The 243,793-nt window shown below is 41.7% G+C and overlaps 2 protein-coding genes and 1 long non-coding RNA gene across 5 annotated transcripts in view; 1 reads left to right on the plus strand and 2 right to left on the minus strand.

Annotated features, from left to right (window-relative positions):
- Window positions 1-80, minus strand: part of LOC144322177 (uncharacterized) — an 18,032-nt gene extending 17,952 nt beyond the window's left edge. For both annotated transcript variants that reach the window (XR_013387731.1, XR_013387730.1), the window contains exon 1: window positions 1-80. This exon is cut by the window's left edge and continues 558 nt beyond it. This is a non-coding gene — a long non-coding RNA (uncharacterized LOC144322177).
- Window positions 81-56,336: 56,256 nt separating this feature from the next.
- Window positions 56,337-242,441, plus strand: CTNNA1 (catenin alpha 1). Of its 2 annotated transcripts, none has more exons than XM_077911874.1 (18): window positions 56,337-56,396; window positions 91,275-91,381; window positions 92,608-92,803; window positions 118,040-118,206; window positions 118,711-118,830; window positions 127,421-127,690; window positions 130,171-130,374; window positions 192,301-192,381; window positions 193,601-193,753; window positions 213,710-213,802; window positions 226,684-226,840; window positions 234,829-235,029; window positions 235,593-235,744; window positions 238,414-238,524; window positions 239,515-239,696; window positions 239,805-239,910; window positions 240,662-240,796; window positions 241,354-242,441. In XM_077911874.1, exons 2-18 carry the CDS (start codon window positions 91,277-91,279, stop codon window positions 241,639-241,641), a joined length of 2,721 nt encoding a protein of 906 aa, XP_077768000.1. In that variant the 5' UTR covers window positions 56,337-56,396; window positions 91,275-91,276; the 3' UTR covers window positions 241,642-242,441. The 2 variants fall into 2 exon arrangements, with proteins under 2 accessions (XP_077768000.1, XP_077767999.1); XM_077911873.1 differs by lacking the exon at window positions 56,337-56,396 and adding an exon at window positions 83,371-83,469.
- Window positions 173,753-180,274, minus strand: LRRTM2 (leucine rich repeat transmembrane neuronal 2). The gene is made up of 2 exons (XM_077911871.1): window positions 179,601-180,274; window positions 173,753-179,257 (listed from the first exon to the last, which is right to left on the minus strand). The coding sequence occupies exons 1-2, from the start codon at window positions 179,602-179,604 to the stop codon at window positions 177,711-177,713; spliced, it is 1,551 nt and encodes a 516-aa protein (XP_077767997.1). The 5' UTR covers window positions 179,605-180,274; the 3' UTR covers window positions 173,753-177,710.
- Window positions 242,442-243,793: the final 1,352 nt, after the last annotated feature.

Consider the following 243,793-nt stretch of genomic DNA (forward strand, 5'->3'; position numbering starts at 1 on the left):
TACCATCCAGGGTTGGTGTAAGACTGGAATAATCCTGGTACATTGCTTGGAACAGCGCCTGGCACACTGCAAACCCTTACCAAAGGCCAACGAGTCTTATTTTAAGTATTCCTCTGATAATGCTGACGTTTAACACCTCGTACTGGAGGCTAACCTTGAGCTAGCCATGGCTCTGGGGATACAGCAGTGGACTTAACTGTGACCCTGCTCCCTAAGGGTTCCCCAGCCTATTGGGGTGACAGATGTCCTAACGACCCCTGAAAAAGTGTGATCCCTACCATCGTCACACTGGAGCTGTCACTTCCTGAGCTGTGACCATGTATTAGGCACAACACTGGGTTTGATTGATTGATTGATTGATTGATTGATTTTTTTTTTAGTCTTCTATTTAAAATATTTTATTTATTATATGTAGAGAGACCACAAGCAGGGGGAACAGCAGGTGGAGGGAGAGGGAGAAGCAGGCTCCCCACCGAGCAGGGAGCCCCACATGGGGCTCAACCCCAGGACCCTGGGATCATCATCTGAGCTGAAGGCAGATGCTTAACCAACTGAGCCACTAGGCACCCCCACAATACTAGGCTTAAAGATACATTTATCCCTAGTTCCTCCCTAATCCTGAAAGGGCAATAGCATCTCCATTTTGCAGAGGTTCTCTACTACTTAGTAGCTTGCTCATGGTCAGGCTATTTGCAGAGTCAAGCACGGAGTTGAAGGAGTGTATCAGCTCTGCCTAAAAAGAAATGAGGAAAGCTTGTAGAGAGAGGTGATCTTTGATCAGGATCTTGAAGAGTGAGTAGGAGTTTTCCAGGAGTTAAGGTGGAGGAGGAGTGAAATGCTGTAGCAGTGCTGTGGGTCTGTTGCAGAATGATCTGTGGGTCCCCAGGCTGGAGCCCTTGTGTCCCACCTCAGGGAGTGCTACACGGGACCATGGTTCCCTGAACCCACCTGACAGCCGTCGCCCTGTGTCCCTCAAGACCATATCAGAACCTACATGAAGGGTGATTTTTTTTGTTTTAGAAAGATTTGTTTATTAGAGAAAGAGAGCAAGCATGAGCAGGGGCAGGGGGTGGGGCAGAGGGAGAAGCAGGCTGCCCACTGAGCAGGGAGCCCAACACCGGGCTCATCCCAGGACCCCGGGATCACGACTCCACCCAAAGGCAGATGCTTAACTGACTGAGCTACCCAGATGCCCAGGGTGATATTTTCTTAAAGATTTTTTTTTTAAAGTAATTTCTACCCTCAATGTGGTACTCAAATTCACAAATCCAAGGTCAAGAGGCCCATGTTTTCCTGAGCCAGCCAGGGGCCCCTGAGGGTGATTATCTTAAAGAGCATGCGGTCAGCAGACCTGTGATGTCAGAGAATTTCAGCACAGGCCCAGGGATGAAATAACTGTGTGGGACAGAGCCCCTCTCCCCATGTCCATCAACCTCACCAGGGGTGTAACAGGTGGGAGGTGTTGGTTGAGATCCCCAGGGAGTCCGGGAGATGGTCTCAGTGACCTTGAGAAAGCCCCACCAGATTTGGGGCAGATCAATGAAACGTCCTCGTCCCTTCCAGTCACTTCCCCTCCAGTCCCTGTCCACCTGTTCACTCCTCTCGCACCCACAGAGGCTGGAGAGGAGCCAGCCTGGTGCAGTAGCTGGTGTGCCGTCTGAGCCAGGGTGCGGCGTGAGGCTGCAGCTGGCTGGTCACCCCTGGGGCAATGTGGGCCTCATCCTCAGTCACGTGTGACTGCTACTAGTGGATGCTTGTCATGCCTCCTCTTGAACCCCTCCCAGCCTGACTTTTAGGTCTCTATGCTCAGGTCATAGCCTGAAATAGCCACGCTTATCTATCTTGACTCCCTGTCACAAGTCCTACAGCAGGTCAAGCTGGTCTCCTTGTTATTTTCCACAAATAGCAAACTCATTCCTGTGCTGTGCCTCTGCTCGTGATGTTCTTGGTCACCTGATAAGCCAGCGGCCCTCTGCTGAGTGTCTGAGCCCCTCTCAAGCCTTTGACCACATCTTGCCTCTCCCTTTTACAAATCTCCTGTGTACCCTCAGGCCCACAGCAGCTTCTGAAACGAGCACTTCAGTGGGCTCTCCTTGATGTGAGACAGAGCAAGTGATTGCCGTGGTTGAGCTTTATGTCTTTGGTAGGCTTAAGTCCTTGAGGACTAAGTACAGGCTCCAGTTGTTTGGTACTTTTCTTATACGAGCCTTGGCATTGAGCGTGAGGCTGAGTGTGCTGTGGGTGCTTGTGTTTATTTCTCTGCCACTCCTCGTTAGGAAATTGCCTTGGTCCTAGAACCCATAATCCTCACTTACTCACGTATCCAACATTTGTCAAGTACCTCGTAAGTGTGGGCTCTTTGCTGAGCTCTGGAGGTCCATAGTGAATAGAACACAGGCAAGGAACTCACAGTCTAGTGGTGGAGATGTGTTAAGAATTAGGTAGAGCAGAATGATCTATATAGACAATAACTGTGTCTAGCTTTTCCCAGCTGTGGGCTCCCCTCTGAGGAACGAAAGGCATTCCACAGCTCCTGGGGGAAGAGCCAGACATTGTCTCCTAAGGTTTGGACTTTCTTAGCTCCCATGAGGATTTGTATGTTTCTGCATAGAAAGGAAAAGCTGCAAACAGCAGGGTGCCCTGAAGACAACTGCACATAGCCTTCCTTAGCAGAGTTTAGGATTGGAGGCTTAATGGCTCCCAGATTGAAGACTGATGGGCCCAACACAGGTGGGTGAGTTGGAGTTCTCAAGTCTAAAAAGGGAAGGAAGGTATGACTTCCATCAGAGCAGGGCCCTGATCTCACACAAAGGTAGGTTCCCTGAGGTGGGAGGACCTAGGAGGAAGAATCTTTAGATGAATACATTCATGATAATAATAACAGCCAGCATTTTTTGCACACTTACTGTATCCCAGGCTCTGTGTTAAGCCCTTTATTCACTCAGTTCACACAAAAACTCTTTGAAGTGAGTACAATCATGATTTCCATTTTACAGATGAGCCAAGAAAAACTAAATGAATTGCCCAGGTTGCTGGTCTGAGGATTGAACCCAGGCAGTTGCTGAGCACCATATGTGACTGAGCACCGGGCCCCAGTTTGGGGAGACCTGGCAAAGGTAAATGAATAAAATCTTAAAAAATAGACAATCACCGGCAGTGAGCACTTAGTTCATGTGCTTAGGGACAGGGTGGGGTGCTTACAGACTGGCCTTAGTGGAGTGGTTTTGCTCTGCCCCATGTGTCTTTTATCCTCCCTCCAGCACAGTAGGCTAGCCAGGGAACAGACCGAAGAAGCACAAGACTACCAGCCCCCAAGGCACAAGCCTATTTTAGGTCTTTGCATATGTCAAGTCTGCTAAAAGACCCCTGTTCAAAATAAGTCATGTGGCCAAGTGTAGAGTCAAGGGATGGAGAAACACACTCTGCCCAAAGGAGTGGCATGCAGAGTTACCCAGCAAAGAATGTAGCTGTATGATCCTGTTGCCTAGGAGGGAGGGAAGGGATGGAACAATAGTCTAGTGTTCTGACAGAACTTAAGCTGGATTTACTTTTGATTTAGAGAGAGAATGAAATCTCACACTGTATCATGGAGCAGTTCATGCCTGTTGCAAAGATAAATTCTATATTCAGGGACTACAAAATTTACTGTGTGAATATTTAGTTTTTATTTGAGTGAAAATCTTAAAAATACTTCTTCATATAAACATTATTTGGGTAGCCTTGTCACCTTCCAGTTTCCAAAGCCCCAGTGACCACCAGGAGTGCCAGTGTATAACTTTTCAACGTAGGGTTTTTCAAACTGGGGACTGTATCCTTAGGAAGCCATGCATTTTCCAGGTTGGAAAACATTACTGAGGATGAGACACAATGGACAATGGATGAAAGAGGCCCAGATATAGTGTAATAGGGCAGCAGCTATGGCGCTCAGGACAGGACTTGTGGTGCCTTACAGGGGAGCAGTGGTGGCATTTAACTAGGTCTTGAAGGATGGCAGGGTGGTGTCCTAGGGATAATCTCCAGGTTCCCTCTCTGTGTGGACATCACCAGATTCCTTGTTTCTAGGCCTGCTCTGGACAGAAAGAGCTCTATCTTCCATCTCTGCAAATCTGGAATCTGTTTTTACGTGCTTTTGCCTCAAGACTTTGTCCTTCACCTTCACAAATATGCTGCTAATTACAGGTTTTGAAGAGGAGGCTGGAGAGAGTAATGGCTAAGCTCTCTGACTTTGAAGCCAGGTCAGCCGAAGTTCAAATGTGGGTTTGACAATTACTAGTCTGGGCCCAAAGGCAAGTCATTAGAACTCCGGGAAGGAGTTTCCTCCACCAAGGAAAGGAGTCCTCTTTCTCTAATGGAGTGTTTTCAGAATTTCTACTCACCAGTGAAGACTAGGTGTTCTTTATGGGAGTATTTTTGACTCCGATTAAATTTCTTTTTTTTTTTAAAGATTGTATTTATTCATGAGAGACACAGAGAGAGAGAGAGGCAGAGAGAAACAGGCTCCATGCAGGGAGCCCGGTGTGGGACCCAATCCCAGGTCTCCAGGATCACACCCTGGGCCAAAGGCAGATGCTCAACTGCTGAGCTACCCAGGTGTCCCCTGATTAAATTTCTCTAATGTTATAGGATTATCCATATTAGTAAGGTGTGTGTATCAAGCAATATGTTTATTTCACATAAATCTTCAGTTTTATTGGTACAAAGTTATTCATAATATTCTCTTCATTTCTTTCTAATGCCTGAAGCATCCATAACAATATCCTTCTTTTTATTTATGACACTGTTTATTTTTGTTTTCTTTCAAGTTTTTCTTGGTCAGTATCATCAGAGATTTATCCACTTTCACAGAATTAATTGGCTTTTGGCTTGGCTGATCTTCTCTGTTGCATATTTGGTTTTTGTTTCTTCAATGTGATTTCCTTATCTTGCTGTTTTCCTTCTACATCCTTTGAGTTTATTTTGCTCTATTCTTACTTATTAAGATAGATCCTTAGCTCATTAATTTTCAATCACTTTGCTTTTCTGAGATGTGCATTTAAGGGTCTCCATTTCGTTTTGGAAGCTTTAATGAAAAAAATATATCTAAGTAGCTGATCCCAAATAGGCACTTAGTAAATGTCTCATCATCACCATCATCATCATTATCCAGTGTCACTGGTAATGAGACTCCCTAGCATAGTCCCAGATCCTTGCTCTCTAATGTGACATGTTCCCTGAGTTTTCATCAGCAGACTCTGTGAGGACTTATTCTGGGCCATAGATTTCCTCCTCTTTCAGGTTTCTGGGGAGGCTTCCTCTGTAGGTAAAGGCAGGGCTTAGATAGGCATGTGTCTTTGGCCCCATCTTTCTCAGGGAGCTCAGACTTTCTCTTCCTAGGATGGCTGGCAAGGTCCCAGCCATGGGGAAGTATGAATTCTAGCCTGCAGGCCTGGGCCAGAATGTACTTTCCAAAATGGGTACAATACTACCTCCCACCCCACATGTTTTCTAGAGCTTTTTCATTCCCCTCAACTCAGGCAGCCCCGGTGGCTCAGTGGTTTAGCGCCGCCTACAGCCTAGGGTGTGATCCTGGAGACCGAGGATCGAGTCCCATGTCTGGCTCCCTGCATGAAGCCTGCTTCTCCCTCTGCCTGTGTCTCTGCCTCTCTCTGTTTGTGTCTCTCATGAATAAATAAATAAAATCTTAAAAAAAAAAGATATTTAATTCCCCTCAACTAGAGGTAGAGTATACACTAGAGGTAGAGTATACTTTCCCTACCTTTGAGTCCAGGAGGCTTGTGACTCCCTTACACATTAGAGATTACAGACCAGTCAGTTGCAGTGGAAGTGGTGCCAAGGAACTTCTGAGGCTTTGTCATAAAAGGAGATGTAGCCGCCACCTTGTTAGCAGAAAAACTCATGTTTAGAGGCCTGAGTCACCACAGAGGAAATCTGACGACCCTGCAGCCACCTTGCTGTAAGGAAGCCAGGGCACTAGGGAGGCCACATATAGGCTCTCTGGTCTCCCGTCCTAATCTTCTTTTTTTTTTTTTATTTTATTTATTTATTCATGAGACACACAGAGAGAAGCAGAGACCTAGGCAGAGGGAGAAGCAGGCTCCCTACAGGGAGCCCGATGTGGGACTCCATCCAGGACCCCTTGGTCATGCCTTGGGCCAAAGTGAGACTCTCAACCACTGAGCCACCCAGGTGTCCCAGTCCTAATCTTCATGTCAACCCAGCCTAGGCACCAGACATGTAAGTGACTGAGCCTTTAGGGATTCCAGCCCCCAAAGGCTGAGAGACCCACATCCTTTTAATCTTACCAGCCAAGGCTTTAGACACTGAGGAACAGAAACAGACCATTCCCCACTTTGCCCTATCCAAATTCTTGATCCAGAGAATCATAAACATGAAAAAAAAAAAAAAAAAAGATTGTTTTAAGCTCTAAGCTGGGGCACCTGGGTGGCTCAGTGGTTGAGCATCTGCCTTTGGCTCAGGGGTCCTAGGATCGAGTCTGCATTGGGCTCCCTGTAGGAAGCCTGCATCTCTGCCTCTGCCTCTCTCTCTCTGTTTCTCTCATGAATAAATAAATAAAATCTTTAACAAAACAAAACAAAACAAAACAAAAAAAGCTTTAAACTTTTTGCTACACAGCAATAGATACCTGGAACACTGTTCATTACCTACTCCGGCACCTAACGCCTCCACTCTCCACCTCCGGCATGCTCATCATGCTCTGTATGCTCCGATTTCCCACTCAGGTGCAAGCAGAGCCCACAGAAGCAGAACACAGCCAAGGTCTTCTGCATGAGACTTGTGGGAGCATCCTGGAAATGGAGATTTTCTGATTCTAGCAATTTGTCTAAACTGAGCTATGCTAAGACTCTTGGTTCCCATCCTTTCTGGTACTAGGACCTCCTATGTCTCACCCAAAAGGCTGGGTGTCTCCCATAGAATGGTGGTTGTACTTTCAGTGTGGCTTCATAACATCGCTCACATTTACGGAGATCTTACTAAGTGCTGAGCACCACGCTGAGTCTTTTACGTACATTATCTCTTGAACCTAATAACACAGCTTGCTCTTAGGTTCCAGCTCAGGTGCTTCAGATCCTAGGCAGCAGCCTCACTGGCGCAGCAGTTTTAAACAATGGTTGTCATCATCTCTCATTTTGCTCTTCTAGCCCTGGGGCTGATAGTGTGATGTCCCACAGTCACTAATCTCTGGATAGCCTCATCTCCCTCTTTTTGCTCCTCCAGCCCTTTGAATGTATTTGTTACCAATTCCTCAAGTTAAATCCCTCGCAGTGGAAATATTTAAAGTGATTTCTGATTTTTCCTGAGTATCTAGTGACTAATTACTTGACTTTACAAAACTTCCTATAACCTGAGCTTTATTCAACTCTCCAATCTGACTTCCAGTCGTTCTCCCTCCTCTCTCTGTGCTTCAGCCACTCTTGTCTCCTTTCTGTTCCTCAAATACTTGCAATCTTTTCCTGCTTTGGGGTCATTTGCACCTATTGTTTCCAGTGCTTAGAATGCTTTTCCTCCAGCACTTTATAGAGCTTGCTTCTTCACATGCCTCCAGCCTCAGCATAAATGTCAGCTTTGCCAAACAGCTTTCTTCAACTAGAACCTACAGTGAGTTTACCCTTCACTTAAGTACTCATATCACATAACCCTTTTATTGTCTCAGCACTTATTACTAGCTGACCTTATCTTCCTGATTTATTCCTTAACTTGTTTATTGTCTGTTCCTAGACTGAAACAAGACTCTGAAAGAGCAGAGAGCTTGTCTGACTTGTTAACTACAATATCCAGTGCCTGGCACAGAGTTGATATTTAATACATATTTTTGAGTGAACGAATGATGGAATGAATGACATGCAAGCCTCTACTCAGGCCTGAGATGTGCCCTCGCACCTGCTAAGATATTTGACATTAGAGGCTACCCAAGCGAGAGATCTCTCTGCCTCCCTGGAGGTAGGACCACCAAGATTCATGCCCAGCAACAGGGCCCTGAGCTCCATTTGTGCCCTCAGGTAGGTCCCTTCTGGTCAGTGGGAAGCCTCCCTGTGGCTTTGTCCTTGTTTTCTGGCATGTTCTAGTCAGCCTGTTTCTTTCCATGCTTCCAGGAGGCTGCAGGGCATTAATGATTAAAAGTGCAAACTTGCCCAGGACCAGTGTCAATTAGACCACATGCCCACAATGCAGGTAGCTCATTAATTTCAATAAGCCAGGACCCCTTCTCAGAAACCTATTCCATCTGAGTACTACACTTGGTAACTATAAAGAAAACAAGTAAGATTGTCATAAAATTAATTTTACTGATCATCGCATTCTTATCAAATAACAAGCAGAAAGTTTCCGTTACATAATCATTTCTTAAAGATTTTATTTATTTATTCATAGAAACAGAGAGGGGGAGCAGAGGCACAGGCAGAGGGAGAAGCAGGCTCCATGCAGGGAGCCTGACATTGGACTCGATCCAGGGTCCCCAGGATCACACCCCAGGCTGCGGGCAGCGCTAAACTGCTGCGCCACCAGGGCTGCCCGTGTTACATAATCATTTAACTGAAATCACTGCTGTAATGAGAAGCTGAATCCAAAACACAATGAAATGCATACGGTAATGCAACAATAAAAACCCATTATATTTTCCTTTTATGATACTATGAACAAAATAAATTCTGGGATCTTACTCTATACAAAACAAAACAAACCTCATTTTACTGCTGCCGTGGACTAGAGCAGCCAGCAGGATGGAGCATTCTTTGTAAGGTTGGGTCTTTTACCAGGTCATCTTGTCCATCTCCCGGCCTCTGGGACAACTCTTTTTTGTTTTAAAATCTCCTAGTGTGGGTTTTGGAGATCCCTGGGTGACTCAGTGGTTTAGTGCCTGCCTTCAGCCCAGGGCATGATCCTGGAGTCTCGGGATCAAGTCCCACATCAGGCTCCCTGCATGAAGCCTGCTTCTCCCTCTGCCTGTGTGTCTCCCTTTCTCTGTGTGTGTGTCTCTCATGAATAAATAAATAAAATCTTTAGAAAAAAAAAATCTCCTAGTGTGGGAATATCCTTTGGATGGCATGATCCACATAGAGGAAACAAGCAGAAGACACATAGAAACCTTTATAAGAACATCAGCAGTGTGATTTCTTTTCTTTTTTTTTTTAATTTTTATTTATTTATGATAGTCCCACAGAGAGAGAGAGAGAGGCAGAGACATAGGCAGAGGGAGAAGCAGGCTCCATGCACCGGGAGCCCGACATGGGATTCGATCCCGGGTCTCCAGGATCGCGCCCTGGGCCAAAGGCAGGCGCTAAACTGCTGCGCCACCCAGGGATCCCAGGAGTGTGATTTCTAATAGAACTTTGAAAGAGGCATTGGGAGAAGCTGAGTGTGGACTAGGACCTGGCCTTGCCCAAGCCAGGAAGGGCGGAGGAGTCTAGCCCAAGGCCGCCCTGGGCTCCCTTACTAGGGATTGCAAGCTGTCTCCCAGGGCAAGAACCCTGGCTGGGCAGCCGGGGCAGGTAGCGATTAGCACTTGTGTCTGCTCCTGGAGGCTGGCAGACATAACCACTTCGCCATCTTTCCACTATTTGCTCCCAATTCCTCCACTGTAGGCTAAGTCCTTATTTACATTTCCCACTTTCCCTCTTCTCTGGCTTTCTCCCACCCTGTCTGCTATAATGCCCTGTCTCCTTCTATACCCACCCATCTAGATCCTCTGGTATTGTTCAAGACACAGCCCAAAAGCTGCTTCCTCCAAAAAGCCTTCTCTGATCTCTCCCGTTTGAACTTCTTATACCTTGGATCAAGGGCTCTGATTTCTTTCTTTTGCATACTGAGCATTTATTTATGTGCTTCTACCCCTTTTATTGTTTTTAAGATTTTATTTTATTTATTCATGAGAGGCACAGAGAGAGAGAGAGAGAGGCAGAGGGAGAAGCAGGCTCCATACAGGGTGCCCGACGTGGGACTCGATCCTGGGTCTCCAGGATCCTGCTCCGGGCTGAAGGCTGCGCTTAACCTCTGGGCCACCAGGGCTGCCCTTTCTACCCCTTTTAGATGTTTATATTATCTTCACCAATTATTCAGTTCTTTAAAAAAAAAGGGGGGGGGGCAGCCCCTATGGCGCAGCCTTTTAGCACCGCCTGCAGCCTGGGGTGTGATCCTGGAGGCCCAGGATCGAGTTCCGGTTTGGGCTCCCTGCATGGAGCCTGCTTCTCCCTCTGCCTGTGTCTCTGCCTCTCTCTCTCTCTCTGTGTCTCTATGAATAAATAAATAAAAGTCTTTAAAAAAATATTTTATTTATTTATTAATGAGAGACACGGACAGAGGCAGAGACACAGGCAGAGACACAGGCAGAGGGAGAAGCAGCTCCATGCAGGGAGCCCGGAAAGTGGGACTAGATCCCGGGACTCCAGGACCACGCCCTGAGCTGAAGGCAGCCGCTCAACCACTGAGCTCCCCCTCAACCACTCGGTTCCACCCCCTGTAAAGTACAATGAGTCACCACATATTGCCGTGTTACTCAATCCTCCTTTGGAAGCTGGATACTTTATTACCTTATTATCAGTTTGGTCATGGGACTTGCTTTGGCCAATCAAATGCTTATAGAAGCAATGGGCACAGAAGCTTTATGAGCCATCACAGTGTCCTCTTGACCTTCTGCCACCGGATGGCATGTCCTATCCGAGAGAGAAGGCTTTCACTGAGACAAAACTCACCTCAAGAAATAAACCATTGCTGTTATAAACCTGAAAGACTGGGAGGCGCCTAGCGGCTCAGTTGGTTAAGCCTTAGGTCATGATCCCAGGATCCTGGGATGAAGTCCCGTGTCCCTGATGAGCAGGATCCACCGAGCAGGGAGCCCACCTCTCCCTCTCCTGCTCCCCTCGCTTGTGCTCTCTCTGTCAAATAAATAAATAAAATCTGGGCAGCCCCGGTGGCGCAACGGTTTAGCGCCGCCTGCGGCCCAGGGCGTGATCCTAGAGACCCTGGATTGAGTCCCACGTCAGGCTCTCTGCATGGAGCCTGCTTCTCCCTCTGCCTGTGTCTCTGCATCTCTATGAATGAATGAATGAATGAATGAATGAATGAATGAATAAATAAATAAATAAATAAAATCTTAAAATTAAAAAAAAAAAACCTCAAAGATTCTGGGACTGTTTGTTATCCCAGCACAACCTGTCAAGAGATGACTGATACAGCCTAACTGCAGGCTCCATGGGGCAGGTCACATCATAGTCATAATGTGGCTCCTTCACAAACCTAGCACAAAGCCGGGGTCACTTGGAGGCTTAAGTAACTGTTCACTGAGTGAATAAACAAATCCATCATTTATTAAGCACTGCAGTAACAACCCCTCATCTTGTGTAGAGCTGCGCAGTTCACAGCGCAGCTTTACAGACACTGCCTCACCAGGGCCCAGGGCAACCTTGTGACAACAGTATGGGGACAGTGGACAGCTGTTGCTTTTTTCTCTGTCCAACACCCCAGTTTTTGCCTAACATCCCCTCCTCCACATGGCTCTGCTGGGGCTGTGGGTGACAACAGCAACCACTCCAGCCCCAGGCAGGGGCAGGCATGAGACCCAGATCTGCCCAACCACAGGACCTCATCCTCCGAGTACAGTGCCTGGGCCAGACACAGGCACATGCCCGGAATAGGCAGATCAGAACTCCTTCCTGACAGGCGTTACAGACTCTGAAGAAAGAGGTCCAGAAAGAGTCCCACATGTGAACGGGAAATCTGTTTTTTTAGATTTTATTTATTCATGAGAGACACAGAGAGAAGGAGGCAGAAACTCAGGGAGTTTCTGCCTGACGTGGGAGCCCGACATGGGACTTGATCCTCGGTCTCCAGGATCAGGCCCTGGGCTGAAGGCGGAGCTAAGCCGCTGAGCCACCCGTGCTGCCCCAGAGTGATCGATTGATCGGTTTATTTATTTATTTATTTATTTATTTATTTATTTATTTATATTTTTTAAAGATTTTATTTATTTATTTATGAGAGACAGAGAGAGAGAGGCAGAGACACAGGCAGAGGGAGAAGCAGGCTCCATGCAGGGAGCCTGACTTGGGACTCAATTCCAGGTCTCCAGGATCTCCCCCTGGGCCAAAGGCAGGTGCTCAATGGCTGAGCCACCCAGGCGTTCCCAGAGTGATCTTTTTAAAACATAAGTTAGACAACCTCCCTCTGTTGCTTAAAACCCTCCAAAGGCTTTCCAAAATCCTTAGAATGCAATAAAAATTCCATATCTTGGCCTACAAGATCCTTTGTGCTCTGGTCCCCCCCCCCCCCCCCTTGGTTGTCATCTCTTACTGTTCTTTTCCTGACTCACTGCTCTCCACCCACACAGGCTTCCTTCTCATCCTTGAACAATCTCATTCCTGATTTGGGACCTTTTTCACTGAGTATTATATTATCTCTGCCTGGAGCTGCCCCATCCACAGATCTGTTCATAACTGATCTTTCCTGATGTCTGAACATAATGTGGGCCTAGTTTCTACTATATCACCAAGTTTCATTTCCTTCACAAGAAAGCATGTCCTTATATGCTGAGTCCCTGGTTCTAGTCCCTGTGGCCTTGGTTCTGGGCTTCCTTTGACCTTTTGATTAGAATCTAATCTTTGATTAGAATCTGTGAGTCAGTGCATTCAATTTTTACTTAAGAATTTGAGAGGCATTTCTGATACTTTCAGTGGAAAGAGTCTTACATAATCAAAGGCTGAGCCTAGTCTGTAAAGGATCACACCCCAAGGAAGGCTGCTTGTATGTCCAGGCCCTTCTTGTGCAAGAAGCCTGCTGGCTTCAGATTAGCATCTTCAAACTTTGTTCGTTTGTCTAATTTGTAATTTTTTTTGCATTTGCATTCTTACACTTTCTGTTCTGTGATGCCAAAAGGCCATTTCTAGTCTCTACCAAGGGCAGAGGGAGCCAGAGCTCATAGTTTATCTACCAAATGTCTTCACGCCCTCAACCAGCTAGCAGAGTTCCCCTGACCCTTGTCTACTTGCAGACTGAGGGGGAAGCAGAGCAAGATGGAAAAATGTAGGAAGAGAGGGATTGTGTCTGTGTGATCTGCAGTTGGCTCTCATCTCCAGAGCTGAAAGGAGCTCTGCGGTTCTGCAGGGCCTCTGGGGTATGACTATCGCAGTTTCATTTACTGAGTGCATTCTGGACACCAAGCACTGTGCTAGGAATTTAATGATGATAGTTCATCAACTGCTGCCCTTTGGTGAGTGAAATATCTGGACAGGGCACAGTCCTCAGTGCTCTAGAAGCCTTCCAGCGTCTCATTCTCACAACACCTCTCTGAGGTAGGTGTTATCCCCACCTCACAGATGAAGAAACAGACGCACTGTGCAGAAGGGACTTGCCAGGTGGTTTCTACTGCGAAGCTATGGTCTTCCTACCACATGACATCTCCTCTTTGCTAAACCTTCTGGCACCCAGTTCCCAGCATAAGAACAACCTATGACTCCATGCAGGTACTGGGATCTGCAAGTCTCCATTCCAGCCAGTAAGTCACCTGAATCAAGATCTGCCACCCTGGACTCTGACCCCCCAAGAAGCTGTCTGCAGCCCTTCTTGGGTGGTGCTTCAGAAGAGGATACTAAGGCCTGAGTCACTTCCCTGGGGACTTCCCTGCGGGGACCATCCCCAGAACAAGGTATGGTAGGATTCTGAGCTGGACCAGGCAAGGAGCTGATTCCTGCCAACTGCCAGAGGTGATTTGCCTCAGCCTGTTCAGGTTGCTACTGTGAAGGTGAGCTTGCAGCAAGGCCCCAGCAGGAGCTGCTCCAGAGTGGACAGGCCAGGTAGACAAAAGCTGCTGGGGTGGGACAACAGCATGTCTAGAGGGCCTCTGGGGGTGGAGATCTGAGAAAGGGATGCAGTGGGCATCTGCCCCCAAGAAAAGGATTCCTAAGGCTTCCTCCCAGGAGCCTAACCAGAATCGCAACCTGAGATTCAGTGGGTTAGGGGTGAGGCTACATTAGTGAGAGCTCCTTGGCCTGAGCCCTTAAAGGAGACATGGAGGCCATTGCTGCAAGCATGTGCTGTGGCCAAGAGCTCAGCAGGGGTTTGGCAAGCAAGCACCAAGCGCCTCAGGCGGGGTGCTGATATAGGTCTGAGGGCCCAGAGAGAGTTCTCTGTGGCATGTGGGTGATGGGAGCCTGTTAGGGACATGAATTCCAACCTCTTTACTGCACAGATGAAGAAACCATAGCCTAGGTAGGGGAAGTGACCTGCTTATGGTCCCATAGCAAAGGAATCATGGAGCTGGTGCCTCCCACCCCTTGGTACACCCCCCACCCCACCCCCCCATGACAAAGTCCCCATCTCTTCCTTGCTCTACCATTAAAAATAGAGCAGGAAATACAGAAGGGGAACAGTACGTAGCATGGCTGCTTCTGGAGGGCCTCTATGTGGGCTCACGTGCTGTCCTCTGAGTATCCCTGGAAAGCCAAGTTGGTGCTCTGGGTTGTGTGGGTGTGGTTTACGCCTGTGCCAGTCACACAACAGCCCACCTCCAGACACAGAAGGGTGTTCCCCAAACCCTCTGGGCACAGCGTCTTCGCCTGTGATTTTCCTCTGATGATATCTTGTTTTGCCAACTAAATTAAGACTATGACAGAGAACAGAGACTACCTCTAGCAGTTTAGTTCAATTAAGATTTCACATCAACAAATTAAAATGCATTCTCACCGTCTGCAGAGTAAATCTGCCTGCGTTTAGAAGGAGGCTCTGACATTTGCTGTTCAGACACCTGGCCAACGTGAGCTGCTTGTGGAAGAGGGCCCACTTTCTCTGGGATTGGTTCAGGGGTTCAGGGCCAGGGGTCATCTTCAGGGACTTACAGCCTCTGCACAGGGTCTTCCCAGTCACAAGTGTGAGAACTAGGCTAAGACGCCAGTACAGTTTTCACTGGGCCTCCGTAAAATGATAAAAATGAGAAGAATGTCATCACATTTGCCATAAAACTAAGTCACTTCAAACTAAAGGACTTTCAACAAATACTTTCTGAGTGCCTCATCTGTCGGTCAGTCTTCAAGGGACAGAGGATACAGCAAAACAGACCAACTCCTGGCTCTCTGAGCCTTTATTCTGTGGGGGAAAGACAGACACTATACAATACAAATGAAACATGCAGTGAATTAGAGAGCGATAAGAGCCATAGAGAAATATAAAGCCAGGAGAGAAGACAGGGAGTGTGGAGGGCCAGGGATTTGTCATTGTAAATACGCCATTGGGGAAGGCCTCTGTGAGAAGGTGACAATTGAGTCAAGCCCTGAGGAGGGGAGGAAGGGAGTGGTATGAATTTGGGGGTATGGAGGCAGCACTCTGGGCAGGGTGTGCAAGACGGTTGTGGGGCTGTGTGTGGGCAGAGAAGGCTGCAGGAACAGTGGAGGCCTGGAGACCGTGAGACAGACTCCACAGCACCCCCTAAAGGGATAGGAAGGTAGCGCAGGGCAGGAGCTGAGAGGAGGCAGGCCCTGTCCTAGAGCTGACAGAGGAAGAAGGCTGGGACCAGGGAGATCAGATAGGTGACGGACGTGGGGTATGGCGATGACCAGGGTGACCGCTGAGGACCTCAGGGGCCCCTGGGCTCACAGTGGTCGACATCAGTGATATCCTAGAAACCCCAGCATGTAACGTCTGCATCCCCTGAGACCTCCACTGGAGGTGTTCAGCCTTGGGAGGCTATACCGGGCCCAGTAGCAGCATATACACTACCCACAGTGTGCTCTCTAAAAAGTGAACCTTTTCCTCTGTGAAATGAAGTGGATGATCTTTTCTTTCCAGAGAAGGCAGGTAAAGGGTGTTCCTTCGCTGAAAATCAGAGCCGGATACCTGGATATGCAAGCCCCACAGAGTACAGTGCCCGCATCCTGTTCACACATCTTCCCCAGCACCTATCTCAAGGCCCAGGACATGGGCATCCCCAAAATATATGTTGCACAAGTGAACAAGTACCCTTTCTCTTGCATTTGAGGTAGGAATTTAAACATTTTTAATAAACTCTGAAAATATATATCTTTTTTTTTTTCCCTTAAACCCAGAGGGCCATTTGTATGTGGAGTATTTTGTGTATTTTCTCTAAATATAAAGAATTGTTGGGGCCCCTGGCTGGTTTAGTCAGTAGAGTGTGCAACTCTGGACCTCAGAGTTGTGAGTTCAGGCCCCACATTGGGTGTAGTAATTACCTAAAAATAATATCTTACAAAAGAAAAAAAGAATTGCCTTTAAGTAAATTAGCTTTTGCTTTTGAAGGATTAGGGTAACTGGGGGGTTGTTTCTTGATCTCTCCTTTCTTCTCTGTTTCTGTCCTCTCACTTCCTCTGTAATTTTAGTTGGCCATCTGTAAAAGTAGAGTTTTATGCTTCCTATTTCTACTATTTAAAGTGGATAAGTGGAATGTTTTTGATTTCTATCTCTCAGAAAAATCCAACAAGTAAATTAAATTCTTTTTTACTTGTATAACTCTCAGTTGATTTTTCTCTCACTGTGTGTCAGCATTCCCACTTTCTGAGGCTCAGGAGTTGATACCACTTCCTGGTGAGAAGGAAAACACACACAACATGCTATTGGACTTCCTACTACTTCAGACTTCTCCCGTATTTAACTTGCCTGGTAATTTGCATAGATCTACATATGTTATGCAATCAGCCTACTCTCCTTTTACGTTAAGCCTAAAATAATTTTTCTTTTATGATGTTTTTCTTCTCTGCTGCCGTCTTTATTTCTCACTGGTCTTGAGATTTAGATTTTTGTAAGAGGAATCAATGGAAGGTCAAAGTTACAGATAAACACACAACTCAAACGGCCATGGGGGAGAAGACTGGGGAGTAGCATGGTGAGGTTGGCTCTGTGATTCATTTATTTAATTCACCAAATGTTCACTGAGTGCCTACTATGTGCTGGGCTCTATGCTAGGTGCTAGGAATACAGCAGTGACCAAGCCAGGCCCAGTTCTTACTCACATGGAGCTTATACTCTACTGGGATAATAGGCAAGTGAACACATTCATAAAAACATGATTTCTGATAGTAATAAATGCTAAAATGAAAACATAGTAGCTGGAAAACTGGTTTAGGTTGGGTAGTTCGTAAAAAGTCTCTCTGGAAAAGTGACATTTGAGCTGAGGCCTGAAGGAGATAGCCAGGTGAACATCTGGTGGAAGACTATCCCAGACAATGAGGACAGCCCTGAAATGAGAATGAGGTTAGAGGGCTTGAGGAACAGAAAGGAACTGTACCATTTAGCATTCTTTCAATGGAAAGAAAGAGAAGTTGCTGCAATTCAAAACGGCACAATAGGAAGGAATTGTATTACCTCACATAAAGAGGCTAGGTACAGAGTGGGTAGGGTTCCAAGGGTTTCTAATTTATAGGTTTCCAATTTAGCAAATCAGCATCACTTAGGGCCAGACTATTCCCATCTTTCTGCTCAGCTACCCGCTTGTGTTGACTTCCTTCCAGATGCCAAAATGGCTGCCAAAGCTCCAATTCCCCATGACGTCTTCTCCTCAGTGTTCAGAGGGAGAGGGAAGACGGCAAGCTCTTCACTTCTCAGAACAGGGAAACACTTCCCTTGATTCTGGGGAAATTTCCCTTCACTCTCATAACATAGCAAAATGGTCATTTTAGAGAATGAATGACTCAGGTTGGTTGAGAGTTGCACAAGGGAGCAACCTAACTTCTAATGAACTTCACTGAAGGACCTGTGCTCCCAATTTCTGACAAAAACCAGGCTTCTGAGAGTGAAACTAGGTTTCTGTGAGCAAGGAAGAAGTGGGGAATGGCCAACTCTAAGCTTGTACTTGAGAAAATCAGTCTCAGGAGGCTAGTGTGGCTGCAGGTGATAGAGATGGAATTGAGGGAATGCAGAGTCTGTTTTAGGTTCTTCAGTTGTAATCTGTCAGAATCCTGTGAGTACCTATAGACCTTAACCCATTTTGCACCAGTTACTATCCGCCCCCCCCGAGTCCCCGCCCCCAGGCCCTAGCCCCACCCCACGTGCATCAGACACAGACTCTAATGTTAGCTGATGATACTGGGTAAGTCACTTCTTTCGTTTAAGCCTTGGCTTCATTATCTGTTGACATGACACAACATTTGTCCTGCTAGCATGTCAGGGAGGTTGTAAAGATGGAATGGGGGACTATCTGTATGTCCTTTGGAAAGCATAAACTGCCATGGTTATTATTATTGCTATTAGCGTCATTCATCTTTCAGGAGAAACAAAGGGGTTTTAGATTTTGAATAGTCACATCCTCCAGCTTCCTATGGAAAGGACAGCTGTCATTTTTGAAAAACTATGTACACTGAGCAGGTATGGAGAGCCTCCTTGAGCACCCTTTTGCCTTTGTTCCCCTAGACCTTTCTTCCACATCCCTAGCACCACTCCCCATGCCCCCCTCCCAGCAGCTTTCTGTGCTTCACATCAGAGATGTCATTAGAAACAAGCTGGGCTGATGTCTGATGTTCAATAAAATGTAGGCTAAAGCTGGCTGAGTTATTATCTTTTTTCCTTGATAAAAAGAGTGGATGTATTTTCATTACTGACAGAGTGCTTTTAGCTGGTGCGGACAATTAAGCCCTGGGAATGTAGCAATCCATTTCACACTGAGAGGAGATTTGAGGGGTGACTCTCACAAAACACCCAGGCCCTAGGGACCAAAAACATGGCCATTGTGGCCAACAATAAAAAGCCATAGAATCTTTGTGTTAATAAAGTAAAGCAGCCTACAGCTGCCCCCAAGCGATTTGCCCCACAGTGGATGCTGCTGTTGCTGTGGTGACCCTGACACTTCTTACACATGCCTCAAGACTCTTCTCCTCCTTATCCTTCTCTTGGGAAGACAGGCAGGGAGGGGTTCCAGACTATGGGCAGTAGCTTCTAACAAATGTTTCCTTTTAGATTTAGACACTCTGCTTGATTTCTCTTCATGATCTTTTGATCTTCTCCCTCACCCCTCAAATCAGAATCAATGTCCAGAGAACCTGATCTCTGAGACCAACAGAGTTGTCCATTCCAAAGCTATTGAATCCATGGAGAATCCAGAGATTCTGGGAAGCATGACATCCCTCCTACCTCCTTTCATTCCCACCCTTCTTTCCTTTTCTGTTGTTTGGTTCTTTTTAATTTTTTTAAAAGATTTTATTTATTTATTCATGATAGACAGAGAGAGAGGCAGAGACACAGGCAGAGGGAGAAGCAGGCTGCATGCCGAGAGCCCGATGCGGGACTCAATCCGGGGCCTCCAGGATCACACCCTGGGCCAAAGGCAGGTGCTAAACCGCTGAGCCACCCAGGGATCCCCTGTTTGGTTCTTTCTTAAATGATAAATTAGCACCTCTAATCCTCTAATTTCCAGCCCCTAGAAGCAGAGGTGAGATGACTCTCCACCTTCCCTGTCCCAACCCAAACTAAGGGAAAGAGTCTTAAGCTGCAGATTTTTTTTTAAAGATTTATTTATTAGATACACAGAGAGGAAGAGAGTGTCAGAGACAGGCAGAGGAAGAAGCAGGCTCCATGCAGGGAGCCCCACGTGGGACTCCAGGATTATGCCCTGGGCCGAAGAAGGCAGGTGCTAAACCGCTGAGCCACCCAGAGATTCCCTAAACTGCAGATTCTTAGAAGCAGCAAATGTGCTTGTAGTATGCTTATCTGGCTACATATTTGTCTCCCCATTTATACTTAGAGCAAGTGGGGCTAGGCAGGATTTTCCCCACCTCCCTTGTCTCTGCATGTACTGCAGCCAGCTCAGTGTCTGGGACAGTCAGCTTTCCTGATCTTTGACCAATGGATGAATGAATGAACAAGACCACCTATGGATTTGTTTATTTCTCGTGGCTTTATCTCTTTGTTCTGTTCAACACCCACAGCTCCTCTCATTATAACTTAGAAAGTGGAAATTACTTCAGAGATGCAGGGACTGAGTATCAGTGGAGTGATAGAAATCTGGTCCATTATTACTTTTTTTTTTTTTTTTCCTTAAACCACTTAAGCTCTAGGTTCCCTCCTGTTAGGAGGGATCCCAAATCAGCTGTGAACTTTCACCTGCCTGGAGGGAGTAAAAGGAGAGGGCTGAGGTGGTTGTCCAAGCTTATTATCTTCCCCATTACTCAGGCCTGTTCCCCTGAGCTTTCACATGATTTTATTTTAATGTGGTTATTTGTATTAGGCAAGTCTCCAGCTCAGCTAGGCCAAGAAGGGAGGTGGGGGAACCAGGGAGGAACTGATGGAAAAATAAATACCCTGAAGGTTCATGATGATCTGACCATGGGTTTAATATGAATCAAATTTTCTCTAACCTGCTTTCCTACAGTCAGCATTTCTGCTAGAAATAATTTGTAATTATCAAACTCCAGTTAGGCCAGAAGACTCCTTGCGAAGACTTTGATTTGATTAGAGAAAGGCTTGGAAATATAATTTGCATGGTTCTTGTCCTCTCTGCCTATGACATTCCTGGAGAAAGCACCTTGTCCTTCCTGGCAGGAGAAATTCCAAGGGTAGATAGGATCTGGGAACCAGACTTGAGGGTCAGTAAGGCTGCTCCAAGACTGGCCAAAGAATGGTATGCTTTCCTGGAATATAATAAGCTTGAGAGATTTCCCATCTCAGTATTTGAGAGTTGAGAGCCAGTGAGTGGCCCAGAGTGGGACAGTGCCAGGTCATGCTGACCAACAGCTGTGCCTAGCACTTCAGCATGAAAGCACTTGGGTAACTGCCCAGCATCCAGCATGGGTCATTCTAGAGGAGTTCTGGTGTTGCCTTTGATTGAGAAATAGTGACAACCACCACCACCCGTTCTCACATCTTAAATCCTTCAGCTCTTTAGCAACTGAGCCAAGAAAGGATAAAAGTCAAGCAAAGGTAGAGTGAAAAATACCAAATGTTGTTGAACGAAATCAAAGAAAACCTAAAGAAGTGGAAAGACATCCCATGTTCATGGAAGGCTCGATATTGGAAAGATGACAATACTCTCCAAAATAATCTACAGATTCAACTCAATTCCTTTTTTTTTTTTTTTTTTTCAACTCAATTCCCAACAAAGTCCCAGCTGCCTCCCAACAAGAAAAATGCTGGACAAACTGAAAATCAACAACTTTTCTTAGATCCATCAGAAACTGAGGTCACAGGATAAACTGTGACCCTGAAAGCTGGAGAAACAGATGAATACAAAATATAGATCAATTTACCTGAAGCGGAAGCTCTTGAAGCCAGGAACCAAGAGGAATAAAGCACTAACACATGCTACACTACAGATGCACCTTGGAAATATTATGCTAAGTGAAAGAAGTCAATGATAAGAGCACACATTATATAATTCCTTGATGTGAAAAATCTGGAAAATGCAAATCCATAGGGACTGAAAGTAGATTATTGGTATCCAGGGCTAGTGGGAAATGACAAACTGCTAATTGAAACAGATTTCTTTCTGGGGTGGTGAAAATGTTCTAGTGTGAGATTATGTCACACATATAATCAGATAATAGTTGCTCAATTTTGTGACTATTTTAAGAATTATTGAATTGTACATTTTAAAATAGTAGTATGCCATGTGACTTATTTCTCAATTAAAAAACGAAAATTAAGCAAAGATGATTTGAGATAGGAAGTCCAAATTTCCCATCAGATTCAGCCTGTAGGGACGCCTGGGTGTCAGCGGTTGAGCATCTCCCTATGGCTCAGGGCCTGATCCTGGATTACTGGGATCGAGTCCCCCATAGGGCTCCTTGCATGGAGCCTGCTTCTCCTCCCTCTGCCTGTGTCTCTGCCTCTCTTTCTGTGTCTCTCATGAATAAATAAATAAAATCTTAAAAAAAAAAAAAAAAAGATTCATCCTGTAGACCATTTTTGGGAACCAGAATCTTGGTAAATCCCAGCCTTTGACTATCCTTCTCCCACCTCTTCACAAGGCCCTCCCTGTGTTTTCCTGATTTGATAGGAAGAAGTCTGGAGAATGAGAAGAGAGAGTGAGGAAGGAGGCTGAAGAAAGGGGTTTGGGGTGCCTGGGTGGCTCAGTTGGTAAAGCATGCAACTCTTGATTTTGAGGTTGTGAGTTCAAGACTCATGTTTGGTATAGAGATTATTTAAAAAATAAAATCTTTGAAAGAAAGGAAAGAAAGAAAGAGGAGAAAGAAAGAGGTCTAGGACTGGAAAATGCTTAAAACAAGACTCCAGGGAATGCCTGGGTGGCTCAGTAGTTGAGCATCTGCCTTTGGCTCAGGTCACGATCCTGGAGTCCTGGGATCGAGACCCACATCGGGGTCCCTGCATGGAGCCTGCTTCTCCCTCTGCCTATGTCTCTGCCTCTCTCTCTGTGTATGTGTCTCTCATGAATAAATAAATAAATCTTGAGATCCCTGGGTGGCGCAGCGGTTTGGCGCCTGCCTTTGGCCCAGGGCATGATCCTGAAGACCCGGGATCGAATCCCACATCGGGCTCCCGGTGCATGGAGCCTGCTTCTCCCTCTGCCTGTGTCTCTGCCTCTCTCTCTGTGTGTGACTATCGTAAATAAATAAAAATTTTAAAAAAATAAATAAATAAAAATAAATAAATCTTTAAAAAATAAAAAATAAAAAGACTCCAGAGCCTTGTGATCCCAGCCTGCAGGAGGCCACCCCCTTCATGAAGTCTCCCTGTTTATTTATTTATTTTTTTCTTTCCCTGAAGCTTTTTATCCAGTGAACATCATTTTGACCCAAAGACTTGAAATCCTTTACTGGATTGTAGGATCTCTGACTATTCCATAGAGACCTAGTTTACTTGTCCCAGATACGTGTCCCGTCCACAGGGACACCACAGTCTCCTCCAGGGTAGGACCCCTGTCTTAGTTTCACAGCCAGCCACCACCCCCCTGCCCACCCCGAGTCTACTTAGTCTCTATGCCCAGCCGCATCCCTTCCCACAGATTTTTTTTTTTTTTAAAGATTTTCTTTATTCATGAGAGACATACAGAGAGAGGCAGAGACACAGGCAGAGGGAGAAGCAGGCTCCATGCAGGGAGACTGATGTGGGATTTGATCCCAGGACCCTGGGATCACGCCCTGAGCTGAAGGCAGACGCTCCACCTCTGAGCCACCCAGGCATCCCCCACAGACTTTTTTTTTTTTTTTTCCCCACAGACTTTTAATGCAGGAAAGAAATTTGGGCAATCCCTGGCCCTCTGTTCCTAATTTAAATGTAGCCCTACTGTCAAACTCTTGAGTTTATCCACATCTCCTAGCCTCCTGGGATTATCCTTCTCTCCATGTTTAAGTACAAAAATTCACCTCATGCTGCCCTCCACCCCTAAGTACCATAGGAAGCCTCATGTCCTCAACTGTAGACCTTTGGGAATACTTAAGGGCTGGTGTTGGGTAGTGTTTAAGAAGATGGCTTGGAGGGATCCCTGGGTGGCGCAGCGGTTTGGCGCCTGCCTTTGGCCCAGGGCGTGATCCTGGAGACCCGGGATCGAATCCCACATTGGGCTCCTGGTGCGTGGAGCCTGCTTCTCCCTCTGCCTGTGTCTCTGCCTCTCTCTCTTTCTCTCTGTGTGACTATCATAAATAAATAAAAATTTAAAAAAAAAAAAAAAAAAAAAGAAGATGGCTTGGAATCTGGGTTTACATCCCAGCTCTGCCACTTACTGGTCGGTATGACCTTGGGCAAGTCATGTAACTTCTCTGTGCCTCAGTTTTCTTGTATATGAAAAGGGGGTAATCAGAGCTCCTCCTTCACAGCATTCATATGAGCATTAAATTAGTTACTAGTAAGATATGGATATAAAGCCCTGAGAACTGTATCAGCCACTCCACAAGTGCTATAAAAGTATTTGTTCTTATTACCTGTTTCTGCTGAATTTGTGACCTGTTCTGCACCTCATCCTTTTCTCCTCTCAGGCTACTAATCTCTCTTTGCTCTTTGAAGCATCCCTTATTCAAGGATCCACATGGTAGACCTACTGAAAGCTTGAGTGAAACAGAAGAGGCCAAATATCACAGAGCCATCAACTTAAAAGTATGTCTTGGGCATCGTTGTTATTTAAAATTTCTTGGTTATTCTTGCCACTAGGCATCTCTCAACTGCTGTCCTGCCTTCTCTTCTCTGAGACCATCTTGCTGCCTTGCTGTGTACACTAATTTTCCATCAACATCTGCTCACATGTCCTCTCATTCCCCCAGCCCTTGCCTCAGAAGCTCAATATGTCACATGCAGAAGTTCAGGTGTTTTGTTAAGCCACAGTGCTTCAGATGGGCAGGGGCATGTGGGGACTGGCTGGGAGATGTTTCTTTTACTTCCAAAGGGTCCTTCCTACTAAACAGGGCTCTCTCATTACCAAGACCTAAAGAGGCCCTGCCTCAAACTTCACCTAGGTAAGGAGAAGCTGCCATCTCCCCAAAGAACGAATTGCTCACCTAGGAAAACTCCATCAGGCCCATGCTGCACAGAGCATCAGCCAGAAAGCTGCAGAAGGAAAATCAACCTCTTTGCACCACTTGCCCTGCATAATGTGTTACTAGGCCCAGATAATTGGGAAGTTATTGTTTTCAAGGGAGGGTTGGAGGTGATATTTCAGCCTATTAAAGGTTCTGCTTCCCAAGGCCTAATTTTCCTCTGGCACAGCGCTGAACTTTTTCTTGAGCTGCCAAGGAAGGCAGGATTTCAGCCCAAGGTAATTTATGTTAATTTTTTCCCTTTCTGGTCCATTACATTTTGTGATGTTAATATATCTTACATGGGGCCTCCTTGACACGCTAGCTGCAGGCATCCGCATCGCATCCGTTGGGGGCTGCTGGGCCCATGCAGGGGCCACCTCTGCACATTGCCTCCAGGGGCCTGTACTAGCCCTTCCTCCAATGCTGGGGGACTCTTCACTGTTGGGGGCTTTGGTTGAGGGAGGTCCGCTTGGCTCCTTTCAGCTTAGATGCAAATTAATGGTCCCATCTCCTAGGTCTCCTGGGAGCTCTGGGAGGGTAATGCTGCTAATGAGACCTTCCCTGGTGGTTCCTTTGGAGTTCCTTTGGCTACCCCTGTTCTAAGCTCAAGATGATAGAGTGCTAATGGAGGATCTCCTGAAAGAGGCTAAGGAGGAATAAATTGAGCAACACGACTTTCATGAGCGTCTGTTACATGTACTGTTCTGAGAGGGTTGGCTTTGGGGTTTACAATAGGAATAAATAAAAAAATAAATAAGGAATTAAAAAACACTCCCTACCCTTCTGGTGTTTTCTTTCTTTCTAGTTGGGGGATGAAGGAGAGGAAAGATGTGCCTAAGTATGGTCAGTTCAGTTATAAGGTAACATATGTGCTCCTAAAAATCATGGAATTTTGCAAAATCCCTCAGGGCTTATGGGAAGAATGAGATTGGGCACACACCAGTGAAAACTTCACCAGTGACACATTAAAAAAAGATAGGAGGGACACCTGGGTGGCTCAGGGGTTGAGTGTCTGCCTTTGGTTCAGGGTGTGATCCCGGGGTCCTGGGATCAAGTCCCATATCGGGCTCTCCACGGGGAGCCTGCTTCTCCCTCTGCCTGTGTCTCTGCCTCTGTGTGTGTGTGTCTCTCATGAATAAATAGATTAAATCTAAAGGAAAAAAAAAAGAAATTGAGGTGCCTGAGTGGCTCAGGTTGTGATCTCAGGGTTGTGGATCAAGCTACCCCCACGCACTACTCAGTGGGGAGCCTGCCTGAGAGTTTCTCTGTCCTTCTCCCTCTGCCCCTCGCCCCCTCTTCCGCCTTCCCTCTCTAAAAAATAAAATAAAATAAAATAAAGATAGGAACCTATTGAAAATGGTAACACATTTTTACAGATGTTAAATGGTTAAGAGAAACATAAATATTGTAGTACATATGGCACTTGGATTGGAAAAAGACCTGAAGTTGGCTTGTGGAAGTGGATGTTGGAAAAATGCAGCTCGGGGATTGTTGTGAAGCAGTGGTGGGAGGGTTACATGAAATCTCATAGCGTGTCATCACACCACTGTGGATGGCTCCGCACACTGTGGGTAGTGTCTGTGTGTGTGTTGTGTGTCTCCGTGTGGGTCAGTTCAGGTGCGGGCATTTTGTGTGTGCTCACCTGGTTCCTGAGGATGAAGTGGTATTGAAGCAGACAAGAAATTTGCATTTTTATTCAAAGAACAGCAAGTTTCCATTTTGCGTTATTTTGTTTTCTCCCCTTAAACCCAAGCTCACTGATGGGACCGTCCCAGAGCAGGTGGGAGAGGGGACGGTGCCCTGGATGGCAGCCAGATGGGGAAGAAATATAAACTCAGGGACAGATTGACCCGTACATGGATCTGAATCTGGCTGTTGGCTGTGCTTCCGGGGTGCCCTAGAGTGCTCAGACCCCCAAGAGACCCTGCTTCGAGTCTGGCCCCCAAACAGCAGAGCTTCCTGGGCCAAAGGGATGGGTGGTGGCCTCTGTGGTTGATGTGTAGAATGGCAGCCAGATCCTGCCTGAGATACTGAGCTTCATGTTAGTGGGTGAAACATCTGGGCCTCTGTGTCCTGCCCACTTGAGAAATCAGCCTGTGAGTCATCCTCACGTGAAGTTGAAGAGAAGGGAATGTAGTTACTTGGGAAGCATTGTAGATGGGCCGGTGCCCAGGCCTGGGTGTGAGGGAGACTAGGAAGGGCAGCAGGTGGGGCTGGGAGGAGAGGTATTCCTGCCATGCGAGTTCTACATCCTGAGTCTGAGTCAACGCTCCAGGTGTCTTCTGGGACTTTTGTAAGGGGTATAAAGGATCCTCTCGTTCAAGTCATTCTATAAACATTGGCTAAGAAGAACTTTTAATCTTTTGTCCATTTTGAGGAGGGTGGGAGTTCCACACGGGCATACCCAGGCCAGGACAAGGACAATGAGTACCTCTCTCCCGCAGTAAGAAGATAAAGGATGCAGAGCAAACAACTCTGGGTTTGAGTCCCAGGTTCCTCTCAGACAGGCTGTGTGATTTGGGACAAGTAAGCTCAGTGAATGAATCACTTTTTTCCTAGCCTCAGTTTACTTCATCAAATGGGACCTTACAAGTTTGAAACAGGGAACACATAACATATGCAAAATATCTTAAAAGAGCTCAGTAAATGCTTATCCCCCTTTTCTGTAGAATTGGCCAAAGTGGCTCCTAACAGCTTTGGCTCCAGAACCTTCCTGCAGCATGCTGTCCTAAGTCTCCGCTGTTTGACCTGGATTCTCCATGGCATGCTCCAATCCCTTCATGGGTTTTTCTCCCCTGCATTAATTCCGAGCGTCTGCTTGTTATTAAAGCAAAATTCTCTGTTTGCCTGGTGCCTTGTGCTCTGAAACAGCAGCTACAAACAGAATGTGCTCCCTGTGACGCAGCACCACCACCACAGGCATCCTGCTCTTTAAAGGTTAATGGCTGGGGCTGTACCTCTGGAAGACTGCCTATAGCACTCACCGGAAATTATTGCACCTGGAGGTGGGGCTGAGGGGAGGCGGTGTTGGAGATCTGCACAGTGGCTTGGTGAGTCTCTAAGGAGACTGGTACATCCTGGTAGAAACGAAGGGCCTCTGGAGGCCCCCAGCCATGACAGGTAGCAGGACTGTGGCTTCCATTTGGCCTCTTTCCTGGACTGACTTCTTATTGCCTGTCCCTTGCAGAAGAGCAAGGGCTCTTGGGAGGACTTGTGATGATAATTCAGTGTCTGGTCGTGCTTCACTTGCAATTTATTTAAAGTTGACAATAGGAAAAAATAAAAAATAAAAAAAATAATAAAGTTGACAATAGGGTTTCTGCCTTTTGTAAGCAGATTCCCAGCGCTTGAATCTCTGAGCCTCGGTTTTTTTTTTTTTTGCCTTGATGGAAAAGTAGTTAAATTTCACACTTATTATAGCACCTGGCACCTGACACCCTCCAGAGACTTTAAATGAACCCTCAGCACCACTGTAAACAAGGAACAGAGAAGAGAGACCAGATCTCATATCCCTTCTCCACAGGAGACAAAGGACCAAACCCGCCTCACCTCCACCCCTTTTTTTTAAAGGCCAATCTTCAAAGGGCTTTTGGTGGGTCCTCAGAGAGGTGCTAGCTCAGAGCATCTCCTGGAGGTCAGGATCTGCCTGAAAAATGGGCCAATCTGGCACCAGCATACAGGCCTAACCTACTGGAGATAAGACCTCCAGACCCAAGAACCCTGCTCCAGCTTCTCATTCTCAGCATCAGATAATAACCATTAGAGAAGCTAGATCAATCTTTGCCAGGTGTGTCCAAATGTCCAAGTAGGTGGGCATATCTGTCCTGAGATGGGGAGGTGGGTACAGGATTTGCAGTGTGATTCAATTAAGGAAACATGGAACCGTATGATTCTCCCCAACCACACAATCTAGCGAGTCCATACATCCCATCCCTGACTGGGTCCCTCTTGGAAAAACAATGGTCCTTATAGTCAGAAACCTGAGTTCACACGGTCCTTCTCCACTTACTAGCCTTAAAGCTTAATTTCTCCGAGTCTCAGTTTCTAGCTCTGTGCAACACGAATACTAATACTGTTAATGGTTTTTCTATTGCTGTGTAACAAACAATCCCACATTTTAGTGGCATAAAAAAATATATCATGCTCATAGATTCTGTGGGTCAGTAATTTGGACAAGGCACAATGGGAACGGGGTGTTTCTGTTTTGTGATATCCGGGGTTCAGCAGGGATGACCTGAAACAGCCCAGTTGGGACTCTTGACCAGGGCATCTATCCATGGGCTCTCCACATGGCTAGGGCTTCCTCATAGGATGGTGGCTTCTGAGCTCTGGGACTTCTTCCATGATGACTCATGATGCTGACAGTTTGTGTCCAAGCCAACAGGGTAGGATCTTTATGGCCTTTTATGATATGGTATTGGGAGTCACATAGCATTATTTCCACCAACTCTGCAGTCCAAGATGTCACCAGTTGGCCTCCATTCAAGGGAAGAAGCCATAAAGTAGACCCCATCTCTTGGAGACAGAAGGAGCAAAGAATTTGAAGCCACGTTCTACAATTGCCACCAAAACCTCACTCACTTGGGTCCTGTTAGGAATGAAATAACAGGGGCAGCCCCAGTGGCGCAGCGGTTTAGTGCCGCCTGCAGCCCAGGGCATGATCCTGGAGACCCGGGATTGAGTCCCACATCGGGCTCCCTGCATGGAGCCTGCTTCTCCCTCTGCCTGTGTCTCTGCCTCTCTCTCTCTCTCTCTCTCTCTCTCTCTCTCTGTGTCTCTATAAATAAATAAATAAAATCTTAAAAAAAAATAATAATAGTCCTGTATATAGTAGAGACTCAAGTACCCTGTATCTCCTTATCTCCTTTCTGCCTTTCAAAACAATTGGCCCCTACTCCAAAGCGAATAGAGAACGGAGACGGTCATATTGCCAAAATAACTAGAACTGCTTCCATCTATTCTGTCCTCTGACCTTTCCTGAACTATTATAAAACCTGGGGAAATGGTCCCTCAATGCCAAATCCTAGGGTGGTGGCCTGGGCCAGGCAGGTGGTTTAATGACTGTTGGGAATTTTCAGAGCTACTTCTCACAGAAAATTAAGACAGAGAGGGGAAAACCAAGCCCCAGAGCTTGAATCCCCTGCTGATAAAGAAGCCAGCCCTATAATTCAGTTCTAGACATGTCCACACCCTGCACTCCAGCTTTAAGATAATTCTGTATTTAAGTGTATACTTCCTTCATGCCCTCCAAGGAAGCCACCCAGGGAAGTGTTTATATATATGTGCTGGGAAGAGCAGTCCAATGAGGCAGACAGACTGAATCAGAGGACAGTGAGGAAACTTTCAGGTTTGGAACCCACTCAGAGAACACAAATTCCACATTTAAAATCTAACTCCATCCAACCTTTCTTGAGGTCCAAGTTCCATTTATTCTTGCAGGCTCACTTCTTTGGTTCACAGAGAGAATAGAAGCTTCGAGGGGCTCAGAGAGAGAGAGACCTCTCACACCAAACCACTCTTCGAGGGCCATGGGAAAAAAATGAGGGTAAAGGAATCAGGAACTTATGTTCCTGGTTTTTTTTTTTAAACTGTGAACCACAGGCTTTATTTTTAGCTCCTTCTATGGCCTCTTCCTTTGTGCCAAATACCCTGGAAGTCTGCTATGGTTCACAGAAGATATGCTCATTTGAAAATGTTTGCTCTATTGCTTCAGAGTTCACGTTGATTGCCCTGAGACCTTTTACTAGTAGTGACCATATCAATGGGCTGAATCAAGTTCAAGATCAATCAGCTTCTAACGTGAGCCTTTTCTTTTTGCAGCTTTTAAAAAACGCAGTCTCTGGCCTCACGCACACCTTAATGGATCAGGCACTCTGGGGGGCAGGGCCCAGCAATCTGTCTTAACAAGCCTTCCAGTTGGCCTTGTGGTTCCAGTTTAAGCCAAGCAGAGTAAGTGGACCCCTCCCCCCAACAAGGCTTATTTTTTGCCCCTTAAGTTATATAAGGGAGCATAAATTAAGGGAAAAACTAGTAAGGGAAAGAAAAATATGAAGGGTTCTAGTCAGTTTTGAGACTTTGGAAGCACCTTCAGGATCACACTATAATGCTTTCTGTTGGGCCCACCAAGAGATGCTGGTGAACAGGTGGACGACAGGAACCACATGGGACAAGCAGAAAGGCTCTGGATATTAGGGGGAAGGTGAAAGCATAAAAGGTGGTATATTAGTTTTTTTTTTTTTTAATTTTTGTTTATTTATGATAGTCACAGAGAGAGAGAGAGGCGCAGAGACACAGGCAGAGGGAGAAGCAGGCTCCGTGCACCGGGAGCCCGATGTGGGATTCGATCCCGGGTCTCCAGGATCGCGCCCCGGGCCAAAGGCAGGCGCCAAACCGCTGCACCACCCAGGGATCCCATTAGTTATTTATTGCTGTGTAACAAATTACCCCAAAATATAGCGGCTTAAAAAGTCTTATTATGGGACAACTGTGTGGCTCAGCAGTTGAGCATCTGCCTTTGGCTCAGGGCATGACCCCAGAGTCCCATGATCAAGTCCCACATCGGGCTCCTTGCATGGAGCCTTCTTCTCCCTCTGCCTGTGTCTCTGCCTCTCTCTCTGTGTCTCTCAATGAATAAATAAATAAAATCTTAAAAAAAAAAAGATTTATTATCTGATAGTTTCTGAGGATCAGAAATCAGGGAGCGGTTTAGTGGGGTGGTTCTGTCTCTTAGGAGGTTGTATCACCTGGGCCTTGACTGGAGCTGAAGGATCTGCTGCTGCTGCTTTTTTTTTAAGATTTTTTAAATTAATTAATTAATTAATTAATTACATTCATGAGAGACCCACAGAGAGAGGCAGAGACACAGACAGAGAAACAGGCTCCATGCAGGGAGCCCGTTGTGGGACTTGATCCCAGGACTCTGGGATCACTACCTGAGCCAAAGGCAGATGCTCTTGTGCGTTTATGTGCGGGCTTTTGCTGCTTGTATAGCCTAGAACACTCTTGTCACAATTTTTGTCGTGTTCAAGAAAGGTAACTGATAACAGAATAAAGGGTTGAAAGAAACAGTGTGAGCATGCATGTGTGCGTACGTGTGTGTGTACAAAAGCACAAGTAGAAGGAAACTATTCCAAGCCCAGAGCAAAGAAAAAAAGAACGGATGACAGAAGTGTGTCTGTAAGCCAGCTTCCTCACCCTGAGGCAGGGCCAACCCTCCACGTGGTCTCCTGAGCTTCTCAGCAGATATGAGCCCCAGTTGTCCCTGTAGGAACCCGGCACCTTCCCCTCGCTTTCTTACTCCCCTGCCAGCGTCTCCTGAGTCACCTCCTAGGCAAAGTATTGCATATAAACCCATTTCAGAGTCTGTTGTGGCAGAACTCAAACCAGAGCAGCCACTTCACAAGGCACCAGCAGAGAGGTCCGTCCTGAGGTCCTCCTCAGGGGCCTGCAGGATGGGGCCTGCCTCTTCAAGTCCTCGTGTGAGGAGGAAGTATCTGCAGAGGCTTCGCCCACTTCCCGTATGACTGGGACTTGCTATGCTAACATGGTCCTCTGTCCCCATCTCTTTTCTCCATTTTTTCAAAACCTGCCTTCCAATGGCCTCATTGTGTAGGTCACCCTCCAGCTGTGTCACACATGCCGTGGAATTCATTTTATGTCTGATGGATCTGAAAGAACTTGATGAACTGTATAGTGTTGAGTAAATGGAACAAGTGAGGAAGCGGGGAGGCAGAGGAGGAGGAGGAGGAGGAGAAAAGGGGGAGGAGGAGGGGGAGGAGGAGAGGAGGAGGGCTAGGAAGATAGAACATCTAGTGCAGCATGGGACACAGAGGGCCAGGGCAGGGCAAGGGGCAGGCAGGGACAGAACTTGGCCTGAGCTTGGGTGGGAAGCAGGGGCCGAGCTGAGGCCTGGAAGGCAGCGAGGGGCCTCTGCTTGTGGCTGGTCCCCGACTCCCCTTGACCCTGTTTTCAGTCCCCCAGGCAGGCGTGGGCTGCGCGGAGCTGTTGTGACCGTGCTGGGGGCTGGGGACCTGCAGTTCTGAGGCCAGGCCTCCCAGGCGTGTGGCACCCCCAGCACCAGGGTCCTCCCAGAGCTGGCCTGCAGCTGACCCCTGGGGTGGGCGGGGCCCGGGAAGGAGGGCGGGATGGGCTGGGTTGGATGTCCGCCAGGCAGCCCAGCCCAGCCCAGCCCTCTGGGCTTTCCAGGGAGCTGGGGAGAGGAGGGCTGCCTCTGGGGAGAGGAGGCCTGCACCGGGTGGGTAGGAGTCAGGGGTGGCTGGTAGGGAAGCCCTCGGGGCCTTTTCCCAGGGCAGTGTCCGTGCTGCCTGGAGCCCTCTGACCAGAAGCTGGAGCAAGGAGGAAGGCCGGATCTGCTACTCCAGGGGCTGGGGGTGTGGGGGGGATTGTCAGTGAACACAGGCCACAGGCCTGGGAGGGAGGGGAGAGCTCTAACCTGAGGCCAGTAGTGGCTAGGAAGGCTGCTGTGTGCGTTCATTCTTTCATGCATGGGCGCATTCACAGGTTCACCTACTCGCAGGCATTTATTAGGTCCCCGCAAGGTACTGAGCTCTGAGCGGCCAGAGGCCAGAGCTTCCTGGTTTGCTGTCAGGGCGTTGCCCAGGGATGGCTCACCCACGGTGGTCTGCTCTCCGAGGAGCAGATTAGGGGTAGGGAGGAATTCCAGACCGCTGCCCCTGGAGGGGATTAGCTTCCAGGGCTAGGAGGCCTGGCACCACCAGTGTGTCTCGCTGTTCCGTGGGCCCTGAGTGGGCACACTTGTGTCTCCTGAAGCAAGTCCCTTTTCCTTGGGCAGTCTGCCCTTTGGTTTCTGCACTTCTTCATTCCAGCACCACTTCAGTCCCCAGGATGGAAGGGATGTGCAAGATGACAGATTTTTTTCCTTCCATCTAACCTTTCTTTCTTTTCCTTCTAGTATTTACTGAACATCTCCCAAGAGCCTGGCAAGCTACCAGGTGCCTTCCTTAAAGCTGTTGAAGAGAAACGATGCTTTCCAGACAGGAAGTGTTCCTTTGTCATTCCTTTCTCTCTGGCCACAGGGAACCACAGAGGCTGTTTCTCTCCCACTCTTTTTCTCTGCCTGAGTTCATTTCTTTGAGGTTCCAAAGCTAGCCTTTGGCCCCCTTCTTGGTGACAGTCCATTACACCCCCCTTCCTTTCCCCATTCTGTGGTGCCTAGGGCCCAGATGAGACCAGGGCGCCCTGGAGCCTGCCGTCTTTGCCTGTGTCTGTCCATGAGCATCGTGGACACTTTAGGGCCTCTGGGATCAAGTTCTGAGGAGCCAGGATACTTTCTCATAAACCCAGAGGAGGCCACGGTATCCAGCTTTCTGGAAGCCAAAGGTTCCTTCCCATGTGGCTCTTGCCTTAATAACCTATCCCCTTTTTTTTTGTGTGTATTTTTTGGGGTTGGGTGTTTTTTTGGGGTTTGTTTCTGCTTCAGGCACATTTTCTCTGTAATTTTTGGAACCCAAATATAAGGGAAATCTCATTTGCTCTGTTCTGACTCATTTACAATTAAATACACTTGTTCCCATCTGTGTCTGTATACATCTGCATACATTTGCTATAGCATCGCCCTTAATTTTGGAAAATGATGCAGCTAGTGTTATTTTTACCCTGATTCCCAAATTGGCTGAGAAGACCAGTGGGTGTTCACCCACACAGTGACAGCCCCCACCCGGGCCTGTCCCTGAGGGGGTAACGACATTTCTCCCAGGCAGGACACCCAGACCCCTGACCAGTACAGCTTTTTATGTTTCCTTGTCTGAAGGCTCCAGTGACCTGGCCTGGGGGGTTCCTGTCTATTTCGGTGCGAAGGCTTCATTGACTTGACTTTACTCCCTGGGCCACTTGCTGGCAGCTGCCTCCCCATGCACTGGATTTGGATGTGGGAGTGGAGGACTTGCTGACTCTCAAGGAAGATAATACTGAGGAAGTACTGCCAGGTCTTCTAGGCCCATCCCTCCCAGTCTGGGAGGGGAGAGGAGCTATCCTTACTTTTCAGGGAGATACGGTACATTTGTGGGTGTTACCTCCCCTACATACCTAAAAATACCACGTCATGGTCGGCTACTGCTTTTCCCCCCAAATACCCAAGTTACGTGGTAAAGATATTCACATTTAATGAGATGGTGGTGCCTTTCAGCACACGTTGAGCCCTTCTGATACTATCTCATTGAGTAATTTTATTTAGACTCATACGCTAAAATAGAACATGGCCAATAAGAATTAAAGGATGCAGAAAATAAGATGCCAGTTGTTCTCAATAAGAAAAAATAATATTAAAGCAGTACTTGAAACAATATTTACCCTCTCCTGATCGCCAACCTATTGTGGAAATTCTGTGATGGGCAGTGCAGCTGTTGCTCTTTTTTTTTTTTTTTTTTTTTTTTTGTTGCTCTTGATTAATAATTCAGATCTACTCAGGGAAAGGCCAGGCTTTCATATTTTTTTCTGGACTACTTCTAAGACCCTAGACTCCTTACTTCATGTTGAACCAACTGCACTCCTAAGAGGTGGCTTGAGATGATGCCAGAATCACCTAGAGTGTCATCCTGTTGCCTACGGCCTCTTTAGGTTGGAAAACAATGATGAATGGTGCCAGTTACAACCAAGGTTCCTCTTTGTGTTTGGCTGTGTCTTGGGCCTAGGAGCTCCACGGAGGTGGAGAAGCTGCCATCTCCCTGCCCTCAGAGAACTGAACGTTTGGTTAGTATTTCTAGTCCAAGGTTGGGGATCAGTTAGCTCCTCTCCTCTGGTGGGTTCCTGAGTATCTGCTTTTGAAAGTCTCCTCCCAAGATTCCTTGACTGATTAAGGTCTTACCTTCCTCAGTCTGAGTTGCTGAGGCCACACACACACACACACACACACACGCACACACACTCATTAATCATTGTTTTTTTCAGTTGTAGGCAGAGTCAGATGCTCCTTAGGCAATCAAACCTATTCCATATAGACCCTGTGCCTAGGTTCTAGCACTATAATGCCTCTTAAAATATCTTCTCTTTTGTCTGCTTAACTCATCATCATTCCTGAGGTCTTGATGTAGATGCTTCTTTCTCCAGGAAGCTGGTTCGGGCTTGGTGGCCTGGCTCTGAGACCACACAGCAGTGTGTTGTAATTGCCTGCTGATGTGTCTGTGGTTCCACTTGACTGTAGGCTTTCTGCAGGCAACAGCTGTGTCTGTCTTGTATCCCTTGATACAAGACAATGTATCAAGAGCAGTGTCTGATACTTGGTATTTGTTCAATAAATATGTATTAAACAGATGGATGAATGGATGCATTCCTGAACTCAGTTTATGGAATCCACACTCCCTAACTTTATCCCCACCCAATTCATCCTATGGGGAAAACCAGTTTCCTTAAAGAGAAACGTATATGCAGAGCTAAACATCTGGAGGGATCTACCCCATAACAAAACAGTAACGATAGTTATAGTTGGAAATGATCCAGGGCAGTAAAATAACAGGTGAATTGAATTTTCTTTTGCCTGCTGTGTGTTTCAACAATGAAACATATATAACAAAAAGAAGTTTCAGAAGGAATATACTATTTAGAATGAGGTGCAAACATTTAATGGGTCTAGAATTTCAGCTTGGGAAGATGAGAAAGTTCTGAAGGTGAATGATGGTGATGGTTGCACAACAATGTGAATGTACTTAATGCCACTGATTTGTATATTTGAAAACAGCTGGGATCCCTGGGTGGCGCAGCGGTTTGGCACCTGCCTTTAGCCCAGGGCGCGATCCTGGAGACCCGGGATCAAATCCCACGTCGGGCTTCTGGTGCATGGAACCTGCTTCTCCCTCTACCTGTGTCTCTGCCTCTCTCTCTCTGTGTGACTATCATAAATAAATAAAAATTAAAAAAAAAACCAGCTAAAATGGTAAATTCAGTAAATTTCATGCTATGTATATTTTATCACATGCACACCAAAAGTCGCCCATCAGAGGAGTCCTGTGCTGCTGAGGATTGGCTCAGCTCTGGCACCCCTGCTGTGCCGTCTTAGGCTGAGAGTGGCCCAGCGGAAGCATGGCCTAGGTGTGGATGCTGTGATGGGTCTCCAGGTGGGTCAGCTCTGTTCACTACAACAGTTCTCTCAAAGGGACATCTGAGCAGCACATCTTCAGGGTCACCATATCTAGGTGATGCCTCTGGACTCAGACTGCCTGGGTCCAACACCCCGGTCTGGCACCTTCTGGCTCTGTGGCCATTGTGAAATTATTTTACTTCCCAGTGTATGCCTTTGTTTCTTTATAAAACAGGGGTGATGATATTAATTCCTAGCTTATAGGATGTTACATAAATGAGCTAATATATGAAAAATCCTTAAAACATTACCTGTCATAAAATGTGCTGGTTGTTAAGAATTTGCTTGTATGACCATGAAGCATTTGCTGTGATAGAAGTTCGGTGATAGGGCAGCCCCCGTGGTGCAGCGGTTTAGCGCCGCCTGCAGCCCGGAGTGTGATCCTGGAGACCCGGGATCGAGTCCCATGTCGGGCTCCCTGCATGGAGCCTGCTTCTCCCTCTGCCTGTGTCTATGCATCTCTCTCTCTCTGTGTCTCTCATGAATAAATAAATAAAATCTTAAAAAAAAAAAAAGAAGTTCGGTGATAATGGGAATTTAGATCAAATGAAAGGCAAGGCTTCCTCCTCATCAGCCCATTGCCCGTGGTGCCTGCTGTGGCTCCATTCAGATAGAAGGGTTCCCTCCTGGCCCTTGTGTTAAAGGATAGCATCTTCACCACCATCATTAATTGCCATCATCTTCAGCATCATCAGCATCATCCAAAAGACTTTATTAAAAGCATCTAATTGCACATTCTGCTGTTCTGTATTTTAGACAACAATAATTACGCACACTTCCAGGAGTTTAGTGACTAAATCTTGGATGAGCATGTTAAAGGCTCCTGAATAGCAGAATAAAGGCACTGCTAAGAGAGCACCTCACTCCTGATGGTGTTTCCTCAGGCAGCCTGCTGGACCCCCCTGAGTCTCATTGATAGGATGAAAATTGCTTTCCTTTGCCCCAGACTCTAGTGATATAAGGCTTGAGGACATGTTTGGAGGTATGGAAACACTATGCAAACTTTAGCTGGCACTTCTCCAGGCCTCCTGAATTGATCCTGCCAAGAGTTGATAGCATTCTCCTGTACTTCCCACCCCTGAACTAACTGCTGCTGCCCACTTGGGAGTACGTGGATGGTGAGAAGCAGGGTCTTTTTGGCCATACCCATCCCCTTTTGCTTTGCATTATCAGAATTTAGTATGGTGTTATTTTCCTGGTTTGGCCTATAGGAAGAGGCTGCATCTCTACTGTAGGTCTAGATTTATGACAACCCCTCCTACCACTGCCAGAAGAATAACTGTGGCTTCCTAATCCATGTTTCTATGAATCACATTTTTTTTTTAAAGATTTTATTTATTTATTTATGAGAGGCACAGAACGAGAGAGGCAGAGACAGAAGCAGACTCCATGCAGTGAGCCTGATGTGGGACTCGATCCTGGGTCTCCAGGATCACACCCTGGGCCGAAGGTGGCACTAAACCGCTGAGATACCCAGGCATCCCTGAATCACATTTTTCTATGTAGTCAGTCAAACATGAAGTGCCTACTGTGTGCTGATGACTGTCTTGTGTACTAGAGAGAAGGAGGTAAATGAATGTCTGCCTTTAGGAGCTCACAGACATGGGCAGGTGGGGTGGATGACAGGTAAATAAATTTCTCTATTGCAGTACAGTGAGATGAGCCTTGACAGAGGTATGTACCAGGCTTGAATATCTGGGGAGATTCCAGAATCTGGGAGAAAAGGGAGATTAATTGTGGGAGCCAGGAGGTTGGTGGCTAGAAAAGGAGGAATGTCATTCCAGGTTGACAAATGACAAATTAGGAGCTTCCGTTAGCAAGGCAGGTCTGAAGGCCTCCAAGGACCTCCATCCCTCCAAAGCTTAGGGAATAATGCAGGAATGGAGTGGGATGAGGTTCAAAAGATGGGCCAGGACTATTCATTCTTCTTCTTCTTCTTTTTTTTTAAAGATGTTATTTATTTGAGGGCAGCCCGGGTGGCTCAGCAGTTTAGTGCCGCCTTCAGCCCAGGGCATGATCCTGGAGACCCAGGATTGAGTCCCACGTCGGGCTTCCTGCATGGAGCCTGCTTCTCCCTCTGCCTGTGTCTCTGCCTCTCTCTCTCTCTCTCTGTCTCTCTCTCTGTCTCTCATGAATAAATAAATAAAATATTTTAAAAAAAGATGTTGAGATGGAGAGTAAGAGCAGGGGTGGGGGTGGTAGGGGAGTAGCAGAGGGAGAGGGAGAAACAGGCTCCCCACTGAGCTGGAAGCCTAATGCAGATTCTGGGATCATGACCTGAGCCAAAGGCAGATGCTTAATTGACTGAACCACCCAGGCGCCCCAGGACTATTCATTTAGTCGGTACCTACTGTGTACTGGGTACTGAGTCATTTAGTTGGTACCTACATTGTCCTGGGTACTGAGGATAAAACAGTAAACAAGACAGACAAGAACCAAGCTGTCAGCCCACGTTCTAGAGGGAGACGACCAACAATTAGCAAGTAGATAAACAACTAATTTTGGATGGTGACATATGCTATGAAGAGAATACACTGGGGTGATGGGATATAGTGTGACTCTCCAGCTACTTAGAGTGGGTTGTCAGTAAGGCCAAATGGAGTAGGTGACATTTAGTTTGAGACCTGAACAATAAGAAGGCACCACCACAGGAATATCTGGGGGAAGAGCCCTCCAGACAGGGGGTCAGCTGGGAGAAGGGATTGATCCCCAAGGGCCCTCTCAGCCAAGTTAAAGTGTTTATATTTTCTTCCTGTAACAGTGGGAAGCCATTTGAGGCAGGAAGGACCTACCTAGGCCACATTTTGGAAATTTCACCCTGGTGTTGTGATCCTTAGCCTCAATGGAGACACTGGATACCTTCTCTCCACCCCTAAACCTGAAGACCCCCTGGAGGGCAGGGCAATCAGAAGACATAGCCCACCACCAGGCTTAAATGGCTTTGGTGTAGAGAGCTACATGTTTGGCTGAAAGTTCAAGGTGAGAGCAAAATGCTGAGTGCAAATGGTAGTATCTGGGGGTTCATAGCCTCACCCTAAGCAAATTAATGAGAGGAATAAGCCACTGAGATTGGAAGGGCCCTTGTTCTGTGGGCCACATTATGGCCCATGAGGCAAAGGAAATGGTTCCTTGTGGGCCCAGTTATAGAGGTACAGGTAACTTGCTCAGCACAACAAGCAGAGGTCTCCCGAATTCATGCCTCCTGATGGTCCTGTGCTGGGCATGGACAGAATGAAGAGGCAGTAATAGAGCCAAATAAGGTGGCCCAACTCATTTCCTAAATCGTTCCTCCCTCAACCCAGAGAGTCCTAAGAGGGATTTCATGGAGGGCATGATGTCTACTTTCAGTAGGATCTGCTCTGCTTGATAAAGTATGGCAGGCTGTGAGGGCTCAGCCTGTCTCCTCTTTGTGTCCAGAGAAGTCTCTAATACTTCATCTGGCCTGGTCTTTCTCTTGCTTAAAGTCCTTTAGTAGTTTCTTGCTGCCCTCAGAATGAAATTCAAAAGAATTATTAGCAGAGCATGATTCTAATTCTGCTTACTTCTCCATTCTCTTTGACCGTGCTGGGCCTTTCTACTCTACATACAACTTAGCCATACTGAACACTTTGCCCCCCCCCACCCCGCCCCGCCCCACCCCAGAATCCATGATGTTTTTTTGTCTCCATGCCATTCCCTTGTTCTGGAATGTCTTCCTTTCCCCTCCAGCTCCCCTCACCTGGCTAACTTCCTCTTATGCTTCAGGACTCAGCTTAGACGTCAGAAAGTCTTCCCTGGCCCATGAAGCTAGCGCTGGCGCACAGTACTCTACCCCTTCTTTCCATCCCTTCTTTATTGACTTAAAATTAACAATCTTAGTCTCCTTTTTTTTTACCTACTTAACTGCATACTGCAGCTCATCCTTCAGGGCTCCTGAATCCTCCCAGACTGTATCAGGCTCCCCTTCTAGCCAGTCACATTATTTGTCTTCCATAGCTCATATCACAATGGGTAATGATAGGTCTGTGAGAGTGTTTAATTGATGTGTCTCCTCCACTAATCTGTAGATACTGTGGGGATATGTGCCTTGTCTGTTTACTTTGCCATTGTATCTTAAGAGTGTGGCACATAAATAATTACTAAATGAATGAATAAATGAATGAATGAATGAATTCTTCTGGGTTCCCATATCCCATGAAGGTTACTCCTAGCACAGCACTTAGCTCATTATAAGAACCTACTCCTCTGTCTCTCCAATTCTTGTAAGCTCCTTGAGGGAAGGAATACTGTTTTGCTCACCATAATTTCCCAGTGCTTGGTACATTGCCTGGCAATCAGGCACTACAATAATATTTTGAATAGATGAATAGATGATGATAGGCACTTATGTTCCCTTACATTCCATTCTTTTATTTTTTTATTTATTTATTTTTCATTCCATTCTTTTAAAAAAAAAATTTAAGGATTTTATTTATTTATTCATGAGACACACAAAGAGAGGCGGAAACACAGGCAGAGGGAGAAGCAGGCTCCATGCAGGGAACCTGACATGGGACTTGATCCCAGGTCTCCAGAATCAGGCCCTGGGCCAAAGGCAGGGCTAAACCACTGAGCCACCCGGGCTGCCCTTACATTCCATTCTTAATGCAACAAAGCTACCTTTTAAAAACGCAAATCAGGGCAGCCCGGGTGGCCCAGCGGTTTAGCACCGCCTGCAGCCCAGGGAGAGATCCTGGAGTCCCAGGATTGAGTCTCAGGATTGAGTCCCAGGTCGGGCTCCCTGCATGGAGCCTGCTTCTCCCTCTGCCTGTGTCTCTGCCTCTCTCTCTCTCTCTCTCTCTCTCTGTCATGAATAAATAAATAAAATATTTTTAAAAATTAAAAAAAATAAAAATGAAAATCAGATCATGTTCATTCCACTTCTTCACCCCTCTGTGGCCTCCCATTGTCTGAGAGGACAACCCAAGCTCCTTACCATCACCTACAGGGTCTTACAAGGTTTGGCTCCTGCTTACCTTTCTGACCTCATCTAGTACTACTCTTTTTTTTACTACCCCTCAGGGCACTGGCCCTCCTTCTGTTCCTTGAATGTGTTGGGCTGATCCCCATCCTGGGGCTTTTGCACTTGGGACATTTGGCTCATCACCAAGCTCTTCTGGTCATTCTAGTCTCAGGGCAGACATCATCTTTTTAGTGAGGCTGTTCCTGACCTCCCTATCTAAGTGAGCACGCCCTTCCCCATCACTCTAAGCATCTACCCTTATCTGAAATCATTCTGTCCTTTTGTTACCTACTTACTGTCTGTCTTCCTCTCTAGAGTATAAATTTATTTATTTTAAAGATTTTATTTATTTATTTGAGAGAGAGAGAGAGACAGAGATAGTGAGAGGGAGTGGGAATGGGGAAAAGAGGGAGAAGCAGGCTCCCTGCTGAATGGGGAGCCAGGGCAACCTGGGTGGCTCAGCGGTTTAGTGCCGCCTTCAGCCCAGGGTGTGATCCTGGGGTCCCGGGATCCAGTCCCACATTGGGCTCCCTGCATGGAGCCTGCTTCTTCCTCTGCCTGTGTCTCTGCCTCTCTCTCTCTCTCTCTCTCTCTCTGTGTGTGTCTCTCATGAATAAATAAATAAAATCTTTAAAAAAATAAAATAAAAAGTGTTTTAAAAAAAAGGAATGGGGAGCCAGACGTGAGGCTCGATCCCAGGACCCTGGGGTCATGACCCAAGCTCAAGGCACTCAACCACCTGAGCCCCCCTGGTACCCCCTAGAATGTGACTCTCACAAGGGCTGCCCACTACTGTGTCTACAGGGTCTAGTACAATGTGTGCTATACAATAGGTGCTCCAAAATGTTTGCTAATTGAGCAAGTGAATGGACGCATGGCTATGATAACAGCCTTCTGTGAGGGAGGGGCAGCGTCTGCCAGACTCCCAGGCAGACAGGAGAGTGATTTATTGTGATTAAAGACATAAAGAAGCTGGACTGGCAGGAACCAACGGAGGGGGTCAGGATGGAATGTAGGTTTGCCACGTTCCACTGGGAGCTCATGGATCCGGGAATCCCAGGGCCAACTCAACCCGGAACCAGATTCACTCTGGGTAAACAAAAAATAAAGGCTGCCCTGGCTTCCATTTTCAGTTCTCAGGTATTCAGAATGCTTATATGGGACCTACAGGGGCATGTAAAGATTCCTGGCAGATGTAGCTCTCTGCTCTGTTCTAATGGATTTTTATTTTCTCAGAGTTTCTTGGAAGCTAGAAAAATTGTTGTCAGGCAACAGAAGCAATGAATGGAGACACATGACTCATTCACCAATACATCTGAGATCTAAAGTGTATTAGTTTAATTCCGTTTATGCTACAATGCAACAATTCTTATTTTGATAGCACTTTTCATACTCTTATAAAAATCTAAAAATGCCAGACAAAAAAAGAATTTTTAGAATGCTGAATACAAAGAACCAGGTTTTCATAATAAAGGCCACTGATACTTTTAAAGAGAAGAATAAAGCCCATCCCCTACTCCTTCATTCCCCTCCCCTTTTTAAAAGACTTATTTTTAGATATAATTTTGCTTGGTTGTCACAGTCTTTAACTTTTTTCCTTTCAATTTCTCTTTCTCCATTGTCATCAACAAAAATATGAGCATAAAAGGGGTGGGAAGTGTTTGTTGTTGTGTACACATCTTTGATCATATCAGAGAGGAGAAAATCATGAACACCCGCTGCTGACTGATTTTAAGAACTAAATCTTGATTTCATTTTCTGCAGGGAAGATGAATAGCATGAATAAAGAGAACCTTACACATGTTTCATAAGTGTCAAGGGCCTAAGCTTTTTTGTTTTTTGTTGTAAATTTAAAAACCCATTGGTTAAAACCAATAGCACGGTCTGTTAGAAGAGGCTGGGAAGAGATGCAAGTGAGCCCTGTCCTTTCCCCACCCCCAAGCCCCCAAATAGCCCCATTTGTTGAATTGAAGTTATGCAAAAAGACAAAATGTATATATATTTTTATTTATATTTTAAAAGATTTTTAATTTATTTATTCATGAGAGACACAGAGAGAGAGGCAGAGACACAGGCAGAGGGAGAAGCAGGCTCCATGCAGGGAGCCCGACATGGGATCCGATCCTAGGACCCTGGGATCATGTCCTGGGCTGAAGGCAGACGCTTAATCATTGAGACACCCAGGCATCCCAAGAAAAAATGTATATAGTATGAGAACCAGGAATTTATTATTTTTTTATTTTTTAAAATTTTTATTTATTTATGATAGTCACACAGAGAGAGAGAGAGAGAGGCAGAGACACAGGGAGAAGCAGGCTCCATGCACCGGGAGCCCGACGTGGGATTCGATCCCAGGTCTCCAGGATCGCGCCCTGGGCCAAAGGCAGGCACCAAACCGCTACACCACCCAGGGGTCCCAGAACCAGGAATTTAAATTACCTCTGTCATGGTGTAGTCTTGACATGAAAACTATTTTGAATTTGGCTTTTCAACAGAGTTTTTATAAGCTACTGATATCTCAGAGGCTACGTTGGGGGGTGCTTAGAGGCTGGTTCTGGATTCTGGCAGACCTGGGTCCCAGCACTGGCACATACTTGCAGTTTGACCTCATTCTTAGAATGAGGAATACAATAGTAACTACTTCAGGATTGTTTAGAGATTTGGTGACAAATGAAGCTCTTAGCACAGAGCTTGGCATAAACTAAGACACAAACTATTATTATTTGTGGTTACTGAGTGTTAAAATTATTATTATTGCATGAGCAAATGAATTAATGAATGAATTTTAAGTATACATGACTTTGTTTTCTGCCCAGGCTTAGACTGGTTATCAGTGATTCTCAACTCTGGGTGCATATTAGAATCACCCTGGGGGGGATCCCTGGGTGGCTCAGTGGTTGAGCGTCTGCCTTTGACTCAGGGCATGATCCTGGAGTTCTGGGATCGATTCCCGCGTCAGGTTCCCTGCATGGAGCCTGCTTCTCCCTCTGCTTGTGTCTCTGCCTCTTCTCTGTGTTTCTCATGAATAAATGAATCAAATCTTTAAAAAAAAAAAAAAAAAAAGAATCACCCTGGGGGATTTAAAAATTGCTTAGTTCCTGTCTAAGAAGAGTTGAATCCCAGCTTCTGGGGGGGGCACCTGGGTATCATATTTTTAAAAAGCTCTCCAGGTGATTCTAATGTGCCACCAGAGCTGTGAGTTACTGAACTACACAGAAATGAGAAAGATACCCTCATGGTAGCTCAGGTAATAGATAAAACTTCCAGGATGGCAGGGCTTTAATGCTTTCTCCCCACCCATCTGAAGAGGAACAGAAAGGCAGCCAGGGCCACCAGGCATGGCATCCATTTGTTTTTGACCCTTATGGTCCCACACTTTGGTTACCTTTGATTTTTACAGACTCTTGTCCAAATATCACTCCTTTTGTTGCCTTTCCCCAGGCTAAGCCAAAGGTCCCTTTGATCTATTCTATGGTACTTAATGGTGATGGTGGTCATAGGAGTGAGGGGTGGTGATCCAAGAGATAAAAGATTCTCCAGTCTTTTTTTTTTTTTTAAGATTTTATTTATTTATTCACAAGAGACACAGAGAGGAAGAGACATAGGCAGAAGGAGAAGCAGGCTCCATGCAGGGAGCCCATGTGGGACTCGATCCTGGATCCCAGGATCACGCCCTGAGCAAAAGGCAGACGCTCAACTTCTGAGCCACTCAGGCATCCCTCCAGTCTTTCATTCCAAAGCTTCCAGGCCAATTCTCATCATCATTTTTGAATCTCTACTTATTTTGGTTTTTCCTTCCTTAAGGGTTATGAAGTGCCTCAAATGAGGTAACATCTAAGAAAAGTGCTTTTCAAACTGAAGCTATTTAACCAGCCCAATGTAGATAAATAATAATGAGGCCCTCATAATATAGAGAGTCTCCAGAATGATCTCTGATGGTTCATCTTTATTGACATTTTGACATTATTTTGTATTACTTTTATTTTTTATTTTTTAAAAAAGACTTATTTATTTATTCAGAGAGAGAGGCAGAGAAAGAAGCAGGCTCCATGCAGGAAGCCCGACTTAGGACTAGATCCCAGGTCTCCAGGATCACACCCAGGCTGCAGGCGGTGCTAAACCGCTGCGCCACCGGGGCTGCCCTGTATTACTTTTTAGAATACTCCATAAAGTCTTGCTGATTGACTTTTCTGATTGCTTTTCTATAACATTTTTGATGTAGTTTAACCCTCACGATTATGTGTACCGTTTCAACAACCCTGATGTGAGTTGAAACCTTACCTAATGTAAGCCTCAACCCAAATGTCATCAATTGACTTTAGTGAATGATTCCTTGGCTTCAGTACCACTTGCTTTTCCTTTCATATCTATGGCCACTCATTCTTTATGCAAATACATTTTTTTTTAAAGTTGCATTTATTTAGATCGTCTCTGCATGTAACATGGGGCTTGAACTCATCCTGAGATCATGAGTTGCATACTCTTCTGACTGAGCCAGCCAGGCACCCTGCAAATATTTTTATTTTTATTTTTTAAAGATTTTATTTATTTATTCATGAGAGACACAGAGAAAAAGAGAGGCAGAGACACAGGCAGAAGGAGAAGCAGGCTCCTGCGAGGAGCCCGATGCAGGACTCTATTCCAGGTCTCCAGGGTTACGCCCTGGGCTGAAGGCGGTGCTAAACTGCTGAGCCACCCGGGCTGCCCTTTGCAAATATTTTTAAAGTGCATTTTATGTTCTAGGAACTGTGCTAAATTATAGAAGCAGAGAAGTTAAAAAGCCAGACAAGATTCTTGTCCACATGGAACTTAGAATCTAATGGAGGAGAAAGAAAATAAACAAGTAAACAAAGAAGGCAATTCTAGAGAGGGATGAGTGCTATAGAGACTAGAAAATGTAGAGTGGCTGGGGCATAGGGGGTATGGTCAGGGAAGGCCTCTCTGACTGGGTAATGTCAAAATTGGCCCTAAGAATGAGAAGCAGAGGGGCACCTGGGTGGCTCAGGGGTTGAGCATCTGTCTTCAGCTCAGGTCATGATCCTGGGGTCCTGGAACCGAGCTCCTTGTCAGGCTCCCTGCTCAATAGGGGAGTCTGCTTCACCTTCTTCCTTCCCCTGCTTGTGGTCTCTCTCTCTCTGTGTCAAATAAATAAATAAATAAAATCTTAAAAAAAAAAAAGAATGAGAAGCAGAGGCTGGGATGCATAAGCAGAGCACAGAGGATTTTTCAGGCAATGAAAATATGTTGTATGATATTATAATGACACATACATATTATTATGCATCTGTCCAAACCTATAGAATACACACCAAGAGTAAACCTTTTTTTTTTTTTTAAAGATTTTATTTATTTATTCATGAGAGACACAGAGAGAGAAAGAGAGGCAGAGACATAGGCAGAAGGAGAAGCAGGCTCCATACAGGGAGCCCGATGTAGGACTCGATCCTGGGTCTCCAGGATCAAGCCACTATGACTTTGGGTGATTATGATGTGTCAGTGTAGGCTCATCAGTTTTAACAAATGCACTACTCTGGTGGGGAATATTAATAATGGGCGTGGCTATGAATGTGCGGGGATAGGGACTACATGGGAAACCTCTTTCTCTCTCTCTCTGTGAACCTAAAACTATTCTAAAGAGAATACAGTATTTTAAAAAGTGGCTGAAAAGGTTGGGGGAAAAACAGTGTAAGTGATCTCAGAAATCCAGTATATAAGTAGACACTAAATAAAAAATTAAAAAAAAAAAAAGAATGAGGCAAGATGAAGAGTTAGGGCAAAAAGGTTTTTAAGTACAGTGCACAGGAAATGGCAAGATCCTGGTGAAATTTAGATATTTAGAATTAATTTAGAAATTAAGAAATTTAAGAAAAGGAAAGGAGGGCTCTGGGCTGCCCAACGGAGCTTGGTGTCCTGTTCTGGCTCCTCTTCCTCTTAAATGTTGGTTTTGGGGGACACCTGGGTGGCTCAGTGGTTGAGTGTCTGCCTTCTGCTCAGGGCCTGATCCCGGGGTCTGGGATCGAGTTCCACATCGGGCTCCCTGCATGGAGCCTGCTTCTCCCTCTGCCTATGTCTCTGCCTCTCTGTGTGTCTCTCATAAATAAATAAAATCTTAAAAAAAAAAAAAAAAAGTTGGTCTTGGGCCTCCATCTCTTCTAGCTACACATTTTCCAGGTACAGATGAGTTTGACACCTCTAGCTCCTCTCAGGGCCTTTCCTGAGTTCAGATTTAGATTTACTTCTGTCTACAGGATATCTCTTCTTTGATGTTTGGTAGGCACTAAAACCAAATAGCTCCTTGTGTGCACTGTTTTCTCCCCAGCCAGCCATACCCGCTTTACCTCCAGGGCTCTCTATCTGGGTAAATAGCACTGTTTCCTCAGCTGATCAAGTCCGATAGCTCTTTACCCAGTCTATTGGCAAGACCTAGGATCCTCTGTCCCTTTTCATAGCTCCCAAATCGACCCACCATGAGAAACACACCGAGAGAGAGAGAGAGAGAGAGAGAGAGAGAGAGAGAGAGAGGCAGAGACACAGGCAGAGGGAGAAGCAGGCTCCATGCAGGGAGCCTGACGTGGGACTCAATCCCGGGTCTCCAGGATCACGCCCTGGACTGAAGGCAGTGCTAACCCTCTGAGCCACCCGGGCTGCCCTACACTTATATTTTTATACTATTCTATACACAGTAAACCTAAAAGTCCTCCTAATTCTCCTCCCTGCATGTAACCACTGTAACACTTTGCTGTGTATCCTTACACACTTGTAACCATTCATTCATTCATTCATTCATTCATTCAATTGAGTAGGCACAGTTCTAGGTGCTGGAACCACAATAGTAAATATATTTTTTTTAATTTTTATTTATTTATGATAGTATCAGAGAGAGAGAGAGAGAGAGAGAGAGAGAGAGAGAGAGAGAGGCAGAGACACAGGCAGAGGGAGAAGCAGGCTCCATGCACCGGGAGCCCGATGTGGGATTCGATCCCGGGTCTCCAGGATCGCGCCCTGAGCCAAAGGCAGGCGCCAAACCGCTGCACCACCCAGGGATCCCTGGAACCACAATAGTAAACAGAAGAAAAAGTTACCTGCTTTATTGACATTTATATTCTTTTTTTTTTTTAAGATTTTATTTATTTATTCATGAGAGACACAGAGAGAGAGAGAGGCAGAGAGAGAAGCAGGGTCCATGCAAGGGGCCCGACGTGGGACTCGATCCTGGGACTCCAGGATCGCGCCCTGGGCCAAAGGCAGGTGCTAAACCCCTGAGCCACCCAGGGATCCCCCAACATTTATATTCTAATGGAAAAGACCGTAAGTAACTAAATAGCCCATAGAATGTATTAGGTGGTGACAAGTGCTTTAAGGTATAGTAGGATAAAGAAGTAAAATGGAGGGACACCTGGGTAGTGCAGATGGCTGAGTCTCCTATTCTTGGTTTTGGTGCTGGTGATCTGAGTCTTGAGATCCAGCTCCAAGTCAGGCTCTGTGCTCAGCGCACAATCTGCTTAAGACTCTCCTGCCCCCCTGTCCCCTCTCCTATACTCCCGTGTGTGCTCTCTCTCTCTCAAAAATAAATAAGTAAATTTTTTTTTTTTTTTTTTTTTTTTTTTTTAGTAAATCTTTAAAGAAAGAAAAAGAGGGGCACCTGGGCTCAGTGATTGAGCCTCTGTCTTCAGTCAGGGCGTGATCCCAGGGTCCTGGGATCAAGTCCTGCATCAGGTTCCCTGTAGGGAGCCGGTTTCTCCCTCTGCCTGTGTCTCTGCCTCTCTCTCTGTGTCTCTTATGAATTAAAAAAAAAAAAAAAATCTGGGTATCCCTAGGTGGCTCTGCGGTTTGGCGCCTGCCTTCGGCCCAGGGCATGATCCTGGAGTCCCAGGATCGAGGCCCACATCGGGCTCCCAGCATGGAGCCTGCTTCTCCCTCTGCCTGTGTCTCTGCCTCTCTCTCTCTCTCTCTCTCTGTGTCTCTCATGAATAAATAAATAAAATCTTGGGCAGCCCTGGTGGCTCAGCGGTTTAGTGCCACCTTCAGCCCAGGGCCTGATCCTGGGGACCCGGGATCGAGTCCCGTGTCGGGCTCCCTGCGTGGAGCCTGCTTCTCCCTCTGCCTGTGTCTCTGCCTCTCTCTGTGTGTCTCTCATAAATAAATAAATAAAATATTTAAAAAAATAAAAAATAAATAAAATCTTTATAAATAAATAAATAAATAAATAAATAATAAAAAAATCTTTAAAATAAAATAAAATGTAAAAAAAATAAATTAAAAAAGAAAGAAAATGAAACAAAAAGGAAAGAAAGAAAATGGAGAGGGGAAGGGAGGAAAGTGGGTGCTAGTGTTATTTTACAGGGAGTGGTTAGGGAACGCCTCTTGGACAAAGAGACCTTTGAGATCTGAATGAGGCCATGGGGTGAGATAAAATGTTATGGGGGAAGACCATTCCAACGAGAGGAAACTGGAAATGCAAAGGCCATGAGGTAGGAAGGTGTTTGATGTGTTATGGAAAGAAAAGTCTAGGACCCCAGTAGGCAGGAGGGAAAGATGCAAGGAAAAAGCCAAAGATGGGTCTGAGGTTGCTAGGCGAGATCATGTAGATTTTATTCAGAATGAGATAGGAAGAATGGGAGGGTTCTGAACAGATGATAAGTTTTAAATGGCTCAGTGGCTAGGAGAAAAGAGCATTAAAATGGATATGTATATATTGTTCAAACATAAATAGGGTATTATGTGCACTGCTTTACAATCTGCTTTTTTCCAAAGTAAAATTTTGAAAAACAAAATAAGATTATGATATCTCTTTGTTTAAAATCCTTTGTGATGTCTCATTCTCCTCACAATAAAGTGTAAAGCCTTAGAAAGTCCTCTCCAGTCTGGCCTCTACCTACCTCGCCAGCTCCTGAATCACAGAATTTCTTTTCTGAATGCAACTTGGAGCCTTCAGTACTAGTCCCCTTGGTCTAGAATCAAACTCTTTCCTTCCTTCCTTCTCCATCTTGTCAATGTCTTTTTTAAGGTCCCACTGATATTTTCATTCATTTAACACATATTTGTTGAGAGATCTACTATGTACCAAGCACTATTCTAGGCAGCAAGGACATAGCACTGAACAAAACAGACAAAGATTCTAGCCCTCACGAGGCTTAAATTCTAGGAGGAAGACAGGAGAAAATGGTAAGTTAAAAAATACATAAATATAAATATATGTATGACTTTCTATGTCAGATGGTGATATACCCTAAGGACAAATATAAAGCAAGGAAATAGGGATGGGAAAGATGGGGGAAGGGGTTGCAATTTTAAATAGGGTGGCCAACAGGAAGCTTCCCTCCAAAAGTGACAGCTGAGCCTAGACCTGGGGGAGGTGAGAGAGTGAGTCAGGCAGCTACGGAAGAAAACATTCCAGGCAGAAAGCAAAGGCCCTAAGGCGAGTGCCTGCCTGATGGGTTCCAGGAATAGTAAAGAGGCCAGTGTGTCAGAGAAGTGTGTAGGAGCAGGTGAGGTCTGTAGGCCCTTATAAGGACCTTGCCTTTTACTCTGGGTGGGATAGGAGCCAATGAAGACTTTTGGGCAGAGTAGGAAGTGACATGTTTGGACTTATATTTTAACAGGATCACTCCTGCTCCTGAAGAAAGGCAAGGGTAAAAGTAAGGAGACCAGTTAGGAGGCTCCTGTGAAATTCAAGTAAGTGATAATGATGGCTTGATTCGGAATGGTAACAGTGGAAATGGTTAAGGAAAAAAAAAATGTATATATATACTACACACACACACTGAATATATTTTGAAAGTAGAGGCACAGATCTGTTGAGGAAAGAGATATAAAATGTGTGCGGGAAAGAACATAGGATGACTCCAAAGTTTTTGGCCTCAACAACTAGAAGAATAGAGCTACCAATTTGAAAAATATTTTATTTATTTATTTGAGAGAGAGAGATATGAATGCACGCCTACACAAGCAAGGGGAGGGGCACAGGGAGAGGGAGACACAGACTCCTCAGCTGAGTAGGAGCCAGATGCAGGCTCAATCCCAGGAAGCTAGGATCACAACCTGAATATAAGACAGTTGCTTAGCTGACTGAGCCACCCAGGTGCCCCTGAAGTTGCCATTTAATGAAATGAAGAAAACTGTGGGATTAGCAGGTTTGGACAGTTACCAGGAAATCAGTTTTAGGCATACAGACATACAAAGTGCGAGATGCTTAGGTGCCTACTAGGTATCCAAATGGAGGTATCAAGTAGGGAAATATTATGGAAGTTTACAATTCAGGAGAAAGGCTGAGGTTGTGATATAAACCTGGAATTGTCATCATACATTATGGCAAAAGACTAGGTGAGATCACCAATGGGATTATTGCAAACAGAAAAAGAGGTCCAAGAATGGAGTCCTGGATACTGTAACAGCAGTTAAACTTTTGGATCTCAAGAATCTTCTACACTCAAAACTTTTTGAGGACCTCCAGAGGGCTTTTGTTTATGTGAGTTTTATCTATTAATGTTATTGTATTATTACATTATCATAAATATCATCTTTTAAAGAAAAATGATAATTTTTTTAAAACAAAAGGAAATTCAAGGAGACATGTCATTATTTTGCAAGTCTCTTTACTGTCTGGCTTAATTTTTTCTTTTTAAAGATTTTATTTATTTATTCATGAGAATACACAGAGAGGAGAGAGAGGGGCAGAGACACAGGCAGAGGGAGAAGCAGGCTCCATGCAGGGAGCCTGATGTGGGACTCGATCCTGGGTCTCCAGGACCACACCCTGAGCTGCAGGCGGCGCTAAACCGCTGAGCCGCCGAGCCACCGGGGCTTCCCTGTCTGGCTTAATTAAAGGTAACTGGGACGCCTGGGTGGCTCAGATGCTTGAGCATCTGCCTTCAGCTCAGGGCATGATCCTGGGGTCCTGGGATCGAGTCCCGCATCCGGCTTCCTGCAGGGAGCCTTGTTCTCTGCCTGTGTCTCTGCCTCTCACTTTCTGTAACTCTCATGAATAAATAAGTAAAATCTTAAAAAATAAAATAAAAATAAAATATAATGAAAGAGACAGCTATTAAAACAGGTATACTATAAAAAGAAAGTTAAGTGTGAAGATAGAAGTCACAAATAGATTTGGGGAGAAATTAACCTAGTCTGGGTTCAGGGACCTGAAGAAGTGACCTTTGTGCTATGAGGCACTCCAGTCACACTTTAGCACTCACCTCTCCACCAAAACTGCTCTTATCAAGGTCCCTGATGACCTCCACGATGTCACATCCAGTGGTCAGTCTTTTTTTTTTTTTTTTAAAGATTTTATTTATTTATTCATGAGAGACAGAGAGACACAGAGAGAGAGGCAGGCTCCATGCAGGGAGCCCGATGTGGGACTCGATCCCAGGACTCTAGGATCATGCCCTGGCCTGAAGGCAGGTGCTCAACCACTGAGCCACCCAGGTGTCCCCAGTGGTCAGTCTTTGTGCACAGTTAACTGGTACCATCATTCATGTTTGATCACCTTTAAGATTGATTTTATTCATTCATTCATTCATTTAAAAAATTATTTATTTGAGAGAGCACAAGCAGGGGGAGTGGCAGAGGGAGAGGGAAAAATAGGCTCCCTACTGAGCAGGGGGCCTGATGCGGGGCTTGATCAGAGGACCCCAAGATGATGACTGAGCTGAAGGCAGAAGCTTAATGGACTGAGCCGCCCAGGTGCTCCTGATTAGTTTCCTTGAAACACAATCTCCATTTGGCCTCTAGGGCACTAGGTTGGTTAAGTGTCTGCGTCTGGCTCAGGTCATGATCCCCAGGTCCTGGGATCAACCCCCAAGTAGGGCTCCCTTCTTAGTGGTGAATCTGCTTCTCCCCCTCCCTCTGTGCACTCTCTCTCTCAAAAAAAAAAAAAATCTTAAAAAAATATATTAAAAAATATATTTGCATCCCTTAAAATTCCTATGTTGAAAACCTAATGCCAAAAGTTATGGCATTAAGAAATGAAGTTTTTGAAAGGTGATTAGGTCATGAGGAGTGCCCTTGTGCAGGAGATTAGTGTCCTCAGAAAAGAGGCCCCAGAGATGTCCCTTGCCCCTTCTGCCTTGTGAGGACATAGCAAGAAGGATCACACTGTAACCCAGGAAGACAGCCCTTACCAGAACATGACCATGCTGATGCCTTGATCTTGGACTTCGCAGCCTCCAGAACTGTGAGAAATACATGTCTGCTGTTTATGCTACCCATTCTGTGGTATTTCATTAGAGCAATGCAAAGGCCCTAAAGATGACAGTGCAGGGGTTGTTTGGGGGAAGAGAAGGGTCAGGTGACAAAAAGGATATGATGATGGACTTGTAGTGTTTCCTGTAAGCTAAGGGGAGTCAGCTTTCTATCTCTGAGAAACCTTGAAAGCTTACCAAGAAAGACTTGAGCATTCAAGTCCCAGGTACTTGCTTTGTGCCCAGGGCAAGAGGGGGAGGACATGACTGTGAATAAAACTAACCTGATCCTGTTCTCCCACAAATTATTATTATTTTTATTTTTAATATTTTATTTATTCATGAGAGACACAGAAAGAGAAAGAGGCAGAGACACAGGCAGAGGGAGAAGCAGGCTCCACACAGCCCAACGCGGAACTCGATCCTGGGTCTCCAGGCCCTGGGCTGAAGGCGGCACTCAACTGCTGAGCCACCAGGGCTGCCCTCTTCCACAAATTGAAATGTAATGGAAGATGGGATGCCTGGGTGGCTCAGCTTTTTCTTTTTAAAGATTTTATTTAAAGGGATGCAAATATTAAAACTATAGTAGAGCCTTATGCTTAGAAAGGCTTCATTAACACTCCACTGTTGCTGTCTTGAAATTGATAATTTTTGTTTAAGGGGCTTCAGCAATTAAGTAGTTGCTCCTGAGTGAAGTGATGGATGTACAAAGCTATGGAGCATGATCCCTTTAATTGTCTCTAGTTGGTTTAGATAGATATTTATTGATTGATTACTATGTTCTGAGGTAGCCAAGGGTGGTGGGGGGAAGAAGCCATGACCATTCCAGGAGGAGTGGATGCTAAAGGGGCAAAGACTCTGAAGCCAGAAACAGAATGGGGTACTGATGGACAAGAATGGCCCTTTTGGGGCACCTGGGTGGCTTAGTTGGTTAAGCGTCGGCCTTCTGCTGCTGTCATGTTCCCGGGATCCTGGGATCAAGCTCCACATCCAGCTCCCTGCTCAGTGAGTCTCCCTTCCCTGCCACTCCCCTTACTTGTGCTCTCTCTGTGTCAAATAAATAAATAAAATCTTTAAAATAATGGCCTTGTTAAAGTCTTTCTCTTTAAGTTCATTCTCTCCCTTCATGGTCCTATTGCCTATTGTTCACACCTTTTAAAGTTTGTTTTTTTTTTTAAGTTTATTTGAGAGAGAGCACAAGATAGCATGCATGACTGGGGGTAGTGGTGGCAGGAACAGAGGGAGAGGGACAAGCATTTTCTGTGCTGAGTGTGGAGGCCAAGGCGGGCTCAATCCCATGACCCTGAGATCATGACCTGAATGGAAAGCAAGAGTCTCATGGCTTAACCGCTGAGCCATGCAGTTGTCCTGTCCACAGCTCTCACTTACCACTCCCATAGTGCTTTGAATTACTGTGAGCACATTCACTTGAGAATGTTAACCTGGCACTGCCTAGGGATGAGCACTGAGCCGGGTGCTATAGGGAATACAGGTTCTGTCTTCCAGGAGTTTGCATTTCCTGGGGGAGAGGGAGATGTGAGTAGTAAAGGTAGACATGCCGAGGGCAGCGTCCCCAGCACCCTGCTCAGTGTTGGCTCGGCATCAAGGTGGCAGTGGGTATTGGTCTTGCATTATTTTGGATTTCTAGGCCAATACTGAAATCAGCCTTGTTCATCATCCCATGATGAAAGAGTCGAAACCTTATAAGGGTTTTCTATACCAGGCTGATAGTGAATATGTAATTGTTATGTTTGTTTGTTTGTTTGTTTGTTTTTGTTCTGTTTGTTTTGAAGTTTTTTTTAGAGCATTCGCCAGGAAGATAAGGAAGAGTGGGGATGGCGTTCCCTAAATGGCTGGAGGGATCGGGACAGAAGCCAGGTCCATCAAATGTGTGTGTGCGCGCGCGCGCGTGTGTAGGGGGCAATCTCAGGAGCGGACGCTGCTGTAACGTGCTTCTTGTCCATCAACAGGAGGGTTCTTGGGGTCCCAATCCGTCAAGTGAGGGCTTGGAGTAGGTGACTTCCAGGAGGCCGCCCACCTCACAGTATGAAGCCCCTAGGGTCGGCTTCTAGCACCACTCGGCCTGGGGCCTTGAGGTCGTACGGCCAGTGGGTGGGCCTGAAGTACTTTCCTGGAAGCCTGTTACTCGGGAGCACCTGTGGCACTGCTCGGAGGAGCGTCCCCTGGACGGCGTCGTCGCGCCCGCTCCCCGCGGCAGCAGCTGGGGGTGGGGTGGGGGTGGGGCCGGCGCGGGCAGCACCCGAGACTCACCTGTGCGCGGAGCGGTGACTCACCTGCCCTCCCCCGCTCTCAGGCTGTTCCAGGAGTCACCGCTCCTCCTTCCTGGGGTGGTGGGGGCGGGAATCACTCCTGGCCTGAACCCCCACTAGGGGCCTGAGGTGAAGTAACTCAGGGGTACAGGGCGGAGAGCAAGAGGTCCCGGCTCGGCGTCACCGGGGTCCCCCGGTCGGGGCCTCGTCCCCAAGGCGAGGGCCGGGAAAGCGGGACGGCGGCGGGAGGCGCCGGGAAGAGCGCCGGAGGGAGGTGCCGGGAAGGGCGGGCGGGGCCGGGGCCGCGGGCGGGGGGCGGGCCGGGGGCGGGGGCGCCTGGCGGCCCATTTCCTCCTCGGAGTCGGACTGGAGGGAGACAAAGCGGCGGCCGTCGGCTCCGGGCCTCGGGAACCTTCCTGCGCTCGCCCCCCCTCGCCGCAGGTAACTCTCTTGACGGGGGCGCGGGCTCCGCAGCCGGCCCGAGGGGCTCCTCCTGCGCGCGGGCCGCGGGCTCCGGGGCGACCCCGCCCTGAGCGGGCTCCCGGCGCGCTGCGGGGCGGCGATCGCCGGCTTCCCGTGCGGCTTCCCGTGCGGCTTCCCGTGCGGCTTCCCGTGCGGGGCCCCGGCCTGCGCTCCGGCCCGGCGGGCGGGGCGGCGCTCCCGGCGCTCGGCAAGTTGGGGGGCCGCGCGGCGGCTGGAGCGGAGCGGGCGGCGGGCCCGGCGGGGGCGCGGCGCTGCCTCTCGGGAAAGTTTCTCCGGGCTTCCAAACTTTGTCCCGGGCGGCTCGGGGCGCGCGCCGGGCCCCTCGGCCGCCTTCCGCCTGGAGGGGAGCCCGCGCCGTGTTTCCGGTGCGGGAGTGGCGGGGAGTTGAGCTTTCCTGGGAAGTGATTGCGGCTTGTGGTTTCCGTGGTCGCACCCTCCTCCCCCTCCCCCCTCCCCCTTCCTCCTCTCCCCTCCCCCCTCCCCCGAAACTGGGCGGTGCGCGGCCGGGAGTGGCGCAGGGCCCGGGCCCCCGCGGAGGGCGAGGTGGGGCGGCGGGTCTGCGCCCGGCCGGCGGGGAGGGGGCGCCGCCCCCGAGCGGACTTCGGCGAGAGCGCGGGGAACCTTTGTTGTGAGGTTGCTCGGCCTTCCGTGCGCTGCGCCCGGGGCGGTCCTTGTCCTCACGGGCGGCGCCGCAGGCTCCCTCTTGACTCTGGAAGGATCGTGCGTGATTGGAAGCACTTGTTGGAAAAAAATGTGGCCCGAATGCCTGACCCTGGCTTGGCGGGAGTGGCTTCCCGAGGTGCGGGCGGCCCTCGGCTCAGGCCGGGATTGGCCGACGTCCTCTTAGGGCCTCTGGCGTCTCTGTGACATTTCTTCGGTGTTCGTTTGGGACGGAATTTGCAATTTAGAAGAGTAAGATAGGTTAAGTCTCCCAACTAAAATTAAGGGCCGTTTCGTACTTATGTTGAAGGAAACGGTTACATCATTGTATTGTTGCAACAGGATGTGCGTTTCTATGAGGATATTTTGTTCAGCAGTGACTTTTTCAACGACTGCAAGTATATGTTACTTTAAAAAATATATATAAATTAGATTAATGAGGATATGTTAACTTTGTTTTACAAGGCGAAAGAGAAATTATCCATAGCCTCTGCTCAGTTGTTTACCCTTCTGGACTTTATTAAGTTAAATAAGCTCTAAAAAAATTTTATTTATTTATTTATTTATTTATTTATTTATTTATTTATTTATTTATTTATTTATTTATTTATTTATTTATGAGAGTGAGTGAGCGCGAGAGAGCACGAGTAGGGGAAGGAGCTGAGGGAGGAGGAGAATCGGGCTCCCTCCTGAGCACTGAACCCCTCGTGGTGTCGATCTGGAGAGGGGCCTAATAAATTTTGTTTGGAGAAGTCCAGAAAGTGTCTGGAAGGGAGTGGCATTTATTTGAACTGTATGAAACGCGATTCGGGTTTTGTCAGTGGAGGAAGCATAAAAGGCAATAGGAATTGGTGTAATTACAATATGACTCTTCTGATTTTCCTTGTTTTTGGCTCTTCTCTCTCTCTCTCTCTTTTTAAGATTGTATTTATTTATTCACCAGAGACACAGGCAGAGGGAGAAGCAGGCTCCATGCAGGGAGCCCGGTGTGGGACTTGATCCTGGGTCTCCAGGATCAGGCCCTGGGCTGAAGGCACGCTAAACCGCTGAGCCACCCAGGCTGCCCTTGGCTCTTGCTTCTTATTGTTTTTCCTTTTAATCCACTCCTACCCAAGATTTCTTTCAAACCTATCCCAGTCTCTGACATCATTGAGGTGGTATCACAGTCATTGCCATCAGCAGCATCTCATTCTGTACAGTAATTGAGATCTCCCTCTAAGCTGAGAATCCCTTCTCTGCCCAGTTTTCATATCTTCAGACTTCAGCGCTCAAGTCCCAAGTTTTCTATTTCGGTAGTGGATGTCTCACCTCACCTGTGTGGTCACCTGTACACCAGAGAGCTATGTGTCCCAGGGGCTTCTCAAATTCAGCATGCCCCAAATGAGACACCTTTCTTTTCTGGAAACCTAAACCATTTGTGGAGATCAACAGTAACTGTTGATCAGGAATTTTTTGAGAAAGTAGTAGCCTGAGACATGACAGACCCACCTGGTTGTTGAAGGTGGTTACGTGTAGTGGTGGTGAAGATCTGGACCAAGGGAACAGTCCTCGGCTTGTGTAAAGATCCTGAGACAGGAAGGAACTTCGTGTGTTTTGAGACCTAAGACCTGTATAGCTTGAGTACTTTTGGAGTGGGGAGAAGGTCTTCCACAAGATTGCCAGGGAACAGGTTTAGATTTTACTCTAAGATCTGTTAGAAGCCATAGTAGGGAGTTTCATGATGTGATATTTTATTTTATTTATTTATTTAAAAAAATTAAAAAAATTATTTATGATAGTCACACACACATACACACACACAGAGAGAGGCAGAGGGAGAAGCAGGCTCCATGCACCTGGAGCCCAACGTGGGATTTGATCCCGGGTCTCCAGGATTGCGCCCTGGGCCAAAGGCAGGCTCCAAACCACTGCGCCACCCAGGGATCCCCATGATGTGATATTTTAAAGGAAGATGGTGGGAGTGAGGTGGTGCTGATGAAAGAAGCTGTAGTTTGGGGAAGTGAGACAGGGTTTAAATAAGGATTGGGTGTAGGGGCCTAGGCTTATCTATAACTTGTAGAAACAAGTTATAGATGTTCAATGATGCATACCTCTCTTCCCAACTGTATTCTGTCCCTTTCATGATGAGCTCTTAGTCACGCCTCATGACTCAGGGCTTTCCTTTCTGGTAGCGAACCTCTTCTTACCAGGAGATGTACTCCATTATTCTGTACCTTATATTATTGAGTCCCCATTTGCCTTTTCTGCTACAAAAAAGTGGTCCTGTGAGGTGAGCCCCTTGGTAGCCTTAGCCTTTGACTTGCATGACCTGGAGGGCAAATGAGATACTGTTGAATGAATGAGGAAGAAAAAGAGTTTAACATCTAGAGTCTAGCTTGTGGGTGGAACTATGACAATGAGGCAATGGTCAGATTATGGAGAGCTTCACAGTGAAAACCGTCTCCATTCCATTGTTCCTCCTTTTCTCATCATGTCTAATCAGAGATGAAATCCTGTTCATCCAGTGTTCCTCTTACGTTAATTCCTTTTTTCTCTTTTCTTTGTTCCACTGCAGTTTAGATTATCTTTTTTTTTTTTTTTAAGATTTTATTTATTTATTCATGAGAGACAGAGAGAGAGAGAGAGGCGCTGAGACACAGGCAGAGGGAGAAGCAGGCTCCATGCAGGGAGCCCGACCTGGGACTCCATTCCGGGTCTCCAGGATCATGCCCTGGGCTGAAGGTGGCGCTAAACCGCTGAGCCACGCAGGATGCCCATCTTCTTATCTTTGAGCTATTGAAACTACTTGAGGTTCTCTGGATAAATTTTTCTATTTTTGTTTGCTTTGGTGGCTTTTTCATATTCTTCCTTTGCCTGAACCTGTTCTCTTTTTTTCATCCATGTGACAAACTCATTTACTCTTTAAAATCTACCTTAGATGTCAGTGCCTCTGGGTTTTCTCTTAGAACTCAGTGCTTCTTGGGTAGCTTGTACATATTCTGTGGTTGCATTTTTCATACTGTTTGGCAAGTATTTTTATATATCTTTATCCCAGCTGGGGGTTTCTTAGAAATGGGGCCTGGGCTTTTATTTTTGACAAAACTTTTTAAAAGATTTTATTTATTTATTCATGAGAGACAGAGAGAGAGAGAGAGAGACAGAGAGAGAGAGAGGCAGAGACACAGGCAGAGGGAGAAGCAGGCTCCATGCAGGGAGCCTGACCTGGGACTTGATCCCAGGTCTCCAGGATCATGCCCTGGGCTGAAGGCGGCGCTAATCCGCTGAGCTACCCGGGGCTGCCCAAAACTTTTAGAAATTAGAGTATGATATACAAGTAGAAGAGTGCTCAAATCATGCGTACCTAACTACTTAATGAAGTATTTTTTTAAAGATTATTTGTTTATTTATTCATGAGAGAGAGAGAGAGATGGGCAGAGACACAGGCAGAGGGAGAAGCAGGCTTCATGCTGGGAGCAGGACGTGGGACTGGATCCCGGGTCTCCAGGATCACGCCCTGGGCTGCACACGGTGCTAAACCGCTGCGCCACCGGGGCTGCCCACCTTTCAGTTTTTAACACCTAAGCAGTACTTACGTTCATGTGAGAAACTTACTGCTATCTCCTTGCTGAACTGATCAGACTCAGGTTGGCATTCAAGACCTTCTAAATTCTAGGGACACCTTGGTGGCTCAGTTAAGTGTCTGTTCAGGTCATGATCCTGGGGTCTTGGGATTCAGCCCTGTGTCCAGCTCCCTGCTCAGCGCAAGTCTACTTCTCTCCCCACTCTCTGGCTCATGTGCGGTGTGCGCTCTCTTTCTCTCTCCCATAAATAAATAAAATCTTAAAAAAATGCCCCTTCTAAATTCTGGCCCTAAATTAATTTGTTCAGCTTTCCCTCCCTGCTCTCCCTTCCTTCCTTTCTCTCTCTCTCTTTCTTTGTTTCTTTCAAATTTTATTTATTTATTCATGAGAGACATGCAGAGAGAGATAGGCAGAGGGAGAAACAGGCTCCTCCCAGGGAGCAGGATGGGAGACTCCATCCCAGGACCCCAGGACCATGCCCTGAGCTAAAGGCAGATGCTCAACTGCTGAGCCACCCAGGATGGTTTATTTTACTTAGCATAATACTTTCAAGGTTCACTTGTGTTGTAGCATATGTCAGAATTTCCTTCCTTCTTTCTTTTCTTTTAAAGATTTATTTATTTATTTGTTTATTTATTTATTTATTTATGATAGAGAGAGAGGCAGAGACACAGGAGGAGGGAAAAGCAGGCTCCACGCTGGGAGCCTGACGTGGGCCTGGATCCCGGGACTCCAGGATCGCGCTCTGGGCCAAAGGCAGGCGCCAAACCGCTGAGCCACCCAGGGATCCCCATTTCCTTCCTTTTTTAAAGCAGAATTATAATCTCTTGTCCGTTCATCTGTTGATGGACACTTTGGTTGCTTCCACCTTTTAGCTGTTAGTAATGCTGACACGGACATGGGTGTATACATAATGTGTTTGTATCCCTGTTTTCAATTCCTTTGGATAGGAACCCAGAAATGAAATTTTTGGGTCATAAGATAAATTCAGTGCTTACAATTTGCACAGTTGCACAGCAGTGCAACTGCTGTACTATTTTCTACAGTAGCTGTGCCATTTTATATTTTTACTAGTAGTGTATGAGAGTTCTAGTTTCTCTTCACATCCTTACCAACAATTGTTATTTTTTTCTTTCTTTTTTAAATAGCCATCCTAACAGAAGTGAGGGGATATTTCTTTGTGGTTTTGATTTGCATTTCTCTGATTAGTGACCTTGAACATCTTTTCATGTGATTATTGGCTATTTGTATATTTTCTTTGAGGAAATCTCTGTTCAAGTCCTCTGGTAATTTTAATTGGGTTGTTTCCTTTTTTGTTCAGTTGTAGATGTTCTTTATATGTTCTGAATTTAAAAAAAATTCCAGTGTAGTTAACAGAAGATGTTATCGTTTCAGTTGTACAGTGTAGTGTTTCAGCAATTCTGTTCATTACTCAGTACCTATTCATGTTAAGTGTACCCTTAATCCCCTTTACTGATTTCACTCATCCCCTACCCACCTCCCCCCTGGTACGAATCAGTTTGTTTTCTATAATTAAGAGTCTATTTTTTGGTTATCGTTTTTTTTCCTTTGTTTTGTTTCTTAAATTGCACATATGAGTGAAATCATATTGTATTTGTCTCTCTGATTTATTTCCCTTAGCATTGTACTTTCTAGATCCACCCAGTTGCAAATGGCAAGATTTCGTTCTTTTTGATGACTAATATTCCATTGTGTATACCACATCTTCTTTATCTGTTCGTTAATCAGTGGACGCCTGGCTGCTTCCATAAGTTGGCTATTGTAAATAATACTGCAGTGAACATAAAGATGCATCTATCTTTTTGTTTTTGTTTTCTTAAGATTTTATTTATTTATTTGACAGAGAGCACAATCAGAGGGGTGGCAGGCAGAGGGAGAGGGAGAAGCAGGCGCAGGGTGCCTGATGTGGGACTCCATCCCAGGACCCTGAGATCACAGCCTGAGCTGAAGGCAGACGCGTAACTGACTGAGCCACCCAGGCGCCCTGCATGTATCTTTTTGAATGAATGTCTTCATATTCTTTGGGTAAATATCCAGTAGTGAATATACATTCTGGATATTAATCCCCTTTTAGTATATGTTTTGTAAATATTTTCTCTTAAGTTTTTGTGTTGCCTTTTCACCCTGTTGATAATGTCCTTTGATGCACAGAATTTTAAATTTTGATCAAGGTCAGTTTATCTATTTTTTCTTTTGTTGTCTGTTTTTGGTGTTACGTATAAAAAGTCGGTGAATACAATGGGTTGGAGCGTCTCTATTTTTTTCTTTTTCTTTTTAAATCATAAATTTATTTTTTATTGGTGTTCAATTTGCCAACATACGTAATAACACCCAGTGCTCATCCCGCCAAGTGCCCCCCTCAGTGCCAGTCACCCGTTCACTCCCACCCCCTGCCCTCTATTTTTTTTTCTTTCACCACTTTAGCTATACTGTGGATACCTTGAAGGCAGGAACTAAGTTACTATTGTAGACCCTGTTTTCCTCCAGCAAAGTGAGCCAGAGTGAGCAAGGAAAAAGTAAGGACAATTTTTTAAATATAATTTTTATTTATTTTATTTTATTTAATTAATTTTTAAAAAGATTTTATTTATTTATTGATGAGAGACACAGAGAGAGGCAGAGACACAGGCAGAGGGAGAAGCAGACTCCATGCAGGGAGCCTGACCTGGGACTGGATCCCCGGTCTCCAGGATCATGCCCTGGGCCAAAGGTGGCGCTAAACTGCTGAGCCGCCCGGGCTACTAAATATAATTTTTAAAAGGTCATAATGAACAATAACCAGTTATGTTTAGAGTGGGGTGTTTCCTGCTATTGCTAATTTGTCATTGATTGTGTCTGTCTCATGAATTATGATGATAACATGTTTTTAGGAGTTTTTAATTTAAAAGTCCCAAGTGGAGAGTGTATGGAGTTTGAACTTTGTCACCTGCATAATGAATAAGATTATTTATTTATTTATTTAGTTTTTTTTTTTTTTTTAAGATTTTTATTTATTTATTCATGAGAGACACAGAGAGAGAGAGAGGCAGAGACACAGGCAGAGGAAGAAGCAGGCTCCATGCAGGGAGCCCAAGATGGGACTCAATCCCAATCCCGGGTCTTTTTTATTTATTTATTTATTTTTATTTATTTTTTTTATTTTATTTTATTTTTTTTTTTTAATTTATTTATGATAGGCACACAGTGAGAGAGAGAGAGGCAGAGACACAGGCAGAGGGAGAAGCAGGCTCCATGCACCGGGAGCCCGATGTGGGATTTGATCCCGGGTCTCCAGGATCGCGCCCTGGGCCAAAGGCAGGCGCCAAACTGCTGCGCCACCCAGGGATCCCTATTTTTTTTTTAAATTTTTTTAAAATTTTTATTTATTTATGATAGTCACACAGAGAGAGAGAGAGAGAGAGAGGCAGAGACACAGACACAGGCAGAGGAAGAAGCAGGCTCCATGCACCAGGAGCCCGACGTGGGATTCGATCCTGGGTCTCCAGGATCGCGCCCTGGGCCAAAGGCAGGCGCTAAACCGCTGCGCCACCCAGGGATCCCTCAATCCCGGGTCTTCAGGATCAGGCCCTGGGCTGAAGGCAGTGTTAAACCACTGAGCCCCCCCTCCCCCCCACCCCCCAGGCTGCCCCAAGAAGAGAATTTGTAAAGAATATTTATTTGTTTATTCTTTAAGATTTTATTTATTTACTTGACAGAGCGTAAGCAGGGGGAATGGCAGAGGGAGAGGGAGAAGCAGGTTCCTGGGGATCAGGGAGCCCAATGCCAGGCTCCATCCCAGGACCCTGGGATCATAGACCTGAGCCGATGTCAGATACTTAACCTGAGGAGCCACCCAGGTGCCCCTATGAAGGATATTTAACTTCTAATGTGATAAAATGGTAATTTATTCTTTCATTTATGGAGTCCTGAACAGGAAATGTTTTTATCCATATTAAGTGGGTTGTCCTACAAGTAAAACTAGTGAACTAGTTCAGTATTTAAATAGTATTAAATTGCTGCTTCCTTTAGACTCTCTTAGACAACAAATTCTTTGGCTAGATGCCGAGCTCCTTCAGGGCAATTCATTCTTCTGAATCTTTGACTCCTGTGATACCTGACTCATTTGTAAACCCATAGCAGATACTCTTTGATAAATACTGTATAAGTTATAATAGGTATACATATGCTATATGTAGGATTGTGCCAGGGGGTGGAGGCATGGCTTTACATTCAGCTTATTCAAGTTTTTTTGGTAATAAAATTTATAGCACTTAGAGATAAACTCTGTTAATAACATTTTGGTGTACATCTTCTAATCTTTTTTTCTAGGTATGTATACTGTCTGTAACTTATAAATATTTTATTTATTTATTCATTATTTATTTGTTTATTCATTCATCCACACAGAAAGAGAGGCAGGCTCCATGCAAGGAGTCCGATGTGGGACTTGATCCCGGGAATCAGGTTCAGGCCCTGAGCCAAAGGCAGACGCTCAACCGTTGAGCCACCCAGGTGTCCCTGTCTGTAACTTTTATAAAAATTAGTTTTTAATGTATGTGCTCTTTTGTAATCTTTGTAATCTACTGGCCATTTATTATAATTTGAACATTTCCCTATTAGTGGGATAAGATTGACTTTTTTTTTTAAGATTGACTTTTATTTTAAGTATCACTTAGAAAAAAAGACTGCCAAATAAACTAGGCAATGACGTCATATGTAAGATACATCCGAATTTTAGAGACTTAAAAATGTAAAATACATATGCTTTAGAACTGATGACATGATTAATTGTATAATCCTAATATAGCATGTTAATGTTATTAATGCTAATAATGCCCCTACTATTCTGTTATGTAGCTTTTTTTTTTTAATTTTTTTTTTTTTTTCATTTATCAATGATAGTCACACACACAGAGAGAGAGAGAGAGAGAGAGAGGCAGAGACACAGGCAGAGGGAGAAGCAGGCTCCATGCACCGGGAGCCTGACGTGGGATTCGATCCCGGGTCTCCAGGATCGCGCCCTGGGCCAAAGGCAGGCGCTAAACCGCTGCGCCACCCAGGGATCCCTGTTATGTAGCTTCTTTTTAATCAACTCTCTGTTAAACATTTAGTTTGCTTCCAGAGCTTCTTTAGTGTAGCTAATCTTCTGCCCATCCTTGATTATTTATTATGGATAACTTTGAAGTGGAATTCCTGGGGAAAAGTTTTGCTGTTGTTTAAAAAATTTTTTCAGGGGTACCTGGGTGGCTCAATTGGTTGAGCATTGAGCATCTGCCTTTGGCACAGGTAATGAACCCATGGTCCTGGGGATTGTGGGATTGAGCCCCATGTAAGACTCCCTGAGTCGGCTTCTTCCTCTCTCCCTCCTCTCCCCTCCTCTCCGCTTGTGCATGATCTCTCAAATAAATAAAATCCTTAAAGTTTTATAAATCTCAAAAAAAAAATCTTTAAAGAAAATAAAAATGTCTAGTTATGTTTTATCAACATGGATTATTTGGTACATTAATTAAAAAATTTTTTTTAAAGATTTTATTTATTCATGAGAGACAGAGAGAGAGAGAGAGAGAGAGGGAGAGAGAGGCAGAGAGAGAAGCAGGCTCCATGCAGGGAGCCTGATGTGGGACTCAGTCCCCCACCTCCAGGATCACACCCTGGGCTGAAGGTGATGCTAAACCGCTGAGCCACCCGGGCTGCCCCCTAATTTTAAATTTTTTTAGGAACTGTCATACTTACCATATTACATTCCTACGGGCAGTACACAAGGGCTCTAATTTCTCCACATCTTTGACAACACTTTCTGTCTTATTTTTTTCTTTTTTCTTTGATGGTCGCCATCCTAATGAATATGAGGGGTTATTTCATTGTAGTGTTGATTTGCATTTCCCTAGTGACTCGTGGTGTTGAGTATCTTTTGATGTGTTTGTTGGACATCCCTGTGTATCTCTGGAGAAATGTTTATTCAGATCCTTTGCACATCATTGAGTTGTTTTTTTGGTGTTTGATTTTAGGAGTTCTCTGTATTTTCTGAGAATTAATCCCTTATCTCATATGACTTGAAAATATTTTCTTCCATTATCTAAGTTGCCTTTTTACCCTGTGGATTATGTCCTTTGTACACAGAAGTTTTTATTTTGATGAAGTCCAATTTACTTGTGCCTTTGGTGATGTATGAAGGAAATCATCTCCGTATCCAATGTCATGAAACTTTTGCCCTGTGTCTTTTTTCTAAGAGTTTAATAGTTTTAGCTTAACAGTTAGGTCTTTGGTCCATTTTGAGTTCATTTTTCTGTATGTTATTTGGTAATGATCCAATTTCATTCTTTTACATGTGGATATGCAGGTTACTCCGCACCATTTGTTGAAAAGACTGTCATTTCCTCTTTGAATGGTTTTGACACCTTTGTTGAAAATAATTTGATTGTAAATGTGAGCTTTTGTTTATGGATTGTTTTTTCTCTTGGTCTTTTTTTTTTTTTTTTAAGGTTTTATTTATTTATTCATGAGAAACACAGAGAGAGGGAGGCAGAGACCTAGGCAGATGGAGAAGCATCCTCCATGCCAAGTGCCCAGTGCGGGACTTGATCCCGGAAATCCGGGATCACACACTGAGCAAAAGGCAGATGCTCAACTGCTGAGCCACCCAGGCATCCCTACCATGCTGTTTTGATTGCTGTAGTTTTGTATTAAGCTGATGCCAAATTAGCTCCTGACACTAGTAACATTTTGTACATTTTTATTCTGTGATTCAAATGTGTACATGTGTTGTGAAAATAAATTCATTTATGTTATATATATTTTTATTGTGGAAGTGATTACAGAGCTGTGAGAGTTTGATAAAACTTGTGGAATAGTACACCAGAGTAAATCTTACTGTGTGTGAAAGTGATAAAATAGGTAAAAAATAGTCATCGAAAAAAAATTTTTTTGCAAATTTGATCTTTGACATATACATAAATAATGAAAACGAAGGTTAATTATCATTTCTGCTTTCTCAGCTTAAATAATTTTTTCCTTATGAGTGACTGTGAAGACACACCCTTAAAAGTATTCAAGGAATACTTGAATACGTTAAAATATGTTATAATGTACACATTGGAGGATTTGAATCTTACTAGTTCCTTCTGTTTTCTTTGAAGAAAAAAAAAAGCGAAACCTGGGTGGCTCAGTTGGTTGAGCCTATGCCTTTGGCTGGGATGGTGGTCCTGGAGTCCTGGATTTAAGCCTCACAAACGGCTCCCTGCTCAGCGGGAACCTGCTTCTCCCTCTAACTCTGTCCCTCCACCCTGGTCACCCACATGTGCTCTCTCTCTCTCAAATGAATAAAACCTTAAACAAAAATTCAGAAAAGAAAAAAAGATAAATGCAAAATATATCAGGCTTCTTGGGAGAGCCTTCCTGAGCAACAATTCCTAAAATATACCCAGATGCTAGTGTGCTAGCTTCCAGACCTTGAGGGTCATTGCTTGTGTAGTGTGTTGATCAGCTCAGCCTCTCACAAGGTATGCCTGGGCCAAACAGTCTGGGGAAGTGAACAGTATGGCTTGATATGCCCTGTCTAATGCTGTTTGTTCACTTGCAAGAGCACTATACTAAATTTATGCATTATTGAAAGTTCAAAGCATGCAGAAATAACCGTGCTTCAAAATAAAACTTCCAACATTGCCCTTTCTAAACTCTTGGAGTCTCTAAATGTTCATTATTTTTTTCTTTAGTTTTTTTTTTTTTTTTTTTTTTGTAACTATCAAACTTCTCCATGTGCAAGCATGCCACCAACCCCATTTCCAATGGAGCTTGAAATTAACATGCATTTCTATTTGCTTGTTGATAGACTGCCATCTATCACCTCTACTTTTTGATTGTGGTTTAATTTGTGATTTGTGCTTTTTCAGTGGCTCAAGTTTGGAGTAATGCGTATAATGTAAATATGATTTGAAAGGCTACTTTGTTATTTTTTTAAAGATTTTATTTATTCATAAGAGACACACAGAGGCAGAGAGACATAGGCAGAGGGAGAAGCAGGCCCCCTGCAGGGAGCCCGATGTGGGGACTGGATTTCGGGACCCCAGAATCATGCCCTGAGCCAAAGGCAGATGCTCAACCGCTGAGTGTTATTTTATTTTATTTTTTATTTTTTTAAAGATTTTATTTATTCATGAGAGACAGAGAGAGAGAGGCAGAGACACAGGCAGAGGGAGAAGCAGGCTCCATGCAGGTAGCCCGATGTGGGACTGGATCCTGGGTCTCTAGAATCACACCCTGGGCTGAAGGCTGCGCTAAACCGCTGAGCCACCCCGGCTGCCTTGAGTGTTATTTTAAATGTTTATAAAGATTGTTTGGAACAAGTGTTATATGAATAGTATGATTTGGTTTTTAAAGTTCCTTGTGGTGTGTCCTGTGTCGTAATTGTAGTAGAGGAAGAGCATGAATTACACTGTGGAAAGTTGTTATAATTTTAAGCTGTGAAAATTTTTTTTAAAGAGACTTCCAGGGCTTTATAGAAGAAACAAACTATCATTTGCTTTAAAAATTTGTAATGAGGGCAGCCCGGGTGGCTCAGCGGTTTAGCGCCACCTTCAGCGCAGGGCCTGATCCTGGAGACCTAGGATCAAGTCCCATGTTGGGCTCCCTGCATGGAGCCTGCTTCTCCCTCTGCCTGTGTCTCTGCCTCTCTCTCTGTGTGTCTCTCATGAGTAAATAAATAAAATCTTTAAAAAAAACAAAACAAACACAAAGGCAGATGCTCAACCACTGAGCCACTCAGGCGTCCCATGAATAATCCAATTTAATCTTAGTGTTAAATAACTTTTTTCTTCTTCTTTTTCTTTTTTTTTTTTTTTTTTTTTGTTTTTTCTTCTTAATTGCTAATTTTAAAGCTAGTTCTTTCCTGGATTACTTAGTTTTGGCTATTGCATTTCATTTTTATTGAGCCTTAGATTCCCCTCATTTTCTTATTCTGAGATTTCATTAGTAAATATTGTCATAAATAAGTTGACCATCAGTTGCTTTTGAAAATGTTTTATTGTTATGGCTGATTAATATTTGACTTTACGAATTGAAGATGTGAGTTGGAAGCCTAATTATCAGGTTACATAATCCTGTACTGGTTTATTAACCAGGTAGGACTGAATCCCTGTTCTTGAAATTGAAAGTGCTGTCATTAACTCAGGAAATGCATTCAGTGTAGCCCATTTCAAGTGACATGAAGGATAGGAATCTTTGCTAATAGTCCATTTACCCTGTGCAGCTCCGATACATGCTTTTCTTTCTAAGCAAAGATGCACTGTTACTATTCTCCCATGGTATATTGAATATTTCATTACGTTAAATATTTCATTATTAATCTAGACTCTTAATCATGGTTTGTGAAAAATGATAGTGCAGTGAATAAGGCAGAACTGAAAGGATAAGTTACTCATCAGTGTTCATGGGGTTTTCTCTTCCTGGGGATCTCTGAATTGGCAAAGGTTTCTTACAATCATCTGTTATCATTTTCTTGCTTCCTTGGACCTGGGGTCATCATGCATGTTCTCAGAAAAGCTGTGGTCTAACTTTGAAGTGTATCTTTAGAAACCTGTCATTTTGCAGGGAAGTGGCTAAGTGAAATGTGAGCTCTATCCCTTGGGAGAAGGGGGAAAAAAACCAAGGGAATGGAAGACTGCAATACTTGAGAGAAATTTAAGCATCTTTGGGGTCATTAAGACCAATGAAAGATGTAATGTTTTCTAGGTGTCTTTATGGAGTCATGATCAAAGGCAACCTTTAGTTTGCTGTATCTCAGTTACAGTGGGAAGGGGTCAGTTAAATGCAATAAACATTTATTAAAAGTCTGCCTTTCAAAGCACTTATTGGGGAAGATGTTAAGAATTTCTAAGTCACCATTGCTAACCTCAAGAAATTTACAAACTAATGGGAGTATTAGCCTTAGTGATATCACTGACAGGTAAGAATTAGCAATCTGTAGCTGTTTTTGCTAATTTATAATACACATTGTTTTAAAGATTTATTTATTTATTTTAGAGACTGCCTGTGTTCGAGCAAGTTGGGGTGGGAGGTGGCAGAGGGAGAGGGAGAGGGAGAGAGAAACCTCTCAAGCCAACTCTTCCCTGAGCCTGGAGCCCAACATGGGGCTTGATCCCAGGACCCCAAGACTGTGACCTGAGTTGAAATCAAGAATCAGATGCTCAACCCACTGAGCCACCTGAGTACCTTGAGAGAGACATTTCTTACTTCTTCAACAAGTGTCACTTGCTAGATGAAACCTGAAACTGTCAAGCCAGTTGTTGATTATTTATAGAATGTTGTTAGGTCAAAGTTATGCTTAAAAAAGCCTTGGTTTCCCTGCTCAAAGGGGAGCTCCCAGTTTCCTGGGAGATGGATGCACGGATCTAGTGCTGTGTATTAAGTGCTGAAGCTTGTGAAGTGCTGGGGGAACCCAGAAGAGAGGGAACGGCTCTCTCTGTGGGATTAGAGGACACTTGTTTGTGTCTTCAAGGAAGATGGAAAAGACTGGAAAGGTGCTCTGGACAGAGGAAAGGATTTATATAAAGGGGTCTGGACATATGCGTGTGCATTGGAGATTCACAGAGTGGATTCAGGTGATGAGTCTCAGGCTGAGTCAGGTTTGTTTACAGGAGTTTGGGCTTCATCCTGTTTGTGGTGGGGAAGCATCCTCATTTTTTTCAGGGGGGAGTAGGCTCTTAGGATAAATGAGGCTGTCTGGATAATGATTGGAAATGAGAAGATGCCTAGGTATTTTCAACTGGGACCTAGGCCAGAGCCCTGAGACTGAAGGGTTAGTAGAGTGAGGTATTTACTGAGTGCAGAGGAGGGGGGAGGGAGAGGATGAAAGAGGGGCCTAGAATCTAGTAAGGCAGCTGGTTTGGTGGAACTTTGGTTAGCAGAAATGGGGAAAGCCCACGAGGGAATAGATAGGGAGGAAAATGCTTTCTTTGCAACCTATGGAGTTGGAGGAACTCAGCTCTTCAGTTGCTTGTGGGGAGAAGTCCTTTGAATTTGGGAAATGCCACTCTGGCCACTTTTGGCCTTCACTGTGGCAGCTATGAAGAGGTGAGATTTGCTGCTTTTTTTCAGGTGGGTGAATGGGTGGATAGGGTTGTAGGATTTCTCAAGTAGTATTATAAACAGTAAGAATAGAATGGGCCCAAAGTATTTTTAAGTTAGGAAAAATAAAGACCAAACAAACCTGTAATGCCCCTTAATTTCTTTGGTTATCTTTAAACCTTATTTTTTGCCATTTATTTCATTTTATTTTCTGCCATTTAAATATTTATCTTCTGTTTTCCACTCATGCTTCTTTTTGGAAGGCTTCGAAGTTCTTTGGTGCTATTGTCCCCTCCTATAAACTGAAACAGTTACCTTCCTTCGTCTTGGACAGCAGATTCTCAGTGAGGACTCCCTGGACTTTTGTGGACTCTGCTCTTGTGCACTGATGTATTGTAACTATTTTTTTTTTAAATTTTTTTTTAATTTATTTATGATAGTCACAGAGAGAGAGAGAGAGAGAGGCAGAGACACAGGCAGAGGGAGAAGCAGGCTCCATGCACCGGGAGCCTGATGTGGGATTCGATCCCGGGTCTCCAGGATCGCGCCCTGGGCCAAAGGCAGGCGCCAAACCGCTGCGCCACCCAGGGATCCCTGTAACTATTTTTTATTTGACTATTTTCTTATATAGACTGAGCCTTTTCCTCCAACTTTTTTTTTTTTAACATCTTCAAATGAATGGAAAAGTTGAAAGAGTAATAGAGTAAGCAATTGATTCATCAATTCACTTAGATTTACCAATTATTAACATCTTTCATATTTGTTCAGTTACTCTATATAGTTTTCGAGGCATTTGAAAGTAAACTTCAGATTCCAGGGTACTTCACCCTTAAGTTCTTCAGCATGTAATTCCTAAGAATAAGGACACAGATTTTACCTAACTGCAATATCACACAAGACATTTTACATTGATAAAGTAGTGTAATTCCTTTTAAAGAGTGGTCCAAGAACATTGTCGGTTCTCTCTGGGAACTTGGGAGAAATGCTGTCTCTGATGTTCTACCCTAGACATAATGTGGGAAACAAAGGCAAAAGAAAAGTTAAATTTGCTTACTACTTACAGTCCATTAACAAGTCCTTGAAACGGGCAGAGTGACCTTCTCTAGAAGCCCAACTGCCTCTATCTTAATACTTTGCTAAGGGCAAAAGGCAGTCTTACCCCTACTCCCAGGATCTTGTGAATCTACTTTAATATATAAAAATTCCTTTGGGAACTTCTTTACCTCTACCCGTCAAGATGTATGTTGGCAATCATTTTTCAAGCATGTGACCCACTAATGTACACCTGAAGGGTCTCAAGACTAAGGTTTTATTAGAAAGTAATAAACAACCTTTTCCTAACAATAGCTAGCTCCGTTAAGGTCCTGGAAACATTGTTTCTAAAATTCCTTAGAGACTTAGGCTATCCCTGATCCCCTCCCAACTTGAAACTATATAATCAGCCACTCCTCACGACCCCAGTGCAACTCTGTCTATGGGTCCCATCTCCGTGCTTTAATAAAATCACCTTTTTTTTTTTTTTAAATTTTTTTTTCTTAATTTTTATTTATTTATGATAGTCACACACAGAGAGAGAGAGAGAGGCAGAGACACAGGCAGAGGGAGAAGCAGGCTCCATGCACCGGGAACCCGATGTGGGATTCGATCCCGGGTCTCCAGGATCGCGCCCTGGGCCAAAGGCAGGCGCCAAACCGCTGCGCCACCCAGGGATCCCAATAAAATCACCTTTAAAAAAAAAAAAAAGATTTTATTTATTTATTCATGAGAGACAGAGAGAGGCAGAGACATAGGCAGAGGGAGATGCAGGCTCCATGCAGGGAGCCCAGTGTGGGACTTAATCACAGAACTCTGGGATCACATCCTGAGCCAAAGGCAGATAGATGTTCAACCACCCCAGGTATCCTTAATAAAATCACCTTTTGCACAAAAGATGTCTAAATTCTTTCTTGGCCATTGGCTCTGAACTCAACACTTTCCTACATCAACCTGCTGAATCAGAATTTGTCTTTTAACAGAATTCCCAGAAATACTGGTTTTATGGTAGAGTCCGTATTAAATTTGGTCAGTTGTCCCAGTGATTTTTTTTTTTTTTTTTAATCCAGGAATGAGGGGCACCTGGGTGGCTTAGTTGATTAAGCATCTGCCTTAGGCTCAGGTCATGGTCCTGGGGTCCTGGAATCAAGCGCCTTGTTGGGCAACCTGCTCACTGAGGGGGTTAGCTTCTCCCTGTCCCTCTGCCCCTCCCCCTGCTTTTGCTCACACGCGCTCTCTCTCTCTCTCTCTCTCTCTCCACCCCCTTTCCTCTCTCTCAAAAAAAAAAAAAAAAAAGGAATCAATACAAGATCACATACTACATTTAGTTGTCATATCTCTAGAGTTTCTATTTCTGTTCCCCTCCCCCCTTCATGACACTGACGCTTTTTAAAAATTTACTTTTTGTTTTTATTTTAATTTTTTAAAGAGACTTTATTTATTCATGAGATGCACACACACACACAGAGGCAGAGACACAGGCAGAGGGAGAAGCAGGCTCCATGCAGGGAGCCGGATGTGGGACTCGATCCCGGGACTCCAGGATCATGCCCTGGGCCGAAGGTAGGTGCTAAACCACTGAGCCACCCAGGGATCCCCAATACTGACGCTTTGTAAGAGTTTGGGCTGATTTTGTAGATACTCTATAGTTTGGATTGGTCTGATTGTTTCCATTTTTGGCAGTACTATGCATGTGATGTTGCTTCTTAATGAGGGCATTGCAACAGTTGTCATTGTTCTGGTGGTGATGCCAAGCTTAAATGCATGATTAATTAGCATCTGCCAGATTTCTCCCTTGTAAGGCACCTGTTTCCTTTTGCACTGTTGGGGTGGAAGAATTTCTTTTACCCTTCAAAGTCCTTGTGTTGCTAGACTAAGAATCAAATTTATGTAAGACCCATTAAAGGGAGAAAATAAAATTTAATAGTATACATAAGGGGAATCTACACAAACACTGAGATTCTAAAGATAGGCAACGTATATACGTGAATTAAGGACAAAGGGAGGGACATGAGGACATAAAGGGGAGAAAGACCGTTAGTAGGAAGGTGAAAGGAAATCCTTATAAAACAAAGGTCGCCCTGTTGCGTAGGTAAGTGTCTTAGGTAAAGAGAAATCTGTTAATAGCTCTCTTCCTAATATAAGCAGGCAGTTGATGGGGGGAGATAGGGTTTTTCCTGAATCCGCTGGGTTTTGATTTTTTTTTTTAAAGATTTTATTTATTCATGAGGGACGCAGAGAGAGAAGCAGAGACTGAGGCAGAGGGAGAAGCAGGCTCCATGCATGGGTTCACGACCGGAGCCAAAGGCAGATGCTCAACTGCTGAGCCACCCAGGTGTCCTGATTGTTTTTTATTTAAAAGAATTAAAAAAATTTTTAAAAAAAATTTATTTGACAGAGAGCACGTGTGAGCTTGTGCATAAGCAGGGAGAGTGGTAGGCTGAGGGAGAGGGAGAAGCAGGCCCCCTGCTGAGCAGTGCTGGTGGCTGGATCCCACATCTCAGCAGAAGGCAGGCACTTAACCAACTGAGCCACCCAAGCACCCCTTGATTGCTTTTAACTCAAAATAATGTTTAAACCAAAGTGCCCCATCTTGCAGAGATTTACCTCTAGCCCCCACAGTTCTTAATTAATTGCTATGATGATCTGATAAGCATTTCTGATGAGTCTTTTGTGTCCCTTGCACCTACCAGGATCCCAGGATGTGATAATTGGTAAGTCAATGAATGACAAAATAGGTCATCAAAAATCTATATTACGGGGCACTTGGGTGGCTCAGTTGGTTAAGCATCTACCTTTGGCTCAGATCATGATACTGATGAAGTTTTGGAATATAGGTGAGGTTTGGAGGGGTGAGGTCCAGAGGTGACAACCAAGAAAGAATTATTGAGACATCTTTGGTGTGAAATGGTGGTTTTATTAAAGCCAGGGGACAGGACCTGTGGGCAGGAGGAACGGCTGCCCCGGGCCTGTGAGGGGTGGCTAATTATGTACCTGGGAATTGGGACGGGTTGGGGATAGCTGTACTCTCTAAAGAATTTTGGAAGCAAGGTTTCCAGGACCTTGAGGGGGCTAGCTGCTATTGTGAAAAGCTCACTTATTACTGTGTAATAAAACCTGAGTCATGAGACCCTTCAGATGTGTATCTGTGGGCCATGTGCTTGGGGGGTGATCGCCAACGCGTATCCTGGGGGTTTAGAGATAAATGAAATTTTCTTTTCTTTTCTTTTCTTTTCTTTTCTTTTCTTTTCTTTTCTTTTCTTTTCTTTTCTTTTCTTTTCTTTTCTTTTCTTTTCTTTTCTTTTCTTTTCTTTCTTTCTTTCTTTCTTTCTTTCTTTCTTTCTTTCTTTCTTTCTTTCTTTCTTTCTTTCTTTCTTTCTTTCTTTCTTTCGATTTTATTTCGAGTTTATTTCTTTATAAGAGACACAGAAAGAGAGGCAGAGACACAGGCAGAGGGAGAAGCAGGCTCTCCACAAGGAGCCTGATGTGAGACTTGATCCCGGGACACAGGGATCACGCCCTGAGCCAAAGGCTGATACTCAACCACTGAGCCACCCATGCGTCCTTAAAGAAAATTTCTAAAGGAGTTTTTATGTGTTAAAGTAGACTTACAGGCTCTTGGGAGTGGGGCTAAGATTACCTTGTGCCCTTAGGAAAGTATGAACATCAAGGCAGCTGAGTCTGTAGAGGAGTGGCCCTCTGCCTGTTTCAAGGACTTGTCAATCAATGTGCTGCCCCAAGCTCATGCCTTGTCCTCAGCTAACCCTGTGTTCCCCCATCGATACCGGAGCCCCTACCGGAGCCCCGAGGTGGACTCCCTGCTCAGCGGGGAGTTTTTACCCCTACCAGCTTCTCTGTGGGTTCTCTCTCTCACTCAAATCTTTAAAAAAAAAAGTATATGTTACAAGTTTTAGAGGCAATTCTTTATTTTCTTCCTCAGTCTAGTTAACTCCCCCCCCCCTTTTAAAATTATTTATTTATGAGAGACAGGGCACTGTCTCTAAAAGTGAGGCTCCTTTCTTTTTTTTTTTTTAATTTTTTTTAAAATTTATTTATGATAGTCACACACAGAGAGAGAGAGAGGCAGAGACACAGGCAGAGGGAGAAGCAGGCTCCATGCACCTGGAGCCCGACGTGGGACTCGATCCCGGGTCTCCAGGATCGCGCCCTGGGCCAAAGGCAGGCGCCAAACCGCTGCGCCACCCAGGGATCCCCGAGGCTCCTTTCTAGGACCCCGGGATCCAAACGCTCAACTGCTGAGCCATCCAGGCATCCCAATCTGGGTAATTTTCTAATCTCATTCCAAGTTCAGGGATCTTTTCCCCTGAGTTTCTAAGAAAAATATAATTTTTTTCCCTGTGGGCTGCTTCTCAGTTGTGAAAAGTTTCTTTGCCTTTTAGTCCCATTCCTCTAAAACAAAAACCGCCTTTCCCTTTGTCTCTTTTCTCTTGTGCCTTCAGTTCTGATGCCGGTTTCAATCTTCCTTGCTTTTTTGACTAGTCATCCAGCTTCTTAGGGACATAGGGACTTACTGCGCATCCATAATCAGTTGTTACCATGACTTAGTGCAGCTTTCTCTGGAACACTCTTCCATTGTTAATGGCCTCAGTCATATGGGGTGGAAGCTAAGTAAAGGAATATAGATATCTGGTTCATATTGTAAATAGTCACTTCAGGCAGCTCTGGAGCTTTTGTTTTTTCTTTCCCTTCATCTCTTATGTCTTCTTGCTCCATGCGCTGGCCACTTGGGCCTTCTCTTTCTGTAAGTCCTGGGATCTGCTGCCTTGTCTATGGTACCTCAGCCTGCAGTGTTCTCTCAGATACTCACTTGCTCAGTCTTCCTTGACTTTCAGGTTACAGTTCAAATGTCAGAAAGGCCCTTGAAAGACCCTACCTAACCCTATTATCATTATCCCCTTTAATTTTCTTCCTATCCTAGTATATGGTCTTCTTCCTAGCCTAGTATAGTCTTAGTGTTTCTTGAAGGCAGATTTTTTTAGTTCCCTGCCGGCTGGAATAATGCTTATAGGGAGAAGGGGCTCAAATAGTTGCTGAGGGAGTGGCTAAATGGTTGATTGAGTTTTTTTTTTTTAGGTTTACCTTTTGTCCTTTTTTTTTTTTTTTTTTTTTAATTTTTATTTATTTATGATAGTCACAGAGAGAGAGAGAGAGAGAGAGAGAGAGGCAGAGACACAGGCAGAGGGAGAAGCAGGCTCCATGCACCGGGAGCCCGATGTGGGATTCGATCCCGGGTCTCCAGGATCGTGCCCTGGGCCAAAGGCAGGCGCCAAACCGCTGCGCCACCCAGGGATCCCTCCTTTTGTCCTTTGCTTAGCGCTTTTGGTAATCATCATATCTTCTGATGCATGTGGCATGACAGTTTTTCATTTAGGTCTTTTGTCTTTTTTTTTTCTTTCTTTTGTCTTGTCTCCTTGTCTTTGGTGCTCTCAAGAAAACAAGAAAAGGAACAAAATTTAAAGTGATAACTGGGATCCCTGGGTGGCGCAGCGGTTTAGTGCCTGCCTTTTGCCCAGGGCGAGATCCTGGAGACCCGGGATCGAATCCCACGTCGGGCTCCCGGTGCATGGAGCCTGCTTCTCCCTCTGCCTATGTCTCTGCCTCTCTCTCTCTCTCTGTGTGACTATCATTAAAAAAAAAAAAAAAGAAATCATGGTTTATGGAATCCAGTTAGTTACTCTGCCTTAGATAAGAAACTTTTTACTCTGATTTTGGCTCTCCATTTAGATCAAGGTTAAGCTTTTTTTTTTTTTTTTTTTTTTAATATTTTATTTACTTTTTCATGAGAGACACCGAGAGAGGCAGGCTCTATGCAGGGAGCCCGATATGGGACTTGATCCCAAGGACTCTGGTATCGTTCCCTGAGCTGAAGGCAGACGCTCAACCACCGAGCCACTCAGGCGTTCCATTTTTGTCTTTTTTGATGATGATATTGTACTTGGGTTTAGAAAGTGACCACATTGTGGAGGGAAAAAAAAAAAAAACAAGTTTTCTTTTTGTTTACATGAGCCATCTGTGTTTTATACCTCTTATCTTACCCTTCTTTCCTCCCTCTGCCTGTATCACCAACCTGTTTACATTTTAGAAGAAAGTGACAGGCTTGGTTGTAGGGAATTTAGTAAAATAGGCATGTGTCAGAGTGAATCTTAATTATAAGGGTTACCTTGGTTGTCTGTTTTTGTTTTGATAGTTACTGGGAGATTTGGGAGTTGAGATTCCAACAGCTGTATTAACTCTGTTTAATGCAGATGCAGCCTGGCATCCTTGTTGCTGCAGTGGAATAATCCATAATCCTTTATCTTGTGCAGTGTGACAGTTAACGTTACTGTAGGTACTTTTAATTTTAAAATTTCCTGATTTGCATTTAAATGAACCATCTTTACATTGCATTAACTTAACCTTGATGTTAGAAAAAATGGCTTCAAGTAGCAAAGTAAGGATATTCTATAGCTTTGGAGCAGACGGGATTTAAGAATGATGTGGCTATTCTGTTGTAAATGAACATTTAATGTCTTTAGAGAAGGTATGTAAGCTCTTTGCAGAAATGAGGCAGTTTGCCAACAATCAGCCTCCTGGTTCTGATAGAACTATGCTTTTATTTTCTGCTTGTTGCTTTTCCATTTCTCTTTCTATCCTAGAGATTGCTAGTCAAACGCCTACATCCCTGCCCCTTTCTGAATGTATAGTGAACTTTTGCGTAATAGCCAGGATTGCTATTTATAAATACGGTAATGAAGACTGAATAACTACAGTTTAACTTCTTACTTGGTTCCGCTAAGCATGATCCCTCCTAGATAAACCTTAAGGTTTCTGTACTACATTAAGGTTGGCTAGCTCTAGTAGGTTTTGCAATAGATCTTATGAAGGAGTACTCTGTAAGTTGATTGGAAAACTAGAAACTGCCAAGAGTTTAAAACTTATTTGTTTAGGTACTCTAAACAATACTATTAATTGTAAAGAAGCAAAGATATGACTAAGATTAAGGCAGGAGCTTTCTCCTGGTAGACTTGTAAATATTTTATTTTATTTTATTTTATTTTTTTAAAATTTTTATTTATTTATGATAGTCTCACAGAGAGAGAGAGAGAGGCAGAGACACAGGCAGAGGGAGAAGCAGGCTCCATGCACCGGAAGCCCGACGTGGGATTCGATCCCGGGTCTCCAGGATTGCGCCCTGGGCCAAAGGTAGGCGCCAAACCGCTGCGCCACCCAGGGATCCCGACTTGTAAATATTTTAAAATCAGTTTGCATAAATTCAGTTCAGCTAATACTATGCTCTGCATAAAGCAGCTTGCCAGCAACTTAAGTGATATAAGGAAGCATAAGCATAGGTACTATCCTTAAACTTAAAATACAGCTAGGAAGACCATAGGCTAAACCTGGGAGAAATTAATTAAATTTAATAAAATAATTCAGAAGTTACTGAGAGGTGACGTAAATGAAAGGAATACTAGAATTTCAATCCTGGAAGGACTTGGAGCCTAGAATTCAACCCTTTGCTGTTTATAGACGAGAAAACCGAGGATCCAGAAAGGTCATGTGACTTGTCTTAAGGTCAGAGGGTAAGTTAGTGACAAAGCTGGTACCAGAAGGTATGTTCTTTCCAGAGAACATACTCTCATTAGATTTTATTTACTGTATTTTAAAATTTTTATTTTTAAAATATTTATCTATTCATGAGAGAGAGAGAGGCAGAGAGAGAAGCAGGCTCCATGCATGGAGCCCAGTGCGGTGCTTGATCCCGGGTCTCCAGGATTACACCCTGGGATGAAGGCAGGCACCAAACCGCTGAGCCACCCAGGGATCCCTCTCATTAGATTTTATTTTTTTATTTTTTTATTTTTTTTTAATTTTTTTTTATTTATGATAGGCACACAGTGAGAGAGAGAGAGGCAGAGACACAGGCAGAGGGAGAAGCAGGCTCCATGCACCAGGCAGAGGGAGAAGCAGGCTCCATGCACCGGGAGCCCGATGTGGGATTCGATCCTGGGTCTCCAGGATCGCGCCCTGGGCCAAAGGCAGGCGCCAAACCGCTGTGCCACCCAGGGATCCCTCATTAGATTTTAAATGCTCTACTTCTACTTTCTGAAATCCTTTTTGGGTTGGGGTCACCAAAAGCATAAATTGGCTCTGTTGTATAGTTTAATAATGTTGGCGTCACTCTTGGCAGGGCCTTTGATTAAAGGTGCTCCACAAGGCAGTCACTCTGCTTCCATCTTGGTTATTGAAAGACTTGAAAACATACTGAATGGGTTCTCAATTTTCAAATGTCAGTATATTTCAAGTGTTTCAATGTGAGTGAGTGATTGAGTCTTTTGCCTTAACACTTAGCAGCAGCAGCCTGAGTCTGGTGAATTTTTATGGGGACGCTGAAGACCTCCTCAGAGATATTACTTAACAGGATTGTAGAGTTCTGGAATATAGAACTGGAAGGGACCTCAGGGGAGAACTCGTTCTTAGTTACAAAGTCTTTTTTTTTTTTTTTTTTTAAGTTACAAAGTCTTGACTAGCTGGGCAAACCTAGCACTCAGATGTTTTTGTTTGCTTTACACAGTGAGATATTTTGGAACAAGGAGATTCACATAAAATTCTGTGTCTCTGGGTCTCTTAAAAAATGATCTGCCAACCCTTCATCTGCATAATAGAGTGCCCGCCTGGAGCTAATGGGCAGCTGGCCACATGCTTTCTTCACTCACCTGTCCTGGCCTCTCCTGGTGGCCTCCCTGAGTGATTAGGTATCATTTGCAATTTCTTACTGTTCTTAATGCTTTGCCTTTTTTTCAAGTTAAGAGAATGGAGTAATTTTTATCCCTAAATATCAAAATAAGAAAAACAAAAGACCCTTTTTTTGAGGGGTGGGGGGACAGTGTTGTTATCAGCAAGTGTACAAATCTTCAGGGTACTCTTCTTCTTTAGGTCAAAAAGCTAGTTTTTCCTCCAAGTTTCAGAGAAGCCTTTTCTTTTTCTGACTTGGCCTACCCAGTCTTCACAGGCCTACTTTGGGCAGCTTCCTCCCTCTTTGTGGTATCTCCCTGTTTGGGAAAAGCTGTTTGCTTTCCTTCTTTTCTGTGTCTTCCCTGGTGGCCCGAGACCTTGTTTCTCAGCTCAGGACTTTCACCTTTGTCCCCACTTTTGCTCATGAAGTAAAAGTTGGCCTGAGTTGTGGATTCTAAAGCACTAGGAAAAGCGATGCCTGGGTGGCTAAGTTGATTATGTCCGACTCTGGATTTCAGCTCATGTCATGATCTCAGAGTCATGAGATCGATCCCTGTGTCAGGCTCCACGCTTACCTCTCCCCTCTGCTTGTGTTCTGTTTCTTTCTCAGATAAATAAATCTTAAAAAAAAAAAAAAGGCATTAGGAATGCATTTGTGCCGTTTGGACCTTGATTTGCTGCTTTTCCAAAGTTACCAAGTTCTCAGACCTAGTGATTTTTTTTTTCCTCAGGCAGAGGTTGAGCTAACTCTTCTTTTCAAGAAAAAAAAAATTTTTTTTCCAAAAAAAAAAAAAAAAAAAAAGAGTTTATTTCTTTGGGAAACTGAATTGTTTCATTGTTGTATTTGCTTAATAATTAAAACACAGGTATGACCACGTCTTTCTGCAAGTGGCTTCACTTACCTCTTTGCACCTTCCCTCTACTACCCTTGAAAGGTTTTCTGTTTTGTGTTGCTGCAATGGTTGTGCAATGCAGGGTCCCTGGGGCAAATCATTCTTTCTGAAATGTCTTATCTGTGACATTTGATGACATTTGCTTTAGCTGTTGTCAGCCCTTTAGCAAACTAGAGCACTCCATCTCCTAAGGTTTACTGACTTGGGCTGATCAGTTGCATGGACAAACAACCTTTAAAAACCAAAGTGTAGGCCTGACATAATGTAAGTGTAGAGAGGAAATTTACCCACTTGGAATGAAACAAATTTCCTGGAAACTGGCATTCTGTGTTACCAGATTAAGCAAATCTAAATTTCTTTTGGCATCCCATCCCTAGTGATTGTAGGATGTTTTAATGCTTAGATAAATCTATGAAATGTTAGATGATGCCTGCACTAATGTTTTAAAAAGTATCTAAAGGGTCTATTTGTGCCTCAAGCATGCATTTGTGGGAGAAGACATTTTTTATATTAAAGTTATCAAGTGGGCTAGTCACAGACATGTACCGTTCTATACTGGTTGTCATTTAGGTGTTTTTTTTTTTTTTTTCATTTAGGTGTTGATGTTGCTTTCTGTAGGGTCTAGAACTGTGTTCTCTGATAAGGTAGTCACTAGTGGCTATTTAACATTAATTAAAATGAAATAAAATTAAATCAATCCTTCAGCTACACTAGCCACAGCTCTAGACACCCTTCTTTCTTCCTCTCTCCTTCCTCCTCCTCCTCTCCCTTCCTACTTTTCTCTCTTGGCTCTTTTTTCTCCTCTCACCTTCATCCCCTTCCTTCCCCTTCCCTTCCCCTTCCCTTCCCCTTCCCCCTTCCCCTCCCTTCTGCTTCCCCCCTTTCCCTTCCCTGCCCCCGCTTCCCCTCCCTTCCTCCCTCCCTTCCCCTCTTTGGTAAATATTTTATTTATTCATGAGGGACACAGAGAGGCAGAGACAGGCAGAGGGAGAAGCAGGATCTCCCTCCTGGGAGCCCGATGCGGACTTAATCTCAGGACTCCAGGATCTTGACCTGAGCAGAAGACAGATGGTCAACCACTGAGCCACCCAGGTGCGCCTTATCCTTCCCTGCTGTCTTTACTCTTGCTCCCTTCTCCTTCTACCCCTCACTCTGTTTACAGCTCCTCTCCATTTCCCCCTTTCCTTGTGCCTCTTCTTCGCCCTCCCTCCCTTTTTTCTTCTTTCCATTCTCTTTTCCACTTTCCATTCCTTTCTGTATATGGAACATATTTAGTGTATTATATTTTTTAAAACCATATGAGAGCAAGTTGCAGACATCATGTCCATTACATGCAACAAGGACATAACTACAGTAGAATGAAGACATGCAAATTTGATACAACACTATTGTCTAATTTAGAATCTACTTAGATTTTTATGGTTTGTCTCAGTTCCCCCCCCCCCCCCTTCAAGTACAATTTCAGTCCAGGATTACAGCATTCTGCATTCAGTTGTCATATCTCTTTAGGCTCCTTTAGTCTGGAAGAAATTCTCAGTCTATCTTTGTTTTTTCTGATCTTGACATCTTTGAAGACTATAGCCATTTATTTTGTAGACTATGCCTCACTTTGAGTTTGGTATTTCCTCATGACAAGATTGAGGCTATGTAGTTTTGGTAGGAAATATCAAAGTGATGTTATATCCTTCTTAGTTCGTCATATCAGGAACCATATGATGTTAATTTGTCCTATTATTTGGGATGTTCATTTTGATCACTTGGTTAAGGTAGTGTCTGCCAGGTTTTTTCACTTTAAAGTTATAACCCACCCCCTTTCTGTGATCAGAAAATAATCTGTTGGGAATTACCATGTGAATATGTAAACAATCAGTTTCTTTATAAACTTGGCAACCACTTGGTTTAACATTCGATTTTTGCCTGTATCAATTATATTATGATGGCTTTTATTTTTTTATTTTTTATTTTGTTATTTTTTAAATTTTTATTTATTTATGATAGTCACACACACACACACAGAGGCAGAGACACAGGCAGAGGGAGAAGCAGGCTCCATGCACCGGGAGCCCGAGGATCCCGGGTCTCCAGGATCGTGCCCCGGGCCAAAGGCAGGCGCTAAACCACTGCGCCACCCAGGGATCCCCTATTATGATGGTTTTTTTTTTTTAAATTTTTTATTTATTTATGATAGTCACAGAGAGAGAGAGAGAGAGGCAGAGACACAGGCAGAGGGAGAAGCAGGCTCCATGCACCGGGAGCCCGACGTGGGATTCGATCCCGGGTCTCCAGGATCGCGCCCTGGGCCAAAGGCAGGCGCCAAACCGCTGCGCCACCCAGGGAGGGATCCCTATGATGGTTTTTAAATGGTGATTTTGTTAAACATTATTCCTCTGCATTTATTAGTTTTCTGTTGTGTGGGAGAACTTCTCCTTTTTCTTATTAGCCTGGGTTCTCATTGAGTGGATCATAATCTAATTTAATCTTCATGAAAGCCCTCTTTAGGTAATGATTGTCTTATTTTACAAAAGAGAAAGGAAGTTCACATGGTTAAGTGATGCTCAAACATGCCTTTTGATTGTATTGTCCTCCTAAAATAAAAATGTGAAGATTATAAAATGATTCAGCTTTAAAAATTTATTTATTTATTTTTTATTTTAAAGATTTTATTTATTTATTCATGAGAGACACACAGAGAGAGGGTCAGAGTCACAGGCTTAGGGAGAAGCAGGCTCCATGCAGGGAGCCCAACCTGGGACTCAATCCCAGGACTCCAGGATCATGCCCTGGGCTGAAGGCAGGCACTAAACCACACAGGGATCCCTGATTCAGCTTTTTAAATTACAAAAGTAATTAATTCTAAATGCCTGTATGATTTTATATAAAAAATACAGTTAAATAAAAAGAATATTAAAACTACCCATAATTCTCAGTCTTGAGATAAAACTATCGGGCATGCCTGTGTGGCTCAGCCTTTGAGCCCCTGCCTTGGGATCAGGGCCTGATCCCGGGGTCCTGGTTGGAGTCCCACATCATGTTCCCCGCAGGGAGCCTGCTTCTCCCTCTGTCTGTGTCTCTGCCTCCCCCCCCCCCCCCCCCGCCCCCCGCTCCATGAATAAATGAATGAAATCTTTAAAAAGATAAAACTATTGTTAATATTTTGGTTTATACATCTAGATATCTTTAGTTCTCTCTGCGGTGATACTTCATATTGTTTTGAAACTCTTTACCATCTTTAATAGTATATACTTTGAGCATTTTTTTTTAAGGTTTTATTTATTTAAGAGACAGAGCATGAAAGAGCACAAGCAGAGAGGAGTGGAGGGAGAAGCAGACTTCCACTGAGCAGGGACCCCAATGCAGGGCTCCATCCCAGGACTCTGGGATCATGACCTGAGCCGAAGGCAAATGCTTAACCAGCTGAGCCACTCAGGCACCCCTATTTTGAGCTTTTTCTCATAAACTTCTATAACATCTTTGTCATATTTTTAGATGAGAAATTTCAGGTATACAAAGAAGCTAAAAGAATAAATCTAAGAACAGCCATCCACATGTTCACTACCTAGATTGATCTTTTTTTTTTTTTTTTTTTAAGATTGTATGTATTTGAGAGAGAGAGCAAGCACGAGTGGGGAGGAGGGGTAGAGGAGAGGGAGAAACAGACTGACAGCCAAGCAGGGAGCCAGATCCCAGGACCCCAGGATCATGACCTGAGCCTAAGGAAGACTCTTAACCAACTGAGCCAACCCAGGGGCCCCATCCTCTACTAGATTTAATAGTTATGAGTATTTTTTTTTTCATGGTTCCTTCATCTCTGTATGTACATATTTTAACTTTTGCTGAATTGTTTGAAAGTTGCAGACGTCTTAACATTTAACCCCTAAATGTTTCAGCATGCATTTCCTAGAAGTAGTCATTTTTCTATATAGCCACAATGTCATCATCACCTATGAAATTGAACAGTAATTCTGTGATAACATCTACTATTTAATAAGTATTAAACACCAGTTTCCTTATAAATATCATAGTTGCTTGTTTCAAACTATTGTCTAAACAAGATACTAGTAGTGCATGAGATTTCTTAGGTCTCTTGACTCTTTCTGTCTAGAATAGCCTTCTTACCTACTCTCTCCCCCAAAATACTGACTTTCTGAAAAATTGAGGCCCTCTTGTCTTCTAAAGTATTCTACATTCTGGATGTGTTTTCCCATGATGTTACATAATATGTTTCTTTCTTTTTTTTTTTTAAAGATTTGTTTATTTATAATAGACATAGAGAGGCAGAGACACAGGAAGAGGGAGAAGCAGGCTCCATGCGAGGAGCCTGATGTGGGACTCTATCCCGCGACTCCAGGATCACGCCCTGGGCCAAAGGCAGGCACTAAACCGCTGAGCCACCCACGGATCCCCCACATAATATGATTCTGTATCCCCTATAAGCTTGAAATTGAGTCTAGGTTAGGTTTTTTGCAGTGAATTTGAATTTGAAAAATTTTGTCTTTGTTTTCACTATTAAGGAATTTAGCATTTCTACAAACTACAGTTGAACCTGTAACTTTTTCACCAGTAGGAATCTCAGTTTTTCATATCTGCAATAATTATAATATTACGTCGAAAAAAATATGTGGGTTCATTATTACTTTGAAGTAGTTGTCAGACTTCTTGCTAAGTCTTATTTAATATTAATATAGAAGCACATATAATTACTGTATCATCCATTTGTAAAGTATCTCGATAACTATTTCATTAAATGTCTTTCCTTTGTAATCTTTTGGTTTGTGTTTTATGCATTTGAAAAATGTTTTGAGAAAGGGTCTTATAGCTGCCCTATCGAAGAACAGAAGCCACTAGGTTGGCTCTTAAACAGGTGAAATGTGGCTTCTTTGACTTTAAATGTGCCATGAGTGTAAAGCAAATTCCAGATTTGGACACTTAGTATTTATGTATAATATCTTTAATAATGTAAAAAATACTGTATATATGCTGTAACGATTTTTTGAATGTATTATGTTCAGTCATTTCTTTTTATTTTTTAAAATAATTTTATTTATTCATGAGAGACACAGAGAGAGGCAGAGACACAGGGAGAGGGAGAAGCAGGCTCCATGCAGGGAGCTGGATGTGGGACTTGATCCCTGGATCATGCCCTGAGCTGAAGGCAGACGCTTAATTGCTGAGCCACCCAAGTGTCCCCCATTTCTTTTTAATATCACTACTAAAAAATTGAAAATTACATAGGTGGGGCAGCCCTGGTGGCTCAGCGGTTTAGTGCCTGATTTCGGCCCAGGGTGTGATCCTGGAGACCCGGGATCCAGTCCCACGTCGGGCTCCTTGCATGGAGCCTGCTTCTCCCTCTCCCTGTGTCTTTGCCTAGCCCCCCTCTGTGTCTGTCATGAATAAATAAATAAAATCTTAAAAAAAAATTACATAGGTGGTTTACACTGTATTTTTATTGGACAAAACCTTTGGTCTTTAGGCTTCACTAGACTGCCAAAAGGATCCATGGTATTGAAAAAGGTTTTGAATCCCTATATAGAAGCTTCAGTAGACTCTGGTTAAACATTTATTTTTGCTGTTGCACAGCTACTCATTTTACAGTAACACTGAGACTTAAAAAACATTTAAAGCTTTTTTTTTCATCAAGAGTACTTAATAGATAATACATTCTTTATATCAGGAGGCATATAATAATACCAGGTGTTTCATTATTAGTGATACTAAGTTTAGTTATCTGTTTAAGAGGGTGGCCATTAGATCACAAATTTATAAAAATAAGTCTTGGTCCAGTTAATTAATAAGTAACTTGTCAAGTGATACTTTGATACCTTACAAGTATTCTGTTTCCCAGTAGCCTTTCACTAAGGGTGTTAATAACATCCACTGATAATCATTGCCTGAATCAGTTACTACCCTGGGGTTTACAAAATGATCGTTTTCTTTCTTCTTTTCTTTTCTTTTCTTTTCTTTTTTTTTAAAGATTTTATTTATTTATTCATGAGAATACACAGAGAGGAGAGAGAGAGAGGCAGAGACACAGGCAGAGGGAGAAGCAGGCTCCATGCAGGGAGCCCGATGTGGGACTGCATCTGGCGTCTCCAGGATCACGCCTTGGGCTGAAGGCGGCGCTAGACCGCTGAGCCACCCGGGCTGCCCAAATTATCATTTTCTTTTCTTTTCTTTTCTTTTCTTTTCTTTTCTTTTCTTTTCTTTTCTTTTCTTTTCTTTTCTCTTCTCTTCTCTTCTCTTCTCTTCTCTTCTCTTCTCTTCTCTTCTTTTCTCTCTTCTCTTCTCTCTTCTCTCTTTTCTCTTCTCTTCTCCTTTTCTTTTCTTTCTCTTCCCTTCTTTCTTTTCAGGAAACCTTTTTTATTTATTTTTTATTTTTTAAAGATTTATTTATTTATTCATAGAGACACACACAGAGAGGCAGAGACACAGGCAGAGGGAGAAGCAGGCACCATGCAGAGAGCCCGACGTGGGACTCGATCCAGGGTCTCCAGGATCACGCCCTAGGCTGCAGGCGGAGCTAAACCACTGCGCCACAGGGGCTGCCCTATAATTTTCTTTCTTTCTTTTTTTTTTTTTTTTTGCCCTATCATTTTCTAATTCTGTTTTACATTCATGGTAAAGAAATTGCCTATTTCTTTTGAGAATCTCTGTGGTTACAGGATAATTTCCTATGTACCTACCTGCCTGCCTACCTGTCAATCAGGCAGTTGTAGTCATGCTTTTTATACTCAATTTGTCTTATTGGCCAGTGGAGCCTTTGGTTCCTCTCTGTTTTGATAGGTTAGTCTTTGTACCCTTCTTTACTTTCTGCAGAATAGAACAGCTTAGACCTGAAAGAAACTCCCTCCCTCTTTTTTGGAGGAGCCCTGGTTCCCTTTAACAGGAAATGGTATTTAATAGAAATAAAGACCTGGGCAGTGAGAACACTGTTTTCTTTTTTGTTTTTGTTTTTCCTAAATTTTGTAAACATTGTTTTTTAAGAGTGGCACAGGGTTGTGTGGTAAGTTATATGATTTATTTATTCAGTGTTCTCTGAAATTGAGGTAGTTTATAATTTTTAATGATTATATGTGCTGCTGTTGTGAACATCATTATATCCAAGATTTTACATGCACCTTGGTTTTTCCTTTATTTATTTTTTAAAGATTTTATTTATTCATGAGAGACACAGAGAGAGGCAGAGACATAGGCAGAGGGAGAAGCAGGCTCCATGTGGGGACCATCCGATGTAGGGCTCGATTCCAGGACCCCAGGATCACGACCTGAGCCAAAGGCATATGCTTAACTACTGAGCCACCCAGGTGCCCTGGTTTTTCCTTTAGAATAAAATCTAAAAGTAGAATTTCTGGGTCATAAAACCTTTTTTTTTTTTTTTTAAGATTTTATTTATTTATTCATGAGCGACACAGAGAGGCCAAGACATAGGCAAAGGGAGAAGCAGGCTCCCTTGGGGAGCCCTATGAAGGACTCATCCCAGGATCCCTACATCACAACCTGAGATAAAGGCAGATGCTCAACCACTGAGCCACCCAGGTGCCCCAAGAACACATTCTTCTTTTTTTTTTTTTTAATTAAGATTTATTTATTTATTTATTCATTCAGAGAGAGTGAGAGAGGCAGAGACACAGGCAGAGGGAGAAGCAGCCTCCACGCAGGAAGCCCGATTTGGGACTCGATCCTGGGTCTCCAGGATCACATCCCGGGCTACAGGCGGCGCTAAACCGCTGCGCCATCAGGGCTACCCAAGAACACATTCTTTTAAAGTTTTAAATATCTACCAAATTGGTTGTCTAGAAAGTTTATAGTTAGTGTTTACTTCCGTTATGTACCTCTCGTGTCTTTTTTTTTTTTCCCTTTCTTTCAGTCACTAACTTTTATTTTTTTATTTTTATTTTTATTTTTACTTTATTTTATTTTTATTTTTATTTATTTATGATAGGCACACAGTGAGAGAGAGAGGCAGAGACATAGGCAGAGGGAGAAGCAGGCTCCATGCACCGGGAGCCCGACGTGGGATTCGATCCCGGGTCTCCAGGATCGCGCCCTGGGTCAAAGGCAGGCGCTAAACTGCTGCGCCACCCAGGGATCCCTAGTCACTAACTTTTAGAAGCGAACACTAACTGGTATTTTTGTTGAGTCTTTTCTCTTAGTCGTAAAGCCTCTGTCTAATGGAAGTCTACATTGATACTTGACTAAGTGTGACTTGAAATTTCTTCTCACTATGAATGATAATAGCTGTAGGTGCAGAGGGCAGCAGACTTCTGCATTATGTTTTTTTTTTTTTTTTTTTAAAGATTTTATTTATTTATTCATGATAGTCACAGAGAGAGAGAGAGAGAGAGGCAGAGCGAGAAGCAGGCTCCATGCACCGGGAGCCCGACGTGGGATTCGATCCCGGGTCTCCAGGATCACGCCCTGGGCCAAAGGCAGGCGCCAAACCGCTGCGCCACCCAGGGATCCCTGCATTATGTTTTAATAGAGTAAGACAAGCTATTCTCCAAGAACCTATCCAAAAATGAAGGAGTTATGCCTTTTAGGTAATACTGTGATACAAATGTTGTGGAGTAAGATAAACCAGAATCAGGCCTTCATTCACTTTAGCTTTTCATCCTACGTCTAAGTTGGTGTTGAAAAACTGAAAGTAGAAGTGTCTTGGTGCCAGAGAAGCCCAAAGGGAGTGCCTCTTATAGTACTTCTACTGTTTATAAGCTTGACATCTGAAAGTGTAAGAGATTAAGTTACTGGGTTCTCTAGTGCAGGCTCTGTAAGAAATTTTTCCCCATCTAGAATGTAGCTGTGCTGATATAAAAGTCCTTTATAAAAGTAGGAGATTTGTTATATATTTCATGTTTGTGTTTGATGTTTGCCTAACTTTGTCCTTTTTGTTTCTTTTTCAGAAATGACTTCTGTCCACACAGGCAACATAAACTTCAAATGGGACCCCAAAAGTCTAGAGATCCGAACTCTGGCAGTTGAAAGACTGTTGGAGCCTCTTGTTACACAGGTAGGACTCTGCAGATAAATACATAGTTATAATATGATCTGTAGTAATAGGCCTAGGAAACAAATACAGAGCAAATTTAGCTCAAAGCTTTAATTTGAGTGGTTGAGTTTAGATTGATAGTATTTAGATGATGTGGCGCCACTAATTACTTAAATATTGATGCATTCATTTAACCCTATAGGAACATAATTACTGCATGTTCTTGAGTCTTATTGGTAGTAATAGGGGATAAGTGGTATATAATGCAACTTAGCAAATGTTTGTATTTTGTAGACAATTTCTTGGCATCACTTTTTCTTGGAAAGGATAGGTTATATTCAAGAAAGATGGGCTATGAAGCCTTGACTGTTGTCTCTTTACCATGCCTAAGAAACTTTTCATTGTCCAGGATCACTTAGCCGGTAATTTGAGGTGTGGGTTTGGTATGTTCTGTTAAAATATCACATTGTGATGCCATTTCATTAATTGTTAGCAGCTAGTATTATAAATACACACATGTATATATACATATATATTTACATATTTTAATAATTATACGTAGAAGTGTGTGGAAAGACTCAGGAATATTTACTTTCTTGGAGTCCATCCAGTATAGCTCTCAGCAGGTCTCTTGCGTGGCAAGCTATGCTAAGTAACAAATCTTTAGTCATCTTTAATCTACAGATCATCTGGTACTGTATATATTAATGATGGTTAATGTTCTGGGACTTAAAGCACCATCACTACTTTGGGCATCCTTCCTTTGTTAAGGACCTTTACCAATTAATTCCTGAGATTTACTTGAATAAACTGTAAAACAAATTTAGAAACAAGTTACCTTAAAACATTTTGCACAGGTTGAAAACAGTGGAAAATGTGACCTCCATGTAAAATAACAAGTTCATTGTCAGCCTCTTTCTGGAATTTCTTGATGACATGTAGTGGTGTTTAACATGTTTCTAATCAGTTTCTGGTTTGTAAAATGAAACTAAAATCTAGTTATGTTTGAAGAATTAAAATATTGTCTTGTACATTGAGATGGCCAAATTATTTTGGGACCTAAATTGAGTATTGTTGTTATATATCTTAAATACGGAGAGTTTACTTGTTAATGCTTAGTGGAATTCATAAATGTGATGTTTCATTTTGTTAGGAATAATTAATCTTCCTATCTTTAACAATAGTCATCTTTCTGTTGTTTTCATTTTAATTGACTACAGTTTAATTTGTAAAAATGAAACTTTTAGGTCACAACTCTGGTAAACACCAATAGTAAGGGGCCGTCAAATAAGAAGAGAGGCCGTTCTAAGAAGGCCCATGTTTTGGCTGCATCCGTTGAACAAGCAACTGAGAATTTTTTGGAGAAGGGGGATAAAATTGCAAAGGAGAGTCAGTTTCTCAAGGAAGAGCTTGTGGCTGCTGTAGAAGATGTTCGAAAACAAGGTAGGTCAATATTGCTTTTTATTTAGAGAGAGGCAGGCTTTTCTAATTTTTTTTTTTTTTTGTAAGATTTTATTTATTCATGAGAGACACTGAGAGAGAAGCAGAGACATAGGTAGAGGGAGAAACAGGTTCCCTGCGGGGAGTCTGATGCAGGGCTCAACCCTGGAATTCTGGGATCACTCCCTGAACCAAAGGCAGATGCTCCGCCACTCAGCTACCCAGGAAAAATAATTTTAATTAGAAAATCAATCCTTGAAGGTGACTTTTTTGTGGTCAGTATTCTCATTCTTACACTTGCTGTATGCTCAGTAACTTATAAGAATATTGAGTTGTCGGAGATGGATTAAGTTGTACTGACTTTTAATCAGGAGATAGGCTAATAAAGAAACATTGTATTTGGAGATTCTGAATCTACTTTTTTTGGGTGTGCCAAATAATACTTGAGTCTTAGAAATGTTCTAACAGTTTAATAGGAAATAAATGGAAAAAAAAAAAGAAAAAGAAAAAGGAAATAAACGGGACAGAAGTTTACCTTTCATCCTCTATAATACCTCTTTTTAGTTCATGCTTGAAGATATAGGGGTGATAAAATGGAAAAATGTCCAGCCCTTCTGAAAATACTCTAGAAGTTGCCTCATTCTGTCAGGTTGGTATGTTAAATTAGCCATACAAACTTGAGTGTTTAGAGTTTGAAATAAAAACAAATCTGGGCTTAAAGGAATCCTAAATCTTAAACTCAGAATTTTTTTTCTTTTTTTTAAAGATTTAATTTATTTATTCATGAGAAACACACACAGAGAGAGGCAGAGACACACAGGCAGAGAGAGAAGCAGGCTCCACGCAGGGAGCCCGACGTGGGACTCGATCTCTGGGTCTCCAGGATCCTTTGGCTCTGGGCTGAAGGCGCGCTAAACCGCTGAGCCACCCAGGGATCCCCCGGAAAACTCAGAATTAATAAAAAGTGAAATTATAACCCGCAGCTTGCCAGCAATGCCTATTAGAGAACCTTGTTATTATGATGCTTACAAGTATGGTAAGAAGACTTTACATCTGGAGCATTAAATTCTTGAAACTCGTACTTTTTTGTTAAACTTCTGGTTCAGCAGAAGGACTTAAAGAGAGAGTTTTTTGTAGAACTGTTGGGTAGCAACTAAGGTGAACTGAGCTCCTGCTCTGTCCAGTTGCTTTACTGGCCTTCGGGAGAACGTCACTGGATCTCTAATGGCTGACAGTAGTGTGCATAGTCCATTGGAGTCTTATGTCAAATTCATCCCTCTGACAATACTCAAAAAAAGGAGCAGTATATTAAATGGTCATGCTGTCTCCAGTTATTGTGAATTTATGAACTAAGAACCTTGAGTGGTAAATACTTTTCTTAATTTTCAGGCTCAAGATAAATGTTTCTAATATTGTAAATGATGACATTATTTAAATTTAATGTTACTAGCCATAATATGGGTGGATATATTAGTTATCTAGGGCTGTCATAATGTAAATTACTATAAACTTGGTGGCTTAGATAACAGAAGTTTACTCCCTCACAGTTCTGGAGGCCAGCTACCTGAAATCAAGGTGTCAGCAGGATTGATTCTTGGAGACTCAGTGGAAGAATTTGTTGCATGTTCTCTGCTAGCTTCTTGTGTTTGCTAGCAATCCTTGGCATTCCTTGACTGGTATAGATTTGTCACTCCAGTCTCTTCATTTGTTGTCTTGTCACATGGCATTCCCCCCGTGTATCTCTTTGTACAAAGTTTCCTCTTATAAGGATATTAAGCATTGAATTCGAGTCCTCTCTAAATCCAGTATGACCTCATCTTTACTTGATTATATCTGCAAAAACCCTATTTGCAAAGAAGGCCACATTCATAGGTTCTGGGTTGGTATGAGTTTTGGGGGACACTATTCAGCACATTAGAGTGGACTTTGAATGAATTTATTTACTTTTAAAGATTCTGTTTATTTGACAGAGAGAATGAGCAACAGCAAGTGAGCACAAGCAGGGGTAGAGGCAGGCGGAAGGAGAGGGAGAAGCAGGCTCCCTGTGTAAAAGGAGCCTGATGGGGGCTCGATCCCAGGACCCTGGGATCATGACCCGAGCCTAAGTCAGATTCCCAACTGACTGAGCCATCCAGGCACCACTGGATTAATTTTATCTATCTATCTATCTATCTATCTACCTACCTACCTATCTATTTATCTATCTATCTTTTAAAAAAGATTTTATTTATTCATGAGAGAGAGAGAGAGAGAGAGAGAGATTGGCAGAGGCACAGGCAGAGGGAGAAGCAGGCTCCATGCAGGGAGCCTGACATGGGACTCGATCCCAGGTCTCCAGGATCCCACCCTGGGCTGAAGGTGGCTCTAAACTGCTGAGCCAACCGGCCTGCCCAGTGAATTTATTTTAAAGCTGTTTAATTGTCTATCTAGTTCAGGACAATATTTGAGCTTCTTAGTAAGGAAATCAACATAACCATTACTTCATTGTCCTCTGAGAAAGTTTTGCTCCCAGGCCTTTTTGCCTCAAAATAATAGCAAATAATGAATTTCACCAAATTTTCCTGGAGTCTAGTAACTAAGATGTTTATTTTCAAAATACATTTAATGGTTATAGGTAACTTTTAATTTAACTCTATATATTCCTTGTTTCGGAAGTTTATCTGATGTAAATTTGTAGCAATCCTGGTATAATACATGCGCCCCCCCCCAAAAAAATCCCACAAATTTTGAATGCATATCTGAATTTCTGTTTTCTTGTTTTTATTTATATCTGAGAAAATCTTTTATGTGGCTCAGAATCGTAAGTACTTGTCTGTCCTAGTCCAACTTTGCAATTATTTATGATCATGATCTATTCACCGTAATTTGCCTTCTCTCCTTGTTTTTTTGCCTTGGGGGGAGAAAAAGCTAAAACAAAAATATAACTGCCTCCCATCATCATTACTGCATCAGATATGAAAAACTGAAGTGCCTTGCTTTTTTCTGTTGGCTTACTTTTTTTTTTTTGTTTTTTGAGAATCATAGCAAGTGGTGATGAAACATCTCTGCTCATAAATAGAACAAAGTACATGTTATGAAAATGGTTAAGTGCATATTCTTTAATCAACTAAGCCTTGTTGGTTATGTTGTTAAAACTGTTTGCTCATCATTTGAAACCCTGTAGTGGTGTTAGTATGTTTGCAGATTCTTTGACACCCTCCCCTGAAAAAAGTAGAGCCCAGCTTTGATCCTCTTGAACGTATGTTGGACTTAAAGACTTTCACTTCTATAAAGAATAGGATATAGTGGAAATGATACTATCTACTTTGAAAGGAAAATCATAAAGAGAATATAGTATCTGCCTGACTCTTTCTCATGGGTTATTCACTTTGGGGGAAGCTGTCAGTACCAGTTTGCCAAACTTCTGAGTAATCTACTTTAGAAGCAGATCTCCAGCTCCAGTCAGGTGTTAAAAGATGGCAACCCTAACCATCTCGAAATTCTGACCCACAGAAAACTTAGAAGATAAATAAATGTTTAATTTAAGCTACCAAATTTTTGGGAGAATTTGTTAGGCAGCAAAAGATAATTAATACAAACACCTTTTCCCAGCCCTGGCTTTAGTGGTCCTGAGCCCTTATACAAAAATCTGACCTAACTGCTCTGAATTTTACTGGTATATAAAACACAGACTAGTAACGATTTACCTAGAACTCCACAGAAGATTGACAAGTAGAATTCTTTGTATTTTGAGTTCGTTGCTTATCCACTGGGATACTTCATTGTTAAAAGATACGTAAGATTTCTTTGTTCTGAAGCAATGTGAAGTACCTCTATCTATCTATCTATCTATCTATCTATCTATCTATCTATCTATCTCTTAAAGATTTTATTTTTTATTTATTCATGAGAGACACAGAGCGCGCGAGAGAGAGAGAGAGAGATAGAGAGAGAGAGGCAGAGACACAGGCAGAGGGAGAAGCAGGCTCCATGCAGGGAGCCTGATGTGGGACTTGATCCTGGGTCTCCAGGATCACGCCCTGGGCTGCAGGCGGCACTAAACCGCTGCACCACCGGGGCTGCCCAAGTACTTCTATTTAGTACACGTTTAAAAAAAAAATTTTTTTTTTGTAAAGGGCCAAATAGTAAATATTTTATACCTTATTGGTTTTAAGGTCTCTGTTAACACTATTCAGTTCTACTGTTGTGTTAGGAAAGGATGTATAAGTAATATATAAATAATTGGGTGTGGCCATGTTCCTTTAGAACTTAAAAAACAGATGGTGGGCCTCATTTGACCCATCGGCTCTGGTTAGCTGACTTCATATTAGGGTTTTCACAGAGTTAAAGATAGGAGCTTACTATTTTCAATAAACAATTTAAGTATTTATTTATAACACTTTTGAGCCAAAAGTTAAACTTTTTACATTTTTGAGTTTGTACAAAAGTGCTGTGTTTTCTGCGCAATCATCATTATAAATGGAGACTTAAATATGTTTTTCAGCATAACTTAATTTTCTTTTTGTATTTGCCCCTGATAACATCAATAATAAACACAAACATAGGAGTACATTAAAACCTCACCATACTAACACCGTCAGTAGGCAAAACATTCACATGCTTACACATGGCTACTCTACCTCAAGGCAGTGGACACGTGAGCCTCCTGTGGTAGTTGGTAGCCAATTACCATTTGCATGCCATCCAAATTCTTGTGATCTAGGAGTTTCATTTTACTGCCAATCACCTCTAACTAGTTATTGAGTTAACTACCTACCTTATGTGGGCTGAGGCATATGCATGCCTCTTAGATGTGCTCTTTTTTCTTGGAGACCCTTTCTATCCCTATGCCCCCTACTCCAATTAGGTCATTCTTACTTATACTTTCTTTTCCTAGCTCTTTTTTTTTTTTTTTTTTTAATTTATTCATGAGAGACCCTGAGAGAGGCAGAGATACAGGCAGAGGGAGAAGCAGGCTCCATGCAGGGAGCTCAATGTGGGACTTGATCCTGGGACTCCAGGATCGTGCCCTGGGACGAAGGGCAGACGCTCACCCACTGAGCCACCCAGATGTCCCTCTTTTCCTAGCTCTTATCACAGTGGTAATTAGATAATTGGTGTCTTTTCCCTTTCTAGGCTCCAGTAGGACAGGTTCTATGCTGGTCTGATGACCAATCTCTCAAGCTCCTGTCATGGTACCTGGTCTGTGATAGGCACTTAATTGTTTGGGGAGTATACTTGACCATGTTCTCCAAGAAGTGTGTGACAAAAAAGGTTCTTGTCTCAAAAATTACAGTGAGTTTTTCCTTCATAGTGCCAAATGTAAATACAGGGGTAGGTTTAGAGAATCTTTCTTTAAAAAAAAATTGAGATACGATTCATATAACATATGAATGTTATAAAACTCACTCCTTAAAGTATATACATTGGTGGTTTTAGTAGATTCATAGAGTGGTGCAGCTGTCATTATTATCTAATTCCAGAATTTTTCATCTCCCCAAAAGGAAATCTTATATTAGCAGTGACTCCTCATATATACATATATATGTGTGTGTGTGTGTCTGTGTGTATTTTTAACAATACCTAAAAAAGAGTATCAGTGTATTTTATGAATGCTTGAATAGTAAGTACTCTGATGAAAAAAAGAGGGCTCTTAGCTGGGTAGGAGATATCCAAAGGATAGAGATAGAAAGGGCGTAAATGCTTGAAAAAGGACAGACGTTAAAAAATGCTTGAAAAAAGACAGACCAGTGATGGTAAGTTGGAAGTAGAGTGATGAGGAATAGTTTTTACTAGAACAGAGTTATAAAAATCTTCTAGTTATATTTCATGATTGGGTCTCAGACACCAAGACCAGAGACTTTTGCATAATGGACATTTCTGGGTGGTTGAAGGAGAAGACCCAAAGAAGCTGAGGTACATGTTGGTGTACTCCTGCACTGCTTCTGAGGGTAATGTGTTGAGCAAAGTGGGTGGATGATAGGTGTACTGGACATTAGTATGTTTCCTGGGAAAAGTCTCACGTCACAGAAATCACAGTGCGGAAAGAACTGGGTGACCATGTGGTCTCTGAGGAGAGACTGTCTGCTAGCAGATAGGAGGCTGTTTTTCGAGTTTGTCCCAGAGCTTATATTAGGACACCTGGACATGAAAAGTAAGTAGCATGAGTAGGAGAGTAAGCATGGGGTTGGAAAAGCTTTCAGAGGTGCACTGGCTCTTGAAAGGTGAAAGGAGAGGAGAAAAAGTCATCTAGTTCAGAAAAACAGACTATGTAAGATGTGCATGGGGAATAATTGGGCCTAGATTGGTCAAGGGTGCTGGGAGGAAAGGTTAGAAGGAGAAAGGTTGGATCTAAATTTTAGTGGATAGTTTGGAATGCCAGGTGAAGGAGGGAGAATTCTCCAGGAAATGATAGGGAATCAGAATTCCAGGGTTGGAATAGTGTGGTCTCAAGGTTCAGGTTCCCCTATACTTGAATATATCTAATGACACAGGACTTGCTAACCTCTGGAAGCAGCTTTTCCCAGCATTGCTTTATGTTTATTTTTAAAGCTCTTTTTCTTCTTAAATTAAACTGAAATATGTCTCGTTAACATTCTTCCTGTTTTGAGAAGTTCTGCCATCTGGGTGACATGGAATATGAGGAAGAGGGGTGTTCTGGGAGATGAGTCTCTCAGCTGTGTGCAGGAAGAGTTAAATGGGTTGGGAGAGGCCTAGAGGCAGAACCAGTAGTCAGGTGACCATCACAGTGGTCAGGGGTTAGATGGAGCTGTTAAGGAAGGGACTGCTGTAATCGTCAGAAAGGAGAACTGGGCCAGTTCTGCAGGTTAACTGCCAGCTTGGCCTAAGCAAATAGCTGATCTTCTTTATAGATAAAAATGAGGGGCCAAGTGTGTGAAAAATTGTAATAATTTATTTTCCTGTAAGTTGAATCATTTAGGGTATATGTTAAGACTGTGTGTGCTCCTAAAAAACTTCAGGGGATTTACCTACTATTAGCATATTCTCCTTAGCTTAGAGCCATTAAGATTCTGCTGTGCCAGTTCTCAGTCAAGTCAAAAAAAATTCTGTTAAACTGTTTGCTTTAGTGTTTATTTACGCTAATAAAAAGTCACTTTTTAGTCACAGGTGAATTTTATTTTTCTTAACTTTTAATTTTGTATCTCAGGAATTTCCAAAGATAGCACAGAGTAGTTCAGTGTATCCTTTATTGAGTTTCTCCCAGTCATTTTATGTTAAGGAACTGTGGTACAGTATGAACACCAGGAAATCCATACTGGCACAATATACCTGTATAACTCTCTGGTTTTATCACTTGTGTAGATTTGTGCAGCCACCAGTGCAATCGAGATACAGAACTATCACCTTCACCATAGTAAAGTCGTCCCCCATGCTTACCTCCATATATATATAGTCACACCCATTCCGCTTACACTCCCCAGCACCCCTAACCCTTGTCAGCCAATCTGTCTCCATGTCTAATTCTGTCATTTCAAGCAAATGTATAAATGGAATCAGACTGTATATGACCTTTGAGATTGGCTTTTTTTAGTCAACAGGAGGCCCTTGAGAGCCTTTTAAGTTGGTATATCAATAGTTTGTAACTTTTTGTTGTTAGGTAGTATTCTGTGACTGCTTCATGGTGTGGATATAGCTTGTTGTTTCATCCTGTTAACAAGTGTTTTGCATAGTAAAGGTCTTTAGTTTGAGGAAGTCCAGTTTATTGACCTCCTACTTTCATGAATGGTGCTTTTGGTATCAAAGAAGTCTTCACCAGGGTTTAATCAGGAGGATTTTCTATATATATATAATATATATATATAATATATATATAATAAAATATAAAATATTTATATTTTATATATATATTTTAAAGTTTTTTAGTTTTATATATATATTTTCTCTCTCTATATATATTAAAGTTTTTTAGTTTTATGTTTTACATTTAAATCTATGACTCCTAAATAAAATCTTAAAAAAAAAAAAAAAAGGGCAACCCCGGTGGCGCAGTGGTTTAGTGCTGCCTGAGCCTGGGGTGTGATCCTGGAGACCTGGGATCGAGTCCCATGTCTGGCTCCCTGCATGGAGCCTGCTTCTCCCTCTGCCTGTGTCTCTGTTTCTCATGAATAAGTAAATAAAATCTTAAAAAAAAAAAAATCTATGACTCCTCTTGTGTTAAATTTTGTATAACATGTGAAGTTTAGGATGCGTTAACCCCCTCCCGTCCCCGCCCCATGGACATCTAGTTCCCCCATTACCATTTGTTGAAAAGGCTCTATTTTCTCCATTGAATTGCTTTTGCACCCTTGTTAAAAATTCGTCAGCTGTGATCGAGTGGGATTATGTCTGAGTTCTTTATTTTGTTCCATTGATTTCTGTGTCTTTCCTTTGCCAATACCCACGTAGGCTTTATTGCTATATTTGTGGGAGACTGAGAATTGGGTAGAATGATTCCTCCCATTTAATATTTTCCTGAATTGTTATTCTATCTCTTGTTTTTCCATATAAATTTTAGATAAACTTATCTGTATCTGCAAAAAATCTGGTGTTTTGATAGAATTACGTTAAACTTGTAATTAATTTGGGAGAATTGATATTTTTAGTGTATTTAATCATCCAGTCTACAACAAAAATATTCCTTCTATTTAGATCTTTTTTTGATTCTTTCATCAATGTTTACGTAGAAGTCCTCTATGTTATTTTAGATTTACACTATTACATTTTTTAATGATTATAAGTAATATTTTATATTTATATAGCTTTGTGTTTCCTTTCAAGTCTTTGGCTAAATGCATATGCATTTTACTCTAGTTTTTTTTTTTTTTCTTTTTTAAGATTTTATTTATGTATTCATGAGAGAGAGATACAGGCAGAGGGAGAAACAGGCTCTATACAGGGAGCTCGATATGGGACTCAATCCTGGGTCTCCAGGATCATGCCCTGGGCTGAGGGCCCAGGCTCTAAACCACTGAGCCACCTAGGCATCCCAGTTTTTTTTTTTTTTTTTTTTTTTTAAGATTTTATTTATTCATGAAAGACACCCAGAGAGGCAGAGACACAGGCAAAGAAGCAGGCTCCATGCAGGGAGCCTGATGTGGGACTCCATCCCAGAACTCTGGGATCACGCCCCGAGCCAAAGGCAGACAGACGCTCAACCACTGAGCCACCCAGGTGTCCCCATTTTACCCTTGTTTTAATTCTAGCCGTGACAGCATTTTATTTTCTTGTAAAAAATTTTACACTAATTAGAGGAATTTTTTTTTTTAGCTTAGTGTAACTTTGGAATTTATAATGTTTAAAACTATTTTTTAGGGCAGCCCAGGTGGCTCAGCGGTTTAGCACCGCCTTCAGCCCAGGGTGTGATCCTGGAGAGCCAGGATCGAGTCCCACGTCAGGCTCCCTGCATGGAGCCTGCTTCTCCCTCTGCCTGTGTCTTTGAGCCTTTCTCTCTCTCTCTCTCTCTTTCATAAATAAATAAAATAAAAAAAACCCAAAACTATTTTTTTAAAGGATTTCTTTTTTTTTTTTTTTTAAAGATTTTATTTATTTATTCATAGACACAGAGAGAGACGCAGAGACACAGGCAGAGGGAGAAGCAGGCTCCATGCAGGGAGCCCGATGTGGGACTCGATTCCAGGTCTTCCAGGATCACGCCCCAGGCTGCAGGCGGCTCCAAACCGCTGTGCCACCGGGCCTGCCTCCCAAAACTATTTTTTATTAAATAATTTCCCAGTTGGACTTAAAAGTTTTTATCTTTTTGATATCTGTGCAACAAGACTGTTAAAGATAAGCTCACCAATCAACTATAGCTACTAAGATCAAGCAGATGCTAGCAAACTGAACAGTTTTAACTCCATTTTTTTTTTAAATTTTTATTTATTTATGATAGTCACAGAGAGAGAGAGGGGCAGTGACACAGGCAGAGGGAGAAGCAGGCTCCACGAACCGGGAGCCCGATGTGGGATTTGATCCCAGGTCTCCAGGATCGCGCCCTGGGCCAAAGGCAGGCGCCAAACCGCTGTGCCACCCAGGGATCCCTTAACTCCATTTTTTTAGTAGACCAATATATACTGTTATTTTGCTCTACACTGACAAGATATTTTCTACAGAAAAGATGGTTCTTTTAATGACTGAGACTTAGTATTGAATGATATCAATTGCTCTCAATAAGTTGAAGTTCTACTTCCATGCAAGGACAAAACGCTTGGACTATAATCAAAGCTTACCTGAAATGGAATACCAATTCAAAAGCCAGAACTTGGGGGGAAAAAAGCCTCCAAAGAAATCTTAAGACAAATACTGTCTAATATAAATAAACATGAAAAAGGGAAAACTATAAACCAAACATTAAAGTATTTGATTTTTATTTATTGGACAAGTTCAGTAAAAGAAATTTACTCTATTTTCACCTTCTAGCCATTTGAGAAGAAGATCTATCTGGTTTCACTATTAAATGTTTTCTCAAGTGGTGCCTGGGTGGCTCAGTGGGTTAAATGTCTGCCTTTGGCTCAGGTCGTGATCCCAGGGTCTTGGGATAGAGCCCCACATCTAGCTTCCTGCTCAGTGGGAAGCCTGCTTCTCCCTCTTCTGCTTGTGCTCCGTCAAATAAATAACATCTTAAAAAAAAAGTTTTCTCAAAGGGTGCCTGGGTTGTGTAGTCTGTTCAGCATCCAACTCTTGGTTTCTGTTCAGGTCATGATCTTGTGATCGCACGATCTCAGGGTCATCAGAGTTGTCCAGGCTTTGTGCTCAGGGTGAAGTCTGCTTTAAGACACTCTCTCCCTCGCTCACTGCTGTTCCCCCTGCACACTTCCAACCCCATAAGACCTCTCAATCCCTGAGAATGTGGTAAAATTCCAATCAATAAGAAAAATAACAGGGATTCAACCAATCAATAAAGGAGGATGAAGAAGATTAGATTAGAAGAACCTTTCTTTCTTTTTTTTTTTTTTTAAGGATTTATTTATTCATGAGAATACACACAGAGAGGAGAGAGAAGAGAGAGGCAGAGGCAGAAGCAGGCTCCCTGCAGAGAGCCCGATGTGGGACTCAATCCTGGAACCCTGGGATCATGACCTGAGCCAAAGGCAGATGCTCAACCGCTGAGCCACCCAGGTGCCCCAGCAATGAGGATTTTTAATTGATATTATGAGTCATTTTTTACTTTATTTTTTTATTTTATTTAAAATGTTTAAAGGGACATTCTTTTGTTTATCTTGGTAATTGTGTGGTTAAAATTGAGGACATAGGTGCCATCTTCTTTGGTATAGCTTGAATCATTTGTATATATAGAGAAAAATATACACATATATGGAGAGGTATTTGCACATGTATGTATGTGTATGTATTTTACATATATATATGTGTGTGTGTATGTATATATATTTTAACGTTATGAATCTTGGCAAGGCAGCTTTAAGGAAAATAATGATGTATTTTATCCTTGACAAAAGGATATTGAGCACAAGCTGTCAGGTTCTCAAGGCATAATTTTCTCCCTGGCAACTGCCTAGAGTTAGATTGAAGGAGGTAAAAATTGGTCTCCTGTCCAGGGCAGATGTTGACAGCCTCAGACTGATGTACTCACATCTAATATAGGCAGCCTAGAAGATAGATGTTAAAAGGCAGATGTGATCAGGACAAAGTAACTGTCAATGACTTCTTTGAGTAGGGTTTGAGAGGTAGACAGGAGACAGTGGAATCTGGGTTTGGGAAGTTGATGATGTGAAGACTTGAAGCATTGCTTTGTATGTGAGAGATGGCATTTTAATTTGGTCTTGTTAGTGTGATTTTAATCAGGTTGGAATCATGAACTCTATCTTATATATGGGCTCTTTGATATTTCACAGGAGAAAATTGATAAGTATTCCTACCCTGGAATGTTGAGTATGGGTTTCAAAAAGTGTTCTTAATGATAGTCTAGAAGAGCAATAGTAGAGAAATACTTAACATTTTGAGAAAGATAAAAGTTAATTAGGTTTTCAGATTAGTATGATCATTTTCTTCATTAAAGCTACCAAGAAATCTGCTTTTTTTTTCTCATACTCTTGTTTTGAGTTCTGGCATCTTTGAGTGTTGTCCTGACTTTTCCCCTTGCCATCTTGGTATCATTTTCATCCTGTTTTCTCCTCTTATTGTTGTGGATGTCTTCTTTTATGTGCTCCCCTGATGGCTGGGTCTGATGTTGGGTCCCATTCCAGTTCCTTCCCTTGCCATGTTTCTGAGAACTGTGATTAATTTAAAACGTGCTCATTATTGATTCCCATTCCTCCACTCCCATCATTTAATTCATTTTCTCTTGGTCTTCATTTAACTTGAGCAGGAAAAGCAAAATATAAATTCCAAAAAATCATTAACTGCTTGTCATCTGTATGTTTTATGTCTTAAAGTTGTCTTTCTGACTTAAACTGTAAGTCTCTAGGGTGGAGGGTATATTTTCTTTGACTTGGGATGTGTCAAGCATGCTGTCTGCTTCTGGATCACTACCCTTATGTAAGCATATGCTGCTCTGCAGAGACTTGGTTTCTGGTATAGCCAGCTTGAAAGTGAGGAAAGGAGAGTCATTAAATTCTAATGTTTCTTTTTGGGTTGAAATTCTTCTTTTTTAATTCTGTCTCGTTACACATTTAATAAATAACACTAACCAACACAGTAATACTTTTAAGTTATAGTGGGTAATAGTATCGACTTAATATTTTTGTACAGTGTAGCTGAGGAAGTTATCTTAGGTATTAAAATTTTGACTTTGGCATGACTTCAACCATGATGTTGCAGTAACGTGGTTTCTACTAGTTAATTTCTTAAGAAAGTGATTCCAAGTTGAAATGCATGTTATGCATTTATTTGAATGTGTAATCAGGAAGTAAGTGCCTCTCTTTGAAGTGTTTCTGAATAGCAGCAGGGCACACTTGAATTAGTAAGGAAAATGAGAACATGAATATGTGTGGTACTCTATTTTAACTTTAAAAAAAAATCCATTTTGTCGCCTGGAAAAAGAAATTTCAAAGCTCTTTTCGTTATCCCTAGGGGAAGAGAAGCGGTGAGTAGTTTGAGAGTTTTTCTAGGCACTCCCTGAGCTGATTCAGAGGGGTTTATAGTAGTTATATAAGATGACATAAATGTTTATTTCCTGGGTTGATCTTCAAAAGATGAACAGTTTTGTGAATTAAAAATGGCCCCCAGGAGTTCTATTAAAGCATCTGTTAGGAATTCTTTGAATCATTGTCATTTTTTTCTCTAATTATGGAAGTATTATCTAGAGGTCTGTGATTTTTGCCATATATTCCCCACTGATGAATGGAAAGGGGAAAGAAGATTAAGTGCTCATCTTCCTGTCAAGGGGCATATGGGTTATATCTGACACATACTATAATTTGTTTCCTTCCTGTAAGGACTGTGTAATGAAAGCTGTTACTCTTTGCAACAGTATTGCCATTTTATCTTTATTCACAATTGAGAAAAATACTTTATTACTAGATCCTGGAAAATGAATTTTAAAATTTGGATGCAGGGTGGGTGGGGCAAATTGAGAAATGGATGTTAACTTTCTTTTTTAAGATTTTATTTATTTATTCATGGGAGAGAGAGAGAGAGGGGCAGAGAGGCAGAGGCAGAGGCAGAGGGAGAAGCAGGCTCCCTGCAAGTGGGACTCAATCCTGGGTCTCCAGGATCACATCCTGGGCTGAAGGCAGGCGCTAAACTGCCGAGCCACCCAAGGATCCCCCACTAGCAAATAATTTTTGAAGCCTTGCTCCTGTCAGTTTATTATTATAATTGTTAAATATTTTATTTATTTATTTAATAGAGAGAGGGAGAGAACATAAGCAGGGGAGCAGCAGCAGGCAGAGGCAGAGTGAGAGGGAGAAGCATATTCCCTACTGAGCAGGGAGCCTGATGTGGGATTTAATCCTAGGACCCTGGGGTCATGACCTGAGCTGAAAGCAGGTGCTTAACTGACTGAAGCACCGAGGTGCCCCCTCTCAGTTTATTATTTTGTAAAAATGAAATTGGTAGAATAACAAATAACTGTTATATCACTTTTTGGTGAGATCTATTAATCAGATATATTTAGTAGGCCTACCAGTGGACCTAAAGTATTAAAAAAGTAACTTTCAAGAATTAGGAATCCCATGGTAGGGAACTTTTAGCCATTCAGATTCAAGGCTGGGTATTTTCTACTTTTCTCTATAAAAATGCCAAGCTATCAAGTGCAGGGTGATTTATAACTGATTTACTTGTGATGTTGGTTGCTTGCTCTTTTTTTTTCTTTCTCTTCTTCTAATTCTACTCCTTGGATAGAATTGAAACCTTTTTTTTTTTTTAATTTTATTCATGAAAGACCCAGAAAGCCAGAGGCAGAGACATAGGCAGAGGGAGAAGCAGGCTCCTTGCAGATAGCCCAATGTGGGACTCCACCGGGACCCTGGGATCTTGACCCTTGAGTCAAAGGCAGACGCTCAGCCACTGAGCCATCCAGGAGCCTTTGTGTTGACAGTCTTGATTTTATGGCACATAGAACACTGTTAGGGATTCTTTTTAAATTTCATCTGTTTTATATTATAGTGAATACACCATGCAGTGTGTAGTTAGTTGACTGGATACAGTTGGGACAAAGTGAGAAGACCTAGTTAGTTTTCACCCTCTAATGCTCACCACATGACTTTGGACAGATTGCCTGTCTGCTGCAGTTTTCTTAGTTTGCCTTGTTGTGTGCTGAAAGAATGTTTTTTATAACTCTTAAAACTTTGCTCTGTAAACTGACAGTTAAATTTTATTCTTTTTTTTTTCTTTAAGGATTTTTAAAATTTATTTGAGAGAAAGCATGTTAGGAGAGGGACAGGCAGAGGAAGAAGCAGGCTCTTTGTTGAGCAGGGAGCCCGAATGTGGAGCACAGTCCCAGGACCCTGGGATTAGGACTCGAACTCAAGGCAGACGCTCAACCAATTGAGCCATCCATGCGCCCCAATTTATTGAAGAATTTTTTTAAAAAAAAGATTTAAAAAATTTATTTATTCATGAGAGATAGAGGCAGAGACATAGGCAGAGAGAGAGAAGCAGGCTCCATGCAGGGAGCCCAACATGGGACTTGATCCCAGGTTTCCAGGATCATGCCCTGGGCCAAAGGCAGGCGCCAAACCGCTGAGCCACCCAGAATCCCTGTTCTAAAGAATTCTTGATTCTTCTATTTATTTTTTAACACGTAGTAAACATCTCAAATCAGTCTTAGTGTAATGATCATTTTAGAGAGATGACCATTCAGCAGAAGCTTGCGGACCTTGTTTTTAGGTAATGGCTTATTTACATATTTGTTTATAGGTTTGTGAGTAGAGAAAATGTGAAGATTTTAATCTACCATATGGTTTATTTCTGATGTATTGTTTTTTTTTTTTTTTTTTTAATTTATTTATTTATTATAGTCACACACAGAGAGAGAGAGAGAGGCAGAGACATAGGCAGAGGGAGAAGCAGGCTCCATGCACCGGGAGCCCGACGTGGGATTCGATCCCGGGTCTCCAGGATCGCGCCCTGGGCCAAAGGCAGGCGCTAAACCGCTGCGCCACCCAGGGATCCCTGATGTATTGTTTTCATTACTAATACTGTTAGCTGTGAAGTTAAAGATGTGTCATTATGGCTTTGAGCTGGAAGAGATTAGGGTGGACGTATATGTACTGAATTTACTTTTCTTTTTTCCTGCTACTTATTTGTTGTCATTTGGCCTGATTTTAATTTGGACTGATATGCTAGCTGTAGAAGGCATGAGGCTATTGAAGAGGAACTTGTGTGGGAGTAAGAATTTAGAAGGAGGAAGTTTTGGTGAAAGAGATTAGAGTTGGTAAAAAAAAAAATTGTGGGATTAATACAGTGATTATAAGTGATTAAAATTAAATTTAAAATTATCTACCATATTTGTCCATTTGAATGTAAGCTAATCATGAATGAATTTTGATTCATTTTAGTTGGAGTATAATTTTAAGAATCTACTTTAAGTTGATCCTGTTTAACCTGATCTGGGCCTTTTCTTCCACCTCCGGTTTTTTATACGTATCCCAGGCTAACTGTCTTTCATTTTCAGTAGCAGCTGATTCTGAGTTTATTCCACTCACCAGCCCTCACTTCCTTATCCACCCTGCTCAATGTTTAGGCTGAGCTTCATACTGTCTGGAAGCCAGCCTTTTGCTACCTCTGCTTTCACTTCTCATATGAGGGTCCAAGAACCTCCTTTTCCCCTTTCTTGGCTCTTACTTCCTCCTGTTGTCTTGAGTATGTATGTTCTGTTTGTGATCTAGAATCTTCATTTGTCAATTATGTGTCTTCTGTATCTTTTGCCTTCTTATCCCCCTTTATCTATAATTCCAGTAGTGGTAATAGATTCGTATGGGCATTCAGGCACTGTCATAAGCAGTTTATTGAACATTTTCTTCATCTCTTCATCATACAGCAACCCTAGGAAGTAGATACAGGCAATACTCACTTTTGCATGGTTCCACTATATACAGATTTCCCTTACACAGTTTCGTTAAATAATACCAGTCCTCCAGGACTTCTTGGTGGCTCATTCAGTTGAGCATCCAACTCTTGATAGCAGCTCAGGTTATGATCTGTGAGAAGGTTGTGAGATGGAGAAAGAACAAATTTGCTGGGCAGCCCCAGTGGCGCAGCAGTTTGGTGCCGCCTGCAGCCTGGGGTATGGTCCTGGAGACCCTGGATCGAGTCCCACGTTGGGTTCCCTGCATGGAGCCTGCTTCTCCCTCTGCCTGTGTCTCTGCTTCTCTCTCTCTGTGTCTATGAATGGATAAATAAAATCTTTAAAAAAAAAAAAAAAGAACAAATTTGCTAACAAAGCTGGAAGTGCAGCAAAACAACAAAAAGGGATAAGCTTGGAATTTAAATTTGAATATAATGTAAACTAAGTTATAGGAGAAATAGCTGACTGGAAATGTTGACACCACTGCTGAGGGATGCAGCTGTTTAAACAGGCAACTCTTGGTTTCAGCTCAGGCCCTGATCTTGGGGTCGTGAGATTGAGCCCCATGTGGGGCTCAGTGCAGTCTGCTGGAGATTCTCTCCCTCTGCCCTCCCCCACACTCTTGCACATACTTTCTCTCTCAAGTAAATATGTAGAAAAATCTAAAATAATAATTTAAAAAACCTTCCCTCTCCTTCTGCCCTTTCCCTTTCCCCACCCCCCCTTAAGAAGTCTTTTTTTTGTTTTGTTTTTTTTGTTTTGTTTTTGTTTAAAGAGATTCTAGATATGCAGTCAGAGGGACTTAGTGAAGGCAGAGTTACTGACAAAGGAGTTACTGGAGGAAAGTGGCTGAGATGAAGAGTGATGGTGTCCAAGACAGGGTGGTGTGTTCAAAACCTTTACACTAAAGGAACTCTTGGAGATATTTCGTGACATTGAAAGTGCAAAGGATAAGATGTTGGAAACTGATCCAAATTTAGAAGCGTAGGACAATTTGCCCAGGGGCAGAAGAGATCCATTATCTGTATCCTAAATTAAATGCTGAAGAAGGCATGTGGTGTTCAAAAACTTTGTGTAGTTCTCTTACAAAGAAAAAACACTAATTCTCATTGTTTATAATGTTGTAAGTAACAGTGTATTAAATATTAATTATACTATTTTTTCATTTCTCTATATATTTATACTTAGTAGTAAAGGAGCTTTTAACATTTTGTCAAAAAATGTTAAAGGTCACAGGGTAACCATAATTTTCCAATTAAGTTTACTTTGCAGTGTTAGAGCTTGTATGGTTGTTTTTATGGACCTGTACTACTGTGCAAAGCGAGGATTATCTGTATCATCTGTTTTACAGTTGTGGAAACTGAGGCCTGTTTAGTGGCGAAACTGCAGTTTCTGTCTGTGTGACTTCTAATTTTATGATCCTATTCTTTGCTATTTTACTGCTACCCATCTACGCACATGAAGAAAGTTTTCTTTAATAGGCCCATGATTTCTCCTGGTCACAGACCAGATTCTTCAAAGAGTATTCTTGTTCTGTTATCCTTGAAATCTGTCTTTTGCATTTCCCACAAAGTTGCTCCCTCTCATTCCCTCCTTATCAGCTACACTGGCTTCCTTGACTTTATAGGATTGTTTTTTTTTTTTTTAAAGATTTATTTATTTATTCATGAGAGACACAGAGAGAGAGAGGCAGAGACACAGACTGAGGGAGAAGCAGGCTTTCTGCAAGGAGCGTGATGTGGGACTGGATCCTGGATCCTGGGATCACGCTCTGAGCCAAAGGCAGACACTCCACTGCCGAGCCACCCAGGTGTCCCTACAGGATTGTTTTTGTGTGCATCTGCCCTGGGTCCTTTGAGTTGGTACTCCCTCTCTTTGGAACTTTTTTTTAAAGAGCCAGATTGCTCCTGTGTTTCCTTTTTTAAGACTCTCCTCAAGTGGTGCCTTTTCATTGAAGTCTGACTTGATCCCCGTATGTATGTATGTATGTATGTATGTATGTATGTATGTATTTATTCATTCATTCATTCATTCATTTATGATGTTAATGATTTTATTTATTTTTTAATTTCTTTTTTTATTGGGGTTCGGTTTGCCAACATATTGCCTAAAACCCAGTGCTCATTCCTCCAAGTGCCCCCCTCAGTGCCCATAACCCAGTCACCCCAACCTCCCCCCCCCCCCCGCTCACTTCCCCTTCCACTACCCCTTGTTCATTTCCCAGAGTTAGGTGTCTCATGTTTTGTCACCCTCACTGATATTTTCATTTTCTTTTTCTTTCCTTTCCCTTTATTCCCTTTTACTAATTTTTATATTCCCCAAATGAATGAGACCATATAATGTTTGTCCTTTTCCTATTGACTAATTTCACTCAGCATAATACCCTCCAGGTCCCTCCACGTCGGAGCAAATAGTGGGTATTTGTCATTTCTAATGGCTGAGTAATATTCCATTGTATACATAGACCACATCTTCTGTATCTATTCATCTTTCGATGGACACCGAGGATGAGCACTGGGTGTTATGCTGTATGTTGGCAAATTGAACTCCAGTCCCCGTATTTTAAATTATATATTGTATCCCCATTCTCCTTGTCCTTAACATCACTGCTGTTCTCTCTCACAAGTACTTTTGTTTCACAGCTTGATTGTGTTTATCATCTTCCCCTCACATTAGAATGTAAGCTCTCTGGAGGCAGGGATTTTTGTCTGGTTAGTTAGTTTTTTAAAAAAGATTTTATTTATTTACTTTAGAGAGAGGGAGAAAGATAGCATCTCTGCAGGGGGAGCAGCAGAGGGAGAGGGACAAGCTGACTTTACGCTTAATCCCCTAATCCTGAGATCAAGACCTGAGCTGAAATTAAGAGTTAGACTCTTCACCACCTGAGCCATCTGAGCACCCCTGGTTAGTTAATTTCTATCCCAAATGGTTAGAATGGTGCCTGGCTCCTAGAAGATATTCAGTAAACATTTGTTATTAAAAGGCATTAATTAATGCTCTTAAAGGTGGTTGTTGAACAGATAGATGCTCACGAAACACAATGAAGACCTTTTTCACTGTCTTCTCTTCTAATTTTACCTAATAATTTCTGCCAACCTTGTATTGTTTCCTAGTGCAAGCTGACGAAAGGCATTTTAGATATTTTACCTTGGTTCACCCTCATGGCAAAGTACTGCCTGTACTTTGGAAAGAAAAAACAGACAATGGAGTCTAGGCACATAGCTAGTAAGTGGAAAAGCCAAAATTTAGGCTTATCTCAAACTCCAAGGCCTGTGCTCTTTGAAGTCACTGCATTTGATACTCTTTAGGTCTTTATTGAGCCATAATTCACATTCCATAATATTCACTCTTTTAAAATGTACAGTTCAGTGCTTTTTAATATATTTACAAGGTTGTGCAGCCATTCACTACTATGTAACTTCAGAACATTTTCATTACTCCGGAAAGAAACCCCATACCTATTAGCAGTTAGTCCTCACTCTTTCTTTTTGCCCCACCTGCTGGCAACCACTAATCTGGCTTTTGTCTCTCTCTGGATTTACTTATTTTAGACATTACACATCAGCGGAATAATACAATATGTGGCCTTTTGTAACTGCCTTCTTTCACATAGTATATGCTCAGAAGATTCATTCATGTTGTAGCATGTATCAGTACTTAATTCCTTTTTATGGTTAACTGTCGTATGGATAATACCACATTTTCTTTATCCATTCATTAGTAGATGAATGTTTTGGTTGTTCTCACATTTCAGCTATTGTGAATAGTGCTGCTATGAACATTTATGTATAAGTTTTTGTGTAGACGTACATTTTCAGTGTTTTAGGAATATACCTAGGAGTGGAATTGCTGGATCATACTGTAACTTTACATTTAACCTTTTGAGGGCCTTAGAGTGTTTTCAAAGTCACTGCACCATTTCACTTTCCTACCAATGGAGTATGACATTTCCAGTTTTTGAACATTTCTCACCAGCATTTATTATTATCTTTGATTTTAGCCTTCTCAGTAGACCTGAAGTGATATTGTGATTTTGTTATACATTGCCTTTATGACTGATGAGACTGAGCATTTTTTCATGTACTTATTAGCTGTTCATATATCATCTTTGGAGAGATACCTGTAATGCCTTTGCCTATTTTAAATTGGACTGTCTTTTTATTTAGTCATATGAGTTCTTTTTATATTGTATCTGCTAGATTTTTATTTTATAGACCGTTTTCAGAAAATTTCTTCTGTTGATCTTTTCACTTTCTGGTGGTGTCTTTTGAAGCACAAAAATTTCAGATTTTGATGATGCTGTTTTATCTAGTTTTTCTTCTATTATTTATCCTTTTGGTGTCCTAGCTTAGAAACTGTTGCCTGTTCAGAGGCCATGAAGAAATATGTTAATGTTTTCTTCTAAGTGTTAATAATTGTAGCTCTTAAATTTAAGTTTAGATCTGCTTTGAAACTATATGGTGTGAGGTAGAGGTCCAAGTTCATTCTTTTGCGTGTGGAAATCCATTGTCCCAGTACTGTTTGTTTGAAAGACTGTTTTTTTCCTATTGAATGGTCTTGGCAGCCTTGTTGAAAATTCATTGACTATATTTCTGGAATCTCAGTTCTTTTCTTTTGATCTGTATGTATGCATTTGATTTTTTTTGTCACCTTGGTTCTCTTTGTTTCTTTTTTCAGAAAAGGAAGTCTTTGTCCTCTACTCCTAATTTCACAGTCTGAGGGGCTACCTTTTACCCCCTCCCCTTTTAAATCTTCATACGGTGCTCTTGCCCTTTTCTCTAACTACAACCCTAGCTTGAAACCTTTAAGTCACCTTTGATGCTTGCTTTTTCTTCACTCTTTATTATGAAAGGTTGTTAAATCATTTGACGCCTATCTTTATAATCTATTACTATTCTTTCCTGGGCTCTCACTTTGGCTTCTGACCCATCTGTGTGGTCAGATTTATTTTATGTGCTTTTGTTGGGTTAATCCTGTGTATCTGTGACTTTTACTTCCCTCTTTGGCTCAGGAATTCTTTGTACTTTTTGTCCATGGCTTTTCCATCCCCATCTTCTTTTTCTATACATGTCCTTCACATCCCAGTTAGACTGGAGGGTTCCGCCTCCAAATATGCCTTATTATTATGTATCTCGACTTGATAAGTGGTTCTAACAGCATAAACATTGGCATTACAAATCCTGGCTCTTCCACTTAGTGTCTTACCTGATAGTGTGATTAAGTTAGCTAGCCTTTCTAAGGTTTAGTTGTCTCATTGGTATAGATGGGCTAATACCACCGACTTTTGGGGTGATTTATAGGACTAAATAAAATATGTAGAGTGGATATATAATAAATGTTGGATATTATGTTGCTGTTCCTTTTGCTTGAGATGCTAACTTCCTTAATATTACTGCCAGAAATCCTTCCCATCCTTTGAGAGCATAGCCTGTTTCAGAGTACCATGTTTCCCATAAAAACTGTTGCTGGCATTTCACTTCTTCCTCAGGGTGGTTGTTAGTGCTTTCTCCTTTGAAACTCTGTACTTTCATGTCTTTCTTATAGCCTGTGCATTAAAATGCCACATAATTTCTGTATGATCATGTTCTTTTTCTGGATTATAAACTACTTGAAAGCAGAGATAGTCCTGTTCAGCTATGTATCCCTAGCAGTAGATTTATTTATTTTTTAATTTTAACTTTTTTTTTTTTAAATTTTAATTTATAATAGTCACACACACACACACACAGAGAGAGAGAGAGAGAGGCGCAGAGACATAGGCAGAGGGAGAAGCAGGCTCCATGCACCGGGAGCCTGACATGGGATTTGATTCAGGGTCTCCAGGATTGTGCCCTGGGCCAAAGGCAGCCGCCAAACCGCTGCGCCACCCAGGGATCCCTAATTTTAACTTTTATTTTTAAAGATTTTATTTATTCACAAGAAGAGACAGAGAGAGGCAGAGGCACAGGCAGAGGGAGAAGCAGGCTCCCTGCAGGGAGCCTGATGCGGGACTCCAGAACCCTGGGATCAAAACTGGAGTGGAAGGCAGACGCTCAACCACTGAAGCACCCAGGTGCCCTGAGATGTTTGCCTTAATCAGGCTTTAATTGCTTATCTGTCTTCTGCCCCCACCTTTACAGTTCCATGAGGACATGGGCTGTGTCCTGTGTGCTGTATCACTGACACCTAATTCAGACTTTGATACCAATGGGTGCAATAAATATATGAATAAATGAGTTTGGTCTTTTTAAGCATCATACAATAATATTTTCAGTGTTATGTATCCATATAATCATTGCCATATGTCTTTATCTTTCTTTTTTTTTTTTTAAACTTTTTATTTATTTATTCATAGAGACACAGACAGAGAGAGAGGCAGAGACACAGGTAGAGGAAGAAGCAGGCTCCATACAGGGAGCCCGACGTGGGACTCGATCCCAAGTCCCTGGGATCAGGCCCTGGGCTGGAGGTGGTGCTAAACCCGCTGAGCCACCAGGGCTGCCCTGTCTTTATCTTTCTATGTCTGTTTATTTATTTATTTTTTTTAATTTTTTAAAATTTTTATTTATTTATGATAGTCACATAGAGAGAGAGAGAGAGAGAGAGAGAGAGAGAAAGAGGCAGAGACATAGGCAGAGGGAGAAGCAGGCTCCATGCACCAGGAGCCCGACATGGGATTTGATCCCGGGGCTCCAGGATCGCGCCCTGGGCCAAAGGCAGGCGCTAAACCGCTGCGCCACCCAGGGATCCCCTCTTTCTATGTCTGTATCTTAGGTCTAGGAAAATGTTTTAACTCTGAAATTCTTCATTGTGAGTTAAATCTGACTTGACATAGGTAGAAATTATCTTTACTCTTTTTTTTTAAATCTTTACTCTTAATACTATATGGAGCTTCTGAGCCCAATTAGTACATGAATTTGAGACTGAATTCAACCTTTTCCCCCCTAAGCTCAAATTCTGCAGCTAAATTTGATAGCTAGGAGAGATCTGGTAGGACTGTTCAGAAGTCACTAGGCTTCTTGGGAGAGTTTTTTTTTTTTTTAATTTTAGTGGAAGAACTGAGTGGCCTTTAGGCTTTATTTTTTAAAAATTTTTATTTAATTATTTATGATAGTCACACACAGAGAGAGAGAGAGGCAGAGACACAGGCAGAGGGAGAAGCAGGCTCCATGCACCGGGAGCCCGACGTGGGATTCGATCCCAGGTCTCCAGGATCGCACCCTGGGCCAAAGGCAGGCGCCAAACCGCTGCGCCACCCAGGGATCCCGGCCTTTAGGCTTTTTTTTTTTTTTTTTTTTTTTTTTTCCGGCCTTTAGGCTTTAATCTTGAGTGGACACATTCAGCCAAGGGAGGGAGTAATTATTTTTCCAGGAACCCAAATGTAGTCATCATATAGGTACTGTATAACTGTATACTGTGTAACTGCTGCATCACAGTTCTGGCCCTCCATTTTTTGCTATAAGAAAAGAGGGCCAGTAGGCACTCGAAATGATTATTAATAGAAATGAATGACAAAAAGTGTAAGGTGGGATCCCTGGGTGGCTCGATGGTTTAGCGCCTGCCTTTGGCCCAGGGTGCGATCCTGGAGCTCCGGGATCGAGGCCCACATCGGGCTCCTGGCATGTAGCCTGTGTCTCTGCCCCCCCCCCCCCCCCCCCATCTATCATAAATAAATAAATAAATCTTAAAAAAAAACAAAAAGTAAGTTATTTTACAAGTGTCTAAGAAGCGTTATAAATAAATTCTTAGTATTGTTGAATTTAGGATTGTATAATATAACCTCATATTCCTAATAACTATAGGAAAATGTATATGTTTTTGGTGTAACTTTTAAAATTATGGATATAATACATATTCATTATGGAAAATAGTTTTGTAAATACAGAATAATGTAAGGAGATTGTAACCTAGTAGAACTGCTATTTGCCTTTGGATTCCTGTCTTCTTTTTTTTTTTTTTTAAACACATTACTCAGATTTTTTTTGTTTTCTTTATGCTTACAGTTTCATCATAATTTTTTTAAAGATTTTATTTATTTATTCATGAGAGAGAGACAGAGAGAGGCAAAGACCACACAGGGGGAGGGAGAAGCAGGCTCCATGCAGGGAGCCTGACGTGGGACTCGATCCCTTTATCCCCGTTCTCCAGGATCACACCCTGGGCTGTAGGCGGCGCTAAACCGCTGCACCACCAGGGCTGCCCAGTTTCATCATAAATTTTAACATTTTTTCATATATAGTCTAATATTTGCATAATAGTCAATTGTAGGATATTACATAATTTACTTAACTAGATAGTTATTGTTGAGCATTTGAGCTGTTGTCATTGTCTTACTATGAGGAAAATGAATTAGTCATTGATTCAGCTTTGTCTTTTCATATGCCAGTAAGCCTTTCTTGAGGTAGTTAATGAAGTGTGGAGGTCCTACCTATTGGTTGCTGTATTTCTGTATCATTTTGTGGATGTGAGGGTAGATCACATTAGATCCATTTTTCCCCCCCACAGAAATCTTTTCCCCCCTTAGGAGCCACCCCCCCCCCCCCCTTGGAGGCTTAAAGCTCTTTTTTGAAAGGAGTGTTTTTAAGTCTCTTTATATATATCACCAAATCACTTTCCAGATACTGTTTTCACCAGCAGTATATGAGAGTGCTTTTCTTAGTGACCTGTAAAACAAACAAAAGAAAACACAATAAAAATGAGAGCCCTTAAATTAAATTCTGTGCATGAACTATACAAAGTTTGAATTATTATTTTTGACGAAGACCACTTATTTAGTTCATTACTGATGAGTTTGTTTTTTTTATGCTGTAAAACAGGTGATTTGATGAAGACTGCAGCCGGAGAGTTTGCAGATGATCCCTGTTCTTCTGTGAAGCGTGGCAACATGGTTCGGGCAGCTCGAGCTTTGCTCTCTGCTGTTACCCGGCTGCTTATTTTGGCTGACATGGCAGATGTCTACAAATTACTTGTTCAGCTGAAAGTTGTAAGTACAGGCCTGTCTCTGTAATTTTGTTCTTTCCATCACAGTGAGGCTGCTGCTGGCCATAGTTAATTCAGCATTCCTTAGAGTTTGTTTTGGTTTTGAACTTGGTTTACCTAAGTGGACCAGGAATGTTTTCCTTTAGTTTCCATTTTCTGTTCCCCTCTAAGTACACCTTAGACTTGCTATCAGCTTATGCAGCCTTGATTTTAATGAAGAACTTATAGCAAAGGTACTGTTTTGACTCGCCTTCTGCACTAGTGATTAAGCATTTCCTTGTTCCAGAGTTAAGAAGCCAAGATATGTTAAATTGTAACATTTTAGATAGAAGTCAATATAATGTTCCCATGTAGGAGGTGATCAAATATTTGAGGGCCTTGAAAACTGAAGAAAAAGTTTAGATTGCTATCTGAGTAGCTGTTAAAAAGAATAAAATAGTATAGATGTTTTTTTAGACACAGATTTGTATTGTTTAGAATTTTTCTTATTTAGGGGTATGTTTTATAGGTGGAAGAAGGTATCTTGAAACTGAGGAATGCTGGCACTGAACAAGACTTAGGAATACAGTATAAAGCCCTAAAACCTGAAGTGGATAAGCTGAACATTATGGCAGCCAAAAGACAACAGGTACAATCATGATTTGGGGCATATATTAAGGTTGTTTATATTATTATCTGGTAGGAAAAATCGATTTTAAGTTTTCTGAAGGTAACAGTACCTCCCTCTGCCAGTATAATTCTATTGAAACATATAATTTATGAAGTATCCTTTTAGTATTGTATTGTTAATAAAACTGTAATTAAGTTTCATTCGTGTTATACCCCTGTTTTAATTCTCATGGAAATTTTACTTTAAATACCTTGGCAATTTGCAATTGTGTCTAGAGAGGTGATAGATAAGGTCTTTGTTATGTGCTTTCAAGGATTAATTTGAGTTGGTGGTAGAGTTACATTCAGATTTTTAAAAACCTTAAGCCAGTTGAAAATTATTAGAATTACTTGCATATCAGAAACTAACCCCATCCCTTCTCCCCATATTTGGCCACTTTTTAAGTATTTCTTATTAAGCATCTTTTTAAAAAAGATTTTATTTTACTTTATTTTTTATTTATTTTATTTTAGATTTTATTTTAGATTTATTTATTTGGAGACAGAGAGAGAGAGAGGGGCAGAGATACAGGCAGAGTGAAGAAGCAGGCTCCATGCAGGAAGCCTGATGTGGGACTCGATCCTGGGACTCCAGGGTCATGCCTTGGGCCGAAGGCAGGTGCCAAACCGCTGAGCCACCCAGGGATCCCCAGATTTGATTTGTTCATTTATTCATGAGAGACCGAGAGAGAGAGGCAGAGGGAGCCTGATGCAGGACTCTATCTCAGGACCCCAGGATCACGACCTGAGCCAAAGGCAGACACTTAACCTCTGAGCCACCCAGGTGACCCTTTTAAGCATCCTTAGTAGTTTCCATAGTATTACGAATTTGTGTTGTGTGGCATGTGGATCATTGTTCTCATTTTTCCAAGCTTTGCTAACCCTTTGGCATTTTGGCACCTAGGGTGCTTTGAAGTCGTCTTTGTGCCCATTCTGTTGGATGTGGTGTGCGCTGTAGGGGAGATGCACTTGTCACCATCCAGTTTATTAAAACTTCCATAGGTCTTTTATTTTTAATTTTTAAAAAGATTCTGTTTATTTATTTGAAAGGGAGAGAGTGCGCTCGCACGCACAGGCAATGGGGAAGGGCAGAGGGACAAACAGGCTCTCCACTGACCTGGGAGCCTGATTGGAGGGGGGGCGAGCGGGGCTCCATGCGGAACCCCAATCCCAGAACCCTGGGATCATGCATGACCTGAGCCAAGGCAGATGCTTAACTGACTGAGCCACCCAGGCGCCCAGAACTTCCGTAGTTCTGATCAAGCTCATACTTCTTCATAAAGCCTTGAAAAGATCTATTCTTGTTCACTGATACCTCTATCAGTAAGGATATTTCATGCTACAGTTCACAGAAAACCCAGCTCCAAAACTGCTTGAACAGTGGGAGATTTATTTTCTCACTAATTAGAAGTTCGAATTAGATGTGACTTTGAAGGGGTTAAGATGAAATGTTTTGTGTGGTATTATCAAGGATCCAGGTATTTGACATTTTCCAGTTGCTGTGTTCAGCGTGCCTAGTACTGGATGTTAATAGAAACTCTAGGCTGTGTCCAGCAAGAAAAAAAGAACCATTTCTTCATATATCTTTTTTTAGAAGCAAATGATCTAGAAGCCCATAACAGATTTGCCCTAAATCTAAATTGTGTAACATACTCATTCTGTACTAATCATTAGTGAGAGGACAGAGAGGGACCCCCGACAAGAGCTCTGACAGGCATAAGGAAAAAGAAGTCAGTACTGTACATGTCCAGTGTCTGCAGTCCTCAGCTTTGGAGTCTTCTTAGTAACTTTCATTTAGTTATATTGAAGTAGTGGAAAAACTTTACCCTACAGGATTGAGAAGATTAAATAATATATGTAAAGTACTTAATAAGGTTATTGACTATATTTTAAGGTTAGGTTGTGAGCAGACAGGATCTGCACATATGAGATCCTGGTTTTACATTTCTATTACTTAATATTACACATGATAATATAGCTAGATTTGATGTGTTGCCTGAGTAATTTAGTTCTTGCAGGCTTAGTGTGTTTTTATCACTTATCCCTGCATTGGCTTCTGTTTTCATCACATAAATTGCAAGTTTTTTTCTTTTTACTGGGCCTGATCGGTTCTAAGAACTTGTTTAATAGTATGATAATTCTGTAAATATAGCACACTGGCCCGATTATGTTCACAGTTTATTTTACTTGATGTTTTTGACCTAAATTCTCATTTGAATACGTAAAGTAAATATGTATTTAAAAAATAAAGTTTGATGAATAGTCCTACTGTCTTAAAACCTAGTATGATTTTGGTTTTTGAAGCTTATTATTTGAGGAAAATGAGAACATTTGCACTGATAAGATATTGGCTGTCTTTGCAAAAATGGTAGAATAAGTAAATTGATGATGTTCTTGAGATAGAACACAATGATAGTTGAGACTTTTGGAAAAGCTTACTGAAAAGTATTACTTGCCTGTCTTTTTTATTCTGTATGCCAAAATATATGAAGAGTTCCTTGAACATAATCCCTGATGTACTTAAAAAAAAAAAAGAAAAACCATAACCAACAGTGAATTTCATGTATTTCTGAAATAAGATGTAATTAAAATCTTGAAGTTATTACTTAACATGCTGGGTATTCTTATATTTATCCCTCCATATCTCTTTGTCACCCTTGTTCATCCAGTTCTCTGCCCCAGAAACCTAATTTGTCTGGACTATATCCAGGGCTCCTTTGCCCTCAAGGTCCTGATTGGGTTTGGCCAATGGGAGCATCAGTAGGGATCAGAGGAGATAGAAGAGCAAGGCCTGGGATTCATTCCCCTGGTTCCCATCTTGCTTGTTGATCTGGGTGGCTAAAAGTCATAGCTCCTGTCAGGGGATATTCTCCACACACCTTGCTCCCTGGATTCTGGTGACTGCTGCCTCCCTGTCTCATCAGGCCTAAGTGTCTTAACAGCCTCGTGGGTTCCCTGTACTTTCCCCATACCCTTATAGCATAGTTGTCTTGTTTTTATAGTATATCCTGGTCATTTATAGTTTTCCTTGGGCCTAATTCTTAAACCTTTGGCCTTAACCCTCTGCAGTAGAGTCTGAGTTGGCTGGCTGTGGGCTCCTTTGTGCCTCCTGATCATATAATGCTCTTTTGTAGGTTGTGGGTCTTGGTGTGTATTCCTGTAAAGTAATGCTTTCTTTGGGAATTAAATGTCTGCCTAATCATTTTACCCTAAGATCCCAGCCTGGTGGAAACTTCATTCTCCCTTTTGGATATTGCCCACTGGTCTCCTTCAGTAATTGTAACATTTTTTCACAGTGTGTTTTCTGGCAGGATTCCTGTACTGCTGTGTGCTTAGTCCTTTAGACTGTTTTTGCCTTTTACTTTTTCTTCTTTCCTCAGGCATTGTATGTAATAATTTACCTTCTTATGGAGACTCTTACCTTTGCAGACAGCCCATAGTCCAAAAAAGGAGTATTTACTAAAGAGCGATATTTGGGTGTGATGTATATACTGGCTTCTTTATTTTTATTATTTTTAAAAGATTTTATTTATTTAAGAGAGTGACAGAGCATGAGCAGGGGGGAAGAGGGAGAGAGGGAAGCAGACAACCTGCTGAGTGTGGAGCCTGACGTGGGGTTTCATCCCAGGACCCTGGAATTATGACCTGAGCCACAGGCAACCACTTAACCAACTGAGCCACCCCGGTGCCCCTATACTGGCTTCTTTAGCTGCCCTTGTATCATTTAAGCAGTAAGCACCCATTGAGGAAATGCTAACCCTCATAAGATCTTTAGGCTCTTTGAAATTTTATCTGTTTCTCCTTAAGGTTTTTCTGGGGCATGGTCTGGTGGTGGTAATAAGGATGTTGCTGAAAATAATAATGAATAACTCTAAAAAGGTGTTTTCTATGTGCTAAAAACTGTTATAAACTCTTTGTTAATACAGACTCATTTAATCTTCACAAAGTAATATAAAGTAGATACTAAAATTGATCATTTTTATAGATGAAAGAACTGTAGCACAGGGAGGTTAAATAATTTGGCAAGGTCATTAATGTAGTCAGGTGGAGCCAGGTTTTAAACCCAGGCTGGAGACACCTGGGTGGCTCAGCGGTTGAGCGCCTGCCTTTGGCCTAGGGCGTGATCCTGGAGTCCCGGGATCGAGTCCCACATTTGGCTCCCTGCATGGAGCCTGCTTCTCTCTCTGCTTCTCTCTCTCTCTCTCTCTCTCTCATATAAATAAAATCTTAAACAAACAAACCCAGGCTGTCTGGCCCCAGGGGCAGGGCAGATTTTTGTCTGTTTAAATTGCTGTTATAATTCCTAGTGCCTAGATCATTGCCCAGATGTGGTAGTGTTCACTAAATATTTAATGAAAAGCGAATAAGACACTTTTCTCTACTGCAGATCCATCCTGGAATGGGATTCTAAGTTTGGTCCTAATCTGTTATTTTTTTGGGCTGGAGTATAATTTGCTCTCTAGAAGTGTTGAGTTTCCATTAGGCTCTGGGGTCTCTTCCCGTAAGGGTAAAATAAATGGCAGAGGCATTGACCCTAGTTGCTGTGAGGACTGCCTTTGCAGTCAACTCTGTCTCTTCAGCCTGCTAGAGATGGAATACTTTGATGTTTACATTCCACCCACTCAGGTACATAGAGCTTGTTGAGATATTTGCTAAAAATATAATGCTTCTTACCTAGTCTATGAACTCTGGCTTTCATGATTTCTTTTTCTTAAAACCTGAACAGACATAGTCGTAATGGATAGTAATGTGTGTGTTTTTATTTTTTTTTAATTTATTTATTTTTTACTTACGATAGTCACACTCAGAGAGAGAGAGAGAGAGAGAGGCAGAGACACAGGCAGAGAGAGAAGCAGGCTCCATGCACCGGGAGTCCGACGTGGGATTCGATCCCGGGTCTCCAGGATCGCGCCCTGGGCCAAAGGCAGGCGCCAAACCGCTGCGCCACCCAGGGATCCCGTGTGTGTGTTTTTAAAAAGATTTTATTTATTTGACAGAGAGAGTGTGAGCATGTGCACAAAAAGCAAGGGGGAGCTGCAGACAGAGGGAAAGGCAGAAGCAGGTACATACAGAGTGGGGAGCCTTATGCGGGGCTCCATCCCAGGACTCCAAGATCATGACCTAAGCCAAAGGCAGACTCTGAACCAACTGAGCCACCCAGGGCCCTAGTCATGTGTTTTAAGTGTAAATAATCAGGCCTGGATGGTTTTGCCTATGCCCCCCCCAACCCCCACCCCAAGATATATTTATTTGTTTGAGAAAGCATGAGTAGGAGTAGCCAAGGGAGAAGGAAAGAGAATCTCAAGCAGACTCTGTGCTGAGTGTGGAGCCTGACTCAGGGCTTGATTTTACAATCCTGAGATCACCACCTGATCTGAAACCAAGAGTCAGTAGTTAACAAACTGCATCACCCAAGCAGGCCATTTCTTTTTAAGTATGATTGTTTAAATCCAAGATAAGATATCTGATCACATGCGTGTATGGCTACGATTTTATATTGTTAAGAAGGAAAGGAGAGGAAACTTTTACTTGACTTTCTAGCTCTTGGGTAGAGAGAGTGCTATAGATTATTTAGAACTTAGCTTTTGTTTCTTGTTTACTGCCTGTTATGGTTAGTTCCAAAAGCATGTAGAAAGCAGTCATTTCTTTGTTTTCAGTTTGTTCCTGAACCTGCTTAAAACATAATTGGATTTTATTTATGTATTTATTTATTTATTTCTAAAAAATTTCATTTATTTATTCATGAGAGACAGGGGGCGGTGGTAGAGACACGGGCAGAGGGAGAAGCAGGCACCATGCAGGGAGCCTGACCTGGGACTCGATCCCAGGTCTCCAGGACCACGACCTGGGCGGAAGGCGGCGCTAAACTCCTGAGCCACCCCGGCTGCCCTAAAACATAATTGGATTGATAAAGTTTGGGAATCATGAAGGTTAAGGTAGATTAAGGGGCTCTAGTTTCGTAAGTAATCTATTAAATTCCTCAGCTCATTTTTTTCACCAATACAGATTACTTATCACCACTATATAGATAGTAAATAGTGCTGTCTTGTGATAGTGTCCATTTTCCTATCTTAACAAAATCTAGTTTCTTTGTATCATGGCAAACATGGTTCTTAGAGAAAGCAGAACATGTTAGCAGTTAGGACAAATTATATTTATTTTTTTTAAATTAATTTTTAAAAAAGATTTTATTTATTTAATCATGAGAGACACAGAGAGAGAGAGAGAGAGAAAGGCAGAGGCATAGGTAGAGTGAGAAGCAGGCTCCATGTAGGGAGCCCGATGTGGGACTCGATCCCAGGTTTCCAGGATTACGCCCTGGGCTGGAGGTGGTGTGAAGCCGCTGAGCCACCGGGGCTGCCCAAATGATGATATTTAGTTGTCATTTTCACCATAGATTAAAATACATTCCCCCCTCCCCAATTTGGTAAATAGTCTATCTGTCATAAGTTTTGTGTGGGTAAAGCGTAGAAAATGCCACATGCTTGTGTATACTAGCTGCTTAAACATAATGGTTAGGTCACACCTTGAGTCTTGAGATGATCATCAATTCTCTAAATCCATGGGTTCCTGTTTCTGCATATTTTTTTACCTAGTGTAGTCTGTAGAAAGGTAGAAGTTCTCATACACCAGGGCAGGCAGTGGCTTTGGGAAAGTCAAGTGTTGAGTAGTAATTGTGGCACTTACTAACTTCAGGTGACCAGAGGTTTCTTTGGTAACCTTTATAAGAGACTATACTGATCTAGGTTATAAATACCTAGGGAAGAATTCCAGAGCTAATTGCAAAGCATTTTATTAAACAGAGGACAATACAAGTACTTAGAGGCAAATGCCTTCCTAGAAGACTTTAAGGCCCTGAGGTGGTGGTGAGGGCGAGACATTTAGAATATGCCACACAGAACAGATGCAGCATCTGTTTAAACGTAATGGTTATCCTTGGCCCCCTGTCATAGCTTGAGTCTGGAAATAATCGCTGATTTTTTAAATCCACAGGGTCCTGTTTCTGAATATTTAGCCTAATGTACTGTGCTACAGGGCATTTGGAGTACTCTGAGCTATTATTTGCAAATTCAGATTCCAAATGAGAAAAGAATTCTAGGAGGAAAAGTAAGCTGTCATATTCTACAAGGTTTGAATGAAGATGCAAACCTAAAATATATCGTGAGATGAAGGATCAGAAGAAAAAGAAGCCACTTAGGTGTCTCTAATGCTTAATTAGGAACTCATCTAAAAAAGATGAGCCCTTAAATGGCTAAGTCAGACTTCAAATTGAGTTATTGACTTTGGCCTTTCTTAATTTTTTCTTACTGTTTACACATATAACACTCTTTTAAAAGACATTTAAATTTGTAATGTAGGATTTAGTTGGTGCAATTAACATTGAAATTCTGTGTTCACACATAAAATAGAGCTGATCTGGTGGTCAGTTAGGATTGTTACTTCTATTTTTCTTTTGTGGTGGTAATCCACATTTACTAAAGACAAATGTTTCTCCCCCCATTCTGAACACTTTCAGTAACAATGGTACCAGAAATATCCTCTTCCTATCTTGCTTGTCACTTATTTTGGTATCACTTATTTGTCATTTAGTGTATCCATTCAGCCTACAAAGTATTGGAAATCATGCCAGGAACTTCAAATTTTTTAAACTGTGGATTATAATTATAGGGTAGAGAAAATTGAGAAAGGACAGTTTCACTTAAGACCACATGTATATAGAGTATTACAGATGAAATAAAAACTTTTGGATAAAAGTCATGGAACACCTGAGCCTCAGCTTTATGGCTTAATGATGCATGTCCTAAGGCCATCTTTGGGATGAGGAAATGGGAGGGAAGGAGGGGGACAGAGTTGTGTACTTGAGAGAATAGCCTGCTATATCCTCACTTGGCTGATTTGTATAGTTCATGTACATCTGTGGTATCCCAGACCAAGTTTCACAAAACTCTTAGAGTGAACTTTTACAATTTAGTAAAAGAGAAATACTCAAACTAAATCTTCCTTCGTTTAAATAGTCTCTGAATGATTTTTCTAATTTGGTTGGAATTGGTTGGATTAGTTGTGCTGAAGGTGTTACTCAGTTTTAAGTTTTACTTTTTAGTTAGTGCTGTGCTAGGTGCTTTAATGCTAGATGCATTATCCCATTTGATCCTCAGGACAATTAGGGAACTATATTTTTGCTCCTATTTTATAGAAGGTGAAACCAAGTATGGGGGTTTTATTTTATTTTTTAGAGATTTTTAAAATTTTTAAGTAATTTCTACATCCAACATGGGGCTCAAACTTAAAAACCCAGAGATCAAAAGTCACATGCTCTACACTGAGCCAATCAGATGCTTCCTTGAGTAGGAGGATTTTTAAATAAGATCACAATAGCCAGGGAAAAGTAGAGCTGGAGATTCAAATTCAGATCTGTGTGGTTTGGTCATGTTTGAACTCTTACCTAATAACCCGTGCTACCTCCTTTGTTATGAAGCTAGACTCTTGATGAAACTATTGTATCTAATTAGTAGCATTTCTCACTTTTCAGCATTTACTGACAAATGTTTTTATGATTACTTGTTTTATAGGAACTGAAAGATGTGGGCCATCGTGATCAGATGGCTGCAGCCAGAGGAATCTTGCAGAAAAACGTTCCAATCCTCTATACTGCATCCCAGGCGTGCCTACAGCACCCTGATGTTGCAGCCTATAAGGCTAACAGAGACCTGATATATAAGCAGCTGCAGCAAGCGGTCACAGGCATTTCTAATGCAGCCCAAGCCACTGCATCAGATGATGCTTCCCAGCACCCGGGTGGAGGAGGAGGAGAACTGGCATATGCGCTCAATAATTTTGATGTAAGTTATACTTGGGAGGAAACTTCAGGTTCTTGACCATCGCCCAAAGTTAAGAGATTTCTAGGGAAATGTGATCATGGTTTCTTAAGAAAATTCATTTCCTACTTAGATTTGAGGCAATTTGTATGTCAAAAAGAAATTTTAGAAATCATCAGTCTACTTGATGTTGATTTGGCTTACAACATCTTTTTTTCCCTCTTTTTGTTTTTCTTTTCTGTTGAACTTCTGAATTCCTTTATGAAAATTATGTTTCCCGTGGGGTCTTTATCTGTTGAGAATATGAGTTTAGTTCATTTCACCCAAGATTTTAACCTTTTGGCAAATGTAAAGCTTTGGGAGATAGAGGCAGAGTGCATGGAGAGACTGTCCTCCAGGAGCTCACAGTCTAGTGGGTTTTTCCCAGACGTTTTAAGTGATGATGACAGAAGTATTGTCATGTTAATCTTACTTGTCTGCCTAGATGTAATTCTCAATGATTAAATTGTAGTAATATATAAAATTTAATCAGGTAGAAGCAAATTTGGGCATAAAGTACTCTCAGCATAATTTCATATAATTATCTTTTATAGCTGATGCCCTGGATCTGTTCTGTATATATGTTCTCTGTATACTCTGCTATATATCAACTCTAATCTTAATTTTCTTGGTGGTTTTTTATTTTTTATTTTTTTATTTTCTATTTTTTTTAAAAACTTCTACCCACAGTGCCTCATGGCTTCCAGTAGATGGCAGCAATTTAAGATTTCTTTTTTTAATTTTGTTTTCTTTTATACCAACTGTTGGGTTACTCTTTTTTTGGGGGGTGGTGGGGGTTGACATAAGAGAAAATTGCCTTCCACGTGGCCAGCGTCTTTTCATAAGTAGGGATGCTTTGAAGCAGAGAATCTATATAATGGAGTGCATTTTGTTTTTAACAGTTTTCCTTTGCTTTATCTTTTCTTCTTTCGTCTCACCCTTTACTTTGGCTTGGGTAAAGGGTGATCATTGCAGATATACATGACTGATTTAAGACTTCATAAATCATAAAGATAATGTTAATTCTATGGACTCTGATGTTAGAACTGACTTTTTACCCTGAAGCCTTAAACCTTAAATGACTTTATAGTAAACTCATATGCTGCATTTTAAGATGTATTGACACTTTTACCCACCTCACCTCAAATTTGGCAGTCTTAGGTATTGGCCTCTTTGAAGGCATTTAGTATTATATTTTGCCCTAAACTTAAGTAGTAACTGTCAGAGACTACTTAACCTCTTGGGGCTAGAGTGAGACTTCATAAAATGAGGGGGTTGGACAAAACGATTACAGGCCCATTGGAGCTCAATGATTGTTTTAGGATTCTATGACCATTCATTCCTCAGTCCTATTGGTCAGAAGGCATTGTAGATTGAATTTTGAGCAGAGAATTCTTGTAATAACTTAATCTGGTAAGAAAAATGGTCAGCTAAAATGTAGGTTAATCATGAACTGAAAGCATTGAATGTTCAGTTTTGAAACTGAGGGTTGTTGGGAATGGAAAGAAAAAATGTATACTTAATGGAAAAGGGCAAGCTCTTTTTAAAGAAAAAAGTTGGTATTTGAAATCAGTAAGAATAGTCCGTATAAAGAAAAATTGAAGGCAAAGTATTTGCACAGACATTTGCCAGTGTGAGGATAAATTGTATTAAATGGAAAAATTGAAGCGAGGCTGTCCCGGGGGTATTGATGTTTGACCTTGTACCTGAAGCTTGCTTGTGACCTGACCTCACTCATCACTGGTAAAGCTGGATTTAAGTGAAATCAGGGGAGTGAAGAGAAGACAGCAAGGATTTATTCTTACTGGGGCAGTCATATCTCACAGAATGGCTTTTTTGGGATGGATTGCCATCATCTCTTAAAGTTCACCTGGAAGTCTTTAAGTGAAGAGAGCCCCTAATTTAGATATAACAGGATAAATATGAGACTGCATTGTTTTAAAAGCATGATGAGATGTGTAAGATGAGGAAAATAGATTAGAAATGATTAAATGCATTCTGTTCTGAAACTTAAAGGATAGAAATCAGTGTTGTGGTTTTTTTTTTGCTGTGAAACAGTTCTGCTAATGTCATTTTTATACTCTGTATGTAGAAAAGAGAACTAACTTCTTTTCCTTGCAATTCTCATGTGGTAACTTTACTCCTACTGTATAGGCTGACATGAGATGTTCAGATTCAGTAGAGTGAACATTATTTTTATGCTGACGTATTTGTGTTGGCATATGTGATATATCTTACCGAGGCCCCATTCAGGTGGATAATACTACTTCCAGTGCCTTCTTTGAGAAGTGATCTACCATAGGCAAAATTGTGCAGCTGTCGTCTACCAAGATGTATAACTTTCTTTTTAGGCATTGGAATTTTCGTATTAAATCTTGATATTCCTTATCAACACTATGGTCACCTTCTTTAGTAATGGAGGGGACAGAGATTAACCCTAAGATTCAATAACATTTTCTCTGCAGAAACAAATCATTGTGGACCCCTTGAGCTTCAGCGAGGAGCGCTTTAGACCTTCCTTGGAGGAACGTCTAGAAAGTATCATTAGTGGGGCCGCCCTCATGGCTGACTCGTCTTGCACACGTGATGACCGGCGTGAGAGAATTGTGGCAGAGTGTAATGCTGTCCGTCAGGCCCTGCAGGACCTGCTCTCAGAATACATGGGCAATGTGAGTATCAGAACTTTTCTTTGAAGTGAGAGTTTTCTGTAACAAATGCTGAATCTGCCATGTTTTAACTAAAAGTGGCAAATATGCTCTTCATTCCTTGATTGTTTAGGATGGGGCAAAATTTTCAAGGATTGTATGAAAAAGGGGCTTTCTATGTTCCCCTTTCTTCCTAGCTTTTTATACTGAAAAATTTTAAACTTGTAAAAACCCTACAATGTATACCCATCTACTTTTTTTTTTTTTTTTTGAAGATTTTATTTATTTATTCATGAGAGACAGAGGCAGAGACACAGGCAGAGGGAGAAGTAGGCTGCATGCGGGGAGCTCGATGTGGGGGGCTCCATCTCGGATTTCGAGGAACATGCCCTGGGCTGAAGGTGGCGCTAATCTGCTGAGCCACCCAGGCTACCCCCATCTATTCTTTATCTAGATTCACCAGTTAACACTTAGATACATGTGCACATTTGTGTGTACACATGAATGGTGTATTTGTATACAGATATACATAACCTCTTTTTCCATTGAACATTTGGTTGTAAGTTGCAGACATTGTGTTGCTTCAATTCTAAATACTTCAGCATCCATGTCCTAAGGATAATGACGTTCAGTATCCCTAAAATTTCATTATCACCTGTAGGCGTCTATCTAATTTTGGGCAGAAGGGAATGCTGAAAATATTTATAGTTGGTAGTTTTTTTCATGAACCATATAGAATGTCAAAAGAGGTAATTACCAACTAGAGCTATATTAGGCAGACTGAGTAGTGATTTTGAATTTTTAAGGTTTGTGTTTAAACACCAGTCCTTTAAAACCTTTTTTTTCTGTAGATGTTACTGCACTTGTTGATTTTTATCTCTCGTCATTACCTTCCTTTTTCTTTCCCTAATACTTCTGCCATTCCAGTTATTTAATGCTTAGAGTTACTGTAATTTAGACCTTGTACCTAATATTTACTGTCACAGAAAAGGAGTACGTTAAATAAAATTTATATAAAATTATTTTAAAGGAAAGAGAACAATACAAACTAGTTCTCACTAGTGATTTTTGTCTCTTTAATGCTCTTCAGGGAAAGATGTTAGTACGTTCTCATTTATTCATTTGTCATACATCGTATTCACATATAAGCCTGTGTAAGTGAGTATAATCGTGAGTCATGATGGAATTCCTAGGGTGAAGATGAACGCCTTAGTGTGTTTATCTTTTTTCTACCATATTGTGAAATTAGTGAAGCATATTGAATTTCTTTAAGCCATAGCCATGTTTTGATCATATGCAGTCTACCTCAGAAAATTGCGATTAGAGGCTTAGTTAAATCAAATGGAAAAAGCCGTTGATAAGTCAGAGTGAAAATATGGGGCACATTTAAAAATCCGTACCTAAGCTTGAAAGTCAGAAAATATAAAAAATGGATAATTTGAAGGATGGTTCATGATCTCAGAGTTTTAAACAGGGAAGCAAAAAAAAAAAAAAAAAAAAAAAAAAATAAACAGGGAAGCAAAGGACTCAGGGTATGTGTGTGGGTCAGTTATCTGCTATCACATGTAGTACCGGAGTAGTATAAAAATAAAAAATGTAGTTATGAGTAGGAAATCTCTTTGGTTGGGAAGGATATGTGATAAATTTCTTCATATTGTTCTATAGGAGAGCTTCCTAACCATTTTGCATTTGAGAGCTTCTTAATGATCTCTTGAGTCTTAGGGTTGGTTGGGTCTTGGCCTAGTCATCACTGGTCATGAGTAACCTTCTGGTTTCTTTCCAGAGTGTCATACAAATACTGTTTTGAGTTTGTGGCACAGATGTAAAGTTAAGGTAGGAAGCATTCATTTATACTTGAAGAGATGGAGACCATAACACCACTCTTATGTATCATTTATTATGTAAAAAAGCTAGAACAAAGATCTTTGTCTGAAATTTAAAGATTATGGTGGAGGTTTTGGAAGAAATTATCTTGAGATTCAGAATATATTATATTTTATCTTATTTTTAAAAGATTTTATTAATTCATGAGAGACACAGAGAGGCAGAGTTACAGACAGAGGGAGAAACAGGTTCCCTGTGGGGAGCCCGATGTGGGACTCCATCCCAGGACCCCAGGATCACGCCCTGAGCTGAAGGCAGGCATTCAACCACTGAGCCACGCAGGCATCCCCAGATGGTACTTTAGAAGATGGTCTCTGGATCTTTCTTAAAGATAAAAATATTTAGTTCCCTTGTATTGACTCACGTAATGCTGAACAAGTTAGATGCTGTCAAAAATGATAGAATGAAGATAAAGCCAGGGAGGAGGGCAATGAAGCACGCTTGAAAGCTTAGAACATCATAGGGTCTGCAAGAAGCAGAAGCAACTAAGGTTAGATTTTTGCTCATTTAGGAAGCTTTCAAAAGCATTTAGAACCCTTAATGACAACCAGAACTTAACCAGCAGTGTTTGCCTATTGCTGATTTCATAACTGAGTATGTGTCAGATGCAAAGTAGAGTGCTGGGCACTGAGTAAGAGTAGGAATGAGGCAGTGATCTTTTCCTTCTAATACAGGATCTCTACAGAGTATTTATGGGGCATGCCATCATACTACTAAAATGCCATGGGGATTGCGTGGACGATGAGGTTATTTCTAGCTGGGAAACCTGAGGCGTCTTTAGAGAGGATTTATTTTACTTTTTTTTTTTTTTAAAGATTTATTTATTCATGAGAGACACCGAGTGAGTGAGAGAGAGGTAGAGACACAGGCAGAGGGAGAAGCAGGCTCTATGCAGGGAGCCTGACGTGGCACTTGATCCCAGGACTCCAGGATCACAACCTGGCGGAAGGCAGGTGCTAAACCGCTGAGTCACACGAGCTGCCCTGTTTTACATTCTTTAGGGTCAGCTCTACCTTGATTTTTAAGAAATGGCTCACTTTAAGTTTTGATCATTTCTCTTAAAGTTATACAAAAAATTATGTGGAAAATTAAGACAATCTGGCATAATTAAAATTGGTTCAGTACATGGAACTTTTTTGTTTTAAAGATTTATTTATTCATGAGAGACAGAGACACAGGCTGAGGGAGAAGCAGGCTCCCTGCAGGGAGCCGGATATGGGACTCCATCCCAGAACCCCAGGATCACACCCTGAGCCTAAGGCTGCTCAACCGCTGAGCCACCCAGGCATCCCTGTCTGCTTTTGCTGTATAGATCAGTTTGCAGTTTCTGGAGTTTCATATAAATTTAATAATTCAGTATGTACTCCTTCAGTCTGGTTCATTACTGTTATATCATTATCTTGAGATTCATCCAGAATTCATCTTTTTTTTTTTTTTTTTTCAAGACTTTATTTATTTATTCATGTGAGACAGAGAGAGAGAGGCACAGAGACGTAGGCAGAGGGAGAAGCCGGGTCCATGTAGAGAGCCTGACGTGGGACTCGATCCTGGATCCTGGGATCACACCCTGAGCTGAAGGCAGATGCTCAACCACTGAGCCACCCTCTTCCAACGTCTTTAAAACCTGACTTGCTCTTGTTCAAGGCCCACATTTTTTCCCCTGCATCTGTTTGCTGAAGGCTATTTGAAACTGTACCATCCTGTTTTATTCCTTTGCTGTTTGAAGTTTTGTACCTAAGTTTTGACTTCCTTGAATTGTTATTCAATTATATTTTCTTTATTCATATAATTTTACAACTATGTTTAAGCTTGTAAAAGACAGGAACTGGGGTGCCTGGATTGGATGGGTATGGAGTCTACTTAAAATATTCTTTCTTGAGAGACACCTAACTGTGGGAAATGAACAAGGGGTAGTGGAAAGGGAGGTGGGGGGGGGTTGGGGTGACTGGGTGACGGGCACTGAGGGGGGTACTTGATGGGATGAGCACTGGGTGTTATGCTATATGTTGGCAAATTGAATTCTAATAAAAAATTTAAAATATATTAAAAATTTTTCTTTCTCCCTTGCTCTTTGCCCCTCCCCTCTCCCCTCTAAAATGAATAAATGATGAGTTATTTAAAAAATATTTTCAGGGGCTGGTATAATACTAGAAAAGATATTCAGTAAGTGATTGCTTTATAGACTAACTCATGCTGACTTCGGATGAATAAAACGAACCATGCATATTCATGGTGCTGGGATATTAGTGAAAAAAAAAGATGCTTGCTGCCTCACATTCTAGAAGGTTATAGGCAACGATGCCATGGGCAGTTTACCACTACTTCTGCCCATCTCTCAGTGTAGGATGACATTTGTAGAAAAATTTAAACCACTTACTCTGAAATAAGCAGTGGGGGAAATGGTGTCCTAGGTTATAGTAGAGTTAAATTTGTTTCATCAGGTGAGAGCCAAACTGCCTTTTAAGAGGCTTCAAGGTCCAGGAGGCCAACAGCCTTAATGCTCCTGCTTGCATTGTGGTTTAGAGTTGGAGGTTACTCTGGGCTGTATTGCTAACTTACTGTACTGAGAGCTAAGAGATATTGATGTTAAAAGTAATGCATTTGACCCCTACTTACTGAACATTATGGAAATGCCTCAGATGCATGACAATAGAGGTCTTTTGACATTCAGTGGATCTTTGTAAGTTCTGCAAATGACTTCCACATTTCCTTGGAATGAAATGTGGTGATTGTGGTTAAGTTTAATTTGTTCCTGCTCTGTCAGCTTGAGGTTACTCCTGGGAGAGTTGTAGAGGAAAAAAAAAAAAGCTTGGATGATTGGATGAGTGTCTAATCTTAAAAGCTTAAAAGTGAATAGATTGAAATTAAAAGGAAATGTAATTGAATTTGGAAAAAAAATTACCACTTTGTTTATTTTTTCATAATTGAAAGTCATACGTATGCATTAAATTACTGAACCACCACTATTGTTAACATTTAAGAATATACATTCCCTTTCTTATATGTATCTTTTTTTTTTTTTTTTTTTTAGTTTTAAAATAATCTTAGTCCTTTTAATGTTCTCTGGTCTATAAACAAAATATTATATAATTAGGGTTCAAAACATTATGTTAATGGGTTAAAACAGACAGATTAATGGGTTAAAATTTTTCTTTCTTAAATACATGGCTGACTTTTAGAGTGCAGTTGTGTGTTAGAATGTTCTCTGAAGTTATTTCAATGCCAGTGAAAAATGTTCTGAAGAGCATTGTACTTTATGTAGTTGAATTTTACATTTCACACTCTTCCTCCTGCTGAAGGATATGCTGATCATCATGTGTTCCTTTCTTCTTTTATTAGAACATGCACCTTTTTTTTTTTTGTAAAGATTTATTTATGTGGCGGAGAGTGCAAGTAAGAGAGCATGAGCCAGGGGAGAGGCAGTGAGAAGCAGGTTCCCCACAGAGCAGGAAACCAGAAGTGGGGCTCATTTCTAGGACCCTGGGATCATGACCTGCGCTGAAGGCTAGCTGCTTAACCCACTGAGCCACCCAGGCGCAGGAGCACATGCTTTGGATTTTCCCAATGGTAGAATTCACTGTGACCATGCTTGTTTGTTTTTGTTATCACACTCATCTTCAAACCCTCTGACCTCTCAAAAAATAAACAAAACTCCTCCTCCCTATCCCTTATACCCCATATCTGAAAATACTTAACACGGTATCTGAAGTAACAGAAGACCGCCAGTCTTTGAAACATTCTGTTTGGTTTTGGCCTGAGCAGTCTTGGCCAGTTCATGGTACATGTGTTGACTGACTGAAGTGAGGACTTAGAATTGGTGAGAAAAAGCTTTGGGCTTGAGCTTGAGTAGCTCTGCCTCTGTGCCATCTGGTGTGGTAGGTAGCCAGTAGCCAGATGTGGCTATCAGGTACCTAAATAGGACTAATTTAAACTGAGATGTGCTATAAGTATAGACTACTCCCCGTATTTCAAAGACCGAGTACATAAAAAAGTATGTAAAATATCTCAATATCATAATATTTTGGATATATTGGTTGAATATAATCTCTTCTTAAAATTATTTTTTTTACCTGTTTCGTTTTATTTACAGCTACTAGAAAATTTAAAATTATATATGTAGTTTTTGGTTGGTCACATTATGTATCTCTTCAGTAGTTCTGACTACTGGATAACTTAACCAGTTGAGTACATAAGAGTTTAACATCAACCTCATTGAATGTCCAAAAGTGGTACCATATACATACATGGTAGCTATCATAGCTTGTATTTTTTTTATACCTAAAAGTATAGTTTCAGACAGAAGAAGATTGGTACAACTTAGAACCTGGCAAGGATGCTTTTGCTTGAAGATAAATTTTGTCTTTGTTCTTTGTTCTCAGGCCAAACCCAAAACACTGGATGCAGTGGTATTAGGATCCTAAAAGAGGAATGCAATAACTTGGGCATTTTTTGGGTACTGTACTGCGTATATATTTGAGGGGTTTGATTATGTTAATATAGCAGGCATAAAATTTTTATTTGATTTGGATAATAGTTTGATATGGAATGTATGAATAGGATGCAGTTAATATTCACTTTCAAAGATATATTGTTACTTTAGTGAAGGGAAGCACTTAATTTAGATGCTAATCTCTTCTCAGTTTTGCAAATGCCTTCCCGGAATCACTTTAGCCTAGCTTGAGCTTCCCAGCCTTTGGTGTCTTTGAAGAGCTTGTTACTACATTATTTTGTAGCTGCATTTCTTATTTTCAAAATTAGAATAGCTTACTTTTTTTCTGATTATAATTCTAAATTCATTGTATGTCACATGTAATCCTACCACCTATTTTTCGTGTCCAGCTTTACAGCTTCATTGTGCATATGTGTGTATGTATACACATATCTGTTTTATTTTTTTATATCTGTTTTATTTTTACCACTTCTTTTATTAACAATAAAAATAAGGAATATCTATACTATTATACTGTATACCACAGGCCAGCCATTGTCCTAAAAGACACATATTACTGCCTATTTTACTGCCTTTTAATAAGTGTATAAGTTTTTTTTTTTTAAATTTTTATTTATTTATGATAGTCACAGAGAGAGAGAGAGAGAGAGAGAGAGGCAGAGACACAGAGACACAGGCAGAGGGAGAAGCAGGCTCCATGCACCGGGAGCCTGATGTGGGATTCGATCCTGGGTCTCCAGGATCGCGCTCCGGGCCAAAGGCAGGCGCCAAACCGCTGTGCCACCCAGGGATCCCTATAAGTTATTATTTGCTCAAAAATACATACACATACAGCTGAGATCTCTGACCTGAAAGTCTGGGCTCTTAATACTTTAATCATTGTGTGTGCATCTTTACTACAGCAAATGTGATTTTACATCATCCTCTTTAATGGCTACGGATATTTCCACTGTATTGCTTTATAAACGACTGTTCTGAAATTAAATATTCCACCCTAAATAAGATAAACCCAGGTCTGGTATAGCTGCTTGAAGTGAGCCAAACAGGAAAGCTTTTTACAGTGTCCTCCCAAGCCAGGCTTTCTGATGTGACTTGAGTGTCATAGATGTTTCATTTGGCTCTGTGATGTGCAGCTATGCAGCTAAGTTTTGTTATACAACATGCTGTGATTTCCATCTTGGTTTGACCCTTTGGGTTTCGTATAATCTGATCTCACCTGTATTGCTAGTCCATAATTCTGTAGCTGTGCTTGGATATGATTTTATTGATTTGTTAGTGTAAGCTTTTCTGTGAGCTGCCCAGCATATTTGAGAGAATTTAAACATAAATAGATGTTGCATTGAATGCAAAATTTGAGCATGTTGTAGGACTTGTTTCTATTGATGGAGCAGCATTTGTTTAATTTGGAAATCTAGTTGTCAAACATTGTGTGATTTTTTTTTTTTTTTTTTTTCTGCCCATGGAAGGCAAGAGGTTTAAAAGACCTTCTTAACTCTGAGGAGGACCTCTCCCCAAGATATATTTTGTGTTGCTTTTTAAGAGGTTCAGGGTTCTTCCTGTGTGTGCTACTCTAGTGTTATGAATTGCAGTATTTAACAGGCAAGTTTTTAACCTTTTATATACAGAAAGACACATGTTTATGTATTGAATGAAATGGTGCTGGTCTAATGGAACAGTAGTGGAATGGTCTCTTGAGATTGGGATGATGGAGTAGATATGGAAGCCTGCCCAGTGTCAGGCTGCAGATCAAGTTTTAGCCTCTGTTAGACTATCTTTGGTATTTACCTTATGTTCTTCAGATGGGTAGGCTTGAAAAGATTTTATATCAAAAAATGTTTTTGTATTAAAAAGTTAAATCTCTAAATATATCACTGTTAGTAATTGTCGCTAGGTGGTGGGGTGACAGCCGGTATAAATTTTCTTCTCTATTTTCCCACAGTTTCTGGACAGTGTTACAGGAAAACTTTAAAAGTAAACTTAGATCCTTTAGTCCCATACCTCTCTTGGATTTTTGGTTTTAAAAGAATGATTTTATTTATTTTTAAAAAATATTTATTTATTTTAGAGAGAGCAAGTGTGTGTGCACAAGTGGGAGGAGCAGGGAGAAGGAAAGAGAATCCCAAGGAGACACAGAGCCTGACGTGGGACTCAATCCTAGGACCCTGAGACCGTGATCTGAACAGAAACAAATTCTGTTCGGTTTTGGCCTGAGCAGTATTGGTCCGTGGTGCTCAACCAGCTGTGCCATCCAGGCACCCCTAAAGATTTTATGTAGTCTCTATACCCAATGTGGGGCTCAAACCCCATGTCCCTGAGACCAAGAGTCGTAAGCTCCACCATATATATATTTTACATATATTTTGAAACAGAGACCGAGAGCCAGCGAGTGAGCATGAGTAAAGGGAAGGGGAGTGGTCTCCCTGCTGAGCAGGAAGCCTGTTGTGGTGCTTGATTCTAGGACCCTGGGATCATGACCTGAGTCAAAGGCAGACATGTAACCAACTGAGCCACACCAGGTAGCTATTTCTTTTTCTTCTTTTCTTTTCTTTTCTTTTCTTTTCTTTTCTTTTCTTTTCTTTTCTTTTCTTTTCTTTTCTTTTCTTTTCTTTTCTTCTTTCTTTCTTTCTTTCTTTCTTTCTTTCTTTCTTTCTTTCTTTCTTTCTTTCTTTCCTTCCTTCCTTCCTTCCTTCCTTCCTTCCTTCCTTCCTTCCTTCCTTCCTTCCTTCCTTCCTTCCCTCCCTCCCTCCCTCCCTCCCTCCCTCCCTTCCTTCCTTCCTTTTTTCTTTTCTTTCGTCTTTCTTTCTTTTTTCTTTCCTTTTCTTTCTTTCCTTTTCTTTCTTTTCTTTCTCTTTCTTTCTTTCTTTCTTTCTTTCTTTCTTTCTCTTTCTTTCTTTCTTTCTTTCTTCTTCTTTCTCTCTTTCTCTCTTTCTCTCTTTCTTTCTCTCTTTCTCTCTCTCTCTCCCCCTTCCCCTCCCTCCCTCCCTCCCTTCCTTCCTTCCCTCCTTCCTCCCCCCCCCCCTTTTAAAAGATTTTATTTATTTATTCATGAGAGCCAGAGAAAGAGGCAGAGACACAGGCAGAGGGAGAAGCAGGCTCCATGCAGGGAGCCTGACGTGGGATTCGATCCCGGGACTCCAGGGTCATGCCCTTGGCCGAAGGCAGGCGCCAAACCGCTGAGCCACCCAGGGATCCCAGCTATTTCTAGTTTAATTAAAACTTAATATGACCAAAGAACATATTTTGAATAATTTCATTTCTTTAAGTTGTTTATTAAAATTTGTTTTATGAGCCAGTGCTACTTTTGTGAATGTTCTATCTGCATTTGGAAAGAATAGGTGAATTTTGCTCTTGTCAGATGCAGTGATTTTTTTTTTTAATATTTTATTTATTTATTCATGAGAGAGAGAGAGAGAGGTGCAGAGAGACACAGGCGGAGGGATTAGCAGGCTCCATGCAGGGAGCCCAATGCGGAACTCGATCCCAAGACTCCAGGATCACACCCTGGGCCAACGGCAGGCGCTAAACTGCTGAGCCACCCAGGGATCTCTGGATTGAGCCACCCAGGGATCTCTGGATGGAGTGATTTATAAATGTCTATTAGATCCAGTTGGTTGATGGTGTTGGTTGATCCAATTGGTTCAATTCTTCCATACATTGCTTCTCTCTCTCTCTCTCTCTCTCTGTACCCCACCCTGCCTCGCTGTCTGTCTGTCTATCTATCTATCAGCTTGCTCTTAAGGATTACTGAGAGAGGAGTGTTGCAGTGTACAGCTATAATTGTGGATTTGGCCCTTTCTCATTTCAGTTCTCAGATTGCTACTCTGTGCGTTCTGTCCGTGGATTTAAGTGTAGTCAGTGTGATAGAGTGGATTGCGTTTATTCATTCTTAACCAGAGAACTAAAACTCAGCCACCTATTTTCAAAACAGCCTGGAAGTAGGGATAACTTGGGCACAATAATACCCAAGTAAAGACAAGACTAGAGCCAAGGCTTCTGGGTTTTAGTCCAGGGCTACTCCTGTTGGTACTTTTCAGTGATGCCATAGACCGTGGGCAATAAGATGATGTTTCCAGAAAATAGAATTTATTAAGCTTGATCAAATTAACTTCCCTGGAGCTCTTTCCTAATGGTAAAACAGATTCGTTAATGGCTGCCTTTCCACCTGACCTGTTAAAAGGCACAGAGAGCCAAACAAGACCAAGTAAAATGATGATGATGGGATAATGGGTGATGATCTTGCAAAAATATCAAAATTCCTTGAAACAAAAGAATGGTAAATGAAGCATAGCCACAAACAAGGTAAACCAGGATCTGCATCTGCAGAGACTGAGGCTGTTCTTTCTTGTAAAGAGTGGCAGGTCCTTCTTGACTTTGTGTGACAACTCCATTCCTTGCTGTTTTTTTTTCCTATAGCAAAGAGTTGTAGTGGCACCACTCCATCCTCTTTAGTTCAGGCTTTTATTTTATTTTATTTTATTTTATTTTATTTTATTTTATTTTATATATTCTCATGAATAAATAAAAAGAAATATATATAATATATATTTTTTATTTATTCATGAGAGACACAGAGAGAGAGAGAGAGGCAGAGGGAGAAGCAGGCTCCTTGCAGGGAGCCTGATGGTGGGACTCAATCCTGGGGTCACGACCTGAGTCAAAGGCAGAGGCTCAACCACTGAGCCTCCAGGTGCCCCGAAAATTGGCATTGTTTTACAGATTTTATTTATTTCGGGGGGAGAGCGAACACACAGGAGCGTGGGCGTGCACAAGTAAGGGGGTGGGGCCGAGGGAGAAGCCGACTCCCCACTGAGCAGGGTGCCTGCCTGTGGGCTAGATACCAGGACCCTGGGATCTTAACCTGAGTCAAAGGCAGATGTGTAACTGACTGAGCCATCTAGGGGCTGGCAAGTTAGCATTGTTTTAGTTACATTTGTAATACTTCCTTTTCCCTCCATTATCCCTTTTGGCCCAAAAAGTAGGCTTTACTTTGGGCAAAACTGTCATGTGTTGATAATAAGAAATTCATTTAAAATATTGTAACTGTTTAAACATAGCAAACTAGGTGTTTTGGGAGGCTACCTATTTATTTTATCTAGAATACCCATATGTGACAAATGTAAAATTAAAGCTTATGAATTGTAACTTTCTACCTTAATGTTTTCTGTTCATTGATCTCAATATTTTTTTCCTGAAATTACATGTTTTAGAGGACTTAGGTGGTTAATAAAAACTCTTGGGTTTGCAAACTGCCCTTGCCAGAGACAGGTATGTATAGCCTTTTGTACCAGGAAATTTCTTTTTCTCTCATTTCAGGCTTTTTTGAAAGTTACTTTTGTTTTCATATTTCTTTTTTTTTTTTTTTTTTAACTTTTATTTTTGATAGTCACACACAGAGAGAGAGAGGCAGAGACACAGGCAGAGGGAGAAGCAGGCTCCATGCACCGGGAGCCCGACATGGGATTTGATCCGGAGTCTCCAGGATCGCGCCCTGAGCCAAAGGCAGGCGCCAAACCACTGTGCCACCCAGGGATCCCTGTTTTCATATTTCTTAGTCATAAAATAAAAGGGTGGAAGTCTGTGGAATGCGGTATTTTCTTCTCTGAGTGAATGTCCTTATTCTTTGTTTATTTTGGGTTGAGTCTGTGTTCATATCTGATGACTGCTAAGTAAGTGCTGGACAGTCAATAAATAGCTTATTTATTTTAAAGTGCAATATTGGATATCTAGAACTGAAGACTGCTAGAATTGATTTTGTTTGGTCATTCTCTGAAAATGGCCCTGGGACCTTTTCATAACGGCATGATTTGGAGACATACTGTACGAAAGATACGTTCTTTCATTGATTTATTCTAAAACAACATCTGGGCAGTAAATTGTCTTATGAGTGTTATTTTCAGATGTGTTGAAATGATTGGCCTCCTGGTTTGGTTTTACTCCAGTTGCAGATTGTCTGACTTTTGGTTTTGTAAAAAATTTGCATTTTGTAATTGTCTACCAAATAGAATGCAGTGTAGCATCTTATTTCAAAGCTTCCTTGCTAATTGTCCTTAAAATTTAATACCAGAGCATACTTGTCCTGAATTACTTCTTTCTACTTTGAGGGAGAATTATTGGTTTTGTAGATTCAGATATGAAACTGCTATTCTAGGAATGAAAAGATTTATGTTTTGGCTTGCCCTTGTTTTGTGTCTATATGAACATTGCTTATTATTCCTTGGTATTAAATAACCTGAAATACTGTTATAAGAAAAATGATAAATATTTGACCAGTGATACCCAATTATAATCTTTAAAGCTCATAATAATAAATATACTTGTTGCCAGGAAGCAGAACGTACTTGTTTATCTTGTCTTTTTTTTTTTTTTTTTTTGAAGATTCTCTACTGTGAAAAATAAATAAGGCCATTATATATGGGAAAATTGTCTGGCTATAAAAAAATTGGTTCATATATATAGTTGGTGACTTCTGTTGTGATTAAATTATCCCCTTTTGTCTCCCCCTCCCCCCTGCCTTTTCAAAGCAGGTCTTTCTTAGACTATTAAAATTTCTTAATTGATAGAGTGGACTCAGGAGGACATTTGTTGAGTTTTCTTTTTTTAAAACAGTATTAAATTTTATAGCATTTAGAACAAAATGCAATTTTAAAACTGGAAATTTCTTTTTTTTTTAAGCCTTTTTTTTTTTTTTCCTTAAAGACTTGATTTATTTATTTATGAGAGACACAGAGAGAGGCAGAGACACAGGCAGAGGGAGAAGAAGGCTCCATGCAGGGACCTGATGTGGGACTCCATCCTGGGACTCCAGGATCATGCTCTGGGCCCAAGACAGGCACCCAACTGAGCCACCCAGGCATCCCTAAAACTGGAAATTTCTCATCAGTGTTTTTAAAAACTGACTCCATTGGCTATTTCTTCTTTCTTTCTTTCTTTCTTTCTTTCTTTCTTTCTTTCTTTCTTTCTTTCTTTCTTTCTTTCTTTCTTTCTTTCTTTCTTCTTTCTTTCTATAGTCACACACACAGAGAGAGAGAGAGAGAGAGAGAGAGAGGCAGAGACATAGGCAGAGGGAGTAACAGGCTCCATGCATGGGGAGCCTGACGTGGGATTCGATCCCGGGTCTCCAGGATTGTGCCCTGGGCCAAAGGCAGGCACCAAACCGCTGCGCCACCCAGGGATCCCCATTGGCTATTTCTTTGATATCTATAGCTCTTTCATTTTGGCAAACTCTAGAAGCTAGAATGAAACTAATTTTTTTGACTAGGGTTTCCCAAGCAGTGCAGAATTACCATTTTCTTAAAACCACTCAGAATCAAGAATTACAGTAGTTATAGGGTATGATGATAAACATCAGTAACTATATATTTTTTTATTTGAGGCATTGGTCAAGTGATAGTTGATAGTTCCTTTGACTCCCAAGAGTTGACAAGATTTTAATATCTAGATATGAACATAGATGTATGGGGAATGGTATGTGTAGGATAATCCCTTATTAAATGGCCCAGTGTTGTGGATTTAAAATATTCCAGCAATAAAATAATAGTATCACAGATGGGATGCTTGGATGGTTCAATGGTTGAGCATCTGCTTTTGGCTCAGGGCGTGATCCTGGGATCCAGGATGAGTCCTACATGGGGCTCCCTGTGTGGCAAGCCTGCTTCTCCCTCTGCCTGCGTCTCTGCCTCTCTGCCTCTCTCTCTCTCTGTCTCTCAGGAATAAATAAATAAATCTTAAAAAAAAAAAATAGTATCACAGATGAAACAAGAAAGCAAAGAGTTGATGATTGTTAAAGGCTGATGATATTGCATAAGGACATAAGATACTGACTATTCTCAGTCCTTTTGAATATGTTTGGAAAATCCTATAGTAAGTTAAAAAAGAAAGACATAGCATCATCATTATGGTTATTGAGTAGGCCAGGATAATATAATAACTTGTCTAAGGACATATTCCCTACCATGTGTTTTTAGCCCTTCTGAGGGCATCTGTTTGTCTTGTAAACTCTAGAAGGCCTTGTTTATCCCATCTTACTCCCCTTCTCTGTCCCCCAGTTCATAGTTTGGCCTTTGTTGTCTCTTAGGCCAGTTAGGTTCTCTTAAGAATTTGTATGGGAAAATAATGAGAAAATGATACAATTAGTATCTGGGAACTGAAATAGGAAATTATGACTTTAGGTACAGTTATGAAGGGTCATGGCAAGGTGACTTTGTTGGTTGAGCAGCAGCTATGAATTAGAAAGGCTGCACAGAGGATAAGAGTTTCGTGATCTAGTCCCACATTGAGCTCCCTTCCAGGAGCCTGCTTCTCCCTCAGCCTATGTCTCTGTCTCGCTCTGTGTGTCTCTCATGAACAAATAAATAAAATCTTAAGAAAAAAAAAAAGAAATTTCTTACTGAGAAGTTGCCACAATACAGCCATTGGGTGGCTTAAACACTGTTTTGTTGGCCAGCATGATTTCAGAGTCCTTCCTTTTGCTGTTGATTATGAAGACATGGTTTACAGCTAGAGAAAGAAAGCCTTGCCTGAATATAAACATCCTGTCTACTATTATCTTTCTCTGTTTTTCCTTTTTTAGTACTCTTTCTTGGGCAAAAATAAGAATGAAGAGATCTGGCTTAGAAGAGATAACTGGTACAATGGAGTTTAAAAACCGAAAATGAAATTGTTTTATTATTATAAAGCACTGGAGCAAGTATAAAACTATATTAAATAGGATATACAAAGACAGAAAGACAAGGTTGATATTGATTGGCATTGAGTGGGTGAAGGGAGAAACAACAATAGATGTAGAATGAGGAGTAAATTAGTTTGCAGGGGATGGCGAATCTCTGGGCTTGGTGGAATGAAGAGGTATTAAAGAATCATTTTATGAGCAAGACTGACTAGAAACCATCCTGTTTTCCTCTGTTAGTGGGTGGCTCACTCACATTGTCAGAGGTCTTGGGAAATGTTTGCTTTTTCCCCTTTAATTTATTCCTGTGTAGAAATTCCTGTGTAGAAAGTTACTGTTCAGACTCTAGATTAGGGGCTTGTGGAGAGAGGTGTTTTGGTCATATTGTTATTTTCATATTATAACATCTTTAGTTGGCAGCTTTTTTGTAGGGTGGATTTAGCCTTTGATAGGTTTCCTCAGGCCTAAGAATGAGCTGCTAAAGTAAAAAGGAAACTATTCCATTTAGCCTCTAGACAGTGACACATTAAGGACTAATGACTGCCAAAAGGAAATGTCAAACGCTAAGCTAGTCTACTTTCTTTGGCAGCTGAGAATCCGGTGAATCAACAGTTTTAGGGGGTGTATATTTAATGTGGGTGGAGGAAGAGAGTGTCTAACATTCTTTAAGGCCCTGTTCGGCACTCTTGGACTTGGTACCGGTTTCTACTTTTCTAAACTCAAAGGCACATGGCATAGAATAAGGGTAGCTACTTTTCATATAGGTAATAGAACATTTTGAAATGTGTTTGTGGACTTTTTTTTCCCCCCTAAGATTTTATTTATTTGAGAGAGAGAGCGACAGAGCACAAGCAGGGGGAGAGGCAGAGGGGGAGGAAGAAGCAGTCTCCCCACCGAGCAGGGATTCCCAAGTGGGGCTTGATCCCAGGACCCTGGCATCATGACCTGAGAGGAAAGCAGGCAAAGCAGACGCTTAACTGATAAAGCCACTCAGGTGCCCTTGGGCTTTGTTTTTATGTATTTTTATTTAATTGTTGATAGCTGGCAGAAATGTGTTGGATTTGTGTGAGGGAAAATACTTCGGGGGTTTTGATTGCTTTTGTACCTTTGATCACAAACAGAAATTATTTGAAGAGTCATTTTTTTTTTTAAGATTTTATTTATTTATTCATGAGAGAGAGAGAGAGGCAGAGCCGCAGAGCCACAGGGAGCTTGATGTCAGACTGGATCAACCCAGTCTGGGTCTCCAGGATGGCAACCTGGGCTAAAGGTGGCTGCTGAGCCACCTGGGCTGCCCTTGAAGAGTCTCTTGAAAGACAAAGGATAAATTCCTGATTCTTGAGGTTTAAGAAGCAAATTTAGGCTGAATACTAAAAATAACTTTTAAGGAAAGGTAACACGTTTATAACTTTTAAACTTATAACCAAGCGTGGTCAATTGTGTTCTGTATATTTAAAATTTAACCCTTAAATATTCACATGCAGGGATGTGGGGATAGTGATAGCTAGAGGATACAGGTGATAAAAATGTTCTAATGGTAATAGTTGTACATATCTGGATATACTAAGAAAAAACCATGGAATTGTACACTTTAATTGTGTGATATATATATGAATTGTATTTTACTATGCATCCTAATATATATCTTAAAGCTATTTAAAAACATTCACATTTTTCCATACATGTATATATGTGTTTATATACATGTATCCATGCTAATGATCACCTCATCACATCATTACATGATCATTAGCATGGATTAGGAGCCAAGGAAATTTGTGTATCCTGTATGAAGTAAAGAATGCCTTCCCCACCCCCCCGCCCCGAAATGGGGTCCATGTCGGTTATTGCTATCAAAATGACACTGGTTATATTAGCCTACATTGTGCACAAAGTTGGCCTTTTTAATCTCCTGGCTTTGTATTAAATACAGTAATGGCCTGCAATTTTGTGTGGCTATTTCATTTAAGGGTTTTTGAATCAAAAGTAGTTTAAAAAACTCAGAACATGTATCACTTCAATTCACTATTCTTCACTTTTATTTTGTCTCTTTGAAAAGGGGTAGATCTGTGCAATATGCATATTATTAGTCCTTAAATGATTATTTATAAAGATTTTATTCATTCACGAGAGACCGAGACCGAGAGAGAGAGAGAGAGGCAGAGACATAGGCAGAGAAGCAGGCACACAAGGAACGCGACGCTGGACTGGATGTCGAACCTTGGGATCATGCCCTGAGCCGGAGGCAGATGCTCAACCGCTGCGCCACCCAGGCATCCAAATTATCATGTTTTAAATACTTTGGATTTTTCACTTGAAGATTGTGCATATAATCACCTAGAATTTGATTATACGGGCAGCCCTGGTGGCGCAGCGGTTTAGTGCCGCCTGCAGCCCAGGGCATGATCCTGGAGACCCTGGATCGAGTCCCACATCGGGCTGTCTGCGTGGAGCCTGTGTCTCTGTCTCTCTCTCTCTCTCTGTGTCTCTCTCATGAATAAATAAAATCTTTAAAAAAAAATAAAAAAATAAAAAAATAAAAAAAATAAAAAAAAGAATTTGATTATACAATTTTAAGGACTATGAAAATGAATCAGGTTTTTTATTAATGACATAATCTTCTTTTTCTTTTCTTTTCTTTCTTTCTTTCTTTCTTTCTTTCTTTCTTTCTTTCTTTCTTTCTTTCTTTCTTTCTTTCTTTCTTCTTTTTCTTTCTTTCTTTCTCAGAGGAATATGATGGACTGGGGGAGGGATTTTGATTGAAATAATGGTGCTAGGGATCTCTGGGTGGCGCAGCAGTTTAGCGCCTGCCTTTGGCCCAGGGCGTGATCCTGGAGACCCGGGATCGAATCCCACATCGGGCTCCCGGTGCATGGAGCCTGCTTCTCCCTCTGCCTGTGTCTCTGCCTCTCCCTCTCTCTCTGTGTGACTATCATAAATAAATAAAATAAAAAAAAAAAAAGAAAAGAAATAATGGTGCTAATATCTTACAGCTGTATTCTAGGCCTGCTTGAACTTGAAAGAATTCAAAATTCAAAAAAGTTGTAGTAGAGGTTATAATGGAAATGGTCTATTTTAACCAACGATAATTACTTTGTTTACCTGTAGTAGGTTTTTGCTCTTACTGCTCTGGGGTAGTGCTTGTAGCTGAACAGCATGTATTTTCTTTTTCTTTTTTCTTTTTTTTTTGAGATTGACAAATGCCTTTAAGTAAATAAAGCTCAAAGGAGGAGTTGTCACTGGTGGCATTGAGTCCTCCTTTCTCGCCCTGGTGCATCTCAGGCTGCCTCTTCGGTCACCTCCGCAGGGAGACCTGGGGCCTTCGGGCCGCTGCCCCTCAGTGGCACTCCAGGGCCTTGGCGAGCAGGTGGTTGAGGTGGCCCACCATGGGGCGGGGGTTGTCGACCAGCCCCGCGGCGATCATGGCGTTCGCGTAGATCTGATCAGCCAGTAGCTGGGCCAGTTCAGGCTCGCTGTCCCGCAGCTCACTGAGCTTCTTGATCAGTATGTGTCTGGGGTTGATCTCCAGCGTGGGCTGCAGGAGCTGGGCGCGCTTCTCCTGCGTCTTTTCAGGTCATATCATGCATACTTTTCCTGATTTTTGTGGTGCCCCTCCCCAACCAGCATGGCTTATCCTGTAGGGTTGCTCTTGCCTGACAGAACTAAGCTGTGAGTCTAACTTTGGTGAACCCCAAAGTTCCTTTTGGTGAAGGAACTTTTCTTATGATGAAGTGTAGGCCAAAGGCCAAAGTTAGCAGTCTCCTTATAGCTTTCAGTGATTCTCAGGCTTTATCATAGAAGTTTGTTCAGTTTTTTTTTTTTAAAAGATTTTATTTATTTATTCATGAGACACACACACACACACAGAGGCAAAGACACAGAGGGAGAAGCTGTCTCCATGCAGGGAGCCTGACGTGGGACTTCATCCTGGGTCTCCAGGATCATGCCCTGGGCCAAAGGCAGGCACCAAACCGCTGAGCTACCCAGGGATCTCCTGTTCAGTTTTATCATAGAAGCCAACAACAGTTTTACAAGCAGAAAGAAAGTCTCACCTCATTCTGTATGTAGCACAAAATTACAGCTACTAGCAAAAGCTCATGTTAACTGTAATGAACTTTTCCCAGGCTTTTTCCATTAATGTTAATTTGATGTGTAGTTCATTCCTTTTATCAACTGGTCCTTGCTACCAGACCAAACTATAAAAGGCAACAGAAATGAATTAGTATGATGGAAAGAATTTAATTCTTCTTAAGTGTTTTCTGCAACTAGGGAAGAAACTGAAAGCATTTCCTTTTTAGCTGTCATCATTTATTAAAATGTTAATTGAAAAAGTCAAATGTGATCCCCTTTCCCCACTTTTTACTTTTGCTTTATTTGAGGATATTTGCATTCTCTGTCTTTTCCTTTCCTTTTCCTTCTTTTCCTTTCTTTGTAAATTCTCAAAGAGAGAACCCTTACGGTGGAAATTCAGGCACTGAGGCAGGAAGTGAGAAAGATGTGTTTTGATGGAGATGGTCATGGTCAGGTCACTGGGGCAGGTGTTTGTGAATCCTATTTTGGGGGGTAGGAAACTCTACCTAGGTTGATGTCCTGGGAAATGGAACATAGCTCTGCTGCCCCAAGTAAAATTTCTGGGGATTACAGAAAGGAAATATTTGGTCATCTCCAGTTCTGTTGCTTTTTGGAGCTGTACCAATATTAATGAATTTGGTATTTCTTTATATGGGACTAAGGAGTTAGAGAAGCTGAAAATGACAGATAACATAGGCTAATATCTGGAAATCAATCCAGTGGTTCTTCTTCATGACCTTTAGACCAGCTCTACAAGAAATTTAAGGGGGAGTCCTGAGTGGAAAAGAAAGACCGTAAGTTGAGTATAAGGAAAATAGGAAGCACAAAAGTATATCTGTAAAAATCATGGGATTCAAATCGATGTTTATGTTTGGGAGACGAGTAAAGAATGAGTTCAAACTTAAGTGACCATCAACTTAATACAGACTGTTACATGTAGAAGAAGTTTATACAAACCTAAGGTCACTACAAATCAAAAACTGGTAGTAGATATTCAGAAATTAGAGAAAAGAATCCAAATATATCACTAAAGAAAGCCAGCAAACTATGAGAAAAGAAAGAAGAAAGGATCAGAGAAGACTACAAAGACAACCACAAAACAAGTAACAAAATGGCAATAAAATACATACTTATCAATAATTACCTTAGAATGTAAATGTACTGAACACAAAAGATAATACAGTGATGGAATGAATTAAAAAACAAAAAACAAGACACGTTTATATGCTGCCTATAAAAAACTCATTTCAGACCTAAAAACACAAACTGAAAATGAGGGGATGGAGAACTATATCATGCAAATGAAGTTCAAAAGAAAGCCTGAGTCGCAGTACTTATACTGGTCAAAACAGATTTTAAAACAAAGACTGTAGCAAGAGACAAGGAAGGATACTGCATGGTAATAAAGGAGAAAATCCAGCAAGAAGATAACAGCAACTGTAAATACTTACGCACCTAACATGGAAACACTCAGATACATAAAACAATAACAAATACAATGGAACTATTGATAGTAATACAGTGATAGTAGGGATCTTTAACACCCCACTTACATCATTGGGCAGATCATGCAAACAAAATCAACAAGGAAATAGTAACTTTGAATGACACACTAGACCAGATGGATTCAACAGATATATTCAGAACATTCCATTCTAAAACAGCAAAATACACATATTTTCAAGTGCACGTGGAACATTCTCCAGAATAGATCCCATTTTAAGCCACAAAACAAGTCTCACTAAATTCAGAAAGATCCAGGTCATGTCATGCATGTTTCTGACCACGACGATATGAAACTGGAAATCAACCACCAGAAAAAAAATCTGGAACAATTGATTGATTGATTGATTCATGACCAAAACCCACAATGGTACAAAACCTTTGGGCTGCAGCTAAGACAGTTCTGAGAGGGAAGTTTAGAGCAATACAGGCCTACCTTAAGCAAGAAAAATCCCAGTTGCACCTACAGGAGCTATAAAAAGAAGAAACCCAAAAACTAGTAGAAGAAAGGAGATAATAAAGATCATTATTAGCAACGGAAATAAATGATAAAGAACCAAAAAAACCCCAATAGAAAAGATCAATGAAACTAGGAGCTGTTTTTTTGAAAAGTTCAACAAAATTAGTAAATCTAGAGCCAGACTTACCCATCCTCAAAAAGAAAACAAAACAAAACAAAACAAAAAAAAAACAAAAAAAAACAAAAAGAACTCAAAATCACAAACGAAGGAGGAGAAATAATAATTGACAGAACAGAAATAAAAAGGGTTTATAAGAGACTATTATGAAAAATTACATGCCAGTGAATTGGACAACCTAGAAGAAATGGATAAGTTCCTAGAAATAAAAAACCTGCCAAAACCAAAGCAGGAAGAAATAGTAATTTGAGCATAGTGATTACCAGCAATGGAGTTGAATTAATGATAAAAAAAAAAAAGCTCCCCCAAAAAAAGTACAGGACCAGATGGCTTCACAGATGAATTCTACCATTTATTTGTTTGTTTGTTTGCTTATGATTTTTATTTATTCATGAGAGACACCCAGAGAGAGAGGCAGAGACACAGGCAGAGGGAGAAGCAGGCTCCATGCAGGGAGCCTAACCTGGGACTCTCTCCCAGGTCTCCAGGATCACGCCCTGGCCTGAAGGCGGCGCTAAACCGCTGAGCCACCCGGGCTGCCCGAATTCTGCCAAATATTTAAAAAAAGAGTTCATAGTTCATACTCCTCCTTCTCAAATCCCCGCCCCCCCCGCCCTCCCAAAAGAGGAAGGAGAACCTCCAAATTCATTCGGTGAGACCAGTATCGCCTTGATAACAAAACCAGGTAGAGACACCATAACAAAAGAGAACTATAGGCCAATATTTTTCATGAATATAGATAGAAAAATTCCTCAAGAAAATATTAGCACAATACATTAAAAAAATCATAAACCACAATCAAGTGGGATTTATTCCCAGAATGCGAGGGTGGTTCAGTATTTGCAAAACAACATTCAATAAGAGAAAGGATGAAAACCATATGATCATTTCAATAGATGCGGGAAAAGCATTCAACAATGTATAACATGGATTCATGATAAAAACTCTGCAAAGTAGGTCTAGATGGAGCCTTGTATGAAAAACCCACAGCTAACATCATACTTGATGGTGAAAAACTGAGAGCTTTCCCCCTAAGGTCAGGAAAAAGAAAAGGATGTCCCCTCTCACCACTTTTATTCAATGTAGTACTGGAAGTCCTAGCAAGAGCAGATAGCAAAAAGAAATAAAAGGCAGCCAAATAGGGAAGAAAGAACACTTTTAGTGTTCGTGGATAACATGATACTATATGTAGAAAACCCTAAAGACTGCACCAAAAAACTACTAGAACTGATAAATGAATTTGGTAAAGTTGCAGAATACAGAAATCAATGTACAGAAAGCCACTGCATTTTAAAAAAAGATTTATTTATTCATGAGAGACCTACAGAGAGGGGTAGAGACCTAGGCAGACGGAGAAGCAGACTCCTTGCAGGGAGCCTCATGCTGGACTCTTCCCAGGACCCTGGGATCATGACCAGAGCTGAAGGCAGAGGCTCAGCCACTTAGCCACCCAGGTGCCCTGTCCATTGCATTTCTGTATAATAAGAAAGAAATTAGAGAATTCCGGTTACAATTGTACCAAAAATAATAAGATATCTGGGAATAAACCAAAGAGGTGTAAGACCTGTATTCTGAAAACTATAAAACGTTGATGAAAAAAATTGAAGATGACCCAAAAAAATGGGAAGACATTCCATGTTAAGGGATTGGAAGAACAAATATTGTAAAAGTGCCTATATTCCCAAAGTAATCTACACACTTAATGTAATCCCTATCAAGATAGCATTTTTCACAGAACTAGAATAAATAGTCATAAGTTTGTATGGAACCACAAAAGACCCCATATGGCCAAAACAGCCTTGAAAAAGAAAAGCTAGAAGCATCACGCAGTTTTGGACTTTAAGTTACATTACAAAGCTATAGTAGTCAAAACATTATGGTACAGGCACAAAAATAGACAACATAGATCAATGGAACTGAATAGAAAGCCCAGAAGTAAACCGTAATTATATGGTCAATTTATCTTTGATAAAGGAGTCAAGAATATGCAATGGGAAAAAGACAGTCTCTTCAACAAATGGTGTTGGGGAAACTGGAAAGCTACATGCAAAAGAATGAAACTAGACCACTTCATTACATCATATACGAAAAGAAGTTCAGAATGGATTAAAGACCTAAATGTGAGACCTGAAACCATCAAAATCCCAGAAGAGAGGACAGATAGTAATGTCTCTGTCTGGCTGTAGCCACATCTTCCTACATATATCTCCTGAGGCAAGGGAAACAATAGCTAAAATAAATTATTAAGACTACCTCGAAATAGAAAGCTTCTGCACAGCAAAGAAAACAGTTAACAAAACTAAAGAACAACCTGCTCAATGGGAGAAGATATTTGCAAATGACAGATGTTTTTTTTTCTTTTTAAATATATTTTTAAAACTTATTTATTAATGAATGATACAGAGAAGAGAGGGGGGAGGCAGAGACACAGGCAGAAGGAGAAACAGGCTCCATGCAGGGAGCCCGATGCGGGACTCCATCCTGGGTCTCCAGGATCACACCCTGAGGTGAAGGCGATGCTAAACCGCTGAGCCACCAGAGCTGCCCGCAAATGTAATATCTGATAAAGGGTTACTATAAAAAATATATAAACATCTTATGCAACTCAACACCCCTCAAATGATCAATCCAGGCAAAAAATGGGTAGAAGACAGGAGCAGACATTGCTCTAAGGAAGACATACAGGTGACCAATATACACCTGAAAAGTGCTCAGTATCATGGTCAGGGAAGTGCAAATCAAAACCACAGTAGAGATGGCACCTCATATCTGTCAAAATGGCTAAAATCAACAAGACAAGAAATAACGTGTTGGTGAGGGAATGTATAAAAAGGAATTCTTACGCACCGTAGTTTGGAATGCAAACTAGTGCAGCCACTCTGGAAAACAGGATGGAGGTTCCTCAAAAAGTTAAAAACAAAACTGTCTTAGAATCCAACAATCACATTACTGGGTGTTTACCCAAAGAATACGAAAATAGTAACTCCAAGGGATACATTGACTCCGTGTTTATATAGCAGCATTATTTACAATAGCCAAATTATGGTAACCAAATGTCAGTGGATTAATGAACGGATAAAGAAGTGATATAATGCAATGGAATATCACTCAGCCATAAGAAGAATGAAGCTTTGCCATTTGCAACAACAGGAATGGATCTAAAGAGTACATTGGTAAGGACAATATGTCAGAACAAATTCCTTACGATTTCACTCATGTGCAATTTAATAAACAAATGAGCAAAGAAAGCGACAAACCAAAAAAGCAGTCTTTTTTTTTTTTTAATTTTTATTTATTTATGATAGTCACAGAGAGAGAGAGAGGCGCAGAGACACAGGCAGAGGGAGAAGCAGGCTCCATGCACCGGGAGCCCGACGTGGGATTCGATCCCGGGTCTCCAGGATCGCGCCCTGGGCCAAAGGCAGGCGCCAAACTGCTGCGCCACCCAGGGATCCCCAAAAAAGCAGTCTTAACTGTAGAGAAGTCAATTCCCACCAGAGAGGAGGTGGGTGGGGACATAGTTGAAATAGGTGAGGGGATTACTAGTACACCTGTCTTGATGAGCACTGAGTAGTATAAGGAACTTTGTGTTTAAATCACTATATTGTATACCAGAAACTAATATGGCACTGTATGTTAACTACATTGGAGTTAAAATCGTGTGGCTATTCTCTATTTTTAAAATTCTCGGGTAGCCCTGGTGGCGCAGCGGTTTAGTGCTGCCTGCAGCCTGGGGGGTGATCCTGGAGACCCCGGATCGAGTCCCATGTTGGGCTCCCTGCATGGAGCCTGCTTCTCTCTCTGCCTGTGTCTCTGCCTCTCCCTCTCCCTCCCTCCTTCCCTCTCTCTCTCTCTGTGTCTATCATGAATAAATAAATACAATCTTAAAAAAAATTATAAAATTCTCTTAGATGAGATTTAGTGGTCCTGCTTCTGGTTTGATAAAATCTACCTCTTAGGAAGCTTTGTTTTCCCTCCAGAGATGTTTGAACTACATGTTTACTAATATGTATTAGTTATGGCATGAAGACAGCTTTTTTTTTTTTTTTTAATCAGTGGGTTTTCTGTGGAGTGCTGTTGTAGTTCTTGACAGCTGCAGTGAGTATGAAAGTAACCTAAATTCCTTAAATGTTTGTGGCCTCAGCAGTGAGTTGGGGATGATGATCATGCCTATACATACACACAGCATGGTTAGAACAGGTGTTAATATTTTTTCAGTGTAATTACTAATTTTTAGTATTTTGAGTGGTTTAAACCTTCATGTTCTCTGTTTTTTTACTTTTATCTGTTGTGCTTTACTGGTTTACAGTGATTTTTTTTTTTTTTAGAGTAGCTGAATGTCTTTTTCAGAGTAGTTGCATTTCTCATTCTGCTGAGTGAAGGCTCCAAGCTTTCCTTCCCTCCATCTACCTTCTCTTTTCTTTCAGCAGTGGTCAAATATATTAGGAGTATTATCCTTTTTTAAATGTGCATTCTGGTAATAATATCTAAAGACCGCATTAATTTTTAGCCAAATGTATTCCTGCTGATTGTGTTGCAGAGGTTATTTTATTGCTCTCTGTTTGTCTTAACTGTCTTGCCTGAAGTTGGTGGCCTTATTCCCAGATTCATAATATGTCTCTGTACTAATAAAATGTATATTTTGCTTGGGTCTGGCATACTTCTTTATAGTTAATTTTGAGTTATCTGGCATGGGGAAGCGAGGCTCTGATCATCAATGTTCATTCTCTGAATCGAGTTTTGTATAGGCATCTGTATAAATCCCTTCATTATTCTTTCCCACTCATTTTGGATTTATTTGGTGATTGCATTTGAAACAGATTTTTTATTTGAGTACTCTAACTATTCATATAGTTTCTTGTTCATTTTCTGTAAGTTGTGTTTATATTTCCTCTGTAGTTTATTAAACTATCTTTCTAACACTAGAGGAAAATGATGTTACAAGTAAGACTTCCTCTGTTCTTACTAGTAAACCTACTAGCTGATTATTTAAGAGAATTTCCATTCTGTAGAGCCAGTGAATAATTAACCAGAAACAATAACTTTAGGCCTTACCTTTATAGTGGGAAAAGATGTTGGAACAGGTAGTGTGAGGTGGAGAAGGTTCCTTGCCCTTTTTGTTACAATCTTTCTCTTTAGGATTCTAAAACGACTGAACAGGGATCCCTGGGTGGTGCAGCGGTTTGGCGCCTGCCTTTGGCCCAGGGCGTGATCCTGGAGACCCGGGATCGAATCCCACATCGGGCTCCCAGTGCATGGAGCCTGCTTCTCCCTCTGCCTGTGTCTCTACCTCTCTCTGTGTGTCTCTCATGAATAAATAAATAAAATGGTTTTTTTTTTAAAGTTTTAATTCTTAAAATAGGTAATGGCGTGTACACGGTTCAAAATTGAGAGGGTATAAGAGTGTTCAGTGAGTATATATATAAAGCCCCCTCTCATGACTCTTCTCTCCCCATCCACTTCCTCTTCTTAGAGTAAGTGCAGTAAGTACACCACAACATACATGCACATATACACGTGAGTTAAGGTTTGTATGTGTGTCTGTATTGAGGGTTATATCACTTGATTATAAAAATAGGCTTTACTATAATTTGCTGATACCTACTCCCCCCCCCCCCCGCCAAGTATTATATATTTTGCTCTAATGGCTGGTGCATTTCATTCCACATCCATTCTCTACACACCCTCAACCCCCTGGTTTTGCCAAAACCTTCTGTTTTCTTTTCTTTACTCTTAAGTAAGCTAGTTCTTTCTATCTTTGCTTTCATTCTTCTTACTTGGATATTTAAACTTGGAGATCTGTTCCTGTGTTTTATACTGTGGTGTTACTCAGACTCCCTTATTGGAATGAACTCTATAAATCTTACGTGTCTGGGATGTATTCATTGTGTTTTGTTTCACATCTGAACTGTTTTTCAACCAAGTCAGATTGAGTGGCTTTTGACTACATGTTCTGTTATTGATTGTCTGCATGATATTGAGGTTACTTTTATTTAACAAATAATTACTGTCAATAATAGCACATTTTAGCCTATTATCTGTATAGTCAGTAGGTATTTACTATCTTTCGAAACGTTTATTCCAGAATGTCAGTTCTCTTTACACCTTATAATTCATTACCTTTTCTCATCACGGTTGAAAGTAGTCTTCATTCACTATGATAACTTTGAAGGTTTTGTCATTCTACTGCAGTCTCTTTCAGTTTTGCATATCTGACAATTCCTTTGGTTTTTGACTACTAATGCTGGCTTTTGTCCAGAGAATCTTCATTTGTTATTTACTCATTTTAAGTAATGGTTTTGGAGTCCATAAGGTGATACCACCACAGATTTAAAATTTGCCTGTTACTGCTACAAAATTTTATAAACAAAACAAAATATAAAAACACTGCTGTCTAATAAATATCTTTGGTTGACTGATAGTAGTTTCTCTTTACTACTACTGGACCTTTAACTTTAGCCATGCACAGAGTTTTTACATTCATTTTAGGTGATTTTGAATACTACCTAAAGCTGTGTGGTTGTAAAAAATTGATATGCTGTGCCCTAGGATGAAAGAAGACTGTTCAATAAATAAACACAAAGAGTACTCTTTGCCTTGTGGCAGTAGAAAGCATGTAGTGTAATGTTACCATTGATATATGCTTGGGAAGTTTAGGCTCAGGATGATTCCACAGAATATTCTGTCTAGGGCATGTCCTGAATAACCAGAAAAGGAGAGTCCAAGATCCCTTCTTTGTTTTCTTTGTTGGACTTCTGTCTTGTTCAGCCTCTCTTCCAGTCATGCTGGTCACTGTTGTGCCTCATCTCTGACCTCAGCCAGGGCGTCTGGGGCCCATGGTCTTACAGCATCTAGAGGTTGTCTAATTGGTCATAGCAGCTGGTAATCATGGGAGGTAATGCTAAGTTTCTTGTGGCTATGATCATGTCGTCAGGATGGATGAATTCTGCCTCTCAGCAGGGGAGGTACTCAGTATCTGTATATCTGTTTAACACGGGTGCTGCCCAATCAGCAGAGCTCCAGTGCTGGAGCAGGATTGTGGAGGCCTTTTTCTGAGCCTAGCATTAGCCTCTTAAGTAATGGTGTGTGCGCTTGTGTATAAGCATGTGTATAAGGACTTGTAATATTTCAGTAGTTTTAATAGAGCCTCAGTGTATTCCCATGAATACACTGTGCCTTGCCTGTGAGGCTGTGGGCCAGTAGCAAAATTCCCTCAGCTCATATCAACATTTCTTGTTTCCATGCTCAGCTCAGGGAGGTACTTTCTTTCACCTTTTTCTTGGGCAGTGTTCCAGGACAATGATTCTGTCTACCCTCTTCTTCACAGTGTGTCTTTTTTTCTACCACCTTCTTTCTTTGATTTTCTCTTTTTTTCCCATTTTTACATAGTTGTAGCTTCCTTTCCAAGATCCAGTGAATGTCATGACTACAATAGTTCACTTAATAGTTCCTTCTCAAAGCCTATATTGCTTTTCAAAATATTATAATTATAAGAAATTAGGCTTCACTTTCAGCAGTGCATCTACATGATACAAAAATGAATAAATGCCAAGATAACCCTTTTAAAATATTTATACACAGTCTTCTCTGTGTTGCTACCCCCCACCCCTGTCACACACACACACACACACACACACACACACAGCTTTTCCATAAGTGGGATCTCTATACCTGTGCTGGATCCTCTTAACTCCCCTTTCCCCTCATCTTCTTTCCACTCAACTTTCTCCCAAAGAACTCAGTATTAGCAGTCTGGTATGAATATCTGTGTACTTTTCTTTGTGTAACAGACCTCCAGTCTCCACACCCTTACTCCTAATACAGATTTTTTTTTTCCTGAATAGGTATTTACTTGTTCAAAGTGAATAATTGTTTACAAACTGGTATCTTACTGTTCAGCAGTACCTCATGGTACTTCTTTTGGTTTACTTGTGATTCATTCTTTTAATTCTGAATAATAGTTCATGGTATGGATATATCATAAATTATTTGACAACTTCTCTCTTCTTTTGAGCATTGGTGGTTGTTATTATTATTATTATTATTATTATTATTATTATTATTATATTTTGGTTAAAATTTTTTAAGTACCATGAACAGTGTTTCACAGCCCTGTGTTTCCTTCCTTCCTTCCTTCCTTCCTTCCTTCCTTCCTTCCTTCCTTCCTTCCTTCCTTCCTTCCTTCCATGCGAGACACACACAGAGAGAGAGAGAGAGAGAGAGGCAGAGACACAGGCAGAGGGAGAAGCAGGCTTCATGCAGGAGCCCGATGTGGGACTGGATCCCGGGTTCCCAGGATCACGCCCTGGGCCGAAGGTGACGCTAAACCGCTGAGCCACCCGGGCTGCCCTGCTGCTTTATTTCTATGAAATAGAGTCTTGATTTTATTTCTGTGATATTGCTGGGTTTCATGGTATATATATATCTTCATATGAAGAAATGTTGGCAGATTATTTCCCAAAAAAAGCCTCAACTATTTGTAGGTCTACCACCAATGTAAGAGAATAGCCTTTTCTTTTACATCCTCTAATAGAAGATGTTGTTTTAATTTTTCTAATATGATGAGTATGAAGCCATAGCTCATTATTATGTTAATTTACATTTCCCTTACTGCTTTGGGATTGAAATAATTTTTTTATAATCTTGTAGGTCATTAGATTTGCTCTTCTGTGAGTTGTTGATTCATTATCTTGTGCTCATTTTTCTAATGACTTATGTGTCTTTTTCTTTGCTGGAGTTCTTTGTATATTATGGGTATTAACCTAGTAGGAGTCCAACTGCATTGCATGTATTTTTTCTAAATATGTCATTTGTCTTTTGATATTGCATATTATGCATATGAAATTCTCCCCTTTCACCATATCAAAGTTTTATTTTTATTTTTATTTTTATGTGTTTATCTTTTGTTTTGTGGCTGGGGGATCTCAAAGGGTAAAAATGCTTTTCCTGTCTTAGATTACTTACACATGCACACACGTACCTTTGTGTCACGTAGGGTTCATCTGCAGAAGTAGAGCAACTATGAAAGACACAAAGACTTTATTATAATAGAGATTTAACATTATGCAGTCATGGGAGCATAGTTTGTATGAGGCTTTTGCTTTTGTATCTAGTGCTAGAGCCAGCGGTGAGCAGGGCATGGGGTCTGTAAGCAAAGGTAGTACATGTGAGAAACAAGGTCACTCTGGAACATGAGCTGGGCCTCATATATAGGACTCTTATTACATTTAGGCCTCCAACTCTGATGATAGAGATTTCCTGAAGAAAATGGCTTCCTTTGTTACAGATTTAGTGCACTTGACTTAGAAGTCAGCAGAGCTAAAGGAGAAAATCCTATAGGAGTTGTGTTTTTTGACTGTTGCCCTATGCTAATAAAAGGAGCCAGCAAAACTCCAGTATCTGTGATCTGCCTTATTGCCTTGTATCTGCACCAGCCTTCCCAGCATAAGAAAGATGATTGCTGCTTCATTTCTGCCTTCCAAGTTTCATGCAAGGATGTCTCAATGTGGTCCAGGCTGATGTGGAACTATGTAGGAAAGGGACTTCTGGGAAATGTAGTTCCAGATTAGTTAACTTGGCACAGGACAAATAACACCACAATCTTTCATCTGCCTAGTGTGAGGTAAGTGCTCCAATTTAATATTTCTTCAGTTGGATAGGGACTTATGTTTATTTATTAAATAGACCATCTTTTTCCTCGAGTGAATGGAAATACAACTTTGTCACCTATCAGGTTATACTAGCAAATATTTACTTGAGTTTAAATTGAGAAACTGGTCCAAGCTTAGTTTGTTTTAACATTAACAGATCTTATTTATTCTTTTTGGTTTTTGAAATGCTTATAGGTAAATGATAGAACATTTCCTACATTTACTATGTACTCATTCAGGTTTTTTTTTTTTTTTTTTTTTTAAGATGTTATTTATTTGAGAGACAGAGAGCTCAAGCCGGGGGGATGGGGAGGGGCAGAGGAAGAGGGAGAAGCAGGCTTACTCCTTGCTGAGCAGGAAGCTTGATACAGGGCTTGAGCCCAGGACCCTGAGATTATGACCTGAGCCAAAGGCAGACGCTTAACTGGCTGAGCCACCCAGGCCCCTCTGTGCTCAATCAGTTTCATTAGGTTGGAAATTACTTGCAGCAATAGCTACTGCTTGAGACTTAGAAGCCTCCATTATTGATTACTCTTTAGGAAAGAAATCTTTTTTTTTTTTTTTTTAATTTTTATTTATTTATGATAGTCACAGAGAGAGAGAGAGAGAGAGAGAGAGAGAGAGAGAGGCAGAGACACAGGCAGAGGGAGAAGCAGGCTCCATGCACCGGGAGCCTGATGTGGGATTCGATCCCGGGTCTCCAGGATCGCGCCCTGGGCCAAAGGCAGGCGCTAAACCGCTGCGCCACCCAGGGATCCCAGGAAAGAAATCTTAATTCCATATCTGTTTAACACACCTGTACAGACAAAGACATATTTCCAATTCTTGCTTAAGAATGGAGCAAAAATATTCCGATGGGATATGGTGTGACTGCATGTATGTTTATGAAACACATGCAGAAATAGTATAAAAGAGAAAAGACTGTTGAACTCAGTGGTTCTAGGAAGGAATTTTCACATTTCAAATGAGAGTTTCATGTAAATTGACATATTGTAAATACAAATTCGTTTGTAAAAATTTCATGGTTGAACATAAGGTAGTAATTAATTGCCTAACTTGAAGCTTTTAGATTGTATAAAAATTCCTTTCATGTAGGCCATTTTAATTGTTGAAGATCAAAATTCATTTGACCTGGATGGATGGAAGATGCTCAGTCAGGGAACTGGTCTAATGATGGTTTTCAGAGCCTTTCCTTCTATCGCAAAATATGATAAACCTGCCTTTCACAATTTTCATTGACATCACATCTGCAGGATTTTTATACTTGTAAATAGTTTTAAGAATATTTATTTTGTTTTTATTTTTACTCGCATCTGCAATATTTGTGTGGATATCTGCAGTTTATTTATAGATATAAAGTTTCTGAATGCGAGCATTGAATATGACTCTACACATATTCAAGTGAGGGGTTCTTTTTCTAATCAAGTAAAAATGGCCGGTACAAGACTCGAATTTAGAGGGAGGAGCCAAAGTTAAAAAAGAAAATCTTTGACAAGAAATGAGCTAAATAATGGCTTTCTCTGTGAAATAAATAGAGGCTGTTTTGTCTTGATCTCCGGTCTTTTTGCTTCCATTTTCCCTCACTGAACACATGTACTTGTGCCTGTACACACACTCTTTTACATAGACTTAAGTGAAAAGTGTAAATGCTCGAGCTCCCAAGTAAGGAAGGACAATGAAAGGATGAATGAGTAGGCTGCCAAGTATCACTGAAGAGAAACTTAAGTGGGAGAAAAAGAGAAAGAATGGTTTGACAGACTTCTTTAACTTTGCAGCAGTGTAAATAGAGACATTTTGGGGTACAATGAAAATGGAGTAAAGGATTTTAAGGGCAGAACTGATTTGAATCCACTAGATGCCTGTAGTAGGGAGAAAAATGCCCACTACGCCTTTCTGTAGACAGTTTTCCAGTTTTCTTTTTTGCTTTTTGTCTAATTTATTGTGATGTCATCTTATCCTTCCTACACTATATAGATGGTATTCATGAAAAGAGGTAATTGTGTGTGTGGGGGTTCTTTTTTTTTTTTTTTTTTTTTAAGGTAATTGTTTTTTAATGTCATCCTGTATGGAAAGGGATTTCTTACCCTATGGGACATACACTTTGATTCCTCCACAGCACTGGCAATATATTTTCACTAATCCCCAGAGTTTTGAGTACCATTTGTAACCCTGGACAGATAGTTTCATAGAGAAAATATATTGGGATTTAGAATGTGGAGACCAAAACTGGTCCCTACAAAGAACAAACCTTTTACTAGCTTTTTAACCTTTATGTTTTAACCAAGGAGGCTAATGAGCCAGCACTGACATATAGTTTCTGTATATAAATATTATTGTGGATGTAGGAAATTGCAGATTTACCAGTAGATACCTTTTTAATAGCAATGACAGGAAAATATCCAACGCATATAGGGTAAATAATTTTTTTCTATTTCCTAACAATTTGTATGTTACTGAGTTTTATTTTTTTAAAGCTTTAAGTGCTGTTTTACCAGTGGTTCTTAGTTGTGGACAGTTTCCTGGAGGTGTGTGGAGTACCTACACTTCCATGCAGTGTTTGGTTGGTGAGACTAGGTCTCCACTCTGTCAGTAAGCGAGGACAGTATATCCCTTTTCTTGTAAAAAGGAAGCACTGGGGAAAAAAGGCAACAGTTCATTTCTGGTAGATTCTCTTCATTTGATTTTTTCCCCTACTTTTGTTAAATCAAAATTAATGTGGACTTGTTAAGTCTTGGGAAAAGTCTGCATGTCTGATAATTTTCATGGTTTGTCCAGGTGGAGAAATTTATTACCTAATCTTGATTATAATATACATGTGGGGGAAAAAAGAAATGTATGTTCATATTTGAAACATATTGAAGAGCTTTCATAAATAGGCTTTCTAAAAGAATATTTCTAAAGAAGGATAAAGTATTTGATTATGAGGAAAGACCTAAAAACATGATAGAGTTAATCCGGGTAAGGAATGAAGGAATTCTGAAATACTGAAACTTGTTGTTTATTTGGAAGTGTAACCCTTAAGATGTCATGTTTCATCTTCAATTTCTGTTATTAAGATGGGAGGTTAGATAACGGTTTGGGCTTTTATTAAGATTGTATTGGCAGCCATGCCACATAGTTTTTAACAAAAACAGCAGTTCCACTGAGGCTTCTAACAGTGAAGCCATTAATGAACCTCTTATATATGAAAGTAACAAATTAAACCTTATAATAAGATTCTTTTGTACTATGAGAGGGAGTAAAATTAACAGGTTGTCACTACACTGTGCTCCTGCATTCCTGTTTAGTATTTGCACTACACTAGGGAGTCAGAAATGATTATTCTAGAAGTTTAAAACTTTAACTTGCAAAAATGTTAACAGTGTATGATTAAGAGTGGGAAAAGGGGGTAGGTCTTAGTAGAATGAATGGGACCCCAGCAAGAGCTTTGCTTCATACTTTACAAAATAGAAACTAGTTCTGTCTTTTCTCTTCATTAGAGGAAGTCCTTACTGACACTTACAGGGGAAAAGCTGAAAAATGAAAATGTGGATAAACTATCTTTTCAGAAAAGTTTTAGATTGGAGATTAATAGTGAAACCTTGAGACTTCGTATGGGAACTTGGAGGCCCTTATTTTTTTTTTTTTAAGTGTATCTTGGTGAATAAATGATAGAAATCATCTTTTCCCCTCATACCCTAAACTGCCCATTTCTCTTGAGCAAGGCTCTTGGAGAGAGCTATTTGTTCTTTCTCAGCTGACTGTTGGTTCTTACCCTTTGCCTGTCCTTAAGTAAATCTCTCTCCCTTTTCCTTCTTCCTTAGCAGCCCTTTTTGATAGTCAAAGCTCTGGGTTTTTTCTTCTCAGCAAAACAAAAATAATTGCCAGAATACATTTTTCTAAATCACCGCTCTGATCATCATATCCCAGCCATCTCCAGAGATTTGGAATGGGCTACACTTGCAGACTGTGTTAAATCTATATACACCCTTTCTGGTCCCAGAGTCACCCTGTCATGGGATTCACTTTAGCTGCACTTACTGGTAATTGGTAGTATCTGTAGGATTGGTGGTTCTGGCTACCCCTGCACCAACCATGTTGAAATCCTGTTTTCACTTTTTGTGTCAATGTTAAAGGCTCCTTTTCCACTACATTCTTCATTGCCCCTCTTGTTCTCTATCAGTAATTCAAGTAGCACTGTCCAGTTCACATGTTCAGGCTGCTTCTCTTTTATCAGCTCTTTATTGAATATTGTTTTATCTCATACCATGGAAGTTGAAGTAGTACTTGCTGAAATATTTAAAAATATTTAGTCATCATCATTATCCTCATCATAATACCGCTCATGCTTTAGCACTTACTGTATGCCAGGCAGTGTTAACAATTGTTACACACATATTCCCATTTAATCTTCAGAGCAGGAATTATGTACCAGTAGGGCATAAATACTTGCTCATGATCTCACAGATAGCAGGTAGGTGTGCTATATTTTGAACCTAGACAGACTCAAGAGTCCATCATGTAGCACTGTTGGTCTGTTGAGAAGGGATAGTGTGTAGATTGTCAGTACCACAAATTCTGATTGTAAATATTTTATCTTCCTTTCCTCCCAACCTTTTATTAAGAAAAATTTCAAACGTATAGAGAAGATGAAAGAGGTTTTTTTTGTGTGTGTATATATATATATGTATATATATATACACACACACCCATTTGCTAGATTTTGTGATTAATGTTTTGTTAGATGCTTTATCACATATTTATCGATCTATCCCCATGTCCATCTTATTGTTTGGATGTATTTTCAAGTCAGTTTGCAGACACTTTTATCATCCCCTCTAAGCACTGCAGCATGCATATCGCTAACTGGAGTTCTTTCTTTCTTTCTTTCTTTTTTTTTTTTTTTAAGATTTTATTTATTTACTCATGAGAGACACAGGCAGAGGGAGAAGCAGGATCCATGCAAAGAGCCCGATGTGGGACTTGATCCCATGTCTCCAGGATCAGGCCCTGGGCTGAAGGTGGCACTAAACTGCTGAGCCACCCGGGCTGCCCTGGAGTTCAGTTTTTATTGGAAAATTTTATATACAACAAAATGTACAGATTTTAAGTGTACTTTCTGATAAGTTTTGATCAACACACTTTGTAACCCAAACCACTGTCAGAGATGGGTAAAATTATGTGGTTATCTTTTTAGTGAATATTTGACTATCTTATACTTCAAGTACATGAGCTAGCTATACCTTTGCCTCCAAATTAAAACCTGCTTTTCTGATTGTCCTATGATCTTTGATTGGTTCTTTAGTTTATTGCACTGATCTCATTGAGGGCAGGGCCATACCTAGTACTTAATTGGCATGGAGCACATACTCAGAGGTTAGTAATCATTCTCACTTCTGCAGCAGTGTATGTGCAGACCTTTAATTGGCAGCAGTTTCTTTAGGCAATGTTTTAAGATCATTTTCCTGAATTAAGCTGACCTTATTCCCATTGGTTTTCCAAGAGAACATGCTTTACTCAAGTGGCTTTGATGTTGATAGAATGCTGCCCTTGAAACCTGTCCTTTTTTTGTTGACTGCCATTTGACAAATGTTTTTTATGCCACAGACTGATAGAGAAGGAAGGTGTGTTTTTGTGACTCTCTCCTCCATCTATACTCATTCTCCTGGTAATCTCGTTCAGTTTTGTGACCTTAAATACCCATGTTTAGTATGATGACTTCAAAATTTATATTTCCAGTCTAGATCTATACCCTGGACTTGTCATCTCTTCTTTTTTTTTTTTTTTTAATTTTAAAAAATTTTTTTATTTATTTATGATAGTCACAGAGAAAGGGAGAGAGACAGAGACATAGGCAGAGGGAGAGGCAGGCTCCATGCACCGGGAGCCCGATGTGGGATTCGATCCCGGGTCTCCAGGATCGCGCCCTGGGCCAAAGGCAAGCGCCAAACCGCTGCGCCACCCAGGGATCCCTTGTCATCTCTTCTTGAATGGCTAATAAACATTTCCATTTTAGCATGTCAGAAAGTGAATCTTAATCTTTCCCATCTCTCCCTTTCCTAAATAATGTTCTCCATTCCATTTGATACCAAGGCTTAGAATTCATTTTGTTTAAATGTTAGTTGATACCGGAATAAAGCAGCTAGGCTTTCATGGCTAATTTTATCTAATACCCAGGTCAGCCTACCTTCAATTTATCATCTATCTATTTATCTATCTATCTGTAAAAGGTTTTATCTATTTATTCATCAGAGACACACAGAGAGAGGCAGAGACATAGGCAAAGGAAGAAGCAGGCTCCCTGCGGGGAGCCCGATATGGGACTCCATCCCAGGATCACAACCTGAGCCAAAGGTAGACGCTCAACCACTAAGCCACCCAGGCGGCCCCCTACCTTCAATTTAAAGTGCGGAGTGTGAGTGCTTAAAAATGACATAAAATATTTTAAAAAGTGAGATTTTCAAAATACTGTTTATATATTTTGGGAGGCTAGTTGATTTATGTTCTTTATGGAAATATGTTTGTTTAATAGTTTTTGTAATAACTTATGGTGATGCCTTTGGTGGGAATGTCAACTAGCTAGGCTTTAGATAAACTACAGTTTGTTTTGTTCTTCACTGTTTATCTGTAATTCATCTCACATCTAATTTTAAGTTAGCACAAAATGGATGATATCACTTATGCATTGTGATGGTTTTTGACACCTCAGGAATGTTACTTCAGAAGGGAGAGAATGCCTGACCACCAGCTGTTAGGTTTTCATGGAGAGTAATAGATAAATGTTAGACCGGCACTTTTAACACAATAATAAAATGGGCTCTAGTTGTTGGAAGTTGTCGGCAAGTGTCCGAGAGCAGTTCTGCACACATTGGCCTGAAGAGATTGTCAGGGGAGAAGAGGGAGATGTGGTGTTTTGGCACTGTTTTAGATGCCTCCAAGAGTGTGCTGAGAGTGGTAGATTCTTTTCCCTTTCTATCTCACTGTTTTGTTTTTTTCCTTGTGAATTTCCAGAGATAGTTAAGAAGGTTGATTGAGAGAAGTAGCACTGTCAGGGTCACTTCTGAACACGGTTTTTAGTGTGTGACACATGTGGCAGTCCTAGCATGAGTAGTCCTAACATTATCAGTGCCTGATGCTCATGTCGTTTTCCTTATTGGATTAAAAAACTCTCAGAAAGTACTTTCACATGAGAGATCAGTGTTTTTGTGGCCAGTTCTATGGAATCCTGACAAAACTAGTATAAAATTTCAGAGCATAGATGTGGGAAATAAGGATGATGGCCTGTCATTACCCCAGGAATTCTACATTTCTGAAATTTTCACAACCATGACCAGTGTACCCATGTCCTCTTTGCTCCAAGGCACATTACCCGCCCCCAAATAAAACCGGTGAAATAACTATTCATATTAAAGATGTAAAAAAATAATAATAAAAAAAATAAAGATATAGAGGATGTTTGGGATTTTATTTGGTCAGAGAGCTAGAGTGGATGCTAAATTGTTATGGCAAAAAGTTTACTTTTCTTAAATGATTGGTGTTTCTGGTCTTTTTAGAGTAAAAACAAAATGAATAACCATTATTTGATACTATACAAATTATTTGAACCTATACAAAAGGAAAGATAGACTGAGAGGACAACTCAGGTGAGTGAGTGTGTTTCTAATAGTGTCTCCCTAATTGTGGGGATCATTTTGCCACTAATAGGCCCTTAAGGTTTTGTGGAGTCAAGGAGTATCTTTAAAATAACTTGTATTTCTGGGGTACTGGGTTGCACAGTTGGTTAAGTGTCCATCTCTTGGTTTGGCTTAGGTTGTTATCTCATGGTGGTGAGATTGAGCCCTGTTTTGTGCTCCCATGCCCAGCATGGAGTCTACTTAAGATCCTCTCTCTCCTCCCCCACCCCCATCTCCCTCTCTCTCCCTCTCTCCTCTCTCCCTCGCTCCTTATCTCCCCCTTCCTCTGTCCTCCACCTCCTTATGCATGTGCTCTCTTGCATGTGCTCTCATGCGCGCGCTCTCTCTCTCTTTCTCTCTCTCTCTCTCTCTCGCTTGCTCAAGAAAAAATTACAGGTATTTTTTAGAAGTTGGCACTCAGCTTTGGATATACTGCAACTGAATGGTTTCTGCTCAGTAAGGTGGTTTCCCTTGGAATTTCTTTGGCAAATCAGGAATGGGAAAAGCTTGTAAATGTGCTGGTAAATGAGGATCCAAGAACAAACCCAGTGTCAAGAGATGTGGGAAAATGGGGAAAAGCTGTGGATGAAGGAGAAGATAAAGTGATCTTCCTTGGGATAAACTAGATCGTGATCTTGGAAAGACCATCAAAGAAGTTCATGTCTTAAAAAATTTGGCCCATAAGATTTGCAGTTATTTAATAAGACTCAATGAGTGTAGTCATTTAAATAGGTTAATTCTGAGTGAGCTTTATATTTAATATTTTGGTAATAGAATCACCAGCAATCACAAAACATAACCCTCATATATGCACTGAACTGACAGGTTATCTTTATGTTATTAAATACTCATACCTCTCTTCATATCAATAATTCTTGCAAATCTGCCACAATTGGGTGGACTGCTTCCTAAATAAATATGGTAGACTTGAAGTGCATTTATCTTCTAAGTAAAATTAAAAAAAAAAACAAAAACCCAAACATAATATTGATCCTCAATCCTCAGCCTTGTATTTTGTCTAAAATAAAATTGTCAGAAGCTGAGATATCAATGATATTATTTAATTCTTTTGAAAAATAGTATCTGTTTATGAAAGTGGATAATATATGTTGCCATATAGAATTTATTGAACAAAGAAAAGAAGCATCACTGGATTTTAAGTGCCTGCCTTACTCTGAAGAACTTTGAAATTTGAGATTCTATCTTTTGAAATTTAGCCTTCATTCATAAAGCCAAATTAATATGTATAAAATTTTAATACATTTTATAACAGTGCTATTTTCAATACTAGTAGTATTTTCAATACTAGATAGAAAAATGTATCCAGTCTGTTGGCTTACTAAAAGCTGTTGCTCATTATCAGTCTTCATTTTGGATATTATACATAAGTGAGGGAAGTTAGACCCGAAAGTAAAGAGTTTCATGGACTAATGCTTCGGTCTAGTATGTTTTTAATATGATTATATTCTCTACTTGATGGATCTGTTGCATCTAGTTCTTCACATATTGCTGTTAAAAAATAGCATGTGTTTATGGAAACTTTACTGTATTCTGGCTTGTTCCCAGTACTTTATGCATATTAAATTCCCCTTTGGTTGTTACTACTATTAATTGCGTGTAGGGATGAGAAACTTAAGGCACAGTGCAGTTGAAGGACTTGTCCACGGTCACAGGTACAACTGTGGAGCAGGTCTCTTAATGACTGTGTTCTTTATTCCTGTTGAAATCTTAAGTGTTTGTTCTAATAGCATATAGTATGAATTACATTTTAAAGGGACAGTAAAATTTCTGATAGCTATCAGACCAGTGAATGCTTCATTTTTAAAAATATATTCTTTCTTAAAAAATTTGTCATCTTGTAGATTCCTCTCAAGGAGAACATTTATGATTATCATCACTACAACTAGAGACTATGCATGCAATGTGCTTCTTTTCAGTTGTGACTTGGTAGAAGATTTTTAAATTTTAAGTCATACACCTCATCTAGAAGACTTGTAATGGAGCACATATTCAATGGGGGTCCCTCAGGGGATGAAATACTGTAGTTTGGGTTCCAGGGATGTGATAATGAGGGAACACGGACTGCTTTCCCAAGTACATTCATGTTCAGTCTCGTTGACTTTATAGGCTTCTTTTAGGTTTTTTCAAGGGTTTACGTGAAGAACAAGTCTGCCTGTTCTTCATAACACCCTTGGAGATACTCTCTGACATTTTTTCTTATTGTTCCTGCAGCCAGCTCCATTACAGCTCCTGTAAGTAATTCACAGGATTTTGCATTTAAGTGTCTTCACCCCCCAATAAACTGCTTCTTTTATCAGATGAAAGCCATTGGTTTTGTTCTTTTCTTTAGCCACCAGGAAGATCGAGGCCAAATTAGTATATATTAGAAATAACTATTTCATTACTCTACCAGAGCTTTTTAAAATAAGTTATCACAAGCCTTTAGAATCTGGTGAAATATTTAGATATACATAAAATACATTGTATTTTCAAGAGGTTCTTGCTTTCTGTGAAACATATATTGGACCCTTAGAATAAGAATCCCTGCTTCTGATCTTTTCATATCCTTATTTCAACCATTTAGCACATATGAATATATTATGCTATGTTTCCTTGACTTCATAGAAGTAAGTTATATGTAAATGAAAAAAAAGCGGGGGGTGCTCCCGGGTGGCTCAATTGATTAAGCTTCTGCCTTCAGCTCAGGTCATGATCCCAGGATACTGGGATCAAGCCCCGAGTTGGGCTCCTTGCTTCTTAGGGAGTCTCCCCCCCCCCCCTCCCACCAACCCCTTGCTCTTATGCTTGCTCTCTCTCAAAATAAATAAATAATATCTTTTAAAAAATGATAAGTAAATAGTTTTCAAAGGTTTAAGGTGCTGAGCAGTTACCCTCTATATTTGGCAGCTAGGCCATGAGAAGTGTTTTAGTCTATCTCAAGAGGAACTTTACTTCTCATGATGATGAAACAGATGGGCTAATATAAATGGCTGTATAGTTTTTGTCTCAGTTTTCAAAAGAAGCAACCTAGGGGTTTTATATATACATATGTGTATAAATGTGTATAAGTATGTACATGTATGCATGCTTTTTTTGTTCAAATAAATTGTGCTCTGAACAAAATTTTGAATGGATAGTTAATGAAGTTACTTCATTTTTACATCTCTTTACCATGGGTCTCAGTAAAGTGTCTTGATGAAAGTTGTAAAACCGCCTTGAGTTTGTCTCTGGGGCTGCAGTTTTAAAATCCGGTTCTCAAGAGAGGGAAGAGTCTTCTTCTGTCTTAGGGTGGTGGTAGAATCACTGGTCCCTATCTTCAGGCTAATTATTCACAAATTCTCCTTCATGTTCAGTTTCTGGTGGGAGGTTCTGAGTTAGAGAGGCTTTGCCAGGCTTTGCTCTTGGGCTTCCATGTATAAGGGGATGGTGTATGTTCAGTTTGCAGACTTTGCAGGATAGGATGTCTCTTTGTACTTGGCTTTGGAAATCCTTCCTCTTTAATCTCCCCTTTGGATAGAGGAAGGGAGGCTTAACCTGTGTCCCTAAAGAGTGTTCCAAAAACTTTGGCTAGTGAGGAGGAACTCAAGCTAAGGAGAAATGTTTGAAATAGCTATGATTTTTCACCTCTCTTTCCTTTCTCTCTTTGTGAAAGACAATTTGTAGTACATTTTGTCTAAGGGAGATTTGAGTACCCAGCTGGTTAGATATATTTAAAGAAGGGAAAAAAATCACTTGAAACAGACCTTGAAGAAATCTATTATAAATTTGAGTGGGAATCTGAGAATGCTGTGGCATGCAGGCAAAACTAATTAAAATAACTGATAAAGAAATGAGATGTAGCTTTACTTGGGATTTTCAAGATTTATGTGTTCGAGAATTAGGTTAATAAGCCCTTTTAACTCCATAAAATATAGGAATTTTGTTCTTTGTGCAATTTGAAACCACCATCACCTGTGCCCTCTAGTGCATAGCTGATGAATTTGACAGTAAAATTTTGTGCTGTGGTTCCTGCCTCTGCCCTTGTTACTGCTTTGATTCCTGGTGTGATAGCTCTCTTAGCCTCTCTGATCCCATCATCCCTGGGTGAAAGTTGTGGCCTTGTTTCTTCCGCCTGTATGGTCCTGCTGCACTACTCTGGGCCTAGAGGAGTAGTATGTGCATCCTGGCAAGTGTGGCTATCCCCCTATGCTGCCCAGGCATAGCATGCTTTCCTGGGGGTGTTTATTCTGAGGGAGGGACACTAGTTAAAAATCTCACCTTTCTTATCCCTATCCATATTTACTGAGCTGGTGTCTCAGAGTAGGGTATAGTAGGTCACGTGGGGATCTTAGTATGGTCAGCACTTGTGGGCATCCCTCCTGGAGTTGTGATATGTAAGGTGCTCCTGACATCTGCTCCCACCAATGGACCCCCAGTGTAATGGCCAAGTTGCTGTTTGCTGGGTACAGGCAACCTTTTTGAAGATCCCCCAGCCTGTGGTGGCCGTCCACTTTCTGGGAAGACGGAAAGCCAGCCTTAAGCCCTGTGATCCCCACAGATAGCTGTTTGTCTACTTGCTAAAGCTGGTGACAGAGCAACTTCTTATTGCATAACTGCTAGTTATTGGCATGGTAGGTTTTTGGCTAGGCCTCCACACCCCCCACCCCACCTCCACCCCCGCCCCCGCCCCCACCATGACCTTTACTTTGTTCTTAGCTCAGTTTAACCTTTCACTCAATGAAGACAGTTGATGAGCTGCCCTTTACTCAACTGGCACATTCGGCATTGTAGAGAATACTGTACAAAACAAATGTTCATTTAAGGTTTCTCTATCTGTCACAAATGGTTTTTCAAGTTTCACATGTCAAAATTGATAGCCTACCAAGGAAAAGCTTAAAAAAAAAAAGACGTTCACTTTTTACAGTATACACAATTTTAATAACAAATCTTTCCTGTACACTGCACTTTGTTACCACCCCGGACCCCCATTATAATAGTATTTTCTTCCCACCCCCCAACCCAGTTGCCCACCTCCCAGCAAAAACAAAACAAAACAAAATGGCTCTTAAGGTGATTGAACACAATGTGTTTGGACACTTTTAGTGTCCAGTCTCGGTGTTGACAGGAAGTTTTGCCAAACATTCCATGTATCAGACTTTTTTTTTTTTTTTTTTTTTAAGATTACCAAGGAAGAAGAATAGGTTAGTTGAAGGAGTAGCCGATGTTTCCAAATGTTTGTAATAGCTGTATGAAAGCTTAAACAGTCATTTTCTATTTGTTTTTGGCCTTATTCAAGTACTATGAGTTTGCCCTAAGTTAAGAACAGAAATATTTTATTATCTATAGATGACCTTATTATCCTTATCTTCATCTTTTTCTGGTTGAAGCACTTTAGTCAATAAAATATGAAGATCATGTCTCAAAACAGACTTTTGAAATAGGTCTGTCACTGTATTGCTCTATTAGGAAAATGATCACATAAGTCAGCTTCTAAAAACATTCTTTTAAAATTTCATATAGATATATATCCACATTTTAGGGAGAGAACCAGGCATTTATAGCGTTTTGCCCTGATAGCATGTGTAGGAAGTATGCCTTAAGAAAATGATATGCCTGTTTTGAATTTTAGGATTTGGACCTAGCGATACAGAGGGCTCATTTTTATTGGAAAGATAGAGTCTAGCTCTTGGTGACTAGCATTAGAATAAGCAGATGGATTTTAATAATTAGTGGAGTTGGAAAGTTCAATCAATTCCATTCATTGAATTGGTATAGAAATTAACTTAGGCACATTAAGAAATTACATGTGTTAGTGCAGATTTTTGGCTTAAAAAATTAGTATCTTTGCTTTTTGATGTTGGCAGTGGGTATTCTCTGAGTTGTGTGTGGATTTGCAGAATTTATCAGCCCACTCTCATTTCAGAAAAGTGATTGAAATCCCTGGCAAGCTACAGAAATGAATATAAACGATTCCACAAGCTTTTGGTTACTAGGTGGGTACAGTATCATGGCTTTCTTAGCTTTTCTTTTTTGCAGAGAGATTTAATTCTTTCTCTGGTTCTTAATTAAATGGTCTTTTCCCTCTAACCATAAAAGTGAAAAAAGACTGGGGTTAGGGGGTAGGCGCCGAAGAGGATAAGACTATACTGATAAAACAAGAGCCCTGACATTGCGTTGCCAGGATCTGCAGTGTAGCTGTGATGCTCTTACACCCCAGCCAGTTGGTAAAAAGAGGACATATGACTAACAGTCTCATCTTCAAACCTGTGCCGATACCGAAGCACAAATAGGCCAAAATTAAATGGAATCCTGCCTTCTACAAGCAACTGAAAAGGGAAGTTTTCACTTTAAATGAAAAAGGAAAATGTCATCTGGCACTGTTAGTTACTTTTCTCTGAGAGCATTACCAAAAAAATGGAGGGCAAAAAATACTATGGTTTTCGGCTGGAAAGTATTCCTTGGTTGCTTTGCTATGCAGTTTCCAGAATTTACTGAATGGCCTGCTTTTCCAGTTTACTTCTCTACATACATTCAGAATTTTGTCAGTTGATTTTAGCAAAGGTAATCTTTAATGTGAGAATTCTCAGCCAATTATTTCTCATCCTTCTCTTTACAGTTTCAGTTAATGTTGGTTGTGGATGGAAAATACTTCAGTGCTATCCTTCAGGGCTAGTGGATTCTGTGTGTTCAGGACACGGTTGTATTGTGACGGAGCTGTGCCCTGACAAATGGCCATGATTACCCTGATAAATGGGTTGGTAAATTTTAGCTCATGGAGCTCTCATTTGTAATGGGGCTTCTGATCCAGCCCCTCCATAGGGAAGCCATGAGCTGTGCTCTATGCCGTAAAATCAGCTTCTGTCGCTGCCCAGGCAGGCCCAGGGTCTGGTTTAACAAGAAATGCTCACCGCTCAAGATCAGCTGAACACAGCTGGGCTGAGACTTTGCCAAACTAATTTACCCACCTTAAAACAATAGAGAAAGCACATTTTTACCTTAATTTATGATCTCATCTGCTTTTTTACTGAGACCTTTTCTTTGAACTGTAGGTAGATACCCCTCTCTTAGTATTAAAGAAAAAAATTAAAATTAAATCTGATAGTTTAAACTGTAGTCTTAGCATGTTTGCTGTTCAATCCTGGGAAGAAAATATGCCTTGAATAGAAGGATTTCATGTTAATGGTCATCTTAAGGAAAAGATAACCTTTTTTTTTTTTTTTTTTTTAAATGGTAGCTTTCATTTGTGGAAAAATTCTGCATGAATTGGTGACTTGGATCCTAAATCTCAAATATATCAGTTTATTTGTAGAAATCACAATCAAAGAAATGAAATACTTGCAGCCTTTTTTCTGTGTGAAGAGTATGGCATCATTATCATTTGTTAATTAGGGAATGTTTCTCTTAACACTCTTTCCCTTTCCAGCTGCAGGTCCCTGGGCCTTGCCCTGTTTGATGCAGATTGTGTAGTTAACCTTTGCTTCACTCTTGGCTGCCTTTTAGCTTAAGCTGAACTGCTTCTGTGGGTCACATTTCAAACTGCTGCCTTTCCCTTTCATCCCTTCACTTCCATGCCACCTCTGAGTTACCACTGTGTGGCTGCATAGGCATTTAGAGTGTTCTCCCACGGGAAGGCTTGGAAGGCTTGCTTCACTAATACGTTGTTTGCTTCACTTAGAAGGAACTGCTCTTAACAGTGTTGATATGTATCTTTACTAAACAGTAAATTTTAGCATGTAATATTTAGAAAGTAATTTTTTCTTGGTTCTATTAAGAATCAGTGTTATGCCTGTTGCTAGCCAATTATTTTTAATTGGGCTTTTTGAGGTTTGAAGATCAGGAAAAGGCAGAAGAAAGAGGTTTAAACCCCTTTGTCAAGGCATCTTTGATCGAGGAGTGAGGGAGAATTTTTGTGTGTGCTTTCAAACTAGAGGGAGCAGGTCACAGGATTGTTAAATTGACTCAGTTTATCTCTTTTCTCTCCAAAATAGTTTCTAAATCTTTTTTCACATGTAAATGTAAATATAGGATTTAGTAAACTAATTAGTAAAATGGTGATATAATACTAGTTTAAAAAATTGTCTAAATGCCACAAAAATCAACATTTCCATTCTAAGTCAAACTAGAGATGTAGCACATGAAGTCAGTGTAATTATTTACTATTGATTTCATTGTAATGAGACCTTTTCACAATCACTTGGATTCATTGTTTAAATATATTAAAGAGTCACTCAGCTTATTAGAATTACATAAAGGGTTCTGATTTCATAATGTGGATTTCGATAGTATCTACCAACCCAGGCAAAAACTCTAGAATAAGAGTGTTTAATATTTAACAGTCTTCAGCATACATGAAATTCTACTTCCCACACTGGCAGTAAATTGTAGATTTGAATAAATACCAAATTATCATATAAGAGAACTTTGCTAAGCCTCCTTTTAAGCAGCAAGCCAGTTGTGGTACTTGGGATGGAGAGCAGTGATCTAACAAGTATTGATCCATATCTTTTTCTGCTCGGTAGCTTCTTTCCAAACTGTTTTCAGTAGAAAAAAATAACATATGGAGATCTTAGTGTAAATGTTTACACATGATAGTATATAATTACATACATGAAATGTCTTATTTTGAAGTAAGCATTTTTAGACTTCGCAATGAGTGTGAATTAATATGAGTTTTGCTTCATATAACACTTAAAATATGGTTTCATTAAAAAAAATTAAAAATACTTCAACACTTCAAAAACTTAAGTTTCCACTTGGTTTGGAAAATTAGGCTTAATGTCACCATTGGTAAAAATTAGGTATGTATTTAGCCCCTACTATGTAAAATAGGTTACTTATCTGATGTAATTTTTGATGATGGGTCGGATATTATACTTCACATTCTTTGTATGGCAGCTGCTGGCATTTGCACTGTCCATAACCATTAATGATGATGAAGGGTCCTTCATGGGTGGGTTCATATTCATTATACGGTCCTTGGTCTGACATGTTTGACATATGGAGTCGTGTTTGGGATCGGAGCTGCCTGTGGTTCTGAATCATTGAGCACTGCCTAATTCTTCTTAAAGTGGGAGGGCAGCACTTCCTGGAGATGAACACTATAAAAATAATAAAAAAGAAAGAAAACAATAAAGCCATTGTTCCTGTAATTACCCGCTGAGTGAAAATGGCATTGTCTGGTTCGGGAAAGTGTTCCTCAGTAGTAACTGCTATGCCTGCAGTAGTTGGGATTTCTTTGTCTCCCACATGGTAACTTGATGAGCTTATTCTTTTTGTATATTCTGTGGTTGGATCTCTATAAGTTGTAGCCATGGCAGTGACAGTGGTTGATAAATTCCAGCAGAGCTGAAATCCGTGGACTGCATCTAGTATATCCTCTCCTTGGGTGTGGTCGGGGCTGTGACATAGGATGGAATGTTCCCACCGACCTTGGAAACTGCCCAGCCAGGAGGCCAGTGCACATATTCGAGGGCTGCATTCCCACAGATTGCCAGAGAGGCCAACGGTTGTGAGGGATCTCAGGGAGTTTAAGATCTTGGAATCAAGGCTATTTAACTTGTTGTTATCCATGAGGAGAATTTTAAGATTAGGCATTGTTTCAAACACTGTCAGGTCGATGGCTTTGATTTCATTTCCAGTCAGATCTAGCTTTTCTAAAGTGCCCCAGGTCCACTCCATTCCACATGTCAAGTTGCTAATTTTGTTCCATTGTAAGAAGAGCGTGTGCAGACTGCTTAGCCGTAGGAAATGAGCAAAATTAATCTTCGTCAGCTGGTTGTGCTCTAGGTGAAGCTCTCTCAGTTTGATTAATCCTGCAAATCCATTCCGAGCCAAACTTCGCAAACGGTTTGTGCTCAAATCCAGAAACTCCAGACTACGACAGTCCCAGAACAGACGTACTGGGATAGTCCGCAGGGAGTTGGACCGTAAATGCAAGGTCTGCAGCTTCCGAAGGCCGTAGAAGAGCTCTGGGTGCAGAGATGACAGCTGATTAAAAGACAGGTCCAAATTTTGCAGGTTAATCAGTTGAGTAAAAGTTGTGTTTGGCAAGTAAAATATTTTGTTGGAACTTAAGATTAATTCCTTAAGTTTATATAGTCCTTGAAAAGCATCTTCTTTTACTGTTGAAATTTGATTGTGGTCTAAGTGGAGCCAGGTAAGTTGACTGAAGCTGGCAAATTGATCCCTTTCGAGCTCTGTGATGTGATTGTGCCTCAGGGACAGGCCCAGAGAGCCCTTGTCTGTGGCGTTCGGCACTGAGCGGAAGCCCTGAGAGTCGCAGTAGAAGAGCAGCTTCTCACAGCGGCATTTGGGTGGACACGCCATACCCAGGGCAGGCAGCATTTTTAAAACCATACTCATTGCATATATTGCTGCCAGCATAGGGGCCCCTAATGGCCACTTGAAATGTAAGCCTGCAGAATATAATTTAAGGAAAACAAGAAGATAGGATATTTTTCAGCAGAATGCATGAGCTATTAAAAAAACAACGACATTATGGCGAAAGCTTTTACTGCATACAACTTATATTTCCTTTGCTGCAGGAAAACTAACCTTGTTAGTATGACTAGAACAGAACTTAAACCATTAAGAAAACAGATAAAGCCTGGACTGTCATTAGTAATCTATGCTTTTACCTAAACCTCAAAATCCAGAAATTTGACAGTGATTTCCTTCATCAAACATGAATTCAGTGGCTTATTTTAAAAAGCCTGATTCCTTGCTGACTGTACAAGACACACAAATGCATGGACTTACCCATTCTTCTGAGCACATTGGAGGCTGCATTCAGTCGCGGTTGTTAGACTCAACGCAGTGAGTCTGTAAAAGGCTCTAACATGCAGGAGCCTTTGACCAGTTTTGTGTTTCTGTGTCCCAGGCTTTCTGAGTAAAATTGAATCCACCAGGGTGAGTTATTTTTTCCTTAGGATATTCCTCTCGAAAGCATTGGTTTCATTTTCTGTGTTCTCTCTGCTTCCCTCAATCAGTTTTGAATGTAAGTTATTAATTGCGTCCTCCTTCTAACTGCTCAGCTGGTTAATCAAAGCTTCAATCTCTCCTTTCCGCAGCCGTTAGTTCTCTCGGTCTTAACTTGTTGATGGCAGATGGGCGGCTTGTTGCAGAGAAGAGCTCCTGGAGCAGCATGAGTGCATTTACTGAAAAGCTTTTCCGAGAAACGGCACAAGAATGGAATTGCTTATGTGCTGCGACCACACAGAACTGTATATAGGCTGACGTCACCGGGTGACGTGTCTTTTGTTTGGGTTTTCCAGAAGCTTTACTGTTATAAAGCACCGTGCTTTGTAACAGTATCGGGGTCGCTGTAAGACCCCTTGATTATAATAAAGCGAGAAAGAACTCCTGACTTAAAAACATGGTATTCCTTCAGTGTAGGAAGCAGCAGTGAGGTTATAATAAAGGCTGCATTCAGGAAGACCCATTGAACAGTGAGTTGGGATAGCAGAGTGATGATTTTTAATGCTTGGAAGAGCCAGTATTAGACTGCCGATTCTGCAGAGGGAGATCATCCAAATAGGCAGGAGCCTGCACGATTTATGAAGTGCAGATTTAACGCCAGCCTGTGCAAGGTAGTGCCTGCTGTTCTGTAGTTTGGAAAGCTACTCAATCACCTTGTTGTCATACTTGTTTAAAATAGAAATGTGACTAGGATTTGCTTTAGATGTGTTGGAAAACTAACCAGGTGGGCTTGGCTTCTTTGTCATTAAGAGCTAATACCATAAACCCAGCATAAAGCGGGGGGTGGGGAGGGGAACCTTGCAATACAAAGTATTTGGTCACTCTGCTCCTTGAGAATTAAAGGGGAACTTGAATTAAAAAGAGTTCTTTTCTGTCTCCTTTTATAACAATGTTTTAATCACATTGCTGATTGAAAAATAATGCTGATTTGACCTATAGATGTCTTACTAGCTAGGAGAAAAGGTTAGAGTGATACTCTATGCCCTAAATAAACATTAACAGAGGAACAGAAATGATTTAGGACAAGCAGTAGAGCGTGGTTGGATTCTGATATAGTCCCTTATATTTACCTCTGAATCTCACCTATTCCTTCAGCTGAAAGCCTCAGCTGATGCTGAGTGTGATTTTGGGGCATTGTGGCACCCATATAACAGAGCATGTGCATACTTAAGAGTTCCTACCGGCACTCTTAAGAACTGACTTTGAGTCTAATACTAACTGTTATTGGAATCTCTGGTGAATACAGAAGGTCACTCATACTTTGGAATAGGATCTTTGCCTTGGTTGTTTTTACTTGACCTAACTGTGTCTTCTCCCTGTCGAATAGTGTCCTCACTTTTCAGAACTTGGTTATGAACCTACAGTTTAATGTTAAAAAAGATTTTATTCATTTATCTGAGAGAGCGAGCACGCGCTAGAGAGGGAGAACAGGCACAAGTAGGGGCAGAGGGAGAAGGAGAAGCAGGCTCCTTCAATGTGGGGCTCGATCGCAGGACCTTGGGATCATGACCTGAGCCCAAGGCAGGGGCTTAACTGACTCAGCCATCCAGGTGCCCCTGGTTCCATGTTTAATGTATGTAAAGGATTTCTCTAACATCAGTCATGTCATATATTCAAGCGTGACAAATGTAAGGTTTTTTACATATCTTACCTAATGTTAATTTGGCCATCCATGCCAATTTCCGTCATACCATTGGTGTTTAACCTGGAGGCAAAATTTTAAAAACTACTCATGGTGTCTGTGAAACCAGAACGGTCATTGGCTTCCAGGGATTTTATCCTCCTGGGCAAGAAGTCATCTTAGCTTCTGTGGAAGCATGGTACTGAAGTGAGGGTTGGAAGAACCTGAGGTCCCTTCCTCAGTGCCATGTGTAAAGGTGCTGTGCTGTGAAAAGAGTGGCAACTGCGGGTGTGTAGTCTGAGTCCTCTTAGAAGCAGACCCCATGATGGATTAGAAGTATTAGAGTTTTATTTGGGAAGTATAAAAGGAGAGAGAAAACAACAGGAATACCGTGAGGGCCAGTGGAGTCTTCAGACCACAGGGCAGGTCTGACGCCTCTGAAAGGAGAGAAGAAGGAAAGATTGGACAGTCTTAGACTGTAGTGCACCCCCAAGCCAGAGATAAGCTCCCAAGACAAAACTGCCTGTGAGTGAAACCCCACATTCTTTAGAATGAGCCTGTACTAGTACTTCCACATTTTCCTCCTTGCTGGTTAAGGAAGGGAGAAATCCTCTTTTAGACCTAAGGGATGCCACTCCCCCCACTGACCTTCATCTTTTCCATAGTCTTGTCTGTCCATAGGATACATGTTCTTAACCTAAGTCCATGGACTCGTTTGTAGAATTTTGTTGTGCATTTTTCTGTGAATAAGTTTTAATCAGATATTCATAGGGCCTGCAGTCCTGGGCTACAGAGTTCCTGCTCCTCAGGAGCATCTTTCTCCTAAAACATTGAAGGAGAGGGAATCTGATAGTAGTCCGCCCCCCCCCCTTTAAGATTTTTATTTATTTATGAGCGAGAGACAGAGACAGAGAGAGACGTGCAGAGACACAGGCAGAGGGAGAAGCAGACTCCATGCAGGGAGCCTGACGGTGGGACTCTATCCCAGGTCTCTAGGATCACGCCCTGGGCCGAAGGTGGCGCTAAACTGCTGAGCCAGTTTTTTTTTGTTTGTTTGTTTGTTTGTTTTTAAAAAGGAAAAGCAGTCCTTGGGATACTGTAAATGCCCTTATTGGATGAAGTCAGCCACTCTCTGATTTCAAAACAAAACAAAAAACAAAACCCCAACCTTCGCCAGGGAGAAGGAACTGGATTAAATTCTCCCTTGAAGTAACTACTTTAGTTCCATGTAGAGAAAAGCATTAGAGTCAATTGGATTAGAGCAACCACAATTAAGAATGAGTTGTATGTGAAAATTTAGAAGAAAAAGCATCTCCTTCCCCGTAGACGCTTGGTTCCTTGCAGCTCTTTAGTCTGCTTCCCTACTTCTTATATATTAACAAATGGAAAATGCTTAAATTATATTATCGTAGCACTGTTATACCAGATTTGTGGGCAAGGGAAATTGCTCCGAGAAGCACCAGTGCAATCAAGAGTAATTATTTTTTGACGCATCTGGAGAAGTGGGCAGTAATGCACAGGAGAAGTAGGTGGTAATACAGCATCACATACCCAGAGAGTTTCTTCTAAGTCACTAGGCATCTTGCTCACTGTACTTGCCTTCTCTTTGGGTTCAAAAGGTTCAGTCTCTGGAACCAAAGAAGATAAGGTGTTTGTCTTAAAGTTAGTGGATTACACGGTTTGCATTGATGGAATTTTGTCATTTTTTTATCTTGATCTTTCTTAAGCTCAAAGGACTAAACAGAGATCTGTGTTCTTTCTGAATTAAACTTGTTTTTGGTTTCATATTAGGACAGCTTTATTTTCCATTCATATGCCTTTGACTTAATTAAAGTGGCAGGACAGCCACTGGAAAGTACTATCCATATCATCTAAATTTTCACTGCTTTAGTTGTTCTTTATGACAAGGCAAAGGAGAAGTAAGATGTAATTCATTTCTCTGTGAATGGTTTTAAGCAAAGTGAGTCAAGCGGCAGGGCTTAGGTGCTGTAGTTACATGCATTACTCTACATGAAAGTTTGCTCTTAATATGTATTGCTGATTAAGGAGAATTATTTCCCTGCTCGGAGAGGCAGATGTACCGATAGATACATGGAATTTTCTGTTCTTTTGCAGTAGAGCCAGAGCTTGATTTTGAATTATGCTAAAAAGTCAAATGTTCCCATAATCATTCCCAAATCCAAAAATTGTATAACTCTAGCACCAGTGATATTGCACAAAGGTGCTCTGTAGAAGTATATTAAAATAAACCTTACTGCTGCCTGTCTTGATCGCTACTTGAAGGATCCCTTCACATTTATCAAAATGGGATAGTCATTTTTCCGGTGGAGGTCCTAGATATTATGGGTCTGAGTATATTTCCTGCTAAGAACCTTTTAGTGTTCCTAGCTGGGCAACCTCAAATTTGGGCCTGGGTTAGAGTAAGTGGGTTTTACTAGCCTTCTTTTGTAGAGAAGAAGGAAGGAAGATGAGAGAAAGATAATGTTAAATCCTAGAGTTGTTTATTTCTTTTAGACTGTATGTATTTGTGGCAAACACATGACTGTTCTTTTAAATTTTTTGATTTGCTATTTAGAAAAAAGGAAAACTCACTAAGATTTGTGCTGAACATTAGCTTGTCATCTTCCCAAGAAACAAGGTGTATAAGAGGCAGGTAGAATATATAAGGATTGATGGCCTTACCAGTTTATCATAGAGGTGGATAAAGATAGTGGATAGTCCCAGATGGAGCCAGAGGCATTCAGAACACTGGGCTCCAGGAGTCTTGGTGCTCACTAGACCACTGTCAATGTAAATAAATAGGTGTATGGTTGGGAATCTTTCTTTTTAAATGCCTTTTTAATAGCCAGCTGTCCACATAAGGACATTTTTAAAATCCCAATTTTTAAATTAGATCATTGTCCCTATCCCTGTTCTTTCTCCATTGCTTTTGATTTTTTTTTAAAAATTTTTTAAAATTTTTATTTATTTATGATAGTCACAGAGAGAGAGAGAGAGGCAGAGACATAGGCAGAGGGAGAAGCAGGCTCCATGCACCGGGAGCCCGATGTGGGATTCGATCCCGGGTCTCCAGGATCGCGCCCTGGGCCAAAGGCAGGCGCCAAACCGCTGCGCCACCCAGGGATCCCTGCTTTTGATTTTTAAAAGTCCTTTTGTTCTCTTTTTAGTAAACGGGACTGAGAAAGCAGTAGGTTCCACAGTGATGGTAAACTGTGTTCCCTTTGATGCTATAAAACTTTGGAATTTCTTCTAGGGTAGTTGGTCCTTGTGGGGGTGGTGTGGCTAGGGTCATGGTGACAGCCTAATTCTGTTGTTCTAGTGTTATATTCTGTGTCCAGGGCTAAGTAATTCGGCAGTAAATCTTGGGGTGATGCACTTGAGTCAGACTCTAGGTCAGGGAAAATCTTTCATAGAAGTTTGGTCTGGGGTATGTTTTAGCCATGAAGATCTTTTATTTCACCTAGCATAGAGTTCAGACTAAATAGAACTATCCTAAAGTCTTGATTAATTCACAGACTGATTGAAATTTGTATTGCCAAGCCCTTTTCTTACTGTTGTGTTGACAGTGGCTTCATCGTGGTCATGTTTCCCCCCTTCCTCTGTGTGGCAGGCTTCATTTTCATTTATTCTGAAATACAGCTCAGTTTGGATTTGTCTTTCCTGTTTCTCCATCTCCAAGTAGCTTTCTGTTTAGGTATGTTTCCTCCTGCCAACATAGGTGGCCCACAGGTATACATACAAAACCATTTGCACAGAACGGAATTAAGAGTTAACATACTCATTCATATTTTCTTGAATAATCTCTTTCCGTGTTAGAGGCCTTTGACCCATTTGGTTAAACTTAAAGGGGTGAATTTGCATGTATATTGGCTAGATGCTTGCAGTCTTAATTACTGAACCTTAGAAATGACATTAACTCAGAAATCTGGGGTAGAAGAACAGTGAGTGACATGTGCTAAGACAGCCAAAAAATTGAACATGTGATGGCATCAGTGCAAAGAAAATTAGTAACAAAAATTTGGCCCAAAGAGAAAAAGATCATTTCTTACTAAGAGAGGCTTATAGCAGACAGCCCAGGTGGCTCAGCAGTTTAGCACTGCTTTCAGCCCAGGGCATCATCCTGGAGTCCCGGGGTTGGGTCCCACGTCGGGCTTCCTGCGTGGAGCCTGCTTCTCCCTCTGCCTGTGTCTCTGCCTCTCTCTGTGTGTCTCTCATGAATAAATAAATAAAATCTTTAAAAAAAGAAAGAGAGAGAAAGAGAGAGGGCAGCCCCAGTGGCCCAGTGGTTTAGCACCACCTTCAGCCCAGGGTGTGATCCTGGAGACCCAGGATCGAGTCCCACGTCCGGCTCCCTGCATGGAGCCTGCTTCTCCCTCTGCCTGTGTCTCTGCCTCTCTCTCTGTCTCTCATGAATAAATAAAAATAAAATCTTTAAAAAAAAAAAAAAAAAAGAGAAGGGCTTATAGCAGGATGTCAACATTATAGTTGGGGTAGAGATGAGCCCATATCACTCAAACAGTACTGCTAAAGCTTGACATCCTGTGGGAGCTGGTTCTGAATCGCTGCTGTGTGTGTGTGTGTGTGTGTGTGTGTGTGTGTGTATGTATGTATGTGTGTATTTGTAAGAGAGAGAGAGAATGGGGGGCTCTTTCTAATGGCTTCATAGTTTTTCAATTGTAGGGCTATACCATAATTTATGGACATGTAGTTTGAGGCTTTTGGCTTTTCCAGACAGAGTAAAATGAATATCCATTTGATATCTTTGGATTCTCAGGCAAGTTTATGTATAAATTCTTTTTTTTTTTTTTTTAAGATTTTATTTATTTATTCATGAGAGACACACAGAGAGAGAGCGAGGCAGAGACACAGGCAGAGGGAAAAGCAGGCTCCATGCAGAAGCCTGATGTGGGACTCGATCCCGGGACTCCAGGATCATGCCTTGGACCGAAGGCAGGTGCTAAACCGCTGAGCCACCCAGGGATCCCCTATGTATAAATTCCTAACCATAAAATCACTGGGTTGCAGAGTATATATGCTTAAAATTGATAGACATTGCCACATTGGCTTCCAAAAAGTTTTAAATCATTTCATACTTCCCCCAGAAGTCTGTAAGTGTTCACTAACCACCCATCACCTCCCTCCCTACCCCCACAATGTATTTAACAATATTTTGGAATAGGTGGAAAATGCTTTCTTTTGTTTCTCTTCACCTATGAGTAGCAGTGAACATCATTTTGTATGTAGATGTATTTCCATTTTTGTTCCTTTCTGCTAAATTTGTTATTGATTTTCTTTGCATTGATACCATCACATGTTCAGTATTTTTCCTTTGTATTTCATTTGGTCATTCCCATGTGGAATTGGTCATTTTCTTAAAGATTTGTAAGCTATTTTTTATTAAATTAATTTTGGGGGGCACCTAGGTGGCTTGGTCAGTTGAGCGTTTGGCCCTTCATTTTTGACTCAGGTAATACGATCTTGTGGTCATGGAATCAGGCCGTATGTTGGGCCCAGCACTCCTCTCAGAATCTGTTCTCTTCCTCTCCTTCTGCCCTTCCCTGTACTCGTGCACACTCTTTTAAAATAAATAAATATAAAATAAATAAAATCTTTTAAAAATTCTTTTTTTGTTTAGTATTTTATAAATATTTCTTCCAGTTATTCATCTTTGAAAGATTTTTGCTTTATATGTTTAGTGTCTAAAATGATGAGAATGTTCTTAAAGAGGAAACACACACGTGCTGTATCCAACGCCAGTTGTATGAACATGAGATGTAAAATCTTCAAGATTCCCTGTTAACCCATTATCTTAATTGAGTAGAGCAAAGAAGATCAGAGTCCTTTAGAAAGTTTTTTTGTAGTTAACATAGAAATCAAAGAGTTCCCTGGTTTATCAACAAATCTTAGCCTAATTTTCCCAATCAACTGAGCATTTAACAGTCCTGAAATATCCTTATAATTGAGTCATCTTACTCTTTTTTTCCCCCCTACGTTATTAGTAGTTTCAAAATTAAGACCTTATTTTATGGCCTTCAAGTACTTACTTTGTGTACCTGTTTGTTTTAAATGCCTGTTCGTGCTTCCAATTTACAGCACCAGTTTAATAAGTAGATGATGATTATCTGTTTTAAGAAAAAGAAACCTGATATCTCAAAAAGAGATTAGAATATCTCAGCTAAATGCTTTAGGTTGTGCCGGGACTCTCTGAGTATTGGCTCTCTAACTTTTCCATATCCTGGATTTCATCATAATTCCCCCCAGAAAGATAAAGGAATGGTTTACAGGTTCATTCTCATCTCCCAGGATTTGGCAGAAAAGATGCCACAAGTTATTTCACCGAAAGCACTGTGGAAGTTCACTCTATGTTTTTTTCCCTGGAAGTACTGTGTTTCTTTTGTACCATTACCTTTTAGGTTGATTAGTCTTTTGTAGAGTCACCTGGGAACCTTTGTCACATTATTTCTAGGGATTAAAATACACCTTGAGATGCCACCAGCTGTGCCAGGGACATATTTCATCCCTTCCCAACTGGGAACAGTTGGACTAGTGCCATGGAGTTGAGAACTTATAGGGTAGAGATGAATAATTGGTGGACATATGCACCAGCCAAAGCAGTGAGGCCGGTGATACCTGTGGCAAAGGTAGAAGTGGTTTGGGGGAGTTTTGAGTTCATTATAGGAGAAAAATTATTCTTCTGATGCAAGGATCTGGTCTTCGGGAGGAAACATGGTTGTTCTTTCACAGTTCACCACCAAAGTGAGTAAAATCCTCCAAGAAAGTTTAGTTTTTTAAAAAAGATTGTATGTATGTATGCATGTATTTAAGAGAGAGAGAGTGTGTGTGTGTGGGCACGCACCCTCACAGTGGAAGAGGTAGAGGGGAAGGGCGAGAATCTCAAGCAGACTGTACCAGGTGCCCAGCCCAGCACAGAACCTGATCCCACGACCCTGATGTCATGACCTGAGCCAAAACCAAGTGCTAGAATCCGCACCAAATAAGCTACCTATACACCCCTAGTTTTTAATACTTCTTAAAAATCAGTGTGTTACTTAAATTAACCCTGCGTGTAACTTTCCTGTCCAACTCTGACTCCCTCTTAGGTCGTTCAGAACTATCAGGCCCAGCACAGTGGAGAGTACTGCTGAATTATGTGTTGCTCTGAATTATTTTATCTCAGAGTATAAACTCTAAAAGAAGGATTTTGGCTAGTCCTGTCTACTTCAGTGGATGCAGAGTTAGGTGCGTAATAAAGAGTGTGTCTAAATAAACAGAAGTTTGGCCACACAGGAGAAAGGTGGAGTGGCTGCTTCTTGCTTCTGTTGAAGGTGGGTTTTGAAAGCCATTTCACTGTCTCCGCTGGGACTGGGTTGCTGGAGGCCATCTAGCAACCTTTGCCTCTCCCCAGTTCAGCTGTTACTTACTTGCCAAGGGGAAGCTATATGTTGAAACCCCAAATATGCCATATCTTTTTCTTAGTTCTTTGTCACTGCTTTAGCAGGACATACATATCAAATATAATTGAACCTAGAGTCTCTCAGGTAGGTAGGAGCTGAGAGTCATTTATTTTAAATGTTTAAATGAGCAGCTTTCTTTTGGCATAACTAAAACTAGAAATAAAAAATCCTAACAGCTTTAATTTGAAAGAGAAGTAAAATCTTGTTTCACAGATCAACAACCTTTCCACTTTCATCAAGCCCATTCTTTTTTTTTTTTTTTATTCATCAAGCCCATTCTTAAGGTTGTATGTATATGCATGTGTCCTTACCCCTATTGTATCTTATCTTTTTTTTTTTTTTTAATTTTATTTATTTATTCATGACAGAGACACAGGCAGAGGGAGAAGCAGGCACCATGCAGGGAGCCTGACTTGGGACTCAATCCCAGGTCTCCAGGATCACACCCCAGGCTGAAGGTGGCGCTAAACTGCTGGGCCACTGGGGCTGCCCACCGCTATTATATTTTAAATGATTGGAACCCTAACCTTGTGTGTGTATATACACACATATTTTAAGGGGATGCCTCGATTTATTTATTTATTTAGGATGCTTTGATTTAAAACGTGGTCTGTTTAGTTTAGCCTAAAAGCTTCAGCAAATGACGCTTCTGAACTGCCCCTTCCTGATCAATGTGGCATAAACTTTTATTTCCTAAAGTAACAAGAAAGACAAATTGATTTTTAGGGTAGTTTGACAAATACAGAATTAACAGATTCCTGGTGTGGATTGCATCTTAAAGTAAATTTTGCTCTGTGGCTATATACCTCAAAATCAAATTTGAGAATTTTCTTTTATGTAATTTGTAAAGTACATCCTTCTACACAAATTGGGAAAATTTCTGGATATTCGAGTTTATAAGGGTTTGGGTTCTCATGAGGTCATTGTGCCCAGCCTTTGCATTTCAGGTAACCGATATTTTCTGGGATAAAAGACCTACTAGAGGGGCACCTGCGTGGCTCAGTTGATTGTCTGTCTTCAGCTCAGGTCATGATTTCAGGGCCCTGAGTGGGGAGTCTGCTTGTCCCTCTGCTCCTCCCCCTGCTCGTTCTCTCTCTCTCTCCAAGAAAATAAATAAAATCTTAAAAAAAAAAAGTGAGAGAAACGATCTACTAGAAACATCCTAAAAATGTGGTTAGGAGCAGCGTTAAATTATACTGGGTTAATTTGAGAAATATTCTTGACTTGTGCACTTGTGTGTTTATGGAATGTACCGAGACCTTCCTGATGAAAGCATTAGTTATAAGGTCAGTTTGATTTTTTTTTTTTTTAAATCTTGTTTTAATCACCTTTTCCTTAGAGCCTGTTATTTGATCTTTGAGATTGTCAGTAACTAATTATACTTGTCAAGTTCTTTTCTGACTGATGGCCATGAGTAAATCACAGTTAATTCCTTCAGGTTGAAATTCTCAGTCGGTTTTGTTGAGACTCTTCTTTTAAGAACCATTAAATTTTTTTTTTCTTTGTTGAAAGAGAGAGAGAAAGAGAGAAGAGAGGGTACATTGAGGTAGAGGGGAAGAGAGAGAGAGAATCCGAAGCAGACTCTGCACTGGAGTCTGCTGCAGGGTTCCATCTCATGACCTTGAGATCACAACTTGAGCCGAAACCAAAAGTTGGACCCTCAACCAACTGCATCACCCATACTCGTTCTTACTCCTTAATATTACTTAATTTTATTGGCATTACAGGATTATTAAGGGGAAAGGTAATGGATATGACCCTAAGCAGATATGAGAGTGACTATATTAATTTAGCACTTTTATTTCAGCTCTCAATATTCCTAAAATCCCATCTTGTCTCCTCTCTCTCGTCTGCTAAATGATCTGTATCCCTCAGTATTTCTTTTCTCCTGTAACAATCCATAGAGACCCGGGGTGGGGGGGGGGGGGCACAGAGGGGCAAGTGTCATTGTTCCCATTTAACAGATGGGGAATAAGACAGTGAGTATAACAAATGTTACATACAAGGCACTGAGAAAACAGAAAACAAAACTCACCAAACTATTCATGTGCTGTACTTGTTTGTGTACTGATGGCATATCTATACCAGAACGTCTTGAGGGCATTGAAAAGTAGAACAATGGGTTAAATTCCTTTGTCCACTTGTCTCTCTCCTGTGATTAGTATGTGGTTTTTTTTTTTATTTATTTTTTATTTTTTTTATTTATTTATTTATGATAGTCACAGAGAGAGAGAGAGAGAGAGAGAGAGGCAGAGACACAGACAGAGGGAGAAGCAGGTTCCATGCACTGGGAGCCTGATGTGGGATTCGATCCCGGGTCTCCAGGATCGCGCCCTGGGCCAAAGGCAGGCGCCAAACCGCTGCGCCACCCAGGGATCCCTAGTATGTGTTTTTTATTTTACATTTGTTGGGTGGGCATTTTGTCAGGAAAAGCATTTTATGTACTTGTTAGACTAACCTACCTGATGTCTTACCAAGGTGTTTCCAAGTATATGGCTAGTTCTATCTGGGTGTCTTACTTTTGTCCCTTTTGCTTTCAGCTGCCATCGATTTTCCGTTCTGGTTAAAATGTTTCCCAGTGCAGGGCAGCCCCAGTGGCACAGCGGTTTGGCGCCGCCTGCAGCCCGGGGTGTGATCCTGGAGACCCTGGATCCCATGTTGGGCTCCCTGCATGGAGCCTGCTTCTCCCTCTGCCTGTGTCTCTGCCTCTCTCTCTCTCTGTCTCTATGAATAAGTAAATAAAATCTTTAAAAAAAAATAAAATGTCATATTAAAAAAATGTTTCCCAGTGCAAATTCAACTTCCTGACCTCTCAAGCAATGTCCATTTACATAACTTTTTCAGAGTGACTATTACGTTCTTTTCTGTGCAATACAATTAGATTAAGCTTGGGTAGAACCTAAATATATGGCTGAAGTAATGTTACAAAGCTGCATAAGATATATTATTAACTGTGATCTATCATGGTACATCTTAACTTTAAAATTCATTGTTTCACGTTGTTTTAGTGCCAGGTACCATCTTTGACATTCATGTCTCAGAGTTCATCAAAATCAGGTGTAACCTGTTTGTGGTTGCAGTTCAAGGAGAACCGATTCATTAATGAAATTGGTGTAAGCGGAACCTTTTAAGTGAAAGTCATGCCTTGGCTTTTGTCTTCTTGTGCTAAAACCCCGGCAGGTCCTGCCATCAGATAATACGGAGCCTAAGCATTGTAAGCTTAGGTTTTTATAACCAAAGCCACATGGTTCTCCCCTACCCTAAATAAGCCCATTTATTTTCCAATCTTTGGCTTAAAAAAGAAAAAGAACGACTTTTAAGAAAATGTTGATTTGAACAAAAATAGATATTGGGTATAATTACATTTCCCTATGAGTCATTAAAATGTGTATCTCTTATTTTCCAGGCTGGACGTAAAGAAAGAAGTGATGCACTCAATTCTGCCATAGATAAAATGACCAAGAAGACAAGGGACTTACGTAGACAGGTAAACTGGAAAAATTGTCAGTTGCTTTCCCAAGTTCTCACTTTTGTAGTTTTGGTTAAAATTTTGATAAATACTGAGCTCATTTGTTTTATTGGCATAAAGGATAGATTTTTCCATAGGAAACTGCTTATCTCTCTTTGATGGCTAATAAGGTTCTAAATGACTAATAAAATCTTTTGGGGCCTGGCATAATACAGTCCCACCGGGATGGACTGAATAAATTAGGTCTAGTGTGAAAAGGATGTACAGCTAAGAAAATGAATTTACAATGACTTGGGGACTTGTGACAAAATCCTGAAGGATTGTGTGATATTAGCTTACATCCAGGAGAAACAGAAATCGCAGTTATTTACTTGACTTGCCCCATTCTGATTACACATTTGAAGCTCCCTTAGATCCTTAGGGGAGATGTTTTTCCAGTATAAATAGGTGGGTCTAGAGATAATTTCATTTGCTCAGTTTTCTTAGTAAATACATAGGAAAGAGTCTCTTCATTTGTTATATAGTCCCATTAACATTTTATTTTTATTTTAATTTTTTTCCCATTAACATTTTAGAATCCAATTGAGTTTTAGTGTTTAAAAAACATAGGGTTGAATTTAAAAAACAATGTATTACGATTTAAAACAAAGTTCATAGTAATAATAGTTTCCAGTCTTTAGTAAGGCGGCATTTTATTGATCATGTTTGATAAAAAGCAAAATTGATGGAATGTGTATTTGTTTTCCTTATGGTAAAGTCGTGTCAGAAATGTTTATAAAGATAACCTTTCAGGTGTAAGGTTTACAGTGTGCTGCTAACCCTGTTCAGATAAACTATAAAATACTTAATCTCTCTTTTCATTTTTAGTTAGCCATTTAGGCTAATGACATATATTCCAAGGTGATGTGTCAGTTCAGCCCAGATCTGCTTTCTGTTCAGCTTTGCTTTTATTCCTTTAAGATAAAAACTTCAGGTTTGTAATTCCCAAGGATAAAAAAGGGTATTATCTTGAAACCTGAGATTTTATTGCTGAAACGCTGTAACTATAGCATAACCATTATTTTCAGGATCATGTTTCCTATGTTGCAGATTATATAACTGCATGGCTTACATGAGTGATCCTTGTATAAGTATAGGCAGGCTTTCATGAGCTTCCATTAAGATTTAAAAGTACAAGAGAAAAATTGCCTAGTTCCTTGGTAGAAATAAAATCAAATTTTTACAATTTATTTATTAGCTCCGCAAAGCCGTCATGGACCATGTTTCAGATTCATTTTTGGAAACCAACGTTCCACTTTTAGTATTGATTGAAGCTGCAAAGAATGGAAATGAGAAAGAAGTTAAGGAATATGCCCAAGTTTTTCGTGAACATGCTAACAAATTAATAGAGGTAAGTGTATTAGCAGTTTCATTAAATGTAGGTAACTTGATAGAGTGTGGTGATTTTTAAAAATCATATCATTTAATCAAAAAATATTAGGGGCTTACCTAATATACAGTATGTATAAGGTCAAAGTATCATTACTTTACATCTATGCCAAACTACCATTTTGGTCAATTTACATTAATTATGTGCGTGATTAAATATGGATAGTTCCTACGTCCTAGAAACTTAACATTTCCACTTAATGTTAATGCAAATAAAGATAGGTCATGACATACCTGAACTTACAAAACACTGTAGAAGGGGATAGTAGTGCCTAGAATTTGAAGAAATTGCATGGTCTATATCCTAGGCTGCACCCTGGCAAATTACTTAACCTTTCTAAATTTCCATTTCTTTTCTGCAAAATGAGGGATACTAATGATACCTGTCTATGGATTATTTTGAGATCTGAAAGAGATGATGTATGTCAGGTGCTTAACTCTTTGTCTGAGATATAGACTCATTCCAGTTATCATGTTTTAAAGTTGAAGAAACTTGCTGTTAATTAGGTATGTTTGAACAGTAGAAATCTATCCAAGTGGTTGTTTTGTAAGATGAGAAGAAAAAAGGGAAGTCAATTGCTATTTAATTTCCAGATAAGTTGGGCTTGCTACTGCTTTTTGATAAGTGAAATTATGTTATTGTTTAACTTACTCATTATTTATTTTTAAAGTTTGACCCATAGTAAGCACATACTCAAGTTACTTGATTTTGTAACGTTAATGTAGAATATCTAATATTTGGAAAAGGTATTCCGTAGACCATTTGGTAAGATGGTCATTATATTAGAACAGAAAATTGGCCTATTATATAAAGTGTATGTCTCGTACATTTGTATTTATAATGACATTCGGCCAGGTTAATGCCATAAAAATATTCCAAGGAAAACATCAGTGGTCATATTAAATGCATTACTAATTTTACATCTGGTTTTCTTTTACCAATTAAATGTTCCTTGACCTAAATTGATTATGTACAGAATACACAGATCAGTCTTTTTCCTTTTTTTTTTAATTTAAATTTTAGTTAAACTATAGTGGAGTATTGATTTCAGGAGTAGAATTCAGTGATTCATCATTTAAATACAACATGCATTCCTCATCATGACAAGTACCCTCTTTAAATACTCATCACCCCTTTTGCTATCCTCCACCCATTTCCCTTCATCAACCCTTAATTTGTTCTCTATCTTTAAGAGTCTCTTTTGGTTTATTCCTCACCTCCCTGCCAGCCCCATAATAGTTAATCTGTTTGGTTTCTTAAATTCCACATATGAGTGAAATCACATGGTATTTGTCTCTCTCTCTGATTTGTTTCATTTAACATAATACAATCTAGCTCCATCCTTGTCTGTTGCAAATGGTAAGATTTCATTCTTATTAATGTCTGAGTAATACTCCATTGTGTATATGTACCACATCCCTATCCATTTCTCAGTTGATGGACATTTGGGTTCTTTCCATACTTTGGCTATTATTGATAATGTTGCTATAAACATTGTGGTGCATGTAGCCCTTCTGTATTTTTGTATCCTTTGGTTAAATACCCAGTAATCCAATGGCTGGGTCATAGGGTAGTCTATTTTTAACTTTTTGAGGAAGCTCCATACTGTTTTTCACAGTGGCTGCACCAGTTTGCATTCCCACTAACAGTTCCAGGGGGTCCCCCTTTCCCCACATCCTCACCAACACCTCTAGTTTCTTGTGTTAATTTTTAGCCGTTCTGAAAGGTTTGAGGTGCTATCTCATCATGGTTTTGATTTGTATTTCCCTGATGCTGAGTGATGTTGAGCATCTTTCCATGTGTCTATTAGCCATCTGGATATCTTCTCATTTTAAATTATTTTTAAAGATTTTTTTCATTTATTTATTTGAGAGAGAGCAAGCAAGGAGAGGGACGATCAGAGAGGGAAAATTAGACTCCCTGCTGAGTGAGGAGCCTGATAGGGGCTGATCCTGGGACCCTGAGATCATGACTTGAGCCCAAGTCAGCTGCTTAACTGACTGAGACACCCAGGCACCCCAGCCATCTTGATGGTTTTTTTTTTCGGGGTGGGAGGGGAGAGTCTCTTTGTGTCTTCTGCCCATTTCTTTTATTTATTTATTTATTTATTTTTATTTTATTTATTCATTTTTATTTATTTATGATAGTCACACAGAGAGAGAGAGAGGCAGAGACACAGGCAGAGGGAGAAGCAGGCTCCATGCACCGGGAGCCCGACGTGGGATTTGATCCTGGGTTTCCAGGATCGCGCCCTGGGCCAAAGGCAGGCGCCAAACCGCTGCGCCACCCGGGGATCCCCGTCTTCTGCCCATTTCTTAACTGGGTTGTTTTTTGGGGGTGTTGAGTTTGTAAGTTTTTCAGAGATTTTGGATTCTAGTCCTTTATCACATATGTTATTTTTGAATATCTTCTCCCATTCTGTAGTCTGCCTTTTAGTTTTTGTTGATTGTTCCTTTCTCTGTGCAGCTTTTTATCTTCATTCATTCATTCATTCATTCATTCATTCATTCATGAGAGACACAGAGAGAGAGAGGCGCAGAGACACAGGCAGAGGGAGAAGCAGGCTCCATGCAGGGAGCCCGATATGGGACTTGATCCTGGGTCTCCAGGATCACGCCCGGGACGAAGTCCGCACTAAACCGCTGAGCCACTGGGGCTGCCCAGAAGCTTTTTATCTTGAAGTCCCAGTAGTTCATTTTTGCTTTTGTTTCCCTTGCCTCTGGCAACGTGTCTAATAAGTTGCTATGGCCAAGGTCAAAGAATTTGCTGCCTGTGTTCTCCTATAGGATTTTGATGGTTCCTTATGTCACATTTAGGTCTTTCATCCATTTTTATTTATTTTTGTGTCTGGTGTAAGAAACTGGTCCATTTTCATTCTTCTGTGTGATGTCCAATTTTCCCAACATTATTTTTTGAAGAGACTTTTTTCCATTGGATATTCTTTCTTGCTTTGTCAAAAATTAGTTGACTCTATAGTTGTAAGTCATAGGTCCGTCGTCTTTTTTTTTTTTTTTTTAATTTTTTAAAATTTATTTATGATAGTCACACAGAGAGAGAGAGAGAGAGAGGCAGAGACACAGGCAGAGGGAGAAGCAGGCTCCATGCACCGGGAGCCCGACGTGGGATTTGATCCCGGGTCTCCAGGATCGCGCCCTGGGCCAAAGGCAGGCGCTAAACCGCTGCGCCACCCGGGGATCCCAGGTCCATCTTCTATATAAGTTAATGATTGTCTCATTTGGAATTAAAATCAGAAGAGTATTATTTTGTGTCTCCATTAAGCATTATTTTGTTCACAGTAGTCACACGATAGCACAAGGTATATACAAAGGAAGCCAACCTTCTATAAGTAGTCTCCATATCAGGAAGTATGCCTATAAGACGAAAGCAAGGACACTGTAAGCTCAAGGCCTAGAGTAACAGGTATTGGTAGTGGCATGGGCTCATTGTGGTCCCTGAGCCTGGTTCCTGAACCTCAGAGGGTAATAAGCCCTTGTCTGTAGTGCTGGAGGGCTCTTTATTTGGGTCTGCTGTGTCCTCCTCATCAACACAACTGACACTTGCTGGGCATCTGCTGTACAACCAGGTGTATGCAAATATAGTGCATTTTCCACAATAGCATTTCTTGGTAAGGAAATAGAGGCTTAGAGAGGTTAAGTCACTTACCTAAGGTTCTCCAGCAGTGAGGGCTGTGCCTTTTGAGCTTGCTAGTGTAGTGGACAGTGAGAAGTGTTATGTGTACCTGGTGGCTCTGGAGATCCTGCTTCAGGAGCATTGTCCATGCTTCTACTTTAAACAGAGGCCCCTTTGAGTTTAGAGTTTGTGTTCCCTAATACAACTCCATTCTGACCTCTTTATCACCCCTTTCTCCCATACTTATATGTGTATTAAATGACACATCCTTTTTATTGCTTGAGGCATAACTAAAGGCTTTGTACTACCACTCTACAAACAGTTGAATTGCATTTATGGTAATAGAGATACTAGAATATATAATTGCATATGTGCTTGAGAAGGAAATGAGTTTTAAAAGTGTTGTAGAAGCCTAAAATTCTTGACTCAAGGCAGAACGTTATTCTTCATTGTCAAGGCTTCTCTTCCCCATAATACTATTATATTATGATGAGCTCTGAACTAGGTAGAGACTTGTTTTAATAAACAAAGGTGAAATACTTCATTTGTTTTGTTATCTCTATACTTTTTGTTTCATTAGTTCCCCTTAAATGGGAGTAAATGTCCGCTGAAATTGGCTTTTGTAGCCATTTGTAGTTTTTTCCTTGGGATTTAGGGGAAGTAAGAGTACTTGAGAAAGTTGAGTAGGGCTAGTGGCCTCGTCAGGAAATGAGAGGCTCAGATTCTGTAGCCACTGAGAATTCTGCCAAATAGGTTTGTGTTTCTAAAATACTGCAGTAAAAAACACGATAAAATAGAATGAAATACTGAAGTAACATTCTGTGCTGACCATGTGCAGTTAGCACAGACCCCACAGGTAAAGGGCACGATCCCCAACAGGATTGTTCTCACTGTAGATACAAGCGGCCACATGTTCTTTTGACCCAAGTAGCTTTAAATTTAGGAGTTCCCATAACGCCCCTCACATGAATGCTGTACTTCAAATGCCAGCTGCAGGGCAACCGCAGTGGCTCAGTGGTTTAGCGCCGCCTTCAGCCCAGTGCCTGATCCTGGAGACCCCGGGATCGAGTCCCACGTCGGGCTCCCTGAATGGAACCTGCTTCTTCCTCTGCCTGTGTCCCGTCCGCCCCCCCCCCCCTTGTGTGTGTCTCATGAATAAATAAATCTTTAAAAAAAACAAAACAAATCTTTAAAAAGGGGGAGGGGGAATCCCTGGGTGGCTCAGCGATTTAGCGCCTGCCTTTGGCCCAGGGCGCAATCCTGGAGTCCCAGGATCGAGTCCTGCGTCAGGCTCCCGTCATGGAGCCTGCTTCTCCCTCTTCCTGTGTCTCTGCCTCTCTTTTTCTCTATGTCTATCATAAATAAATAAATAAATTTAAACAAAACAAAACAAAAAAAATCAAATGCCAGCTGCAAGCTTGGAGTGTCCCCAGGCTGCCTCCACTTCTGATCAACTGGCTACGAATTTGAGGGCTTCCCATGGCCCACTTGAGGTCTGATAATATGCTAGAACAAATTCTAGAACTCAGGAGAGTGCTGTGCTTCCCATAACATACCTAGGGGTCCACTAGGAGTTACCTCATTAGCATAAATTATCAGGGCCAATGAGGAATAATAAAGACATTCCTATCATTAACTAAAGCAATCTCAACCTGGAAGTTTCCTTCCTGGAAACCAAGACAGAGACTGAATATTCTTTAATATACACCTCCCCATCTTGAAGGAATGTGAAATGCCTGGTTGTCCGGTGGATGGCTATGCAGCCATAAAGCCACATGGAAGAGGTAAGACAGGGCTGTTTATTTCCTACAGCCATATTGCATCCTGTTTGTGGCCATTTACCCAGTGACATACCATTTTTCTTACCTGGTTCTTCTTGCATTGTTTTTGTTGTTCTTATCCCTGGAGGTTCTTCCCTTTGGGAGATAGGTTGTCTTTTCTCAGGAATTGGGTCCTTTTCTTCACACCACAGAGAGTGAGTTTTTTCCTCATAGAATCATAGATTCTCATTCTGGTATGTAAATCTCCTTCAATGTAACATTCGTGTATTGTTACTTACATTTTCTTGGACTGCTTCTGTGGGGGGACTTTGCTGGGTTTTCTGGTGGTTGGGAAAGGGAAGCCACAATCTCCTTTTCTGGAACTACTCTGTCTTTTTTTTACTGCTGTACACATGTGAGTTGAGAAGAGCTTTAAGTGTAATTTACATACCTGATTTGGATGAAACAGTATGGAAAAAGAATGTACAATATCTTATTAGCTTTTTGTATTGATGACATGTTGAAATATAATATCTTGAGATTAAAACAGCAAATTTTTTTCTAATTGCATCTTTTTTAATGTGGCTGCTCAAAAAAATTTAAATTCCTAGAACCTTTCAGCTTGCCACTAGAAATCATTCTCTTGATTAAAATAATTCTTAGTATATATTTGGCCATCCAGCCTGTTTATTTTTTTTTCTCTTTTCTCCTAATTTTTTTTCTAATAATTTTTTTTATTGGTGTTCAATTTACCAACATACAGAATAACCCCTAGTGCCCGTCACCCAACAGTCTGTTTAGAATGTCTTTATTTTTATCTTGCTCGCTTAATTATCTAGATAACACATGTCTACCTTATTCCTGTATATCCTTTTTGGTAATTTCCATGATCACCCCACTAACATTGGGATAACTATAGGAAAAATAGTTTGTATTCTAGCATCAGCTTTGTGGATTCCAGCTGTCAGCCTCCCACAGGAGATTCTGTTACTGTGCTGTCCAATACTTTTTTTCTTTTTCTATTTCCCAATTTTCCCCATGAATACTTGGATGCTGCTGTGTATCAGATATCCACTCTGTGGGCTTAGATGCACTCCTCTCACATCTGATCCCTATACCGGGTAGTCTTGATATATTGGGTGTTAGAAAATGTTCTCTTCAGCAATGAATTGCAGCCAGGCTTTTCCCAGAACCATTTGGGGATGCTGTGCCATTGTGGTAGGGATCTAGACTCAACATAAAAGCTCTCACCAGCCAGATCTTGTTCAGGGTTACTGTATAACAGCAGTGCTTAGGCTCATTTGCTCATTTGCCCCTTCGCTGTTATCTCAATATTAGAGGTATATCAGGAGTTTTTGAAAGCATCCCTATGGACCAAGGTGCCTGAGGAGAATAAAAGCACCAGATTAGTTGGTGTGGTTTTGGGATACTGCCATTTAAAAATACAGTTATTTATAAAACTTATGAGTTGCATTTTAGAAAATTTGTAAAGTGAAAACACAAAGAAAAAGAGATAACATTTTGGAGGGATCCCTGGGTGGTGCAGCGGTTTGGCGCCCGCCTTTGGCCCAGGGCGCGATCCTGGAGACCCGGGATCGAATCCCACGTCGGGCTCCCGGTGCATGGAGCCTGCTTCTCCCTCTGCCTGTGTCTCTGCCTCTCTCTCTCTCTCTGTGACTATCATGAATAAAAAAAAAAAAAAAAAAAGAGATAACATTTTGGAGTAGATATATACTTACTTTCTATTTAGGTTGACTTTTGAAAAAAATATACAAAACTGATACGCTTGTTTTATTTGAAGCAAATGATACCTATTTTATTTGAGAGAGAGAGAGCACACTGGGGGGGAGGGGTAGAGGGAGAAGCAGACTCCCCACTCAGCTGGGAGCCCAATATTGGACTTAATACCAGGACCTTGGGATCATGACCTGAGCTGAAGGCAGTCACTTAACCTACTGAGCCACCCAGGTGCCCCAAGGCAAACGATACCATAATGTGTTATGATATAATGTGTTTTCCTCCTGCTTGCCATATCATAGCCATTTTATTGAATTATGAAGTAGTCATTTATAACATTTCTGTTGATTGCTTACTGGTCCATTTATTTAACTAGTCCTCTGCCATTAGGCATGTAAATTTTTTAGTTTCAGTCTTTCATTATTGCATTAATGTTTTGATAAACATAATTGTGTTTTGGTTTTGGGTTTTTTGTTTTTAAAGATTTTAAAAATTTATTCATGAGAGACAGAGAGAGAGAGAGAGAGAGGCAGAGACACAGGCAAAGGGAGAAGCAGGCTCCATGCAGGGAGCCCGATGTGGGACTCAATCCTGGGACTCCAGGATCACACCCTGGGCCGAAGGCAGGCGCTAAACCACTGCACCACCCAGGCATCCCATGTTTTTTGCCATGGTTCAACCCAGTTGCTCAAGTCAGGTCATCCTTGATTTGTCTTTTTCCCCTCACATTCCAAATTTAATTTATAAGTCTTCATATTCTATTCTTTATTCCATGATCGCCTCCCTAATCCACGCCATCCTATCTGTTCTGCAATAGCTTCCCAGCTGATTCTTGTTCCTCTCTAGTCTCTTTTTTGCAGAGCAGCCAACATGACCCCTTTAAATCAGATCACATCATTCCTTTGCTTCAGGACCCATTCAGCTGTGGCTTTTTAGACACACTTGAGATAATATCCTAAAAACCCTCCTTTCTTTCTTCCTTTCCTTTCCTTTCCCTTTCCCTTTCTTTCTTTCGATGTATTTATTTACACACAGAGTGCATGTGTGGGAGAGCAGTTGGGGGCAGGGGAAGGAACAGGGGCAGAAGGAGAGAGAATCTTAAGCAAGCTGCATACTCAGCTCAGAGCCTGATATGGGGCTGTCTCATGACCTCGAGACCATGACCTAAGCCAAAACCAAGAGTCAGTCCCTTAATTGACTGAGCCACCCAAGCCCCCCCTAAAACCACATTGTGAACTGTAGTACATAAGGTACCCTGCCTGCCTTTCCAACTGCCTCTAGTCTTTCTCTTCTTCTTTTTGTCCAAACCCCCCACCCCCACCCCTGCCTTTAAAAAGATTTTTTTCCACATGAACACTTGGGTGCTGCTATTGTATGATAGCTACCCCTTGGGGTTAGATGCACTCTTCTCACATTTGATCCCTAAACTGCATGATCTGATTTATTGGGTGTTAGAAAATGTGTTCTTCATCACTGAAGTGAAGCCAAACATCATATCACCACCTTATGTCCTCTGCACTGCCTGGGCTCTCTGCCTAGAATGTTCTATCCATTTATCTTCTCACCCTCAGGTTTCTGCTCAAATGTCACCTCTGCAGAGAGGCTTCTGGATCCCTCATCCTCTCCGTTCCACCTTCCACCATTTTTTTTTAAACCTATCACCTGTTTTATAGCTTCCCTAGCATTTTTCACTATTTGAAATTATTGGGTCTGTTTGGCTTTCTTATTTTTCTGTTCCCTACTTCATTCTCCAAAGGAATGTAAATTCTTTGAGAACATGGGCCTAGAACAGTGCCTGGAACATAGTAGGTGCTCTCACTAACTACTAGTTGAATGAATGTACTAGAACTTAGGTGCTTAACCTTCAGATCACCGGACCACCGTCCCCCAGGATTCTCAGTCACTGGTCTCAGGACCGTACTTTGAGAAATGCAGAGCTGTATGTTATGACCGAACATCACTGTTATTGAGCCCGATTTTCTTCTCTAGTGTTTGTAATATTTATACAAAAGAGCATCATAATACATCATTCCGTATAATGTATGCATGAAGGGATGAATTGTAAAATTTGGGGGGATGTGAAGATGAAGGAGAAAATTTTGAAACTTTTTAAAGATGAGTTGATATTGAGCAATATTTTTGTCTGCTAGCACAAAGCTTTCTAAAACGTATAGCAGGGACGCCTGGGTGGCTCAGCGGTTTGGCACCTGCCTTCGGCCCAGGGTGTGATCCTGGAGACCAGGGATCGAGTCCCATGTTGGGCTCCCTGCATGGAGCCTGCTTCTCTCTCTGCCTCTCTCTGTATCTCTCATGAGTAAATAAATAAAATCTTTAAAAAAAAAAAAAAAAAGTAAAGCAAATTTCTTATAGTAAAAGGAGGAAAAAAAATTGTGAAAGATTCTTACGACAGATATTTATAGTGTTCCTGATATGTCCCAGTCACTGTTCTAGACCCTGGGGAGATAGTAATGAATAAAACAAAAATCCCCACCCCCATGAAGGGTTATGCTCTACTAGAGAGAGAAAGACAAAATAATTTATATAGTGTGTTTATTTTGTATAATGTGTTATAAACGGCACTGAGATGATACGTGAAAAAAGTTATCCATTTTATCAGCATTTTAAATGGAAGCTGAGCTAAAACTGCTATTTAAGTAGCATTTTAATACATGACCAAAATAAAATTGGAGCAGATGTGTTGGCACTTGCTAACTTGGTTTTTGGAAGTCTTATTTATTGCTTTAATAGAAATACTTTTTTTTCCAGAGCAAGTAAAATAATATAAAAAGGTTATGCTTTAATTTGGGGTGTCACGTAAAGTTACTTCAAATATATAAATAGTTTCTGAGTAGTATTAGGGATAACACCCACTTAAAAATAGAAACCTTTTATGGTGCCTTCTTTGTATATTACAGTGTAGAAATACAAGATTAATATCACAAATAAAGACCATATACTGACTCTTAAGGTTTTACAAGCAGGAGAAAATTTCTCCAGCTCCTCTGTGTGCACCCATTTAGTGTCCAAAAGGCTGTGTGGAGCCGGCTGCCAATTGGATCTTTACTAAATTACACTGTGTTTTATTTGAAAAAGCAAATAATGGAGTGTTTGCTGTGAAGTAGTTCTTAACTTACTTTCTCAGGTTCTGGCTAGGACTTCTGCCTGTCTCATACCACATTTGTCAGTGGATTCTATTACCACATGGTATGGAAGTCCCTTTTCTTATGTGAGGAATGTACAGAGGCTGTGTGTCCCCAAGGTCAGTGAGTAAGGGAGTGAGAGCTGAGGGTCATAACTGGTGAGCTGGGTGATGCTTCTTTTCACCATTTTTTTTTTCCTGCTCTGCAGTTTAGCACTGAGGGCTTTTCTTTCATCTTATGAAAGGGCAAGGCTGTGCTTCAGGATAACGATAACAGCTTTTATACTTGACTCTTCCTCCCATATCAAGTTAATGATTTCTTTGTGTCGCTCTTCAATTTAAAGTGTATTGAGGTAAAAAATTTATTTTGTTGGAAATATTAACCTTTTTGTCAATAATGCAACACCCGTGTGTCCATTTTAATTGCTTCATTCTTTGCCTACCTCCTTTGGCTGTGAGCAGCTTAATAGCTAAAGAGCAATCAGTTTTCCCTTTTAATTTTGCTTTTTTCTAAGTCCTTTTTCAATTTCATGAATTGAGAGTGAAATAGGGAAAATGCCATTCACGAGATCTTGCCTATAAAAACTATGTATCATTTAGTATCCCTTTCTCCACAGCCCCAGAGCTTGCATTAAAATAGGTCTCTTGGGCAGCCTGGGTGGCTCAGTGGTTTAGTGGTTTAGCGCCGCCTTCAGCCTAGGGCGTGATCCTGGAGACCCAGGATGAAGTCCCATGTCAGACTCCCTGCATGGAGCCTGCTTCTCCCTCTCCCTCTGCCTGTGTCTTTGCCTCTTTCTCTCTGTGTGTCTGGTGATTAAATAAAATCTTAAAAAAATAAAATAGGCCTCTTATTTTAATGAACTTGCTACAATTAGATTGTATCTCATTCCTTGTTTTGTGTATTAAGAACCAAAAAGTAAATGTAACTGGTATGCTTTTGAATTTTGAGTTGGATTATCATTACTTGTTGCATTGCCCCATGCTCCATCTGCACCCCAAAGTACTTCCCATTATGCAAGACTTAATGGCTTTAATGAGTCTTTTTACTGCAAATCAAATGATCTGCATTATTACTTATATTCTGTGGTTTGCTGATAATGCACAGTAGAGTAGCCCTGAAGAAGGCTCTTTAAGGAGTATTTGAATTGAACACTGACCTTATATGGTCCACCTGTGACATCTTCAGTATTTTATCAGCGCTTCTGTATAATACTGTAGACTGAAATTCTTGTAAATAGCAAATGAAACGAAGCTTCATTTTCTTAGGACTGTAGTATGTTAAAAGAAGTTGGTGTTCTTGGGGGGTGGGGAGGAATGCTGACTTTGGATTCCAAAAGAATTTGCTAAGCCTGTTGAGCTGGTCTGCTCACATTTTCAAAGGTCTATAAATTCAGATGCATGAGGCTATGCAAAACAAGTGTCTTGCGTGTACTATTTTAACACGTCATACCCAAAACAAGTGTTGTTGGCTGAGCTTAACCACCTAGTCAAATTTTAGGATGGTCTTGTGAAGGTAGTAGAGGAACCTTGTTTTCAGGGAACATCCAGATTCTTTTCTCTTGGAGCATCAGTAGGAATGACCAAGGAAGCATTCATTGCCCATTCTTCACCCTGCTCTAGAAGTGTTGGCATATCACTAGAGCTGATGAACTGATGTTTAGGCAGACACCCTATCTAGCTGTACTGAGAAATTACTCAGGCAGTTAGAAATAGGAACTTTTAAAGTGTACGTACGATAACAAAATAAATAGAAATTATTATTGTATCATCTGGGTGGTGATTTACAATTAAAGCCTTTAGAGGGGATCCCTGGGTTGCTCAGTGGTTTGGCATCTGCCTTCGGCCCAGGGCATGATCCTGGAGTCCCAGGATCGATTCCCACGTCGGGCTCCCTCCATGGAGCCTCCTTCTCCCTTTGCCTGTGTCTCTGCCTCCCTCTGCTCTCTGTCTCTCATGAATGAATAAATAAAATCTTAAAAAAAAAAAAAAAAAAAGCCTTTAGAAAAGTACCAAATAGCCAAACTGTTTAAAATAGTTCATGATATTTTAATAAAGTCACAGTTTCGGGATCCCTGGGTGGTGCAGCGGTTTGGCGCCTGCCTTTGGCCCAGGGCGTGATCCTGGAGATCCGGGATCGAATCCCACGTCAGGCTCCCGGTGCATGGAGCCTGCTTCTCCCTCTGCCTGTGTCTCTGCCGCTCTCTCTCTCACTGTGTGCCTATCATGAATAAATAAAAAAAATTAAAAAAAAAATAAAGTCACAGTTTCTAATCCTGTTACTAGAAATGCTTGTATTTATATCCTGCCTCTTCCTAAAATTAGATTTGATAAGGCTCATTTCAAATAAAGATATACATCATAAAATAATGTAGATGTAGAAAATCAGAACCTATGAAAAGAATAATAGTGTTGAACCATAATTACAATGACTGCATTTGGATTTGGCGAGGAACTTCCTGGTAGCAAGGGGGGGGGGGATGAAACAATGAATTGTTTAGTTCTTGTCTTTTTTTTTTTTTTCTTTTTCCCTTTTAGGACTATTTATTTATTTGACAGATTGAGAGAGCACAAGCATGGGGAGTGGCAGAGACTGAGGGAGAAGCAGCGACCCTGGTGACACAGGGCTCAAGGCTCCATCCCAGGACCCTGGGATCATAAACTGAGCCAAAGGCAGACACTTAACCGGCTGAGCCACTCAGTTGCCCCACTCCTTGTCTTTAGAATGGAGGGAAGATGCCCATTTTTTCATGGGAAATAAATCTACCCTACCCTAAACAATGTGAAAAGAATGCTTACATGGGGGATCCCTGGGTGGTGCAGCGGTTTAGCGCCTGCCTTTGGCCCAGGGCGCGATCCTGGAGACCCGGGATCGAGTCCCATGTCGGGCTCCCGGTGCATGGAGCCTGCTTCTCCCTCTGCCTCTGTCTCTGCCTGTCTCTCTCACTGTGTGCCTATCATAAATAAATAAATTAATTTAAAAAAAAAAAGAATGCTTACATGGGTCTTTTATATATTTATATATAAAGATTTAATGATTAAATAGATAGGGCCTCAACATTTTATTATCTAAAACACTGACAGATTCCACATGACTCTTTTTTTATTCTCGTAATCTCTTAAAAGGCAAGGTCATATCATTCAGTTGCCACTGAGTTAAGATGCAAAGAGCTGTGATCTGGTGAGGTGCCTAGCATGTGGTCTTCAGCCTCCCAGCGACAATATTGGGGAGGACAGAGGGCTGTGAGTCCGGTGCTTCCTTTTGATCATCCCAGTATAGCTTTCTCCTTTCTTTTTAAAAATGGTGTACAACCTTTGTTTATGTTTTATTTTATTTTTAAAGATTTTATTTATTTATTCATATGAGAGAGAGAGAGAGAGAGAGAGGCAGAGACACACAGAGTGAGAAGCAGGCTCCATGCAAGGAGCCCATCGAGGGACTTTATCCCAGGACTCCAGGATTACCCTTGGGCCAAAGGCAGGTGCCAAACCGCTGAGCCACCCAGGGATCCCCTTTGTTATGTCTTAAATGTATTTTATAAAGAGCATATGTTTACTTTTTTATTACTCAGTTTAGCTGGATTTTTTTTTCCAGTTAGAGAGTTTTGTACATACACATTCATTACCTTTATGATATGTGGATTGATTTGTACCATTGCATTTTGTTCTTTGTCCTTAACCCTCAGTTTCCATCCCTCCTCTGTTTCTAAGTATCTTTCCTCTTTTGGATTGATTGAGCCCTCTCACCTCGTATTTTTTTCCCCTTCTTCTTTGTAAGTGGTAAACTGTTTTATTTGTAGTGGCTGGGGGTGTTACAGCATGCATGTTTAAACTCAGAGGTTTAGGTTAATCAGTATCTTCTCCTCTTTTTTTTTTTTTTTTTAATTTATTTTTTTATTGGTGTTCAATTTACTAACATACAGAATAACACTCTTCTCCTCTTTCTGAAATAATGTCAGAATTTTAGAATGCTTTAACTTCCATCATTCTCCAATTCAAGTATTACTGTTGTCCAGTACTTTGGTTCTTTTAAGCTTTAGCCCCATTGATGTTTCTGTATTCATTTTTTTAACTTTGCTGAAATTGTACTTGATAGATTATTTTCATTGCTTCTCCTTTCTTCTCGCATGTTGTTAAGCCTTCGATCTGGAATTACTTCCCTTCTTCCTGAAGCATTTTTGTTAGAGACTCTTAGCTAGGGGAAAGATCTGTCTGGTGTAAATGCTATCAACTTGTTTTGGGTTTTTGTTGTCTTAATATTTTTATTGTGCCCTACGTGTTGGAAAAATAATTTCATTGAATGTACAGTCCTAAGATGATCTCTGCATGATGAGCACTCCCCCTACCCCCATCCCCCTCCTGCCATGATTTGAAGATATTATTTCCCCATCTCTGGCTTCCATTGTTGCTATTGAGAAGTCAGCATTCAATCTTACTGAGCTTGCTTTGTGAATAATTTGTATTAACTTTGACTGTTTTAAAGATCTTGTCTTTGTTGTTGTAAAGCTTCACTATAGTATGTCCAGGTATGGATTTTATTCACCTTGCTTAAAATTTGTCTACTGAAATCTGAAACTATATTTCATCCACTCTGACAAATTTTTAACCGATACCTCTTTCACTGTTGCTGCTCCCCCATTCTCTGTCTTTCCTTATGAATCCCTCATAGTTGAATAGTAGACCACAGTCTAACTGCACATCTCTTAATTCCATGCTTCGTTTCCATAAATAATTTGTTCAGTTTGACTTTACAGATTAATAATTCTCTAACAGTATTTAGTCGATATTATTTTCAACTTCTAGAAGTTACTAATTTTCTCTAGAAGTTCTACTTTGATCCTTCTCCCAATATGTCTAGGCATTTTTGAATACGTTTTCCTTTGCGTACTTTTTCTTTTAACACGAGGAACATATTTTTTAATACTCCAGTTTTGATCATTTGAATATCTGCAGTCATGGATCTGATTACACAATTGTTTAGCTTACTCCTGCCCAAGATAGCTTATTTCTTGTGTACATCTTGCATTTTTTATAGTAAATTAACATTCCTGGCATTTTGCATAGGAGAATTCTTTGAGACCAGGGTTTAGACTGTCTTCCATCAGAGAAAATTTCCATTTATGTTTGCTCCTGCCAGTTGTTTAGGGATACCGCTAACACATAACCAGATCAGAGACATTTACCTCATGAGGGCCATGGTGTTGACGCATTAAAAACCCAAATTCTGATCATAGAATGGCTCATACTGTATTTCTCTTATTCGCCACCCCGGTATAAACAGTTTCCAGTGTTTGCTTTTTCCTCTTTGAATTTCTGCCTTCTCATAGCCAGCTTTGGATAATTTTCCTTAATTAATTAATTAACTGGTTAGCCCTGCATTTAAAAAACAAAACAAAATACAAGTTTTGTTTTTAAGATTTTATTTATTTATTAATGAGAGAGACACAAAGAGAGGCAGAGACACAGGCAGAGGGAGAAGCAGGCTCCCTGCAAGGAGCCAGATGTAGGACTTGATCCTGGCACTCTAGGATTAGGCCCTGAGCGAAGGCAGGCACTCAATCGCTAAGCCACCCAGGTGTCTCCAGACCAAGATTTTTTGAGGTATAAATTATAGGCTATGAACTTCACCTTCACTCCTTTTTTTAAGTATACAATTCAGTGATTTTTACTAAATTTACAGAAGAATGCAGCCGGTACCACAATTCAGTTTTGAATTTTTCTGTCTTCCATGCTTGCTTCATTTTTTAGTGCCCCATCCTCTGTTCCGTCATCATGTCGCTTGTGGATTTGGGAGTAATTAGTAGAACTGGTTCTGAAATTTAGATGATGTGCAGTTGGGACTTCTCACTTAATGCATGGCAGGTTTGGAAAGTTGGGTTATTGTTATTCTGCACTTTTTTTTGAGAGATCATACTCAGCCATTTTAAAGAGGATAACGTAGGTGGTAGCTTGACCCAAAGCCATAATGGTGAGTAACTTAGGTTTTGAGCTTCAATCTCTTCAGCCTTATGGTTGTGGTATCACTACTTAGACTTCAAAGCTCCCTTTTCCAAAGTACTTCTCACTTGTTTCTCTCCCACAAAATGGGTATAGGCTATTATTAGGTCATTAATAGTTCCTTAATTTATTACCCCAAACAAAAAGAAATCTTCAGTTTCTTCAGATGCTCCAGAATAAAGGGCAGTGGAGCACCTCAGCCAAATATGAATGAGAAGTAGTTACTCAAGGCAGTGGGAAACAACTAGTATTTAAACAAACTTCAGTTTCATTTAAAGTCATTAATACATGTATAATAGAGAATTGTCAAAATAGGGTGTTTTTCTACTATAGAACTTCATAAATTTTATTTCATAGAAGAAAATCTAGTATAAAGGTAGAGTTTTCCTAAATGTCTGAAAAGTTGTCTTTTCTGTAATGTCTAGATGTTATATTTATTGGCTGACACAGCCTGGCTGTGACTTTTTTTTTTCCCTCCACAGTGTAAGTTGTTACTGCAGTACTCCTGAAACCAGCAAAAATTGAGGGCTTTTTGTTTTGTTTTGTTTTGTCTTGTTTTAAATCACGGAGTTGCTGGTTTTCTGAAATGTTCTGCTCTTCTACAGGGCCCAAATTTACACAGTATAGGCGTAAGTAGTGCAAGAGGCCTTCATGATTTCAAAGCTAGTGGTCAGACAATCTTAAATCTTAGCCCACTTCTTGCATTAACAGGAATCAAAGACGTTTAAATTGTGAATACACAAGTTACTGTGATAGCAGAAAGACATTTATTCTCACAGCCAATACAGAGGTACTTAGAGTGCTGTGCCAGGTTCTCTACAAGTTAGCTGCTAAGTATTTTTATTTTAAACTTCAGAATCTTACTCAGTTTCAGTATTAATTACTCTCCCAAATTTCTAGAGCTCCAGAAGGATACATTAAGGGAAACCTGTCTCCTCACCCTCAGCTCTCACTGTAGTCCAGCCTGGAGGTAGTAGATGAGGTTAACCTCTTGAGTCTCTCTGAGAGCTGCAGAGCTACGGTTGAGATGTTGCACTTGCAAATTTGTCATTGTTAGAAGTGAGTAGCCCTGTCCCTGAAGGGTGAATAGAAGCTCATTCATCTGGAGAAGACTGTCAGTGACAGGCTCCCGCTTCCTCCTCCCCAGCCAGGCAGGGTGGCCTCCTGAAACAGGCAATGTACTCCTGGAGAACATTACTGCCTCAGCAGTGCATCAGAAACCATTTTAAGTAATGTTTTAAAATAAAGAACAAGTCTTCCATAACCATTATTTTAGGGTTTGCATTAGAAAACAGGAAAGATGGTTCACAGAAGTTAGCCATTTCAGTCCTAGCCACACACCATGCTCAAGTGTCTCATCTGCAGTTATGGTAGTTTACATAATCTTTGCTACTTAATTTAAGTATTTTTCTAGGTTTTACAGATTCATAAAATTGGGAGAGTATAAACTGAGGTAAAGTTGTGGTAGTAATGACTAGAGAATGGAAGATAGAAACACAGTGACAGACCTTCCTGAATTTAACACTTGGCTGGCCTCCCAAGTTGCAGGAGTGGTGTGGGGATGCTGGGTGTTTGTATGCTCACTTCGCCGGGAATTGTCATTAGTCCTAAACTGCTAATTCAGTGATGAACCTTCCAATTTTACATTTGTTTTTCAAAATGTCTTTTTAAGGAATTGAAGCAATAGGAGTTACAGATTCATGAACATGTCTAATTTAAGCTTTACCCTTCACTGTAGCATCATAAAATGTACATTTGAGGAATAATGTTTTTTAAAAGTTTCATATTCAATGAAATACAGTTTTGGTCATGTTTTGCAGTAATTTTTTTTAAGAGAGGGAAACAGTGCGGGGGGGGGGTGGCAATGGAAGAGGGAGAGAGAATCTTAGCAGACTCCCTGCTGAGCACAGAGCCCAGTCAGAGCCCAACACTGGGCTCCATCCCACGACCTTGAGATCATGACCTGAGCTGAAACCCAGAGTGGGCAGCTTACCTAACTGAGCCACCCAGGCACTTCTGCAGTAACCTGTAAACAAATAGAAATCTACAGCCAACTTTATCTGTTACCATTGTGAAGACTAGTGCCTTGTTGCCCAGGTCCAGTTGCTATTAGAAAGTGGAACTGTAATCTTTAGAGGGAGTATAAATGTTAGTTCTTTATAGGATTTTGAAGGCCCCTAAACATTAAAGATCTGATTTAATTTTTCATTTCCTTACATGTTATGTTTAAATTGCACATTATTTCTTTTGTTTCTTCTTATGGTTAGTCATTGCTGGATCCTGATAGTGAACAGGCTTACAGAAAGCTGATAATCCCTAAACATACTACTGCAAATAACAGCCATAATAGTATGTAATTTTTCTTGTGCCTTTATATGCTTACGTCAGGTAAAGGAGTGAAAATCAAAGGTTATTGCCCTTGCCCTTGTTTACTCTGGCATTTAAGCTCCCAGAAAGTGCCTCTGCCATTCAGCTGCCTGCACCTCTGTCATTCATAACTCTATTTGCAACTGGGGGAAAGATGTGTCTTAGCGCTGTGTGTATTCATTTGGTCCTTGGGATTGCTAATGGAATTGGCAAGCCTGTTCATTTAGAAACATGGGTAAGTGATCACAACCCTCACAGTTGCTACAGAGTGGCTTTCTCAGCAGCAGCAGGGCCTCCACAGAGCAAGTATGATACAACTTGGGAAGATTGTTCCTGGCTACCTGAGCAGAGTCAGGAAGATGCTTGGGTGGGAAGGAAAGGATTAGTTCAGATGAGGCAGTACCATTCAGAAAAGAGTTGAGCAGTCAGTGCTTTGAAAAATGCAGTCAAAGGACAGTTTTGCTCTTAACTATAGGACATCATCCCTATTTTGTTTTACATTTCTGATGAAGATGGTCTTGGGTATATCTTGATGTTGTCTTAACACTATTTTCCTTTTTTTTTTTTTTTTTTTAAGATTTTATTTATTCATGAGAGAGAGAGAGAGAGAGAGAGAGAGAGAGAGGCAGAGACACAGAGACACAGGCAGAGGGAGAAGCAGGCTCCCCACAGGGTGGAACTTCATCCCAGGACTCCAGGATCATGCCCCGGGCCGAAGGTGGCGCCAAACCGCCAAGCCACCCCGGCTGCCCTTAACACTATTTTCTTAGGTGAAAAATAGCTTTGTGTTCAAGTAAAACTCCTCTTGGCTTAGTAAGCATCCATTCACCCGTCACATGAGAATAGCAACTCAGAATTTCTATTTCTTCAACAACAGCTGCGTAGTATATTTTTATTTGAGAATACCAACTATTCTTTCTTGATGCCCTTGGTTCCTTAGCTTTTCTCATGTTGTTGTCTGTACCATGAGAACCTCTTACTGAAGCTGCTGTTGGAGCAGGTTAGAGCACATGTAAAGCCTGAGTTATATGCCCTGAAATCTCTAAGGTTCTGCCACCAGTTACAGTGTGACCTTTGTTACAAGTCTATATAATCTCTTTAGCACAGAGATTTTAAAAAATTAATTTATCTTCCAAAGTAGGTAACCAATCTGTGAGAAGTTAAACACCATTGGTGCTCTTGGCATGTGTTCTGTAGAAGATCAGGGGTGGGAGTAGGTATACCTGTGTTTTCTTTAGGGATCAAAAGGAAAATCTTCAAAGATCTTTTTATGGTGTTCCTTTCTTCTAGGTTGCCAACTTGGCCTGTTCCATCTCAAACAATGAAGAAGGTGTAAAGCTTGTTCGAATGTCAGCAAGCCAACTAGAAGCCCTCTGTCCTCAGGTAAGGTATGACCATGAATGTTTATGATACCACCAAATTGGATTTCGGTTACAGTGGAGATGAGGTTTGTTTTTTTTAGTTTTGTTTTTAGGATTTTACATGGAAGTCTTGTGGGGTACAGAACACCAATCCAGAGTTCACATAGCTTGGAGAAATTTGTGTTTAACTTCAAATGACATTTCCCTGAGGCATCACATGTTACTGTCCCCTTGCCCTTCATTTAAAATACATAGTGTGCTTCACTGCTGGTAAATGGAGGGGGATAGTGACCACAGTATTTGGTCTGTATCCTCCTTGAGAGAGGGCCATCTACAACATCTGGCAGTCCTGAAATTTGGGTAGTTCTCCTATGAGCATGAAGGAGTAACAGCCACCCTCCTATACTCCTTCTTTTTTACAATTTTTTTAAAAAGATTTTATTTATTTATTCATGAGATAGCAGAGAGAGAGCAAGCGAGGCAGAGACACAGGCAGAGGGAGAAGCAGGCTCCATGCAGGGAGCCTGACCTGGGATTCGATCCCAGGTGTCCAGGATCACACCCTGAGCTGAAGGCGGTGCTAAACCACTGAGCCACCTGGGCTGCCCTCCTATACTCCTTCTTAATGCCTCGGATTTGGATCTCTGTGTTGGAGAGAACAGGATTCAAGACCCACAACCATTACTCTGTAATGTCCTAAAGTAGCATTCTGATACAGATAGTAATAATGTAATCCAGCCTGCTCCTGAATTATAAAAGCTCAAGAACTTTTCTCCATTTATAATGGCATATTGGAAGACTAGTGATTAGGCTAGGTTAAACACCTGGGACTCTTAAGACTCTGAAGCTGGGGATCCCTGGGTGATTCAGTGGTTTGGCGCCTGCCTTCAGCCCGGGGCATGATCCTGGAGTCCTGGGATCGAGTCCTGTGTGTCGGGCTCCCTGCATGGGGCCTGCTTCTCCCTCTGCCTGTGTCTCTGCCTCTCTCTGTGTCTCTCATGAATAAATAAATAAAATCTTAAAAAAAAAAAAAAATTCAAGCTTCTAGAAGAACAGTTGCTTTTTGTTAAATGCCCAGTGTGTTGCCCGCCTCCTGTGAGAGGAATGGGCTGTGTCTGTGGGGCCTGAAGCTCCTTGACAGTCCCAGGTGTTCTTAAACAATATAAGTGCCGTTTTCCATGGAAAGAGGTTCCCTCTCCGATTTCTCACTTCGAGACTGCTCATTAGCATTCCAAGGATTTACATTTACTCTCTAAATGTCCTGCCAGATGGCAGTGGCCACAGATAAAGAGAAACAAAGCAGAGGGGCTGGAATAACAAAAGAGAGGTCCCAGGAATGCAGTTTCTATGTTAGTCTGCAACCAGCTTTAAAATATTTTGAGGGCAGCCCCGGTGGCTCAGTGGTTTGGCGCCACCTTCAGTCCAGGGCGTGATCCTGGAGACCCGGGATCGAGTCCCACATCGGGCTCCCTGCATTGGGCCTGCTTCTCCCTCTGCCTGTGTGTGTGTGTCTCTCTCTGTGTCTCTATGAATAAATAAATAAAATCTTAAAAAAAATATATTTTGAGATCTCATTCATGTAAATAATTCCTGACAATCAAGCTAGGCCACCACAATGAGTAGCACCTGGTTATTAATCTGGGCTCCTAACTGGTGCACAGGTTTAGGGCATTTGTTCCTATCTCACCCATGTGGATCTAGCGTGTCAGTGAGAGTTGGTTTGTCTAAACACTAGTATGATGGGCTGATTGTGAATCCATATTATACTATGGGCATCTTTCCTGTTTTAATCCAGTCATGAAATCTGGTAGGAATTGGTAGCTGCTGTAAAGATAAAAACCACAATGGATTGAGTCACCTGTAGAAAGTTCATGGATGACCGAGTATATGAAGTAAATTTAGAGTAGATTCCTAACATTTGGCTTCCTTTTCTCAAGTTTGCCATTTTACCCTATCAGCACTTTGTTTTTAATGTCCTTGGTTCTCCATTTGGTTTTGAAATGCTTGAAAAGTGACAATACTTTCACATACCAGCTGAAACAGATGGTAACATACGCTGATCACACCTACCAAGATTATTTATATAAATGATCTTAAAGCTTAGGAGAAAAATTGTGTGGAGAGTCTTGTAGTTCATAATGAAATGTTGGTGTGCATAAATCATGTGTGGCGGGGGGCCATGTTGCGCTGGTTTGAGTTTGCCCTCAGAGAGCAGTGTTTCTGCCTCTCTTGGGTGGTTTCATTTCTCCTGCTAGGACACACCCTCTAGGAGAGTAGGCCTAAACTATGCCCAGATCACACTTGGTATTGAGTGTATGTTCTGGATACAAAGACGTTTCTCTAAGTGTGTTGCTTACCCCCCAGACCCTGGCGTAGGTTCATTCCTGCCCATGCGCACAAGCAGGGCTGGGCAGGCTCACGATTGCAAATAGAGCAGATATTTGCAGGCATGGCAGGGACAAACTGTGCCATTTCTACGTGGGGCAGCTGCAACTCTTCTCCAGCCCATTGTTGTTAGGTCCTTTTCATTATTTTTAAAGAGAAGTCAGCAATTGAGATTTTTCTGTCCAGTCTCCATTTTAAATGATTGGTAACTAATGAAAAGTTATGAAATTCTTTGAGGATGGCAAAGAATTACGCTCTTCTGGGACTGCATCTGGCTTTATCTGGCCCATGTGTTGCACCCTCAGAGGACCTCTTCTTCAAAGGAGCTGGTGGCCATCCCTCTGAGAAAGAGGGTTTTCAGTGAAGCCTTCTCCTCAGTCTTGATCCTGATGTGGGAAGCAATCTCCAGCACCAGGGCCCTTGTCCTGAGGTCTTCCTGTCCACAGTCAGTGGCTTGTTTGATAAACAGAATCGAAGCAAGTTAATCCACTAGGCTAAATAGTGTGCCAGGAGTTTAAGGTCGGGTTTAATTAATATGCTATAGTGTGTAGACTGTATAGTGTGTAGACTGTTCCTAGGGAGTATCTTTCTTTATTGTGAGATTGCTGTCGGTATCTGGCCCCAGGATGGAGCACGTGTGACGTGTTTCCAGGCTATTTTTGTGCCTCTCATACAGGCTGTTGCATTTAGGAAGCCCACTCCCCTGTGCAGGGGGTGCCCGCTGTGCATAACTACGCTGGGGGCTGCTTTTCTCTGGCTCCACCTATAGTTCAGAGTTGGCTTCTAGACCTTATTATTCCTTTCTGAAAGGGAGAGATGATAGATGGAACTTCTAAAGGAACTTTTCCCCCATTTTGGGGTTCACCCCATAGCACATTAACTTTTGGAAATGGGAACTATTCTAAAGTACTAACTTTTTAGTGGTTAAGTGATGTGATGTTAGCTTCAAATATTTGAGATTAAAGTTGAGGAGGAAGGAACCTGAAAGTGGCTTTATTTTCTTGGGGGATAAAAAAGCACCCACATTTTTTGGTGACATGGCTATTATAAAAAGGAAGTAGGTCAGCTGTCTCTGCCTGCATTGCCTTCTACTCTCTGGCTGAGCTCTCTCTGCACCAGGAGGGGTCCCGCTTCCATCTGAGCAGAAACCCCTAGTCTCACATGCTTTTATAAGGAGAAATTCCAACTGTTTTGAGGAAAGATCTGAATCTGTACCCCACGTATTCCTGACATATCTTATTTGTGAATGTGCCTAAGTCTTAGTCCATGGTAGCTGCCTCAGACATTTCACTTTTTTAGTTCATTTGGTGCTGGCCAGGGGGGATAAAAGGAAAAAGAAAAAGAAGGTGATTTCTGACAATTGAGTCTTTAAAATTGTAGGAGGGCATTTTGGAAATGATCTCACTTAATATTTTATTTTCCTTAGTTCATTTGTGAGAATGAGCATTGTACATTTAGGTTAATACAGATCTGGCACTTTAATAATTCGCAGAGCCTGGCTTAATGCATGGCCTTTCTTAGAAATCTACACAAGGTCGAATTAAGTATTTCAAGCCACTGCTTATCTGCATTTCTTTTTCTTTTTTCCATTTTAGTACTTCTCGCTAACTAGAGGAATAACTTATGAAATTGCCTGTTCTTTCTTGTGCCTCCTTAGATTTATCTTCCATATTGCTGCTTTTCCCTTTGTGCTTCTGGGAACACTGATCATTTTCAGTAGCTGACAGGCCTAACAAGCATCAAATAAAGCACAAACCCACACAGGCCTGGCCTGTTGGTGGTGAGAATATATAACTCTTAAAGGGGTATCCAAGGCCTATAGGCCAGGGTACCCTTGTGACCTCAGCTCTCACCCATCTGTTATTTCACAATCAGAAAACCATCTACCTCTGAACCAGCTCACTTTTCCATTTTTGATATTGTCTAACGTTTTCTTTCAAAGCAGTATCACAGAAGAGCTCGAAGGAGATGCTTCTGACTAGAAGTGTCTGTACCTTGCCTGCCCCACCCCTCTTCCACCCACTCTGACAGGCATGTGCAAGGAACAGGCCAGCAGAGATACCAAGTCTCCTTGCAGGGCTTAGCACTTTGATACTACTGGTCTTTTGTTTTCTTTTCTCTGTAAAGTCTCATCTTCCATATCCTAACGTTTAGAAAGTTTCCTTCTCTTCTGTTTTCTTGAAAAGGCTGTATAATGAGTATTCTTCCTTTAAATGTTTGGGATCATTTACCAATGAAGTCACTGGGCCTGAGTTTTTCTTTGTGGGTGGGTTTTTTTGTTCTTGTTTTTTTGAGAGCGAGAGCGAGAAAGCACAAACATGGGGAGGGGACAGAGGGAGAAGCAGACCCTCCTGGAGCAGGGATCCTGATGTGGAGCTCAGTCCCAGGACCCACGGGATCAGGACCTGAGCTGAAGGCAGATGTTTGACCAACTGAGCCATTCAGGTGCCCTGTGGGAAGGTTTTTAACAATCCAATTTCTGTAGTAGATACAAGGATATTCACACTGGCTGTTGAGTGAGGTTTAGTGATTTATATTGCATTGATTACTACTCTGTTGTTCCTTCCACTTGCTTTGTGTTTAATGTGCTCTTATTTCTCTGGTCTCTAAGCATTGAGACCATTGGTTTGATAGCTTCTTTTCTAATGTTATGCTTAAACATTTAATGCTATAAATTTCTTTTAAAGCACTGCTTTAGCCTCATCCCACAAAGTCTGATGTGTTAGAATGTCAGAAAAGATGTCACTGAGAACATGATTTAGAAGCAAAGACCTGGAGGAGATGACTGAGCAGGCTGTGGAGGGTACCTGAGGGGAGAGCACTCAGGTAGATCAAACAGCAAAGGCAGAGGCTTTGAGGAAAGGGATCAGATATCTAACAAGAGTCTGGGTGGTTTGGGGTCTTTTAAGGCCATGGTAAGGCTTTGGCTCTTTACTCTGAATGGGAAGCCATTATAGGATTTTGATTAGAGGATTGACATGATCTAACTTAGGTTTGAACACTCTCCCTGTGACTTTTGTCAGGAGGGTTAGAAACAGAGATACCTCTCAGCAGGCTGTGCTAAGCAGAATAATCTCTCCCTTCCCCCCCAACAAAGATGTTCATTTCCTAATTCCTGAAATCTATGAATATGTTGCCTTTTATGGCAAAAGGAACTTTGCAAAGGTTAAAAAAACCCACTAAGGATCTATAAGTGATTAGATTATCCCGGTGGCTTCCCCAAAATAATCATAATTGTCCTCATAGGAGGGAGCCAAGGGTATCAGCAATCCGAGAAGATACTGAGATCATGGAAGCAGGAATTGGAGCGATGTGGCCACAAGCAGAGGAATGTGGGCATCCTTTAGGAGTTGGACTGGATTCTCCCCTAAAGTGCCTAGAAAGAATAGGTCTGCCACTTGGATTTTAGCTCTGTAAGATCCACTTTAGACTTCTGGCATCTAGAACTTTAAGATACATATTTGTGTTGTTTTAAACTCAACTACTTTGATAATATGTTACAGTAGCAATAGGAAACCAAAACAGAGGCTATTATGCTAATCAAGGAAAAGAGTCCAGTGGACATGGTGGGTACAGGTTAGAGTCTGGATATATTTTGATGATAGAATTTACTGAAGGATTAGATGTGAGGTGGAGGGGAAAGAGAAGAGTCAGGGAGAAATCCAAGGTTTTCAGTATTAGTAGCTGGAAAGATGGAACTGTCATTTATTTTGATAGGAAAAAGTAGTTTGGGTGAAGAGTTGAGCTCGGTTTTGTTTTGTTTTTAACGATGTTATTTATTCATTGGAGAGAGAGAGCGTGTAGAGCGATAGACAGCAGGAGCTGAAGGGAGCAGCAGAGCGAAGGGGAGAAGCAGGCTCCCCTCTGACTGGGGAACCTGATGGTGGGGCTCGATCTCAGGACCCTGCGATCATGACATGCGCTGAAGGCAGATGCTTAACCGACTGAGCCACCTAGGCACCACCAGGAGCTCAGTTTTGAGCATGTAAATTAGTATGCAGGCCGCTAAGTGAAATTCAGGGAGCAGATCTGGACAAATATATTAATTGAGATTCATTAACATACACGTAATGCTTAAAGCTGTGAGCCTGAAAGTACTTATTAATGGAATGAGTAGTATACGTAGAGTAAAAAGGTCTAAGAACCTCTGAAACTGGGATTCTCTTGCATTTAGAATTTGGGGAGGTGAGCAGTATCTAGCAATGGAGATTGAGGAAGAGTTAGTAAGACCAGAACACCAGAAACTGATTCTACTTGGAAGCCAAGTGAAAAACAGTGTTTCCAGGAAGGATGTTGATTCACATCAATAGTTGTAGAATGTGAACTGAGAATTGATCCTTGGATTCAGCAACATGTAGATGTCATAAATTACCTTGGACAAAAGAAGTCTATGTGGAGTTGAGGAGACACAAGCTTGAATGGAGTGGGTTCAAGAGAGAAGAGAGGGATTGAAGTTAGCATGTTGGCAGCTTTTTTAGGTTTATAGAAACATGAGATAGTATAACATAAGATGGATATAGAATTGAGAGAGTTCCTTTGTTTTTATTTTTAGTTGAGAGCTAAAATTAGCTTATAATCACATGGTTGGGTTTGTTTTTTGTGGTTTTTCGGGATTTATTTTTTTAGAGAGAAAATCCACATGCATGTGTGAGGGGAGTGGGAAGAGGGAGAGAGAGGATCTCAAGCATACGCCCTGTTGAGCGAGTAGCATCTGTATGATCAATAGAATTTAGAAGAGAATATTGATACAGATATTAATATCTGTATTAATAATACAGAATAGAGGGAGAATTGCTAGAGCAATGTCCTGGAGCACGGCAGATGAAATGAAATCTAGTGGACAGGCAGAAAGGTTGATCTGAGATGGGAGTGTAGATTGAACACCTCATTTTTAAAAAGGTAAGATAGTACATGGTTCAGATGCAGGTAGGTGGGTCGATGTGGTCATAGGAACCTATAGACATTATCTTTTGATTGCATTCACGTCATTTAAATAGGAAGCAGCTGAGTTATAAGTTAAAAGTGAGGATGCTGGGGGGAAGTGTTACAGGTTTGAGGAGAAGATGTGACACAAATACTCATTTAGAGTCCAGACTTGAGGACATTGACTGATTAAAGAAACGTCCTCAAACATTATTCATCTTGAGTGATCAAGAATTTTGAAGATAAAAGGCAGCCCAGGTGGCTCAGAGGTTTAGCGCCGCCTTCAGCCCAGGGTGTGATCCTGGAGACCCGAGATCAAGTCCCACGTCGGGCTCCCTGCGTGGAGCCTGCTTCTCCCTCTGCCTGTGTCTCTGCCTCTCTCTGTCTCTCATGAATAAATAAATAAAATCTAAAAAAAAAATTTTTTTTTTGAAGAAAGACCACTCAGCACGATTGAGTGCAGGAAATTGTGGGATATCAGAGTGGAGTTGATTGGTACATAGCATGAATATGAGTTGGGAGCTAAAATGATTGGTCCAGGTAGGAGGTACAGGCGTAGTTAGCACCCACGTGGTATGCAGAATCGTGAAACTAGATGAGATTGCCCGCCGTGAGGGGAGGAGTACCAAAAGAGAGAAGGCAGCAGAGGTTGTAAACTTGAGGAACCTCATCGTTAGTAGAGAAAGACAAGGCAGCACAGGAGACAAGCAAAAAATAGCCAGAATAGTGGAAATAAAACAGAAAAAGCATTTGACAGAGTCTACCATCACAGCCTGATGAAAAACACCGTGTAAACCAGAATAGAAGGGAATTTGCTCAGCCTGATAACTTCCCACGTAATGGTGCAACATAATATTTAATGGGAACAGACTCCTTTTCCCCTACAGTCCGAAACGAGATGAGAATGTCCTGTTTGACGTTGTTCTAGAGATTTTAGCCAACAGCAGCATTTTTAAAGTTGCCAGCCATTCAGGATTGGATACCTGGGTGCCTCAGAGGTTGAGTGTCTGCCTTCATTCAGCTCAGGGCGTGACCCTGCAGGGAGCCTGCTTCTCCTTCTGCCTGTGCCTCTGCCTCCCTCTCTGTGTCTCTTATGAATAAGTAAATAAAATCCTGAAGAAAAAAAAGGTTGCCATTCAACATGGTGTAATGCCTAGTTTTGGGCCTTTTGCAAATTTATTGAGGAAAAATATTAACACATTAATTTTTATTTCTTTGATTTGTGACAGTATATATTTTCCCCTAGTTGTTTACTAGTCATTTTTCGTTGATCTTAGGTAGGCTGTCCATCTCTTCTCCCCATTTTTCTACTAGTATCTTGGTGTTCTCGTTAATAGATTTACCTAACACTATATACTTCATCTGTTATATATACTTAAATACAGAAGTAATGTAGTCAAATTTATGAATTGTCTTCTCCCACTGTTACTTGGAAATAGGGCAAGATAGGGGAGAGTTTTCTAAGAAATAAGAAATAGGGCAGCCCGGTTGCTCAGTGGTTTAGCACCGCCTTCAGCCCAGGGCCTGGTCCTGGAGACCTGGGATCAAGTCCCACGTTGGGCTCCCTGCATGGAGCCTGCTTCTCTCTCTGCCTGTGTCTCTGCCCCCCACCCCCCTCTCATAAATAAAACCTTTAAAAAAAAAGGAAGTAAAATATTTCTATTTATTTGTTTTTAAAAATATTTCTATTTAAATATTAAATGAAAGCATAAACAAATGCTTTAGCTTTGTTATCTCATCTATCTGAAAACAATCTTAGCATTTAAATGTAAGCATGAAGTGAGGCTTTAATTTTATTTTTCTCCAGAGAGCACATCAAACATAAAAATAATGTACTTTTATTCCCCACTGGTCTGTGACGTCACTTTTATCGTACACTGAATTATGTTCTCTGATAGGGTCTGTTTTTAGATGATTCTGTTCTAATTACTTTAGCTTTGTATTACATTTTAATTATCTCACTTCATTTCTCTTGCTCTCCCCAAGATTTTTTTTTGCTATTCCCAGCTATTTATTGCTCCAGATTAATTTGTGGATAGGTCATGCTTCCTACCCCTAAACAAGAAATATGTTGCTATTTGAGTTTTTGTAATGTACCTTAGAAAAGTTTAGTCACTTAGCGTTATTTCAATCATGTGGGTTTCTTCACAGATTTAACCCCCTATATTTCCTATGAATTGCTTTCAAAAAGATATGATATTCTTATTTTATTTTCTAACTTTTTTCTGGCATATAGAACAATTTGTTCATTTTTAAAGTATATTTATATTGTCTAACTACCTTTTTTTTTAAAAAAATGATTTTATTTATTTATTCATGAGAGACACAGGCAGAGGGAGAAGCAGGGTCCATGCAGGAGGTCTGATGTGGGACTCGATCCTGGATCCTGGGATCAGCCCTGACCAAAGGCAGATGCTCCACCCCTGAGCCATCCAGGCGTCCCTATGGTCTTAATGATTACTTAATGATTACTCTTAATAATTGTAAAATTCTTTTTAGGTGACTTTGCAGTTTCCTAGATGAACTAAGGTCATCTCTATCGAGAAGTAATTTTGTTGTCTTTTTTCGAAGAGCTTTTTCTTGTACTTCTCTTTCCCATTTTATTTTATTAGCTATTTTATTATATTATTATTTAACTAATGGTGATGGTAGGTTAACATTAATAACATCTTTATTTTTAAGGTAAGCGGTTCTAGATTTCACCACTAAGTATTAGGTTTTATGATTATTTAAAGTAGTATGTTAAGTATCTTTCTATTTCTGATTTACTATGAGTCATCAGAAATGAGTATTTAATTTATCACATGTCCTTTGTAAACAGTTTTGTAATGAAAATGAGAAAGTTAACCTCAGACAAAGTACTTTTTCTCCATTATACTGTTTGAGATAAGATATTACAGAACAAAGAGACCAATTTTCTCTTTGTAATAGAGGATTAATCGTATTTAAAACATATAATTAATTCCTTGCCCCTGTTTATTTGGCTCTCTTAGGAAACATTTTCTTCAACCAGATATTCTTACAAGGTCTAACTCTGCTCTGATTCATTGATGCATTTAGTGAATCAATTAAAAAATGAAGAGCATAGTCCTCCCTGGTGAAACCTGGTGGAAAGTGAATGAATGGCAAGAAGGAAAAGAGACAGAACAAGCCTTGAAATGACACAGATGGGGGAAGACCACGGCATAGCTGTGAAAAGCTGATGGCATATCTCTTCTCATAAATACCTAATAGTTTAAACCCATATACCTTTGAAAGTGGTGGGCCATTAATAACTAGTAAGTGGATGGCCCAGTCCCCCACGTCTCCAAATCTGTATTTGCTAGTTTTGGTGGTCCAGCACTTCCACTTGTTTGTCGGGGGAAAGAGGGGCAGCTGCACTGGTCTGGAAAGTGTGATTGATTCTTCAGTTTGTTAACAAGTCTTTAAGGGCTAAATTGATAATTATTCTTGAGTACTGCTCCACTACATTGGGAATTAAACACATGACCTAAAGGCATGTGGTTCCTATGGCACCTCAGAAAATGAATCCTAGATCCTCCCCTTGGTTTCCATGCTCAGTGCCTCTGTGGTAGCTGTCTTTCTGCTTTATCCGGATCCCCACTCCATCACCACTAGTTTCATCTTGTCTTTGCTTACTTTCCAAGTTGCATTATTACAAATATATTTATTTCTAATAACTCTCATAAGGACCTTGTACCTAGAAGCGTTACTGATTATTCCCTCAGTTTCATTTAGTTGTTTACTCATTGAATGAAAACGGCAAAGGATCTGAGTAGGTACTTCTTTGAAGAATATATGCTAATGGTCAATAAGCACAGAAAAAGATGTGCAACATCCTGAGCCATCAGAGAAATGCAAATTAAAACCACAATGAGATCTCACTTCACACCCACTAGGATGGCTGTCATTAAAAAGGAAAGAGAAAGAGAGTGGGAGAAAAGAAAAGAAACAAGTGTTAGTGAAGATGTGGGGAAATTGGAACCTTGATACATGCTGGTGGGAATGTAAAATTGTGCAACTGCTTTGGAAAACAGTCTGGCAGTTTCTCTAAAGCTAAACACATGACGCAGCAGTTCCAGTCCTACTTATATATCCAAGAATAACGAAATATATATATGAATGTTCATTACAGCTTTATTCATGATGGCCAGAAGGTAGAAGTGGTTCAGATGTCCATCAACTGATGAATGGATGAATAAAATCTTATGTATCTGTTTAATGGCCTGTTATTCATCAATAAAAAGGAGTGAAATGCTGGCACATTCTCCAACATGGAAAAACCTTGAAAACATTAAGTAAAAGAAGCTAGTTACAAAACCCCACATATTAATATGATTCCCTTTATATGAACTGCCTGGAATAGGCAAATGCATAGAATGAATGAAAAGTAAAGTTAGTGGTTGCCAGTAGGTCGGTTTAAGGAATATTGAGGGAGATGGGAATGACTGATGGTGGATATAGGATTTGTTTTTGGAGTGATGAAAATGTTCTAAATGTTCCAAAAATTTCTGTGGTGATGGTTCACAACTGTGAATATTCCAAGAACTGTTGAATTGTGTGGCTTAAATGGGTGAAATTTTTGGCATATGAATTATATCTCCATAAAGCTGAGTACGTTTTGGTTGATTTTTGTTGTTTTGTTTTTACAGAGTACTTTTTATTTTATTGCTTATTTTTTAGAGAGAGCATGTATGAATGACGGGGGTGGGAGGCAGAGGGAAAGAGAGAATCTTAAGGAGGCTCCATGCTCTGTGGGATCGACGTGGAGCTCAATCTCACAATCCTGAGATCATGACCTGTGCTGAAATCAAGAGTTGGATGCTTAACTGACTGAGCCCCTCAGTCACCCCTAGAATTACTTTTTAAACTTAACAAATTTTACAGTTGCTGTGCAGAATCTGACATACCAGATGTTCATCACAAGGTAATTAGGAATGGTGGATAACTGAATCAAACCTAGAAATTGTGTAATAGGAAAACTGCAATGTACATCCATAGGATGTATTAAGAAACAATGTTTTTAACCTGTATTTAATGATATGGAGAAGTACTTAAAAGAAGAAACAAGATAGTGTGACATACATACTTAACATACATTTGTGTATAGAAAAAAGCCTGGGGCAGCCCGGGTGGCTTAGCAGTTTAGCGCCACCTTCAGCCCAGGGTGTGATCCTGAAGACCCGGGATAGAGTCCCATGTCAGGCTTCTCCCTCTGCCTGTGTCTCTGCCCGCGCCCGCCACCCCCCCCCCCCCCCGCCCACAAACAAACTTGAAAAAAGCCTGAATACCGTGTCAAAAATTTTAAAGAGTTGCCATCACAGAGTGGAGAGAACAGAGATAGTTTTATTAGTTTGTTTCACTACATATGTGCATTTCCAGTGTCTTTCCTTTACGCTCACACTTACAGCCTATTGTCTAACACTTATCTCTTCCATCTTTGTGAGTGTTGTGGTGGAACATGCGGTGTCACCGGTGCTGGTGATTGGTACACGTGTGAGACAAAGCCGCAGCCACTCTACTGCCCAAAGTGTTCCACATACTTTATTTTCCTGACTCTGAAAGTGTAAACATGAAACTTCAATATCTTTGCAGGTTATCAATGCTGCACTGGCTTTAGCAGCAAAACCACAGAGTAAACTGGCCCAAGAGAACATGGATCTTTTTAAAGAACAGTGGGAAAAACAAGTTCGTGTTCTCACAGATGCTGTCGATGACATTACTTCCATTGATGACTTCTTGGCTGTCTCAGGTAATGAGCTGGTTCTCCAGAGAAGCATGTGAGAATGTGCAAAATTACTTTTGTCACAATAATGGACAATCAAAACGCCCCCTAGTCTGAGCAGATAAATTATTCTAGCAATGATATTGTGATGCTTTTCATTTTAATTAAAAAACAACAACAAACTAGCACTCCTGTGAAGTGGGAATTGGGGCTAGTCTTGATCTTAGAAGCAGGAATTAGAAAGCTGGCTGGCATTTTTGCCCTGTTCGTGTAGAGTTAAGATTTTGCAACTCAGCTGTTACCTGTATGGCACCGTCACCACCCAGCCCTTTTGCTGATATTGTATTTAGAAAACACATTGACCTGGGTCCTGGGAGAGGCTGTATTTGTTAGGAGCTTGTGAAACTTAGGAGAAGGGATTCATAACACCATCACCTTTAGTTCTTTTTTTTACCCACCCTCCACCCCCCCACTTCTTGGAAAGCTGCTTCCTTTCTTTCTCAGAAATGATCATAGTTTAACTGCACCATGACAGACAGAAAACAGAGAGGAAATATTTAAGTGCCATTTAATTATGAACTTGCAAAAAATAAATCTGGGTAATTCACCTCACAAAAACAGTTGATTTCATTATATAAACATAAACTGGTAATGACATAGTAAATTGCATTCATATAGAAAATGTCTGTCAACTGCAATTCACTGTTTATCACACAGAGATAAATTTCAATCCATCCCCTTCAAGTTGAGCAAGTAGAAATGCATTCTTCATTTAACAGGGCCTCTGCTGCCCTTAGCTGCACTGCTCGTTTTCTGGAGGTGCCAGGCTTCCTGTGGCTGGTGGCTGTGGGCAGTCAGTGGCTGGGTACTTGGAGGACTCAAATTTGCCTGTCACCCCAGGTAACCACAGGCTGGAACATGGGAGATGTGAGTTTCAATGGGGCTTGAAAGAGAAGCAGGGCTTAAATACATGCATAGCACAGTCCTCCAGCAATTACCTGTATATAGGATGATAGTGTGCTCCGCATGCCAGTGTCCTCCTGTCTCTGCCTGTTCTCCCTGAGCTTGGTAGCTGTGGCTGTACATGAGAGTGGGGAGCAGGCAATCCATAAACTGCAGAGAGAGGGGATGAACCACGCTCCTGCAGGACTGCCAAATTGCAGGTGCTGGTACTTTAAAACAAAAAACCCATTTGCAAGCACATCTTTGCAGGTGCCAAAAATGCAGCAATGGCTTTTTTGGGAAATCTTGGCCTTCTGTTGTTTTTCCCAATGAAGTACTGAGTTACTCTTTTTCATAGGTTTAGAGAACAACATTCCACCTTCACAGCACACTTTTAAGCAAACAACAAAATCTGAAATCTAAATGTAAAGCCCCCTCTGGAGAGAAGAGACTACATTCCTACACTTCTTATGATTGGGTTGGGTATAGCTCAAGTTTGGTCTCAAGGGATTTTCAGTCCTTCTTACAGCAAAATAAAATGTAATAGAATCAAATGTCCTCCTGCAACAGTCTTCAAATTGGAGAACAAAAAGGATTCTACAGTAGCATTTAGTGGGATCCAGGCAGTATCTTTAGGGTATAGGATATAAAACAATAGCATGGCAAAGAGAAGACAAATTCTTTAACATATGCTTTTATCTGGTGAGTATGTTCAGTTTTTATACAAATGTAGGAGTGTGTAAGGGTTGACTCGATTGAATGAGTTTAGACAGTTTCTATTTAGCAAACACATGGAACATTTCTGTCAGAACATGGTGGTGGTTTCAGAGTATCTGAATTTTAGAGGTCTACCCTAGGCTTGCTTAGCAGAGTCAAGCAGTTAAATGATTAACAGGGCCAGGCTATTATTTATAATTCTTCTGACTCTCTTACATTATGCTTTATAGGGGCATGGGATGAAGAAGGAGACAACTAGATGCCTTTGCAGAGTTCTGCTTGATGGACCAGTTAGTTTTTAGCATTCACACTCGTTTATATCCTCACATACCTGCCTCACCTATGGGAGCTTTTAGCACTTTCTGTGTGGGGTGACTAGGGACATCTTCCCACCTCACCCGATACAGCCTTGCTAGGGAAGCGACTGGCTCTCATCATGAGGAACCTGCTTTGAACTGGGCAGGCCCCAGTGGCGTGCAGTCCTTAGCATCACTAGTGCACCATGGATTGGAGAGTAGATGTCGATCTGCGTTCGTGGGCAGCCTTTAGGCAAAAAGCCACATCTCGTCCTCATTCTAATCTGCCCCCCTTGCCATTTTCTCCTTGCCCTGTGGCACGCTGATGCTTTGGTAGTTCTATCAAGGAAATAGGCATTTTCTGAGTAAGGGGCTGCCAGGCATGTGCCCAGCACAGAGTCTGGCTTCGGCTTGGTGGGCTTCATAAATCCTTGCTAAGTGCAGATTAAAGAAGCAGCTAGACTCCCTAGAGTAGTTGTATTGTATTCTGGTACCTCCGGCAGTGTGATAGATTTTATGGAACATTTGCACTAGTGATTTTCCACCATCAGATCCTTGGAGTCCATGGTGCTTAGACGTTCACTGTAGCCTGTTCATTGAGTTCCAGTGAGAACCCATTTTTTAGGGATAGGACTGCTTTCTTGCTATTGTTCCTGGGTATTTGGTCCCCTTGGTTCCCAAAGTTCTCCCATACTTGTCACAAGTCCTATCTAAATTTGTGCTCAAAAAGTAATGGTCAGGGATCCCTGGGTAACTAAGTAAGTAAAGTAAGTAATGGTCATTTTGTGTATATGGTGAAGCCACAAAGCATTTCTTGAGGCTGTAGGGCAAGGGAAACTTGGGTTGCTGTATATGAAATATGAGACAGTGGCACTTGAAAGAGAGGGTCATGCAGGCCACCTCCAGGGAAGAGGGAGCGGGGGCTCCTTTTCACCTAGTTCTATTCAAAATGTCCCTTGTAAATATTGGAAATGGGTAAGATGGTAGAGTGCATTCAGCAAATCCTGAGTATATTTATATTGACTGATCCTTAAGGACAGGAGTTTGAAATTTATCAAAGTGATAAAGGCTGAATTTCATTTGAATTGTATTTGATAAACATTTTCCATGGAAATGCAGTTTACTTTCTTGTGCATTTATTCTGCTTACATGTGGAAGTTTTAGTTCCTTTTCTTACCCCCTTAAATTCAAGTATTTGGTTAAAGTGGTTCTGATTGGGGTTATTATAGTTCTTTACCACATGCTCTTGGAAACAAATAGTATACTGTATTAGATACTTTAGGGCAACACCTAACTAAGATTGGTAATTTGTACTTCTTCATTAAGTGTCAGTGTGCTCAAAGAATTTGGTCTGATTGCAAGGTCATTATTTTTAACGGAAGGCCGTTAAATAAAAGGATTACTATATCAATTTTTTTTTGTTTGTTTTTAAGAGCAAAATACCTATGAAACTGAAGATAAGGCAGTGGTGAAGTTGGGTTTTAATTTCCCATGCCCACTAGCTATGTGACCTTGTACAAGATAGTTAATACCTACATGTTCTGGCTTCCTCATGAATTAATGGTGATTTTTTTTTTTTTTAATTTTTAAAAGATTTTATTTATTTTAGAGAGCAAGTGTAGGAGCATGGGGGAGTGGCAGGGGGAGAGAATCTCAGGCACACTCCACACTGTGCACGGAGCCCAGCACGCGGCTCAATCCAGGACTCTGAGCACATGGCCTCAGCCAAAACCAAGAATCTGAGGCTTAGCCAGTTGAGCTTCCTGGGCACCCCTGGTTTGTTTTTTTTGTTTGTTTCCCAAATGGCTAGTCTATAACAGGGTAAATGTCAGTGACTCAGTATGTTTCCTGTTACAGATTATCATCTCTTATGTCTGCATAAGTATACATCGGTAGAGATAGAGATAACCAGAAGCAAAGGGTACACAGAATGGGCCCTGTTATCCATTGTGGATTAAAGTATGAGTTCATGCAGCCTTTCTGAAGAATGCCAGTTGGCTCAGATCCTGGAGGGCAATTAGGCACCACATATCTACTTTAGACATGTATGCCCTCTGACTTGGTAATCCTATTGCTAGAAATTTTCTCCAGGGATATGTACACAGATGTTTCCCAAAATACCTGTACAAGGGTGTTCATGTCAATCAAAACGTCTAAGACAAGACTAGATAAGTAAATTATGGTACCTCTGTCTATTCAGTAGGGTACTTTGCAGCCATCAAAAAGAATGAGGTAGATAGTTGAAGGCTGGCCTAGAAAGATTTTGAAATGAAAAACATAGAATAGGGATCCCTGGGTGGCTCAGCGGTTTGGCGCCTGCCTTTGGCCCGGGATGCAATCTTGGAGTCCTGGGGTCGAGTCCTGCGTCAGGGTCCTAGCATGGAGCCTGCTTCTCCTTCCTCCTGTGTCTCTGCCCCTCTCTCTCTCTCTCTCTCTCTCTCTCTCTCATATAAATAATAAATAAATAAATCTTAAAAAAGAAAAACAGAATAGTGTCCATAATATGATCCTTACTAAATAGACTGTATCTGTGGATTTTTTTTCCACTTAGAGGCACCTCCAGTGTTGAACGGAGTCTTTAATGGGGTACAGATTGGTTTTTCTACCCATAATGGACCCCTGCTGAGTTTCCTTGAAAAGTCAATTAAAGCTAAAGGAATTTATGGTTTAAGGTAGCGTAGGTACCTCCAACCCTCCCATGTTTGTCCATGTCCACTGCAAACTCATTTCTGCTAAGGGGCCCAAGTGCAGAGAGCAGAATCGGTGCTTGTGTCCTGGGTATATGGTAGCCACAGCTGGATGGGGCTTTCCTAGAGACAGCTGTGCAGTGACTGTAGAGACTATTTAGTCAGCTTCCCAAAATAGAAGCCTTCCTTTGGTGCTGAAGCATGGCAAATCCTTCCCTGGTTTAGGCTCACTGGAGGAAAGCCAGTTTGAATTCAAGAAAGTCAAGATCGATTTTAAAAACATAGGTGTCTAGACGCAGGTTAACAAATCCTTGGTGGAAGTTCAGGCTGCTTTGTCTCATGAACAAAAAAGAATGCCATGCTTCATTGATTCTAAGATGTGCTTCCTGCCCTGTACTAAGAATCCTAAAACAGGATGAGTTTTAAAATCAGTATTATGAGAAAACATTGGTCCATGGTTTAGTGAGGAATCCTTTTTCCTTCTTTTTCGTTCCTTTCCATCCTTCTACTTTCCTTTCTTTGATAGGAAATACAAATGTAAAATGTGTTAGGTATTAGCAAACGCAGCAGTTCTTACCCCGCAGGCTGGTATGGTGCACAGGCTCAATCCCAGTCTGTTCAGTTTACATTAATTATGTAGAGAGTATGTATATAAATGATGCCTCCAGTGGCCTCCCCACTCATTTATTCCTGTGGTTGGTTCACATATCCTCCTCTGAAATTTGTTTATGTAAAAAGTTTGATCTGTTTTTTCTGTTAATAGTACAATGATGGAAACCCTAGCAAGTCCCCTCTAATTTTTTAATTAGTAGACTCAAAACTAGGGTCTTCTTAGCTACTTACTGTGGTAACTCATTTTTCCCTTCTGTAATAGGAAATTTTGGCTTTCATTGGAAATATTTTAATTTATTTAAAGAAAAGAAATAACTTTTGGAGCAATTTTAAGCTCACAGCAAAATTAAATGGAGGATAGAGATTTTCCATCTGTCCATGACCCCACACATTCACAGCCTTCCCCATCATTAGCATCCCCCACTGTAGTAGCGCGTTTAGGACCATTGATGAACCTATACATTATTATCACCCAAAGCCCATGATGTACATTACTGTTCATTCTCGGTTGGTGTACTTTCCGTGGATTTGGATAAATGTATCCATCATTATGGTGTCGTATACAGTATTCACTGCCCTAAAAATCCTCTGTACTCTGCCTGTTTTTCCCTCCCCACCTCCAGTTCCTGATATTTTTTTACTGTCTCCATAGTTTTAACATTTTTCAGAATGTTATATAGTTGGAATTATAGTGTGTGTAGCCTTTCAGGTTGGCTTCTTTCATTTAATAATATGCAGTGAACGTGTCTCCATGTCTTTTCTTGGCTTCATCGCTCATTTCTTGTCAATGCTGAACAATATCCCATGGTCTGGATGTATCTTATTTTCCCCATTCACCCACTGAAGGACATCTTGGGTGCTTTCAAGTTTTGGCAGTTATGAACAAAGCTGTCCTAAACACCCATGTGCAGGTTTTTATGTGGACAGGAGTTTTCAGCTCCTTTGGATAAATACCAAGAAGTGTGACTCCTGGATCGTATGGGAGGGTGTGTTTAATTTTAGAGGAAACATGTTTTTGCCAAATCTCTTCAGTTCTTTCACGTTGTTACTTCTCGTAGTGATTTTTTCCATCTTATTCTATTATACCAGTGGTCTCAGAACAGAGAGACCCTTAGGGAGCCCCTGCCTACAGTCTCTTGGGAACTACAGAGAGGAAGGCTTTGGTTCTTGGGGCCTGCAGGGGATTCTGAAGCCCAGAGGCAGGGCATTGTGGTGCTCTGTTCTTTGCTGGATATGCTGAGTACCACTTGCCTCTGGCTCCCTTGGACATGAAAGGAAATAGCACCAGGACCCCTGTCTTGTTGGGAGTATCTTAAGAGGTCACGCTATCTGCTATCTCCCTTCTAGACACTGTCACCTATCACTTGACTATGTTAGCAGAGGTTGCAGGGGAAGGGTAATTGGCTTTTAGAAGTGGATTCAATCAGGAGGCAGTCCAGAATAATGACACGCCGATGTCTATGGTGGCCAGGGCCGGCAAAGAAATCACCTGTTGGCTTAGGCAAGGGAGCATGTCTTCTACAAGTTACTACATGTCTTTTTTTTTTTTTTTCTTTTTTAAGATTTTATTTATGTATTTATGTATGTATGTATTTGTTTATGAGAATGAGCAGAGGGAGAGAGAGAAGCAGGGCTCCCCACTGAGCAGGGAGCCTGATGCAGGAGTTGATCCCAGAGCTCCAAGATCATGACCTGTGCTGAAGGCAGCTGCCCAGCTGACTGAGCCATCCAGGCGGCCTACATCTCATTTTTTGTCTGAGCAGGAATGGCCAGATGATTATGGGGCTTTCCTTTATGTCACTCTGCACCCACCCCATAGTCTGAGCAGCCCTGTTATCTGGGCTGTCTGCTGGTGGTCCCTGTATTTCTGGGTGAGTGAGAACAGTTGCCTGGACCATCCTGGCTCAGCTGTTACAGATGGACATCATCCATTTTAGTGGCTGTATAGTGCCCATAATTTATTACCTACTCTACCCTTGGATATTTTAGTTGCTTCTACTTTGCTGTAATTACAGATGAAGCAGAAGCTCTTTACTCTGACGTTCCCAAACTCTAGTGTCAAGCATTTTGCTTTGAGGAAAAATAATTTTGGTAGGTCGTCCACATCCATTTCTCTGATTGGTAGGAGCCACCTGTCAGCTTAACACAATTCAAGGGTCTTTGCAAATACCACAGTAGGCCCATGGCCACCCATGAAAGGGATACTAAATGTTTTTGTATCAGGGAGGCTCCCTTGGTGCCCTCCAGGGGTGGCTTCATTCTGCTTTCTAGCACCTTCTACCCCAGGGCTGTCCTGGCTTCTTGGCAAATTGTCTGAGTACTGGCATCTACTAGAGGGAAGGGCAAAGGACTGGAAGGATAGAGACTTATAATGAACCCTTTCTTCTATTTTAGACTTTGTTTTGGACATAAGGCTAGTGAAATTATTTAAAGAAGAGAGAAGTTACCAAGGTCTCTGCGATCTGAATTTTCTGCCTGGCTTACAGAACAACTGTACTTTAAAGATCTCTTGATCACTTCCTCTCTCTCTCTATAAACTTGGAATTGAGGATTATTATCCTTGGAGGTGATTATGGGTTGAGTTTCTGTGGGACAGTTAATTAAGTGGTTAGTCTGGTCTTCAGTGAAATGATACATGGGAAGCTTTGGCTCTGCAGCTGGCACAAAATGAGCACTCGGTGAGCAGTAGATGCCAGCGTACCATTGTCCCCCTTCTAGTGGAATGCCCTTTCCCTTATTCGGCTTTTTGTTTGTTATTTAGAGAATCACATTTTGGAAGATGTGAACAAATGCGTCATTGCTCTCCAAGAGAAAGATGTGGATGGTCTGGACCGCACAGCCGGTGCAATTCGAGGACGGGCTGCTCGGGTCATTCATGTAGTCACTTCAGAGATGGACAACTATGAGCCAGGGGTCTACACGGAGAAGGTCCTGGAAGCCACGAAGCTGCTCTCCAACACAGGTTTGGGGACTCCCTCCCTTTTTAGTACTCCCCACACACACATGTCCACCCTGTGAGTGCAGGCCCTCGTGGTAGGAAGGACGAGATCAGGATGTAGCTCAGGCTTTCATACAGTAATGTCAGGGTGAATGTCAGACTGAGAAGTTGATGAGCCAAATTATAAGGCTTTGACAACTTTCCTTTCACATGTGTCCCCAGCTAATTATGGGATTAATTCTGAACATACTATTAAAGATGAACTTCTGAGTTAAGTCTCTTTTTAGTGAATAAATACTAAATTAAGGATGGTCCTAGTTTTAAGCAGGGCCTCCAATTTTTCTCACTTCGTGTCTCTCCCATCCAAATCCAATACTATAAAATCTGGTCAGAGACAAAGATGATTTGAGTCTTGGTAAAATATGGCATTTAGTTTATTTCAACTGTAAATACTCTTCACATGGGTTGGAGGCACAGGCTCTTCATCATGCACCTGGCTTCCTCTGTCTCCTTGAGGGATTTGGGGGGCAGGTAGAGTAATGCTGTCTGCTGGGCCAGCTGGACCTGCCGTGCCTCTTTCTCCACAGTCATGCCACGTTTTACCGAGCAAGTGGAGGCGGCTGTGGAAGCCCTCAGCTCGGATCCAGCCCAGCCCATGGATGAGAACGAGTTTATCGATGCCTCCCGCCTCGTGTACGACGGCATCCGGGACATCAGGAAAGCGGTGTTGATGATAAGGGTGAGTAACTGCATTTCAGACGTTTTAACAGCTTCTTTCTTATCGTTTGCTAAACTCGAGCAATGCATCATTCTGGAACTCAGCAGATGCGGTGGCAGTATATTAAAACCATGAATCTAAAAGCTGTTAGAATGAGATATATTTAATTATGTTGTCTAAAATGACTTTTAGTTGCAAGTTAGAGCCCAAACTTGGGCCAAGACAGGGAGCTAGGATGAGTTGGCTTTGATAATTTAGTTTCAGGCATAGATTCCCCACAGATAGGCAGACTGTGGTGTGCGACAGGGAACCCACAGTGAAGCCTCTTCAGTTATTTTCTGAGAAGGGAGTGTTTCCTTCATGCAGGTTGAAGCCATCCTTTGCATGGACGCCCCTGTCCTTGACAGTGGTGGGAGATCCCAGAGCCTCTGTATCCTTGGGGTGAGGAGTGCCTGTGGCAGCCCTTGCTCAAGCTCCCCTGATGTGCCTTCTCTGTTCTGGGCCCCACATGACCCATTTTCTCTGACCTATGGGAGGGAATACCCAGCAGCCCTCCCAGGTGGCGTAAATACAAGGGTTTTGAGAAGCCATGGACACCACCCCCGTAATATGGCCCAGGGTGCCAGGGCTGGGTCTCCCAGTTGCCCTCCCCTGGCGTGTGGTGTCTCACATCGTCTTCTGAGCACGAGCCTGTTGCTCTGGGAGCTGAGAGCAGGAAGTGTGCATCCCCGTCCCCCGGGGCCACCTGGGGGTCCCAAGGGCCTGGGCCAGAGCCCGCCTGCTGCAGGGAGCACTGCTGGCTGTGCAGCCTGGCTGGTGGGGTCAGGAGACGTTGTTTACACTTTCCCGGTTTACTAGACAGACCTCTCAGGGTGGGCAGGGATCCTGTCCCACTTTTTATCCTCCCAGCTCATCAGCTGGAAACAGGGGCCGTTTCTAAGGCAGCTGCATGAGGCTGGACCCACTTCATCTGCAGCGTAGAAACGTGTGGGCAAGAGGGCCGGGGCCCCCCGGGTGAGGCAGAAGGAGAAGTGTGCATGCCCTGGTTGGTGCCAGCTGTCCTGTAGGCCCCAGGTTCCCTGGCTGCACGGGGGCAGGAAATTGCTCTGCTTTCTCCATCTCTTTGTACTTGTACCTGAGAAGCAAGCTGGCTTGGTAGAATGATTGGTCACATGGGCCGCCCTGTCCCAGTGCCATGAAGGGGTCCCTGGGCATGCCATCGCTGGTAATGGACGCAGCCCTGTTTCTCCAGAGCCTTTTCTTAGACACTTAGAAATGGAATAAAAGGGACCTTAAGATAAAGAGGAGTCACTGGTGCTGAGGTTGACATCTTGGGGGGTTGGGCGGGCAGACACTGCGTATACAACGAGGGGACATGCTTGCAGACTCTGGAGCCCCGGCCCCTCCTGGACTCTCCTCATCTTCTCTGAAGAACAGAGGTGCTGGTGGTTCTAGTGAGCTGTGGTGTGGGCAACACAGGGCCCGACAGTGGAGTAGCGGTGCTGCACCTCCAGGGCCCAGTATGGTCCCTGGTACACAGATGCTCAGCAGAAAGGAAGGAACAGGAGGTACCTGGTCTCTTGGCAAGAATAGTTCTTGGGTCTCTGACGGGGCCAGCAGGGCTGGCACAAGAGCAGGTTCTCACAAGACAGCATGTCTCTGGGAAAGCCCCTCTGCAGGTATCTGTGACCAGGGATCTGGGATCCAAAGTGGCCAGCGGTGGGGTCGTGTGTGGTCGCCAAGTCAGAGAGACTCCGGGTCTTGCACTCATGTGTCCCCAGGGCTTGCTGGTGCCTGGCGTGACCCCCTGTCCTTACCTCACGTCACTGAGAGACAAGCTTAGTCTTGGGCAGCCCAGATGTTCCTCACACATCCTCTCACGGGAGCCCTGCAGCAAGCCCTGGGGCCCCGCCTTGGATTAGATCCTGGTACAGATAGGGGACGTGCCTCATTGCCCTTCTGTCACAGGCCGGTCCGCCAGGCCAGTAGCCAACCCCAGCTGTTCCGCCCACTGCCCATTACTAGTAACTTCCAGGAGACAACGTCAGGTTTCAAGTCAGCCACTAATCATGAGAGGCTGGAAGTTGTATGAAATAAGAATTTTTTTTTTTTTTGAAATAAGAATTTTTATTTCATAATTAAAGCTAGAGAGCTAGAACTGGAAACGGGACCTTGGAGACATACTCAGACCTTACCTGCCACGTTCTTTTCACATTGATAAAAGTAAAGCAGAAAAAAGTCCATGAAAATCCATTGCCTATTTCTTCTCTTCAAAGCATTGTCCTAAGGGAAAGCCTAATATTACTTCCTTCATTCATTTTCTTCTTGCCATCACATGGGAAGGTTCTAAGAATCTGCTTAATGTTGGATAAAATGTCTTTTCAATACAGTACGTTTCCCACCAGGATGAGCCTCACTTTTGTGTAGGGTGCAGGTGAGTCGTGACCCTCGTAGAAGGTCAGGAGCTGAAGCTCCTCGAGCCTCTGGGAAGTCCTGATGGGGGCCTAGCCTGGGACGCCTCACGTGTGTGTCAGTGAGGCGGGTCTCGAGTGAATCATGGCTGATGTTAACCTGATTGGCCCCAGCTGCTTGGAACATGGCTCATGTGAAGACCCAGAGTTCTGGGTGTTTGTACTTTGGACCCAAGGGCCTAGGGTGTTTCTGATTCGTGCTCTCCATATTGCTGGCAGACTCCCGAGGAACTGGATGACTCTGACTTTGAGACAGAAGACTTCGATGTCAGAAGTCGGACGAGTGTCCAGACAGAAGATGACCAGCTGATAGCTGGTCAGAGCGCCCGGGTAAGGAACATGTCCCTGTGCCTCCAGGAGCTTGGCTTTTTCTTTTCTGGGATCGATCACAGCGTTCCCACTTTGTCTCCCTGGCACCGGGATAGAGCTCACCCCAGGGGGTGGCACATGGCAGCCAGGAGCAGGGCGGGAGCAGGAGCAGGCCCTCGGCCTCAGCTGTGCCCTGGGGGCGTTGGCTGATGACAGGGCCCTGCGTCAGGAGAGCCCAGTGGCGGGTCAATGCCATGTTTGTTAAAAGGAATGTGACATTCAAAAAAGATGGCTATCTTTGCCCATCTCAGTGATAGCATGGTATGAGCTATTTAATTATTCATGGGTTAAAAAAAAATAACAGTGGTACATTCAAGAAAATCATTCAGAGCCATTGCATTCATTTGAGTCATTAAATCTTCAATCAATAGCATTTATGTTTTTGGGAGCATGCCAAGAAATATTTCCATGGAGCCTTTTCCAGTCCTCAGAAATCATTTTGAACAGCAAATGCAGCCTTGCTTTGGGCCCCTCTCCATCACGAGCACTTGGGGAAGCTGTGGCAGGGGGCTCATGGCCTGGAGTCTGTGGGCCTTGGGGTGGGCGCTGTGAGAGGGTTCAGAGGTGCCATGTCAGGGAGCTAAGGTGGGGCCCACCAGAGAGGGGCCCATGCACCACCCCTGGGATCGTGTCCTATCCCCCACAGCAGCAGGCAGACGAACTCACAGGGTATTAAGCGGCTTCCGTCCCTGTACAGGCCTGATCTGGAAGCCTCCATATTTGTTCTCTGTCCCTCGCACTGTGTTCTCCTCCACATGGAAACTTGTTTTTGAAAATGGGTTGGAAATTCAGGCTGCTGTGAACTTGTGCTCAAAGTGAGGAGAAATGGACCTTTAGGCAAAATGAAGCCCATTAAGATCATCCCACCTCTGCCACAGGTTGCATCAGCTGATGTGCTGTGAGGGCTTCATACTCTCCTCACCTAAGAGCTCTTTGTGCTTCGGGTTTCAGGCGATCATGGCTCAGCTTCCCCAGGAGCAAAAAGCAAAGATTGCCGAACAGGTGGCCAGCTTCCAGGAAGAAAAAAGCAAGCTGGATGCTGAGGTGTCCAAGTGGGATGACAGCGGCAATGACATCATCGTGCTGGCCAAGCAGATGTGCATGATCATGATGGAAATGACGGACTTCACCCGGTGAGCTGCGCCGCCCCTGGGTGCCGGCCCACCCTGTGCTCCGCGGCCGGCCCCCTTCTTCCCCTTCACCGTCAGCCACACACAGTGATCTTTGCTCTCTTTTGTCAGAGGGAAAGGACCACTCAAGAACACGTCCGATGTGATCAGCGCCGCCAAGAAGATTGCGGAGGCAGGATCCAGGATGGACAAGCTCGGCCGGACCATCGCAGACCACGTGAGTGGGGGTCGCTGCAGGGCTGCCAGGTGCATCCCAAGGTGCTGACCGTCGTCCTGTTTTCCTTGGGGCATGGCGCTCCTCTCATCTCCAGACATGTGCTTGGCTTATCACCCTGCTGGGTTGGTACCCACATCGATGTGTGAGGATTTCTGAATTCCTCTTTGACAAGTCTTAGGAGCCCAGCCCAGCGTACGTTGAGAGCATGTCTATGGGGCAGGTGTGTGTATCCTGCCATCCTCCTGGGGGCTGCAGCATTGTTGTCTCCCTGTTTCCTGCACATCCTCACATACTGAACTAATCAGTCCCAAGGGGTAGAAGCCACTCTTGGCTCTGCTCTCTGCAGTCCAGGAGCAGGCACGTCTGCTGCCGTGTTTATCTTGACACCACCCAGTCTTCTCCCCGCTTCCATCACCAGCTCGGCCCAGCTCCCCACAGACCGTGCCTCGATAGCCACTCCTGTCCCCTGCTCCGTGCTGCCCCAGCTGCCAGCACGGTCTGGGTAGATGATCACCTAACACGTGGTCCCCCCAGGCCCGCAGCTCTTTCCTAGCCTCTGGACTCCAGGCTGCTCTCCCGGCCTCCTACACTCGGTGCATGAAGTGCCTCACAGGGCGGCAGTGGATACACTTGAGGGAGGTCACCCTGGAGTCCAGAGCACTTGTGCTTTGCTCCGGCAGGGAGAGCCCTGCCCAGGGTGGGGGAACCTTGGGCCTGGGGTGTGTGCTGATCCCTGCTGCTGTCCTGGCAGTGCCCGGACTCCGCCTGCAAGCAGGACCTGCTGGCCTATCTGCAGCGCATCGCACTCTACTGCCACCAGCTCAACATCTGCAGCAAGGTCAAGGCCGAGGTGCAGAACCTGGGTGGGGAGCTCGTCGTCTCTGGGGTAAGTTTGAGCCACGAGCATGGGTGCCTGGCGGGCGTGTGCTCGCATCTCTGCTGCGTAGACATCCTGTCTACCCTGATGTCAGGGACGTGTGCTGTGGAGAGACCCCAAGGGTCCTCTTGCTGGGAGGAAGTATTCTCATCTCTCTGTTGTCCTTCCCTCAAAGGGGACTTGAACCTGTTCAGAAATTACAAAGATAACATAGCTGGGCCCCCAGAGCACTCACGTGGTTCTGTTCTCTCACACTGGCTCTGGGCTCCACTGGGCCCTGCAGGGGTTTCCTTCCAAACAACTACTTTCTGTGTAGGATCCCCCTCGCCAATGCACCTCCGTGACTCAGAGACAGACCTTTCTCCAGGTTTTAAGAGCAAGTAGACCCTGGAGGGAGGGGAGGCAAGGTAATGGCGCCTTACGTTGCTTGGGTGCTGCACCCTCCTAAATACCTGGACCAGGTGTATCCCGTTTTCCCGGATAAGAACAGGGGCTGTGGGGAGAGCTGACCAGGACCGCGGCCACGGGCCCCGCGCCTTCCTCACTGCCCTGTCTGTCCCTCGCAGGTGGACAGCGCCATGTCCCTGATCCAGGCCGCCAAGAACCTGATGAATGCAGTGGTGCAGACCGTGAAGGCATCCTACGTGGCCTCTACCAAATACCAGAAATCTCAGGGCATGGCTTCCCTCAACCTACCGGCTGTGTCCTGGAAGATGAAGGCCCCCGAGAAGAAGCCCTTGGTGAAGAGGGAGAAGCAGGATGAGACACAGACCAAGATCAAACGGGCGTCACAGAAGAAGCATGTGAACCCGGTGCAGGCCCTGAGCGAGTTCAAAGCCATGGACAGCATCTAGGGCCACCGCGCCCGCCCGCCGCCTCCACCCCAGGGCTCCTGAGATCAGGCCCTGCTCCTCACTGATGTATCTGCTCAACACAACACCGTGTTAGATTCCATGGGGACATGGACAGATTTTAAACCTGGCCCGGTGGGGCATTTGGCCAGGATATACTTGTGTTTAAATTAGTCAAAAATACTTTTGGAATTCAGGAGCACATTTCTAACTATATTTTTTTTAAGCTTAAGTAAAAATTAAAGAAAAATTCCATAACCAAAGAGAAACCCACATTACCTGGTAGGGGACACTCTTGACCAAGGTCTCAGTGTGCACGATGGGTGGGGGGCCACTGGGGCCAGGTGACTGCAGGAGTTCCAAGGGGAGCCAGCTGGGTGCCTTAGGAGGCTGTGCCTGGAGAAGGAAGGGCTTGGAGGGACAGACCACATGGAGCTCAGTAAGACGTGACGCATCACCAGGAAAACTGATTACTCTCCTTATGACCCTAATAAAGTTGCTTTTTTCAGACTAGAATGTTGTGATGCCCTGATCGTAACATGCTTCTTCCCTTTCCTCAGCTTCAAATGTAAATTCATCACTGGGCTCACTTCTAATAATCGCAGTGTTTCCTGCCTCGGGCTTCGCAACACCAGCCTCACAAAATAGTGTTTGCTTAGGCGGTAACTTAGACTTTACCTGATTTTTGATTACGACAGCGATGGCTATAGCTATAAGGTATAATTTTACTGTCTTATTTAAATTTTATGAATTTGAATGTTTTTTACACTAACTTTCCCCAATAAAGTCCACTATGAAACCAAGTCTGAGAGGCAATATTGTTTTCTTTGCCTTCCAGTGGAGGCAGGTTCTACATACAGCAAACGTTTCCTGGACCTGCCTACAGCGTCTGCAGGGCCCTGGGCCTCTGGTGTGTCTGCCCCAGGACAGCGGTGCTGGCACCACTCACCTGTGGCTCCAGGCAGATGGCTGCACGTCCTCGGAGCCCCCGGGCCTGTGGCCTCGCCCTCTTTGGAAACGCCCAATATTGGAGCCTCGAGTGTAGGTCAGAACCTTGGTGGGCGGCACCCATGAGGTCTCCATGGCGTCTCCCTTGTTCTGGGTCGTCCTAGCAGCTCACAGCTGTGATGGGGACATCTGTAAACACACAAACTCTCCCCAACCTTCTGTCTCTAGTGCATCCCCTCCTGAAGCTCAGGGCCTTCAATAGACCCGTGTGGCCCTTGTGTCCTCGTCCTCCCATTTTACTCGGCTGTGTCCCTACTGCTCTCTGCCATCCACCACGGCTGGCAGCGTGGCTCCTGGTCTCACCACCATCCCCATCCAGGTGGCCCAGGTGGACACTCCCTCTCCACCCCCACCATGGCCCCTCACCTGACTCCTGGACCCCAAGACTCTGGGCTCTGCCTTCCTCACTCTGTGCCCCTCTCCTCCTCCTTTTCTCCTGCCCCCCCCCCCCCCCCCCCCACTTGTCCAAGCATTCCCGGGGCTCAGTTCACTGGCTGGCTCTGGCTCTGCCCGTTCTGATGGCGACCAGACTCCAGGCTGTGAATCCGGTCAGTGCTGGCTTCTCTCGGGCCTTGACCCTTCTGCCTCCTAGTTCTCCACCTTCGTTACCAGCACGCACCTAAGCGGTCCAATTCCTTGAACACGTAGGCAGGACCCGCTGTTAACACTTCTGTTTGCTCTTACCTGGCCGAGGCCATCATCACTGTCCGGTTATTTCCGTGTGACACACATAGCCCCAGAACTTAGAAGCTAAAGCGACACTCCTCACCTCAGTTTCTGAAGACCAAGAATCCAGGAGCTGCTCAGCGGGAGGCTCTGACTCGGAGTCTCCTGAGGCTGCAGTGTCCACGGCCTGGGCGGGCTAGGGAGTCTGCTCCTGCTGCCCCGTGTTGGCAGAAGGCCCGGGCTCCAGGCCACGTGGGCCTTTCCATAGAGCTCACAACATGGCGGCTGGCTTTCCCCACAAGGAATGATCCAGAGAGACTGGCACCCGGAAGAGAGAACAGCAACAAGATGGAAGCTACAGGGTTGTTTTAAAAAACCTGATCTCAAAAAAAGTGATAAATCTTCCCTTTCATTGTACTGTGTTGGTCACACCAACCACCCCCCACCCTGTCCCTGGTGCAGTGAGAGGGGCGGGGGGGGG

This window comes from Canis aureus, chromosome 10 (genome assembly GCF_053574225.1).
Source record: "Canis aureus isolate CA01 chromosome 10, VMU_Caureus_v.1.0, whole genome shotgun sequence".
Taxonomy (NCBI): domain Eukaryota; kingdom Metazoa; phylum Chordata; class Mammalia; order Carnivora; family Canidae; genus Canis; species Canis aureus.

Bases quoted from the DNA above. Each gene is read 5' to 3' on its own strand.
- CTNNA1 (XM_077911874.1), top strand. From the start codon at position 91,277: ATGACTTCTGTCCACACAGGCAACATAAACTTCAAATGGGACCCCAAA. The intron at 118,207-118,710 runs GTAAGTACAGGC...TATGTTTTATAG, and splicing joins TACTTGTTCAGCTGAAAGTT to GTGGAAGAAGGTATCTTGAA. The intron at 235,030-235,592 runs GTTTGGGGACTC...CTTTCTCCACAG, and splicing joins GAAGCTGCTCTCCAACACAG to TCATGCCACGTTTTACCGAG.